The following is a 288,358-nucleotide window of genomic DNA, read 5'->3' as shown; positions in this document are numbered from 1 at the left end:
TGAACAGGGGAAAATGAAGTATTGTAGGCCTTTGCTAGAGCTGGGTGAAGCCTGGCATTGAGGAGACATTTTTGCAGAAAGTAGTACAGAATTGGCAGAGGGGTCTGAAGTGCTGGGGGTTTTGAGCAATGGTAAAGGAATGAAGTAAAGCCAGAGAGAAAGCAACTTCAGTTTGTTAACCAGCGGATTGGAACGGTTTTCCCAGGTTCCCTGTACCCTCATTTTTCTGGAGACTCACTGAGAGCATTACTGCATGGGCAGGGAGGAGGGGAGAGAGTGAAGCCAAATGACTAGTTGAGCTGGGGTTGCTGGGCCAAAGATTGATAAGGGAAAATGCCCAAACCACCCCTCCCCATAACCATTGGGAATAAGTACATCATGGCGTAACAGCATCCCAGGGGTTCGAAGAATCAATTCCTCACTCTGTCAGAAGTGTGGGAAGAGCCCAGGACCCCTAATGCAAAGGTGATTAGCAAACTACTTGACATATTGGCTTGTTAACCAAGGCCCTGGGTAGGAATATGTTGGGAAAGTGAAGGGGAGCACTGTTTTGTTGTTGTTGTTAATCCTCACTGGAGGATACTTTTCCATTGATTTTTAGAGAGAGTGGAAGGGAGGGGTAGAGACAGAGAGAGAGACATTGATGTGAGAGAGACACATTGATTGGTTGTTTCCCACACGCTCCTTGACCAGGGCCACTCCCTGACCAGGGCTAGGGATCAAGCCTGCAACCGAGGTATGTGCCCTTGACTGGAAAGGGACCTGCAACCCTTTAGTCCACAGGCCAACATTCTATCCACGGAGCCAAACGGGCTAGGGCAGGAGCAGTTTTTGTTGTTGTTTCTTGCCTTTCTTCCGTCTCTTCCATAGCTAACCCTTTCTTTGCTTCTCACCTGTAGGGTATGTGAATGCCCAGCTAGAGAAAGAAGTGCCCATCTTCACGAAGCAGCGCATTGACTTTACCCCTTCCGAGCGTATCACCAGTCTTGTCGTCTCCTGCAATCAGCTCTGCATGAGCCTGGGCAAGGATGCACTGCTCCGGTAAGTGAGGGCCAAAATATATAGGAACAGGAGTGGAATGGTGATATTTTGGGACTGTTAACTAACTCATGCCTTTTTCCTTCTCTGGGCAGGTGAAACAGGGGATTTGGAATTTTCAGGAAATATTCTTCCCAAAGAGAACCAATGTAGTGTGGTAGTTAACAATAAGGTAGACCTGGATTCATATCCTGGCTCTACTACTTGCCAGCTCTGGAATCTTGAGCAAGTCAGGCAGTCTCTCTAAATGTGTCCCTTCATCTGTTAAAGATAACACCAACCCACCAATTAGTCACATGGATCAGTGGAACTGTCTAGAATCCTGAATAAATCCACTCTAAAGGGAAATAATGGTCTGGCTGGCGTGGCTCAGTGGTTGAACATCAACCTATGAACGATTCCCAGTCAGAGCATATGCCTGGGTTGCGGGCTCGATCCCCAGTGTGGGGGATGCAGGAGGCAGCTGATAAATGATTCTCTGTCATCACTGATGTTTCTATCTCTGTCTCTCTTTCTCCATTCCTCTCTGAAATCAATAAAAATATATTTTAAAAAATGGAAATAATGTATCTTAATAAATCTGGAAATAAATTGACAAAGGTATTAGCAAATTTGTTTATCTACCTGGAATAACCACCTGGGATAAAACAGCTAAATCTCTGTATCACAGAAATGAATTCTAGGTGAAATCCTTATCGTTATTTAAATATAAAATATAAACAATGCATCTTGGCCCTAGCCGGTTTGGCTCAGTGGATAGAGTGTCAGCCTGCCAATTGAAGGGTCCCGGGTTCGATTCTGGTCAAGGGCACATGCCGGTGTTGCGGGCTCAATCCCCAGTGGGGGGGGCGTGCAGGAGGCAGCCGACCAATGATTCTCTCTCATCATTGATGTTTCTATCTCTCTCTCCCTCTCTCTTCCACTCTGAAATCAATAAAAAATATACATGAAAAATAAATAAATATATATAAACAATGCACCCTGGTTGGTGTGGCTTTGTTGGTTGGAGTGTTGTCCTGTCGTCCCATGCACCAAAAAGATGGCAGGTTTGATTCCCGGTCAGGGCACACACTCAGGTTGTAGGGGTTTCATCTCCAGTCGGGGCGCATACTGGAGGCAACTGATAGATGTTTCTCTCACATCAATGTTTCTCTCTCTCTCTCTCCTCTCTCTCTCGTTCTCCCTTCCTCTCTCTAAACATATTCTCAGACGAGGATTTTTTTTTTTAATATATTTTTATTGATTTCAGAGAGGAAGGGAGAGGGAGAGATAGACATATCAATGATGAGAGAGGATCACTGGGCCACATCAGGCAGGTGAGGATTTTTTTAAAAAGAATATTTAATAAATTTCTACGTTCTTTGGCTGAAGGAAGGTCTTCTTACTTAAGCTAGAAAATCCAGATGCCAAAAGCAAAAGATATAATTGATTGCATAGTAATTGCTATTGTGACAAAACAAAAAAGCATATGAATCAGTTCAAGACAAAAGATGGTGGGAAAATAATGTTTTTCCACATGACTAACAATCTACATCCTTGTTTCTTAAAACGCCCTTACAAATTAATAAGACAATTTAGTAGAAAAGGGAGAGCAAAGAATATAAACAAGCAGTTCACAGAAGAGGAACTCCAAATTTCCACTAAACATCTGAAAATATTTTTAACTTCTGGGAATTCAAATTAAAATAACACTAAGATGCCATTTAAAAAAACCTGTCAGATTGGCAAAAATTAAAAACAGTAATATGTGGTGCTGGTGAAGATGCACAGAAATGGACTCTCATACATTGCTGGTGAGAGTATAAATTGCCACTATCTTTTGGAAAAATAATTGGCAATGTCTGTTAAAATTTGAAATTATAACTGACCCAGCAATCCCATTTTGGGGAATACATAACTATAGAAAAAAAAAGTACCAGTCTGCAAGGATATAGATTCAAGGATATTGATTGCAGCATTATTTATTTGTTTGTTTGTTTGTTTGTTTGTTTGTTTATTTATTTATTTTGTTAATCCCCATCTGAAGATATTTTTTCCATTGCTTTTCAGAGAGAGTAAAAGGAGGGAAGGAGGGGAAGAGAGAGTGATACATTGATGTGAGAGAGACACATCAACTAGTTGCCTCCTACACACACCCTGACCATGGGCGGGGAACAAACCCACAAATGAGGTACGAAGTACATGCCCTTGACCAGGAATCGAACCTGAGACCCTCCAGTGCCAGGCTAGTGCTCTAACCACTGAGCAACACCTGACCAGGATGATTACAGCATTATCTCTGGTAGGAAAAACTGGACATGAGCTGAATGCTTATCAGTTAGAAAATGATGATTAAATTATGGTTCAGCCATAAAAGGAATATTATGCATTTATTAAAACGAGTTAGAGCTGTATTTTTTGACTCAGTGAATGCTCATGAAATATCCAAGTGAGAAAAGCAAATTATAAGTTAATGTGCACAAACACTATATTATAAATATGGAGAAAGATGTTAGCATCAGTTTTCTCTGTTGGGAATGACAGGTTTGAGAAGAAAATCATTAGCTTTTTATTTTTTTTTAAATATATTTTATTGATTTTTTTACCGAGAGGAAGGGAGAGGGATAGAGAGTTAGAAACATTGATGAGAAACATCAATCAGCTGCCTCCTGCACACTCCTTACTGGGGATGTGCCTGCAACCATGCCCTTGACTGGAATTGAACCTGGGACCCTTTAGTCCACAGTCCGACGCTCTATCCACTGAGCCAAACCGGTTAGGGCTAGCTTTTTCTTTATACATCTTTACATTGATTTCTTTAGTTAGAATGAGCATATAATTAGAAAAGAATCTAATAAGGGAAATATAATTCAAACAGGAGTATTTCTCAAGGTTATTATGAAGATTGATTAAGCTCTTGGCATGGTGCTTGATATATACAAAGTACTCAGTAACCATTAGCTACAATTTGTTGTTCATTTTTTACCCCAGGAGTCTGGGATACCCCTGCTTATTTTCCTGGATGCACTGGAGGTCTGTTGAGTAGAGGAGAAAGATTTCTGCTTAGTGGACTTCTCAAAATGAGGTTCGGGAATTCTCAGCTGAGGGTTGAGGACCCTGCCTATGTTTCAGAGTTCCCGTGGGATTGTATTCAGAGTTTTATGTGTATATGTAGATTTCAGGGAAGAAAGGCTGTGGCTCTCATCAAATTATAAAGAGGTCTGTGATTCGAGAAAAGGATCTGCCCTCCTCTTGTCCTGACAGCATTGACTTGGGCAAGGCAAATGAACCCAACCACGTGGAGCTGGGGCGCAAGGATGATGCCAAAGTTCACAAGATGTTCCTGGACCATACTGGTAAGTGGTGATGGAGGTCGGAGATGGCGGGTGGGGGTGGGGCTGAGGTAAGTCACTGCCTGGGTGGATGGGATCTGAGGGTGGTGGGGGCAAGGAGGAGGCTGAGGGTGGAATAGCAGCAACCTCCAGGGTGCCATGCTCTCCCCTGTTCCAGGCTTTCACCTGCTAATTGCTCTGAGCAGCACTGAGGTCCTGTATGTGAACCGTAATGGACAGAAGGTACGGCCACTGGCACGCTGGAAGGGGCAGCTGGTGGAGAGTGTGGGCTGGAACAAGGCACTGGGCACCGAGAGCAGCACAGGCCCCATCCTGGTTGGCACTGCCCAAGGTCAGATCTTCGAAGCAGAGCTCTCAGCCAGCGAGGGTGGGCTTTTCGGCCCTGCCCCAGATCTCTACTTCCGTCCATTATACGTTCTAAATGAAGAAGGGGGCCCAGCACCTGTGTGCTCCATTGAGGCCGAGCGGGGCCCTGATGGGCGCATCTTTGTTATTGCCACCACTCGGCAGCGCCTCTTCCAGTTCATAGCCCGAACAGCAGAGGGAGCTGAGGCACAGAGCTTCCTGGGGCTCTTTGCTGCCTACACTGACCACCCTCCCCCATTCCGTGAGTTCCCCAGCAGTCTGGGCTACAGCGAGTTGGCCTTCTATACCCCCAAATTGCGCTCTGCGCCACGGGCCTTCGCCTGGATGATGGGGGATGGCGTGTTGTATGGATCATTGGACCACGGGCGTCCCGACTCCCTGCTGAGTGAGGAGCGAGTCTGGGAATACCCAGAAGGGGTAGGTCCTGGAGCCAGCCCACCCCTGGCCATTGTCCTGACCCAGTTCCACTTCCTGCTCCTGCTGGCGGACCGGGTGGAGGCAGTGTGCACGCTGACCGGACAGGTGGTGCTGCGGGATCACTTCCTGGAGAAGTTCGGGCCACTGAAGCACATGGTGAAGGACTCCTCTACAGGCCACCTGTGGGCCTACACCGAGCGGGCTGTCTTCCGCTACCATGTGCAGCGGGAGGCCCGGGATGTCTGGCGCACCTATCTGGACATGAACCGCTTTGACCTGGCCAAAGAGTATTGTCGAGAGCGGCCTGACTGCCTGGACACCGTCCTGGCTCGGGAGGCTGATTTTTGCTTTAATCAGCGTCGCTACCTAGAGAGCGCCCGCTGCTATGCCCTGACCCAGAGCTACTTTGAGGAGATTGCCCTCAAGTTCTTGGAGGCCCGACAGGAGGAGGCTTTGGTTGAGTTCTTGCAGCGAAAACTGGCCAGTTTGAAGCCAGCCGAGCGTACCCAGGCCACGCTGCTGACCACCTGGCTGACAGAGCTCTACCTGAGCCGGCTCGGGGCTCTGCAGGGTGACCCAGAGGCCCTGACCCTCTACCGGGAAACACGGGAGCGCTTCCGTGCCTTCCTCAGCAGCCCCCGCCACAAGGAGTCGCTCTTCGCCAGCAGAGCCTCCATCCACGAGCTGCTCACGAGCCATGGGGACACAGAACACATGGTATATTTTGCTGTGATCATGCAGGACTACGAGCGGGTGGTGGCATACCACTGCCAGCATGAGGCCTATGAGGAGGCCCTGGCCGTGCTTGCCCGCCACCGGGACCCCCAGCTCTTCTACAAGTTCTCGCCCATCCTCATCCGTCACATCCCCCGTCAGCTGGTGGATGCCTGGATTGAGATGGGCAGCCGGCTGGATGCCCGGCAACTCATCCCTGCCTTGGTGAACTACAGCCAGGGTGGTGAGGCCCAGCAGGTGAGCCAGGCCATCCGCTACATGGAGTTCTGTGTGAACGTGCTGGGCGAGACTGAGCAGGCCATTCACAATTACCTGCTGTCGCTGTATGCCCGAGGCCAGCCAGCCTCACTGCTGGCCTACCTTGAGCAGGCTGGGGCCAGCCCACACCGTGTGCATTACGACCTCAAGTATGCTCTGCGGCTCTGTGCTGAGCATGGCCACCATCGTGCTTGTGTCCATGTCTACAAGGTCCTGGAGCTGTATGAGGAGGCTGTGGACCTGGCCTTGCAGGTGAGCCCATGAGTCTTGACGCCATCTAAGGGAGGGGCCTGGGGAGCAATAACTTCAATGTTGAAGGGTTGGAGAGGTGACGGTGGCTAGGGTGTGCTGGCTTCCTTTGTGGAGAGGTGCTGTAGTATAGAGGCTAAGAACAGGGGCTCTGAAGTTAGGATTTGAATTCTGATTCTGCCACTTTCTAAGCTGTGTGACCTCAGACTAGTTCCGAACCTCTCTGTGCCTCAGGTTATTCATCCAGAGAAGGGGGAAGCACCCCAGGAGTGCTTCCTCATAGGGTTTATGAAAGTACTGAACAGGAAAAGCACTCAGAACAGTGCCTGTTGCTTAGGTAAGTTCTATATACACGCTAGCTGTTGTATTATGGTCACAATTGCAGAAAGACATTTCTCAAATCATGAGTTATTACCTAAAGGACTTATTGAATGTCTGAAGGTAGGGCCCCAAAATCTGAATTTTGATTATGTTCCCCAGGTGATTTTTAAGTTCACTAAAAATTGAAGCCCACCATCATAAGTAGCTTTTGCAGAGCTGTGAGGGGACAGGCCCACCACTGAGATAGGTTTCTAGCTTGGCTCCCAGAAGCTCCTTCTTAGGCCCAGGGTCTCCCTTGGCATCGGTCTCTCCCATAGTCTCTATCCTGGGTGGGGAGGAGGCTTGACCCTAACACTCGTGGTTGCCCCACAGGTGGATGTGGACCTGGCCAAGCAGTGTGCTGATTTGCCCGAGGAAGATGAGGAACTTCGCAAGAAGCTGTGGCTGAAGATTGCACGGCACGTGGTGCAGGAGGAGGAAGATGTGCAGACCGCTATGGCCTGCCTGGCCAGCTGCCCCCTGCTCAAGATTGAGGATGTGCTCCCCTTCTTTCCTGACTTTGTCACCATTGACCACTTTAAGGAGGCGATCTGCAGCTCACTGAAGGCCTACAACCACCACATCCAGGAGCTTCAGCGGGAGATGGAAGAGGCCACAGCCAGCGCCCAGCGCATCCGGCGAGATCTGCAGGAGCTGCGGGGCCGCTACGGCACTGTGGAACCCCAGGACAAATGTGCCACCTGTGACTTCCCCCTGCTCAATCGCCCTTTTTACCTCTTCCTCTGTGGCCACATGTTCCATGCGGACTGCCTGCTGCAGGCTGTACGGCCTGGCCTGCCGGCCTACAAGCAGGCCCGGCTGGAGGAGTTGCAGCGAAAGCTGGGGGCTGCTCCACCCCCCACCAAGGGCTCTGCCCGGGCAAAGGAGGCTGAGGGTGGGGCTGCTGCTGTGGGACCAAGCCGGGAACAACTCAAGGCTGACCTAGATGAACTGGTGGCGGCTGAGTGTGTGTACTGTGGGGAGCTGATGATTCGCTCTATCGACCGGCCCTTCATCGACCCCCAGCGCTATGAGGAGGAGCACCTCAGTTGGCTGTAGGAGGTTGTTGCCCCTGATAGGTGGGCAGGCAGTCAAGCACAGCTACTTGCCGGGTCTTAGGAAGGCCACGTGAGAGGGCTGCTGCTAGGCTATGGCTGTAGGAGGGAGTGGAGTTACAGCCGTTGCCCATGGGGTATCAGCTCTGAGTGCACCTGCCCACTGCTCATGCTGTTCTTCAGGGCTGCCTTAGAGCTGCTGTTACACCAGGCCATCAGCCTGCCTCCCAGCACAGGGCATTAGCTGGAGAGGTCACAGTTGTGATTGCCTTCCTATCCCCTCAGCATCTAACAGCTCGGTTTTCCTTTTCACTCTCGGCACACTTCCTGTTCAGCTTCTAGAGCAAGAGTACCATTCTTCCTTTTCACTCCGTGCCTCTTCTCTCTCAGAGGAAGCCCTCTCCTGTCTGCCCCCAGGTCCCAGAAGTGAAAAGACAACTCCTCCAAGTCCTGGGCATGGGGGGTGGGAAAGGTAGTGCTGATGGGTGTGGTCTTGTGCACACTGTTTGGTGTTCTGCTGTGAGGGGGTGCCCTGGGCAGAGGGCCTCATGGAGGACAGTGGGAGCTGGTGGTGGGGTGGAGAGCATTAAACTGTCTGCGTTGCACTAGTGGCTCTGGAGCTGGTGGCTTGTGGTGATGCTGGGCTGAGTGGGCGGGGGGCCCAGGAGGGGTGGGGGGCCGCAGGGAAGCTACCTGGGTCCTGGATGCTTTCGAGCCTTGGCCCTTGTGTCTTCACCTGGAAGTGTGACAGGATGATTTTGTCTGTCCCTCCCCTCTATCCTCTCTGATTCTTGGCTTCTGTTGGAAATTACCATCCATCATCCTGTTTGGAACAGGGGCTGTTCTTCCCTTTTGCCAGCAGGTGGTGCTGCTCCCCACAGAATCCTCTGCATGCAGGCAGTTGAGGGTGCTGATTTCTCACTTTCTCCAGGAGTGCTTCCTCAGTCTGTTCCTTCCCCAGTTGTCCCAAGCATTTTCTGGGAGTCTTGGTTACCTAACCATGAATCTAAGCCCCTCATTCCTTCTCCCTCCATTAGCCCTTACAAATGCTAGATTTTACTTGCCCCTCTCTACCAGCTTGGATCCCTGAGTGCCCAGGTGCTGCCCATCTTTGATACTGCCCTGTCACTGTCTGGCACTTAACCATAGCGTTGAGGTCCAACATGGAGGTGAGAGTGCCATTGCTACCATTCATGGCACTTGGCAGATAGGTTTTTTTCTCTCTAGCTCCTGTAACCTGCCCCTCCCCCCAGATTACACTTCTTTAGTTGTGGCTGGTAGCTAAGCCACAACTAAAGATTCTTAGAGCGGGGCCTTCCTGTGACATCAGCTGAACACCCTTTGCTCCTAACGCTGGTGTCCACAGTCCACAGCCCGGCTCTCTGGGTGTGGTCTATTAGCTGCCAGATTGAAATAAAATAACAAGTGTGTGTTCCTGGAATCAGGCTGGGGTTAAGGCACCTGGCTGGTGTCTGCAGTCTTTTCTTTCTCCCCTGCGGCCAAATCCTCTTCCAAGACTTATCTCCTGTAGTCCCGGTGGATTCTTGCCCGGCTGAGTTCCCCAACCACTAGAACAACAGCAAGGCCTCTGCCAGCTTGCAGGGCTGGAGTTGCCTCTCTTTGATGAGCCTCAGATTCCCTGTGTCCCCCAGAAGCAAGAGTGGGAGTAAATATGTGTGTGTGTGTTGAGGGGGGGGTGGTTCTCATTGGTAAGTAGAGGACATCAGAATCCTGTTCTCTTTTTACCATTCCAGGAAGATTTGGAAGGCTCCTACTCTCTCTCCCCATGTGGCCTAAGGCTCTCCTCACACCTAGACATGCCCAGTAGAGGACTCAGGGTATTGTACCTCCTGTCAGTGCATCTTAGGTATAAACCTTGGCCTGCCACTGGCCTGGTCCCTTCCTTACTTAGAACAGCTTGGGGCTTCTGTCTTTGCACATAATGGGTGCCTAATATGTTAGTTAAACAAACACTGCCTATTGCTCCCTCCTCCCAGAGAACTTGGCTAAGACAGCCTGGGACGCCCCTGCCCTTTCTGTCCTCTCTAAGCCTGCCCATCTGGTCCTAGGCCGCTTCCTCATTCCTGGAAAAAGGCCCCAGGTTTCCCTGGCACTGATAGATAGGGGTTCCGTTGAGTCAGGGCAACGGGAAGCCACAGCTCTTAGATCCCTGGAAACCAAGCAAGGCCTGGAATGAAGGGGAGAGAGAAGGCCCTTAGGGCCTTGGCCCTAAGCCTGGGGGAGGGCCAGAGAGGGGGAAGAGGGGGAGTTGTGTGGGCAGCGGCCAAGATGAATGAGCTGCTCCTGGAGCGGTCACTGGAAATAGAAGGAGTGGCCAGAGGCAGTGACGCTAGGATCAGGGCAGGAGGCCTGTAAACAAGGAAGCCACCTGGGGGAGATGCAGGGCGGCCACTGGTCCTGGGGAGCAGGTGCTTCCTGAGGCCCGCCCTTGAGAGGGCCCTGGGGAGCCGCCCAGTTGAGTTGGCAGAGGACACTAGGGGACGCTGTCTACTGGCTTCCCCAACCCACCGGCTCCCTCCCACAGCTCCTGGGGGAGTGGCCATCGGAGGGTGTGCCAGCCCGGAGTCAGGCCTGGCTTACCCGCCTGGCCACCCTCCCTTCTCTTGTCCCCAAGGCAGTCTGGCCAAGGGCACCAGCACTGGCAGGGAGGGCTCAGGGCTCAGAGTCTGGGCAGCCTGGTGTGAACTCATTCCCCAGGGACCACCAATTCTCAGAGTTCCTGCCCCCAGGGCTTGGATCGCAGCCGGCAGGCACCAATCCCATTGGGGGCTGCAAAGCCACCAGTCTCCAGACTGCCCTGGGCGCTGCCCCCCTGGCGCCAGGGAAACAAAAGGTTAGGGGGCCCAGAGGGAGTTATCTGGCCCCACTGGGTGGGTGGGGGCATGAGGGGTACACCTCCTCCCCACTCCCCCAGCTCTGCAGATTCTTCGAGACACTTTCACAGGCGGAAATTCCCAGAGGTCAGAGGAGGGAAACGGTTAATTCCTTTTATTCAATGGGTCCCCCCTACACGCCTCCCCCCAACTTCCTCCCTCCACTTCCCGCCCCCCCCTGTGTGAACAGGAAGTGGAGAGGAAAAGGCTCTGAGCAGAGCAGCTGGGAGCAGGAGGCAGGGAGTGGGCGGCAGGCTTGGTGCCAGCCCTGCCCCTCATGGCTACTTGCTGGAGGGCCAGACCCACTGTGGCCTGGGAAAGAACCTGCAGCCCCGCTGGCCAGTGGCAGGGAAGCCGGGAAACAGCCTAGTGTCTGAGCCCCCTTCCCTCAGCCTGCTCCCTCCCGGGTCACCTGCAAGGCATCCTCTGCCCAAGACCCAGCTGCCCTTGCCACTGCAGCCCCACCCCCACTGAAGGCTGGGCATCCCGAGCTGGCAGGCATCTCTTTAGGCAGCCGCCAGTCCTGGCACTGGCTCCAGTCCCTCAGCCCTGCCAGTTCTTTGAAGCTCATGCAGCGCTTCCTGTTTGGGGCGGGCGATGCCAGGGCCCCTCCCCCACCATTGTTCTGTAGAGACCATAGGTCCATCTGTTGCCCCATGGTGGGGCCCCTAGGCAGTGCCACAAGGGAGCAGCACCACAAAGGACCCTGCTGGCAGCTTTGCTTATGTGGAGTGAGGCTGCAGCAGGTTGAGGGTGAATGGTGGTCAGAGGCAGGCCCGGGTGGGCAGTGGGATAGAAGCAGGAGGCTAGATCTAGTTCTTGGGCAGCTGGAGCCGTCCGCTTTCTCCTCCACCTGGAACACGGAGATGATTGTATTCAGGGGGCGCTGAAGCCACCGTGAGAGGGAAACCATTCTTATGCCCAGATTTCCAAAGGGAAAACTGAGGCAGAAGGGCAGACTTTGGTCTAGGATGGTCAATTAAAGGGGCATCAACAAGGGTTCCTCTTTCAGTGGGATTATTAGCCCCTGCTCGCTGAATGTCCTCTGATTTGGCGCTTTCTCTTCCAGAGCAGCTTTGCCTTTTCTCAGCTTTCGCCTTGAAGTAGCCCTTGAACTGGGCAGTCAGGAGCCATGAGGCCATGGGAGGCTAGGGCAGCCCTAGGTTGGTGATCAGCAACCAATATCCGCAGAGAACAAGCCCAGGCAGGCCTTACAGAAAAAGAGAAAGGGGCAATGGTCTGGCCCCAGGAAGGGGGTGCTGCTCATGGTTCCCAGGCTGCCCGCCATGGCCAAAGGTCTGTTTGTTTTTCCCAGGTGTAAAGGCAGGTGCCCGGCATCTCTGCAGCTTGCCTCCTCTGCCGTAGCCCCATCTCACAGCTCTGACCTCGACCTGCTTCCTCTCACAGGGCTAGAAGCCCAGCCATGGTCTAGCGCGTTTCCCTCACCAGATCCTCTGGCTCCTCTTGCCAACCCAGGACCTGAACTACCTAGGTCACAGCTCCCAGAATGTCAGAGCAGCAGAGGCCTCCGATAAAGGCTATGGGGTGATGTGGGACCTTTGTTTCGGTAAAAACTTGCATGGATGTCCAATACCCGAACATAAGCTTCCCTGTTGGAAGCCAGGTTCGGGGGAGAGGCACGCCCCTATTCACTGTCCTTTCCTCCCCCATCTCAATCTCTAGGGGATGCCAGGATGCCCAAGAATCCAGCTTGAAAATCACTGAGCTGCCAATCCCACGTTCTGATTTGACAGGTGCTGGATCTCGGGAGAAACGGGTGGCGGCACTAGGCTCCATCCAGGATCCTGTCGCTTCTCCAGGAGACTGAGTGTCAGTCAGCAGTGGTTTTCTACCCACTGGAGCCAAACACTGTCCCAGGCCCTTCATTGTGATCATTCCTCATCAAAGTGGGTTGTGCTGAGTGAGGGACACGGAGATGATCTGGAAAGAGCAAGTGCAGGTCTCTGCTCGACCGTTTACCAGCAGTCAGTTGAATCACGCCCTCGGAACCTCAATTTCTTCGCCTGTTAAAGGTGAGTAACCATAACAGACCTTGAGAGGCTCCGGTGAAGCTTAGACAAGAGCAGTGAAGCACATCTGCCAAGTCAGCCCAGGGCCTGGCGCCTGAGCAGTTGCTTTCTCTTCTGTTTTACTCTGTGCCTCATTCCTCTAGGGCTGGCACCCTGTGAGCCCTGTCATGGTTCTTCCCTCGGAAACCGCTCTGATCCCTTTGGGAATCAGGCTGGAATTGAAAGAGGCTTTGGTGAAAAGGTTTTTCTGGTTCTCAAATATGATGACTGGGGAAGAGAGGATGAGGATGAGGATGAGGATGAGAGGAAGCCCACAGGCAGATAGGATACAGCCACTCAGGTGGGACAGGAGTGCTACTACCTTGGGGGACAGGTTGGGGTCCTGGAGGAGAGAGGGCACTGCTCCAGCCCCAGGGGGCGGACAGGATGAGCTAAGGAGGCTGAGCCAGCATGGTCCCTCTGCCAGCCTGCCCTCATGGTCCAGCCAGAGCTTGCACAATAGCCTGGCTGACTGGATAGCTGGCACTCCCCTGGGAGCCTCAGGAAGTCCCCCTTTGACCTTTGACCCCTCAGGCCTGCTACAGGCCAGAATTCCAAGCAGCTGTCCTCTCTTTTACCTTCTGTTCCTGGTCATTTCCCTTTAGAGCTGAGACTCAGAGACACCCCAAACACATACCTTATAGCTCATCCTTTCACATGTTCTTGGGGATAGACCAGCTGGAGCCTCCCCTGGGGCAGCTCCCTATGTGGGCTAATGGGGACCCTTGGAATCTAGCTGTCTGAAGGATGCAAGCCTTACAGGAAAGCCCCCCAACAAGTGCTCCTGAATTTCCAGACGTCCTCCCAGGTGCGCTGCCTGACTTCATGCTTGTCCCAAAGCCCAGCAGGTAAAACCAGGAACAGCAGGCAGCGCCTGCTCCCTCCTGCCATCCTCTAAAAGCCTTAGAGTCTAAGGAGTCGGAGTCCGAAGAGCCCTCGATGCTGTTCCACACTAAACCACGCTTTGCCTCATGGCACTCAGTTTCACAATCAAACAATTCTCTTTGGTTTTCTAGCGGAACTTTTGCTTTTATTTTTTACGGTTTCTCGGCTTTTTTTTTTTTTTTTTTTTTTTAAGTAATCAGTCTAAATTTGTCATTACACATCCCCCATTTCCGTCCCTAAGGGCCTCATTTTCATCCCCTGGAATCTGGAAACCATATGTGTGGGCAGAAACCCCCCAGCATCCCCCACAGTACCCTGGCCCAGCCTGGCCTCTGCAGGGGCAGCCTGCTAGCTGGGGAAGAGTCTACACTCCAGGCTGGGGCTGGAAAGGGAGTTTCTCTTTGGACCTTCCCAGGTTAAGCCATGGAGAAGCCGTGTGGTCTGGTGGTTAGGACTGGAACACATGGTTTCTGTCCCCAGCAATCTCTTTGACTAACGCCAGAAGCCTGGGAAACCCCTTGGTACCCGAGGGACTCAGTTTCCCCACTAGCCAGGGGACTCAGAACTTCACTACCTGCCTTGGTAAAAAGTGGTAGCTTATCTCCTACCTGCCTTGGTAAAAAGTGTTTGATCCAAAATTTTTACTGTCACTTACAAGCTGTGTGACCTTAACAAACGGCTTAATCTTGCTGAATGTCAATTTCCTCATCTATAAACTAGAAGCTATTATTGTACCTACCTCCTGGTTGTTGTTAAAGTTAAATAAGAAAACATGTTCTCAAGGGCCCAGGGCCATGCGTGCTGTAAAAGTCAATACACAGTAGATGTTACTGTTAATAAGTAGAAATACATAACGAGGTGGGCAGCGCTGTTCTCCGTGGTACTGGTCTGAGGCCCAGCCTACTTGCCCTGCCTCTCCTGCTCAGGCTGCCCAGTCCAGACCTTCCTTGGGCCTCCTCTGGCTGGAGAAGGGGCAGGGATGACTTACCAGTTGTGAATCAGAGCAGAGGCCTGGCTGCTAGTGCCTGTCTCCATGACGACCCCAGCCCCTCCCCTCCTTCCTTCCTCGGGAGCTTTCTGTTTACTGTAAACAGCTGCCCCAGCTCAGCCCTAGCTGATCCTGCCCAGGGCCAGCCAGACCCTCTCTGAACTGGGGACTGACGTTGTGTGAAGGTCTAGGCCCAGCATCCTGGGCTGTGTGACGCCTTGAACAGGCTCTGCTTTGCCACCTTGACTGGAGGGGAGGGAACGGGGAGGGGAAGGGCCTGTCACCTCAGACCAGGCCAGCCAAGGCCTCAGACAAGGAGCAGATGGAACATAATTGAGGAGGACCATGCTGAGAGAACGTGCTGGAGAGATCTGTGCCTTGGCCTTAGGCTGACCTGGGTTCAAATCCTGACCTAGATTTAGTCACTATGTGACCTCTGGCTGGGCATTGAACTTCTCTAAGCTTCACTCAATTTATCGATTTGTAAAACAGAGATAATAACACCTTTCTCAGAGGATTGGCTGCTGTGTAGATTGGTGATAACGCATGTACGTTATCATGGCATGTTGCTAGCCTGCACTGATGGTGGCTGGATTTATTAATTCACCTCTCAGATTCTCTCCTGCTCAGGGGTCTTGCATGAGTCCCTGCCTATTCCTTCTTCTGGTACACCTCAATCACACAACCTACAAGCATGTGTACATGTGCACCAAGCACATGTACACATGCACAAAGCAAACACATACAAACCAGGTAATGAACTGAAACTCGCAAATGGCTGATGCACAGGAGAATCTCCATGAGGGTGAAGTAGGAGTCTGGCTGTTTCCTAAGCCTGTGCCTGGGCCTGAGCTGGCTGACATTGGTGCTGGGTCACCACAACTGTCTACCTCTCCCTTCACTCAGCCCCCAGGATTGCACCCACCCTTCCTGCCCAGCTGCCCACAGCGCAGGAATACAGGGCATGGCTCTCCTTTCCTGGGTCAAGCTTCCAGGACACAATGTCTAGGTTGTGAGCTCTTGGCCCCCAGCTCCCAAGGGGCCCACATTTGACTTTCCAGTATCCTTGGAAGTGCCAGCGGTTAGGAGAGCCTTAAAGGGTGAGATTTAGGCCTGCCATTCCCCTGACCACCAGAATCAGGGCAGATTAAGATTAGGCATGGGGCATTCATCGATTTGAGTCATTGCCCACAGACCCATGAGTAAGTGTGGCTCTGGATTTCCAGTCCTGTGCCTCACCAGCATGCCCATCAGGGTCTTCCCCAGCTGGGTCCTTGTTGGTTCCAGGTGCAGCCATGGGGTCCTGCCCTGGGCTCGGCTCCCTCCAGAGCACAGAGCAATTAGTGGGGCCTTGTGGGCTTAGCTGACTCTGGTGCCCCTATGTCCCTTTGCCAACTATTGGGTCTAATGAGTTTCTGTCCCCACCCAGGCCTGGGCTGCATGAGAACGGAGAGGAGCCCCCAGAACTGAAGTTAGCACAGTGGACCGGGCTGGAAATCCCCCACTTCTTACCTTGGCCAGTTGAGGAAACAGCCTCCCGGCAGAGGGCCGCCTCCCGCCAGGGACTTTTCTCCTGGGGGTGACACAGCACACAGGGCAGCTACTGGGACCCCAGCCACACTTCAGCCTGAGGGTGAGGATGGTATCATACAGGACCACTCTCTCCCTTGCAGGAAGCATGGCAGCCAAAGATTCTAGAACCCACTTGGGGTTTAAGCAGGCCTGAGGATGGGCAGGCAGAAGGGAGGGCTCGAGGTATAGAGGGTGTGGGGGCAGTGGTGTCCAGGAAGGTCCACACTGTTGGTGACATTTGGTAGTCTAACCAGGTCCAAACCGTTGGGCACCCAGACCTCACTAGCCCCTCCTCCACCCTCCCTTCCCTCACCCAGCATCTAATCTGAACAGGCTCCTGGTAGGATATAAAGCCCTCACTAATCTCCCAGGGGGGTGGTCTCCAAACTTTTTTTATTATGAATATTTATGTATAAGAATATGCACTACAGTCAAAACATACTATATATTAAAGTTTATCTTTTATCTAAAAAATAAGTCTAAATAGAAGCCCTCCTAGTCCCCCCTTCACAGATGACCTTGCTCACTTCCACACACAGCCCCCAGGAGCCTACCCCGCAGACAGAGAAGGCAGGAGGGCCTCTCAGAGCAGACCCTCCACCTTGCAGGAGGGTCAGGGCTGGGGGTACGGGCTGGGGCTAGTTTTCTTAATACATTGCAAACCACAAACAACTGAGTCACCCACATCTGAAGCCCTGCTATTTGTTGTCAGCGTGAAAGAAACGTGGTCATTTTAGATCCAGCTCTATTGCTGCAGCGGTGGCTGTGCTCAGCTCCCATCCGAGGGCCCAGGCAGCCTGTCCCTAGAACCACCGCACCCCAATGGAGAAATGGAATGTTCATGAAGGAAGAACGCATAGGCCTCTGTGTGTGTGTGTGTGTTTCATGTGTTTCACACATGTACATGTGGTCCTGGAGTGTGCCATTCAAAGAGTATTTGCTCCGTGGCAGCCTCTGTTTTCCAGTCTGCTGGTTGTGGAGGCCCCAGGCAGGTGACACAGGTATGACAGATCGAGGAACTTGGAAAGTCTTAAGAAGCCTTGACATTGACTCAGATACTTTATCTCATCTGCATCCTCACAACATAACTGTTTAGGTCGGGGGGCCAGATCAGTAAGTCCATGTTGGAGGTGAGGAGTCCAAGGCGCAGGGCAGTGAGGGAGGGGCTTGCCTAAAATCACAGTTTGGCACAGCTGGGTCTCTTGTTTGCTCGCACTCTTCCCAGCAGGCCTCTCCTCATGTCCTGCCCCCTGCAGCTATAGGGTAGCCTGCCTTTCTGCCCCAGGACCCTCTCCCTGTGCTTGGACACCTGGCCCAGCCCATGGATTAACCCTGTTAACAGGGAGCAGGGGCCCCACAGGCAGAGGACGGGTCTTTCCTGTCAAGGCCAGACTGCCCCCTGCTCCAGCCTGGATGGCTGAGGGGCCAAGGCTTCCTCCTTCAATAGAAAGCTCAGCCCTGTGAGAGTAGCAGAGGGGGAGGGTAAAGGGAGGGCTCAATCGCCAGTGCCCTCCCCCCTCACTGACAGCTGTAATCTGCTTGGGAAAATCTCTTTTTTTTCCGCACAGGAAAAAATATTAGTTGTCCCGATAACAAGGAAAACAAAATCCAGCGCAGGGCATCAGAGACTTCCTGAAGCGGGAAACAATGTCCAGGGAGCTCAGTGGAGAAGCCTGAGCTGGGAGGCTGAGGGGGAGCAGAGAGAGGACACTGGTCCAGGCCTATCTGGCCCGTGGGGGAGGGGAATGACAGATCGAGGAACTTGGAAAAAAGATTTCCCCCCCAAAACCTTGAAGTCCAGGCTGTTAAGCTATATCCGGGAAATGATTCAAGACCATCACACATCCCTGAACGGAGCAGGCTGCTTCAGCTCAGGTGCTCTGAGTCCACCTCTCTTCTTCCCTCCTGGTCTCCCAGCTTGTTCTCCTGGGTGCTATTCCCCATAGGCACCCCTCCCCCAGGCTTCTGGCCTTGTCTGCCCACAGCTGCTTCCCTGGGTAACTTTCCACTGAGGGTTAGGGGGTGAAAAGGGGGGGGGGCTTCTCCAGAGCCCCACCTCCAGGCCTAGGAGACTCTGGTGCCCATTTCCCTCTCTGCCCAGGACACTTGTGCTATTTGCTCCAATGGGTGTGGCCTCGAGGGGCAGGTGCGGGCCTGGGATTTAAAGCAGAGTCCTGAGCTCCCAGCGAGCAGTAGTTCTCAACCGTGGCTACACACTGGGTCACTTAGGGAGCTTTCAGAAAATACCAGTGCCTCCCAGGCCTCATCCCAGACCAGTTATATCAGAATCTCTAGGGAGTTATCAAGTGATTCTTGTGTGTAGTCAAGGCTGGCAATCCCTGCTCTATGACCCTGTGACCCTTTGGTCACTTGCTGGCTGGCCCCTCAGTTCCAGGTTGGAGCCCCTCAGAAATTACCACCTAGCTGGTGGCCTCAGAGGTGCCTGCAGCATTCTCTGCCCAGCTGGAGGCCAGCTGCTTAACCCCATAGCAGGTTCTGGGTTACCCGGCCCCTTCCCACGGCTCCTTCTCCTTCTCCCAGGGCAATGATGCCCGGGGCCTTTGTTCTCAGCCAACAGGAGTGTGACCAGAAACCTATCCATAGTCAGTCCCATTCACTGCGATTAGAACCCCACTTTGGCCACCGAACACACTTAACCTGTCCAGCTCTCCCGCTCAGCATCCCCCCACATCCCAGTGTCATCTCCAGCTTTATTCTCAGGAGGACCCAGGTTTCCTCCCTTACAATGCCCTCAGCTCTTGCTCTGCACAAAGCCTAGGGCCCTCGGGCTCTGAGCACAGGGGCTGTCATCTTCCCCAAGCGTTGGGGATCCCTCCCAGGGTGTTGCTGCTGTGCTATGCCAGACACTGGGCTTCCATGGTAACCTCTTTGAAGTCAGAGACCATTCCTGGTTCATTTTTTATTGTTTATAAGCATGTCCCAGTCACCTAAGTGCTAGGTCTGTAGGGGTCTCCCATGCAAAGAGCCACAGTCCCTCCTCTCAAAGGCCTTACCAACACAGAGGCCGGGCTGTCATGAGCTCTCACAAGGCAGTGCCATTCAAATTCCCCGAAACCTCGCCAGAACAGTTGAGGAATATTTACTTCCTAAGTAGAGCATAGTATGTCCCTCCCCTAACAGAAAAATAAAGGAAGATACTTCAGGGGCCAGGGACAAAGTGGGGTTCTAATCGCATCAAATGGAAGGGGCAGGGCAGAATGAGCTGGGGCCTGCAGCCTGGCTGAAGAGAACTCACTAGGGTTCCTTTTTGCTCCTCGTCAGGCTTTTACTAACTGAGGGGCTTGCAAGTCCCCGGGGTCTGGCCAGAGGGCCTGTGGGTTCCCACCCCTCTGCTCAAGTGGTCACGTCTACCTAAAGAATCCCCGAGATCCTGAGAGGCAGGACCACAGAGCAGGCTTTTTCCCTTCTCCTAAGGGGGCCTTCTTGGCCTGGGATTCCCAGGAGTCTCCCCTTCCCCTCTGGAGGAGCCCAGCCCAGCTCCCAGCCCCCATCACAGCATTTTCCAAGCAGGTGGAAGATGCTATGGACAAGGAGCCACCTGGCTGCAGGAGAGGGGAAGCCCCAGTGCATGTCCCTGGGGCCTCCATCTCTCCAGAGGGAAACAGTTGGCCGAGAAGCCTGCTCCCCAGAAGCTTAGGCTCTGACTCTTGGCCCGGGCAGTGGGCAGCAGGCTTCAGGAGCTTGGGGTGAGGGGGCTTGACGGGAGGGGCTCTAATCCCAGCTGCCTAGCTCTGGGTACTAACAGGCCACACCAGGGGCAGCCAAGATTGAGGGGGGGCACCACCACCTGCTTTTCCTTGTTTTGTTTTCAGGGCACTAATTACTGTGCTGAGCTCCGAGCTGCCTAATGAGGCCGTTTGGATTTCCTGTTGTTCTGGCTTCCCAAGACCCTTAAAGGGCCAGCATCGCACTTGGAGTGGGCCTGGGTGGGATACCGACCACTCTGGTGAGAATGAGCACAGAAGGGCTATTCCTAGGCTCAACCTGAATGCCAAGGGCAGTGGTGAGGGTCTGATCTAATACTTCCGGGCTGCTCTCAAGGCCCTGCAAAAGGGCCCGCTCAGAGGTGCTCAAACCGGAAGCAGGAGCTTCAGAACTGTGTGGCCTGGTCAGAGCACAGGGTGAAGGGGAGGAGGAGGTAAGGAGGCCAGGGCTGAGGAGGAAAGGCTGGTGATGTCACCAGTGCCCAGACTGTGAGAACCACTGCAGCACCAGGCAGGAGGGAAACGCCATGACGTCCTGTTCACCCCCCTACCCCCCACCCTGGAAAATAAACACTTGTTGTCCAAGAGGCCAGCGCCACTTCCTAAGGGGCAGACAGACCGGGCTAGAGGCCCAGAAACAGGGTTGAGCCCAGCTTTGAACAAAGGCCTTTGCCCAAGTTGGATGCAGAAAGGCCTGCAGGTCAGACTCCCCCTAACTCAGCCCCTCTATGGCACACCCTCCAACAGGCCTTGCAGGATGCACCCTAGGGATCATCTTTGCACTTGGAGGAGCTGAGCATAGCTGGGTATGCCAGGGAGCCCCTTCCAATGCTTGATGCAGGCTGCAGATGGGCTGGCAGGCAGGTGGGGGGTAGGGGGGGCGCCCATCTGCTTTCCTGAGTCGCCCTCATATTTGAGGCATAGCCTCAGTCCTAGACCTGTCCCAAGTGCCCCTCAGGCTGCCCCAGACTGTGGGTCCCCTGGGCCCCAGGAGGCCTGGCCTGCAGCGCCCTCCCCCACAGACGGGGTGACGACATTGTTGTTCTTATACAGGGCCTTCCGCCTAGAGTTCCGGCTCCGCTAAATGGTGGGAATGAGGGTCCCAGGGACAAAGCCAGCCTGGTTCCCGCAGCCACCTCAGAATGGACGGAATCCCCATTGTGTGCGGGGCGTCTTGTGCCCGCCCTCCCCTTGCCCTAGCCGGACATGCCAACAAACAGCTCATTGAGCTCGGGGGAGGGGCCGGGAGACAACAATGTCCCCCAGAGGACCAGAGCAGTGAGCTCAGCTGGGGGTGGGGGCTGCCATGGAGGCTGGAGGGCGATGATCTCAGCGTGGGGAGGGTTGGCCCTTTCGACAGGCTGACCAGAGCCTGGCCTCCCCACGAGGCTGAGAAGGGCTGGCCTCACCCTGGCTGCACCACCCCCCAGGGCTGAGCTGGGAACGGACTGGCACTTCTCATGCTTAAATTGCCCCAGCCCAGGGCGCCAAGCAGGCGCAGCAGTGGCGTGGGGGGGCCAGGACCCAGCAGAGCCACCTAGACCTAAGAGGCTGGTGGACCCTCGTTCTGGCAGTGCCATTCCAGAAGCCCCTCGGTGAGGCCCAGCCAAACAGAGCTCTCCCATACCACCAGCCCACGCTGACCACAGCAGGACTTGCAGATCAACAAGAGGATGCATTTGCTATAACCAGAACCATCTCAAGAACAGGGATCAACCTATCAACCTGGGGGCGGGGGGTTCTGTCCCTGGAGGTATTCAAGCCCTGGACTATAGAAGAGGAGGTTTTCTAAGTGCCCGTGAGAGCTCACCTCACCATGAGCCTCTGGATATAGGGCCCCAGCTCATACCTTAGAGATACCTCTGCACTCCCTTTGTGGGTTACAGGTCTGCAGTTGGATGCACCCAAGCCTGAGCCAACCCTTTGTCCTCTTCTGCCAAGTCTAGGCTGCCAGGCAAAGCCTTGGGCCTCTGAGAAAAAAGGGAGGAAGGGGGAGGGCTGGCTGGGAGAGTGGCATGGCCAAACAGGGCCCAATCTCAGTATAGAAGCCAGGGAAGCCCTGAAGCTGGTCATTTTTGCAGGACTCTATCTGGAAAGCAGGGGTAAGCCGGGAGAACAGCTGCTGGCAAGGACAAATGAGCCTGTCCCAGCAGGTCATCAGAGGTCTGGCATTCTCAGGTGCCCAGCCATCTCAGGGACAGGACCTAGGCATTGGTGCACACCTGGCCACTGGCCACAGATGCCCCTGGCTTTCCTTCTGCACCTCCATGCTCCAAACCACCCTGTACGCCACAACCAGACGGTGATTAATACCCTCCTCTGCTCAAAACCCAACTGGTTCCCTCCAGCCATCAGTCAAGTCTGAATTCATCTGTCTATGGATCTCCATACCCTATCTATCTAACCTCAGGTCCAACTCCCTCCACATATGAAGTCTACTCCAGCTGTACCTTCTTCATTTCCACCCTGATCCTTTTCCTCTCCCCATTCCCTCCTGCCAGGAATCCTCTCTTTTCTCTTTATCTCAGTTCTGCTGTATTTTCCAGGCCCAGTACAACCCTCCTCCCCCATAGAGCCTCCTTTGACCCTTGAGGCCCCAGTCCCTCTCTGAACCCTCGTTCTGTAAGTTGTTACACCCCTTTTATGAACCTTGATTTCATCTGCACATCCCATGAGCATCAGGAGTTGAATTCAATGTTCCCTTTGGCCTCACTGACCTTAGCCCAGTGCTGGACCCATAGTAGACCTCATCCACAACTGGTTGACCAATGAACCCAAACTCTGCATATGCATGTGGGCACAAACACAGGCCCCAGGAAAACTAACCAGGTTGCACAGTGCTGTGCCCCAGATGAAACATCTTTTGCCTGCATTCTCTTCTTGATTTCAGAGAGGAAGGGAGAGGGAGAGAGAGATAGAAACATCAATGATGAGAGAGAATCACTGGTTGGCCACCTCCTGCATGCCCCCCACCGTGGATTGAACCCACAACCCAGGCATGTGCCCTTGATCGGAATCGAACCCAGGACCCTTCAGTCCACAGGCCAACGCTCCATCCACCGAGCCAAACCAGCCAGGGCTGCATTCTCTTCTTTTGATGGCAGCTTAATGGACTTGTCCCAGCTCTCCCCAGCTTCCTCCTTACTTGGAGAAGGGCTGTGGTAACGGAATAGGGAATTAAGCCACAAAGGAGAGAAGGGGAAGCAAGAGAAAAGGGAGTTGGCCACAGGGCAACACAGGGATCTTAATGGCAGAATAGCTCCAACAAAAAGAGTGTTCATGATGCCCAAGCAAGACCCATGACTAGGGTGAGTGGGTACAAAAGAGGGTTGAAATCTGTCTATTTCTAAATGTATAGAGCTAGCTGAGACTGTCTCCCTGGTGTTGGAGACCCTGAGAACTCATAGTTGCTCTGGAAATTCATTCTGGGCTGGACAGCTCCATAGGGCTTGTTTTTCTGAGAGTGGCAGCCAGAGGGCTCGGGCAGGAGAGGCAGTGGCATTAGCTCACAGTGGCTTAAGGTTGTCTAAAAATCTCCCTGGGGCTGAGAGGAGGCCTAAGTCCTGATGCCTCCCAGGTCTCTTTGGATTTCTTCCCTGGGGACAGTCTAGACACAAGGAGAAATTTCTAGGCCGGAGGTTCTTTGCTAATCACAGTATAGTTACTCATTAGTAATCATCAACATGAAATCCTCATCAACTCCAGGGGAGAGTTCAACCTGGATTACCAACTGGGATATATAGTTTAGACGCTGTCACAGGAAGTTCTCCCAATGTCTAACCTCAATCCTTCCTGCCACAATTGAAGCCTGTTTCCTCTCATTCTGACTTTGGTGGAAGAAGGAGACAGCCAGTCACCATCTTCTGCTTAAGACCCATTACCTACTTGACCAAGGCAGTCAGATTCCTCCTCAGCCTTCTCCAAGGAACAGTGACCTGCCTGTTCAGGCAGCTGTTCACAGATTTGGCACCTGTCCCTGGTTTCTTTCTCTGCGTATGAGAGTATTTGAAACACAGCACTTCCTGGTTCAGGCCTGACCCTTCCTTCCAGGGAGGCTGCAGGGAACCATGGCCTGAGTAACCCCCACTCCCACATTCCTACAGCTGCAGAGAGGGAGCAGTGTGACCCCATCCCCTATCACTTCTTGCTTCAAGTCCTGGGTGGCACCTGGGATCAGAGATCAGAGATTGTGTGAAGAGATGAGGAGAGGTCAGAGTTTCTTCCAGATGAATTGCTGCTCATTGGAGGAAGGTGAAGGGCACACAGGACCCAGGGACACCAAGGAGTCAGGGGAAATGCTGGGCCTGGATGCTAATAAAAAAACCAGAAAAGGGGAATGAGGGCTGAGGGGGAGGGGGGCTGCGAGAGATTCCCATCTGTCAGAGTTGACAAAAAAGAGAGGTTTTGGGGGCAGGTGAGCTGTACACTGGTGAGAGGGCATGAAGAGAGGACAGTGAGGCTAGCACAGCCAGGGCAGAGGATGAATGTGCGAGGAAACTTCTTCTACAGGGGAAGAAAAACCTCTGGGCAGGGAAGCTGATCCAAGATCTAGGACCAAGGCTGCTAGAACCTTTGCTTTCAACTCAGGCTCTGTGCCATACCCACCCTGTCCTTCAGCTCCAGTTGGCAGAAGGTTCTCTTTTGGCCCCATCACTCTCAGCAATGCCTCTATCCTGTGCCCTCTGTTCTCTGGGCCTGTAAGCCCTCCTCTTCTCTGTGCCCTGAGGGACCTGGGCAGGAGGGAACGGCAGGCTAGAGCAAGGCCTGAGCTGAGGGTCTCCATGCAGAGGCCTCCCTGAAACTTCCCTCCCTTCCCCTAAGCCTCCCTGCTCCTTGGCTAGGGTGGGGACAGGAAGGAGCTAGGGAAGGGGAAACCAGGGGCTCTGGGAAAGTTGCTGTGGAGTCTGCCCTAAACCCCGGACTCCTCTGTGGCTGGAAATACCCGCTGTATAGCTCTTGGCCCTAGCCTTCCAGGCATCCCCTGGGTTTGGCAAATGAATCGGGGGCAGTTGCCAGGTCACCACCAATGAGGCCCCTTGCCTCCAGCCAGCAGGTCTCCACCCTGCCCCTCCTCTCTCTCCTTTCCTCCTGACCAGCACACAGGAGGCCTGGGAGGGCTTCCTTCCTACACCGTTAACAGGGGGCTCTCAGTTCAGGGGTCCTCAATCTCTCCTCTCTCGAGCCCATTGTCTCTGCAGGCCAAAGCTGTTCTCATTGAGAAGAGAGGGCCCTGTCCACATCAGTTACCACCTGCCCTGGAGTTTGGAGAAGACAAAGGAGTTAGAGTATGGAGTTAGCCGAGGTCCTCAGGCTCCTGGAAACCTGGGAGAGAGAAGGTGGGAGGCCTTCCTGGTCTCAGAAGGAGCCAGAGGAGGCACTCTGACTCATGTGTAATGGTCTCACCCACTCAGACATCCTTTCTTTCTTTTTCTTTTTTTAAAATATATTTTTATTGATTTCAGAGAGGAAGAGAGAGGGAGAGAGATAGAAACATCAATGATGAGCCCTAGCTGGTTTGGCTCAGTGGATAGAGCAACAGCCTGCGGACTGAAGGGTCCCGGGTTCGATTCCAGCCAAGGGCACATGCCTGGGTTGCAGGCTCAATCCCCAGTAGGGGATGTGCAGGAGGCAGCCGATCAATGATTCTCTCTCATCATTGATGTTTCTATCTCTCTCCCCCTCTCCCTTCCTCTCTGAAATCAATAAAGAAATATATTAAAAAAATAAATAAAGTTGTCGTTAGTAAGTACTTTCTCTTATTTAAAAAAAAAAAAAAAAGAAACATCAGTGATGAAAGAGAAACATCAATCGGCTGCCTCCTGTATGCCCCCTACTGGGGTTTGAGCCTGCAACCCAGGCATGTGCCGCAACTGGGAATCCAATCGTCATAAGTCAATGCTCAACCACTGAGCCACACAGGCTGGCCTCAGACATACTTTCCATAGTACATTTGGGTCATGAATCATGGACCAATGGACAGTCCAGCTCAGTCTGTGTGCCCTCTTGGTGACTTGGGGAGGGCAGAGCTTCCTGAGTGGCCAGCAGCCTCAATGACCAGAGCAGTTCAGAAGTTGGCTTCTTCCTCCTACACACCTCTGCTCTCACACACCACTGTGAAGGACAAGGAGTATCAGCTCAAGACCTACATTTAGCCCTGGCCAGAGTGTCATTTTTGGAAGGCCAAGGCCACGGGCAATTGGTTCTCCCAAACCTTGTCTCTTCTTCAAACACATTCTTTAAAAAAGAAATAAAGAAAGAAAGAAAGAAAGAAAGAAAGAAAGAAAGAAAGAAAGAAAGAAAGAAATATATATGTATATATATTGATTTCAGAGAGGAAGGGAGAGGGAGAGAGATAGAAGCATCAATGATGAGAATCATTGATTGGCTGCCTCCTGCACGCTCCCTACTGGAGACCAAGCCCGCAACCTGGGCATGTGCCCTTGACCGGAATCAAACCTGGGACCCTTTAGTCCACAGGCTGATGCTCTATCCACTGAGCCAAACCGGTCAGGGCTCCAAGCCCATTCTTAAAGCTCCAGTCTTTCCTCTCCAGCCAAGAACCTTGTCACACCCTCTTCCCACAAGTCTCTCATACTTGAGGTTTTCCACATGGCCATCTCCTTTCTATGCCCACCTGGCTTTTCTCCCTCCCTCTCTCTCTCACCTTTTGCTCCTCTTGCCTCATCCCTTATGACTATCTTCAGCTCTTCTTTTTCTTTCCTTTGCTGTCAGGGGCCTTCCCTCTACTCCAAGTCTGCCCCTGGCTATCAGGATGTCACCTGTGAAAAAGAAAATTAATGTGTTTTTTGGGGGTCCTGCAAAGGCATAATCACCCTTCCAGGTCACTATCACTATTATCCTATTGTACCGATGAGAAAACGGAGGTGTAGAAGCATAGTTAACATACAAGCTCAAAATAAATGACTTGGGGGTGGGGGTGGGGGGGAACAAGCCCAAGACCACATAGTTGGGAAGTGCCAAGGGCCAGGTCCACGCCATGCTTATGAGCAGACTCATAGTAGGTTGGGGAGAGGCCTACACTTGGCTCTGGCCAGAGTGTCATTGCACCTCAACCCTCCCCATCTCCCTCCGGAAGATTCTTCAGGACTCAGTGTTTCTCTGGTGTCCATGCCTGTGAAGCCCTAAACAAGTCCTCAAGGCCGCCACCAAGTCATCATCTTCGTCTCTCCTCCACCAGCTCAGGCCTGTCCTATGGGGAACCCACTCTGTACCGCGGGAAAGACCCAGAGCAGGCAGTTCCTTGTAGCGACTCCAGAGAGAAGCAAACCAGGCCCCGCGGGGGGCCGCTTGCCGAGCGGGAATCCCAGCCCTAACCACTGGGGGCCCTCGAGGGGAGGGGTGAGGGCGGGAGGTGGTTCTGCGGCGGCATCTGTCCCCGGCTGGCGGGAAGCTGCTGCATTAAATTGTAAAATCGATTTATTGACCGGCAGGTGCGAGCGGTGGCAGATGGAGAGTAGCGCTGCCGGGGCGCATCTGCGGGGAGCGGCGGCATCGATCCTGGCCCCCTCCGAAACCCGTTGGTCTCGGTCTTTTCTCCTTGGCTTGCTCCCATTTGCAGGGCCAAGGTCCGCGGAACTGCGGCGCCTAAGTGTCTAGGGTGGCTCGGCTCCGTACCCTAACCTCCTCCTGCCCCCAAGGCCCAGGCTGCACCCCCGCGGCTGGCAGGCCCTGCCAGCCCCACTACCCCAGTTGGCACGCGGCGGCCGGGCTGACGCGTGGCAGCGCCCTGCAGCAGATGAGGCACGCGCCGGCCTCATTTCAATGTGAATGGATCGAATGGAGCAGCCATGTGGCAGCAACAGTTTGCAAATCTCCCCGCCTTCTGTGCTGCTCCCCCAGCCGCCTCTCCCTGCACGTGGCCCCTACTCGGCAGCGACCGCAGAGGCACTCCTCAGGGCTTAAGTGTCCCGCCCAAACCAAGCCTGCTCCTCCGCCCCCTCCCGCCCCCACGGCTCTCCTACCTGGTGCTATTTGCCCTGCGGAGAACGCTGACCCAGGGCTGGGGGTGGGCGTGGGGAGTGGGATGGGCGAATAGGCTACCCAGTGGGGAGGGATCCCTGTCGTACCCCAGTAACCCGGGGTCAGTTTGAGAGCACGGCTGGAAGATAACCTTGGAGCTTCACGCGGGCGTGCTTTGTGCAGCTGGCAAGCAGAGAGGGCTGCAAAAGCAGAAGGCCCCCGAAGAGGAGGCTGTGGAGTCTTGCATGAAGCTGGGCCTCCACCGGGCTCCCGCTCAGGATTCCAAATAAATTGGCGGGTGCCGGTTAGGGTGAGGAACTCGGTGGGGCCAGCGTCTGTCTACATATTGGCAGGGTCAGAAGACATCCACCTGGGTCCAACCCCACTGTGATTTTCGGTCTCCCATCACCTCACAGCCTCCTGTTCCTGGGACCCCCAGGACTCACTTCTGTCTGCAAGTCGGGAGTGGGAGAAAAGGTGGGAGCCCCAGCTGTGGAGGCTTCAAATTTCGGTTTCCTGCCCACAGTCCGAGCCTCCTGCTCAGCAAAAGTGGGCAAAGCTTGCCCGGCCAGTGTTGCTCAATGGTTGAGCTTTGACCTACGAACCAGATCACAATTCGATTTTGGTTAGGCCTAGGGCACAAGCCTGGGTTGCTGGCTCAATCCTCTGTAGGGGGCATGCAGAAGGCAGCTGATCAATGATTCTCATCCATGTTTCTATCTCTCTCCCCCTCTCCCTTCCTCTCTGAAATCAATAACAATATATTTAATAAAAAAGTGGGCAAAGTGGGTACCAGAGCGTGCGGCAGAGTCCCAGTGGGATAATTCATTTCAAATGGGTGCTTCATAATCGATGGTGATGTCTTTCCTCCTCAGGTGAGAGGATTTCTCCTGCATCTCCTGCCTCCGAGGAAAATGATGATACTTTTGTTTGGTCTTTGTGTACAAAGTGCTTCTGGACGTATTAGTCCGATGTGTATGAGGATAGAGTGTTCCAGGTCTACCAGGTACTAAGCAAATGCCTCCTGTGGGACTGGATGTCTCCCTTGACAGTCAGGCAAATGCCAGCGCCAGAAAAGAACAGAGCTTTTATGAATTCCCAGGCCAGGACTTGGGGGTAAGGGGACAAGAAGTAGGTGGGGCTGGATGTCAGCTCGAAGAAGCGAAGGACACTCGTTGGCACCCTAGGTAGGTCTAGGGACCCATAGAGTGTGTCAGAGAGAAGATGGAAAACCCACTTACCAGGTTGGCTGGGAGGCATGCCCTGGGCTCCCCCTCCTTAGGGCCTGGGGACTCCGCCTGCCCATAACCTACATTAACTCTGGAGCGCAGCCTGGGCCCATCTGCCGGCCCCCGCCCCACCTCGGTTCCCCACGCCAAACCCCTCGCGCCAGATGGTGGCTGGGAGGGGTGACCGTGCGTGGGGGACCCCGGAGCCCGTCTTTTCACCTCGCCCCTCCCCAACCCACGCTCTCAACCTCTTGTTTCTCTCATCCTCCACACCCGCCCCCCCCCATCCTTCACCACCACCCCAAGTCAAAAAATCAGACCATGCTCGGCAAAGGCAGCTGTTGGGCTCCATTCCGAGCCCCCCTCAGCCTCTCCCGGGCCCGCACCGCGTCCCTGCTCCCCCCGCCCCGATCTTATCGCCCGACGACAGCCATCGCTGTTCCGGAGGGCTGACAGCTGAAGCCACTGGGGTCCCCCCCCCCCCCGCCGCCCTCAGCGTCGGGGAGAGAGAGAGAGAGAGAGAGAGAGAGAGAGAGAGAGAGAGAGAGAGAGAGAGAGAGAGAGAGCGCTCTCTGGCACCCCCCTACCCCTCTAGATTGGGAGAAGCCGGCCTTCCCCGATCTAAGGCCTCCGGGGATCACGCAAGGTTCCGGGAAAGCAGCTGCACTGCCGCCGCTCGGAGAAGTGGGGCCACCGGGGAAGCCGCAAAGGAGTGACGGGTAGCCTCCTGAAACTAAAACGAGTCCGAGGGTTTCCAGTTCCACTCTACATCTCAGCTTAGGAGGAAAGGACTGGGTCTGCCTGGCCTCAGCCCTTCACCTTGACTTGAATCAACTCTGGAGCCAGGAGAGTTCCTCTCTGCACCAACGGAGCGTCAGGACGCGGGAGGGGCTAGCTGGGTTCGGGGGGAGATGGTGGGCGCTGGAGCAGAAGCTGAACCCAGGTGAGGGGAGGCACTGGAGGTGTGGCCAGACTCTCATTACCATACAGCTGATGCCCGCCCAGCTTCTACCTCTGGGACCACGCCCCCTCCCCCCATCTCGGAGACCACGCGTCTTAGGGCTGGCACGCGCCGAGCCCGACGCGGGAGGAGGGGAACAGAAGGGAACAGGCACGCGCTGCACACGCCCCCCCCCCACCCCCCGCAACAAGGGAGGGAGACACCCACCAGGTGGAGGGAGAGAGCTCAGAGCCTTTTGACGCTTGGCCCCTCTCCAGGCGGTGAGCGGCCACAGAGAGGATCAATGCTCCCGCTGGCTTCCTTGCTGCGCCCGGGAGGCGTGGTGGGTGGGCGCTCGCGGGTTGAGGCCCGATCAGGCGAGGGGTCCAGAAGCTCCATGAAGAAGCAGGAAATCGGAGTCCTTTAGCTCTGGTTTCGCTTTCCCGACATAAGTTCTTTTTACCTGCAGCAGGTGACTAGCGCTGGCTGCGGGCGCAGTGCACCCGGGGACTCCCCCGTGTCTCCGCCCCCACTACCATTCCGGAATCACTCGCTCACCTCCCGTCCCATTCACCCCGGCCCTCCTCCTATTCTCCCACTGCCCGGGTCTCCGCGCTTAACTCCGTGGTTGCGGAGAACTGGTCTCTCAGCACGCGCAGAGCTGGGGGACCCAGGGGCTAAGAACAGCACGGATGGGCGGGGACCTGTGCCTGACTGGCTGGCGGGGAGGGGGAATGGCGGGGGCGGAGGCCCCCTCCCGGCGGCGCTGAGGCTGTAGCAGTTAGAGGCCGGGAGGGGAGGGGAGAGTGACAGGCAAAGAGGAGAGGAGCCAATGTATATAAGGAAGGCTCCCGAGCGCGCAGGTTTCAGTAGCGGCGCTGAGCGCAGGCTGGGATCTCGAGGCCAAGAGCTGCAGCTCAAGCCGCCTCAGTGCAGTGTACCCGGGCACTAGCCGCTTGCAGCCCCAGGATTAGCCAGAGGACACATCCTCAACGCGGCCGCTGCCCAGCCGCCCTCACCTGGATTACCTACCGCAGCAATTTGAGCGGACCTAACGGGAAGCGGAGGCAGGAGGAAGACTCCGAGCGGAGCCTGGCTTTTCAGAGACTCCTCCGCGGCTGGACGCACGGGGAGGCGGCGTCCCGAACCAAGCCAGCTTCAGGGCGGGCGGGTGGAGAGAGCGACGCCCCAGGGAATGGCAGCCGCCTCCAGTAGCGCGTCTGGTTGGGCGCTACTGTTGCTGGTGGCACTTTGTCAGCAGGTAACGTCCCGCGCCCCCTTCGCCCCCTCCCACCGCGCTCTGGGCCAGAGCCCGGGCGTCCGCCGAGCTGACGGCTCCCCTCCCTCCTTCCCTGGTCCCTGTGCAATAGCGCGCGGCCGGCTCCGGAGTCTTCCAGCTGCAGCTGCAGGAGTTTGCCAACGATCACGGCGTACTGGCCAGCGGGCTGCCGTGCGAACCCGGCTGCCGAACCTTCTTCCGCGTCTGCCTTAAGCATTTCCAAGCGGTCTTCTCGCCGGGGCCTTGCACCTTCGGCAGCGTCTCCACACCTGTTTTGGGCACCAACTCCTTCGTCGTCGGAGACGACAGTAGCGGCGGAGGACGCAACCCTCTTCAGTTGCCTTTCAATTTCACCTGGCCGGTGAGCACAGTCTGGGCGCACTGGGAGGTCAGGAAAACCAAGAGAAGTGTGTGTGTGGGGGGTCCCTGATACCAAAGCGTTCTCCCCAGATTTCCTTGCTCCCCTACAAAACAAAACAAGGGGCGTTCTCTTCTGATCCTTTCTTTCGACTCTCTCCTGGGACCTCATCCTTTGAAAAGCTCTCACCAGTCTCCCTTTCCCAGTTCTACGCCTTCTCTTCCCCAAGTTCTTGGGATGTGGTTTTTTATCACCCTCGTGCGTCCCCCGCCTCCGAAAGGTTCTCGTGTGCATTCCCCCATCCTTCAACCCTCCTCCTACCCGGGGTTCTCCTCTCGCCTTTCGTGCTCGCGCGCGATGCTGTGCGCAGACCCGTTAGGTTGACCCGGGCGCAGTAACTGTATCCTGCAATTAAATTAATTAAACCGGCTGCCACAAGGCACTCCACCACCCCCGTGCTCATCTCGCTATCTCTCTGTCTATCCCTCCCCCTCCATCCGCTTCCCAGGGTACCTTCTCACTCATCATCGAAGCTTGGCACGCGCCTGGAGAAGACCTGGGGCCAGGTGAGTAGCTTGCTCCGCTGCCACAGGGGGGCGACACGGCGCAGCGCCGAAAGAGTTAACCTGTAATAATAGGCGGGGGAAGTGCGGGGTGAGGAGGGTGGGGGGCCGGACGCTTAGCTCGGCCGGGAGCTGCGCCCCGCGCTGGACGCTCGGATTCCGCCCGCTGCCTGGACTCTGAGCACAATTGCGTTTCCTGCGGGTTATTTTTGGCGTGGGAACGCGGGGAGCACGGCGGTGAGAAAGGCCGAAGCTGCCAGCGCCGCTGACGGGCCCCTTCCTGTATTTTACACCTTTCGCGAATTCCGCTCCTTTGGAAAGGGAATAATGGCTTTGGGATGTTGTTCTGACACAGAGGAAAAGGATATTTCAGCAGCACAACAATTCTCACTTTGAAAAGGAAAAAGAAAAGCATTACCCATCTCTGAGGGCAGAACCCCTGAATGGGCACCCGAGGACCCCTTGCTCCCAGGGTCCTCTCTACACAGAGAGCTTTTCTTTTTCTTTCTTTCTTTCTGTATTTTTTTCTTTTCCATTTTGACCTCTTTTCCTCTTTCCCCTGCCTATCTGCTTCCAGAACACTAGGATATCTTAACATCCTTCTATTGTCCCCCTTTTGTTTTTTTAAAATATTCTTATTGATTTCAGAGAGGAAGGGAGAGGGAGAGATAGAAACATCAATGATGAGAGAGAATCATTGATGGGCTGCCTCCTGCACGCCCCTTACTGGGGATTGAGCCCACAACTCGGGCATGTGCCCTTGACTGGAATTGAACCCGGGACCCTTCAGTCTGCAGGTTGTTCTCTATCCACTGAGCCAAACTGGCTAGGGCTATTGTCCCCCTTTTGAGTAGTATCAGGCCCCCTGCACATGCACACACACAGGGCAGCTAAGAAGTGGGACCCTTGGGTTCCTTTGGACTGTGCTTGCTGGCAGGTGGGGGTCATCTGGACAACTGGTTTGATCCAGCAGTTGCTGGCACCGTTGGGGACAGGCTGCCCTTCCTTGACCTGGCCCTCTGCCCCTTCAGAGGCCATGCCACCAAACGCGCTCATCAGCAAGATCACCATCCAGGGCTCCCTAGCTGTGGGCCAGAACTGGTTATTGGATGAGCAGACCGACCCTCTCCCAACAAGGCTGCGCTACTCTTACCGGGTCATCTGCAGTGACAACTACTATGGGGACAGCTGCTCACGCCTGTGCAAGAAGCGCAATGACCACTTCGGCCACTACGTGTGCCAGCCAGATGGCAGCCTGGCCTGTCTGCCGGGCTGGACTGGGGAGTACTGCGAACAGCGTAAGCAGCCAAGCTCTCTGCCGCTTGCCTGGAGGGGGGGGGTCCCTTGAGCAAAAAACAAGACAAAACAGCCTGCCTGTCTCACAGAGCAGATCTGGGCTGCCCACTCGCTGGGCCTCAGGAACAGCTGGGGATGCTTAGGACAGGTTTGGGCTCAGAACTTTCTCTTCTGAGAGCTCCTCCCCATTGTGCCAAAGCCTATAAGGATCCCATTATTGCATTCCATCCAGCCTGGCTTCTCCTTCCCTGTGCCACCGGTTCCTTTTAAGACACCTATGGCTCCTCTGAGAGGCCAGGAGTGGGACGTGAGCCCAGGAGAGCTGGGGGCACCCCCAAGGCCAAGAGAGGGAGAGTGGGCTTCAGAGGCGTTGGCATCCCACCCTCACCCAGCACTGTTTTCTTTTCTCAGCTGTCTGCCTTTCTGGCTGTCATGAACAGAACGGCTACTGCAGCAAGCCGGCAGAGTGCATGTGAGTAGGGGACAGGAAGTGGGAAGGGGATATCCCCGGGTCAGGCCCTCAGCTCACCTCAGCCTCCCTTTTGTTTCACAGCTGCCGCCCAGGCTGGCAGGGTCGACTGTGCAATGAATGCATCCCCCACAATGGCTGTCGCCACGGCACTTGCACCACCCCCTGGCAATGTACCTGTGATGAGGGCTGGGGCGGCCTATTCTGTGACCAGGGTGAGTGAGGGCAAAGAGAGAGTGCAGAGGGGGTGGGAGAGATGGGCAAGGGGTGGGAACAGAGGTATCACCTGGGCCCTTTTTATGTGGTGACTGCTGAGCTGGCTTTCCCCTTATCCTTCAAGGAGCTTGGGGCTTTCAAGGATCTTTACAACCGGCCTAGAATAAGATGGGGGTGCTTCTTCCTCTGCTGCTGAGGAGGCAGGGTGGCTGGAGAATCCAAGAGGGTGACAATTGATAGCGTGGAGGTTGCACTCATAAATTCTAGTAAGGCCATGCCTGGCGGGTGTGGCTCAGTTGGTTGAGTGTGGTCCCAAGCACGAGAGGTCGCAGTCAGGGCACATGTGCGGGTTGTGGACTTGATCCCCAGTAGGGGGCGTTCAGGAGGCAGGCCATCCATGTTCCTCTTTCATAGATGTTTCTCTCTCTCCCCCCCTCTCCTTTCCTCTCTCTCTAAAATCAATAAAAACATTTTTTTAAAAAAAAATTCTAGTAAGGCCAGATAGAGAGAGGGATGCTGGGCTTAGTTCCTCTTTCTACCTCAGTTACCTATTAACCCCCTAAGTGTTTGCTTACCTGCCTGGGCTGTTTGAGCAGTTCTCCCCTAAACAGCTGTCCGGTGAGGTGTGCCCACCAGCTGCCTGGAGGCTGTGTGAGCTGGGCCTCTGGGTGGAGTGACATCTAACTGACTTTTCAGTGTGGGCAGAAACAGTCGCCCTTGTTCATCCTCAGTTGCACTTGCCAGGCAGCTGCCTGAGCCCACACTGTCTCTTCCTGGTGTTTGGCGGGTCTGGTCACTCCTCTGGCTGTGCTGGGGTCTGCCAGCTCCAACTATGGAGGAGGGATCCTTTATCTCTTTCATCCTGGGAGCCAGCTGCAGCATGTGCCTCCCATTTTCAGGGGCAAATGGGGTGGCTGCTGCCATGGAAACACCAGCACAAGTCTGGGTAGGGTGGGCAGAGGGCTTGCCAGGATAGAAAGAACTTGCCTAGGCCCTGACTCGCTGGTAACAAGGGCTTGGAATTCAGCCCCTGTATTCTTTGTGGGTGTGTTGCTTTCTACCCCTCCCCGCAAACACACACACACACACACACACACACACACACACGCACGCGCGCACACACACACACACACACACACACACACACACACACGCCTGCCCATTCTCTTTCCTCTGCCCACATTTGCTCACAGGTGACACAGTCATATACTCATCACATGCAAATACAGCCCTCACAGTCCCAATATTTGTTCTGTCTGGTTCTCTTTCCCTGTCCTTCCCAAATAAGAAAACCTACACTTACATTTCAAAATACCCTCATAATAGCCAAAACCGGTTTGGCTCAGTGGATAGAGCGTCGGCCTGTGGACTGAAGGGTCCCGGGTTTGATTCCGGTCAAGGGCATGTACCTTGGTTGCGGGCACATCCCCAGTGGGGGGGTGTGCAGGAGGCAGCTGATAGATGTTTCTCTCTCATCGATGTTTCTAGCTCTCTATCCCTCTCCCTTCCTCTCTGTAAAATATCAATAAAATATATTTAAAAAAAATACCCTCATAATGAATTCCCCTTAAAAAATGTCACTGCCTATGGTGGCTCTCGCCACCCCTCTCTACCATTTCCACCCGTTAAGCGGCCTATCTCAGCTTCCCCTCCTCCATGAAGCCTTTTCTGACTTCCTCCTAAACATGTGGCCATGCCGTCCACTCCTCTTCCTTACCTACGTTCTACCCTACTTGCCGGTGTTTGTGAGCTTACCTGGCAGGCAGTTGTCACCTGTGTTTTTCAACTTTGACTGGTTGCACTGGCCAAGTATGCGTCAAGGTGCTTCAATACAGGATTCATTTGGGGAAGAGGAAGGGTATTTGGGCCTTGAAGACTGAGTTGAAACCTCTGGGCCAAATAAAGGCAGTGAACTTACACTACAAGAAGCCTGGAGATGGGGATGATTCTCTGGCTTTGCTCAGCTGGCTGGTTCCTGTCTCTACAGATCTCAACTATTGCACCCATCACTCCCCGTGCAAGAACGGGGCAACGTGCTCTAACAGTGGGCAGCGGAGCTACACCTGCACCTGTCGCCCAGGCTACACTGGTGTGGACTGTGAGCTGAAGCTCAGCGAGTGTGACAGCAACCCCTGTCGCAATGGAGGCAGCTGTAAGGTGAGGCCCAGGCTGGCGCAGGGAGGCAGAGGTCTGGCCAGGAGGTTCTCATGCATTCTCACTCCCGGTGGCCATAGGCAGGCATTGTGGGCATGTGGGAGCTAACCCCCAGCCACACATCCCTGCCCCCAGGGTCTGACTTTGGCCCTTTTCTGGTGTCTCTCCAGGACCAGGAGGATGGCTACCACTGCTTGTGTCCCCCAGGCTACTATGGCTTGCACTGTGAGCACAGCACCTTGAGCTGTGCTAACTCCCCTTGCTTCAATGGGGGCTCCTGCCGGGAGCGCAACCAGGGGACCAGCTATGCCTGTGAATGCCCTCCCAACTTCACGGGCTCCAACTGCGAGAAGAAAGTGGACAGGTGTACCAGCAACCCGTGTGCCAATGGTGCGTCCTGTTGTCTTGCTAACTCAGTACACCAGCCCTGGGGACAAGAGAGCCTTCTGGTGAGGGAGAGTCAGGAGAGGAGAGAGGCCTTGTCTGTCACTCCAGGCAGGCTGACCTGGGTCCCCTTCTGCTCTGGGTGGCGACGAGCTTGCTTGATCAGCTGGGTAGCTTTGGAAGAGGAGCAGGTTAGCAGTGGGTGCAGAAGGAGTAGTGGATATCCTGAGTGGCTTCTATTCCTATTCCCATCGGAGCCCTGTCCCTGCTGGGGTGGCCTCTAACCCTCCGCAGGAAGTCCTGGGCTAGAGAAAGGGACGTTGGAGGGAGGCTGGTGAGGCTGGGGCCCTGCTCCTGAAGACCTCACCTTGCCGCATGGCCACATGAGCCTGGTGTGGCACAAGGCACCTAGAATGTTCAGCATCTTTTGGGATGCAAAGCATGCTGGGTATCTTTGTCTCCTTGGCTTCCTGGTGACTTTCCTGAGGCAGGTGGACGCACTGTGCCTGGGGGAAGCCCCAGGAGCTGGAAAGGAGTTGGAAGGGCTGAGATGGCGTCTGCTGTCTGGCTAATCACTCAGTTAATCCCCTGGAGCCACAGTTTCTTCGTCACTGAATGGGAAATATAATACCTGTCCTCTGCCTTTCACGTGGTTATGAAGATTAGATGAAACAATGATAATTACATTTATTTGAACATTTGCTATACACCAGGCATGTGCTCCTGCCCTCATGCATCATCCCACCTAACCCTCAGAGATCTCCTGTGGAGGGGATAGCATTATACTCCAATTTAACAAACAAGGAAACGGAGGCTTAGAATAAGGTAAAGCGACAGGTGCCAGATCCACAGCTAGACACAGCTAAGATTCAAACCCAAGCTCATCTGGCTGATTCTACCGTAAAGCTCTGTGAGATGCTAGTCGTTTTTATACATGAGCCCATGAAGGCGTAGCAACCAGGGTCACCTCAGCTCCAGGTCTCCAGACTCTTCATGCAGTGTTCCTCAGAGTGGGAGCTGTGACATGGGGCAGAAGGACCCGAGCTCGCCCCTGGGTGGGGCACTCCCCCTCTGCACCAGAGGGGCTCGCAAGCGATTGCTGACTTATGCCGTGTGTACCTACAGGGGGCCAGTGTCTGAACCGAGATCCAAACCGCATATGCCGCTGCCGCCCCGGATTCACAGGCGCCCACTGTGAGCTCCACATCAGCGACTGTGCCCGCAGCCCTTGTGCCCATGGCGGCACCTGCCATGACCTGAAGAACGGGCTCGTGTGCACCTGCCCTGCTGGCTTCTCTGGCAGGCTCTGTGAGGTGCGGACACTCGGCGGCGACGCCTGTGCCTCAGGACCCTGCTTCAACGGGGCCACCTGCTATCCCAGCCGCTCCCCCGACAACTTCGTCTGCAACTGTCCCTATGGCTTTGTGGGTAGCCGCTGCGAGTTCCCTGTGAGCATGCCACCCAGCTTCCCCTGGGTGGCTGTCTCCCTGGGCGTGGGGCTGGTGGTGGTGCTGGTGTTGCTGGGCATGGTGGCAGTGGCTGTGCGGCAGCTGCGGCTTCGGCGGCCCGACGACGGCAGCAGGGAGGCCATGAACAACTTGTCAGACTTCCAAAAGGACAACCTGATCCCCGCCGCCCAGCTCAAGAACACAAACCAGAAGAAGGAGCTGGAAGTAGACTGTGGCCTGGACAAGTCCAACTGTGGCAAACAGCAGAACCACACATTGGACTATAATCTGGCCCCAGGACCCCTGGGGCGGGGGACCCTGCTGGGGAAGTATTCCCACAGTGACAAGAGCTTAGGGGAGAAGGCGCCCCTGCGGTTACACAGGTGAGCAGCACCTGGAGGCCCAGGGCCTGGCCCCAGACCCCGAAGTGGTACTGCCTGGGCTCCCTCAGGACAGGTTGGAGGCTGGCACCAGGCCTTTGACTGCTCTTTAGCAAACGGGGTTTTGCTACTGATTTTCCAGCAGAAGTTCTGCCAGGGGTCTTTGTCCCTCCCTCACATTCATTCATTCATTCATTCACAATGTCAAGTGCCCACATTGTGTCTCTTGTGACTTCCAGCTTTCTGTCATGGCTTGCCTCTAGCAGCAATGCTGGCTTTTGCCAGGCCTGGACCCTCTGATAAGATTGGGGGTCCTGTGGCTCTCTTAGGGGCCTGTTCCTACCTGTCCCCCAGGCTAATGTTGGGCATCCCCAGTCCCTGTGTCCTCTCCCAGAGCCACTCATGCCAGTGCCCTTGGCTCTCCAGGGTCCAGGTTAGTGCCCCCACCCTTCGCCAGCCCTCTCCCCATACCTCCCTCAGCGGCCTGTCTTGTGTTCCCTTAGTGAAAAGCCGGAGTGTCGGATATCAGCGATATGCTCCCCCAGGGACTCCATGTATCAGTCCGTGTGTTTGATATCAGAGGAGAGGAACGAATGTGTCATTGCCACAGAGGTGAGTGCTGGGCTCGTCTGCCCTTCCAGCATGGCCCTGCCTGCCTTTTGGGGATGGGAAAGTGGCCTGGGTACCCTTGACCTCAGGGGCCACTCTGGGGTGGGTCAGGACCCTTCCTTGGCAGGCCAGGTTCAGTGGCTCTTGGGTCCCTGCTAGTCTCGTTGAAACAGAGGGTGTGAAACAGGAGCCGTGCTGGTGAGCCCAGCCTGGTCTCTTCCTGCTGTGTTAGTGCTGGGCTGGGCAGCCGTGGCACCCGGCCAGCTCCCAGGCGCTGCTTCCCAGCTGCTGGTGGGTGAGGGTGGTTGCCTTGTGCCCCTCCTGCCCCTTCTCCCTGGCTTCCTCCATTGGCCCACTTAAAAGCATAGGCTCCCAGGCATGTGCTTGTGCTGGGACAGAAGATCAGGGGGGCCTGCCCTACCTTTCCTTCACCCCATCTGCCCTATTGGCTTCTCCTAGGGAGGCCCAGGGCAGCCATGGAGGGAGGGCTTTGTACGCCAGGTAACCCACTCTCCACGTGCTCCCCAGGTATAAGGAGAAGCCTCCCAGGACATTCCAGCTTCGCCCAGCAGCTGGACCTTCCTTCTGCATTGTTTACATTGCATCCTGGATGGGACATTTTTAATATGCAACGTGCTGCTCTCAGGAGGAAGACAGAATGGCACGAACTGGACAGACTGTGAACTTGCCAAGAGATGCAGTACCTTCCACACCTTTGGGTGTCTGTCTGGCATCAGATTGGCAGCCGCACAGCCAGGGGAAGAGAGAGGAGGAGAGGTGCCCCTTGGACCTGCCCTGCCTGCCGTGGTCTTCAGAGGGCTCCTTTGGAGTCTGGTCTGTTTTCCAGAGGGAGTGGCAGTGGTCCCGTAGGGCCAGGAGCTGCTGCGGCCTCCACGGGCATGTTTCTAAAAGTGCCTTTGGCCCAGGCTCCATGGTGACAGCTGGGTCCAAATCAGAGAGGAGAGAGGAGGCCAGTAAGGGCAGGGCCATCCGTGGGCCAGGAAACCACCAGGTGTGGCTGTTGGCAGGGGTTGCCCTGCAGGTGAGGTGAGCACCCAAAGTGGGAGGAGCACTTTCTGCCCACGTGCCTCTAACTACTGCGTTTGGGCCTTCATCACACCACCCAGCCTCTCCCTGGGCCAGGCCCACTGGGCAAGAATGTTGGTAAGCCTTACCTGGTTTCTACAGCCTCTGGTTTTGGGTGCCTCTGGGCTCCTGTGAGCAGACAGGTGGAGGGCCAGCCAGGGGTGCCAGGCCTAACTAGGGAGCTCAGGGCAGTGATGTTGGAAATGCCAGGAGGGAGAAATTGGGTTGTCATCACCCAGGCCCTTTCCTCCCTCAGGCCCATTCCTATGGCCTTGAGTCTGAGCTCTCCCCATGCCCACTACTGCCCCTAGTGGATCTTCAGAAATCAATAATATGAGTTTTTATTTTGTTTGTTTTTTGTAGTTTATTTTGGAGTCTAGTATTTCGATAATTTAAGAACCAGAAGCACTGACATGTCTACATTTTATAACATTATTTTGTATGTAATGTGTATTTATAATGTGGAACAGATGTGTATAGGAGTTTATTACTTCTTGGGTCCTGTCTTTGTGATGGCCGAGTGGGAATCCTGTCCCCATCCTCTCTGATTCCCCTTCCCATACTGCTGCCAGCTGCTCCACCAGAACCTCTGGGCCCTCTGCATACACTTGGGCCTGGCCTGCTGTGCTCCAGGCTCTGGTCCCCTCCCAGTCCTTGGGAAGCCTGACCTCACCCATCTAGTCCCCAGCCTCAGCCAGCCTTCCCTGCCTGATGGTTGGAGGCTGTCTGTCTGTGGCTCTCCATCCTCCTAATGCTCGCAGCACTCCTTGGGTGATGTGCCCTCTGACCTAAATCTGTCCCCCTTTTCTCTCAAGTCTGAAAAAGCTCATGGGCTTCAAAGTCAGCCTGGGGGATATAGGCATTTGGGAGAAGAGGACAATCCTGTCTGTTTCCCTCTTTTTGAAAGGATTCTGTTGTTGGAGAATGGAGTCTCTGAACCACGGTGACATCTGGGTCCTTCTTCCTGCCAAGGCAGGGTTTTAGATGGACTGGCACCCCACTCTTTCTTTCAGCCCCAGTAGGGCACTGGTCTTGGGGGAGGGGAGCTCTGCCTTGGCCTGTCCTCCTTGCAGCTGGACAAGAGAGCTGAGTCTGGGCACCTGGTCAGCAGGAAGGGGAAGAAGAGAGGGTGGCCTTCCTGAGTCCAGGTTTCTCTGGCTGAGACACTAATGAGGGAATTGCCAGTCTCAACTTCATGCCTAGTTTCCTCTAAGGTGCAGAATGGTCCTAGGCTGCCACAGTCCTCTTTTTACAGCCACAGACATACCCCATGGAGAGCAAATGATGAAAAAAAAAAAAAAAGAGCCATTGACAAAAGCTGAGCAGATGCTCCCAGCTCTCAGCCTGTCCACAGTGAGGCAAAATAGACCCACCAGATGCTCCCAATGGAGTCCCAGTATATGCAGTGCTACTTGCCTCCCTTTTCCTCTTTCTCCTGCCACACACAGCTTGCCTGCCCCTAATCTGGGTGCCTACACCAGAGACCAGGGAGCCAGAGACCTAGGCTCATCACACTCCCTGCATGCACAGGCTCCACGCCTCACTCATGGGTCCCTGTTCCCTTGTTGCACACACAGGGTATCAAACAGGAAAGCATTCAGGGAACCGTTCCCACAGCCTGAGCCGGCAGCAGGGGGAAGAACAACACGACCTCACTCTTCCTGCCCAAAATGAAACAGGAAAGCGGCTCCCGGACCCTGGGGGGCGGGGGGAAACTGGGCTGGGACACGCAGGCCAGATGACGAGGCTCCCATGTGGGGGACAGGTAGGATACCCGCAAGCCTGCACGTCCACACCACGAGGCTGTGCTGGACTGCACTGGCTGCCAGCACCTCAAAGAGCCCCGAAGAGGAGCTGGCTGGCTAAACCCATCTGGCTCTGATACCCTACAGAGACCTGGGAGAGCCCACCACACCAGCTCTCTGGGGAAAGAAGTCTGGGCAGCTCCAACTTGTAGCTCATGCCAGTCTCTACCTCTGTCGACATGGCAAAAGGTGGGCCAGGCACTTTGGGTGTGAACAGACCACAGCGAAAGCCCTCCTCTCCCCAGGATTTCCAGATCCCTTCCTGAGGGTCCAGCCCCTTCTCATAGGTAAGGCACCAAAGACCCTTCTGATGGAGTGTCCAGGTGCACAGGAGAGGTCCCAGGCTTGGCAGAAACAAGGCCAGGTGATAGCTCTAGACTCACTGTGGAGTACACTCCATGGCTTAGCAAATGCCCATGTTTAATCAGCACGGGTATTTCACAAGAGAATTCAGAGCGTAGCAGTTCCTTAACAGCCTGGAGGCAGCCCTGCCCACAGGATAAGTCTGACCCCACAGTGACCTCCAGCTCTGAGGACAGCTGCTTTTTCAGGGCCCAGTGGCTGGGAAACACCTGGATATCACTGCAAGGAGGTGAGTCAGGGAGAAGCTGTGAAGAAGAAAAGAATGAATGTCTTTATCCTGCTTGCTCAACCACGGTCCCCTCTGCTGCCACAGGGCCATGGTCAGACTGGTCAGGGGGTACAAGAAAGTAGTGGCTCCTACCTCCCCCCATTCCAGCTAAATTAAGCCACTAGAGTAAACTCAGGTAGTATGGATACTACACCCCTAACGGGGACCCACAGGGCTCTCCCCTCCTTGCAGCACTCCCAGTCTTTGCGTGGGTCCCCAGGATCCGCGGACCCAGCCCCTCCTCACCCCCCACGTGGTCTGCTGCATTCCGGGAAGGGGATGGAAGTGATTCACTCCGGGTACTATGACTGTCCCTTCCCGAGGAGAGGATGCGCCTGGGAGGTCCCATCGGCCTTCCCAGGGCGGCCGCGCCCTCCTTCGGGTCCAGGGCTCCCGGTTCGACCCCGTGGCCTGGCCGGATCCCTTTGGACCCAGAGGCTCGATTGGCGGCGGAAGAAGGAGGTGCGGCGCGCCGGCCGGTCAGCCCTCCACCTGCTGTGGCCGCCGGCGCCCCGGAGGTCCCGGGCTCCCCGCCCCCCTACGCTCTTTGTTACAGCTCCACTTCCTGTTTGTGGCCGCCGGACCGGGGCTCACTTCCCGGGCCGGGAAGCCGCCGAAGGCCGCGAGTTTCTCGCAGACTCCCCCGCCCTCTTGGCTCCGCCTCTCGCACCCCCGAATGCCGCCTTCCCTCCGGCCTGAGAGCCCGCTCACCCCGCTGCTCCGCACTAGAGGGCGCTGCGTGGCTGCTGGCCCCTCCCGGCGGGGGTCAGCCCTTCTCGGTCCTGGGCCCATGGAACCAGCCAGGAGAGGGGCAGCTGGACACAAATTCAGTTTTCCTTTTTTCTTTTTTTTTTTTTTAAATATTCTTATTGATTTCAAAGAGGAAGGGAGAGAGAGAAACATCAATGATGACAGAGAATCATTGATCAGCTTCTCCTGCATGCCGCCTACTGGGGATGGAGCCCGCAACCCGGGCATGTGCCTTTGACCAAAATTGAATCCGGGACCCTTCAGTCCGCAGGTTGAGGCTCTATCCACTGAGCCAACCCGGCTAGGGCATGAATTCAGTTTTCCCCTTATGGTGCAAAGTTCCCTCCAGGCCCCGCACCCCTAGCAGAGGGAGTACACTGGAGAGAGCGCAATGCGAGGCTTTCCCCTACATGTGACTCAGAGTGTCGAGAGGCAAGGCTCTTTCGCATACTCTGACCTGGCACAGCAGCCAGCTCCCTCCCACCTCGCTGTCTGCAGTCCGCCTGCCTTCTCTGCCACCAGCATCCTGAATGGAAGGGAATGGGGACGGCTGGACAGGGCACCGGGCTTGAGTCGGGAGGCTGAAGCTCCCTGTCACACCACCTGTTATTGCCAGGTGACTTGGGACAAGTCCTTGTAGTCCTTCATTCCGTCCACACTGTTTGAGCCCCCTTTATATGCCAGGCATTGGCGGTAAAACATGGTCACTGCCCAAGGACGCCAACCATCTAGTTAATTATCCGTAACCTCTCAGAGGATGGTAATACCTCTGGCACATTACTGTGAGGTTGAAATGAGTTAGGGTATGAAAATATTTGTGAGCAGCGAGTTCCCCCACTGAGTGGTTAAGTCTTCTCAAGCTATGCTAGCAAACCACAGGGTGGGGGTGGGCTAGGGAGGAGCTTGGAGTCTGGGTGAATGGACTCAGCAGTAGCCCTAGGACCACGGAGGCTGCTGAGATCCCAGGTTGCCTCCACCATTGCTTCCCTTTGTGCGCCTGTCTTTAAGGAACATCACTAGTCTAGGTAAACCTCCTCTACTGTGGGCAGTATTGAAAGGGTTTTCCTGGCTGTGGGAGGGACAGCAGGGCCCCAAGTCCTCAAGAGTCTCCTTTCCCAATGGGGGTGGGAGGTGAGGGCATTTGCGGGGGTGGGGGGGGGGCGCGGTAGGGGAGGCCAGGGGAAGGTCAATAGGGGAAGCAAAGGAGACATATGTACTACTATTTGTAATACTTTAAACAATAAAATATATATATATTTTAAATTTTTTTTGAAGTCTCCTTCCCCTTGGATATCTGCCACCTAAGTGGCGTTTGCCCCCTTTTCCCAGACCTCTGGGGCCCTGTTACCTGTAACACTTTAGCTAAGAGTGGGCTCCGCCTGCTTCCTTCATCCCTAAAGACCCTCTGAGGCCACAGCACAGGGTCCAAGGAGCCAACTGAGCCTATGGCCAGACACAAGGTAACTGGCACCTCAGGAGTCTGGATTTAGCAACAGGTAGGCTCTGGGCCCAAGCCAGCCTATGTTATGGCACAGGCAAAGCCCTGCCAAGCAGGGCCAGCCTGTCTGTCTCCTGTGAATTTTATCCTGGCTCAGGTTGGAGGAAAAGCAAGCCCTGGGGGTTGGCAAAAAGGCATGTGCCACTTGGATTGATGTCCCTTTTCCACAGTGGCAGGCATCTGGGCCAGGCCCAGTATGCTAGGCCTGGTGTGTTCAGTGTCACCTCCATCAGTGACTCCCTGCACTCAGTGTCCTCTTCAATCTCTCTGGTAAAAGAGATCGAGTACATTCTAGGATCGCCTTCCCATTCTCCATCAGCCCTTGGGGGATGGTGCCCCAGCTGCTGTCATTTAAGGGCTTCACTTTCTTGACTGTCTGTGGGCCTCAGAGTTTGCCCCCACAGTCATAATTCTCCAAATGGGCTGCTTTCCTGGAATTCTTTTCTAAAGCCAGGTCCTATCATACTGCAGCATTTCCGTGGGGTTTGATGTTTGATTCTGACCCTTTGGCTATCCTCTCCACACCAGCCTTGTCCTGCCACTGAAATGCTCCCTATTGCAGTTCTCCTTAGCCCAGTAGCCGGCCATTTCCTGCCCCCACAAACCATACCTTCCTCTTTCCTTGGAGTGGGAGCAAGGCATCACCGCATCATCCCAACCTTCATTTGGATCCCTGGTCCCTCCCCTTCCAGACAGAGTAGGCAGGAGGTCTGAGTAACTGGAACCCTGGCCACAATAGGTACCTGGTCAGCTTCATCTTCCTCCCTCCTTGAAAGCTAGAAGTGGGCAGGGAGCCAGGTTTTTCCACCATCCTATGAACCCTTCTGCCAGGACATGAGTGAATCCTTACAGTCCCTGCTTTTGTGGGTGGGGAAACCAAGTAGCCTTGGCCCCTTGATCCTGGATTCAGCTGCCATAACCAGCAGAGCATCTGTCTTCTCCTCTCCCTCTCCTGAGGTGGACTGTATACTCTTTCCTTCCATCTGTTTGCCAGAGCATTGGTGGGACCTATGTCCTTCTTGCACATGGGCCAAGGCCTACGGACTCACGTATCTCTCAGAGGTCTAGAGGTCTGTGGGAAGTGTATCCCTGCATAGATTGTGGATTATTTATTCTCTTAATTAATTAATTTATTGATTGATGGGTATTTTTGAGAGAGAGAGAGAGAGAGAGAGAGAGAGAGAAACATCCACTTGTTGTTCCACTTATTTTTTTTTTTATATTTTATTGCTTTTTTACAGAGAGGAAGGGAGAGGGATAGAGAGTTAGAAACATCGATGAGAGAGAAACATAGATCAGCTGCCTCCTGCACACCTCCTACTGGGGATGTGCCCGCAACCAAGACACATGCCCTTGACCGGAATCGAACCTGGGACCTTTCAGTCTGCAAGCCGACGCTCTATCCACTGAGCCAAACCGGTTAGGGCTCCACTTATTTATGCATTCATTGGTTGTTTCTTGTATGTGCCCTGACCGGGGATTGAACCTGCAACCTTGGCATATTTGGACAATGCTCTAACCAACTGAGCTACCCAGCCAGGGCCAATTAATTAATTTATTTTAGTATCCCTCCCCTCAAGTATACACAGAAAACCTATTTTTGCTCAAACAGCTATTCTATTTATAGTGTTCTTGGGGGAGACTACCACCCATTCTGCCTTTTAAAAACACTCCTTTAGCCCAGCTGGTGTGGCTCAGTGGTTGAGCATCGACCTATGAACCAGGAGGTCACAGTTTGATTCCTGGTCAAGGCCCATGCCTGGGTTGCGGGCTCGATCCCCAGTGTGGAGTGTAAAGGAGGCAGCCAATCAATGATTCTCTCTCATCATTGATATTTCTATCTCCCTCTCCCTCTCCCTTCCTCTCTGAAATCAATAAAATATGTACATATATATTAAAACACACACACACACACACACACACACACACACACTCCTTTAGCACCCTATTTGCTGGAACAATCTGTGAATTGTATGGCAAGAATGAAGGGTGAGATAGCTGGAAGTTTCCTCCACTGAATCAAAATTACCCTGATCACTTTCCTGACCCATCCAATTCTTGCTGAGAAGTAGGGTAAAGGAAAACACACTCTTCCTATACATCTCTTCTATTCTCGGTGCTCTACTACAGCAGGTCCTCAAGTTGTCATTTTGTTCAATGCTGTTTTAACGCTGATGAGAATAGAAAAATCAATTCCTGGCTGGGCCACCATCTGTGTGGTTTCCATGTTCTCCCTATGGCTGCATGGGTTTTCTCCAGGTTCTCTGGTTTCCTTCCACATCCCAAAGATGTGCATGTGAGATGAATTGGTGCATCTAAATTGTCCCCAGTCTGAGTGTGTTCTGTGTGTGTGTGTGTGGGGGGGGGGTAGGCAGTGTGCTCCTGTGATGGAATGGGTGTTCCTGTCCAGGGTTGGGTCCCCCTTGCACCCGGAGCTGCTGGGACAGGCTCTGGACACTCATGATCCTGAACTGGAATAAGTGGGTTGGAAAATCATCATCTTATTTGTTTTTGTAACCAGACAACCAAGGGTTCCGGGCTGCCTGTCACTACTTCAGCCAATTAAACAGAGACAGGGTTGAATCATATACGAGCATTTAATTCCAATAATGCCAGCAGTATGGGAGAGCAGCAGCTCATCCACAAAAATCTGCTCTGCCTCTCCCCATAAGCCAGTTGTTAATATTGGGTAGAAGGACAAAGATTATATGGGAAAGTAGGCACAGTATAATCATTACAGGTTACAAGTCATGCAGGCTGGGGCAAGGGGGTCACAGAGGGTGGGCGCCTCCGGGCACCCCAGGACCAGATTACAGGCAATAGGGGATTGGGCTGTAAATAGTGGGTGCCTCCAGGACTAGACTGTTTCAGCCACAAGGTTGTAAATCTTCCCATAATGATAGGCAGTTCTCAGGAAAGGAGGATGGACTGCATTCCTATGTTAGCTCCCATGTCCCAGGTGTACAGCTCTTAGCCAGGTTAGAATGTGCTTTCTCTAATCAAATTAGAACCATCATGGTTAACAGAGCATGATTAATATTTCTTTTAATTGTAGCTGGTCCCCAATATTCCATTTCTGCCCCTACCATTCCCCACTGCTTTTTCTATCATCTCAAATCTATGAGATTAGTTTTAGATGAAAAATCTCATCCTGCTGGACTGAATTTGCTTCTGCTCAGGGGGAGAGATTAAATATGGCAGTGGAGTAAGTGGACGCTGCACAGACATGCTCCCAGGACCAAACTGGAATTACAACTGAAATACAGAAAAGCTTCCTGAATAATCAACAGAAGACTCACTGGAGAGAACCCTGATAACCGAGGACTGAAAGTGGAGACGGCATAGAGACTGGTAGGAGGGGCAGAAGCATGAAAGGGCTGGCTGGGCTCCCACAGACAGCAACTGAAGTTCTGGAAAGATATCTCAGCTGTGGGGGGTTGCTACTGAGAACTCTGGGGTATAATTCCCAAGCTGGGCCCTCTAGCAGAGAGCACCAGAACTGAGAAGGGTACTCACATAACATCAGGCTGGGAAAAGCAACAGGGTTGCTGACTGACAGGGAGAGATGGCTGAAAATTCAGACACTCTCTTAAAGGGCCAACACCCCAAATCCCCTGTGAATAAAAAAGAAAAAAAATTATCTTTGAAGCCATTTATCTTGTGCTCCGACAGAGGGAGGACAGAGTGGACTGGAGTTGTGTGAGCAGAAGCCAGGATTGGGGGCTCTGGGGTAAGAGCTCAGAAGGCAGACACCTGGTTTCCTGGGCTGAGTCATTCTCTCACACTGCAGAGGTCATCTTTCTAATGCAGACATTTTCTATACAGGTGGCTTTGCCTGAGGGAAGACGGTTGACTCACCCTATTGGAAAACAATTTGCCCCAAGGTGCTGAGTTTCTGAGGCCCAATAGAGACTGAGAATAACAATTACCCTCCCGGCAGAAGCAATTGCCCCACCCCATAGAAAAGAATTTGTGCCACACCTGTGGATGGTTGCCTGAGGGCAATTGAAGACAGAATCCTATCAGTCTGTGGGCAGAGGTAGTCTCTGGAAGCTTTGAGTCTTTGCCTTATCTAATTAGACAGAAACAGCGTTTGACACTATCCAGCACTAGAGATTGAGAGACATAGCAGATCTACCTAATGCATAGTTATAAACCCAAGTAGGCAGCCAAAATGAGGAGACAAAGAAACAACCTCCAAATGAAAGAACAAGAGAATTATCCAGAAGAAGAGATAAATGAAATGGAAATAAGTTTTCTGATATAGAGTTCAGAATAATGATGCTGAACAGCATGAGAAAAAGATGCTGAACAGCATGAGAAAAGATATAGTAACTACGAAAACAGAAATAAAGAACGACATAACACAAATAAAGAACACATTGGAAGGAATACACAGCAGATTAAGGGAAGCTGAGGACTGAATCAGTGAATTAAAAGACAGGGTTGAAAAAATCACTCAATCAGAGAACCAAAAAGAAAAAAAAAATTAAAAAATAGGAGGACAGCTTAATAGGAGAGCTGTGGGACAATGTGAAACATAACAATATTCGAATAGCAGATGTGCCAGAAGATGCAGAAAGGGAGAAAGGAATAGAGAATGTGTTTAAAGAAATAATGGCAGCCGAAACCTGGCAGTACATCACCACCAAGTCAGCAATACAAGAAATGCTAAAGGGACTGCTGTAATGAGAAGAAGAAACAGAGAGAGAAGCCTAGCCATACAGAATTAAAATGGCTATAAATAAGTACCTCTCAATAATAACCCTAAAGGTAAATGGATTAAATGTCCAATCAAAGATGTAGGGTAGCTAAATGGATACAAAAACATGACCCAACTATATGCTGTCTACAAGAGACCCACATCAGAACAAAGACATACACAGGATGAGAGTAAAGAGATGGAAAAAAATTTTTCCATTCAAATGGAAAAGAAAAAAAAGCTGGAGTAGCAATACTCATATCCAACAAAATAGACTTCAAAATGAAGACCATCGCCCTAACCGGTTTGGCTCAGTGGATAGAGCATTGGCCTCTGGACTGGGAAGTCCCAGGTACGATTCTGGTCAGGGGCATGTGCCTTGGTTGCAGGCACATCCCCAGTAGGGGGTATGCGGGAGGCAGCTGATGGGTGTTTCTCTCTCATCAATGTTTTTGGCTCTCTGTCCCTCTCCCTTCCTCTCTGTAAAAAATCAATAAAATATATTTTAAAAAAAAGAAGATCATCATAAGAGACAACAAAGGTCACTACATAATACTAAAGGGATCGATCCAACAAGAGGATATAACCCTGGTAAATATATATGCACCCAACATTGGAGCACCTAAATATATTTAAAAACTTCTAAAGGACTTTAAGGGAGAAAATCGACAATACAGTCATAGTAGGGAACTTTAACACCCCACTGACTTCACTGCATAGATCTACCAGACAAAAACTTAACAAGGAAACAGTGACTCTAAAGGATACACTTGATCAGACAGATTTAATTGGCATTTATAGAACATTTCACCCCAAAGCTGCAGAATATACATTCTTCTCAAGTGCACATGGATCATTCACAAAGATAGACCACATGTTATCAAACATGTGGACACAAAAGAAGTCTCTACAAGTTCAAGAAGAATGAAATCATATCAAGCATCTTCTCAGATCACAGTGGAATGAAATTGGAAATCAACTACAGTAAAAACACCCCAAAACATTCAAACACATAGAGGCTAAATAGTGTGTTATTACACAATGAGTGGGTTATCAACGAGATCAAGAAAGAATCAAAAACTTCCTGGAAACAAATGAAAATGAACACACAACAACCCCAAATCTCTGGGACACAGCCAAAGCATTCCTGAGAGGGAAGTTCATATCACTACATGCTAACCTCAAAAAAAAAAAAAAAAAAAAAAAAGAAAAGAAAAGAAAAAGAAAAATTAGCAATAAACTATTTAACCCTACAACTTAAAGAACTATAAAGAGAACAAGAAAAGCCCAGAGTAAGTAGGACAGAAATAAAGATAAGAGCAGAAGTAAATGACATAGAGACTAAAATAAAAAAACAAACAAAAAAAATCAATGAAACCAAGAGCTGGTTCTTTGAAAGGATATAAATAAGATTGATGAACCATTAGCCACACTCATCAAGAAACAAAGAGAGAGGACCCAAATAAATAAGATCGGAAACAAAAGAGGAGAAAGCAATTCCCAGGGATGGAATACAGTGAATACAGGATCTTGGGAGATGGTTTCCCTAATTTGTTGAATGTTGTTTTCTATCAATTGAGAATTGTCAAAAAGATTAAAACAGCACATTCCTTAACAGCACACTGTGGTTATGCCACAACCAGAAATAATCTGTTGCTGCCTGATTCTCTAGAACTACTTCCGTGACCTGGCTTAGCTCTTGATTTATCCCGTGTATAGCCCTGGAAGTGGCATTTAGGGCTTTTACCATGCTACAAGCCAGCCAGGTCACTTCTACATTAAGGGAGCCTACCATTACCAGCATAACAAAAATGGTTAAAGCAATATATTCAGCAGGGCTCCACAGATGGAGATCATCATTGCAGTCCAGTGCCATGGCCGTGAGATGGATTCTTTTGGTTCAAACCCTGTGATGTTTCTGGGGCATAAAGATGGTCAGTCACCCTAAGGAACAAGGCCCTCTGGTGGCTCAGCCTCTTTGTCCTGAGGGGCTAATTAAAGTTCAATCATGAAATTCCAGCAAAGCAGATTTTTTTTAAAAAAGTCTATATGACCAATATGACCAATTGCTATTCTTGTTGTGTTCATGCAAACAATCAGGCCAAATTGAAACTAGACTTAATAAAGTAAATAAATTGCTCTTAATTTGGCTCTTTAATACAAATGAGGGTGATTTTAGGGGGGAAATTGTGTTTTAGTAGACTCTGTAACACAAAGTGGTGAATATTAGGCTCAAAGCTTTATTTTTCACCTATGAATTGAACTAGATCCTGAATTTATCTCTAGTTTTTATCCCAGTAACACTAAAATTTATAACACAGTTTGTCTCCTCTAGTTACAAGCCCTACTCATACTCAGGGCATACCATCTCTAGACATCACTGCCACCTCCTTCCATGCCCAGGCCTCATCGTCCCTCTGACAGAGAACAAGGATCTCTTGGCTCTGAAAGAAAACTTCCTCCCTCCTCAGCTTGAAGCAGCCGCAGAAGAGACCCTGCACCCGTTTCCTCTAAAGCATTCAGAGCCAAGATACTTGAGGGGGGATATGGTAGGCAGTCAGACAGACATGAGCAAAATAAGCACAGTGGGCCAGCCGGAGGAGAAATGGACAGGACCTTGAGATGTGCTTCTCACCACTCCAACTGCTCTGAAGCCAGCAGTGGAGGAACCCATGTAGAGAGAACCTTTACATCTGCCTGGTAGGAGTTGGGACACCTATTGCTAATATATAGAATTGTTCCATTCATCTTGGGAAGAAAGTCACATACTGGAACCTTTATGTGTTGGGACCCACTGTTTGGGAAAAGGATGCAGGGATGTTTTCTCTAAAGGTTGCTGCAGTAGCTGCCAGTGGTGAATGTCTGACTTGTACTGGGTGTTCTAATTATTGTCTTTAAGTATCTAATAACTACAATATGAACTCTTCTGATAATTTCACCCTCTCTTATAGTAATGGATATACTAAGCTGCTGGCTGGGTGGTTTCTGATATGTGGCTCTGCTCTAAATAAAATGGAAAGTGAAAAGGCTAAAATAAAAATAATAAGGAGCCAGCATGTATTGAGTGCTCCCATACAGCAGGTGATGGTTAAGGTGTTATTCTTTCAAACCTCATCAGAACCTACAAGGTAGGTACTATTATTCCCCATTTCACAGTTGAGGACCAGGGACTGTACAGGGGCCATCCAGATGGTGGAGTAAGGCTCAAATCTGGGCAAGCTGGGCTGAGAGGTTTTTCACCCTTCTGGAATCAGCAGCTTTATAAAGCAATTTTACCATTTAGCATAAATTAGCATGATCCCCTAGCTCCTAACACACACCCTTCTTTTGTTTCAGATAACACCAGGAGTTGATTGCAGTGACTGGAATGAGAAGTGAGAAGGAAGAGATCATAAGGGAATGAGAAATGACTGCCTGAAGGGGAACAATAGGGAAAGATTAATTTGGGAAAGGCCCAAAAAGAAGCCACCGCGTGCACATCATGTGTGACTCTTCAAGGTGAAGGGGATGCTCTCTCATCATCTTTCATGAGCTGGAGCTTCTGTGGGCTTGACATCTGCAGCCCCTTCCTGAGGGGATTTTGGGAGAAAAGATGGAATGGTTGCTGCAGATGTTAAAGAGGAACCAGCTGAGTGGGCGGTTTACTGAAGAGGAGTGTCCCACTCGGAGGAAAAGAAACTGATGTTGTTGGTAAGAATAAGCCAGGAATGGGAACAAGACATGTTCCTGGGAAGGTGGCCTAGACCGCTAGGCCAGTGGTCGGCAAACTCATTAGTCAACAGAGTGGCAAACCGCGGCTCTCGAGCCGCAGTTTGCCGACCACTGCGCTAGGCCAACTTTTGTGGGGATTCCTATTTTGACAGGGTCAAGGTTGAATCTGTGTCTTATAGGATTCCTCCTCTTCTAAACCCCAGGGTGCCCTGGCCTTTTCCAAGTAAGAGCTTCCTTTCTACCTACTTTTGTGGGAAATCTTCCAAGAGCCAGCACTGTGTTGATTCCCCTGGGCCTTAAAGATTAAGTCTGCCCTAAGGGAGCGCTCAGGTTCCTGGGAGGCAGAACGTCAAATGCTTATCAGCAAGGAGGCTCTGGGGTTGGACTCCCTGTCTTCAGTCCCAGGTTCCACCACTTGCTGTGTCACCACAAGTAGATTACCCAACTTTTCTGTGCCCCAGGTTGCCCATCTGTGAAATTATATTCATCTCACAAAGTAGTGAAGTTTGTAATTAGAATAGATGTAAAAGCATTTAGCTACCTGTCTAGCAGCTAGACTCCAAGGTAAACTTGAGATAAAGGATTATTTCTGTTATAAGCATGAAGTGAAGGGAACAAAAATATAAACAGAAGTGAGGTAAGGGGATGTGGAAACATAGAGGAGGGAGTGCCAACTCTGCCTGGAGTAGGAGTTCACTAAAGGAGTTATTAAAACCTGGGGCCTTGATCCTGGTGGGAGGGGTTCTCAGAATGGGCATCTTGAATATGTTTCCCAGGTGATTCTGCTATGCTATCTGCCCCTTAGCTACCAGAAAACCATTAATTATGCTTCTTCTTTTTTTTTAATCCTCACCCGAGCATATTGTTTTCTACTGATCTTTTTTAGAGAGAGTGAAAGGGAGGGGAAGAGAGAGAGAGAGAAACATCAATGTGGGAGAGACACATTGACTGGTTGCCTCCTACACGAGCCGCAACCGAGGTACATGCCCTTGACCAGAATTGAAACTTGGGCCCTTCAGTCTGCGGGTGAACACTCCATCCACTGAGCCAAACTGGCTAGGGCTAATTTTGCTTCTTTCAAAGGAACATTTTTATTATTAAAAAGTCCACGTCATAAGCCTTGGAAATTAGAAAAAAGAATCACCCATAATCTCAATATCACAACACATTCATCATTAGCACATGGTGCCCCCCATTTTTTCCTCATGCATCTTATTTTTGTTGTTTTAATAGTTTTAATAATAGTGCATGTGATAGTCATATTTTGCATTTTTGCCTTACTATGCAATCATAGGCATTATTAGTATGTTGTTTTCATAATGGATTTTTATTTTTAACTTTTTTTCCTAAATAGAAGTGGCTTTTGTTCTCTTTTTTTAAAAAAATCCCAGACAATCTGAACTAGTATAAAAAGAAAGTACAGCTGGAGGGGTCGATGGGGGAAAAAGGGGACATATGTAATGCTTTCAACAGTAAAGATTAAAAAATAATAAAAATAATAATAAAAAGAAAGTACTAATCTCACATAGTCCTACTGCTTAGACATAATCATTGACCAAGTTTATGTGTCCTTCCAGATTTTTTTCTAAGCAAAGAAACATATACAGACTTTTTACATTTAAAGAGTTATATTAGGTAATGGTTTCTAATGACTGCACAGATTTATTTTTATTTATATCAAATCTATGTAACTAATAATCTATTGTTGGATACTTGTTTTGTGTGTGTGTGTGTGTTTGTGTATTTCTCCACCATGTGAATTGACCATAATTTACTTAAACATTTAGCTATTTTTAGATATTTAAGTAGTTTTCTTCTTTTGTTTTTGCTATAATTAATAACAATGCTTTGAAAAATCTTCAGACGTATGGCTTTCCCCATATTTTGAATAATTTCCTGGAGTGGAAGTATTGGGTCAAAGGGCATGGACATTTTATGATTCTTGATTTGTATCACCAAGCTGCTTTTTCAAAGGGTTGTTTGTGCCTATTCAGATCCTTCCAGCAAAGTGCTGGTACCAGTTTCCCACCTCCCACCCCACAACCCAAAGGGGGTAGATGGGCGGGGAGGGAAGAGGAGGTAGTCTCCCTAAGAAGCTAGCAGCTTCTAAAGGGGACAGGATAGAGAGCAGAGGAGAGAGTGAATATGAAGAATGGAGGGAAAGAGAAAGGAAAGAAAAAACCATTTTGCCTGTAATTTTTTTCCAAATGGATAACTAATCCATGCTCCTTGTAAAAACCCAAACTTTTCCATAAATGTTTACATTTAATATTGAAAGTCCTCTGATGACAAGCTCACCCCAGACCTTGTCAGCACTCTCCTGCGAAGGACAGGCCTTCTGCTGTCCGGCCAACAACGCCAAAGTGACCGCGGCAGTTCCAAGAACTCTGGCTCTTCCCCAGTCTTCGCGGGCTCACGTGAGGTCGCAAGCTTTGGGCGCCTGGCTGATTCACCCTCTGCAGAACCCCTTGTCAGCCCCGTGACTCAGTTTCTCCATTTGCTCACGCGGGCCTACAGCGTGAAACACCAGCGCAGAATGCGGAAAGGGCCTCCGACGGCTTCTCTCGAGTGCGTGCTCCCAGGCGGAGCCCCAGAGACAGGCATTTATGCCGCCCAGAGCGCTCCTTCGGGCCGTGCCCTGCCCTGGCCCTGGTGAGTCCGTGCTGCCTAGGGTAGCAGTGCTCGGCCACGTGCATCTGCAGGACTGGGGGGAGATACCCTCTTGGGACCCGCCCGCCATGGTTCATGAAGGGCCCAGGCCATGCAGAGGTTGCCGGGGAGACGACCGGTGCCCATGCTTACTACCCGCCGCCTGACGCAATCCGAGGCGCCCTTGCTGCATGCCAGGGCTGGGGAAACCTCCCTCGCCGTTGCATCACTCCTGACAGGTTTGCTGCAGAGATGGAGCCGAACCAATCAGCAGGCGCGATGGGGTGGGGGCAGGCCGCACAGTGACCCACTCACAGGGCGGAGCGGTTAACCGGTCAGCGAAATCCAAAGGTAATTGGCCAAAAATGGGATTTGCCCCGCCCCAATCACCGCGGCAGCTGTCGGCGGTGGGCGGTGCCTGCCAACCGGAGGGTTTAAAAAGGGCCTTGGAAGGGGCTGCGCAGCTGGAGCGACTAAGCGGTGCCAGGCCAGGTGTGCGCGTCCGTCGGTCCCTCCGCGCCCGCGCCGAAGACCCGCCCGGAGGACGCCCGGGCCCGTCCCTGTGCCCGGCACCATGAAGCAGGCATCCGCAGCCCAGAACACCTCGCCCGCCGCGCCGCCTGTGCAGCCCCCGCGGCACGATGGCGACCCCCAGGCGCTGTGGATTTTCGGGTATGGCTCCCTGGTGTGGAGGCCCGACTTCGCCTATAGCGACAGCCGCGTGGGCTTCGTGCGCGGCTACAGCCGCCGGTTCTGGCAGGGAGACACCTTCCATCGTGGCAGCGACAAGATGGTGAGCATTCAGCCATGCCCCGGGGATAGGGATGGGGTCGGTCAGGAGAGGGGGCGCCGGCATGCCCAGGGCTCTGTGGGCAGACGGACTCCTTGCTGATGGGGGAAATAGGTAAACCAATGCCCCGGGGCGGGGGGGGGGGGTTGTGGCTTAAATTGATGTGCCCAGTGGGTCACTGTGTGATGCCTGGAGTCTGTGAGCCTGTGTTGTTGATGATTATTTCTGATTATCAGTCTGGGGCACTGCCATGTGTCTATTTCTCTTGCATCCATGCATCACTCCCTCTACTCTCCCCTGGATGAGTGGGCTCTCTGAGGCCTGTGCTGGCAGAGTTGATAAGTCCTCTTGCACAGATGGCAGAGCTTTCTAACTTGTCTCTTTCGAAATTTTTTCTTCCTTCCTAGCCTGGCCGAGTGGTGACCCTTCTCGAAGATCATGAGGTAAGCGCCTGAGTGAAGAGAGGGACCCTGGGGCCAAGCATGGAGGGGTGCCAACGGACAGTTTGTGAGTCCTTGGCTGCAGATTAGGTTAGATGTCCTTCTGGCGGAAGAAAAGGGTGGTCTAGTTCTGTGCGTCACACAAGGACTTCCTGTTAAAGCCTGAAACGAACATTCCTGACAAGCTTACAGGTGATACCTTGTTAATCTGGTTAAGAAAGGGAGGAGAGCTTGGTGCAGATATTGCTACTGGGTAGCTCCGAAGCCCTCCTCCCACCTCCCTTATAGAGCAGAGTCCTGGGGTGGGACCCGCAAGGAGCTGTTGTGACTGACCCCTATGCCCTGTTTCCTCCTAGGGCTGCACTTGGGGCGTGGCATACCAGGTGCGAGATGAACAGGTGAGCGAGGCTCTGAAGTACCTGAACGTGCGGGAAGCCGAGCTCGGTGGCTATGATACCAAGGAGGTCACCTTCTACCCCCAAGATACCCCTGACCAACCACTCAAGGCATTGGCCTATGTGGCCACCCCACAGAACCCTGGTTACTTGGGCCCTGCACCGGAGGAGGCCATTGCTACACAGATCCTGGCCTGCCACGGCTTCTCCGGCCACAACCTTGAGTACTTGCTGCGCCTGGCAGACTTCATGCAGCTCTGTGGGCCGCAGGCACAGGACGAGCACCTGGCAGCCATCGTGGACGCTGTGGGCACCATGTTGCCCTGCTTCTGCCCCACCAAGCAGGCGTTGGCACTGGTCTGAGGGGCTGAGCCCCTGCAGTGAGTGCCCACATGGACATGGGGGCCAGGTCCCCACTCCTGTGCACACAGACAGACTTGATACAGCTGGAGTCCACTAAGAGGGCAGCGAGGGCTCCTCTCCCTGAGCCCCTGCCCGTCCATCCGTCTCCAGCTCTCTCCTGCCTGACATTGACTCACTACTTGAAACTATTTATTGCACCATGTTGGTGTGATGGGCAGGGTGGGGGGCCTGCCCTGGACACATGGGCCCTGCTGAGCGGTGCCCACCCCAGATACCTGACCAGATTCCCCTCAGTGCTGCTGCTAACCCCACACCATCCAGACCTCCCCCTCTAACTCCCTAATCCCAAACCATTCCCTAGCCCCAGAAATGCCACCTGCTGGTAAGGGACAGGAGGGAGTGAGGGGAGGGGGCCCTAAAGGGACTGAGCCCCCTTTCAGCCCTGCTCATCCCCCAGGACCCCAGGCAAAGCTAGATCTGGAGCCCATAGCTGCTGAGGCTGGGCCTGGACCGCTCACCCACTTGGCTTTATTCTCCTGTCCTGTATGTCTGTCTGTGCAGTCCTATCTGTCTGTCTGTTTATTCCTGGGAAATTGATCACTAGGCTCTGGTGCCATCCCATCTGTCCCATATTATTACCCATAAACTGATGTCCGATTACCTGTGCTGGCTGGAATGTGGTTCTTCAGATGGGGGTTGGGGTGAGTGAGGTGGTGAAGCCCTGGATGCCTTATAAAGAAGGGAAAGGGCTCCCCCTTTGTCTCCATCTCTTTCTCCCAGGGAGCAGGCAGCTCATCAGGCAGGGCTGTCAGGTTACACACTCCCGCGGGCACCATTCAGGTCTTAGTGCACGCCAAGAACACCACCGAGTCCTGCAGAATTCAGCCTGTGCGTCTGGACTTGGCAGCTCCGTGAGCAGTGGTCTTGCCACTGACCTGGTACCCTATGTCTCCTGCCCCAAGGAGGCTCTGGTAGACCAGGGCTCAGACCAGGTCTCTTCCTAATAGTGAGGCTCGATCTCTGGCTTCCTGCTACAGGAGCATGTGGGTTAGGGTAGGGTCCTGCCAACTTCTGGGCTAATGTTGACAGTGAAGACCTGGTGGCCCTTGGACTTCTGAGGTCCAGGTGCTCACTGTTGCCTCCTCTGGGGTATAGGTTGTACCTTCTCTCTTACCCTGACCTGCCAGGACTCTCCCACAATGGAATGAGTTTTTGGGGTACCCTCGGGGCTACTGCTTATTCACCCATGCCTGCCCCCGGCTGCTACTCCACCTGGACTGCCAAATGCAAATGCTGGTCCCAACCTCTTAGCCTGATCCTGGGCTCCTCAATGGGGAATGGCCCCTCAGTGGGCTCAGCCTCTGCTCCTGGACCTGCAGAGTGGGTTCAGGGCCCAGGTGACGGCTTTAACATCAGAAGAGCTTGGCTCAAAAAAAAAAAAAAAAAAAGAGCCTGGCTCCGACCCAGCCCCTTCCCTCACTGGCCCAGGACCTCCAGGAAGGTAGTCAGCCTCCTGAGCACTAGTTCACGCTGGGATGCTGAGTGTATGTGTTGCTGCTGCTCCTGTGGCTGGTCTGGACTATCTGGGTGTCCCCAGCAGGGTCAGCTCCAACCACGTTGAGTAGTGTTGTGCCTGGGGAGTGTGCCCATGTGTTGGCAGCCTCATGTCTTGGCCATTGATGGGGAAAATGTGGAGTCCAGTCAGACTCTCCTGGGAGCTCAGTCAGGGCTTCACAACAGGAGGAGGCAGGGGGTGGCAGGGAGCCCTGGGTGTCTGCCTCCTGTGCCCTGGTGGGAGGCGACCAGCCTGGGTACTCAGAGCAGAGCCTTACTCTATGCCAAATGGGGGTGGGGAAGTGGGGAAGACTGCGTGGCAGCTGCACATGGGTTCGAATTATTCAACCTATGCATTTAGCAAGTATTTACTAAGCTGCTACAGGACAGGCACTGATCTAGTGAGGGGGTGGAGTGGGGGGAACAACGGTGAAGAAATCCTCCTCCTCAAGGAACTCCGAGCCTGGAAACTGAATGGTGATGGTTCAGCATGAAATGGGCTGTGATGGGAGGAGACTAGGGTGCTCAGCTTAGAAAGGCTCCTGCCTGGAGGGGTGATCGGGAAGACATCTTGGGGGAGGGAACGATAGGTCCGAGCCCTGAGCCTGAGAAGGGTCTTCCGTGAGCAGAGGCAGGGAACAACCTGTGCTAGAGAGGGAAGCAAGGTCAGAGCAGCTGGGACAGAGTGGCGTGGCCAAGGGGACATGGAGCTGGACAGGGGGCAGGACTGCATCCGCATCCTGCTAGCCAGGCTGGTGAGCTGTGCTGTTGTTACCTTAAGAGGACCCGGCCCTGAGAAGGTCTGCCTCGGGCCGCCCAGTGGTGTGTGGGTTCTTGACTTGGTGCAGGAAAGATTTCACACTTGTCCAGGTGATTTTTAGTGGACTTCTATTTAAACTGAGGACAGTGATACAAGGAAGGGCCTAGGGTAACAGGAGAGGGGCCAGGTGGAGAAATGAGCATAAGCTGGGCTGCTTTGTATTCCTTTAAGTTCATCTGTCCTTGAGTGTGGTTGGCAAATGGCATTAATTGGGTTTTTGCTATCTATCTCCCTGAGTGGGGTGATTTAAGCAACTAGGTGTGCCGGTTAATAATGGCGGATTTTGTAATCAAAGAAAACATGATAATTTCAAGAGAAACATCAAAAGTGCTTTATTCAAAGTAATATCCATCGCTAGCTACACATTTCTCCCATCTTTCAGGTAATTTGTGGATACCGTCCCAATAGAACTTTTCTTGTTTTGAGGCAAACCATTCAGAGACCCAATTTTCCACTCTTCCTATGTTTTAAAGTGCTGCTCAGAAAGTGCATGTGCCATCGATCAGAACAAGTGGTGATCTGAAGGACCAATGTCTGGTGAATACAGCAGGTGGGTTAATACTTCCCAGGTGAGATCTTTTAACGTGTCTTTAACTGGTTTTGAAGTGTGTGATGATGCATCATCATGAAGCAAAATTACTTTACCATGTCATCTGGAACATTCTGGTCATTTCACAATCAAATTGATTATTTGTTGTTGGTAGTGGACAGTATTAAAGGTTTCACCTGGTTTTAGAAGCTCATAATACACCACACCTTCCTGATCCCATCAAACACAGAGCACTGTCTTCTTTCCGAAGTGATTTGGCCTTGCAGTTGATGTTGATGGTTGACCTGGATCAACCCATGATTTTGTGCATTTGGGATTCAAATCCACTTTTCATCGCCAGTCACAATTTGATGCAAAAAAGCCTTTCTTTCATGCCGTTGAAGCAACATTTTACTGATGACTTTTTGGTTTTCCATTTGTCTTTCGTTCAGTTGATGTGGCACCCATTTTCCTTCCTTTACAGTCTTTCCCATTGCTTGTAAGCGATTGGAAATTGTTTGCTGAGCATCATTTAATCTTTCTGCAAGTTGTTTTTGAGTTTGACACGCATCTTCATCCAATAATGCTTGTAATAGTTGGTCTTCAAACTTTTTCGGTTGACCTGGACGTCTTTGTCTTTCACATCAAAATCATCACTTTTAAAGCGTTTAAACCAGAGTTCACAAGTATTTTGAGATGGAGCGTGTTCACCATAAGCTTCCCAAAGTATTCAGCAGCACTTTTCTTCAAAATAATGAATTAAAACTTCCCTCAAATGCTCTTTTTTGGCACGAAATTCGACATTTTTAAGTATAAAAATATCTATGATGTTAATGACTTCAGCAAATTTGACATATGAAATTTTGAAGCTTGTTGTCAATACAACAAAATAGCATACATATCAAATCGCATATATATCAACATATGTGTAACTCCATCTATTGAAAAAATCCGCATTATTAACTGGCCCACCTAGTATTTACTCTCTGGTTGGAGAGCAGGAAAAACTATATATATATATCTATATATATATATAAAAAAGCCTAAGCGACCATCTGACCGTTCGACTGTTTGACTGGTAGCTATGACACACAATTACCACGCGGGGCAGACGCTCTGGCTGGTAGCTATGATGCGCACTGGCCACCAGGAGGCAGATGCTCAAAGCAGGAGCTGCCAAGCGCCAGCGACTTTGCAAAATGCCCTCTCGCACCCAGGGACCCCTTCGGGGATGTCAGACTGCCGGTTTCAGCCTGATCCCTGCAGGCCAGCTGAGGGATCCCACCAGCTGGAGGGACCCTGCTCACTCTGCAGATGGCCTTTGACCTCTGGTGCTGCCCCAGTTGCAGCCGGCCGGAGAGGGACCATGGGAGGTTGGCTCCAGAGTGTGTCCAGCCTATCTTGCCCAGTCCCGCCCCGCTGGCCATCTTCTAATTAATTTCCTTTCAATGTGCACGAAACCATGCACCGGGCTTCTAGTTTACTCTTAAGTCCTTGGTTATAGAAGACAGGATTTACTAGATGGCTGCAAACTGCTTGTTTAACTATTTGTCTTAGTTTCCCTATTCCACTTGTCCTGGCTCATTGTGGAGTTGGCATTCCTCCTTCTGTGGATTCTGGGCAGGGAAGAGACTGCTTAAGAAGGAACACAGGTACCCTAGCCAGTTTGGCTCAGTGGATAGAGTGTTGGTCCAAGGACTGAAGGGTCCTGGGTTCGGCTCTGGTCAAGGGTACATACCTTGGTTGCAGCTGGGGAGTGTGCGGGAAGCAACCAATCGATGTGTCTCAACCAATTGATGTTTCTCTCTGTCTCTCCCCCTCCCTTCCACCCATTCTCTCTCTAAAAATCAATGGGAAAATCTGAGAGTTAACAACAACAAAAAACGAAGGAACAGCAGCTGCTGTGTCAGTTTGGAGGAGGAAGGCCAAAGGGAAGTCAGAGAGAGGTGAAGGTGGACTGAGCTGAGGTGTGGCATGGACAGGAGGGTGGATTGGAGAGCAGGTTAAGGGGTGAGGTCGTCAGGACTCAGGTGATGAGAGTGAGGGAGAAAAGAGAGGGCCAGAGTTCAGAGTTGGAAAGGGTGGAGTGGAGATCTGCCCCGTGTTAGAGTGGTTGAACTGGGAGTGCGGGCAGTGTCACCCATATAAATGTTTAGGAGGCAGCTGAACATATGGGTCTAAGACTCGGACTGGAGTTAGAGATGTGAAGCCATGCACATTCCGATGCCCCTTGCCTTCGCCCCTGCCCCCTGCCTTTGCCCCTGCCTGCCCCCTGCCTTCACCCCTGTCCCCTGCCTTCACCCCTGTCCCCTGCCTTCACCCCTGACCCCTGCCTTCACCCCTGCCCCCTGCATTCGCTCCTGACCCCTGCCTTCGCCCCTGCCTGCCCCCTGCCTTCACCCCTGCCTGCCCCCTGCCTTCACCCCTGCCCCCTGCCTTCGCCCCTGACCCCTGCCTTCACCCCTGCCCCTTGCCTTCACCCCTGCCCCCTGCCTTCGCCCCTGACCCCTGCCTTCGCCCCTGACCCCTGCCTTCGCCCCTGACCCCTGCCTGCCCCCTGCCCCAGGCTTCCCTTGGGCTGAAGGAAAGGTGGACACATCTTGGGGCTCAGCCACAGAACTGCTCTCTGGCCCTTCCCTCACCTCTCCCCGGTGTCTGCTTTTTAGCAGAAACTCCCCACTTCACTCTCCCCAACTTGGCCCTTGAGTCCCTTCCTTGGTTCAGTTCTGGATCCTGCCCCTTCCTGGGCCCCCAACCCACCAGATGGTGGAGCCCAGGCTGAGCCCTCCCCTCCCCCAAGCTTTGCCACAGGGCCCAGCCTTCTTGGTCACACCTCCTCACACCTCCACGCGTGCTGCTTCCTGTACCCGTCTCACCACCACCCTAACACTCCCTCTTTCTCGGGGTGGTTGTCATGGCCTCCAATCGCATCCTCCTCCCCAGTTTTGTGCCCTCCCTCGATGTCCCTCCAATGGACAGTGCAGCTCCGGCCAGGACCCCGCACTGACGACCCTGACAGCAGCAACTGGGGCCTCAGGATGAGCTGCGGCTGGCCTGGCCCCTTGCTCTCTGTCCAGACTCTCGCCCCTCTTCGCCCTCCCCCCCCAACCCCACGCAGCCTGCTGTCTCCTCCCACCTCAGGCTATTTTTGGCCACCAAGCCTTTGCTCCCACTGCTTTCCCGCTCCCCCCAGCTTTGCCCAAGCTCTTCCACCCTCAGCACTCAGCGCAGCACCGCGCCTCCAGACCTGCCGATGCCCCGCCCCCAGCTGGCCGGCCCCTCCTCTTACCCACCCCCCTCTTTCGTGCTGAGCGCATGCTACTTGCAAGTCTGTCCGCACTAACCGACCTTCCCTCCCCACAAGGGCAGGAACTGTGTGTACCCCCGCACGTAGCACTGCGCAGGGCCCCACAGGCGCTCAGGGGACCCATGGGAAGGGGGGTTTAAGGAGTCACTCTTCGGAACGCAAGGTCTTGGACCCCGTGGAAGTTTCACTCATAGCCCAGGGAGAAGGCCAAGCTGCCTTGCCAAGCTAATAATCAATCTGAATGTTTATGTGCACAGCCCAGGAATGTGGGACCCGGAACCGCTGGGGCAAGGGCAGACCACCAGGCATGGGCAGCCCCAGCGGGCACCTCACGGGGGCAACCCTGGCCCCCTCTCTCCCCCTCAGCCTGAGAGAAGCCAGGCCTAAACACACACTGAGGAAAGGCCTTTTGGCACATATGGGGCGGGTCACACCCTTGCTAGTCCTCCCCACTCGGGGCACTAAGCTGGAGGGCTGTGTGCCTCTCTCGGGAGCTTGGCCTGGCCAGGCACAGCCTGAGGGTGTTGGTAATGGGGTGGGGGGAGAAGGGAACAGTAACATAGCCACCTTTGGCTCCCCGCCATCCTCCCCACAGTCAAAGCCTCCAGCCAGGCACAGCCTGTCCTGGGCCTAGTCACCTCTGTGCCCAGTCAGGAGGGTGGCAGGGGACGGGGAGTGTCCGACAGGCGGTGGCTCTGGCTGGGAGAGATGGTGAGTCCGTGTGGGTAAAAGCTGATGACAAGCTGCTCATGTGGACTGCCTGAGTCATCTGTCCACAGGAGTAGGCCCTCGCCCAGGAGGGTTTCCACAGGAAGGGAGACCCAGTTCCTGCTCACACGCCACTTGTGCCAAGAGAGGCATGATTTACAGCAAACAGATGGGAACTGACCTGACAGAAGCCTATGGCATGCCTGCAACATGCAGGACACATTCTTGCCTTGTCTCGCATCCTTTACTCCCTCATACTAAAAGTTTCTGCCCTACAGCCCAGCCTCGATAATTTATCACTTAGATTTCAGGGCTCAGCTGAGATGCCACCTCCTCCAGGAAGCCTCCCTGACCACCAAGGCCCCACTTGGGGGCCTGCCACACGTCTCTGATACCTATGCTTTGCAGCTTTGATAGCACTGTGCTGCTAGAATAAAAGTCCACTCACTCAGCAAGAAGAAGGCACTAGAGAGAGAAGGATGGGGGCTGTCTCCCCACATGAGGGCAGCAGTGGGGAGTAGGGGAGGGCATGCAGGGGAGGGGAGGAGCCAGACTTACCATGACCCCCACCTCAGATATGCCAGAGCCTCATAACCCACTCAGGACATTGAACTGTGGTTTAGTTGCAAAGAAAGAGCACTGAGCTGAGATCCAGAGGGTCCAGTCTCTGTTTTTGTTTTTAAAATATGTTTTTATTTATTTTTTAGAGAGGAAGGAGAGGGTGGGAGAGAGAAACATGAATGAGAGAGAAACATCATCGATCGGCTGCCTCCTGCACCCCCCGCTTCCAACAGGGGATCAAGCTCATAACCCAGGCATGTGCCCTGATCAGGAATCAAACCAGCGGCCTCTTGGGTCTTGGGTCAATGCTCAACCACTGAACCACACTGGCCTGGCCAGTCTCTGTTTTAAGCTCCTGGCACTTCTTCTCTCTCCGGGCCTCAAATGTAAAATGAAAAGCTTCTCCAAAAACCAGTTCTCACCCAATTCCGTTGATTCCTCTTTTCCAAGAGGGCTGTGGGCTTGGGGGTCAGAGGGACTGCGTTTAAGAGCCAGAGCTCCATGTACCCTGTGAGACCTTGGTCAGGTTATTTAATGTCTCTCATCTGCAATCTCTTCATCTTTAAAGCAGGACTGATCATTTTAGCTGCCTCTCAGATTCTTGGGATTAGATGTGCTACTGGTGAAGAACACTCTGTACACTTCAAAGCCTGATGTGAGCGCTGGTTATGATTATTTCACATTATTGTTTTTCACCAACACCAAATTAGTTACTCGAATATTTCTAACCTCATCAGAAGGCTAGCTCCACCAGCCGGAGCCTGAGCACCTCCCTGTCCACTGCAGGCCCTTGGCACTCAGCACAGAGCCTGGCTTAGCTCAGGCCCTGAGAAAATATTTGCTAAACAAATAAGTGGATAAACGAATTGACTTGGATGAATGACTACATGAATGAACTCCTCTCAATGAGCAGAGCACTGAGATCAAATCGATTGACTGGGGTGGAGGGAAAAAGGGCAAGGGGAGGAGGCAGAGGAGGACGGGAGTACCCCCGGGCCCCAGGCTCTGCCATGCTGGGAAACGTGGGCAAAGAAAGGCAGGGGTTAAGGGGGGTGACAGAAGACCAACTTGGGGCAGTGAGAGGAGCTGCTTCAAAATCTGCCTGGGCTGGGGCCTCACAGGTGGCTCCTCTGTGGTCAGTGTCTTCTGCCGCTCACAGCCTCTGTCGGGCCAGCAAGCTGGGAGAGGGAGGAGGAAGGAGGGCTGAAGCCAGGCCATTCTGGTTTGTTTACCAACAGCGCAGTCCTCCAGGGTCATGACACAGTGAGCGGCATCTGACCCGGCTAAATATATCTCCTCTGCTGGCTGGGACCACACAGCCAGCCCCTGAAGGCCAGCAAAACACCCGCTTATTCCTCTGCGTTGTGCCCTGGGCCTCCTCCTGACCCCAGGGCCCCGGGCCTCCAGGGAGCCAATGGCCAATGGGATCCAAAACAAATGCAATTCCTGGCTGAACCCAGGCAGATAGTTTCATTTGGAGAGAGTCAGAGGACTTATGGGGGGAAAACACTAATTGTCAAGCAGTTAGGACAACCAAACAGCTCATCTCCCTCCGATGGCATGTTTGCAGTCATTATGAATGTTTAGGAAGAGTATTTACTAATATTAGGAAAATATTTTACTGTCTTTACAGTACTCTCTTAACATCCTCTATAATAAAAGCATAATATGCAAATCAACTGAACGGCCGAACAGCGGAAGGACCATCAGGACAACCATCTGAATGACCATCCGACCAGCCGGGACCACACTATGACACCCACTGGCACCAGGCCAACCAAGGCGGGTGCAATGCGATTGGTCGGGGGCCGGCCATTGCCCTATGATTGCCCCAAAAAGAGAGGCCCCAGGCCACTGGCCGGTGGGGCAATCAATCGGGGGGCTCCACAATTGCCCCAAAGAGGGGGGCCCAGGCCACAGACCAGCAGGCTGCAGCAGGAGGGAAGCCCGGGTCCTGGGTGCCAGAGGGAAGCTGGTGCCAGCAGCCGGGGGAAGGAAGGCCTACTCTTGCATGAATTTTGTGCATTGGGCCTCTAGTTACTACATAATGTTAAGTGGAAAAAAAAAAAGCATACAAAGTTAGATCATAGTATGAATAAAATCACGAATTCTAAAAAGCATAGGAATGTGTCTGGAAGAAATCACCAGAAACTGTCAACATAGTTTGCCTCCCAGGAGGGAGAATTGGGGGCCAGGGAATGGGGTGGGAGAGAGTTTTTCTCCTTATGCCCTTTTGTATGTTTTTGATTTTTACTTTGCAAATGTACTACTTGTTCATAAGTAAATATGTCAAGTATATAATAAAATAAAATGCAAATCTGCAGAAGAAAAGGTATATGGCCCTGGCTAGTGTGACTCGGTGGTTAGAGCATTGACTTGCACACTGGAGGGTCGTGGGTTCGATTCCCAGTCAAGAGCATGTACCTGGATTGCAGGTTCAATCCCTGGCCCCTGTGGGAGGCAACCAATTGATGTGTCTTTCTCACATCAATGTTTCTCTTTCTCCCTCATTCCTTCCACTCTCTCTAAAAATCAGTGGAAAAGAATATCCTCAGGTGAGGATTAAAAAAAAATAAAAATAAAAGGTATATGCACAAAGAGGTGCTAGAAATAACCCTCAGAGGCAGACAGCACTTATGGGCCATGCAGGGTGCTCCCTTTTCTAACGAGAGGGGAAGGTGGCCCTATGCCCAGGTAAACCAGAACACTGGCCTTGCAAACTGGAGCAGGGGCCTACCCATGCTCAGAATGTAGTTTGAGACATACCTGCCTTAAAATATCTCCCTGTGGCATCTGAAATTCCAGCCTGTGCCTTTGCCTGAAGTACAACTTCTCTAAAGCCCCCAGGAAAACATTAAGGTGAGAGGGTGTCGGGGGGTGGGGGGGCCTCCTAAGATAAGGTGACGGGAGAAGATTTGACTTTGGGTGGTGGGCACACAGTGCAATATACAGATCTTGTAAACATAGAAACCCACCCTGAAACCTATATGCTCATGTTGACCAATGTCACCCCAGTAATTTACTTTTTTAAAAAGCACTAAAAATAATAAAACCATTAAGGTGAGGGGGTGTTACCATGTTATCATTTTGTCATGTGAACTGAATTGAAATAGGGAGACACACCGTAAGAAAGCTTTGATTGTGGAAAAATCTTACTTTCTTCTTTGTTTTTTTTTGTTTTTTATATTTTATTGATTTTTTACAGACAGGAAGAGAGAGGGATAGAGAGTTAGAAACATCAATGAGAGAGAAACATTGATCAGCTGCCTCCTGCACACTTCCTATTGGGGATGTGTCCGCAACCAAGGTACATGCCCTTGACCGGAATCGAACCTGGGACCTTTCAGTCCGCAGGCTGACGCTCTATCCATTGGGCCAAACCGGTCAGGGCTGTTCTTTGTTTTTGAGTTTTTTCTCAATTCTCCTTAAAAACATATGCTTCTTTATGAATAGTGCTTATTATAACAATATATAAAATAACACATGGTCATAGTAAAAGTTTTGGAAAATACAAAATGGTATAAAGAATTAAAAATGCATTCACAATATCAGACATATGTCGTAGCAATATCTTTACTGATACATCTCTTAGGTGGAAACTAGGAAGAAAATAAACAAATGGGACTACATCAAAATCAAAAGCTTCTGCACAGAAAAAGAAACCATCAACAAAACAACAAGAAAGCCCACTGCATGGGAGAACATATTTGCCAATGTTATATCTGATAAGGGTTTAATCTCCAACATTTATAGGGAACTCATACAACTTAACAAAAGGAAGATAAACAATCCAATCAAAAAAATGGACCAAGGACCTAAATAGACACTTCTCCAAAGTGGACATACAGAAGCCTGAGAGGCATCTGAAAACATGTTCAAAGTCACTAATCACCCTAGAGATGCAAATCAAAATGACAATGAGGTACCATCTCACACCTTTCAGAGTGGCTATCATCAACAAATGACAAGTGAGGATGTGGAGAAAAGGGAACCCTCGTGCACGGCTGGTGGGAATGGAGACTGGTGCAGCCTCTGTGGAAAACATTATGGAGTTTCCTCAAAAAATTAGAAATGGAACTTCCATTTGATCCAGTAATCCCACTTCTAGGAATATATCCCAAGAAATCAGAAAGAACATATGCACCCCTATGTTCATAGCAGCATAATTTACAATAGATAAGGTTTGGAAACATCCTAAGTGCCCATCAACAGATAAGTGGGATAAAAAATTGTGGTAAATATACACAATGGAATACTATGCTGCTGTAAGAAAGAACTCTTACCATTTGCAACAGCATGGATGGACCTGGAGAGCACTTTATGCTAAGTGAAATAAGCCAGCCAGAGAAAGATAAATATCACATGATCTCACTCATTTGTGGAATATAATGAATAAAAACGGATGGACAAAAATAGATTCAGAGACATAGAAGCATCCAACAGCCCTTCAAACCTCAGAGGGAGGGTAAGGGAGGGTGGGTGGGTGGGTGGACTAAGAGATCAACCAAAGAACTTGTATGCATATAAGCATAACCAATGGACACAGACAATGGGGAGGGGGGTGAAGGCCTGGGGCGGGGGGGAAAGGGGGGGTGGGTGTGTGCTGGGAGAGGTCGATGGAGGAAAAAGGGGACATATATAATACTTTCAACAATAAAGAACAAAAAATAATAATAAATTTAAAAAAAGAAAAAAAAATGCATTCACAATTTCACCACCAGGAAAGCTTCCTTTTCATTGTCCCTCTTAACGACTCTACTAAAAAACTTGCATCAAAGTTGAAAAACTATGTTTTACTCAATTACTCCCTGGAAATAGATCTCTAACAGTAGAATGGCTGGGTCAAAGGGCATGTATATGTCTAAAATTCTTGACACATATCATCAAATTGTCCATATAAAATTATCACTTTACATTCCCACCCTGGCTGGCATCTGGGTGTATGAGGCCTAGAGCTTTTGCAATTTGGGAGAGTCCTCTTTAAGAAAAAGAATACAGACAGCTGGTGTGGCTCAGTGGTTGAAGGTTGACCTATGAACCTGGAGGTCACCGTTCGATTCCTGGTCAGGACACATGCCTGGGTTGGGGGCTCAATCCCCAGTGTGGGGCATGCAGAAGGCAGCCAATTAATGATACTCTCTTATCACTGACTAGAGGCCTGGTGCACGGATTCGTGCACTGGTGGGGTCCTTTGGCCTGGTTGCACCCTTTTGCAATCCAGGACCCCTCAAGGGATGTCAGACTGCGGTTTTGGCCCGATCCCTGCAGGCTAGACTGAGGGACCACACCAGTGTGCGAATTTGTGCACCAGGCCTCTAGTATGCATATAAGATCCTTGGTTAATCTCTTCCTGCCCTCCCCCCTTTCCCCTTCCCTCTGAGATTCATCAGTCTGTTCCATGTTTCCATGCCTGTGCGTTGTGCCCCCTGGTGGTCATTGCACATCATAGCTACCGGTTGGACGGTTGATTAGGCTTTTATATATATAGATGTTTCTATCTCTCCCTTTCTCTCTGAAATAAAAAAAAAATACTTAAAAAAAAGATACGAAATGAAGTACAAAAGCTAATATTTAGAATAACAAAACAGGAAAACTGACAAATACCTCAAAAATAATAAAATAACATTATGTTTAATTATCAATAGGTTAAAACATGAAATTGCCAAATTTGTAGAATAAAAAGTCACATATGCTTAAAAGCAAACATTTTCCTCCTACATTTTTGGCTGCATCTTCTCCTATTTCTTAAGAACTTTATTGAAATATAATTCACATACCATACAATTCACACTTTAAAGTGTATAATTCAGTGGCTTTAACTATATATTCACAGAGCTATGCAACTATCACCACAGTCAATTTTATAACATTTTTATTATCCCCAAAAGAAACCTCACACCCCTTACTTGTTACCTCCCAAACCCCAGCCCTGGGCACCCACTAATCTGTTTTGTCATATATATATATATATATATATATTTCAGAGAGGAAGGAAGGGGGGGGGAGAGAGAGATAGAAACATCCATCATGAGAGAGAATCATTGATCGGCTGCCTCCTGCACGCCCCACACTGGGGACCAAGCCCTCAACTCAGGCATTTGCCCTGACCGGGAATGGAACTGTGACCTCCTGATTCATAGGTCGATTCTCAACCACTGAGCCACACCGGCTGGGCGGGGCTGCATAGACTTTGATTGCCTTTTCAAGAATAATGATATTGCACTGTCACTTTCTGTAAAAAGAGTAGGAAGAAAATGTCTTTTTATAGCATGTTTCATATTTATTTTATTACTGAGAGTTTTGGAAAGTGTCCTAGTACCACCTCTGTAACTTTGTCAGCGATGCCTGTTCAGGCTAGGCTTGCTCACTGACCTCGTAGGCACGGTTTCCCTCGCTGCTCTGGTGCCCCCAACCAGGCCAGTTCGTGGGGGGCTTCTTGGCCAGAAAGCCTGGGTCAAGGTGGAACAGTGTTCAGATCCTTCTCCTTGGGGTTGACAATGGAGTCTGGACCCTGGATTATCACTGGGGGTCGAAGAATAGCCCCAGGACTACCTCTTCCAAGGCATGGGCGGGTCCTGCAGGCAGGAGCAGTGTTCCTGCCATCTGTGCACAGAGGACCCATACAAAGTGCAGTGTCCAAAGCTTAACCTGCATGTTTCACAGTAAATCAGCCTCTGATCCCACCAGAAGTTTGTGATACAGCCTATCTGCTTATATCTTCCCTCAACTCCTTCATTTAAAAACAAATTTCAGCCAATCTGACAGGAAAAGCATAGATTCTTCATTGTTGTTCTATTTTGCATTTCTTTCATTATTAATGAGGTTGAACATTTAAGATTATTATCCATTTGCATGTGTGTGTGTGTGGGCACACACATGTTTTCTATTCATGTATAAGCCCAGCACATAGAAGGTGCTTAGTCGATCAATCAATCTTGAGTAAATACATTTGCCAATTTTCCTTTGGTATGTTGTGTCTAACAGCTGTCCATTTAAATCTGTTCTTTTCTCCATAATTATATGGTAGCCTCCTTTGCAGATCAGTGGGTCTAAAGCTCTCTCTGATAGAATGTGAGCCAAAGTACTGTGAGCCATTTAAGGGTCTAACTTTTATTGTATTTTTATTTTTTGTGAATCCTCACCCAAGGATATTTTTTAGAGAGAGTGGAAGGGAGAGAGGAGGGAGGGAGAGAAAGACATTTATGTGAGAGAGACACATGGATTGGTTGCCTCCTGTTTGCACCCAGATGGGGGGCCAGGGATCAAACCTACAACCCTTCCATGCGCCAGCCAACGCTCTAACCACTGGACCAAACAGGCCAGGGCAAGGGTCTAATTCTTTTTTTTAAAATATATTTTATTAATTTTTTACAGAGAGGAAGGGAGAGGGATAGAGAGTTAGAAACATTGATGAGAGAGAAACATTGATCAGCTGCCTCCTGCACACTCCCCAATGGGGATGTGCCTGCAACCAAGGTACATGCCCTTGACCGGAATCGAACCTGGGACCCTTCAGTCCCCAGACCGATGCTCTATCCACTGAGCCAAACCGGTTAGGGCTAGGGGTCTAATTCTTAAGATAGTAGATGAGCCTCCTCCCCAGAATTCCTCATTCCTATAAGATGTTTCCGAAATCCAGCATTGACCATGCAGATGCAGACAATGCATGGAGATGGCAGAGAAACAAGATGGAACCTGAAACGATGGTGTAGAACAGATACAAATTCAAACTCTTGTCTGAGAGAGATACGAATTTATATCTTACTGAGCCACTGCATTTTAGGGTCTCTGTTACATGACGTGTGTTACTCTGTCTAACGTAAGCAGTGATATGATTTGGTCAGAGGATTTATGGCCCAACCAGTGTGAGAAAGCACAGGGGCCTGGACCTGGTATGAAATTACCAGGTGGCCAGGAAGCCAAGTTGAAACCAGGTGGACAAAGGAACTCGAGAAAAAACGTCACCACCTCTTCACTCCCTACTCAGAAACAGAGCTAACTGGTTTTACCTCCATTTTAGCTTCACCGCCTGCTTAAACAACTGGCCCGCAGTGCAGCTGATCAAGGTTTGTAGGACCTGCCTATGGTGGCAGTAATTAGCAGGCTGCCATCTTGCCTCTACAGCACAGGTGCAAACATACCAGGCAACACAGTTGGAAAAGGGAGTCACCCAACACTGAAATGGAAAATTCCACATGTCGGCCTTTTTCAAAAGAGCTCACCTTTTCTTTTCTTTTAAAATCTTTATTGTTCAGATTATTACATGTTCCTCTTCCCCCCACCCCATAGCTCCCCTCCACCTGGTTCCCACCCCACTCCAGGCCTCCCCCCTCCACCTCGTCCATAGGTGTAAGCTCTTTGTCCAATCTCTTCCCGCACCTCTCACAACCCCTTCCCCCCGAGAACTGTCAGTCTGCTCCCTTTCTATGCCCCTGATTCTATTACATTCACCAGTCTGTTCTGTTCATCAGGTTTTTTATTCACTTGATTTTTAGATTAACTTGTTGATAGGCATGTATTTGTTGTCATTTTGTTGTTCATAATTTTTATCTTTACCTTTTTCTTCTTCTTCCTCTTCTTAAAGAATACCCTTCAGCATTTCATATAATCCTGGTTTGGTGGTGATGAACTCCTTTAGCTTTTTCTTGTCTGTGAAGCTCTTTATCTGACCTTCAATTCTGAATGATAGCTTTGCTGGATAGAGTAATCTTGGTTGTAGGTTCTTACTATTCATCACTTTGTATATTTCTTGCCACTCCCTTCTGGCCTGCATAGTTTCTGTTGAGAAATCAGCTGACAGTCATATGGGTACTCCCTTGTAAGTAACTAACTGTTTTTCTCTTGCTGCTTTTAAGATTCCCTCTTTGTCTTTTGCCCTTGGCATTTTAATTATGATGTGTCCCTTGGCATTTTAATTATGATGTGTCCCTTGGCATTTTAATTATGATGTGTCTTGGTGTGGTCTTCTTTGGATTCCTCTTGTTTGGGGTTCTCTGTGCTTTCTGGACTTGTAAGCCTATTTCTTTCACCAGGTAGGGGAAGTTCTCTGTCATTATGTCTTCAAATAGGTTTTCAATATCTTGCTCCCTCTCTTCTTCTGGCACCCCCATAATTCAGATGTTGGTATGCTTGAAGTTGTCCCAGAGGCTCCTTACACTATCTTCATATTTTTGGATTCTTTTTTCTTTTTGCTTTTCTGGTTGGGTGTTTTTTGCTTCTTTGTATTTCAAATCTTTGACTTGATTCTTACGATCCTCTAGTCTGCTGATGGATCTCTGTATATTATTTTTTATTTCAGTCAGTGTATGCTTAATTTCTGATTGGTCCTTTTTTATATTGTTGAGGGTCTCACTAAATTTCTCAGAGGTTTCTAGAAGATTCTTGAGTAACCTTATAACCATGGTTTTGAACTCTATATCTAGTATTTTGCTTTCATCCATTTCTTTCATTTGTGACTTGTTTCTTTGTCTCCACATTTTGGCTGCTTCCCGGTATTTGTTTCTATGTACTGGGTAGCTACTAAGTCTCCTTGGGTTGATAGAGTGGCCTTGTGTGGTAGGTGTCCTATAGGGCCCAGTGGCTCAGCCTCCCCAGTCACCTGAGGTGGACGCTCTTGGTGCACCCCTTTGTGGGCTGTGTGCACAGTCTTATTGTAGTTAAGCCTTGATTGTTGTTGGTATCACTGGGAGGAATTGACCGCCAGGCCAATTGGCTGTGAGGACCAGCTGTGTCTACACTGGAAGACCTATTGCGCAGGAGATACCCTTATGGGGCAGGACTTGCTTCAGTGGGGCTTTGGTGCTCACTGAGACTGCCCCGAGTGTGTCTCTTATGGATGTGAAGAGTTGTAATCTGGTATGGTCTCACTCTGACCATTGGTTACACTGGCTCTTGGATCTCCAAGGAGGCGCAAGGTCAGCTACTGTCTGGGGCCACCCAGCAGGAGCTACAGAGACATCTGCAGATTCCTCCTCTTTGTATGGAGTTTGGAAGTGCCCAGTCAAGGCCCAGCTGTGAAGCAAGGCAGGCTGCTGCTGCCGGGCCTTGGGCCTTCTTTTGGAAGCTCTGGGGCTCTCTGACCCAGCTGCAGTTTGACAGGTTTTAGGCGGAGATAGGACAGGACATTCATATACAAAAGCCGATGCACACAGCGTGGGTGGGGCGGGGTCTCTGGGAATCACCAGGGCGGAGCAAACAGCAATGGCTGCCAGTCAGCCCTGCACCGGAGAGGTCCCCGGGTCTCCGCATCCCGCGCCCCTGTGCAGGAACAACGATCACTGCGAGCACCTCTGAGAGAAAGCCGCCCTCGCGTTCCTGTCCCGATGCCAGACAGTCCAGTTTCTCCCTGTACGTGTCTGGGTCCCCAGAGTCTCACTCGGAACTGGAGTTCAGAGCAAGAGGGAGCTTGTATCTCCCTCCCGGTTAAAAGAGCAGCACATCCAGGTACCAGCACTTTCCATGCCTCCGCACTTCTTACCAGTCTCACTGCGCTTTCTTCACCTCTCTAGTTGTGGAACTTCCACTCAGCCAGCTTTCCTGCGGGTCTGGGTGGTAGTTGTTCTGCCTTTTAGTTGTAATTTTGATGTGGTTGTGAGAGGCAGAAAATATAGGTGTTTACCTATGCCGCCATCTTGTTTCTCCCCCAAGAGCTCACCTTTTCACACAAGCCTGCTTCATTCCCTGCATGTAAGAGCAGCCAAGCAGAGCCAGCCCCTGACCCAGCTTAGAGGACCTTCCTCTCCTCTGTGTGCCTCCCTTGTGCTGGAGCATAAGCTTAATAACATCTGTCTGGGAATTTCTCTGGGGTTTCCTCTTTATATCCATCTAGGAAACCCAAGCACCCCAATGTCAATAGCAAGTGTACATCTGCACTAGGGATGACCAGCCTCTTCCCATGACAGTGAAGCAGGAGGAGGGAAGAAGGCCAGGAGGGCAGCTTCAATGACATTGGCCTTTGAGATCACCCGTTTCACTGTCCTCGCTCTCACTGAACTCGAATGATGGACTGTATTTGCTTACAATGCCTTCAGATTGCCTCCCAGTGGAGCGCGTGCACCAACCTATCACCTGCACCCCTTGGCAGACCTGTTCCTAGGTATTTAAATTTATCAGGGGGCGGGGGGAAGGGATCAACGAGATTTAGTGAACTGGTTCAAACCAGAACACCAGAACACGCCTATCTAGAACACTTGGCTTACCTAGAACATTAGGTACTGGAGCCCAACAGAGGACCAGAAGGCAGGACAGACAGAGGCAGGCACTGAGCTCAATTACTTTATTCCTAGGAGCTCCCACAATTCCTCCTTCAGAGTACCTTTCATTGTTTCAGAAGTTCTGAATTAGGTAAAACACTGAAGTTGCACAGGTCCTATTCAAAGCAGACTAAATTGCAGCAGTGTAGCTGTCAGCATCATTTAGTGTTAGACACACTGAAGTCACATCACAGGGGACCTGAGCACCGGGCGCTCACATGACCCAGGTCCTCAGGAAAGAATATGTTCTGTATGGTTTGTTTAAGCAATGACATTAAAAAACTCTATTAAAGCCCTAGCCAGTTTGGCTCAGTGGATAGAGTGTCAGTCTGCTGAATGAAGGGTCCTGGGTTTGATTCGAGTCACAGGCACATGTCCAGCTTGCAGGCTCAGTCCCCATTAGGGGGCATGCAGGAGGCAGCCGATCAATGATTCTCTCTCATCATTGTTGTTTCTATCTCTCTCTCTCTCCCTCTCCCTTCCTCTCTGAAATCAATTAAAAATATATATATTAAAGAGAGTTCTAGCCAAGATAAATCCTGGTGCTTCAAAGAATTAAATGTCAGCTCTCTGAAAGACTTAGCTATTCAGAAAGATTCTGGATAAGAGTTTATGCTGCTTTTTCCAAATCCATTGGGCTGAGTGCAAACTGAGACCACTGTGCTGCACTGCCCCCAAACCCCTGCCCCCTCCCGCAGACTGCCCTCCTCACACATTCCCAGGCCGGTGGCATCATGACTTTTCAAGGGTGTGTCAACAAGAATTACCAACCCGAGGTGGGGAGAGAGACTTTATTCAGCTGAGAGACTTTATTCAGCTGAACAGTTTGCAAACCCAGGAAGCACAGCTTCAGGCGGAAACTGAAAGGGCACTCCACCAAGACAGAGGGAAGGCTGCCTTTATGGAGGAATTTCCCCACCCACATCCCCAAGTGGTCCACTTTTATGGAAATGAAGCATCTACATTTGTACAGTTCTGATTGGTCCAAGTTGTGCAGTTCTGAATGGTCCTTATGGAGCAGTTCTGTGCAGCTGGTAGAGATGCAAATAAGGATATAGTTGCGCAGTTCTGATTGGATGGCAAGTCTCAGTAGAAAGCCGAAACTGGGAACTCCCTGATAAGGGTTGACTCAGGAGGCAGGAGGCTGAAAGCTCAGGGAATGCCTTTTCCCTGAAGTGATGGGTACTTGAGAGGCCTCTGTCAACAATGGCTGTTAGACTCTGGTTACAAACTCGAGCCCAGTTAACAATGAGGAGTCCTTCTTGGTAGATATATTCCTTCTCTAGGTTCACAGGTGCAAGGGGCGAAGCTCTTGGGCTGTGCAGGACCCTCACTTGGGAAATGGGAAGGAAGGAAGCCCTTCCCTCTCCTCCGGTAGCAGGAATAGCCACGGGGGTGGTGTTTGTGTTGGGTGCTGGTGGCAGTGAGATATCCTCACAGAGAGTGCTCTGGGGGCTTAGAAAACTCCCCCTGGCTCCTTTGACCCTCTGTGTCCCTGCTTCCTTTTCCCTCACAGGCTGCCGGCCTAAGCCCAGTCCAGGTGAGACCCAGAGAGGCCACCTGAGCCTTGACGCCAGGCTATTTCTTCTGGAGTTTTGGGACCCAACACAATGAGATCCCAAGGGCAGGTGGGCAGAGGCACAGGCCCTGCAGGGCTGCTCACAGGAGCACATTCCCCTGCACTTTGGGAAGAAACTCTTACGTCCGAGTAGGGAATTAGGAGTTGGGAAGCCTCCCACTCAGGGATCTTTGTTTCTCTCACTCAAGGTGCCAAGAACTGCAGACCAGGGACTGTGGGAAACAGATATCATCTTGAGCTTTGTAACTGCCTATGTCCAGTTCTGCTTTTACTTCATATCCTTATTTTGATGGCAAGAAAACCCATAAGTAAATAAAAAAGTAAAATGCTCATTTGGGGCAGTAGCTAGTGGGGAACCAGGAGTACAACATGGAACAGAGGGCCCAGCCAGTTTGGTTCAGTAATCAAGCTTTGGCCCATGGACTGAGGGCCGCGGGTTCTATTCCAGTCAAGGGCACATACCTGGGTTGCAGGCTCAATCCCTGGCCCCAGTCGAGGTGCGTGTGGGAGGCAAGCAATCCATGTGTCTCGAACCAAAAGACCAAAACAAAAGTGAGATCATGGAAAGAGGCCAGGGGCCTGGTGATAAGGGAGGCACCCAGCTTCCTCAGGGCCCTCAACACCCAGGAAGTGGGCCTCAGGCATGTCTTCCCTCCTCCTCCTTTTCCTTCGCATCTTTCCTTCTACCTCCTCTATCACCCAGCCCTGGGGGCTGCCACCTGGAGTTAGCATCTCCATAGCCCAGTCCTGGCACTGTTTGCCCAGACATTTCCTGGGTGCACATGGGTAGGTCATTCCCGTAAGGACTGAAATAGCCCAAGCTCCTGCCTCCCCGAGTTCTCAGGAGCCTCCATGTGGGGGCCTCTCCCTCAGGCTGGTGCCTTCCTTAGCACCATTTACCACCATCGAGCAAGTGCCTGGGCTCAAGGTTTCAAGACAGCCAGAGGCCCTGCTTTCTCTAGAAGGGACCCTGCCCTCCCTATTCCCTCCACATTTAAGTGGTTTGAATGTGCATCATGAAGATGGCTCAGCTGGGCAGCTGGCACTGACCATGGCTGCCTCCCAAATTGCACGGCCTCACCACACTCCAGCAGCCTCAGAGAAGCATGGAGAGCAGCCAAGTTTCTCCATGTCCCCGAGGGCTCAGGAATTCACACAGAAAGACTGACCCTGAGGAGTCTGGTGGTCATGATAAGAAGACAAGCAGCAGAAAATAGCAAATCCAGGGATCACAGACCCTCCAGGGAATGCCGGCAATTACAGAGGCTACCCCTTGGTGGAGGCCACACAGGACAGAGAAGAGACAGATAAGAGACCCTTTCTTGTACCTAATATGTCTAACAAAGGTGCTACCCAGGGGAGAAAGGTGATGGAGAAAATCATGGATTGACAGGTTTTTTTGAAATTTTGTGTGTTTGAGTCAAACTCATGATATATGCCAGGGAGCAAGATCTCAAATGCTCTATGAATTAAGTTAAAAAACAAACGCTGAGAAAACACACATGGGACTGAATTTTCCTGGAAATGCTAAGATTTCATTTTTTGTCATTAGGTGGATTAAGACGAAAAATGGGGAAAATAAAGTTGTATTTCCCACACAGGGCTGCCTGGCTGGGGTGGGGGCAGAGGTCAGTTTATTCTGAATGGCAGGGCTGGAGGGTGCCCTAAAGCCTTGTAACTCCAGGTGTGGCCCAAGCACTAGCAGCAAGGCCATCACTTGGGATGTACTGGAAATTCAGTCTCAGATCTCATCCTAGATCTTTCAAAACTGAATATGCATTTTAAGAAGATTCCAAAGTGATTCATATGCATATAAAAGTTTGGGAAGCATTGCTTTGCAGGCGTCCTCAAACTACGGCCCGCGGGCCACATGCGGCCCACCGAGGACATTTATCTGGCCCGCTGGGTGCCACTGCCTGTCCTGCTTAGCAGCCGACTCGTCCCGGGCCCGCAATGTGCATAGGAATTTGTTCATAGTTTTTTTTTTAAACTATAGTCCGGCCCTCCAACGGTCTGAGGGACAGTGAACTGGCCCCCTATTTAAAAAGTTTGAGGACCTCTGCTTTAAGGAATGATTTAGAGGTTTCTTTTTTTTTTCTCTTACAGCTAAACTCCACCCAAAATCTTTACCTGCAGGAGAAAGCAGAGCTGCTCTCTTCCATCTGGGAGGCTCATAGCCCTTTAGCTCATCACTCACGACAACCCTTGGGGCACATTTGAGGATCTCTGAAACACCAGAGGCCAGCTAAAACCACTCATCTTGCCCAAGCTCCACAGTTTGGCATTTTATTTTATTTATGTATTTATTTGTTTGTTAATCCTCACCCAAGGATATTTTTCCATTGATTTTTAGAGAGTGGAAAGGAGGGGGAGAGAAACATCAATGTGAGAGACACATCCTGACCAGGGCAGGGAATCAAACCTGCAACTGAGGTGCGTGCCCTTGACTGAAATAAAAACCAGGGCCCTTCAGTACCCAGGCCGATGATCTATCCACTGAGCCAAACGAACTAGGGCTTCAGTTTGGTATTTTATAAAAATACTAGTAGCCCTGCGCACGAATTTGTGCACCAGTAGCTCTCCGCCTGCTGCCCCGCCCTCCTGTAGCTCCCTCCGCCCCCCCCCACCCCCAGCCCCTCCTCATAGCTTGCTGCCCTGCCCCCTCTTGTAGCTCGCTGCCTCACCCTCCTGCTGATCCGTGATCCGGTCGTTATGCTTCACAGCTTAACGACCATTTGTATATTACATCTTTATTAAATAGGATGTTTTTATTGATTTTAGCCAAAGAGAAAGAAACATGGATATGAGAGAAACACCATTGACTGCCTCCTGCCTGTCCCCTACTGGAGATGGAGCCTGGGCATGTTCCCTGAGCTGGAATTGAACTGGCAACCTCTTGGTGTATGGGATGATGCTCGACCGAGCCACACCAGCCAGGCCTCAGGGAGCTAAGGAACTATTTCTAATGGCAGGCGATATGCTGTGAGGTACCAAAGTGAGGGTGTGTGGACTACATCTGAAAGCCAGAGTGAGGCTTTCTGGATGGAACAGGCTGGCAGACACCAGGGCAAGGCTGCACAGAAAAACACAGCTCATTGCTCAGTGCGGACTACCAGCCTCTTTGCCCAGCCCAACCCTCAGGACCAGAGAGACCCACGCAAGTCCCAGGGTGGGTCTCCAGAGTCCTGGATGCTTCAACAAAGCTCTAGGCACAGAAATGCATAGTAAGCCTAGTGCAGGCCCTGCATTTCCAGGACTGCTCAGACAGATCCACTATCTTCAAATCCACTTACCTAGGACTCCCAGAGCTGGCTCCCGTGGCAAGGTGACCCTGAGGCTGAAGGGTCGGCCCTCACTGTGATGTAGCCCACACCTGCACTGTGGGACATGTCTTCTTTTAGCTGGGTGGGAGCCCTCCCAGCTTTTTTGTATGTTAAGGGACTGGCTCCCTAGATTCATAAGGTAAACTAGCTCTCACATGGGAGATGGACAAGTCTTCAGAAAGTGGGGTAGACAGGACATGAATTTGGGACTGGAAATTATTAATGAGTTTGAAAACTTCACTTTTAAGATTCAAGTTCCATCTCTACCCTCAGGTAAGGGAAGGACAGGTGAGAAGGCACATTAAGGCTGTTGGCTGTTTCTTCAGGGATTACATTGAAAATGGCTGAAAGGGGAGTATGGTCCTATGTTTGGGGTCAGAGGAGATTGGAAGGCTCTGATCCAAAACTTACACGCTTTTCTGGAGAGCACTAGCCTATCACGTCTGGGCAAAGCCGTGCAGGGATCTCAGAGCTGCCAGATCCCCAGAGGCAGCCATGTGGCCTTGGCAAGGCTCTGGCAGGATTGTCAGGGGCCTTGCTGAGTAGTAATTGGAGAGAACCCACCCTAGTGGGCTTGTTGACTAGAAGCCACAGTGTTGATGACAATAGGGCAAGGTTAGTTGGGAAACTGACACTGGTTTGTTCTGTGTGAGGCCTTGGTCAAGTTTGCCAGGAAGAACAAGGCCCCATGTATCTGACAATGCTACTTGAGAACAATAAAATGAGGAGGCTGGACCTTATGATTGGGTGAGCAGCAGCTGCCCAAGAGCGAGCCCACCCCATCCAGGGTGCGCAGGGTGAGCCAAAGCCCGGGAGGCCACACTGCCAGCAAACTTGGGAACAGTGTGAGCCCTGCTCAAAGGTGATGCAAGAGCATGCTAGTGTTTTAGCTCAAAGGAACACCAACTGCCAGTCCAGGCTGGGAACTCACTCTTTCTCCAACTGATCAGAGAGCTGTTTTCAAAGCCTGGATGTCTTTGGAATTCCTAGTAACCCATTTCACTGTTTTCTTTCATGATTCTTTCAAACACAACTAACCTTGAGAATACCGAGTTCCTGTCGCAGTATGTTTTATAGCATATAGCAGGTCCTCGAGCAAAGTTGTTTCATTATAAGGTTGAAGAGGAAAAAAAGATTCCCGGCAGGGCCACTGTCTGTGTAGTTTGCATGTTCTCCCATATCTACGTGGGTTTCTTGGGGTACTCTGGTTTTCTCCACATCCCAAAGACATGCGTGTCGGGTAAATTGGTGGGTCTAAGTTGTTCCGGACTGAGCGAGTAGGGGGCTGAGTTGCCCTGTGATGGAAGGGCATCCTGACCAGGGTTGGATCTTCCTTGCGCTCTGAGCTGCCAGAACAGGCTCCAGCACCAAAGACCCTGAACTGGAATAAGCGGTTTGGGAAATAATTATCTTGTTTTTATTAAATTTATGTATAGCTCATACTTATTCCAATGTTTAGTATTAGAAATATTTTGGGACTTTATTTAGAAATTTCGTGATGTTTTGTGACCACAAATATGCTACAGGAACTTAATTCTTATTTATATCACTTGGCATATGGTAAATCGGTTTTCTTATACTCATTTTGCTTAACGTTTCAGTTTTCAAGAACCTATCGAGGATGTTAGAGGACTTACTGTATCTCTGCTGGCTTAATGGATCCACAGTATGTACTGAGACTTCAAATGGGCTACTTTCTGGGGTTTATACACATGTATTTGTATACATATTACTGGTTTTTGTTTATTTCTTAATATGCTCTTACTTAATTCAGAGAGAGGAAGGGAGAGGGAGAGATAACCATTGATTAGCTGCGTCCTGCTTGCCCCCTACTGAGGATTGACCCCATAACCCAGGCATGTGCCCTGACAGGGAATCAACCGTGACCTCCTGGTTTATAGGTCGACACTCAACCACTGAGCCACACCGGCTGGGCCATATCAGTTTTAGAAACTGGGACCAGGAAGTTGCTATTAGATGGAGATTTTATATACAGGGTAGGCAAAATTAGGATTACAGTTGTGAGTACACAAAGCAGTTTATCCTTGTATTATTATTTGTTATTGTATTATTTTTCACACAAACTACTATAAGCCTACTTTTGCCCACGCTGCACTGCACACTGCCAGGATGTTCTGTCACTGTGGTTAGGAGGAAGAACCCATCAGTTACCACAATGTAACTGCCTGATGAGGGACTAGCCAAGCTGCCCACACCTACGGGTAAGTCCTGGAGTCTAGGTCCTAGTCATAACCAGACCACACCCCAAGGGCCTTGGCCTTGGCACGCCAGGCAAATTCATAAATCCCATCAAGGACACCACCGAAGAAACGCCACAGGAACATCCTTGTCCCACTGATCACCTGTCCCCGCCGACCATAGGAATGATGTTGGGGCTGTACTTTATCCTGCCATACACCTCCACCAAAACCCAAAATACCCCTAAGGAGAGGCAGCTGCAAAGACCACAGACACCCCAATTTACATAAAATTATCTCACTCCATTTTATTTAAGATTTTTTCTCCAGTTAGTAAAAGAAAGATGTGTCTCTCTTTATACATATGTACAAGTTCAGTTATAAAAATAGACAGCACATTCAAAGAGAAAAAAGGCTTGGCATTTTTCTGATTCCCTCTAAATAGCATCTGTACATAGGAGTCTGGGTTTGGGCAGGGAAATCTTAATGATTTAAATTAAATGATTCCCCTACCACCCCTACTCCAAAAAAAAAGTTTTAAAAATTAATCTATCTAAATTCAATTCCGCGATTTTCATGTGTGCAAATTAGAGGCTGGCTTGCCTGGAAGCACCTGCTCCACCAGGAACATCAGGCAAGGGCAGGCAGAAACACCTCCCATCAGACACCTTCCTTAGCCTCTCTTGGAGGGAAGCAAGCTCAGGCTGTGGGGCGGGGCTGGGAGGGTGGGTGCTGAGCTTGCCCCCTCTCCATCCTCTCCTCCTCACTCCTGCTGTCCCTTCCTTTCTCAGTGCAATACAGACAGTGCATACAGCCAAGCAGGGGGCTGAAGGGCAAGGGTGGGGAGACTGTGCATTCAGGAAGGGCAAGGGGAGTCTGTAAGAGGGGCGTGAGGCTGTCCTGCTGATTGAGGTGGTTCCTGGTCTCTTTACTGGCTTCTGGGAGTCCCAAGGTGGGAGCTGCTGCTACTGTTGCTGGTGGGACCTGAAGGTTCCCTGGTGTGAACCATGCAGGACGGGGAGGAAATGCTAGGAAAACAACTGCCTCCAGGCCTGCTTCTGTCACCCTCACAAGCCACTACTGCCTTTTGCACTTACTGCTCTCCAACAGTGACACTCTGACAAATGGGGTTTAGAGACCTGGGCAGCTACCCAAAGACTGGGCATGCCAGATACATGATTTCCTCCCTTCCTAGTCCTATAAGAAATCCCAGCTCTAAAAGAAGTTTCCACCACAGAAGGATCTTCACCACACTTGTGAAACCTTCGCAAGGGACAGGACCAGAGCTGAAGAGCGGAATGGGAACGGAGACAGTGTGCCTGAGCATCTGCAGGGACTCTGTCAGGCCCTTCCCCATATGAGGTTTAAGACGTTCATCTGAGATGCTGTGGGGCTGATCCCCGTCCTTGGGCCTTTTTCCTATAGGCAACCCCAGAGCACACTTCTTGAGCCACAGGTGATAAAAGTGCTCACACTAACCACCTGCTGTCCTTCACTTGCTGCAACTGGTCACCTCTGCCCTCTGACCTGGGATGTAAGATGCTGCACTGGGCAAGCCATCCAAAGACCATTTGCAGGCTAGACCTCTAGCATGTGGTTTGGCTGAAGGAAGCTGGAGGCCTAGGTGGTTACCGTCCTCCAGACGGGTTGGTGCCTTTGCCCTGCTTCCGGACCAGGGAGTCTGGGGCTAGGCTGCTGGTCAAGTGGAGGCTCTTGGGAGTCCCAGGAACACTATTTCCTTTGCTCAAAGGGGAACTCAAAGGAGAAGAGGCGCTTGAAGGTCCAAAGTCAGCAAGGCCAGCAGGCCGAACCATAGATGTCTGCAGAGGACTGCTGGCAGAGATTCCTGTAGAAATGGAGAAGGACAAGAGTGTGAGCACCAGTCCTGTCTGAGCTGCCTCAGGCATGACCTTGGTTATTGGCGTCTGGGCTGGAGGAGAAGTAGTGGGGAACCCCTCCTGCCAATCTCCTCTTAGCACATTTGCTTGCTCTTCCTGTCAACTGTTTTGTTTTTCAGTAAGAGGGATGTACTTTTTAAATAGAAATATGACACCTACCCAGCCCTGCCTACATGATCTCGTCAGCAGGGAGTTAAGATATCACCTTGGTGCTCAAGGACAGAGCACATATTACACCATGTGGGGAAGCCAAGGGTGAGGGATGAGCTGTAACTTTCTAGGCACTAATGTATTTTTTTTTAAGAGAGGAAGAAAGGGGGAGAGAGAAACGTCAATTTGTTCTACTTATTTATGCATTTATCAGTTGATTTTTAAAAATTTTTATTGATTTTTGAAGAGGAAGGGAGAGAGAAAAAGAAACATTGATCGATTGCCTCCTGCACACACTCCAACCGGGGATTGAACCCACAACCTGGGTATGTGCCCTGACAGGGAATCAAACCTGCCAGGGCCATTGGTTGATTCTTGTGTGTGCCCTGACTGGGGATCAAACCCACAACTTTGGCACATCAGGAAGATGCTCTAACCCAGCGGTTGCCAACCGGTGGTCCGTGAGGTCCAAAAGGTTGGCGACTGCTGCTCTAACCAACTGAGCTACCCGGCCAAGGCAAGCACTGTTGATTTTTCTGTGACGCACTAGCCCTTGCTGCCTCCTTCGTCTCTCCTGGCCCCTTTAGGTCAGGGCCCCAGGAGAAAGTCTGATGAGTGAGACTCTGCCACAACAGCCTTGACTGCTGGCAAGATTGTTGTTTTCCAAAGACGTGATGAGGGTTAAGAAACAAAGGCCTAGGCTATTATCTTTACACTAGTGACCTGGTGCACGAAATTCGTGCACATTAAAAGGGGATTAATTAGTGGAAATAATTTAATATTGCTATTTGCCCTTTCTCTATAATAGAAGTGTCAGAGATGAAAGAAAATTAGTAAAATGTATATGAAAACCTTCCTCCTGTCAGAATCTGGGGCTCACCACGGGACTTAGAGTCAAGTCCCCACCCACCCACATGCACTTCAAAATCGCGTAAGACCCAGACCCGGCCGGTCCCCGCTCATTGGGCTAGATCCAGACCCGGCCAGTCCCACCCTTGTCAAGCCCTGCCGGGCAGGGGGCATAGCCTCAGGTCCCCTGGCCCGGCGCCAGGATGGGGGGCATGGCCTGAGGTCCCCCAGACCAGGGTGGGGGGACGCAGCCTCAGGTCCCCTGAGTTCCCCTGACCCAGCATTGGGGGTGCAACTTGAGGTCCCCCGTCAAGCCCTGTTGGGTGGGGGGCATGGCCTGAGGTCCCGTCAAGCCCAGCCAGGCAGGGGGGCGCAGCCTCAGGTCCCCTGGCCCAGTGCTGGGGTGGGGGTTGCGGTCTGAAGTCCCCTGTCAAGCCCCACCTGGTGGGGGGTGCAGCCTGAGGTCCCCTGGCCTGGCGCTGGGGCGGGGGGAGCAGCCCGAGGTCCCCTAGCTCAACACCAGGACGGGAAACGCACCTTGAGGTCCCCTGTCAAGCCCTGCCAGGTGGGGGACACAGTCTGAAGTCCCCCAGACTGGGGTGTCCTGCCTGCTTCACCTGGCCGAATGCTCAACAGACTGTCCCGGCCCTGAAGGGGGCCCTCCCAAACCCCAGGTCTCCGTACCTTTAGACACGTTGTACCCGTATGCAGCGAAGGCGGCCGCGGATGCTGCCGCAGCCCCTGCTTTGGCGCCTGCCATTGCTGCAGCACTGCCCGCGGTGGATTTTCTGCTCCGGCCTTTCGCTGTTCCTTTGGCTGTGCTTCCTGAACCTTTGGGGCGGCCTCGGCTTCGGGCCGAGTGACCACGTCCTGCGGTTGGCATTTCCTGGATGGAAATTCCTGTGGAAACAAATGGGCCAAGAGGAAAAATGTCAATCTCTTCATACGTTAACAGAATCTTCCCTGACAGGGTGTTTGTTTCAGGACTTCAAGTGAAGTCTATGTCCTCATTTAATGGTTGGGCCACCAAGTCACACAGAGTTAGTAAGAATTCTAAATGGCTAAAACAGGCCGACTCCTCAAGAGTGGTTCCATTACTCCCGAATCTCTTCTCTAATGAGATCGTTACTAAGTGAACCCCAGGGACCCACCTGCACACTCCAATGCACCTACCTCGGAGAGCTTCTCGAGACATAGAAGCCCTAGAGCTTCTCGAGACATAGAAGCCTGGGCCGCACAGAACAAAGCGAGGAAAGGCCCAGCAAAGCTAACTAAACTAGCAGAAATAAGGGTGAAATATGAAAGACTGGGCTGACTAGAAAACAAGGAAGTGTGAAATCTTTATAAAGTTCTTATTTTGCTTTTCCTAACCCTTCTCTTTTTTCCTTTTACTTGACAGGGCTAATGAATGATCCTACAAATTCTTTTTGCTCCATTCTACTCTTCTTTAAAGGAAGTAGAAAAAACCATTATCCTAGAAGGAATCTGGACCTCATCCCACACTAAACCAACACTTTTCTTGAGGCAGTGGCCCAGGGCCAAGTTGTATGGGATAGCAGCACCACTTACCGTTCACGGTGTCCGAGACAGAGCCTGTGATGGAAGCGGGAGAGTTGGTGGCTCGAGACTGAGGGGCTGAAGAGGCTGGGTCATCCACAATGACCAGCATGTCACTGCTGCTCTCGTCAGGCGGAATGGAGCCCGTGTGCAGCTCACTGCTGATGGAGATCTAGAGGAGGAAGGGTTGAGATCACTACTTCTCCCTGAGCCTTGCTACCTATGTGAGGGCGTGCTTCTCAAGTCTTGCCACTATTTACCTCTCCTGCCTGGCTTCTCCTGAGCGTTAGGTCCCTGCTTTAACTCCTGAGGGTTAGGTCCCTGCTTTAACTCCTGAGAAGCCAGCCTGTCCTCATTTGCTCTTTTTCTTATGGATTTTATGTGCAACCCCCTTCTAAAAGGGAGGAATACTTCAGGAGAAGCAACAACTATAAGGTCAAGATAGTCCACCTGCTGTGATGAAGGCATCTAAAAGGAGACTCACCTCACTGAAAGGGCTGGGCATAGCTGAGTCCACACTAATGAAGGAATCGTCCCCATCAGCAGAGAGGTTGGAGTTATCAGCCGAGGGAACAAATGGGATCACCAAGTTCATACCCTCCTTTCTCCTTTTCCCATCCAATTCATCTTCTTTTTTTTTCTGGGAACACACAAAACAAGACATATGGACAAAGCATGAGGATATATACCAAAAGAGAAGTGGAGTCAGGGAAGAAATTTGACTTTAAAAATTAGGTTTCATTTTTTGTAATTAATGTATTTTTAAGGAAAAAAAACTCTTAAGGAAGCAGGAAAGGGACATCTTAATAAGCGTTCATGTAGCCCTAACCGGTTTGGCTCAGTGGATAGAGTGTCGGCCTGTGGCATGAAGGGTCCCAGGTTCGATTCTGGTCAAGGGCATGTACCTTGGTTGTAGGCACATCCCCAGTAGGGGGTGTGCAGGAGGCAGCTGATCGATGTTTCTCTCTCATCGATGTTTCCAACTTTCTATCCCCCTCCCTTCCTCTCTGTAAAAAAAAAAAAAAAAAAATCAACAAAATATACAAAAAAAAAGAGTTCATGTATATTCTACCACAATAATACAGAGTTGAAAGGTAGGTTAGTCACACTCAAAGCTGCACCAAGTCTAATCCTCACAGGGCACAGTGCACAGCCAACTCTGGAGTGTGTGTCAAAGCTGCAGCACTCACCAGGGGTTGCACTGATGTGGTCTCACAAGACAGAGGGCTAATGCCTTTAGCATATTTTCTGCACATCTGTTTTTACTCTGCCTTCATTTATTTTATTTTTATTTATTTTTAAAATATATTTTATTGATTTTTTAGAGAGGAAGGGAGAGGGATAGAGAGCTAGAAACATCGATGAGAGAGAAACATCAATCAGCTGCCTCCTGCACACCCGCTACTAGGGATGTGCCCACAACCAAGGTACATGCCCTTGACCAGAATTGACCTGGGACCCTTCAGTCTGCAGGCCGACGCTCTATCCACTGAGCCAAACCAGTTAGGGCTCTCTGCCTTCATTTTAAATATGCATAAAGAGAATGAAAGTTCTTACCATACACAAGGAATAATGTTTTTTGTTGTTGTTATTTTTTGATCATTATTTCCTCACTTTACATGTAAAAAGCTTAAGGGGTGAGTGACTGAGCTCCACTTAACAGGTCTAGATTAGGGACCTGGAATCAATCACAATGTGCTTGGAAAATTCTGGGACTCACATCCACCTAACTGCTTTTGTTTCTGCACCTATATTAGGGTTAATACGATATATCTTTGGCTGGTTTGGGTCAGTGGATAGAGGATCTGCCTGCGGACTTAAGTGTCCAGGGTTCGATTCTGATCAAGGGCATATACCTCGGTTGCAGGCTCAATCCCCGGCCCTGGGTGAGACACATGCGGGAGGCAAGCAATCCATGTATCTCTCTCATATCGATGTTTCTCTCTCTCTCTGTCTCTCCCTCTCCCTTCCACTTTCTCTAACGATCAATAGAAAAATACCCAAGGGTGAGGATTAACAACAAAAAGATATATCTTTGTGTAGGTCATATTGTCACTGGGTCTTTATCTGAAACTTCTATGCTCAGAGTAGGGATGGCACCTGATGCAAACCCAGTAAACCCTACAATGTCCTGCATGAGAAAACAATCTTCCCTCCTTTGATATTGTTTCTGAATGTTAACAATATCTTAATTCTAAATAGCGCTAAGTAATGGGTTGCAGGGGTCCTCAAACTGCGGGCCACATGCAGCCCGCCGAGGACATTTATCCGGCCTGCCGGGTGCCGCTGCCTGTCCTGCTTAGCAGCCGACTCGTCCCGGGCCCGCAGTGCACATAGGAATTTGTTCATAGTTTTTTTTAAAAACTATAGTCTGGCCCTCCAACGGTCTGAGGGACAGTGAACTGGCCCCCTGTTTAATAAGTTTGAGGACCCCTGGTTAGAGATTTGAGGATGGAGTCATATAAGAGAATCTGAGGAACTGGGTAGAGATGACAGCCCAGGCTAAGCAGGAACATGATCCTTCATTTCTGGGACTTCTCAGGTTTGTAACCATAGTGGGTACAAACTGTAATGGAGGCATCCTTCAGGCTAAAAACAGTGCTGCTTAGCAGAAGGTACAATCTAGGGTGTGGGCTTTACAACAGAAAGAGCTAGTGTATCTACTGGAAGATGATATAATATACACAGGCTCTTAAGCTGCTGACTATCAAGGCTGTATGGCCCTGAGGGACATGAGGTCCAATACAAGTGTGGGTAAAGGGAAGAAGCTGACCTCCACTTAAAACAATTTTAACATGTTTAACATTGATTTTAACCAATCAATATGCTTCAGATAAACCAAAAAGTCCAAGGAAATGGGGCATATGCAATTGTCAGACTTGAGGGCCCAAAGCTACCAAGATGCCTGAAGCTCAGGTGGCTAACTTGTTCAAGAGTGGGGGCCAAACCAGGGCTGGGGAAGATGAGAAGGGCAATACAACCCAAAGATAAGCCAAACCCACCAAAAAAGTAACTTACTAGAAGGTAATAAAACCAACAGTCCTTGGACATATAATAAATGAGTCAAAACTAATGGGCTAACTCCTGAAATAAGGGAGACAAACAGCTCAAATCTTTGGCATAAATTGTAGAAAAAGAAATGTACAGACTAAGCTGGCCAGAGATTTATTTTTCCAGTGGTAGAGGACACTGAATGGTACACTAGCAGAATCATGGTAGAAGGGTTGGATCTAATAACCTCTTAGTATAAGTAAGAATAGAACACACAGCTGGAGCTGTATAACCAACCAGTAACCAAGATGGCAAGCTATGTACTCCGAAGTCTTTTCTATAGGCACTGCCTCGCCCCCGACCAGTCCTTGTCAGCCACCCCAAACTTGAGATACCTTCTCTGCATACTTTTCCCGCTTGCGCTTGCGCTCTTTGACTCGGTTGGTTTCTTCCTGCTGCCGTTTCTCTTCTTGCCGCAATCGTACTATCAAGAAAATAAAAATCTGATGAAGTATCTGGGGCAATCATAATTCTCATTTTGAAATTAAAGTGACCGTTTCCCGTCCTGGCTGGTGTGGCTCAGTTGGTTGGGCATCATCTGTGCACTGAGGGGTTGCTGGTTCAATTCCCAGTCAGGGCACATGCCCGGGTTGCAGGCTTGATCCCTGGGAGGGGGGCATGCAGGAGGCAGCCGATGTTGCGCTTTCAGATCGATGTTTCTCTCTCTCCCTTCCTCTCTCTCTAAAAATCAATTTAAAAAATCTTAAAAAAAAAAAAAAAAGAAATGAAGTGACCATATCCTTTGATATTTATATTCCAAAGTATGACTTCTATCTGTCCAAGTCAGATAACCAGTGGTTTTCTAACTTGGAGAAGGAACAGAGTTTTTGGATTCATTCATTCATTCATTCATTTAATTTTTACTGATTTCAAAGAGGAAGGGAGAGGGAAAGAGAGATAGATGGAAACATCAATGATGAGAGAGAATCATTGATTGGCTGCCTCCTACAGGCCCCCACCTTGGGATTGAGCCCGCAACCCGGGCATGTGCCCTTGACCAGAATCCAACCTGGGACCTTTCAGTCCGCAGGTTAACGCTCTATCCACTGAGCAAAACTGGCTAGGGCAGTTCTTGAATTCTTAACAGTTTTTGGTTCAAACCATGATTCAGTTTAATTATGATGGGCCTTTCCTTGTCTTCGCTCTTTTCTTTCAGTCATTCAATATCTCTGCATTGCACAGATCAAGTGTGGTTTTGAGTCCCAAAAGGTTTTTAGAAGGTGGTGGCAAATGTGAGCACCTAAGAAAGGAGCTTCGTCATGTGATGCTACGTAAGTCCTCAGAGGCTCACAAGGTGAGTCTGAAGGCAATTACTCTCAAAAGCCAGTAATACATGGAAGAATGGTTTGTATGTTACAGCCGTGCGCTTCTCCATCTTCTCCCCATAAAAAGATTTCTCTGGGCAGAACAGAGTAAATTTATTACTGCTGAGGAGTCGAGAAATATAGCCTTCCTGTGCAAATTTATTTGAAGTCATATTAACTTAAAAATATATGGGAATTTTACCTTCTACTCCATAATACATCTTTATTTTGGTTTTAATATCTATAATAATAAAAGCATAATATGCTAATTAGACCAGACGTCCTTCTGGACAACTTTCTGGACGAAGCCGGGGCTGCGAGGGAAGCCTGGGTTCCAGGTGCCTGCCAGCAAGTTGGAGGGAAGCCTGGATCTTGGGTGCCAGAGGGAAGCCATTGCCGGCAGCCGGGGGAAGGCAGGCCTACTCTTGCACGAATTTTGTGCATCAGGACTCTAATCCTATATAATAGAGGTGATATGCAAATTGACCATCACGCTCTCGCACAAGATGGCCACCAGGGGAGGGCAGTTGTGGGTGACCAGGCCTGCAGGGGAGGGCAGTTAGAGGCAACTGGGCCAGCAGGGAAGGGCAGTTGGGGGTGACCGAGCCTGCAGGGGAGAGCAGTTACGGCCAGCAGTCCTGGATTGTGAGAGGGATGTCCGACTGCCAGATTAGGCCCGATCCCACAGGAATGGGCCTAAACCGGCAGTCGGACATCCCCTAAGGGGTCCCAGATTGGAGAGGGTGCAGGCTGGGCTAAGGGACACCCTTCCCCCCATCCCGTGCATGAATTTTGTGCACCAGGCCTCTAGTATTAACATAAAAATATTTCCCCCCAAATACAGTCTTTGGCTTTGCCTATCCTTGGCACACAGCCAAGGGTTTCTTCCATTTTCAGATGTGTGGGGCCAGAGAAACATCTTTTGTAGGGAGGAGAGAACATTGATAAGAGGTTTAGAGTACATACGTTTCTTTTCCAATTCTTCGTCGTCTAGAAGAAGACTAACCACCTCTTTTGGTTTCAAGGTATCTGGTTTGAAGTTCCCACCAGAAATCACCATCCGCTGAATCTACACAAAAGCAGATCAAAATGTCACACCCAGCACCTATTCCATGATGGCAAACCTCCGAAGAAAGAAACATGTTTCTCCTTCCATCCGGGAGGCCCCTGGAGCCCCTATTTTCTTTTTCATTCTGCTGAATGGCTCATCTAGATTATTTATTTCTTTCCAAAGAGAAAGGACAATTTCTTTGGAAATTAACAAATCTGGCCTACTATTAGAACCTCATCAAATTGAAAGTACTAGGGTGAGAGCTTGTGAAAGTAAGACGAACATGAGGGCCATGATTGGTATCTTCTCCACATGAACAACAGCTAGATCTAGGCGATAAACTCCATTCTGGTAGAAAAGGAGTGAGAAATAGCCAGGGCAGTAAGAGATTACTATTGTAATAGGACCTGATTTTTTCTTTATTCTCTCCTTTCTGATTTTATTTTCCATCCAGGAAAAATTTAGCCCCTTCAGACCAACAAAAGGCAAGAGTCTCAAGTCTAGTCAATGGGGTGTAACTTTGTATTTTCTTCACCGTGTAGTACTTCCTCTGCTTCATGCTTACCTCACTCTTCTCCTTAGCTCTCTGTAGAATGCGTTCTTCAATGGTACCTTTACAGATGAGTCGGTACACGGTAACCTGCTTTGTCTGCCCCAAGCGGTGGGCTCTGTCCATGGCCTGCTGGTCCACAGTGGGGTTCCAGTCGCTATCATAGAAAATCACCTGCACAGGCAGACAAGAATACAGCGAAGATTAAGGGACTCAACGTAGGAGCAGAAATTCTGAGAGCAACCCAGCCACTCATCTCTTTGTATATGATATTAAGATGAGCAGGTATCCATTTATAAAACCAAGCTAGTCCTGGGCAAGAGAGCTACTCTGGACTTCTGGACTTTTTCCAGGATTTTCATTTAAAAAGAGGGAGTGACGATAATATTAATAGTGAATACATACTTAATGCTTATTATTTGCTAGTCATTGATCTAGTTGCTTTGTATATAGTCACTCATTTAAATCCCATAATCACTATGACTGAGGTACTATTAAGACCTCATTTTATAGATAAGGAAACTGAAGCACAGAGGAATTAGAGAATTTATCCAAGATTACACAGCCTAAGTAAGCAGTGGGCCTGGGATGTGGAGAATGTGAAAAAGCCTTCTCTCTAACACCAGGCCTATGTTGGTAAGAGACAGACATGGCTTTCCTGGCATTCTCAGGCTCCCATCAATAGGGTCATTTCCTATCCCTTGAATTCCAGGGTAGAAAAGTTTAAAGATTCCTTGGAAGCTACTTATAGTTTGCTAAACAATAAACACAAACAGCAACAAAATGTACTGCTCCCTCCCCATCCCACAAGTGATCCTAAAACCAACAGGTGCCCTGGTTCATTTGGCTCAGTGGATAGAGCGCCAGCCTGCGGATGCTCAATTCTGGTCAGGGGCACATGCCTGGGTTGTAGACTTGATCCCCAGTAGGGGGCGTGCAGGAGGCAGCCAATCAATGATTCTCTCTCATCATTGATGTTTCTATCTCCCTCTCCCTCTCCCTCTCTGAAATCAATAAAAATATATTAAAACACACACACATACACACACACACACACACCCCAACAGACTCCTGGGTCCTCAGCCAACACAGTGCACATCCTGAAAGAAAGCCAGTTTCCAAAATGGCCACTTCTCATGCATCCTTCTCTATATTTAATCAAGTCATCAAATCCATTCAGTGCTTTTTCAGAAACGAACCTACCCTTTCTACAATTTCACTGTCCCTATCCTGGACTAGGCACTCACCACATATGTCTGGTTCACTAATGTGGTAAGACCAGCTCACTAATGCTTCCTAGATTTCTACTCCCTCTCTGCCAGCTATAACACATCAAGTTCAAACAACCCCCCAATCGTCAGGCCCTGCTATTTCTAGCCTTTCCTAAAATATAAACACGCCCCTCACTTTTGTCATACAGGTCTCTTCAGTCTTCCTGACTTGTATTACCCATTTGTTTGTACCACTTTTGCTCAAGCTGTTTTTCTGACCTAGAATCATGCATCTCTTCTCTACTGGTCCTTTAAGATTCTGTTCAAGCTTCACGTGTTCGGGAAGGCCTCCCTGATTTCTCCTGCCTCTGACAATGTCTCCTTTTCCTATTCCTCATGAATTTCTATTAGAAATAATAATGGCTAAAATCTGTTGAGCACTTACAATGTGCCTGGCACTAGTGTGCATACATATCTCATTAAATTTTCACAAAAACCTTATGTATTTCCTTCACCTTATAACTTAGAAAGTGAGTGACCTAACAGTGCTAAAAGTCTCCCCCTGCCTCCCCGCAACCTGCACTATCAACAATTCCTTGCATTGCCTACCCTGGTCCAAGTTTCTACTGAATCATTATCTTCTACGGGTGCTCATGTGTACTATTTAAATGTCTTCCCATCTAGACCTGAGGACAGACAAGATTCATCAGTGCAAACTAGAATCCCAGATACTAGTTGATTGATACTACAATTTCTAAGGAATCTGACAAAACCAGACAGTCTAAAAATGTAAACTGAATAATGATTTGTCTCTCTTGAAACTATTTCTCTATGATGCCTTTTCCACTGCTTAACATTATTCCTAAGTAATTTATTTGTTTTCTCATTTAAAAACAAAGGTTTCATTTTCTGGTGACACACAAGAGGCGGGGACTCCTTTGGGGTGAATACCGGGGATCCCACTTGCTGTCTGGACCAGGAAGCCTGGACTCTTTTATTTGCAGTACTGCCAGGAATTTTCTTGTCTTGAGTCCCATTCCCAGCCTCAGCAATCCTTGCCATCTCACCTACGTCCTAAGTTGAATCAAGCATTTTTGTATGACACGAAAAAGCATTTGCTGCCTCTTGTCTGAGCTTCTTTGTAAGGCACTGGAAGCATTTACTGTGTATGCTATGGGAGGCATTTACTGCCTCTGGTCTGGACAAGCCTGATCAGCTCTGGGAGGCAAGAGACCTCTATTGGTCCTTGCCTAGTCTCCAGGCTCATAGCCTGATCCACTCTGGGATGAGAGACATTGCTTTGCTTTAGTGTTTTTGTTTTTTTAAACGCAGGGCATTCTGAGGTTTCTGTGGCTGGGTAGGTAAGAAGCATGTTGTAAAGCTCTTGTCTGTGGGTTGTGCGTGCCTGTAAATACTGTACATAAGAGTGTCTCTGATGATTGTTATTTTGTGTCTCTGTTGTTTGGTTTAATTTGTTTAAAGATGGGGCATATCCCACTTGGCTGGGGGCCTCAGCTGCTTGTAGCAGGCTGAACCCATAGCAAGGATTGCAGGAACTTCCCAGCAGCTGCCTGGAGTTCTTAATCTCGGACACCCTCCCTGCTCTCCCTCTCGAGGCATCAGCCACCGGAAACATTTAGCTAGTAAGAGCTCTCGTCTGTCTGTAATGTAACTTTGGTTCTGATGTTCTTTGCTTGCTTTCTTATCTTTTGGGGACTTAGTTCGCTCCTCGCTGTTTTATGAACACAGGGAATCCTCTGTCCCTGCTGTTTGGGCTTTCCACCACTCAGATCCTTCAGACCCTCAGACCAAACAGCAAGACGGTCATTTGCCTTGCTGGGTAAATGTGAGGTAAGATTTTCAGGCTAATGTCCCAGTCCCACCTTCTGAGAGTAACCATTTATTTAATTTAGAGGTTATTTTTGTTTCTGTTTTGAAATAGGAAAAGATCTCTTCTTATATGCAAGATTTCCATGTTGTTGCATCACAAGGATTCTACTCAGGAAGAAAAATATGGAAATAAATGTTCTAACCCCCAAGTCTTTCTCCTAGAAGGGCTGGAGCTGCAGAAGAGCCCTCAAGCAGGCTGCAAAAGCAGAAGCCCCCTTGGAAAGGGGAAAAAAAAGGTACTTTCACATTAAAGCTGGAGTTGTTGCAGTCTTGGAAACAACTGCAGGGTCTGATATCTCCTTCTGCCCCCCACTCCTCCCCTTTTCTCCAGCCCCCTAAAAGTTGTCAAGGTCATGTTATCCGTTACAAACTTTGCCAAGAAAATACCTTGGGTAATAATTGGTTTTAAAATCTCATAAAGTTGTTAAGACATAATAAATAGATATAACTAAAATGAAGGGTTTCTAAAAAAATGTTTTTATTTATCTCAGAGAAAGGAATGGAGAGGGAGAGATAGAAACATCAATGATGAGAGAGACTCATCGATTGGCTGCCCCCTGCATGCAGCCTACTGGGAATTGAATCATGACCTCCTGGTTCATTGGTTGATGGTCAACCACTGAGCCACACCAGCCAGGCTAAAATGAAGGGTTTTTATAAAGCTTTTCAGTATTAATTATATACACCTAAACATAGTTTTCCAATGTCTTTGGGTAACTTAAAACTTGGGAGTTTTGCTGTGTTAAGTAGTAAAAATTATTAAATATCTAAGTATTTTGAAATGACAGGACATTGAAATCCTATATAACAGAGTTAATATGCAAATGGTTGTTATGCTGTGACGCATAATGACTGATCAGCAGGAGGGCAGGGCAGCAAGCTAGGTAGGCAGAGAGCTACAAGCGGCGGTGGGTGGGGCGGCCAGCTGAGGCAAGCAGCAGCAAGCTACTTGCACATGGATTTGTGTGCAGGGCCACTAGTATTAACATAAGCTTGCCTATGTTTGGCTTTGAATCTGTCAATGGATATGTCTTATAGTTTATTTAAATAGATTTCTTAAAAACATGAATGCATTATTAATCTGAAGAATGTTAATTACTTGTCACCAAAAAGGTCAAGGTTTCTAATAATTAAAATTCTAATTACACTGGAAAGAAATTATATGGTTTTGGTAATATGGAATTGAAAATAGATGGTTCTGAAGTTGGTTATTTCTGAATGAGCTAAGAAGAAGGAAAAAAAAAAAAAACAACTGAAAGGGACTAGGAAAATTGCAGAGGGTCTGTGCAAGTTTAAAACAAATTATATGGAGGAAGAAGAAAAAAGAAATATATAGGTAAACTGAATAATACACTTAATTATATAAATGAATCTACAGTAAACTAATACAGAATTTGGTCTTTTTTCCAGTCTGTTAAAAGGGAAATAGCTTTTTCTGTATTTGCCTAGGAAGAAAAACTTCTGCAAAGTATTGAAATCGTTATATATTGTTATATTAATCATGTACTTGATTACTTAAAAAAAAAAGCCATCTTCTTAATCTTGGGAACCGAAGTTTTATTAGCCTATGTTTGTGTTTAATACCCTTTTATTGTTACTTTGAATGAATACATAATTTAATACTGTTTCATCATAATAATTAATATACAATCTTTTGGTCAAATATGTTTGACAACCTTCAAACTTTAAAAGTTCGAATTTTAAGAAACTTTTTCTTGACCTAGAATTGGCTTTAAGTCATTCCAATAGGCCCTGGAATGCCTTAAGGACTTGTTTTCTCTCCTATAAAGGCAAATTTTATGCTTACAGTACATGGGAAGCTTTGTCAAATAAAGAAATAATTATTTATGAATGCATATTAAAGTGGATGTTCTGGAAATTATGTAAAAATCTCCAGGAGTCTATAAATTCAGATATACTTTCATTTATAACTGTTATTCTGGAATATTGTATTTTGCAGAAAGGATAGGGTTCCATGTCAATTGCATTATAATCAAATCCATAACCGTGTCATTTTAAATTTCTTCTTGTTAGAGACAGTCTCTGTTTTGTTATAATGCATTTGCAAAAATGTTACATCTTCTGAGAGATCCATGGAAAGGACTCTGACTTATTTTAAGTTACATATCTCTTAGAATAGTTTCAGATCATCCCCTTCGAACTGGATGAAAATTATTAGAACTCTATAAAGTACCTAGATTTTCCCTAGCTGGTTTGGCTCAGTGGATAGAGCATCAACCTGCGGACTGAAGGGTCCTGGGTTTGATTCCGGTCAAGGGCACATGCCTGTGTTGCAGGCTTGATCCCCATAAGGGGTGTGCAGGATGCAGCTGATCAATGGTTCTCTCTCATCACTGATGTTTCTATCTCTCTCTCCCTCTCCCTTCCTCTCTGAAATGAATAAAAATATATTTAAAGTATTTGGATTTATAGAAGTACTGGCAAGAAAAATCAAGAGAAACAAAAATTGATTATGGGACTGAATGAACTGAAAATAACTATCATTTTTGTTGTTGAAAGTATTGCTGATTTTTAATCTTTTGTTTTTCAGACATAAGGAAACTTGTTTCTTTTTTCTTTTTTTTATATTTTATTGATTTTTTACAGAGAGGAAGGGAGAGGGATAGAGAGTTAGAAACATCGATGAGAGAGAAACATCGATCAGCTGCCTCCTGCACACCCCCTATTGGGGACGTGCCTGCAACCAAGGTACATGCCCTTGACCGGAATCGAACCTGGGACCTTTCAGTCCGCAGGCCGACGCTCTATCCACTGAGCCAAACCGGTTTCGGCTTGTTTCTTTTCTTAAAGCAATCTGGTAAATTATACTTTAATAAGCAATATTAAGGCATTTACATTTTCCTCCCTACCCGTCCCCTCCAGAATTTGGAAACTCTTAATGAGTGACTATTATTGTTCTCATGGCAGCATATTTATTTGCATGAATCTAATAAGAATCAAATTTCTTCATAACAGGACATAAAGTCAATTTCCAAGTGTGGTTTTATTAACCAAGACTTTGACTGGAATGTCATGTCTGAAAGTGACATGCCAGGACTCTGGATGTCACCAGAAAGCTTTGAGGAACGAAGACTGAATTTGAACCGATAAGCCTTGAAGAAATAGCCTGGTACCCTGCTTGGTCACATGGTTCATGACAGTCTTCCCAGGTAAGCAATGAAGGTTACTTTCCTGAAAGATGGCAAGGTGTCCTCAAGACACCTTGGGGACCTCAAGGACTTGAGAATATGACCCAAAACATACAGGTATTCCAGGAAACCTTGGCTTTGGCTTCTCTGCCCTGAAGGGCCTACAATTCACTAGAGCTCAATCTAAAGATTCCCTATCAATTAATGAAATCCAGCCAAGCAAATCTGAGAAAGCCCGTGTGATCAATTTGATCAATTGCTACTCTTGTGTTTATGCAAACAGGACAAAAAAAAACAAAAAAAACTAGACTTGAAGTAATCTCTTTGAAAATAAGGGTAATCTTAGGGAGAAAAATTAATGCTTTAATTAAAACTATAATGTCTAATTGTGGGTATTGGATTCCAGTATAATTAAATGTCTTCAGCCCTGACCGGTTTGGCTCAGTGGATAGAGCATCGGCCTGCGGACTGAAAGGTCCCAGGTTCGATTCCGGTCAAGGGCATGTACCTGTGGGTTGCGGGCACATCCCCAGTAGGGGGTGTGCAGGAGGCAGCTGATCAATGTTTCTCTCTCATCGATGTTTCTAATTCTCTCTTCCTCTCCCTTCCTCTCTGTAAAAAATCAATAAAATCTATTTAATAAATAAATAAATGAATGAATGAATGAATGAATGAATGTCTTCAAAGTTTTTGTTTTGTTAATCCTCACCAGAGAATATTTTTCCATTGACTTTTAGAGAGAGTGGAAGGGAGGGGGAGAGACACAGAGGGAGAAACATCAATGTGAGACACATGGATTGGTTGCCTGCATTCGAGGTATGTGCCCTTGACCGGAATCGAACCCAGGATACTTCAGTCTGCAGACTGACGCTCTATCCACTGACCAAACTGGCTACGACCAAAGTTTTGTTTTTAAGGCTGTGTCTGTGTATGCCACATTGGTCCCAGACCTCACCAGAAATGTAACTACAATCTATCAGATTGTCACTGTGTGGTATCATTCCACTGGAAGCCTTGAATCTAAAAATCTTTTCAACTGGTTTATGATTTACTGCATACACTAACCTCTGTGTTTTGTTTGCTTCTGTTTTCATAGAATATATGCCTATATTTACATGACTGCTTGCTCACACAGTACAGGGCTCACTGTAGAAGCCATTAGCATCATTGTGTCCTAAAAGTAAGACTAAAACAGTTTAGACTTATGATTCAGTCAATGAAGCATGGATTGTCTATTGACTTCACTTAAAACTGTTTTCCCCTTTTTGGTTCCCTCCTTCTTTTGTCATACAGGGAGGACTTCAGAACTCCGCCATCGCATAAACCAACAGCAGTTACAGGAGAGACCCAACGTCCCTTTTCCCTGAAAGGATTCAGAGCCAAAAATCCATAAGGGGAAATTATAATAGACCAGGAATAACACAATTCAGCAGCAAGACACTTTCCATATAGAATTAATCTCATAGATATAAGGTGATAATATTAACAGGGGGGAAATGATTGGGAGGAAGGGCACACAATAAGAACAGGACCACACCCTAGCCTGTTTGGCTCAGGAGTGAGAGTGTCCTTGGCCCGTGGACTGAAGGGTCATGGGTTCGATTTCGGACAAGGGCATGTACCTCCGCTGCAGGCGCAATCCCTGGGTCGGGGCGCATGCAGGAGGCAACCAATTGATATGTCTTTCTCACAGTGATATTTCTTTCTCTCTCATTCTATCACTTCCCCCTCCCTTCCACTCTCTCTAAAAATCAATGGAAAAAATATCCTCTGGTGAAGATTAACAAAACAAAACAAAACAAAAAAGAATAGGACCATAGTTGTTTAATGATTATTCACCTTACTAACTATAGATAAGAGGCTTTCTTCCAGACCTTGGGAAACTGGAGGATGTGCTGCAAGAAGAAAGATGGAGGGTAAAAAGGTAAGAGACACCCTGGGGCCTAGATGGGTCCATTCCTCAGAAAAGAAAATAAATTTTGAGAACAAAGAACAAGATGTGCTGTGCTTTGATTTGGTTGCTGTACCTAGACCCTGACCTCCTCCGGAGTTTGCCTCAGGAATGCTAACCATTCTCAGGGTCCCAGGAACTGGTGGAGCTGGTTTTAACACCACTGAAAATTAATTACCTTGTTATTGGACTTCAAGGTCCTGGAAGGAGACACAAGGGACCATAGACCCTGTAGCCACCCCACCTCCTTCCCCCTTCCATGTAGCCTCTCTTCCTTATCCCTATATAATCAACCAGCTAGTAGGAAGTGTTAGAGCAGATTTTTCGTGGATGACCTGCTACTTTCCCATACTGCTGGCATTATTAGTATAATAATCATATATGATTCAACCCTGCCTCTGCTTAATTGGCTCACGTAGTGACAGACAGCCCAGACCCATTTGTTGTCCGGTTTCACCTCTAGTAAGAACCCCATTGGTTCTTCTTTTGTCTTGCTTCTATATCAGGTATAACTCCTCAGTTTTTAGTATAGGTTAGAATTCTTGGGGAGAGAATTATAAACTGCCTGCCAAATAAAGAAATCATTGTGAAAGCTTATTGTTAATCCAGTGTCCACAGAACTAGGATTTGGAAGTGCACAACACTTGTCACTTGTAGAGGAGCATAGCAAACCTGACCACAGGGCATTTTGCAGCTTCAACAGATAGGCAAAATTCTAGAAAATCTGTTTAAACTTTGAGGAGAAGAGAAGACTGAGTTAATAAAAAGGAGACTGTCAATTGGACTAGTGAGGAACATTACTTGCCTACTATACCTAAAATAACTACATATATGTGGAAAATGAGGGCTTATGTCACACCTAAAACATAGTACTTTTAGTGTCAAAGCCTGAGGCAATGGGTCAGCTAAATTCATTATGGGATGTTCCATTTCATAGGTGCTTCCAAAACATTTACATTTTTTTCCTGGAAGTCTCAGTGGCAACCAAACCTGATTCCACTTGCATTTTTTGAGCTCATAAACAGTAAGAAGATTAAAACCTAAGGAGATAGGTTTGCAATTTAACTTCAACCCCCCTCTTCCCCTGCCAAATTTAGTGGCTATTTATCATTTAAATGGATTAAAAGAGATGAGGAGTTTGTGAGGAAGAGAGACTAAAATAAGATTCTATTTAGAAAAATACTTGCCTAGGGGAAAAGAATATGAAATATGCATAAGTTAATAAGTTAAAAGAAGAACAAGAATGAAAAACTAACCTAGTTGTATGGTTATTATCTAATTTTACAAATAAAATGAACAATGAATCAGCCATGACAGGAATTCAGGGTGGGGGCGGGGAATCAAGGAGACAATGACCAAGGCAGTGGGACAGAGAAGACACCTGAATTTGGTAATCAGGTTTATGGAACTCAGTGAGACATTCTGGAGAAAAACAAATAATGAAAGCATCAGAACAACTGACTTAATTAGGAAAAATGACAGCAAGTCAATCCACAAAGCGTGGCCCAGCAATGACTAAGGGGAAATATATTAATAGTATCTTTCATGAAGTTGTAAACACCAGACTGGACAGAAATGACAGGGGGAGGTGAGAGTTGAGAAGAGATCGAGGCACTTAGCTATAGGTCAATGAGAAGCAGTTTCAGGGAAGAGGAACTGAAATGGAAAGCAGGACCAGCACTTGGAGGGTAGGAACCCCCCACCCCCTTCCCTAGAGAAGGGATGGAAGTTCAGTCCTTTGGGAGGGCTGAAAGCTGTCCCCATGTTGTCTCACAGGAACAAAGGACTTCTCACATTGCAGCCAAGGGACAGAAGCTCCTCATTCTCTCTCTACACTTAAGCATTTACACTGTGACACAGAAACAAAACAAACAGTGCAGATTGTAACAACCCCTCACTAAAGAGTCAAATGCAAAGAGACCCCTACTTCAGGAAGAACACATAAAGAACACAGACAGTAAGGGGCAGCTGCCATTAATCACATGCTAAAATCATGTTTTTACTAACAGAGTGGGCCAGAGTCCCACTGTTTATAAGCACGTTTATATATGCATTCTCATCATCAGAGAAGAGTTTTTTCTGGCATTTTAGGCTGACTATCCTCTTCTTGTCCATAAATGTCTCTGGGGATCTTCCAAAGCTAAATAAACTCAGGACAAAGGAAAAACACCAGCCAAGCAGTTAAGCCTATTGTTTCTCTAATAATATACAGAGAGTATAACCTGACTTCACACAAACCATAACCTAAGAATTCATTTCAATCTGTGGTCTCATTTTTCTGAGGAGTATTCCAGAAGGTTTTAATTTACAAGTGAATCCCCAAAACCTCCCTTCAAAATTAATGCAAATTATTTTGGAATTGAGAACTCAGAATATTCAGAGCCTCTCTTTAGCCCCCAGATGAAAAGGGAATTCCTATTTCTACTCCCCTAGCTATGGGTTAGGGGCCTATTTTGGTTCTTTGTGGCTGGCAGGAGCTCTTACCCCCACAAGGCAAACTATGTGAACATTGGAAGCATGGTGCAGATCTCTCCCCCTCAAACCTGCTTATTTTTTTTGACCACTCAATTGGACAACTAGGGGAACTATTCCTTAAGAAACCATATACCAAACCTGAAATAGGCAGGCTGCAAAGGAAAATACATTTTGATCAAATGAACTTATCCAGCCTCATGGTCTTAAATGATCATCTCTGACCTGATGATTCCAAAACACATCTTCAGCCCCAATCTTTCTCCTGAACTCCAGAGACCCCGTTGCCTGGGTGATACTGCCATTTGCTAAAAATCTTGAACTTAATCCCCCCAAAACCAAACATCTGAGTCCCCCCAATCAAACCTGCTCCCCAAATATTCCCCTTAATTAGTAATTGGTATCTCCATCATTCCAACTGCTGAGGTCAAACACACTGAAGCTCTCCATCACACCTCCTGCATGTCCCACATCCGATCTGGCAGCAAACTCTACTGACTGTGCCTTCAAAATACATGCAGACTCCAATAATTTCTCACCACTTTCACTGCTTCAACCCTTGTCCGTCACCATCATCTGTGTCTAACTTCTAACTGAACTTCTTATTTCTATCTTGCTCCCTATAGTTCTCTCCACCCCTATCCTATACCCAAACCAGAGGGACACATTTAAAACCTAAGCCAATTCACGTTAGATCTCTATTCTAATTCTTCCAGTGACTTCCCATCTCAAAATCCTTACCATGGCCTATTAAGACCTACATGACCTGCTTCTGTAACATTCATTTCACACCATTCTCCTCATTCATTATGTTCCACTTAAATAGGGCTGTTTGCTGTTGCCTGATTATGCAAAGCATGTTCTCACCTCAGGGCTTTGCATTTATTTCCTCTGCCTGGAATGCTCTTCTTTCTGACAGATATATGCCTGGCTTGCTTCCTTACTTTCTTCAGATCTTGGCTCAAATGTCATCTTAGTCATCTTACCAGAGAAGCATGACTAGGCCATATAATACAACAACCCCTGATCAAAAATGAGGTTTTAAAGTTTACCTGGTGGACGAAGAGTGATCTATGTTGAGGGAACAGTTTATACAACAGTGTGATACAGGATGGTGTGTTCAGAAAAACTACAAGTGAATCATTTCTGTAAGGTAAATTTCAGAAGGGGAAGTAACCTGTTTATTAGGCTGGAAAGGGAGATAAAGGCCACAAAATGAAGGGCCTGTGTGCCATGTAAAGGAGCTTATCTTGTAGGTGATGGAGAATTCCTGAAGAGTTTTTTAAGCAAGGGAGTGGCATGGTTGTAAAGAAGGGTATAAATAGAGTAGGTATGAGGCTGGGGGCTGAGACTGGAGTCCAAATGATCAGCTAGGAGAAAGGGATGAATCTTTTATTCATACTGTCAGTATGACTTCAAGTTGAGACAGTATAAAATGCTTACAGAGAAGCAAGGGGCAAAGAGAAAGCCAAGTTTCTGCTATCTGATATGCTATCAAGTGAGCCACTATATCAGAAAATCCGTAAGAACAGCACCTACCCCCAATGATAGCCTTCCCTTAAGATGACTGTGGCTAATGATGTGCATGTAAGACAGAATATACCTAGCTAGCTATGCCCCCTTGGGTCCTCAGGCCCTAGAGCCCTGTCCCAACCTGGTTAACTGGCTGAAGAGGTTTAGATGCCAAGGAAGGTATAGCTGATCCTATGGTTGATATTTAGAATCTGTTTTTCATTCTTTTTTTGTTGTTGTTAATCGTCATCTTAGGATATTTTTTTCGATTGATTTTTACAGCGAGAGGAAGGGAGGAACAGAAGAAGGGGGCGGGGGAGGAGAGAAACATCGATTGCACACACCCTGACTAGAGTCGGGGATCAAACCTGCAATCTAGGTATATGCCTTTGACCAGGAATCAAACCCACTACCCTTCGTGCATGGGCTGACACTCTAACCACTTAGACACACCAGCCAGGGTGAAAGTAGGCAGTTCTATGGTGTAGTAGTGAATAAGGAAAAAGGGGGGACACAGCCTAGGAGTGGAGACTAGGACATGTGGGATCTAGTGCTAGCCCTGCTGCTGTGCATCTATTCAAGCCTCTCCACACTTGTATTTCATTTATCCATGACCCTCCAGTATGCATCCTCCTATCTGTGGGAATTGTGATGCTCTGTATTTATAGAGAGGCTCCACAAACGCCCCATGAGATGGCATTTTTAGAGGCATGCCTTCTACAAAACAATTTCCCATTTATGCATTTTTATGTCTCAAGATTATGGAAATTATTAAATATATTTTCTTCTCCCTTTCAGATGCTGAAGTATCCCTACAAGGAGATTGGGTATGAAAGGATAGTTCATTTGATGAAATGTCTTTTTTTTTTCAATTCCAATTTCATTGCTCTCCAACCACCTTTTGAAGTTTGGGATATAAAAATATGATGTTTTCCTATGATGAAATAATGTGTAAGAGTAATAAAACAATGCTTCCTTATTTGTTTAGTTACAGCTCCTGGTTGACTTAGATCAGTGGTCGGCAAACTCATTAGTCAACAGAGCCAAATATCAACAGTTCAACGATTGAAATTTCTTTTGAGAGCCAATTTTTTAAACTTAAACTTCTTTTAACGCCACTTCTTCAAAATAGACTCGCCCAGGCCATGGTGTTTTGTGGAAGAGTCACACTCAAGGGGCCAAAGAGCCGCATGTGGCTCGCGAGCCACAGTTTGCCGACCACAGACTTAGCTGATTTTTTTTCCAATGTTTATTCACTGACACATTCCAAGTGTTTAGAATAGTATGAGACAAATAGTAGGCATTCATCAAATATTTGTTGAATGAATGCATAAAAAATTTATTCCAACAGAATGGATAGAAAAGTCCAAAGGAAAGCTAAAATGTTCCAGTTCCAGGCAAAGCACAACTACTGTCACTAATGTAACTGAAGGCAAAGAAAAAAGTTTGTGACACAAAGCAAAGGGTGATACCAACTGAACAACATATTTATAGTAGAAAACCTGCATATCCAATGTATTGGCTCTCATGACTTACTGTATCTGCAGCAGTGAGATTGATACCCAGTCCTCCAGCTCGGGTGCTTAGCAGGAACACAAAGATGTCATTCCTGCAGAAGAGGGAGGGATATGTTAAGAGGAAAAAACTGAAAAATAAAAATGGCATGTGGCATAAGAGAGGAATCCCTGAATACAGATCTAAGGCTAGAAAGAGTTTGGCGGTTGCCCAGGCCTGATCTAACATTTCTTTGACACACTGTACAAAGGTGCTCTGTTGCTAAGATCAGACCATGGTTATCACCTTCCAATTTGCAGATATACTTTTGCTGCCCACTAATACTGACTGAGAGGCAAGAAAGTTATAAACATGTAGCACATATAACAGAAAAGTATGTTATCATGGAAGTAGAGGCCTTTGTCTATATGTAACAGTCATATTTTTAACAAGTCAAACTATTCATAGTCCATACAGAAGATATAAATAAATCAGTATTTCCTGGTGTTTTCCCCAGGAATCATAACTTCCAGTAATTTAACTACTAATTATAATTCCAAAGCACTCATTTTCAAATGAAGAAAGTCAGCCCCAGAAAAATGACCCAAGCTCCTGAGACCAAGATCTAGGTCCTGACTTCCATGTACGTATTAAGTTGAACTTAGGATCAACCCATGAAGACAGACTGGAATTAAAGTACTTTTTGATGAATGCCAACACAGCTCTTACAAAGAAACGATCAGATATAGTTTTCTGTTTCCCTTTACATTATATGTCCCTTTAAAGAAACCTAGAATTACAAATAAAACAGTAGATACCACTGTCATTCATTCAGGCAACAAATATTTATTTAATATCTTCTAGGAACAAGGCCATGCCAGATTACAGAAAGCAGGCCCTGACTATAAGATTTATCTATATATACACATACAATTAGGGGTTCAGTCTGAGCCCAGTTCTTGCAAATAACATAAACATTTAAGATTATCTCGCATTTTCACATTCCTGTCACCCAGTGTTATTTTCTAGAATATTTCTAAAGGTTTGCATTATACTGATGAGCAAACTTTACTGCCCTCTAAATCAGCATCGCCAACCAGTGGTTCTTGAGGTCCGAAAGGTTGGCGACTGCTGCTATAAATCAAGCTGCATACCTTTTTTTCATGACTATAATGAGAAATACAACTGGAAATTCATTTAGATGGGTGTTATTCAAATTGTAGGTCACAACTATCATTGGTCATGAAATCAGTTTGGTGGATCTGGACCACATTAAATAATGTTCACAGCAGCACAATTTACATTAGCTAAGATTGGAAACAGCCTAAATGCTCATCAGCAGATGAGTGGATTTTAAAATTGTGGTACATCTACACAATGGAATACTACGCTGCTGTAAAAAAGAAAGACCTCTTATCACTTGCAACAGCATGGATGGACCTGGAGAGCATTATGCTAAGTGAAATAAGCCAGCCGGAGAAAGATAAATATCACATGATCTCACTCATTTGTAGAATATAATGAACAACATAAACTGATGAACAACAACAAAAAAAGATATAGAGACACAGAGCCATTGAACAGACCGTCAAACCTCAGAGGGAAGGCAGGGAAGGGTGTGGAGGTAAGAGATCAATCAAAGGACTTATATGTATGCATATAAGCATAACCAATGAATACAGACAGTAGGGGAATGAGAGCATGTGCTGGGGGGTGGGAGCGAGCGGGGAGAGGTCAATGGGGGAAAAAAGCAGACATATGTAATACTTTCAACAATAAAAAATTTAAATTAATAAAATAAAAAATGATATAGTATAGTGCTATGTACTCATGTGAAAAGATATCTACAATGTATTATACAATTAAAATGCACGTGGAATTATAGTATGAAGTTTTGTAAATAAATTTTTAAACTATAAAAAAACAAAATAGAACAGATTAGAAAACATAGTCATGGCCGGTGTTGTTCAGTGGTTAAAATGCCAGCCCAAGCACTGAAGGGTCGCAGGTTTGATTCCTAGTCAAGGGTATGTTCTTGGGTTGCAGGTTTGATCCTGGCCTCCAGTCGGGGAGGTGGGGGAGGGCAGATATGAGAAAGCAACCAATCAATGTGTCTCTCTCACATTGATGTTTCTCTCTCTTTCCCCCCCTTCCACTCTCTCTGAAAATCAATGGGAAAAATATCCTTAGGGGGGATTAACAACAAAAAATTACAATACATCATTACAGGTCACAAGGAAAAGTACTGTCTTGTGAAATTTCAGAGGTGGTATACAGGTACTAAATCCCAATGTAAAATGAATTTTATTCTGTAGATTCAACTAAAAAAATATATGGAAACATGTTGACATCAGGATGCATTCATCCCTAGATGCTGTTCTTCCTTGATAAAGTCACTTGACTGCTGAAGGTCTACTTCCTGGATATAAAATAGAGATGCTATGAATACAGTTGAAGCGACTAACTGATGACATAGCAAGGGCAAACATGAATATCAGAGAGGGAGTTATTTTGAAATAAGCATCCTGGTTAATTTGTAAAGACAGGTCCTAGTAGAAATCTGTCCATTATCTGCATTTAGTTAAACACAACTTTCCTAGAGGCACGCATGGGTAACAAACAGAGCATGTTTGGAGGCCTCTTGTAGGGCATGATTCCAAAAGCACTATACTCTTACAAAAGCTCTACTAGTTTATCCTTGAATTTTATCATGAATCTTAACATTTCATAATTTTATTTACATAACTTATTAGATGTCTCTTTTATGGTTAAATCATACAGGGCAAACCAAAAAGTTAAAAGGCATTTGCCAGTTTATAAATACATTTTTCCACAGATGTGGGATGATGTAAATGGAAGTTTGATACCTCACAGCCCATAGGAGAATACTTTTTTTTTTTTTAATATATTTTATTGATTTTTTACAGAGAGGAAGGAAGAGTGATAGATAGTCAGAAACATCGATGAGAGAGAAACATCGATCAGCTGCCTCCTGCACACCTCCCACTGGGGATGTGCCCGCAACCAAGCTACATGCCCTTGACCGGAATCGAACCTGGGACCCTTCAGTCCGCAGGCTGACGCTCTATCCACTGAGCCAAACCGGTTTTGGCCATAGGAGAATACTTAACCACAATAAATCTTCAAATAAAAACTGAGCTTTCTAGGCTGTACTAATCTCTATAGGACAATCCTTCCCACTCTGGCCCTGAGAAGACTGCTCTTCCCCATACATCTCTCTCTCCTGCTTTGGTGGATACAGAGGTGGGATTAGGGATCAGAGGCTTCTCTCCAATACTGTGTGAGAGCTGATGGGAGTCACCCAATGGCTAGAATTTTTTTGGTAAATCTGAAAGAAGTCCACAGGCTGAGCTTGGGTTGGGGCTGGGAAACAGGGGTGAGACAGGGTGGGAGGGAGAATGCAATTGGTAACCACAATAAAAGAAGGGGTAGAGGCAGAAAAATGAGTCTGGACAGTCACCGAGATAAGATCCAAGATCTGGTCATCACTTATACACAAGGACTATACATAGAAAAAAAACAAAAAAACAAAACACCAGGGAAAGGAATCTAGGTAAAAATAAATTAGCACAACTTAAGGCAACATGATGGTTTGGGTGCCCTCTAGAGGGCTGAAAAGGGATATCAACTAAAGGTCCTTGATGGAATAAGGCCTTAGAGAGCAGGCTTCTAGATGGTTTATGAAATCATGTAGTAAAGACATGCCTAGCTACACTCTTACTCTTCTTTATTTAATGACCCACTGAGGCCACTTTGCTTTAAAATACCCAAATAGTGCTGGGCATGTAAATAAAGACTTGCTGAGTCAGAAGGAGACAACACTGGAGGCTCTACAACACTCTCACCAAGAAAGAAAAGTCCACACCACACTCACTTTTTCTCATGTTTTCCAAAGGCCCACCCTGAGTGATCAGATAATTGGGGGGTCCATTTGGTAAATGTCATGGGGATAGAAAGAAGTGAAGCCACGGCCAAGGCACACCAGAGCAAAGAACTTGTGAATGGCTTCTAGGATCACGCACTGGTCACATGTTCTGAATGTTGCCCAGTCAGGACATCCTGGGCAAACAGTCTTTAGTCTCAGTCAGACTCTTTCCTGGAAGGATCCCTCATAAATAAATCTTGTATGAAGGGAATGTAAATGGCTTTTTATAGGAGTTCTTGTTTACTCTGGCTGACCTTTGAGCCACAGGGCTTTCCAGTCGAAACTACAATTTTTTTCTTTTGATGTCTTTTCATGAATAATAATGAAAATATTTGGCAAGGCATGCTTTTTTGTTTTCAAAACACCTGTCTATTTCTCTATATTGGCCTACTGTAGCCACTCAAATTTATAAGTTGAGACCTCCCCTCCACTCTCCAACCCCCACCCCAATTTGGAGGAATCTGCCTAGTAAGTTTTTGGTCAGCACAGGCACAGTTCATTCCTATACATGAGACACAGGAGATTATTTCTTAGCCAACTGTGATTTCCTATCCCAACTGTAATCTAGCTCATAATGTAGGCAGGGAAAGAGATTTTAGTCTGTTTTTTTAGTTTGTCTAATATTAGATGCAGAGTGTTAAAGTGATGGTTACTTAAATGTTGACTAAAAAAACACCTCACTGCTAAAAAACAAACAAATAAACAAAAGAAAAAACACTCCTCACTATTCTCTAAGTAATTCTTAGTTGTAGTGTTTGGAAGCTCAAGTAAGGTTTTCCAGAAATGCTGTGCAAAATAAGATATTTACTAAGTAAAGAATAGTATAATTTAATGGTGAAAATACTCTTCTTTTAAAGCTAAAATTTTCAAAACTATTGTATGCTAGTGGGATTGCCGAAATAATTGCTTCACAAGTTAAATAAAATATTTTAGGAACCATTAATTAGATATATCTACTGATTTTTTTTTCCACTAAAATATACTGAGCTCTAAATTCATAGTCCAGTTTTCTGGGAATTGGGCCAGCTAGAATAACAGCTGTAGCTCTATAACGCAGAAATCCAAATCATGACAAGCCAACATACTACAGCTCTGGTTGGAATCTAAACCAGTAGAAATTTCTATAAAGCAATCTGACAAAATGCACAGTTTCAAATGTTCACATCCCTTCATTCACTGATTTACCTTGTTTGAATCTATATTAATAACCTAAAATGGTGACAAGGCTTTATAAACAAAGATATGCACTCACCATTAAAAAAAAGTTTATTGATTTTGAGAAAGAGAGAGGGGAAGGGAGCGGGAGAGAGAGAAACATCGGCTACCTCCTGCACGCCTCCTACCAGGAATCAAGCCCACAACCAGGGCATGTGCCCTTGACTGGGAATCAAACCAGCAAGGGCACAGGATGACAGCCAACCAACTGAGCCACACCAGCCTGGGCTCACTCACCATTTTTAACAATTATAGTATACCCAGTATAATAGAACACTGGTCATTAAAAATAATGACTACAAAGACTTTTTTAATGATATGGGAAAATGTTTATGATATAATGATAAGTGGAAGAAATCAGGACACACAATCATATCTATAACATGGTATCAACCTGTAAGTATAACCACAAACATACATTAAAGACTAGAGGGAGCCCTAGCCGGTTTGGCTCAGTGGACAGAGTGTCAGCCTGAGGACTGAAGGTCCCAGGTTCAATTCTGGTCAAGGGCACATGCCTGGGTTGCAGGCTTGATCCCCAGTGGGGGGGCGTGCAGGAGGCAGCCGATCAATGATTCTCTCATCAATGATGTTTCTATCTCTCTCTCTCCCTCTGCCTTCCTCTCTGAAATAAAAATATATTGTAAAAAATAATAAATAAAAGACTAGAGGGATATTCCAAAATGTTAATAGTAATGGGATTGTGCGTGCTTTTTATTTTCTTCATTAACTATTTCTCAAATTTTCCTCAATAGGCATCTATATATATAAAAGGCTAAGTGTCCATCCGTCCGACCGGTAACTATGACACGCACTGACCACCAGGGGGCAGACGCTCAACACAGGAGCTGCCATGATGCGCACTGGCCATTTAGAAAGAAACAGTACCACAAACCTGGCGCCGACAAACCAACACTCAGTTTCCCCCAAGTGGGACACAGGCCAGCCAACCACCCCGGAGTGACACCCCACCAAATTGCAGCCAACACTGCCAAGACCTCGTGGCGCAAAATGTGGCCCACAGCCCAGCCCAGCCCGGAAATGGTTGCTGTGGGCGCCGGGTAATGACATCACATAGCAACACCCGGCTTCCTCTTCCTAGAAATTAGCCTCCATGGAGTTTCTTCAGCCCAGGAACCCGACTTGCTTTATAGCCAGGTGCAAACATTTTACAGTTTAACCAAATGTTTGTGAAGCATTTTCACGTGCCTCATCTCATTTGATCCTCACAGAGGTCCTGGAGTAGGTACATAGGAGACTGGTAAAATCCTATTTTCTTTTCATTAGCAAGACAATGGAGATTTAGAAAGTTTAGAAACTTGACCCCACTGAAAAGAAGAAATGGTGGAACTTGAAAATGACTTCAGGTTTTCTCACTGTGCAGAATATAGTCAAACACTGCTGCAGTTAAATATTTTACCCTTTGTTCTCCCTGCGTGATCTACAATGATAATCTGCTTCATGTTGATATTTACTGCTGTGTTGCTGACAATTACCTGAAAGAGAAGTTGGGGTGCTTCGCTGGGCTGGAAAAAGTTTAGCTAAATAAGAAAGCAGGTCTAATTAAGCAAGTTTATTCTATCCTATATAATAAAGAGCTAATATGCTAATTAGGCCAGAGGGCGGAACAACCTTCCGGAATGACCTTCCAGACGACCTTCCTGAAAGACCAGTGGGCGGGGCCATGTGGCAGCCGGGGCTGCAATGGGCTGAGCCCCTTGCATGAATTTTGTGCATTGGGCCTCTAGCATATATATAAAAGGCTAAGTTGACTGCGCATGCGCGAGTTTCCATCTATCATTGTCAACTGTGAATTTGGTTGACATTTCTACTATAGAGAAAGGGCAAATAGCAATATTAAAATAGTTCTTCTAATTAATTTCCTTTCAATGTGCACGAATCCGTGCACCAGGACACTAGTTTTATTGTAAGATATAACAATGCCAATTGTAACTGGAAAATAATAGCTTTGCTGTTAATGAGATCCTCAAATGTATAATATCAAACATGTTAGTAAAAAATAAACACAAACAGTAGTAGGTGAAATACTCATTACTTAATGGAGTTTCTTCTAACACACAATTCATGCCACCTCATAACAGTGTGCCCATACCACAGAGGTGCTGGTATGCCCGGAGAAATTAAAGGCACCCTGGGGAAAACATATAGTTTATAGATCTTATATGTAAGATTCTTGTCTATTGGAGCTCTTAGGTTGGAGTAGGTAAGGACAAAGTAAAATATGTTTCATTTTATTTAAGAATCATGAAAAGATGAAGATCAGCTGGTAAACTTTTGGGGGGAGCGGTTCATAACAATGTGGTGAGACTAGGAGGCACTACTATACTTACACATGTCTCAAATAATCAATTTAAAAGTCTACTGATAGCTTCTGCTAGGTGAGAAGCTAGGTTAGGCCAGGTACATACTTGCACCCATGTAACAAATTGAAATAGGTACAAAGTAGATCTTCCCTTCCACTGTTGGTCAAATAGCCTCCTAAATTCAGATGTATAGTTTTAATTTAGAAGTTGTTGACCTGAATATACACTGTAAACCAAAATGTCAGGATATATCTGCATACCTATGCTCTATTGTAAAGGATCATGCAATAGCAAAAACTTTCAATCAGAGGACATTCTATGTTGAACTATGGATCTGTTTTATGCGAAATTATTTTACATTTGAAGTAAACTATGCATTAAAATGAAAAGAAATTAAAATAATTGTAACCTAAATACAAATGGCTATGTGCTTAATTTTCTTCCCAAGAACTCAAAAGTAAAATAGTAACAGACTACACAATTAAAGGCCAGAAATTCAGAATGTTCTGATTTATAGAACAGTAAGATCTACTCTATTCTTTAGCTCTTCAGGTTTAAGAAGAAAATTAAGGGTGGAGTTCAGCAGACCTGTCACTAGCAGAGCTTGGCTTTCTCCTTGGAGAGAGCAGTAACCAGACTCTGCTTATTACAATGAGAACCTGCACTTAGGATAATTATGGCTTTGTGAGCCATCAGCATCCAGCAGGCAGCATTTGAAATTTCATAGGCTCATTATCAGGTAGGAGAAGTACTGTAACTGAGAGCTGCCAGCTGAATAGATTACAGACTACTGCAAGTTGTCATACTGCACTGTACTACAATGCTAGAGGGAAAGCAGGAAAAAGGAAGGTTTTTTAACTCATACAAAGTGAAACAGGTAAGCAAAAATGAACTAAGATTAACTATAAGTTAACACCCAGAGATAGCCACTGTTAACATTTAGCAACTTTTTTCTACATACATATTACCCACATAAGAAGGGTCTTGGTTCATACTCAGAAATCATTTATTTTATTGTGTAAAGAAACAGGCACTGATTTGGTAAGAAAGCAGATTTCAAACACAAAAATTACCAAGCATTCCTTTTTCTCTCTCTCACAGACACACAGATCTGAACTGCTATAAGCAGATTTAGCTACCTCTTAAAATGGCAGGAACTATCATGATCACTTAATAATATGAAATGTATTGGTATTTTTTAAAAACTCATCATCTAAAGCTCTAGAGGAAAACCAAATGAAGATTTTATAATTCCTATTAAAATTACCTGTTCTGAAAATCAGCAACCATGTCACGCCTCTCCGAGATCTTGGATGAGCCATCAAGTCTCATATAGGTATGTTTCCTGTAAACCATATATTCCTGCCAATCAAGAGTAAACAGATATAATTAGTTTGATGAAAATGACTGTATTCCAATTCCCACAAGCATCTACTCACTTTCTACCTCATCCATACTGTGAGCAAGTCATTATATCCAGAAGGAGGAGAAACCAATCTCAAAAGTATGGGAATTTAATTTGTGAGTTTACTGCCAACATGTAAAAATCTAGGGTAACCTGAAAACTACAACCACTCTCAATATCAACTTAGAAACTAATCTTATTTCTCTAGGTTTCTGTAGGTTTCAGGATAAACAGAAAAATAAACAAACTGAAATCTCCAAACCAAAATGGTGGGGAGCGGGCCTAAGCTGCAGTCGGGCAGCACAGACATCCTTAGCGCTGCCACGAAGGCGGGAGAGGCTCCCGCCACCACCGCTGCACTCGCCAGCTGTCAGTCCAGCTGAGTGGCGCTCCACCTGTGGGAGCGCACTGACCACCAGGGGGCAGCTCCTGCATTGGGAATCTGCCCCCGGTGGTCAGTGTGTGTCATGGTGACTGGTTGTTCTGCCGTTCGGTCAATTTGCATATTATCCTTCTATTATATAGGATATATATATTTTTACTATATCTATTTGTCTCCAGGTAGTTCTGTAAGGACTTTGATAATCAAAGAGGGGCAGAGCCCCACTGGCGTGGCTCAGTGGTTGAATGTCAACCTATGAACCGGGAGGTCACGGTTCGATTCCCTGTCAGGGTACATGTCCTGGTTGCGGGCTTGATCCCCAGTAGGGGTTGTGAAGGAGGCAGCTGATCAATGATTCTCTCTCATCACTGATGTTTCTGTCTCTCTATCCTTTTCTCTTCCTCTCTGAAATCAATAAAAATATGTATTTAAATAAAAAGATTAATACTGAGCTAAGAAAAGAAATTTAATATTTCTTTTATTCACAAATTCTGGCTATATCAAAGTTACTTAGCCATCTCTCCAAAAGTCTAGGCTGTTGCCCAGCCTGTGTGGCCCAGTGGTTGAGGATCGACCAATGAACTAGGTCACGATTCCTAGTCAGGTCTTATGCCTGGGTTGCAGGCTCAATCCCCAGTAGGGGGCATGCAGGAGGCAGCCAATCAATGATTCTCTCTCATCACTGATGTTTCTATCCCTCTCTTCCTTTCTGAAATCAATAAAAAATATATTTAAAAAATAAAAGTCTAGGCCATTTAGAGATGTTTAATCAAATGTTCGTCTGGAAAAAAATGCCCAATTTCTTCTGTTAATTTTAAGAACTGTGCCCACTCCCATTCTTAGTTCAGTGATCCTAAAAACATCTAATGACTTAGTGCCAAATTAAATTTTATTCTGTTAAAATAAAAACACAAATTCTAATAAATTTGCTAGTATTCATAGCATTTTTGAAATTTTATTTTAAAAACTGATATAGCCCTGGCCAGTGTGGCTCAATTGGTTGGAGCATCGTCCTGTGCGCCAAAAAGTGGCAGGTTTGAGTCCAGTCAGGGCACATGCCCAGGTTGTGGGTTTGATCCCTGTTTGGGGCAAGTGTGGGAGGTAACTGACCGATGTTTGTCTCTCACACTGATGTTTCTCTTTCTCTCTTCCTCCTCCTCCTTTTACCAACCTCCCTTACCACTCTCTCTAAAATTCAATGGGAAAAATACCCTCAGGTAAGGATTAGCAGGAAACAAACAAACAAACAAACAAACAAACAAATAAATAAATTTATTTACTGAAGAAGCCAAAGGGGTTTTGGACAAGATGTACTCTTGGCATTTGAGTAGTGATTCTCAACCAGGATTAAAAATACCTGTGCATGGACCCACCCCAGGAATTCTGAGTCTGTAGGTCTGGGCTAGGGCCTGGACTGGTTTATTTAAAAAAATTTTTTTTTCAAACCTTCAACTGAAGATATGTTTTTATGATTTTTAGAGACAGAAAGAGAGAGAGACATCAAAGTGAGGGAAAAACATCCATCAGTTGCCTTCCACACATGCCTAGACTGGGGCTCGAACTGTAACCAAGGTATGTGTCCTGACCGAGAATCAAACCTGCAACTTTTTGGTGCACAGGACAATGCTCCAACCAACCAAGCCACCCAGCCAGGGATGGGCAGGTTTATTTTTAAAAAGCTCCAAAGATGATTGCAATAGGTGCTCTGTATCAGCAGATAAGAAAAACTCCTACAAAATCTTACTATTTCAAATATGGCCCTCAGATGAGGAGTACTGGCAACACCTGAAGTGTGTTAGAAATGCAGAATAGAGGGGCACGCCCATACCTAGTGAATTAGAATTTGCATTTTAATTTTAACGTGTGTGACTTGTAAGTACACATAAGTTTGAGAAACACTGTTGTAGAACATATCCTTATGCTGTTTTTAAAACATTGAAATACTTTTTTCCAAGTAAAATCTTATAAATCTCTACCTACATCTGTTATTCTCTAACCCACTCCACAAGCTTGAAAACCAGTGTCTTAGAATACAAGTTATCTATCTATACTAATAAAAAGGTAATATGCTAATTAGACTGGGAGACCTTCCGGACGTCCTTCCAGACAAAGCCATGGTGGTGGGGTCAAAGCAGAGGCAGTTAGGGGCAATCAGGGGAGGGCAGCTGGAAGCGAGCAGACCAGCAGGGGGGGGCAGTTGAGGGCGAGCAGGCTGGCGGGGGGCGGGGGGAGGGAGGAGGGAGGCAGTTGGGGCTGATCAGGCCGGCAGGCAGAGTGGTTAGGGGCGATCAGGCAGGCAGGCAAGCAGTTAGGAGCCAGCGGTCCTGGATTGCGAAAGGGATGTCTGACTGCTGGCAGTTGGACATCCTCCGAGGGGTCCCAGATTGGAGAGGGTGCAGGCCAGGCTGAGGGACAACCCCCCCATGCATGAATTTCGTGCACCGGGCCACTAATACTAAATAAAAGCAAGCATTCACATACCCAGTGGTGTAACATCAAGTGACTAGGTTCATCTTAAAGTAGTAGTGATGATGATGGCTCGCACTTATACAGCATTTACCAAGTGACAATCACTATTCTATGTACTTTACCTGGTTTTGCTTATCTAATCCTCACCATAGCCTTCAAAGAGAGGTGTTATTATTGTTACTCCCATTTTACAGATATTAAGAAAGGTCTTTAAAGTGACATAGGCAGTAATGAAGCTAGGATTGGAACTCAGGTAGACTTGTTGCAAGCATGTCAAACTCGCGGCAGTTTGACATGCTTGTTCTAAAGCAGTGGTCGGCAAACTCATTAGTCAACAGAGCGGCAAACCGCGGCTCGTGAGCTGCAGTTTGCAGACCACTGTTCTAAAGCCTTTGGTTCAACCCCTCTACTGCTTAAATGGAACAGAAGCACACCACCACTAGGAGGTTAAAGGGGTATGGGGGGCGGGGGGGGGGGGAGAGAAGAAGCCCATAAGGCTTTTAGTATATTTTGTTCATAACCCCCATCCATCGTCATCATAAAGAAAGGATAATGGGGCACTTGAAAAAACAAAGGAAAATGCTTACATATCTATAACATGAACTTCCATTCTGACACTTCTTTTCCATTTCAAATTTGCCTCTGATGTTCATTTTAATGCAATTTCACTTTCACAAAACGTTTTGGGAGGAAAGACTCAGTATGATCCACAAACCTGCAGATGTGGTGTAACGATTTTTCTGGACGTGTCCCTTTACATCTTTGGAGTCTATCACCAGCAAAAAGTGAGGCTCCTCTCAATGTCTATTACAACCTCTCTGTTGTCCAGGTAAGTTGCACCAAGTGAATGAAATATGGCAGCCATCCCTCCTATATCTAATACAGAACCCTTAGGAGCAAGACCCAATCATGAGGCATTCATGGGTCCAACATAACCTACCTCCACACTACTTGTGTTATATCCTTTTCTCCTATACCCCATGCACCAGTCACAGCGCATTACTCCCCCCCAAATGTCATCTACCTTCCCACCTCTGTGCCTTTTTTTTTTTTTTTAAACATTTTATTGATTTTTTACAGAGAGGAAGGGAGAGGGATAGAGAGCTAGAAACATCAATCAGCTGCCTCCTGCACACTCCCCACTGGGCATGTGCCCGCAACCAAGGTACATGCCCCTGACCGGAATCGAACCTGGGACCCTTCACTCCGCAGGCCGACGCTCTATCCACTGAGCCAAACCAGTTAGGGCCTCTGTGCCTTTTTACACCTGGCTTCCTTAGTCGGGAATGTACATCTCCCTGATGGCTAAAATTCTATTTAAGTTCAGTTCCGATGTCACTGTCTATGTAAAGCCTCCCCCAAGTGACGCAGTTAGAAATAAATGTATCCTCCTGTTATGTTCAGCAATGTTTATGCTTCAGTATTTTTGGCACCAGTTGAGTTATTTGTCTGTGATATATATATATAGGTACACACACACACACACCCCTGCCTACCACCCCAAGATACATTCCTAGCAGTCAAAGACCACAGTGAACTGATATTTACATCTGCCCTAGCTCAATGTCTTACTCACAATTGGCATGAAAAAGAAGTGAACTAAACAGGATATAGGATGATTGTAAGTTGACACATGTCCTTCTACCATGCTTAAGACCTAACGAAAATGCTAGTCAACAGTGATTGCAATTTGCTTTATATTCCCTGGGACAGTTTTAGAATACCCAGCTTTTCGGTATGTTCAGAATCACAGCTTCAAAAGGTAACTTGAAGCTCTAAGAGAAGCCAGCTCATAAATGATAGAATGTCTGTTCAGGATGATTCCTTCCCTAGTGAGGTACTTGCTGACTGGGCAAATTATACAACCCAGTGTCTCAAATGTCATTATTAGTTACAGATTATCTGGACTTAATTCTGCGTTGTGCTATTTTCATATACTGGTGCAATTCAAGATCTGTCTGGGTTTAGTACTTAGCAATCACACCACATACATGCACCAGTTGGCTAAACCTTTCCAAGTACCTTTGTCGTATTTCATAGAAAATACTGAGGCTTATTTCCTTAAACTACAGACTCAGTTACTTGATGCATCAGGAATGAATCTCAAAAGAGATGACCCAGAGATAATGTAAGTCATCTGCAGAGAATTAAAAGCTCTCTGCAACAACCCAAACTAGGGTAAAAATGAAGGTAGTATGAAAAATTTTGACATAAAGTTGGACACCACCATCCCAATTGCACAGGGCCTGTCTGCTTCCACAGTACCCCCACCAGCCAAAGCCCTACAGGTGACTCAGTAAATCTATCCTATGCTCCCCTATTTATGTCCTTGACTTCTGCCCATAGTACAGTAAAAATTCTTGGCCCTGGAAATTAAGCAGTCTCCTTTTATATCCCCTATCCAGAAATACTATTTGGATACCATGGGGAAGGATAAAACATTTCAGAATACAGAGTTCTATTTGAAAGAAGATCTGATATATTCATAAGAAATTTAAATTAAAGTCAGACTTTTGCCCAAGAGAAGGAGGCTATCGATCACTTTAGAAAATACTGAGCAAATAATAAGTGCCTAGAGCTAGTATTGCTCACAAAATGGAAACCTGGCCATATAGAAATATGTGAACATTTATTGTCTTCTAGTTCTGTCAGTCCCAGATATAGATAGCCAAGGCTGAAGCATTGAACACAAAACCCCAAAGGCTGCTGTATGAAAGATGCTGACGTGCTCCACAGCTCCACAACAGAGCGTCAATGCCCCTTTGAGTTTCTAACTCTGGCTCTATTGAAAGCTTTTTGTTCCCTCTTTGACATACACGGTACAGGATGTCAACGGAAAAAGAGAATTCTGGAAAAAAAAGTTTTAAAAAATCTTAAACACCAATAAAAACCACAATACACAAGGTGAGGGTCAAGGTATTTCTTTAAAGAACAGGTTACACGTACTAAGGGAAAGCATGTATATAGAAGGGCCTTTCTAAAACCTGCCCCTTAGGTTCACACACCAGTTACGTTTTAAAACTGAAATGACTCTAATAAATGTTTACAGCGAAAGATTCCATTATGAAAGTAAACCCACACTACTCTGAAAAGGTAAAGAAATGTACACCTAATCCTGGACTGTTCCAAGATCCACATTTCAATAAATGATAAGACATACACTAAACATTGTGGGCATTGTAATTCTACGCCCACAAAATAAATTTCATTTACGGACTAACCTCTTGGAATACAGAATGTAGTTCATTTGGGTAAATGTTAAATAAATAGACCAAAGAAAAAATAAATGAACTTGTAGGAAATTTAACGTAGAAGGAGAAAGAACAGAATTAAGAAATCTAAACAACAGTTTCATTTTAGTTTTTCAGTAAAACATACAAACAACAGCAACGTTTTTGGCTTCAGCTTCCTAGATGTATGTTACACATATGGCTAAGGAATGTTAGCAGTATGAAATTCAGCCTTTGAATTTGCTTTTCCCTAATTCAGAATTCCTCATAGAGACGCAACTACATTTAGAGAAGGCCTTCATGCTGCCTTGTTTGCAAAGTCTACCCACAAGTTTATCTCCCCTTCAAAAAACCTGCTGGATTAGAGAGAGATTGGAAGTGACTGTAGGGATAAAGTTTAAAGCACTCATCTTGAACAAAATTCATTGTTATACTTTGATTTACTTATTTTAGTAATATTTACGAAGAACTAGAAGTGTGCAATATACAAGATGACGAATTAAAATGTAGGACTATATCAAACTTAAACCACCCACACTCACCTTCATCTATAAGAGCTAGCTTTTTTGCAGTTTACCGACTTTCCTAGAATTTCCTCTAATATGAATCAACTTTTCTGATTCTATAACATACTCATATAATCTTAGAGAAAGATCATCATCTCCCCTACAAAATCCTTAACATACTGTTTTTCTGTAATTCTCAGCAGTAAGATCACTATTTCATCTATAATTCCCTGACTCTAGGGCAGGGCCCACATGCACTTTATCTAAAAAGAGCCCCACTGAAGGAAAGTTAACTCACTGTTTTGGCTGTTGGCATCATCTGCTTTGAACAGAACATTAAAGATGCAAGCAATCTTTTTATTTTAAATTACTGCTATTAGGACCTTTAATATGGTCAAGATTTACATCAAACACAATGGCTTAATCACCTCTCTTACAGTCACATAAGTATTCTCCATTATTTAGAAATAGGTAACCTACTTATGATACAAGCCAGAAAGTTTGGTTTGCTGATAGCATTCTGGGGCTAAACACTACATTTAATATATAAAAGCCTAAGCGACCATTCAACCGGTAGCTCTGACACATACTGACCACCAGGGGGCAGACGCTCAATGCACAGGCATAGAAACATGGAACAGACTGATGAATCTCAGAGGGAAGGGGGGAGGGCAGAAAGAGATTAATCAAAGATCTTATATGCATACTAGAGGCCCGGTGCATGGATTCGTGCACCGGTGGAGTCCCTCGGTCTGGCCTGTGGGGATCAGGCTGAAACTGGCAGTCCGACATCCCCCGAGGGGTCCTGGATTGCGAGTGGGCGCAGGCCAGGCTGAGGGACCCCACCAGTGCACGAATCCGTGTACTGGGCCTCTATTATTAAATATCAGATGTAGGGATTAAATTGTAAATTGACCTCAAATATCATTGATGTCTCTTGCTAAAAAAATTGCCAGATTATTAAAAAAAAGAGCCTGCTACCAAATTCAAATAAGTTCATTGCGAAATTCAGCAAGCCAGCCTTGGCTCCCAAAGAACCTAAAAATTATTCCCTATTGCTACCCTTCATCCTTCTGTACTAATATAAAAATATGATCCCTACTTCCTTACTCCAAGATAGGGATAATCTGGAATTTCCACTTCTTACCAAATATTCCCTGGAGTAGCAGGTTAGAACAGAAAGCCTTAGATATATAAAATCTCCACAGAAAAACATGAGAATATTTATACAATACTGATATCCAGATGCTTGAGCCTCTACACAAGTGGTTTTCCAACATTCTCCCACCAAAGATTTACTCTAATGGTTTGTCCTCATGTTCACTCTCCTGTTTCAATGTCCATGACTTCTCTCCCTCAAGTAACAAGTGACTACTCAGACAAGAAAACAGAGAGAATGTCATCAGAGAAGTAACTAAAGAAACAAAAGCTGCCTTGCAAAATAAGACAGCTATATCTTTCACCATAACCCAGTGGTTGTCAACTTCAGTTGCATATTAAAATTACCTTAGGAGCTTTTTCTTATTTTAAAAACATATTTTTATTAATTTCAGAGAAGAAGAGAGAGGGAGAGATAGAAACATTAATGATGAGAGAAAATCACTGATTGGCTGCCTCCTACACGCCCCTCCCCACCACACTGGGGATCAAGTCTGAAATTCAGACATGTGCCCTGACTGGGAATCTAACTGTGACCTCCTGTTTCATAGGTTGATGCTGAACCACTGAGCCATGCCGGCAGGGCCCATTTATACATTTTAAAAATTAATATTTAGAGAGTGGAAACGAGAAAGAAACATTGATGTGACAGAGAAACATTGATCGATTGCCTCCCGCACATGCCCCAGCCGGGGACTGAACCCAAAACCCAGATGTGTGTCCTGACCTAGAATCGAACTGTGACTTCCTGGTTTATAGGTCGATGTTCAACCACTGAGCCATGCCAGCCAGGCACCTTAGGAGCTTTATTTTTTTACCTAAAGAAGAAATCTCAAATCTTATTTTCCATATACAATTTCAGAGGACTTTTCAAGAAATTCCTAGGCTCTGATGTACTTTACAATTAGGGAATTTCTTCCCTAGTAAAGGAAGGAAGTAGGGGGTGTTCTATTTCATTGGAATAAGGAAGGAAGCAGAAATCCTTTGCATACTCTCACATCTGCCAGGAGTTGCTTCTCCTCCTTTACAGACAGTAAAATCACAAAGCTGTTTGAGTTCCCATTAAGCAGGAGTAGTATTAGTCGTAGATATCTGATTCCTACAAGGTGTCCTAGGTTGCCAAGGTTCCTTCTCCTACCTCCAGTAGGTCTATCATCCTGGTCATCTGGGAGTAGATAAGGACCCTATGTCCTTGAGACTTGAGCCGAGTCAGCAGGACATCAAGGGCATACAGCTTTCCACTGTCAGTGATGAGGCTTTCCTTGCCTAGGGAGAAGAAAAGGGGGAAGGGGAAACTGTATTTAATTGAAGCAGCAAAATCACTCACTGCAAAGCTGTATGCAGCCAAAATTACTGCAACCAGGATGCGTGTCATCATGAGAGCAGGAAAGTATTCTAGAGGAGAATGCAAAGCACTGTTAAATTGTGATCCCATAGTGCTCTGGGAAGAAATATCCTGAAAGAGGGAAGTGTAGGTACCTTTCCAACCGATAGTTCCTAATCAGACACAGGCATCTGAAAACTTCCCCACTCCAACCCTTACTCAGGTACACATGAGCATTTAAAAGTGATGTCCATGTCATATCTTCTGTAAGTGACCTGAGAAACCTGCCATTTCTTTTTCCATATTATCTCTCGATATCTGTTTCTGCTAGTCTTGTGGCTAAATGCTTTACTTTCTGGAAGTATGAGAATGTAAAGAAACAAGGCCTGCTCTTGCCAACCCCTGGAGTCACTTAAACACCAAGAAATGCAAATAAACATACCCTCTTCTGCCTTTTATTTAAAAAATATTTTTATTGAACTTTAGAGAGAGAGGAAGGGAGGGAAAGAGAGAAAGAAACATCGATGTGAGAGTGAAACATTGATCGGCTGCCTCCTGCCCTCCCCCCCAACTCCCTCCACTTGGGATGGAGCCTGAAACCCGGGCATGTGCCTTGACCCGGAATCGAACAGGCAACCTCTCTGTGCATGGGACAATGCCCAACCAATTGAGCCACACCAGCTGGCTCTTCTGCCTTTAAAAAAACAACTCAACTCACTCTCCTGGATGATTTCAAATAGGTTGGCTGGTAAATGCCATTATCCTAAGCTATAATTTAATAAAGACACTCCAGGGCTTGTTCAGCTTTTTAAAAAGATTGATGTTGGGTTTCTGTGAAATGGAAGCTGCTTTCACTCACTAACTTGTACTGTCTCCTTCCTCTTCCCATTAAAAAAAAATAATTTCAGCCAAAGATCTTAAAGAATACTTAACTCACAAATTTTCATCTTATCCATTCAGTATCATTCAACTCCCATCACATTTCAGGAAGTAGAGTTTCCTGTTTGCAGACTGGTCCATAAACATGCCCTGAACAATTGCTGTTATTAAGAGGGGAAGAGTTGAGGCTTAAGGGGCTGGGAGATTTAAGAGCATATGTGGAAGTGACTGGGGAACACAAAAAGGGAGAGAGAAAGGCTAAAGTTATTATACAGACAACTAACTGCTAAAAGTAAAAAAGAAAACTATTAAGAAAAAAAAATATCTATCCTTAGTTTCTAGGTTTGAACCCATGGATTTTCCTCAGAATTGTGAAGCAATCCAAGGGTTCTCAACGGTCATTTCTCAGTTCTTGCTACTATTTGCCAAGTGCACAATTATTGTATAAACTGAACAAGAACGGATGTGCTGACAGCACCATAACAAATCATCAGCCACTCTGTTTTGCTACAAAGCCACAGGCCCTGGATGTTTACTCCTCTGCACTGTAGCCTGCCTTTTCCCACCTTCGGAACGCTGCCAGGCTACATCTCTCCCTCCACCCCCTCTACCCCCTGACGCTGTGACACACACCTTTGTTCAGCCTCTTTGTTTGGTCCTGTTTAGATTATTGAAATGCTCTTCTTTTTGTTGGTCTCCTTACCAACACAATCAAATGACCGCAGCTGGGACAGAACTGATTGCTAAGCCCTCTCTCTGGCACCAGACAAGGAGAACTGTACAAATTCCAAGTCTGATGAGGGACCAATGCTTTCATAGCAACTTCAAGGTTTTCTTCTTGTCACAATTACCCTTCTTCTTTAATTGGATTCCCCAGGGTCCCTCAATTTTGATGGCTCCTAAACATTCCCCACAGAGCTACCAATCAATTTTAGAAAATAAGTTTCTTTCTTTTCTCATTAAAAGCACAGCAAGGTGAAAAAAAAAAAAGGCCCATATATTTTTCAGTCATTGAGCAAGAGTGGGTAAACTAAGCTCATCTGATTTCTACAGCCTGCTAATCTCTATTTGCATATACTCCCTCAACACAAATATTTAAGGGTATACAAATGTCTTGCATCTGAATTTTTAGAAGTTTCAATTCATCTCAAAATCATGATTCAATGGTTGTCACATATTCCCGCTTCCCACATCTATTTTAATTTGCTAAACAGAATGAATTGATGCTAGAATTCGGAAACCTCAGAGATGACGATGTGCATACACTTTGATGGGTAGAACTCTGATGCACCTGAGAGAAGCAAGAAGTGGTACCTGTTGTTAGCTTGTTATTGTGTAGGTGGGGGGTGTGGAAGTGGACAGACTGGATTTCTTTGGACTGCCCTGAAGGAAAAGGCCTAAGAAGAAAGAGACTTCTGTAAGTCTTAAAACACTTAAATAATGAACAGCATTTGTTTTTCTGATGAACATGATAGATAGAGGAAGTCAGCCTCTAGTATTTGTCCTTATAAAGATATGCAGAAAAATTGGTTTCTTTGTATACATTGGTGTCTTCTGGGTCTGGCATCCTTTACACAATTTTTTCGTTTTTGTTTTGTTTTGTTAATCTTCACTCAAGGACATTTTTTTCCATTGATTTTTTTTTTTTTTAGAGTGGGGGGGGGGATGAAGAGGGAAAGGGGGAGGGAGAGAGAAAGACAGATAGAGAGAAACATCTATTTGAGAGACACATCAGTTGGTTGCCTCCTGATTGTGCCTCAACTGGGGTAGGGATCGAACCTGCAACCCAGGTATGTGCCCTTGACCAGAATCGAACCCATGACCCTTCAGTGAGCAGGCTGACGCTCTAACCATTGAGCAACTCAGGCCGGGGCAGTTACCCAATTTTTTAAGAGCTAGCGAAGTTGCATTGGGCTAGAGTACAACCTATTGCTAAGCAGGGCATAGAGCCAAGAACACAATTTCCTAGAAATTAGGCTGATTTTGCCAAGTCAAACCTGTGCCCAGCCCCTTCTTTAAAACAGGAGCTCAAGAAAAATGTTGAAATGAGCAGACTTACTTTCTTGCAATCTTTCCTACAATTCTCTCTTATATTCCTATAGTCTTATAGTATTTTCACTTTGATACAGTTTCTTACTGACCACAGTGTTAAGATCCTGCTCAGAGACAAAACGAATATATCTCATGGCAGTAAAATCAGGGTAACATTAAATAATTATCTCCTTTTACCAAGGGGAGGAGACTAGACTTTTGAAGGGATTGTAAATCCTTCTTCCAGTGAACATGGAGACACATTCAATGTGTGAAATCCAGGAGATTTTGGTTAGTTTCTCAAGGACTGTAATGGAACCAACCCTTCCCAGGAAAACAGAAAATGTAAAAGTACAGAGAAAAGAGATAAACTATAGGTTTCCAGTGGCTCCCTCCCCTGTTGCCCTGCCCCAGCCAGTCTACAGAGCACAATAGGGTCAGTGAGGAGCTGGTTGGTTCTCACAGTAAACAGCCAGTGAGGCTGGTGCTTTTTATCGATGCGAAAAGAACTCAGACACTTCCTGCTATTTAAACAAGGTCCATTTTTCTTTCAAAGAACAGGAAAAGCCACAAGAGATTCCCACAGCGCCAGCAATAAGTCTTCTACTCCTGTACTGGGAACTAAGCAGCCAGAATGAAGACAGGAGAAAGAAGAAATAAGGTGTTGTCTTGCTTCTTTCAATACCTGTGTTCATCTTCTGCCTGGGATTCTGTGGTGTCCATACCTGCTGGATTCTATACCTCTATTCCCACCAGTTCTCAAGCATTCTTTATACTTGGGGTTTCCCCTCATTTTACAACAATATATCTTCACTCACTGCTTTCACATGTTCTAAGTCAGTTATGAGGCCATTTACAATACTGTTGTCATAAACCCAAAAGGTATCTTCCAGTTCAGAGCACCCCTAAAGCTACTATAGCAGGTTGACCAGAAGTCTTTTGACACTTGACAAAGTTAACATTAAAATGGAAAAACCAGGCCTTAAACCCTGATCCACTTATCTCTTAGAAATAGCAGATTCTTTCTTTTGAATGTTTATCTCTATAGTTTACTTCCGCTACATGCCAATAAGATGAATACAATAAAAATATCAGAGAGTGTGGACAACCAAAACTAACAAGATGGCTTTAAGCTACTGCTTCAGTTTGCCTGCAGGTGTAAGCAAAGAACATGAGCTCATGACCCCTGTGCTCAATTTCCTTAAAAGTAGTCTGACTAAAGCAAAGATGAAAACCTAGTTTCCTTCCACCCCATGACCATGACCCTGGGAGGACTGGGACTCTGCTAGCATTTTGACACAAAACACCCTGTATTTCTTCTGGTTATCATTCAGATCTCCAGTGTCTCATGCAGGACACTGTTTACGCTACTTGAACTAGGCTTTCTGTGAGTGACGACATTCTCCTTCATCCCCGTGGCAATGGCACAAGACAACCATACTCACTTGACCGAAGCCTTTCCTACCAAGTATATTTCTATCTCCTCCCCTTTTGTAAGAGTGGCGTTCACAGCTATAAGCTTATCAAAGGAGAGTATTTAAGCACAAATCTAAAACACATCTCTATACGCAAGTCACAAATTACTTAAATATACTTACCAATAAGTTAGTTACTAAGGGCAGAAGAAGAAACAGAAACCCAAAACTTTGAATTCCAAATATCTGAAACTACCACATGGAGCATCTCCCTGGTTTTGTCCTTGCCAAAGCTGTTAACATATTTCAAGAGAACAGAGGACTCACCTGGAATCCTGATGAAAGACCAGCCATTCTGAGGCCTGATGCTCCACAGTCCTCCAGCTGGCTCTGGGAAGAACTGGGACCGTTGATTTAGCCAGTCTGCTGCCAGTTCAGGGGCCCCATTCAACAAACACTGCTTGGCTGCCAGACTCCCTCCTTCCTTCAGCACTCGCCGCTCATACTCTGCACTTCGGTCATTGCAGTAAGAATCCAATGGCACTGCGGTGACCTACAGTCAGAGTCAAATGAGATGGTTCTTTCACATTTTCCACACCCACTAAGCCCTTTGGGAACCTCAACTTTGAAATCAACTAATTCTTGGGCTATGTGTTTTACCTTCCCTGTTCTAACAAACTAAACTTTCCTTAATAATGATTTAGTGAGCCTTCCCAGGTAAAAGGTCAACCTCTTATAACATGAACCTACAACAAAACTAAAGATCCAAAGAGTGTTGGAGTTTGTGGATAACCTGGGATATCAGGTCAGGAATAATTCTATCATTCATATATATATGATGGCTTTGCAACTCCCTTCACTGCTGGATGTTGCTTTGGCAAAGTTGTATTTGCCAAATAGACTTAGAAAGCAGGATTTAAGTAGAAATGGACTTGTTGCCCCCTATTGGACCTCATGAGTTTGCTGCTTACGTATTCACAACATGACATTCTATGATTCTGTGTATATCTTGATCCAGGGCTCCTGCCAAAGGAGCTTACCAAAACATTAAAAAATATTTCACTAAGTACTGTTTTTAACAAGCACCCAGCATCTTAGGCTGAGCCTTGAAAATACTGCCATGGGATAAACAGTCAGCTAGCTTACTATGGAGCTGCAGGTGTCTCTGCAGAGGACTAGAGAATACCAAAACCAGAGAAAGAGCATCATTTACCAAAACCCACAGAATATGCTCGTGGATGAAGCTGACCTGAGTTTGTTAGGGCGCAGTGCCATCTATGGTCCAGATGCAAAACTACAGAGGGTCACAGCAAGCTGGGCCCCTAGAGCTCCAAAAGGCAGACAAGGCTCATATAGAAATTGGCTTATCCAGGTAGCACTAACAGAAGGTTTTGATCATCTCATATCACATCTATCCTCTCAACAGGAGTTTATTTCCAAGTTATATTTTTTCCCACTGAAAGTTGAGCATAGGCAAATAAATACTGAAATACAAAACAGGTGGATAAAAATTGGGCCTTTCCTGCTATGGTGTGTCCTAACAGTGGCCCAGCAGATACTGGACCAGAGCCAACATCTACCCTCTAAGGTATGAGTACCAGAACCTCACAATCAATATCTGCTAATTCCATAAAAATGGCTAAGCAAGCAGTGGTCTGGACTACAGAAGTATGAGCAGTTCTATATATCTCAAATAGCATGCATACTCTTGGATGAGTAAAATAGCCTATGAGAGACTCATACTGGCCAATTTTACACTCAAAGATAACTGCTTTGGGTTGTTTTGTTGTTTATTTTGTAGATCAGCAGAACTTATATAAAAGACTTTGGGCCCACAGTCTCAAAATGAAAAATCAAAAGCTAGAAATTCAGCCTGAAGGAATACGGTGAACAGTGACACAGGGGAAAACGTTTCCCCTGCCTGGGACTCATTACTAGGCAGTCTTACTAGTTTAAAAACAAACCAACTTTTTTCAGTTATAAACTTTCACCCATTTCCCAACTTTCCTTTTGCTGATATCCTTCCAAGTCCAGGACTAAAACTGGGAGGTTTGCAAGGCACAGTTCTTAGTGAAATATTTTTAAATGTTTTGATAAGCTTCTTTGGCAGGAGCCCTGGATCAAGATATATGCAGAACCATAGAATGTCATGTTGTGAATACGTAAGCAGCAAACTCATGAGGTCCAACAGGGGGCAAACAAGTCCATTTCTACTTGAATCCTGCTTTCTAAGTCAGCTCTGTCCTAGATAGTCTTGACCCACGTGGCCTTCCTGATGGTCCAAAAACAGGGGGCGATGAACCATGACATACTATTTTCTCCTTCCCACAAATGGAAATGCATACTCCTTCCAGTACCACATAAGCTAACCTGTTTCTTGCTTCATTAACTTCCTAAACTCAAGTATCTCAGGGGCTGCCTCCTCAAGCATTCAGCGCGTCCTTCCTGAGGACACGTATATTCCTGCACCAGTTCTAGGAAGCGTGACCGCTCCAAGCGCTACAGTTTTTTAATAAGATGAATTTCCAGGTCTAGTTTATGACCCCTGCAGAATTATGTTCTGGGCTAATGAGAAAACAGCTCCTATAATTCCTTCCTTAATGGCACAGTTCTTCCTGAACTGACCCTAGTTTTCATAGCATGTGCCAGGAAAATTTATTTGTTTTAATTCAAGGCTAAGGTTGAGGGTTCAAAGGAAGTCAGTTTCTCTCCATCAGAGATGGGTGAGAAATAAATATAATTAAGACATTGCATGAAATGTTGCCTTACACCCCAGGCCTGATCTGAAAGGTAAGAATTCATGTATGTGTATATAAAATATCCAGATATGTTTAAAGCTTTTTCCTGGCCTCAAAACCATCGTGTAAGTACTCCCATTTTCAGGAGGGGCTGAGTAGGATGCTGGAAAGGAGCCCTTGGTCCAATGATAAAAGCTTTCTCCTACTCCAACTGCTACCACATCATTATACACTATGACAGTCTCAAGCTACTGTTTATTGTTCTTTATGGAAACAGCAGCACAATGCATGACAGTTTAGACCAGCGGTTGCCAACCAGTGGTCCACAGACTACTGGTGGTCCATGAGGTCTGAAAGGTTGGCCACCACTGATTTAGACTTCTGCCTCCTCAGAAAACAATACTCCGAAGTACAGTTGGGGTGCATATGTGTGACTATGTTCAGAAAATAGGGTTGTTCTTCAGAGTGGTTGGCTCTAGACCTTGGAATGGTACAGATTAACAATTTTTATGTCCATAAATGCAATTATAATTCAAGGCAGTTCACTTTTTATTGGCTCCATAAAATACTGGGAATATGAGAAGTAAAAGTATCTTGACATACTGCTCTCAAAAATCTAGACTTCCTCTTATCAAGCCTTGCGGTATACACATCATATTAGGAGAGTGAGAAGGAAACAAACCACACCACCATGAAGCCTGAAGGCTGCTTTCTATGGAAGCACTTGGCTTTAGATGTTTCCTAAAAAAAGTGCATTTCTCTGTATCAACTGGATAGTCAATGTAAATCAAATGAAGAGGACAGTAGCAAGGGAATCAAATTCATGTAACACATGACCAGCAGAAAGAAATCTAGGCAGGCAGGAGTCCATGGGTCTCAATAATATCATCTCATTTCCAGTCATCATCTTTCTTTGGACCCTCTGCCGGATTCTGATCTTTGATAACTTAATAAAGATGCAAGCTGATATAAATGATGGTAGAAAAAATCACTAAGGAAGATTCAAAAGACTCTACCTTCTCTGAATAGAACTGTGAAAAAACTAAACTTGCTAGGATGAGTGAAGGAAACAAGAAAAAAGCACACAAAAGGGTAAGAAATGTTAACCTCTTAAGAGTTTCCTGGCTACATGAAAGTTGCCCCTTAAAGCAAAAGAAAACAAGACAGAAAGACAGAAACTTGATCTTTGCTCAAAGAGTCTAGTCCAGTGGTCAGCAAACTCATTAGTCAACAGAGCCAAATATCAACAGTACAATGACTGAAATTTCTTTTGAGAGCCAAATTTTTTAAACTTAAACTTCTTCTAACGTCACTTCTTCAAAATAGACTCGCCCAGGCCGTGGTATTTTGTGGAAGAGCCACACTCAAGGGGCCAAAGAGCCGCATGTGGCTCGTGAGCCGCAGTTTGCTGACCACGGGTCTAGTCACATCTCTACTCTGCCTCTCTTCCCTTCATATACTTCTTTGAGGTTGTATCTGGCATTGATCAATAAGGACAGAAAGAGAGAAGATGTAAGCGAAGTAAACCACCACAGCATGCCAAGAGGGCAGCCTTTGCAGCAATGCTGTCAACAATCACCCGAGTGCCCTGTTTTAGTAAACAGGTTATAGGAAGAATCCAACAAGTGCTCAAAGTTAAAACTGCAATATAAACTACCCCCAGTCTATAAATAAGATCATGACTGCTGAATGGCAAATACTGCACAACAGTCACTTTTCAGAAGGAACATACTTGTGAACCACAGTCCAGGCAGGACTGCTGAGGAAAGTGAGAACACTAGACTAAGAAGTTTCTTGAAGCCAGAGTGTTATGTTTCCTTTTGTTATTTGGAGACTGCACTGAGGCGATAAGGCCAGATCAAATCTCATTGCCAATCTGGCCCCCTCCACTGAAAAACCCTCAAAAACCTCAATGCAGGTGACAAATGGCTCCCTCTTCTTTTCAAATATTCCACTGTCCCTGACCTGTTGTCAAATATCACAATTGTTGTTGGGTGATAATCTACCTGACAGATGGCTTGCTGCCATGGTAGATTAGAGCCCCTGACTAAATGAGAGGAACTACAGAGGAGAGACAAGGTCAGGGGGGAAAAAACCACAACTATCTACCATTCAACTATTCTTTTTAAATTTTTTATTTTTTAATCCTCACCTGAGGATATGTCTTCACTGATTTTAGAGAGAGATGGACAGGTGAGGGAGGGGAGGAATAAGGGAGGGAGGGGCAACGATGGGTTGCCTCCTGCATGTGCCCTGACAGGGGGATCAAACCCGTAACCTGGGTATATGCCCTGACCGGGAAGCGAACCCATGACCTTTTGGCACATAGGAGGCTGCCTCCAACCACCTGAGCCACACTGGCTAGGGTCAATACAATTCTTAAACTAACCCAGTTCGAAGTGAGAAGTGCAATCTTGGGAAAGCCAAGACTGTGGTGAGGATGCTTTTTCCAAATACTAAGGATTTATATGTTTCTCAAGGTCCAAATAGCTTAAAACAGTCGTTTAAGATATGGATGCCTTGAAAATTTATTTCTTCTAATACCATCTACTTTGTCTCTTCCCTTCTGTGGCACTTACTCGTGGACTGGCCACACACAAAAAAGATGGCAGCTCAGTGAGCAGGCAGCAACGAAGCGAGGAGGTAGCTGATCTCCGCTGATGGATGACCTGGTCTGAGTAGCCACTCACTGCTCTACAGTGGCTGCTGAAAACCAGAGACTACAAAACAAAAAGTCAAATTAGTGCCATTGATAATTATGGTTAATGTAATCAAAACTGGAGAAAACATCACAAGTTAAACATCTGATTTAAAGGCATTCTTCCTAGTATATATTATTAATTCTAATAAACAAACACTACTTAGAACCAAAAGTATATTATAGACAAAGTCCATACTAATTTCAAAATGTGATTTTATTAAAGTACCCTAAGTGTCATTTCTAATTCTACCTTTTTCTGGAAAAGATTCTGTTAATTATAAATGGTGATAGCAAAACCTTCATTAGAGAAAACACTATGTATGTATGTGCAGGGAAGTCTGGTTCATTTGTTATACCATGGATGCAAACTCATGTCTTTTTTTTTTTTTTTTTTAATATGTATTTATTGATTTTAGAGTGACAGAGGAAGGGAGAGGGAGAGAAACATCAATGACAGAAACATCAATTGGCTGCCTCCTGCACAACCTCTACTGGGGATCGAGCCCGCAACCCAGGCATGTGCCCTGACCAGGAATCAAACCCGCGACTGCTCGGTGCATAGGGCAACGATCAAACTGAGCAACATCGGCCAGGATGCAACCTCAATGTCTTGAGTTAAAAACAATGACCACCAACAAAATTTTCTTTAAATTTTTCTTTAAGGCAAATCTGCTTAGCATCACATGTGTGTACTAACATAGTGCAGTGTAATTCTAGTGAGGTTAGCTATTTTATTTATGCAGTGACATCAATACAAGTAGTCAGGAAGAAGAAACAGTATCTCTTTAGTTCCTGTACCTGACTATCATTTAAAAAATATAAATTCTTCATTTAGATTACTGTATCAAAAGTACATTTTCTTTTTAGTTTTTTTTATTGTTAATCCTCACTGTAGTCTAGATATGTCTCCCCTCCCCCATTGATTTTTTTGAGAGTGGAACGAGAGGGGGAAGGGGAGAAAGAAATATCAATGTGAGAAAAACATACCGATTGGTTGCTTCCTGCATGTGCCCCAACTGGGCCCACGGATCAAACCTGCAACCCAGATACATGTCCTTGACCAGAAATTGAACCTGAGACCCTTCAGTGCTCAGGCTGATGCTCTAACCACTGAGCTATGAATGCCAGGCAGGGCAAAAATATATTTTCAGAGACTCCACAGCTCATGTTAAATCTTCAGTTTATAGCCATTCATATAAAAGATATAAAGTACTGAATTTGTCAGTGAGATTACATTATTCTATTTTTTAAAAAATATTTTTATTGATTTCAGAGAGGAAGGGAGAGGGAGAGATAAAAACAACGAGATAGAGAATCACTGATTGGCTGCCTCCTGCATGCCCCCCACTGGAGATCGAGCCCACAACCTGGGCATGTGCCCTTAACCAGAATCTAACCTGGGGCCCTTCAGTCCACAGGCCGATGCTCTATCTACTAAGCCAAACCAGCTAGGGCTACATTGTTCTATATTAACAGATGAAGTTCTTTCTTCGGTGTTAGACATTTAATGTTGGATCCTCATTTTTTATTACTTCTGTTTTACTGGTTTCTTAAATAAGGCAGGTTGATAACTTAAATAACTATATAGATGAAGATAATACACAATGTAGTCAAATTTATACACTGCTGTAGAGTCAATAAAAAACACAAACTGCTACCGGTAGATGAACAGTTACCAGCATCCTAATGTCTCTGTCAGGAATTTCTTAAAGTCACCCTGATTTTAAATATTCTCAAATAGCAAAAACCAACAGAACCCTCATTTTATTTCACTCCTAGCTTATAAAAGTAAAAGATGAAAGCATAGCCCTAGCTGGTTTGATTCAGTGGATAGAGCATCCGCCTGCAAACTGAAGGGTTCCAGGTTCGATTCCAGTCAAGGGCACATGCCTGGGTTGCAGGCTCGATCCCCAGTAGGGGGTGTGCAGGAGGCAGCCGATCAATGATTCTCTCTCATCATTGATGTTTTATCTCTCCCTCTCCCTTCCACTTTGAAGTCAATAAAATATATTTTTAAAAAAAAAGATGGTAGTCTCATTGGAAGTCACTAAGTCAAGGTGATTTATAAATTTCTGATTCCTGATTTAAAAAAAAATAATTCACAGGTCAAAATGTTCAATATATACAGCCTTAGTTTTAGAGAAACCCTGACTGCCCCACACTATTTTACTTAATCTATACTTTTCTAGATTGTATTCTCTTAACATTGATTCTACCCAACCTTCCTTAATACAGAGAGTCCGTGGTACCACACTATCCACATTCGCTTCACATAAATGACATGAACTGCTAGACACAGAAAAATTCAACATGTATAAAAAGGACACAAAAGACACCTTAAACGCCACTGTGTAGGAAGCTTGAGGGGATAGGACAGAAAAGAAGGGTCATTATTTCTTTAGTCTATTATAGCCTAAAACAATTAGAAAAAAAGAAACAGAATGTCACACTATAAGAGATGTAACTTGGTTATAATGTGTCCTAGGTTTTGCTATTCTGTTGTCTCTTCCTCATGTTTTTGAATGTCTCATTACATTGTTGACAATAGCAACTGTATGCATCTTGCTGCCAGCACAATAATGTACACAGCAGTGAAATCAGGCTTTTGTAATTCTTTCGGCCCCATGTAAAAGTCAAGTGAAAATAAGTAGGGCAGAAAGATAGAAAACACAAACGTTTTCCCCTCAGATACAGATGTACCCATTCATACATAAAAAATATAAATAAATAAATAAAATATATATGTATATTGATTTCAGAGAGGGAGAAATAGAAACATCAATGATGAGAGAGAAACATTGATTGGCTACTTCCTACAACCCCCCTACCCCCAATGGGGATTGAGTCCGCAACCCAGCATGTGCCCTGACCGGGAATCGAATCGTGACCTGTTGGTTCATAGGTTGATGCTCAACCACTAAGCCACACAAGCTGGGCCCATTTATACATTTTAAAATTGATATTTAGAGAGCGGAAGGGAGAGAGAAACATTGATGTGAGAGAGAAACATGGATCAGCTGCGTCCTGTACATGCCCTGACTGGGCATTGAACTCAAAACCTGGGTATGTGGCCTGACCAGGAATCAAACCTGCGACTTTTCAGTGTATGGGAAGATGATCCAACTGAGCCACACTGGCCAGGGCTAGACTTACCCATTTAAAATGGGCTCATATTTTGCTCTCTATGTCTTATTTAAAATTTAAAAGAATGCTTATGTTAACATTAGTTCTTCGTTACTTAGAAATTGATTTTTTTGTTCTTAAATAACATCAAATTTAGATATAGAGAGAAGGTCTCACTTTATTTTTTAATGATTTTTTTTTTTTTTTTATTTCAGAGAGGAAGGGGGAGGGAGAGAGAAAAGAGATAGAAACATCAATGATGAGAGAGAATCATTGATCAGCTGCCTCCTGAACACCCTTTATTGGAGATTCAGCTCGAAACTGGGGCATGTGCCCTGACTGGGAATCAAACTGTGACCTAATGGTTCATAGGTCGATGCTCAACCACTGAGTTACACTGGTTGGACAAAAAGTCTCATTTTAAGTGAAATGACATAATATATACAAATCAACTGCTAGACTACATGGATTCTAGTTTCAGAGATATTTTAAGTGACCAAACAAAAACAGGGAAAGTAAAATAGAGACAAAGCCTGAACACAATGGCTTCCCAGAGCTTTCTACAAGAGGTGTTGGCAGCTCTCACAATCTAAGGAAATGATAGATAGATAGATAGATAGATACTGTAGTTGCAAATTAACATTTAGAGAAAAAGTTTTTGAAAACTTCCTGTTTGGGGGATTCTTCATCAATAGTCAAAGCTCTCTAAGCCTTTAATAGAGAATAATGTTTAAAACTTAAACATACACCACTCTTTAAAAAAACACTGTTTAGATCCTTTTGTATATTTTAAATTGCAAAACCTGAAATGTCCCCAATTTCATGAGGTAGTTTGCTTACTACAGTTGGAGCATATTTAAGCTTTCAATACATATGATGCCTAATTACTATGGAAAAGTTTGAGACTGAGATAGGAGATGGAATCAATGCTGGTACTCTGTTCCTGTCAATCATCATTCTTAACGTAACATTTAACTGGTTATAGTATAAAATCTGTTTTTCCTCCCCAAAAGATGGCTAAATGGTATATTTCTTACAGAATCTGGTTTTTGTCTAAACTAATAACAAAAAAAATTCATATGTGTGAGTCTTGCATTCTTTTTTTTTTGACACTTGCATTCTTTAATCCAGGGGTCCTCAAACTTTTTAAACAGGGGACCAGTTCACTGTCCCTCAGACCGTTGGAGGGCCCGACTATAGTTTAAAAAAAAAACTATGAACAAATTCCTATGCGCATTGTGGGTCCGGGACGAGTCGGCTGCTAAGCAGGACAGGCAGCGGCACCCGGCGGGCTGGATAAATGTCCTCGGTGGGCCGCATGTGGCCCGTGGGCCGTAGTTTGAGGACGCCTGCTAATCCCTGCAAAACCATACAACAAAGGAGTTCTGTCTAAAGCCCACAGTGGCAAGGGAAGTATGTGACAATAAATTTATGAAAGTTTTTAACTAAATACTATTTCTTCTTGAAATTCTCACCAGCAAAGTAGGGTGGAGCACAATGATATTAATTGGAACATAGCATAACAAAAGAAGAAAATATCAGATAAGCATTCATGTCAAGAGACTTTTAAAAGGCCCCAAACTTTGTTCAAAACAACAGTGTCATCTGTTATTCCCTTGATGTTTATGTATTATCCCAAAGGCATATTATGAAAATGGTACTTGAACTCTGTAACACAGAATTCAAATTTCATATTCACTGCCAGGTGAGAACAAGGTGGAGGGAAAAAATGAGGTTCTCACTGTCCAGATTCATTGCATTCATGCGGGGTCGGGGTTGGGGGTAGAGGGAGAGGAAGACGTTAGGACTGGGTTAGAATGCTGAATATGATCTCAATAGTATGTGACCTGTGATAGCTCACCAAGAATAAGATGACAACATGTAGCTAAGTCAACAACTCATTATCTGTCCTCAGAAGAATAAGAACAAAGCCTTCACCTCAGTTCTGATGATAGAAAGCTGTATTTAGGAGACAGGCTACTAGAACATAAATGACAGGCTACTAGAACCTACTACTGTTTATAAAAGAAATGAAGGCATAAAAGGGAAAAGAAAGAAGGATTCTCTGCCTTAAGAGGATAAAGCTGACTATGTGAAAACTGATTCAAAGCTAATTTGGTAGCTACAAAGAAATTTTAATTCAAAATTATTATTCGAATAGTGCAAGAGAAAGATTCCTGACACTCACTTCTGATTTTAGCATTTCCCCTCTCTCTTTTCTCAGATATGTCTGCTTGAGAATAATACCAACCTTTACTTTTAAGACTGATCTTGAACATGGAATCTAGATTCAACTCACATGTTCTTCCATCAAAACTTTGAAACGTAATTTGTGTTTACTTGAATATTAAAACAAGGCTACTCCACTTCCTAGTACCACAAAAGAAAGCAAAACAGAGTTGGAGTAACAGCATCTCTTCAGCATTATGTTTATGAATAATAAAATTTATATAATCAGAAGTAAATTGGCAAATCAAATGAAAATGAAAGATACAGAAGAGAACATAGCTTGCAATGAAAAGTTTTGCTCACAAGGGGTTAGGTCTTATGAGCAATGAATTCCTCCTGTTGGAGATGAAAGTCAGATATCATACTGTATATAATGTAAATACAGTTGACATTTGCTGTGGCTAATAAAACTGTAGACAAATGAATGACCTGGAGAGCAGGGAGAAATACCAACATCTTCTCCAGTTTAAGAACTTTCATGGTGTCACAGTCAGAACCTGTCTATAGCCTAAGCCAAAATCTCAGAACAGTGAATACCGAAACAAAGTTTATAATGAAGTAACCAATATAAAGGCATCAGCCCAGCAGTAAAGGTGTATGGTCCTTTTGAGATGTTCACAATTTTTTGGATACCCCTTTCTTCAAAAGGTGGAATGTAATTCCCCTCCCCTTGGGTGTGCGCTAGATGTAATGTCTCCCAAAACTAGCTCATAAGGCACTGTGGCTCCTCCTCACTCCTTTTCTCTTGAGTCATTCACTCTGGGGGAAGCCAGCTGCCATGCCATGAGGACATTCAAGCAGCCTCATGGAAAAGTTGATACAGCAAGGAACTGAGACCTCCAGCCAACACCAACTTGCCAGGCATGAAAATGAGCTACCTTGGAAGCAGATGCTATGGCTCTAGTCAATCTTTCAGGTAACTGTAACCCTAGCTGTTATTTTGACTTCCTAAGAGCCAGAACCACCTACCTGAGCTGCTCCCAAGTTCCTGACCAAAGAAACTGTGAGATATTAAATGTTTATTGTTTTAAATTGCTAGGTTTTAAGGTAATCTGTTATGTAGGTATCTGTATAATAAAAGCCTAAGCAACCGTTATGGCTGAACGAACAGAACCACCAGTCACTATGATGCGCATTGACCACCAGGGGGCAGACGCTCAACACAGGAGCTGCCCCCTGGTGGTCAGTGCACTCCCACAGGGGGAGCCCTGCTCAGCCAGAAGCCAGGCTCAAGGCTGGCAAGCGCAGCAGCGGTGGCGGGCACTTCTCCCACCTCCGTGGCAACACTAAGGAGCAGCGAGCTGAGCGGTAAGGCGCCAGCAGGCAGGCAGTAAGTAAGGAGCGAGAGGTCCCGGACTGCGAGAGGGCGCAGGCCAGGCTGAGGGAATTTCGTGCACCGGGCCTCTAGCAGCTATATAAGGACTAATATCCACAATTGACCATTTTTGCAATTACTCTTGAGATTTCCATACATTAACTACTTCTACTAGTATTCCTCAGTGTCAAGAAGTACATTTAGTTCTCAGCTCAAATGCAGGACAAAAATAACTGATGTACAAAAATAAAAAGAAATCAATAAATGATTAAACAAGTTACCAATACTACTGATGTTTCCCAACCCATAAGAAAAAGTTAGGAATCTTCACAAAATTCTATTCTAAATACTGAGAAAGATTACACTCTTAAAAAAATTCTCTCTTGAAGATATGTTTTTATAGGTTTTAGAGGGAGGGGAAGCAGAGGAGAGAGAAACACTGATGTGACAGAGAAACATCAATCGGTTACCTCCCGTATGCTCCTCGACTGGGAACAGAACTCACAACCTACATAAGTGCCCTGACCAGTAATCGAACCCTTTTGGTTTATAGGATGACACTCCAACCAAGTCACTCAGTCAGGGCAAGACTAGACTTTTAATTTTAGGCTGAAGAACATTCCCTGAGATAAGAATACACACCAAGTTCCAAAGAGAAAAACAACAATAATACAATGCACCAACAATCACAGGTCCTTCAGCAAACATTTATTTCACCTTCTAAGTGCAAGGTGCCTAAAATAACCAGACCACAAAGACAAGAGGGACTATATAAAATGCCCAAATATCTAAATTGTATTCTTACTTGGGGGGGAAAAGGAATGAAGAAAAAAAGACAACTTGTATAACAGTGCCTTTTTTCATGTTAATTAAGCCTAGTTTTTGTCTTTCTGGACATTATAAAACATTCTTATGGTAGAGAAGTAGCTTTCTATTAATTATAGAGCTCCTACCAGTATTCACTAGAGTTTTCTACCACAAAAATTACCCCTTCTTCCTTTCCAGGCTTCAAATCTGAGTCTCCTCTTATAAACTCAACTTTGACTTAAACCCAACTGTCCCTCCTGAGATACCTTCCTTTATATTTTCTTTCCTCCCTTCCTCCCTTCCTCCCTTCCTCCTTTCCTTCCTCCCTCCCTCCCTCCCTCCCTCCCTCCCTCCCTCCCTTCCTTCCTTCCTTCCTTCCTTCCTTCCTTCCTTCCTTCCTTCCTTCCTTCCTTCCTTCCTTTTCTTTCTTTCTTAGGGCTTAGTGCCATCCAGGCTGGTTTCCTTGGTCTTTCCTATATTTTTTTAATTGTCATCCTTCATTACCCACTTTTTTTATTTATTTCTTTATTGATTAAGGTATTACATATGTGTCCTTATTCCCCCATTACCCCCCCACCTCTCATTTATGCCCCCACCCCCCTGTTGTCTGTGTCCATTGATTAGGCTTACATGCATGCATATAACTCCTTTGGTTGATCTCTCCCCCTTACCCCCACCCTCCCCTACCTTCCCTGAGGTTTGACGTTCTGATTGATGTTTCTCTGTCATCCCACTTGGTACACTTTCTAATAAGAATCTTTCTCCCTGTAAATCCCTGCATCTGATTCCTTCTGCACTCATCCCAGGGATTGAACCTGCAACCCAGATATGTACCCTTGACTGGGAATCAAACCTATGACCCTTCAGTGTGCGGGCTGATGCTCTAACCACGGAGACACACTGGCCAGGGCAAAAATGCCATTTCTATAATGACTTTTTCATCCATTTCAACCTAAAGCAATCTTCCTTGCTTGGCCGTGTGGTTCAGTGGTTGAGCATCAACCTATGAACCAGGGTCACAGTTAAATGCCTGGGTTGTAGAGGGCGTGCAGGAGGCAGCCAATCAATGATTCTCTTTCATTATTGATGTTTCTCCCTCTCTGAAATCAATAAAAATATTTTAAAGCAATCTTCCATTCTGAACCTTACCATTAATCATCTACCTCTAATCTAGCAATTAATTATGTCTTCTTTCAACTTTTACCTTGAATTTTTATTTTAAAAGTCTTTTTAAGTTTGTACATATATTTTTCCTATGTGCGTGAATGGCTTTTCAAACTTGAAAACAGGGACCATGACTATTAACACACCTTGCCCACAGACATTGGTGCATGACAGGTTTGTTTACATATGCTTTCCCATTGGGAGGAGACTATTCTGAAGGCAGCCAGTACCAGGGGGGAAAAAGGAGTATTAGACAACCCCCAACCACTAAGCAAAGATCACATTCTGTCATGGGAGATTCAATCAATCAGTAAGTTCTTCTGACATACAAATCAATCTGCCTATTTACTCAATCCCATTGGCCCTTTGGATCAAAGAATTGAAAACAGCATGAGAGAGAAAGAGTGAAGGCTGTGTGAAAAAGAATGCTGGGTCCTCCCTTCTATCACTATTTCTTACTAAATTAGGTTTCTTTTACTGTCCAGATTAGTGGTCTCCAAAGAAAGCACATGCAAGTTTCACAATGTAAATAATATGAATATGTTAGTATGTTTCTCATTTTAAGGGAAAAAATACATAGGTATTGATGAAATGGATTAAGAATGTTTTAATAAACGGGGACATAAAAAACATTTGGGGAACACTGGCCTACACTATCTATTCTACAGAAAAGAGTTTAAAATAAGATTTATAAGCTGATTCTAAAATTTACATGAGAATTTAAAGGGCCATTCTGGCTGGTGTGGCTCAGCTGGGTGGAGCATTGTCTCATGCACCAAAGGGTCACCAGTTCAATTCCTGATTAGGGCACATACCCAAGTTTTGGGCCTGATTCCTGGTCAGGATGCATGTGATGTTTCCAATTGATGTTTCTCTTTTGAATCAATGTTTCTCTATCTCTCCCTTCTCCCTTACTCTCTCTCAAAAATCAATAAAAACATATTAAAAAAAAGAAAAGAAAATGTAAAGGGCCAAGAATAGTCAAGGCACTACTGAAGAACAAAGCTAGAGAACCTGTGCTATCAGTTATCAAGACTTATGAAGCTATAGTTATTAAGATAGAGTGAGACTGGTTCGAAATAGACAAATGGAACAGAACTGAGTCTAGAAACCAACCCAACACTGTAGTGCAATGGGTAATTATGTTACAGTAAGGATGGTCTTTTCAATAAATGGAGTTGGGTAAATGGAGTTGGATATCTATATGTAATAAAAATGACAACCCTTAACACAGACCAAAAATCTCAATTCCTGTACATCTGAATTGGAAAGTAAACTAAAAATTTACTCAGTTGTTTAGATCATAATCCCAATACGCCAAGGTTTCAGGTTCGATCCCCAGTCAGGGCACACAGAAGAATCAACCAATGGCCCTGGCCAGTGGCTGTTGGTTGGAGCATCGTCCCATACACCAAAAAAGGGTTGCAGGTACGGGAGGCAACCAATCGATGTTTCTCTCTCACGTCAATGTTTCTCTCTCTCTCTCTCTCTCTCTCTCTCTCTCTCTCTCTCTCTCTCTCTCTCAAATCAATAAATATATCCTCAGGGGAGGATTAAAAAAAAAAAGAATCAACCAATGAATACATAAGTAAGTGAAACAACAAATAGATGTCTTTCTCTCCCTATTAAAAAAAAATCAATTAAAAAATACTTTTGGCCCTAATTGGTTTTGCTCAGTGGTTAGAGCATCAGCCTGTGGACTGAAGGGTGGAGGGTTCGATTCTGGTCAAGGGCATGTATCTCGGTTGCAGATTCAATCCTGGCCCTGGTCGGGGCGCATGTGAGAGGCAACCAATTGATATGTCTCTCTCACACTGATGTTTCTCTCTCTGTCTCTCCCCTTCCCTTCCACTCTCTCTAAAAAACAAAACAAAACAAAACTTTCGGAGAAAAACATAGAGAATTATCTTTAGACCTTGGTATAGGCAAAGATTTCTTCAATAGGACACAAAAATGCTAGCTTCAACATAAGACACCACTGAGAGTTAACAAGTAAGCTACAGAGTAGAAGATATCTGCAGTCCATAAAGAACTACAAGTCTCTAAGAAAAATACAGACAGCCTAATAGAAAAATAAGCAAGGATCTTCAATAAACATTTCATAAAAGAGGTTATCAAAATGGCAAATAAGTATTAGAAAAGGTATTGAATATCATTATTCATAAGGGAAATATAAATATAGCCTCAATGATATACCAACACCCAGAAGGGCTAAAATGAACTAACAATACCACATTCTGACAAGCATGTACAGCTACTAGAACCTCTGGTACACTGTTAATGGGAGTGAAAATTCATGCAATTGCTTTAGAAAACTGTTTGGGATTATCTATTAATATTACCATATGCATACCCTATGACCCAGAAATTTGCTTAACAGATAAATGCCCCACAAAAGTGCATATAAATTTCAATAAAGGTACATAGAGTAATGTTCATAGCATCACTATTTGTAATAACAAAAACTAAAAACAACCCAAATATTTGCCTAAAGTAACTTGGGAGGGCATTTGAGAGGATCAGTGAATGGAAGTGAGCACAAAGGGGCTTCTGGAGTAGAGTTCTGGTAGTATTTTGTGAAGTCATTAAGCATGTCAATATCTCTACAAGGAAAGCTCAGGCAACAAGAGAAAAGGCTTAAATTTTTTAATATATTATACTTACTAACTCTCCCTGTCTCTCTAATCTACTTGACCTGTTATTTACTAAAGGAAAGTAAATGTCATCTTTTCAAAAACAGTTAGTTGCTTTTTAGAATCATGAGATCAAATAGTTACTAATTAATTTTGGTAGAAAAAAATATTTTTAAACCTCCCAATAACTTAGGGTACTGGTTATCATTTCCAAGTTTCCTACTCCCCCAAGCTTTTTTTTTTTTTTTTTAATATATTTTATTGATATTTTACAGAGAGGAAGGAAGAGGGATAGAGAGTCAGAAACATCGATGAGAGAGAAACATCGATCAGCTGCCTCCTGCACACCTCCCACTGGGGATGTGCCCGCAACCAAGTCACGTGCCCTTGACCGGAATCGAACCTGGGACCCTTCAGTCCGCAGGCCGACGCTCTATCCACTGAGCCAAACCGGTTTTGGCTCCCCCAAGCTTTAAAGATGGTTTGCACATTTATATATCAGCCCCTTTCTAATCTTTCTAGACTTTTGTCTTCTGAGTTTCTAATTCACCATATGAATTATGGCAAATACCTCTCAAGTAATATTTTCAGAATATTTCCTGAAAATAGTAAGCATAATTGTAAACCTGTTTTCTCTCTGATGTCACAGTAGGGCCCCTATTTAAACAAAGGGTCTTTCCTAGGATTTTAAAATTGTGCTAACAATGACAAAAGTACTTTTGTAAACCTCAATAACAGCAAACAAGTCATAATAGCAATGAAAGGCACAAAGCACATACACGATGAATTTATCTCACACAAAACAACAAACAGAATCCAAAATCCAATTGACAAATTCAAACATCAGCACACAGATAATTATTACATTTAAGTTGCAGCACTGCTGTTAATATTTGATGAATTACTATGTTTTTAAAATATACTTGTATTGATTTCAGAGAAAGGAAGGAAGAAGCGATAGAAATATCAATGATGAGAAAGAATCATTTATCAGCTGCCTCCTGCATGTCACCTACTGGGGATCAAGCCCGTAACCCGGGCATGTGCCCTGACTGGCATTTGAAGTTTGACCTTCTGGTTCATAGGAAGATGACCACTAAACAACACTGACTGGGCTGATGAATTATTTTTAAAAAGACTAATTTTTGTCAATCATTAAGGAAAAAAAAAAACAATTAAAAACTTGCAGGACCAGAATAGACTATGACATTTAGAAGTGTGGTTTTGATATATGTATGTATGCAAAAATATCATGAACTTTAAGTTTTAACTTTTATACTCTTTTTTTTAGCTTTTAAAAACCAGAGTTTATTTTGCAAGTAAAATGTTCAAGAAACTTAAAAAAGGTCCAAAGGCCTAGGGATATCCAGGTTTCAGATAAGATTATAGGCAGGTGCTGACTATTGGTTTCTCGTTACTAACGCCTAAACATCTATGTGCTGGATTCTGTAGTTCTGTGATTTTTCTTGTTAGGGAGTTAATTCCTCCGACTCTCAGCGGTGTACATCAACATTTACCACAATAAGAACAATAAAACAGTGGCGGTAGCTATCAATGTCATTGCCAAGGGAAACATTTTCTGACCCAGGGAGAAACCTGCTACAGCAAATCCAAAAATCAAAATCGTTAATCCAGTAAAGAAGAAAAAGTGTTGTTTGCAGAATCTGTATCAGGGGTGGGCAAACTTTTTGACTCGAGGGCCACAATGGGTTCTTAAACTAGACCAGAGGGCTGGAACAAAAGCATGGATGGAGTGTTTGTGTGAACTAATATAAATTCAAAGTAAAGGAACGGAGGGGAGAGCAAGAGAACCGGATAGAACAGCCGGATCCGGCCCGCGGGCTGTAGTTTGCCCACGGCTGATATGAACACTTTCTTTGGATTATTCTCTGCAATGGAGTCTGCTGACCATAAACTCAAGGTGTTGCGATCATGATGAGTCTTCTCTTGGTTAATGCAGCTCTTGAATAACCAGAAAAGTCAAACTCCTTTCAAGACGAGATCAACTTTTATACTCTTAACTAATGAATTTTGGAAATCTGTACTAAAGGATAAAGTGTCCAAAATTTCCTTCTTTACTCTTCTTTGCAAAACAAAAAAAAAACAATTTTATCTAGATGAATGTTTCTTGAATAAGAAAAATTCAGTTAAGAGAAACCACTATGAGAAACAGTATAATAATGGTGAGAGGCATATTTTAACAAGGCCATTCTTGGGGGCTGGTTCCCATAATAAAACTGTTCAAGTTTGAATCAGTTGGTTCTTTCAAAATCACCTATTTTTATTTAAACTATCTTTGAATATCAGGGATATAACAGATATATACCAAAATATACTAAGACACAGATGGACTTTGATCACTAGAGCTACATGTCAGGGTAATTCTGGAATGAAATAAAAACACTGCTCTCTGAGCAACTTCTGGTCTTCTCTTTCATATTAAGAAAGTGCTACTATTCTATAAAGTCCAAAATGTCAGTCCCTTTCCTTTCATACCATTACAAGAATGATCCAGAATCTTCTACATAGTGACTTCTCTTTATGTAGTCCTCTAGCTATTCTAATATTGTGAAGTCATCTAGTACTTTATTTTTCAAACCATGAGTAGGGTTGGTCATGAAATCATGTTTTAAAAACATATCTTTATTGATTTCAAAGAAGGGAGAGGGAGAGACAGAAACATCAATGATGAGAGAGAATCATTGATCGGTTGCCTCCTGCGTACCCCCTACTGGGAATTGACAACCCGAGCATATGCCCTTGACTGGAATCGAACCTGGGACCCTTCAGTCCACAGGCTAACGCTCTATCCACTGAGCCAAACCAGCTAGGGCATGAAATCATTTTTTAGTAGGTTCCCACCAACATTTAAAAAAAGAATAAAAGAAAAAACAACCAGGGTGCACTGTATATGTGGTTACATACAGTTTTGTGAATTTTTTGTTTTAAAATTTTATGTATGTGTAATATTTGGTATATCTACATACTTATCAGGTGGTAATATAAAATATTTTTAACTAGAGTCATGATCACAATTCAATAGCCACAGATATAATGGGCTTTATTATATTTTTAGTAACTGTTACACATGGAGTTTCAACAACATAATTCTTTATTTAGAACCTGGGCTAACCTTTAAGGCTAAATACCATGTAAAGATCATCCTGCTTATTTGAAAGCAGGGAGTTCTTAGGATAGAGAGATCAACAAATTACAAAATGCACTGCCTGGTTGGCATTTTAATATATGTATGTTGTAGACGAAAAGCAGAACAGTGTTTCTACACTTACACAATTAGCTTTCAGGTACCTGTGGCCTACTAGCTCAGTAACTCAGTACACATTCTAAGCCACTACAAGAGCAAATATCTATCCATAACAGAAAATAAAATTTAAAAAGAGAAAATGGAAGTGACTATAACTTCAATTAGATGAACTTTCAGATTTCACCACCAATTTCCCATAAAGCATATTGCCCACATCTGAATTTCTCAGAAAATTCATTAGTTGTTATAAGGACCTCTCTGAACAGGTGCTCTGAACACACTACTATATTTTTCATAAAGCATAAGAATACAAATAAGTGATGCTTATCTTTGAGTGTTAAATTAAGGTGTCTACATAAAGGAGCATAATAAACCCTTGGGAGGATAGTGCTTTCTGTACCAAAAATTAAACTACTAAAACTTTGTAACTGTAGTGTAATACTATATATTACTGAATGTCAGGGAATTGATCTGTAAGAGGTTAGGTAACTCTTCATGAGATAGATCAATATTTCACTTGTAGGAAGTCATTCTATCACCACTGACATTATCCCAAACAGACTGGGACCACTTCTATTCTCTTTTTGCATTACTTATCTCCAAGAAAGTACATGGAGCAATGTTTGAGAAAGCAACTGAGAAAACAAAAGAAGGAAATCATATGGGTTCTCCAGTGTACAGGGGGCACAAACCAGATCCAGCCAAAGAACATCAGGTATTGGATAGCATTTAAGACTAATGCCCCATTAAATGTTTAAAAAGATACAAGAAAAATGTCCTACCTTCTAATCTAGTTAAGGAACTATAATATAAACATGCAAATCTCTTTTCAATTCTCCAGTGCTACCCATTTCATTCAGAATAAAATCCAAATCCTTAGCAATAATTATGAGGCCCCCTAGGATCTGGACCTACATCTATCACCTTATTTCCTGTCACTTTCCCCTTCACCTATTTTACAATGGCCAACAATTATATGAAAAAGTACTCAACATCATTACTTTCCATGATAATGCAATTTAAAATCATGAATTACCACCACAGATTTAAAAACATGGACTGAAAATACCAGGTATAGGCAAGGATGATGAACACAACAGCAAATCTCTCACATTGCTGGTGGAAGTGTAAATTGTAAAACCATTTTGGAAAATGTTTGACAGTGGCTACTAAATCTAAACATACATATACCTGACTATACAGCAATCCCACTTCTTTGGGACATAAACCCCAAAGTAAGTAGTGTGTATGCTCATCAAAAGGCATGTACAAGAATGTGCATAGCCCTTTTATTCGTGATAGCTCAAAACTGGAAGCAATCTAAATATCCACCAATAGAACAGATTAATAGCAATAAAAAAGAATGCTATAATGCAACATAGATGAATCTCATAGATATAATATTGAGGGAAAGAAACTAGACACAAAAGAGTACATACTGATAATTCTATTTTCATAAAGTTCAAAAGACAAAAATAATCTGTGATAAGAGAAGTAGAATAGTGATTACCTTTATTGATTTGTTCTGAATTAGAGGTATTAAATCAGAAGTAGCATGAGGGAGACTTCTCTGGGTGCTAGAAATGTTCTATATCTTAATGTAGGTAGTTGTTGCACAAGTATTTTACACATGTATAAATTCAGAGAGTTGTGCATTTAAGGTCTGTGTTACAATAAAGTTATGTACAAAATATATGTTTTATATATACACGTAAGTATCAATATACTGCTCCCATGGCTCTGGGAACTTTTTGGCTCCATCAGGCCATTATTTACTTTATTGTTTCTTTTACTGAAAAGGGAATGGAGTACTACTTGGATAGCTGATGCTGAAATAATTGCTTACCTTTAACAAAGGGCAGCTGCAAAGGTTGGGAAAGGAGAGTGGAAAATTAACTCCTAGAAGGAAATCCTTGTTGCTCAGATATCTCTGCTGGCTCTCCACTTCTGGATCTCCCCAGGAGCGCAGCTGATGGAGCCTGTAGGAGGCTTTCAGAGACAGGAAAAGAGCTAACCATCTGAAACAAATCACAGCAGACATGCTTATTCAGTGCTCCATGGAGGTTTGAGGGTAGTTCACAGCAGTGAGGAACTTTGTCTCTCATTAACATGTCTCTTTTCTAAATCTTGAGCATTTTAGAAATAGTTCTTTCCTACTCTGAGATAAAACCATTTCATATTTCTGTTTTATAAATTCTACCTTTTGCATGACTTGGCTTGCTACTATGAAAACTAAATCCTCTGTAAAGCTCATCTCAATATTGAAAAATATTCAATCCTACCACAAAAACTCTATCATGAAAACATCCTCCTATTAGGGAGAGAGCTTTGCCTAATGAGGTCACTATTTATTACATAAAGGCAAGGTAATAAAATAAGGGAAAGCCATTATTACGAAGAATAAGATCATAGAACTAAGTTTCTCAGAACATTTAAGGTAGGCTATGCTGTAATCACTACTGACTAAAGGAATCATTAGCCATCATTTGCCCTATAGAAGCGAATAAAATATAGTAGACTAACTACAAATTAAGAAGACCTGAAGACCTGGTAGCACTTGGGAGGAGAGCCTGATGTTTTTATTTATGGTACTAAAGGCCCGGTGCACGAAATTCATGCACGGGGGGAGGGGAGGTGTCCCTCAGCCCAGCCTGCACCCTCTCCAATCTGGGACATCCCTCTCACAATCCAGGACTGCTGGCTCCCAACTGCTTGCCTGCCTGCGTTCCTGATTGCCCCTAACCGCTTCTGCCTGCCAGCCTGATCACCCCCTAACCCAGGGGTGGGCAAACTTTTTGACTCGAGGGCCACAATGGGTTCTTAAACTGGACCGGAGGGCTGGAACAAAAGCATGGATGGAGTGTTTGTGTGAACTAATATAAATTCAAAATAAAGGAGCGGAGGGGAGAGCAAGAGAACCCTCTGCTCTTTCGACTCCGCGGGCCGGATAGAACAGCCGAATGGGCCGGATCCAGCCCACAGGCCGTAGTTTGCCCACGGCTGCCCTAACTACTCCCCTGCCAGCCTGATTGATGCCTAACTGCTCCCCTGCCAGCCTGTTTGCCCCTAACTGCCCTCCCCTGCAGGCCTGGTCACCCCTAACTGCCCTCCCCTACAGGACTGGTCACCCCTAACTGCCCTCCCCTGCTGGCCTGATCGCCCTCAACTGCCCTCCCTTGCAGACCTGGTCCCTCCCCTGCTGGCCATCTTGTGGTGGCCATCTTGTGTCCACATGGGGGCAGGATCTTTGACCACATGGGGGCAGCCATCTTGTGTATTGGAGTGATGGTCAATCTGCATATTACTCTTTTATTAGAGAGGATATCATGAGGCATCCAGCAATTATTAAATGATCAAAAGAAAATTAAGACTTCCTAATATAAATTTTCTTTTTAAAAAAATATTTTCATTGACATCAGAGAGGAAGGGAGAAGGAGAGAGAGATAGAAACCTCAAAATGATGTAAGAGAATCACTGATGGACTGCCTCCTGCACGCCACACACTAGGGATTGACACTGCAACCAGGCATGTGCCCTGACATGGAATCGAACTCTGACCTCCCAGTTCAGAGGTTGATGCTCAACCACTGAGCCATGCAGGCCAGGCCCTAATATAAATTTTCAACAACAGAAAAAGAATGAGAGGCTCTGTAAGATATAACATTAAGTATTTAACCTTCATAGTATTCAACCTTTGTCCTTGTTTATTTCCAATGGCTCTCTCATCAAACAACAAGCAAACTCCTCACTCACCTGGCCAAAAGTCCCTGAAGCATGAGGTTTGCCATTTCTGCTGGCGATACATCAATAAAGCGAAGGAAAGAAAAACAGCTTTCTTCATTAACACCTAGAATATCAAAGGACAAAGTTAAACACAATAACACCCAAGAGATAATACTCAACTAAAACCTGTTTGCTAAACTGCTGAATTTTGGCTTAATAATAAAAACATATTTTAAAGATTCTGAACCACAGCTACTTTGATGGAAGTCAGGGTGTCATATTTTTGTACCCACAATCATAAGTAGACTAGGCAGACCTATGAGATATGGCACAAATGAGCTACAGTGAAGTTGGCTCATTAGTTACACTTGGGGTTTTTGGATCCTTGGCTAAGCACCTTCCTCCTTTTATCATGCCAGACCAAAAGAAAAAAGCAAAGGACAGAAGTAAGAGATTCTGAACTATGGAACCTTTACCTTAATACTACGGACAATGTTCTAAGTTGAGCAGCTTCTTTTCCTTAGACTAATAAGAATCCTGCACTGTCTCTGTCATGTCTCAAGAGTGTTAGAAATTCTTAAGAGTTAGGTATGAAATAAAGCTGGAAGGACAACGTAATATTTTTTTTATTGCTTCCTGTTATAGTCACACATCACAGCATCTATAGATGAAGATGACTAATTTACTTAAATCTTATCAAGACTTTATAAATAAAAACCTAGCATGCAGGCAAACCACTACTAGTTCCAAATCTGTCACTCAGTAAAACAAAGAGAAACAGCCTGATAAATCCTTGGCAAACTATACTTCCCAAAGTTAAAAACACCTACCTTTTCTGTGAAAGAGAGACTGTTGGATATAGTCCGGTGCAAATGGAGAAAGAAGAACCCTTAACCACCTGTAAAGTAAGTAAATAAAATAAATTCAAACCCAAATTTATTTGATTTTTTAAAAATATATATATATATTTTATTGATTTCAGAGAGGAAGGGAGAGGGAGAGATAGAAACATCATCAGAGAGAGAACAATTGATGGCTGCCTCCTGCACGCCCCTGACTAGGGATATCAAGCCTGCAACCCGGGCATGTGCCTGACCAGGAATCAAACTGTGACTTCCTGGTTCATAGGTTGATGCTCAACCACTGAGCAACACAGGCCTCTTTTATAGATCTCTTTTGATGCAAGTGCATATTTGCACACAGGTGCATATTTCTCATGTGGAAAAGCAACTAGAAGTGGCTAGGGCCTTTAAGGTCATCAAGTTAAATCCTTTACAGTGCACAGATTTTCCTACCACAAGATCCCCTAATTATGTTTTAGTGAGGAATTCAAACATTCTCCACTAAAATTTTCTCCACAATCCCACATATTACAAAAACACTCTTTTAGAGTAAACAGGTATTAATATTTGCTCACCTATCTCGTGAATGGTTGAAGACCCTGATCTGTCCGTGATGGTAGATAAATTTTGAAATCTGGTATGGCTTTAGAGAAATATGAAATGGAGACCAAGTTTCTTGTCGTTCAAATAACTCTGGGTGATTACACACCTAAGAGAAAGGGAAAGAACACAACATTGCTATGTGCAAACATCACTCTAAAATGATGGGGGATCCCAAACCCTGAATGTTTACCTTTGTGAATAAATACTCTGCCATTTTCATCTCTTTTTAACAGTATTTATTTGGTATCAAGGTTAGAGGCCTTTTACTTGAAGTGGGTTAATGAAGACAACTCCAGGACAACTGATCTAAGCTCTTACCTTTCTAAACTGCATGACCAGATTCATGAGGCTGCTGGTGGTGGTCTGTGCTTGCTGGGTAGAGCCCATAGAAGATTGCAATAAATCCTCAATAGAAATTTTGTTCTTTAGTGCCTGATATAGTAGCTTTTGTCGACTGGTCAGTTGGCAATACATTAGAATCTCAATCTAAAAACCAGTGAAAACATTTATATTTTGAAAAACAGTTTAGAAGGAAATTCAGTATCAACACATGTAAGCCAGATGATTGAAAAAATATATATGCATCTCTAGAAACACATTATCCCTATAAATCTCTGATGTGGTTAATTATCCAGAAATGTGTTTTTTTTTCCTTGACTCTCTTATCCTTGTCACTCAATCTACATGCTGTCCCTGGGCAATTTCTTCCATTTCCAATAGCACCAATCATTGCCCATCAGTGACTTACAACAAAAATATATCCCTGAACTCCCCTAGCCCCATACTGTCAACTGCCTACTATAATAAAATAGTAACACTCAGAGAGTGCACAGCCTTTTTATGTTTTTAATTAAAAAAATCTGTTTTTATTTGATTTCAGACAGAGGAGGGGGAAGGGAGAGATAGAAACATCAGAGATGAAAGAGAATCAACTTCCATTGGTGTCTCCTAGTGGGGATCAAGCCCTAAACCTGGATATGTGCCCTGACCAGGAATTGAACCGTGACTTCCTGGTTCATGGATTGATGCCCAACCATTGAGCCACACCAGCTGGGCGAAGCAGTTTTATATGTTACATATCAGAAAACAATTATCTTTTCCACAATTTACTAAATTGATTAACAGCATTACCGTTCACTGAGATGCCCAAAGAGAAACTATAGTCAGCTTTGATTTCCTCTCTCATACCCCATGTTTAATCATTTCCTAAGTCCCTCAACTCAACCTAGAAATTTACTTCTTTATTTTTATTTTATTTTATTATTGATTTCAGAGAGGAAGGGAGATAGAAACATCCTATATGATAAAAGCCTAATATGCTAAGTGTCCAGTTGTCCGTTAAACCAATTAAAGCGTTATATGCTAATTATATGCTAAGGCTGCTCAACCGCTCGCTATGACGTGCACTGACCACCAGGGGGCAGACACTCCGACCAGCAGGTTAGCTTGCAGCTGGGGTCTGGCCAATTGGGACTGAGAGAGATGGGCTGGACACGCCCTGGAGCCCTCCCGCAGTCCCTCTCTGACCCCGGTCGTGCACCAGTGGGTCTTCTCAGCCTGGCCTGCTCCCTCTCGCAATCTGGGACCCCTCGGGGGATGTCAGAGAGCCAGTTTCGGCCAGATCCCACAGGCCAGGCCGAGGGACTCCACTGGTGCACGAATTCGTGCACCGGGCCTCTAGTCAATGATAAGAGAGAATCATCGATTGGCTGCCTCTTGCATGCCCCCTACTGGGAACCACAACCGGGCACATGTCCTTGACTGGAATCGAACCTGGGACTCCTCAGTCCATAGGTTGATGCTCTATCAACTGAGCCAAACCGGCTAGGGCTAGAAATTTACTTCTAACCACTTTTTATGTCTTATTCTGGAATCTTCCTGCTGCCAGCCAGTCTCTCCTGATCCTAAAAAAGTTTCCTTACAAATTTTGTAATTCAACTGCTGAAAAAACCTTCAAGGTACATTTCTGCCTATTGTAAAATATTAAAAATTCTCCAATAGGTAGAAAAGACCTCCCATAATCTAACCCACCCAGTGGTCCCAGTCTTATCACTGTCTTCCTTAGCAAGCATGGTCTAAATAATGTCTGCCAAAAATATTGTATATCTGAATGTTGCTCTACCTTTGTTCACATTGTTCTTGTTGCCTAGCACCCCTTTCTATAATTTTCCTAGTAAATGCCAACTTGTTATACCAGATCTACCTTCATGTCATCTCTGTTTTGATGCCTTCCATAACCCTCCCTAAGAGAACTACTCCCTTATCTATGTTCCCATTATACAGTAGTTCACATAGACAATTATTGTATCTCTATGACACAGTATTAGTTATTTGTCTCCTTTGGAAATCTGAACAGAAACTGGAGACTTTACATATCAATAAGTACCAGTGGATGGCGTGTAATAAGAGTTCAATAAATAACTATACTAAGTATTATTATTTACTAGATCAGAAACATTACTGATGCCTAAGAAACATATACTCTATACAGTGATTAAGAACCACGCTACATCTTCTGATCACCTCCTTACTGACCATTAACAGTATTATGACACTGCTATTGTTTTCTAAGTCCTCTGTGATAAAAAAAAAAAAAAGCCTCAAGGATACATTTTTTAAATAAAGTATATTCCTTCCATCAGCTACATCTGTGTGACAGTGCTCTTTAATTAAAATCTGCCAGTTTCACAAAACAGCCACCCAGATTTTTAAAAAAGAAATAAAACAAAGGTACACTGCTCCTTTCTTTGAAGGTGTGCATCACCACCACAATCTTCCAAAGAGAGTTATTAATTTCAAAACAACCCATCCTTCTGACAGTGATGGAGAAGAACTAATATTATCAAAGATCTGGAAAGCTGCCTTTGTTAGAAACAGGTGGACTCTGTGGAATATGGAAAAAAACTCCAAAGGACTGAGAACTGGTAGAAAAAAAGGAGAATATGGAGAGAATTCACAGGAGAATTATAGAAGTCTGGTAAAGATACCTGGCCTGCAATATTTATAAACCAAAATTATTGGCTTTGTATGAGAAAAAAATATAATAACCCAAAGCACATTAAACTTCAAAATCTAACTCTCAGTTGCAGAAATACAGGAGACAGAGGAACATGTCTGACAACACCATGATGATATAATTTGCAAAATCCAGTATGTGGGAAACTCTATAGGACAAATAACTCAGTTTCTTCAACAAAGAATGCAAGGGAAAGCAGAGGGAGGGATTAAAAGATACTTAAGCCCTGGTCAGTTAGAGCGTCAGCCCAGGGACGGAAGGGTTGCCGGTTTGATTCCCAATCAAGGGCATGTACCTTGGTGCAGGCTCAATCCGTCCCTGTCCGGGAGAGTGTGGGAGGCAACCAATCAATGTGTCTCTGCCACATCGATGTCTCTTTTTCTCTCTCTCTCCTTTTTTCCCTCCCTCCCTCCCTCTCACTCTCTCTAAAAACCAATAGAAAAATATGCTCAGGTGAAGATTAAAAAAGTTAAAGAGACACTTAAGAGACATGTCACCCAAATGCTATGTGAGGATCTTGCTTGGATTCTGATTTCAAAAATCTAATTCTGAGAGTGAGAGTGAGAGTAAGAGAAAAAGAGGCGAGAAGCAACTGGGGATATCTGAGCACTGACTGCTATGTAATACTACAATAAAGTAAATGTCATTTTCAGTAGGGGCAATAATGATATGTGGTTATGTATTTTTTAAAAGACCAAATTTTTAGAGATATATATGAAAAATTTTATAAATGAAATAAAAGACATCTGGGATCTGATTCAGAATAATCTAGAAGGGTGGGGGATACTAGTAGCCATGAGTTGATCATTATTGAAGCTGTATGGTGACTACAAAAAGGTTCAATATATTATGTTTTCTACTTCCATAATATTTCCAATTCTCCATAAATCAGACTATAAAACAAAAAGAAAAAATATTACTTGCTGTGATTATTTGACTCAAATGAAATCTTTGATCCACTCAGGTTTAAAGGTCTTCTCTCAATCCAACTAATTTACTTTTCAAGTAAACATTTATCAAGAAACATTTTTTCTCCTTGGAACCTAGGGTGGTGCCTAATAAAGCTTAATAAACTCATGAGGTTTTCTTTCCTTACCTTGTCAGACAATTCATTTTCTACATCTTTCTTGATTCTCCTCAGCATAAATGGCTTCAAGATCATGTGTAAGCGAGAGAGTTGATCTGAAATGCCAGGAGGACCCGCCCCCATAAGTAATACATTATTTCAGTTTACCATAAACAAAAGAAAAGTCATAAACATCTCTCACTAAACTGTTTTAACACCTTTTGGCTTAATGATTCTATGAAAGAAGACTGCAACAAATTTCCCCCCCAAGTAGGAGACCAAAGAATCTGAATTTTCCATAGTATCTTCGTATAGTCAACTGGGCAAATGCATTTTGGTCTCACTCAAGACCAAAAAGACCACCTTATTTTTATTAGAATTCACCTTTATAATGTTTAAAGGAACATTTTTATCAATAAAATAGAGTTCTCATATAGGTCTAACGCAAGCTATCTGTGGCCCTCAATGTTCCCCAAAATCATGTTTTCAAATTATGTCAGCAAATAACAACTTGTAGTATAAGAAATTACTTAAGGACTTTTCTAATAGTTAAAAGATGTCACTTCATGTTTCTATAACAAACACTACATGATTCTCTTAAAAATAATAATCAACAAGATCAACAGTATTGACACACAATGTTAAAAATGTTCACAGTAAAAACAAATCCTATCTAATAAAAGGGTAATATGCAAATTGACCGTACCTCCACTACACCCACAAGCCACATCCACCAGCCAATCAGGAATGAGTATGCAAATTAACCCAACCAAGATAGCTGCAGCCATGGAGAGAGCAGGAGGCTTGGGTTTCCCCGGCAATGGAGGAAGCCAAGCTTTCCGCACACCCTGGCTGGCCCAGGCCTCCGCTTAAGGCTACAAAGTTTCAATTATAGAAGATAAATAAATCCCAACAAAAATCGTGGCAGCCACGGAGCTGGAGAGAGCAGGAGGCTTGGGTTGCCCCCGGCGATGGAGGAAGCCAAGTTCCAGGAGCCCTGGCCTGCCTTGGTCTCCACTCAAGGCTACAAAGTTTCAATTATAGAAGATAAATAAATCCCAGATACCAGGGCCTCTGCTTGGGTCGCCGGAGGGCGTGGCCAGCCTGCAAACCACCACAGGCCCCTCACCCAGGCCACCCCACCCTGATCTGGGACACCCTTCAGGGCAAACCAGCTGGCCCCCACCCGTGCACCAGGCCTCTATCCTATCTAATAAAAGAATAATATGCAAATTGACCATCACTCCAACACACAAGAAGGCTGCCCCCATGTGGTCAAAGATGACTGCCCCCATGTGGACACAAGATGGCCACCACAAGATGGCCAGCAGGGGAGGACAGTTGGGAGGGACCAGATCTGCAAGGGAGGGCAGTTGTGGGTGATCAGGCCAGCAGGGGAGGGCAGTTGGGAAGGACCAGGCCTGAAAGGGAGGGCAGTTGGGGGAGATCAAGCCTGAAGCGGAGGGCAGTTAGGGGTGACCAGGCCGGCAGAGGAGGGAAGTTGGGGGCAACTGGGCCTGCACGGAAGGGTAGTTGGGGGGGGACCCAGGCCTGCAGGGGAGAGCAGTTGGGGGGGACCAGGCCTGAAGGAGAGGGCAGTTAGGGGTGACCAGGCCTGCAGGGGAGGGCAGTTAGGGGCAAACAGGCTGGCAGAAGAGCAGTTAGGCATCAATCAGGCTGGCAGGGGAGTGGTTAGGGGGTGATCAGGCTGGCAGGCAGAAGCGGTTAGGGGCAATCAGGAAGGCAGGCAGGCGAGCAGTTGGAAGCCAACAATCCTACCGGTATCGGGCCTATACGGGCAGTCGGACATCCCTCAAGGGGTCCCAGATTGGAGAGGGTGCAGGCTGGGCTGAGGGACACCCCCCACCCCCGTGCACGAATTTTATGCACCGGGCCTCTAGTTTTAATATAAACAGAAACTAACAAAAATGGCCCTTTTAGTATTTTCAGTTTTTATCACAGGAAAAAAGCCTTACCCCATTCCACAAAGAACAGAATTCTGATAGGAATTTTTCAGGATCTATGTGGAAATCTGACTCTGCTACTCTGTCTCATTACCCAACAATACAGTAAAACCTGGATATACAGACTAATTTGGGTGAGGAGGTGTCTGTTAAAGCTGAAAGTCCGTTGTATAATAAAGTAGGTTTTCTGAATGTGAATGTTAAAAAATTGACAAATTAGTTAGTTTACCTGTTTTTACTCATGTAGACAAGTTTGTGTAATTAAAATTAAGTATGTATGAAAAGCTTAATTTCACAGAAAAGTTTTCTGTATGTGTTCCTGTAATTTTACATTTATACTGTAATGGGTCTAATAAAGGTGTGCATTCACCAGTCACCTTAAGTAAACAAATGCATGCAGCTAGGGTGTAGTTTAGTGAACATGGAAACATCTGGCAAGGCATGCGTTAAAACTGCTACAGAAAGTCAAACCACAAGACAATAGAACCAATTACTGCGCCCAATGAGATGTGATCACATGCTAATCATTCACTGAACATTGTTTACAAGTGCTAACTCTTCAATTTAAATATGTAAACTATAGTTGTAGATATGTTATATTTATTTATTTCAGCAAAATTACTATAGTGCTTTAACAAAAACAAAAAACTTGTTAATTATAAGCAAATCTTGGTTAAAAGCATTTTAAAATTAACAGGGTTTTAATTTTCACATGACATATGGACCAGAAATTTTGTCCGTTAAATCGGAAGTCCTTTAAATCAAGGACCACAAAATTGAGGGCTTACTATATAGCAACATCACCTGAATCAATTAGTCCTTTTTTAAATTCTTTTAAACATAAACAAAATACATAATTTTTTTTTACTTTTTAAATTGTTTATTCAATTTGATTGCTAAAGATAATGTCCTTCAAACATGAAAAACTGATCTAAATATGGCATCTGAACAAAGGACCATAAAAGCTTCTAGTTACTGTATCTATTATTAAATTGTTCTTTTTATCTCAATTATTTCTTTCTCTTTAGACAAATATCCCAATCAGGAGGAACCTATTCTTTTTTTTTTCTTTTTCTTTATTGAAAATAAAAAATAATTTATTGAAAAAGAAAAAAAAGAATAGGTTCCTAAGTATACAAGAAAAACATTCTACATATAGAAAAGGCATACAATATGTTTTTGCCTATACTGATCCGTAGAAGAAAGTTCATAAAAGTACTCACTCTCATCAATGGCAGATTTGTTTTCGGCATGGCTCTCAATGTCCTTGGAAAACCACTCATTAAATTCCTCATGTGAATCAAATAATGTTGGCATAATGAAATGCAGCAGAGCCCAGAGCTGGAAACAAAAGAAAAGTGAAATGGCTGCAGAGCAACGAAATGACAGTGTGAGGGTTTGGAGAGAAAGTTGCAGATATGTGTGTATGTCTGTGTCTTGGTGCATGTGTATGTGTGAGTGAATGAGAGGGACAGAAACAGTGTGTGGGCACATACCTCATCACCCAATACTAATTCTATAAATTGCTACAGCAAAATGTAGTTACTTTTCAATTAATTTCAAACTAAAAGTCTGAAAGTGCTCGTCCCCTCAGATTTTGCGGTGGAATAGATTTAAAGATCTTACACATATTAAAAAACCCATTCCACAATTGTATAAAATCTGAGGTAACATAACTTGCTAATAATAACTCCAGATCAGGAGTTACCAAATTATAATCTGTCATGCCAAGTCTGGTCTGCCATCTATTTTTACAAATAAAGTTTTACTGAACATACCACATTTACTCATTTATGGATCATCTATGGCTGCTTAGATATTATAATGGCAAGGTTAAATAGTGTGACATTGACTGTATGGCCAGTAAAATCTAAAGTATTTACTATCTGGCTCTCCACAGAAAGTTTTCTGACCCCTGCTATAGATGATCAATTATCTTTCCTAAAGAAAAAAATGTTACCTTTTAATTCTAGCATAAAAACATCTCTGCTTTGGATGGGTAGCATCCCTAATGTGGTCACTGTTTATTACATAAATACAAAGAAATAAAGTAACTTATTTGCTTTTTGCCAGAGAATTAAAAAACAGGAACGATGCCAAAAAACCCACTTAGGGTACGCTATGTTCAAATTCTTCTTTATGTGGGAATTATAATTTGCACAGAGTAGTAATACTCAAGGTTGGCATGTGTGAAGACTTCTATTCTCTGCTGGAGCCATTCTGTTTAATGAAGACCTAAAACTGAGACCTAGTGCCTACCTCTGCCATGGTGTTCTGAATGGGGGTCCCAGTTAACAGAAGCCGATTCCGACACTGGAACTGCAAGAGGATCTTCCAACGAACACTGTCCAATAAGATGAATTACAAATTCCAAGTTAGCTATAAATCTTTCTCCACCCTACCAAGTCCCCATATTTCTAAAAATGTTTCCCAAAAAAATAACAAACACTCAGAATCAACTACTCCACTATGTACACAATTGAAAAATATTATTTAACAAAGCTGAGGACAGGAAATTTCAGAGGACTGACTTCTACCTCTATACTGAAAATATGGGACTAGACTTTACGAAAAAAAGCCCCAAACAAGCAGAGAAGGATCCTTTCTGGCTTGATAAACTCCTCTTTGTGTTTACACAAACCAGTTCATTATAAGGCACTTATCTGTTGTAGGAAGCTTTAAAATTGATTTTAGGGGAAGCCCGTGAAAAGAAAATGCAAAGAGAATCTATCATCTATGGCTATGAACATTTCCTACTTTGAAAGAGTGCAATATGAAGAATTGCCCTTCAGATGATGGAATGTTCCATGGAAAATACCATCCTGCCAGTTAACATGGACCTTTAAAGAAGTTCTATGTGTTCACCAACAGTTAATAAAAATGCCTCAAACCCAAGGTTTAATACTACTGAATAACACTTTATAGTCAAACACTTGTTTACTATTCAGTTTGGGAACTTAAAAGTATCAGAATATTTTCCCTGGCTGGTGTGGCATACTGCACTGGAGGGTTGCTGGTTCAATTCCTGTCAAGGGCACATACCTGGGTTGCAGATTCATCTTTGGCCCCAGTAGAAGTGTATGAGGGAGGCAACCAATTGATGTGTCTCTCTCACATCCATGTTTCTCTCTCTCCCCTTCTCTCCCCCTCCTCCAGTCTCTCAAAAAAAAAAAAATGGAAAAAATATTCTCGGGTAAGGATTAACAACAACAAAAAAAATTATTGGAATATGTTAAACATATAACTTCCAATAAAAAGATTCTTAGGGAATTTTAATAACCATCCAGGGACTAGGACAACCTGCATAAAGCAGACAGAACCTACAATCCACATAAATGTAACATTCTACTTTCTATTAAGACCTCCTGTTTAAAACAATCCTAGAGGAAAGGGCAGACACCACTTCCTCCACAAAAATTTTCCTTGAAGAACAAAGATCTATTAAAATGTCATAATTATTGAGTAGGGAAATAGGATGAGAAAAACCCTTGAATTTTAAACATTAATATTTATGTTCCATGAAAAATGCAAAAGGGAACTTCTGACTTCTGGTCAGATGAATGGCTTATGGAGAGACCATATCATTCCATCTTCTGAAACCTCTCTGATCTTTATTTTCACGTGCGTATATAGCACACAGATACAGTTGACCCTTGAACAACATGGGTTTAAACTGTGAGGGTCCACTAACATGGACTTTTTTCAATAAATATAGTAAATGTATTTTCTCTTCCTTATGATTTTCTTAGTAACATTTTCTTTTTTGTTGTTTTTTTTGTGAATACTCACCTGAGGATACTTTTTCCATTGATTTTTTTAGATAGTGGAAGGGACGGGGAAAGACAGAGAGAAACATTGGTTTCCTATTGCACATGCCACAATGGGTCCAGGGATAGAGCCTGCAACCAAGGTACAAGCCCCTGACTAGAATCAAACCGATGATCCTTCAGTCTGTAGACTGATGCTTTAACCACTGAGCTAAACCAGCTAGGGCAGTAACATTTTCTTTTCTCTAGCTTAGTTTATTGTAAGAATTCAATATATAATACATGTAACATACAAAATATGTGTTAATTGACTGTTTATGTTATTGGTAAAACTTCCAGTGTTTGGAGAGTCAAGTTTTATGTGGATTTTCAATTGCGGGGTATTAGAGGGACTGATTTTGGCACCCCTAACCACCACACTGTTCAAGGGTCAACTGTATATCATATTTCTACATATCCTCAATCCAAAGAGTTTGGGTTCTACTACTCATGTTACCTGGAACTACTCTTGAGCGCCTGAGCCTCATCCAGTACCATGTACTGCCACTTGACCCGCTGGAAATACTTTACATCCTGCACCACCAGCTGGTAGCTGGTGATAACCACGTGGAAGGGAGCATCCTGAGTGTAAAGGGTCTTCTGTAAATATAAGAGGGCAAGGGTGAAAAGAGATAACTAACAATTCATATAAGATAATGAGGAATAAATTGTATTTTCTAAGGCCAAGTTTATAATAGCTCTAAAGATGTGCTTCTCCCATCTGGGAGATGTACAGTGAATTAAACCACAATTGTTTTTAAAGTAGTCACCTTAATCACAAATCATCTTAAAAACTAGTATTTAGCTTATTAAAGAAAAAAGTTCTTATTTAATCCTGGACTTCAATCAAATCCAGCTGACTGTCTATAATAGGAAAAACATTATAACAATGTAAAAGAAAAAAAAGTGCACTTGCCTAGTGCCAGAAATATGTAAGAAGATTTTGTATATGAGAAATTGCTCATATCAATTGAAGAAATAATTATCTCATATATATACATTGAGTTACCTGACTCCAGAATCTCCTTATGACTTTTCTATCATGAGGATTTCCCCAATATGGTAGCACCTGGAAAAGGACCAATACATTACTCAGAATGATTTTAAAAGAACCTAAAACAAAATAAATCTAGGAGTTCCTCTTCTGTCATGGCTTGACTAGCACTCCTCCTGCTGACCAAATTAAAAACACATATTCAAAATCTGCTTGAAAGTATCAAAGAGCTAAGCTGAGGCAGTGGAGAATTAAAGAGACAAGATCCAGAAAAGAAAGCAAAGCCCAGAAAGGAAATCCTGACACCTGCACATGTTCACCCTGAAGAAGATCCTTTCCAAAAGTTCTGGTTGAGGGGCTAAGAAACTGAGCAGAGTTTGTTGTTGTTGTTGTTTTTCCTTAAGAGATGTGGAGCCCACAGAATAAAAACTGTAGTTCAAGGAGGAGGGATTCTGGTAAGCATCAACCTACTTGGCCTTGAGTTAGGATCAAAGAGTATATACACATACTAGTAATAAAGATAAACTATACACAGACTGCCTTAACAGACACAGTCATCCCTCAGTATTTATAGGAAATTGGTTCCAGTACTACCTGAAGATACCAAAACCCATGGATGGCAAAGTGTTTTCATATAACCTACGCATATCTTCCTGTATACCTGAAATCATCTCTAGTTTATTTATAATACCTAATATAATGTAAATGTTATGTAAACCGTTGTTATACTGTATTTTTCGGGTATTGACAAGAAAAAAGTCTGTACACGTTCTGACTTGTACATTGTAGGCCTAATAATACAGAACACATCAGCACAATGTAACTTTCCCACCAAATATTGTTTCAATCCACAGTTGGTTGAATCCCTCAGATATGGAGCGCCCACTATACTGAATTTCAGCTTCAAATCATCTCAATTCCTGACTAGATTAAGGGGATTTGGATTATTAGTATCCCAGAAAAATAATTTACTAGTGACAAGAAACCAAAACAAAACCCAAAACACAGAAATCCTCTCTATAGAAGAAAATAAGTTTCTAGAACCCACAAATATCTCTAGAATTTTCCCCATACACTGTCTGGCATACAATTAAAACAAAAACAAAAACCAGGCATATGGAAAGACCAGACCATTTGATTGAAAAGAGAAAAAAAGAAACAAAGCCACAAGAGATCAAGATAATGAAAATATCAGAAAAAGACTTTGAAAGAATTCAATGAGATGTTAGATGCAACTTAAGAGAAAGTTAGTGAACTAGAAGAAAATATCCAGATAAATCATGAAGAAACAAAAGAATGCAAAGTTCAGCATTTTTTTGTGTGTGATGTCTCTAGGGCTTTCTTTCTTTTTATCCAGACGGGGGTCAAAGTATTTCTTGAATTTATAGCTTGATGTCTTTTGTAGTTTTCAGAAATCTCAGCCAGATGGAAGCACAAATATGCAAAAAGGAATGAAGATCAATTAAAACAATGAACATGTAATATGAATAAAACTAAATAAATTTAAAATGTATAAATAATAGAATGTCTTATGTGGTTTAAATTAGGCTACTTTTTAAAAAGTGATACATGTATTCTCCTAGATATCTACTGAAGAATAAAATGAATATATAATTAGCAAGTTAAGAGGGGAAGAAAAAAAAAGGTAATAAAATCTAATCAATCCAAATGGAGCCAAGAAAGGAGAGAAAAAGGAAAGTTGGACATGTGAAAGAACTAGAAAGCAAACAGCAAGGCAGACTTAAACTACGTATACAATAATTACATTACAAGTAAGCATAAATATCTATCTATAATAATAAAAGCATAATATGCTAATTAGACCAGACAGCCGGACAACCTTCGGGACGAAGCCAGGGCTTCGAGGGAAGCCCGGGTCCCGAGTGCCGGAGGGAAGCTGGTGCCGGAGGGAAGCTGGTGCCGGCAGCTGGGGGAAGGAAGGCCTACTCTTGAATGAATTTCATACACTGGACCTCTAGTTTCATAATATTAAAAGGTTCAATTCACCAGGATTATCAAATAATTATAAATTTGTACATATCTCCAAGAGCCTAAAATATATAAAGCAAAAATGAATAAATCCATAATTGTGGAAAATTTTAACACCTCTGTCAGTCACTAATAGGACAGGCAGACAAAAAAAAAATCAATAAAGATACAGAAAAGCTGAACAAGTTAAAGTTAACAAACCTGACCTACAAAACATATATATAACACTACACTCAACAACTGTAGAACAGACACTATTTTCAAACATTTATAAAAACTGACCAGATGCTGGGCCATAAAAGCAAAGTTCAACAAATTTTAAAAGATTAGTATCATAAAAAGCATGTTTTCTTATCACAGTGGATTTAAAGCTATAAATTAATAAGAAAAAGGTACCTAGAAAACCATCCTTTGTTTGGAAATTAAGAACCACACTTTTATTTTATTTTAAAATATTTTTGTGGATTTCAGAGAGGAAGGGAGAGGGAGAGAGACAGAAACATCAATGATGGGAGAGAATCATAAATCAATTGCCTCCTGCACACCCCCTACTGGGGATCAAGCCCACAACCTTGACAGGTGCCAGGGCCGGGAAGTGAATCATGACCTCCTGGTTCATAGGTCGACACCCAACCACTGAGCAACACCAGCCAGGCAGAAATCACATTTTTAAATGACCAATGAGCCTATAAGAACTTGCAGTAAAAGCTAGAAATTATTTTGAATTGAAAGATAATAAAAAATGTGACCCAACAAACCTTTGGATGGCTATACTCATGCTTAGAAAGCAATTAATACCCTTAAATACACATATTAGAAAAAAACAAAAATCAACCATCTAAGTTCAATCTTGAGACGTTAGAAAAATTTTAAAGTTTACCAAAAAAATAGACAATAATAAAAGAGAATAAATAAATGAAATAGAAAACATACAGAATAGCCTTTAGCAGGGATGAAAAGTGGTACATTAACTATAAAAACATAAATCAGAGGGAAAAATGGTGGCAGAATAGACAGACGTGTCCCGAGCCTTGTCCCGGAGCAGATAGAAAGAACAGCTGAGGGTCGCACAGGGAGTGTCTGTTGGTGAGCTGAGGGACAGCTATACTCCAGGAGACGGTGGGGGACTGCTGGACGGGGCTCCCCTGACTGGGCAGCCCCCACTGCTGCTGGGTTCCCTCCCAAAACGACCTGCTCGGACGCAGAGACCGCGCCATCTTGAAGAAGAAAATGGATGTTATTGGAAGCCTGAAAATCTACAACTACCGAACAGCTGCGAACCCCAGAACATCAGTTCCCAATTGGCGCAAACATGCGGATTCAGAGGAGCTCTACACTCCACCACGGAAAGGTCAGATTTCGCCTGGGATAAGGTAAGGTCTCTGGTCCCGGCAGGAGAGAGAAACACGCACGCTGCAGGAGCTGGAGGACCAGGGGAAGTATGTGCCTAGAAAAATCTGTGGCTGTGGGGGCTGGCGTGATCCATGAATGTGGAAGGGGGTCTTCAGAGCTGCTAACAGAAAGGAACTCTAAAAAGCAACCCATTTTGATCTGACGCAAAAGGACAGCCTAAAAATTTTAAAAGTGTGCCAGCCGCTTAGACCCAAGGGGGAAAAAGGACTGCACAGACTTGCTCGCAATCCCGGAGTTCGCACACTTACACTGGCTCTTTTTGTTTGTTTGTTTGTTTGTTTTTGTTTTTTCTTTTTCCTCTTTAAATCCTTGTTTCTGATTACTAAGCCCAATACATAGGATCACCCAATTGGGGACACGCTTAGAGACTGCAGGGGAAAGTTGTTTTTCTGGAACCTGCGGATCAGAGCGGGGAATAACCATCAGAGAACCAGCTCTGGGGCAACCCACTCCCACATACCAGTATTGAATGCCACAGGGAAAGCAGGATCTAAGCACTGGCTAGAGAGGACCTATAGACCAGGAGGTCAATCCAGAAACACTGCCATGCAGGGGTTGAATCACAAATTGACTCTTGTGTAAACACAAATAAAGGAATACAAGAAATTAAGACACACCACCTGCTTAAAAATCAGGACTGGCTTACAACACTGAGGAGCAGTGGAATGCAGTGAACTGCAATACTGTCCTGACTAGGAAACAGGCATGCCAAACAGAACAGTAGAGGAAGTGAATGACCTTCACTACTGCACATTTTTATTTTTTTCATCTTTTACTTAAGAAACTAATTTTTTTTCTTTTTTCCTTACTTGATTTTACCTTTTTAATTATTACATTTTTATTTTCAATCAGTATTATTACTACTACTATTTTACCTTTTTTTTTTTTTTTTAAAAAGTATCGTTTTATTTTCTCTTTATTTTACTTTGGGATTAGTGTTCTACATTCTATTTTCATCTTCCCTTTAGCATCATTTTACTCTATCTCAACATTACCTTTATGCCATCACTCTCTTCCTAACTTTCCCCCTTTTGTTGTCCTGTTTCTCTTATCCTTTTCCTGCTTTAGATTTTCCCTATTCTTTCTTTTTACCCCGTTAAAATTTCACCCTACTTATATATCTAATTTCCAGTGCCCTGCTCCAAGTCCATACACACCTTTCTCTTCTGTCTTCACTATCCAAAAAATTGTTTTTCTCTCTGTCCTTTTGTTGTTGTTTGCTTGATTTTTTATGCTTGTTTGTGAGATTGTTTTGCTTATTCTTTTTGTTTGTTTTGTTTTTGTTTTTTGCTTCTGTCTTCCCTCGCCTCGCTTGATATTAGTTGTTGTTTATAGTTTGTATTCATCTCCAGGTACTTGTTGCTGGCATTTGTTGGGATTAGTGGCTGTTCTATTGGAGTTTTCTCCCCATATATATAGCTTGATCCCCTCTTCTTTCATATTCTCTCTTACTTTTTGCCTTTCTCTGGTGGTCCCCCTTATTTGGGGTTATTAATATCGTGAATACATTTCTGTTCAGTGCCTTGTGCATTGTACCTGGTTGTGTTGTATTTTGTGCCTTTAAATCAACGCAGGAGAGAGAGAACTACATAACCAGACACCCAGAGAAGAGAGACCATGGGGAGACAAAGAAACAGCCCGCATATGAAAGAAAAGCAGGCATCACCAAAAAAGGAAGTAAACGAAATGGAGGCAAGCAACCTGTCAGAAAAAGAATTCAGATAAATGGTCATAATGTGGCTGAAAAGAATGGAAGACAAATTTGACAATATGAGTAAGAACCAAGAGGAAATGAAGAACCAAGAAGAAATGAAAAATGACATCGCTGCTGTAAAGAACTCAATAGAAAGCATCAAGAGTAGACTAGAAGAAGCAGAGGACAGCACCAGTGAGCTATAAGAGAAGGTAGGAAAAAATACCCAAGTAGAGCAGCTTCTAGAAAAAAAAATTAAAAAGCAGGAGGAGAGCCTAAGGGAACTTTGGGACAACATGAAACAAAACAACATCCGCATAATAGGGGTTCCAGAAGGAGAGGAAACTGAGCAAGGAATAGAAAACCTGTTTGAAGAAATAATGACAGAAAACTTCCCTGATATAGGGAAGAAAAAACCCACACAAATCCAAGAAGCTCACAGTCCCAAGGAAAATGAACCCCAAAAGACCAACGCCAAGGCACATTATAATTCAATTGGCAAACACCAACGACAAAGTCAGAATCTTAAAAGCGGCCAGAGACAGAAAGTTGCCTATAAAGAAACCCCCATCAGACCAGCGACTGATTTCTCAACAGAAACTCATCAGGCCAGAAGGGAATGGAATGAAATATACAAAGTCATGCAAAGGAAGGGTCTGAATCCAAGAATACTGTACCCAGCAAGGCTATGAATCAAAATTGAAGGTGAAATCAGGAGCTTCACAGACAAAAAAGGACTAAGGGAATTTATTACCACCAAACCAGCAATGCAAGAAATGCTAAAGGGTCAGCTGTAAAAAAAAAGAAATAGGAAGTGAAGAAGGAACACAGGGGTAAAGAATAAAAATGGCAACAAATAAGCATCTATCAATAATAACTTTAAATGTAAATGGATTAAATACCCCAATCAAAAGACATAGGGTAACGGACTGGATAAGAAAACACGACCCATATATCTGCTGTCTACAAGAAACCCACCTCAAAAAAAAAAAAAAAAAGACGCACACAGACTGAGAGTGAAGGGATGGAAAAAGGTTTTTCAGGTGAATGGAAATGAAAAAAAAGCTGAGGTAGCAATACTTATATCTGACAAATTAGATCTCAAAGTAAAGGACATAACAAGAGATAAGGAAGGCCACTTCATAATACTAAAGGGAGCAATCCAACAAGAAGAAATAACTCTGGTAAACATATACGCACCCAATACAGGAGCACCCATGTACATAAAAAAACACCTGGAGGATATCAAGGGAGAGATTGACAGCAATACAATCATAGTAGGAGACTTTAATACCCCACTATCACCATTGGACAAATCCTCTAAACAAAAACTCAGCAAAGAAACATCAATCCTAAATGACTCACTAGACCAGATGGAATTAATTGACATCTTCAGAACATTTCACCCCAAAGCCACAGAATATACATTCTTCTCCAGTGCACATGGGTCATTTTCAAAGCTAGACTATATGTTGGGTCATAGGCAAAGTCTCTTCAAATTCAAGAAGATAGGAATCATATTAAGCATCTTCTCAGATCACAGTGGCATAAAACTGGAAATCAACTACAATAAAAAGAATCCAAAAAAATCAAACACATGGAGACTAAACAGCATGCTATTAAACAACTAGTGGCCCGGTGCACGAAATTCGTGCACATTAAAAGGGGATTAGAGGAAATAATTTAATATTGCTATTTGCCCTTTCTCTATAATAGAAGTGTCAGAGATGAAAGAAAATTAGTAAAATGTATATGAAAACCTTCCTCCTATCGGAGTCTGGGACACACCACAGGACCCAGAGTTAAGTCCCCGCCCACCCACATGCGCCTCAAAATCGCGTGAGACCCAGACCCGGCTGCCCCCCCCCCCCCCCCGCCATTGGGATAGATCCAGACCTGGCTAGTCCCACCCTTGTCAAGCCCCACCGGGCAGGGAACGTAGCCTCAAGTCTCCTGGCCCGGCGCCAGGACGGGGGGAGGGGGGGGGGGAGGCATGGCCTGAGGTCCCCCAGCCCAGACTGGGGGCGGGGGGCATGCCTTGAGGTCCACCGTCAAGCCCCACCAGGTGTGGGACATGGCCTGAGATCCCCTGTCAAGCCCCGCTGGGTGGGGGTCATGGCGTGAGGTCCCCTGTCAAGCCTCGCCAGGCCAGGGGGGTGGGTGCAGCTTCAGGTCCCCCGGCCCGGCACCGGGAGGGGAGAACAGCCTCAGGTCCCCCCTTAGCGGGGGGCTCGGCCTGAGTTCCCCCGACCCAGCACTGGGGGTGCACCTTGAGGTCCCCTGTCAAGCCCCTCCAGGCAGGGGGGCACAGCCTCAGGTCCCCTGCCTCAGTGCTGGGGCGGGGGGTGCGGCCTGAGGTCCCCCGGCCTGATGCTGGGGTGGGGGGCGTGGCCTGAGGTCCCCGGTCAAGCCCCGCCAGGTGGGGGGCGCGGCCTGAGATCCCCTGTCAAGCCCTGCCAGCCTGAGGTACCCTGTCAAGCCCCATGGGGGCGGAGGAGGTCATACCCTCAGGTCCCTGCTGATTGCTTGTTAAGGCTCCTTATGGGAACTTGGCCTCAGCTGTGGGTGCAGCCATCTTTGTGACGGAGTGATGGTTAATTAGCATATTCCCTCTTTATTAGATAGGATGACTGGGTTACCAGAAAGATCAAAGAAGAAATAAAAAACATAAATCATATTTCATGGGAAAAATGAGGACGTCAGAGGCAATGATCACACTAGAACCATAAAACAAGTGTTACTTGCCAAATAAAATGAACTTTCAGATATTATCATCATAGCTCTAAGTATCTTTTGAATGTAGCCTAACTGTAAAACTGAACAGTCTACACACCTATGTTCTTTAGAGAGGTGAAAACGTTTCTGACAATCTAAAGGAGTAGTAGCAATAGAAACAATGAATCAATAAAGCAGAGGTCATCAAACCTTTTCTGTAAATGGCCATATAATAAATATTTCTGCTTTGCAGGCCATACAGTCTCTGTCACAACTAATGAATTCAGCCATAAATAATACATACACAAAAGAGCATGACTGTGTTCCAATATATACGATTTAAATTTCATACATTTGTTATGAAATATTTTTAATCAACAATTTAAAAATGTAAAAACTATTCTTAGCATGCAAGCTGTACAAAAAACCAGGTGGCAGATTCCCCAATAAGTTAAATATAGAATGATTTAGCAATTCTGTTCCTAAATACATACCCAAAAGAACTGAAAAACAAGACAGGTGTTCAAACAAAAACCTGTATGTGAATGTTCACAGCAATGCTATTAACAATAGCCAAAAGGTAGAAACAACCCAAGTATCCATCAATAGATGAATGGATAAACAATTACAGTATCTATATAATAAAAGCCTAATATGCTAAGTGTCCGGTCAGCCATTCAACCAATCAAAGCGTTATATGCTAATGATATGCTAAGGATGCTCAACTGCTCGCTATGACATGCACTGACCACCAAGGGATAGACGGTCGACCAGTCAACCAGTCGCTATGACGTGCACTGACCACCAGGGGGTAGATGCTACGACCAGCTGGTGAGCTTGCTGCTGGGGTCCGGTAGATCGGGACTAAGAGAGACGGGCTGGACATGCCCTGGAGCCCTCCCGCAGTCCCTCCCTGGCTGGCCAACTTCCCGTGTTCCTCCCCGGCCCTGATTGTGCACCAGTGGGATCCCTCGGCCTGGCCTGTGCCCTCTCATCATCTGGGACCCCTCAGGGCATGTCGGAGAGCTGGTTTCAGCCTGATCCCACAGGCCAGGCTGAGGGACTCCACTGGTGCACAAATTTGTGCACCAGGCCTCTAGAAACCAGATAATAAAATATTATTCAGTCAAAGGAGTGAAGTACTGATAAATCCTATAACACAGATGAACCTTGAAAACATCATGCTAAGTGAAAAGAAGCCAGACATAAAAGCCCTTACATTGCATGATTCCAATTATATGAAATATCTAGCTAAAATAAGCAAATCCATAGACACAGAAAGATTTGTGGTAACCAGGGTCTAGAGGAGGTTTCTGTTTGGCACCATGAAGGAGATTCTGCAACCAGATATCAGTGATCACTGCACTGTATTGTATATGTACTTAATGCTATTTCACTGTACACTTTAAATTGGTACATATTATGTTATGCATACTTTATCACAATGTTTAAAAACTGGGAGCGCCCTGGCTGCTCTGCACAGTGGTTAGAGCATTGGCTGTGCATCAAAGGGTTGTGGTTAGATTCCTACCCATCCTACCTTGGGGCATTTGTGGGAGGCACCAATTGATGTGTCGCTTTTACACTGATGTTTCTTTCTCTTTCTTTTTCTCTCTCTTCCTCTTCTTCTTCCTCTTTCTCTCTCCCCACCCCCTGCCACTCCCTCCCTTCCAGTCTCTCTAAAAATCAATGAGAAAAAATATCCCTGAATGAGGATTAACAACAACAACAAAAAAATAAAAAATTGGGACAAACAAATGGAAATTGGGATTGGCTGAAAGGCCATATTTTACTGACCTGTAAATTACAGCATCAAAAGAAAGTTCAACATGCAAATGAAAGTTCAGTTCACGGATAGGTATAAAGTGAAAAGAGAGATAACAAAGACATAAATAGAACTTCATTGCCATCTATTGGTCAATGAAGGAAATACTGAAAACTTAATTTGACGGAAAATTTTAAGACTTAATTTCTAACTTCCTGATTGTTCAACTTGTACTGAACACCACAAACAACAAAGGTGGAAAAAAATATGGGCCCTGGTCGGGTGGCCTGGATGGTTGGAGTGTCAACCCATGCACCAAAACGTTGTGGTTCGATTCCAGGTCAGGGCATATACCTGGGTTGCAGGTTTGAACCCATCATGGTGCATAAGAGAGGCAAGTGATCAATGTTTCTCTCTCACACTGATGTTTCTCTCTCTCAAATCAATAAACATATCCTTGAGTGAGAATTTTTTAAAAAGCAACACAGAAAAAGATGGGGAGCTCCATATCCCACATGACAAATAACTACAGAAAATATTCAACAAATTGCCTTACTTGATCTCATCCTAAAACATTAAAAATTAGTCAGCCAAGTTAAAAGCTATACTTTTTAAAATATATATATTTTTATTAATTTCAGAGAGAAAGGGAGAGGGAGAGAGAGAGAGAAACATCAATGATGCGAGAATCACTGATTGGCTCCCTCCTGCATGCTCCCCACTGGGGACTGAGCCCGCAACCTGGGCATGTGCCCTTGACCAGAATCAAACCTGGGACCATTTAGTCCACAGGCTGACGCTCTAGCCACTGAGCCAAACCGACTAGGGCAAAAGCTATACTCTTAATGTGCTATGTAAAGTTTCTAAATCTCCAAGATTTAGAATATGCACTGTGCACAGGGAAAGGAAATAGTGCACTTTATGATACTGTAGTGTAAAGTGGAAAATGTGATGTCTAATATAAAACTATTTAAAATTGGGGGGAAAAGTTTCTAAATCTATTAATTCAGCCACAAATGTGGGGCCACAGTCATAAAGGTGTCTCAAAGTAGAATATCCCAGACATGTCCCTATTCCTTAACAAAACATGACAGAAAAATACCTGCTTCCCATTTCCACCATATTATGTGTACCCTTTAAATTGCACAGGACCAACAATTACTCTGGAGACCCAAAATCAGAGCAATCATGTAAATATCCCCATACATATTCTCCATAAAATCCTCCTCACCATGCAACTTCATTATCATTATATCCTGGAGGGACAGAACACATATTTAACGTATTTTCCCCCTTTTACTTGCAAACAATAAAATAAATCCTACCCATTCTCTTATATTCCAACAACTTTCCATAATTAAAACCGTTTAAGTCTTGTTCATGTCTTACCTTGATGCAACATACTTCCTTATTGATCACTTCTTACCTCAATCTAAATTCTTGTCCTCTGAATTAGTTAAATCTTGTCCTCTGAATTAGTTAAAATCAAATTTCATATTATCAACCTTAGACATTACCATATCTATCTTAGTACTAATCTGGACTAAGACTAAAGATCTGTCCTGGAGGATCAAGAAAATGGGTAATTTATGAATATACTAAAGGCCTGATGAACAAAATGCGTGCAAGGGGCTTGGCCCCCGCCGCCGCAGCTTTGGTTGGAAGGACATCCAATCTAATTAGCATATTACGCTTTCATTATTATAGATGGGGAAGGAATGACGACCATGCCATATATTACAGGACATGTGTCATGATGATGATAAGCCAAAAATCTACATTAAACCAGCAAGGTAGATATTTTCTATTATGGTAGTTTGACCAAGAGTATCAATTCATGTGGCCAATGTAGCAAATCACTCAAATTAGACTTTGGCTTTCTCACTTATGACGCACAAAGAATTAATGCTCCCATTGTAACTTTTATACGAAATGTATGCAAGTTATTTTGGGGGACAAAAAAGTAAAAAATTAAAAACTATTATGAGCACTTTAATAAGCAAGGCAGCAAAAGAGTCAGAAAGTTTATTTTAAAGAGCAATATAATTTTTTGTTGAATGATTTTTACCTTGAATTTAGGAACAAATCTAGTAAACTCCTGATGCCAATTGTTAAGTGTAGAAGCAGGTGAAATTATTAAGAAAGGTCCCCAAATGTTCTCTCTCTGAAACAGAAAAACTGGGTTAGCAAACTGCAGGAAAACTGAAGATATTTAATTCAAAATTATAATTAACTACAAGAGCTGTTTAAGAATAGAAAGTACATTGTTAAGAGAAATGGTGTTTATCCCAACATATCGGCACACTCAATAATATTCTATGTTAATAATAACACAGGAAGGAAGTTGCTCATACACACCTTGAGGAAAAAATAGCAATTACTGCCCTCTCCATCCACCTCTTATAGATCCTAAGTTACATCATTCACAAAGCACTTAGAACATACTGACTTTGTGTTGCTTTCCCCTGTACTAGATGATCATATAATTTTACTATTACCTAAAGCTTTTGCTTTTTTCAAAATGCTTTTACACATATTTTCTCATTTAATTTTTAAGAAGACGTTTGCAGAAGTGGAAACAACCTTAGAGAGTTAAAGTGAAGTCAGGTCAAAGAGGTTACATGAATTGTCCAAGTTTACACTGCCAGTAAGTGTAGAGTTGAGATATGAACTCAGGTCCTCTGATCTAACCACACATTGTCTTTGCCACCACACTGATGGGTCTCAATTGAGGGTGGAGATGGTGGGGGAGGTTGCCAAACCATACATGCTCAAAAATTGTCCTCGTCTTCTTGGAAATCAAAATGTTTCACTACATTATGTCATGCTGTAAAGGCTTTGAAGGCAAGGAACAAATGCTACTGTCTTGGTATGCTACAGAGCCTAACATAGTGCTTGATAATGGCTGATTCTCAATAGAAAATGACCCCAGGATCTAGAGAGAGGAAAATAGAAAGATAGCATCTACCGACCTCAGCCAGATGGGCAAGGAGGGCAATGCTCTGTACTGTTTTACCAAGGCCCATTTCATCTGCAAGAATGCCATTAATACCCTGGAAAAAAACACACATAGTTAACACCTCTCACATTCCATCATACAGGGTTAAACTTACTGCCAAAAAGAACTGACCAAAATGTTAAACTTGTTCAAACAAATGTGACTAGAGATTCCAAGCTTCAGCACTTTATCCACTGCTGTAATGATTCATTTGCCAACTCCACAGCTACAACTGTGAATCATGAAGCCAGTTTTTAAGCTAATCTAATCCAGGTACAGAAGCAAGCAACCACTTACCAAGACCACCTAAGACAAACTATACATATAATACAAATATTATCCAATAAAATCTCCATGTTAAAAATACAGAGATCTTTTTGACTCTTGCCAAAGGATAAAGCTTTTTAAAAGGAATGAAATCTAAAACATTATCTTATGCTTATTTCACAATATACTGAACCAGTGACTTTAGGAAAACAGGTAACAAGTGAAAAAGATAATGGGTATAACATAATTCTAAAATTTACCTGTTCATAGAGATTTGCTAACCAATTCATGCCTTTCAGTTGATAACCTTTTAATTTGCCATTAAAAATTGTGGGCTGTGGAATATCCTCACCAGCCCGGATAGATGGATTTGCCAGGCTGTAACTCTCCCCAAACCCACTGCCAGACTTGTTTGCTGCCCGTAGGGCAGCTGCTCGACTTTCTTTTGCATCTTCATCAAATGACCTTGTCTGGAAAATAAAAATTTATTAGAAGAAAAATGTAACATCTCTTGGGCTAATTTGGAACAAAATGACTGATAATATAATATGTTATAAAATAATATACCATATTATATGTAAAGCATAATACATTAAAGTAGATTACTAATATTTTTAAATCAATTTAACAATTATATTAAAAATATGCTCTTAATGGACAGACACAAAGCCTTATATATGATTATTTGCTTCATCAAGAAATTTATTGAAGTTTTAATATATATGTATTTTTAATTATATTTATTGATTTTAGAGAGAGAGGGAGAGAAAAAAACATTCATTTGTTGTTCCACTTATTTATACATTCTTTGGTTGCTTCTTTGTATGTGCCCTGACCAGAGATTGAACACCCAACCTTGGCATACTGGAACTACACTTTAACCAACTGACTAACCTGACCAGGGTCTAGAAATTTATTAAAGTTTTTAAAAAATATATTCTTATTGATTTTAGAGAGGAAGGGAGATATAGAAACATCAATGATGAGAATCATTGATCGGCTGCCTCCTGCACTCCCCTTACTGGGGATCAAGCCATGTGCCCTGGCTGGGAATTGAACGGTGACCTCCTGGTTCATAGGTAGACACTCAACCACCGAACCACACCGGATGGGCTTATTAAAGTTTTGATATAAAATTTGGTTGGTTGGGATTAATGGAAAGTAGGTCGAGTTTGTGTCTACCCTTGGCTTATACCCACCCTACTGAAGTTACATATGGGTTCCTAGGCAGTCTATTCAACTGTTTACTTAATTCAATCCAACTGGAGTTTCTTCCTGACTTCATTAAATATCACTATATCATGAATAAGCAAATTATTACTGAAGTGAATGAAGGTACTAACATAGCAGTTTTCTTAAGGCATAATATAGCTCTCTTAACAAGCAAAAGTATGGTCTTTTCTAATGCATTTCCAATGTGTTTCCCATGATTTCTCAAGAGAACAAAAAATAGGAAACTTCCTAACTTCAATCAACACACTCCTGAAGCTTAAAATATGAAGGCTAATTTTCCACCTTTCCTCAATCACCTACAGATACACATATTTGCTAATGTTTTTCATATAAAATATGATTAAGACTAAAAGAAGACCACCTAAGTAGAAGGTTGTGGGTTATTCCCAGGGCCCATTATAGTTTATCTTTTCATTTTTAAGACTCACCCGAGCTTGATGAATTTGGTAAGCATTTTCAGCATTCTTCAGGGCCTGGGCTTTGAAATGGTTACTATCTGAAAAGGAAAACTTATAGATTATCTACCTCATTAATTGATCTCATTCAAAGATGCAACGCATATCAACATGTTTGGATCTGTGATTCCCCCATTCTACTTATCCCTAGGTTCACAGAGGATGAGGAAGCATAAAGGCTCAAATTAAGTATCTGACAGAGGTAAGGAAGTTACAATGAAGGCAGAGGGCTGCCATGGTCTCCCATAACCAAAGCCAGCACAAAAAAATCACCAGGAGCCCTGGCTGGGTGACTCATTTAGTTGGAGTGTTGTCCTGTAACATAAAAAGGTTGTAGGTTTGATTCCCAGTCAGGGTACATACCTAGGTTGTGGGTTTGATCTCCAGTTGGGGTGTGTGCTGAAGGCAACCGATTGATGAATTTCTCTCTCACATCGATGTTTCTCTCTCTCTCTCTCTCTCTCCCCCTCTTCCTCTCTCTAAAATCAGTAAATACATATCCTCAGGTGAGGATTTTTTTTTTTTTTTGGCCAGGAGATTGAGCTCATCTCCTAATTCTGGGTTTCTTGCACGAAGCAATGTCAAAGCCAATAAAACAAGACAACAAGGATTCAAAATTGTGATATATTTATGCCAGGTGAAATTATTCCAAAAGAATAAATACAGACACGTGTAACCCGCCCCCCCAAGATACTCTGAAGCACCCCCATCTCTCTTTTACTCTTAGCTCAACATGATTTTGATCACTATCCTCTGTAAAATTCCTCTCACACTCCATCCCTATGCCTCCCTCCCTGTGTTCACAAAAATACTAAAACTGAACAGTCTCTTTCTCATGCCTGACTTGCGTCACCAACAACTTTGTTATGTGAGAGATGATGTTCTCTTCTGAGACATGTTCACTGAATTCTTCCAATTTAATACCTTTTATTTCTACTAAGGTATAAGAACATATAAAATATTCCCAAACTTATAAGATCATATAACCTGACCCTTTCCTTTTCAAATTCTTGAATAAAAGTTTATATTCTTGTTTTATAGAAACACTCTCATTTTCCTATGCTGGTATAATAAATTCCCCTTTACTGATCAATATTACCTATCAGTTAAGACAAAACTTGCAAGAATTAATCATGTGTATAACCTTAGATATGAAAAAATGGAGGGTATCTGCTTCCTATAACTTTTGATCTAGGACTCACCATAATCTTCCTGTGTGATGTTAACTACCACCCCTCCACCAATGTCAATTTGTCTCTGGGTAGAACTGTCTTCCAGTTTCCTTAGGATTTCCTCCTGGATCCCATCATGACCCATGTCTCGTTTGCGACTCATAAAATGGGCATACAACTCTGTCTGGGTGATTAGGAAGTTCAGTTTTCGCTGTTGCCTCTTGGCCTAAACAGAAAAAACATTGAAGTGAAAAGAGTCACACCATTAATCACAAACAAGAGATATTCAACAGAATTCACCAAACCTAAACACAGTTTGCAATGTAATTCCTTTACAAATTCTTTGTCATTAGAAAAGTGAAAACTGCTAATGAACAATTTTTATAATAATCAAGTCCTGGTACTAAACACAAATAATAACCGTCATTTATAGTCTAATAATAATCTATATTTTGCTCTCCTTTAAAATATGAAATCTTTCTCCATTTGGCTTCTGTCTAAAATGTTTATTTCTGCTCTAGCCAGTTTGGCTCAGTGGATAGAGTGCCTGCCTGCAGATTGAAGGGTCCCGTGCTCAATCCGTCAAGGGCACATGCCTGGTTGCAGTCTCGATCCCCAGTAGGGGGCGTGCAGGAGGCAGCCGATCAATGATTCTCTCTCATCATTGATGTTTCTATCTCTCTCTCCCTCTCCCTTCCTATCTGAAATCAATAAAAATATATTTATAAATAAATAAAATGTTTATTTCTGCCCAGCCAGTGTGGCTCAGTTGGTTGAGCATCGGCCCATGAACCAGGAGGTCACATGTCCAGGTTGTGGGCTCAATCCCCAATAGGAGGCATGCAGAAGTCAGCCACTCAATGTTTCTATTTCTTTCTCCCTCTCCCTTCCTCTCTCTGAAATCAATAAAAACATACTTAAAAATAAATACATAAAATAAAATGCTTATTTCTTTACTATATTACTTTTTTATAGTAGCATTGAGACAGCAACTAAATTCAAACTACATATTTTATTTCATAACCTGGGTGGTAAATACATTTGTATAGCTTCATTATATTAAAAAATGTAAACATGTCAAAAACTCTTCTTTATCTATCACCAAAAGTCAAAGTAAGTGCTAGGAGCTATAAATTATTCTTGAAGTCAATGCAGAAGGTATCTGAGAAGAATAAGCCAATAAAAGGAAGAAAATGCTCCCCAAAACAAATATAGTTTACGTGTGATAATGATAGTTACAAAATATGGTTATAAACCAAATACATGCTCACAAACACATACTTCTTTTAAAAATGTAAAAAGCTAATTCAAAGTGGCTCTGAAATAACCTGGTAAGGAAAATAATCATTGTGTCAATAAATAAAGTCATTCATCAAAATAAACAGTAAAATGAGCAAACAAATACCATAAAGATCGAATAATATGAAATACAGCACAAACAATAAAACTAAAGAAATTTTTCATTAACTATTTTATAATAAAATCCCTACGAATTGTATGTGCCTCATCCTTAGATGTACTTTCCCCAAAGAAAAACAGCAATAAATATATGGAACAAGGCTAAGAAAGACCCAAGTTCCAAAGTAAGCCACATAAAACTATTTTTTTTAAGGGTTTTATAGCATTTGAGCCAGAGTCAAATTAGAAGAAAATCTGAGAGTTTGAGAAAACACTGAGCTTATTTTTCCTAACAGATACAAATGCTCATGATCCAAAGCAAAAGTACAGTCAAGAAAACCTTTCTAAAATTAAAACAAAAAAGAGTGATGTCTGGGCCCTAGCTGGTTTGGCTCAGTGGATAGAGCGTTGGCCTGTGGACTGAAGGATCCCAGGTTCGATTCTGGTCAAGGGCACATGCGAGGGTTGGAGGCTTGATCCCCAGTGTGGGGTGTGCAGGAGGCAGCCAATCAATGATTCTCTCTCATCATTGATGTTTCTATCTCTCTCCCTCTCCCTTCCTCTCTCTGAAATCAATAAAAAAATATTTTTTAAAAAAAGAGTAATGTCACCTTAAAGAAGGCAACTACTAATGTTTAAATAAACAATGTAAATAAAAGGAATAAATATCCATCAAAAATAGTTTTATTTCAAAAGTTCACAGAAAAAGACACACAAGTCAACATAACTGTAGATGAAACTGTCATCAGTTAGCTATCAACATAATTATAATTGGGACAACGTCTCACAAACCTAGATCATAATAAGCCAAGTCGCTTATAAAACTTTAAGATCTGTAACTAACTCTTAAATCAGTAAGTATTCCCAATAGCATCAGATGCTTACTAATTCAATAATACTGTATGTTCATCTCCAAGCAAAGATAAAAGTTACCCAGGGGTCTTAAGTGAACTGGGAAAAATCCATATTCGTTCTCAAAGGCATGATAAAGGAGGGAAGATCAAAAGCTCAAGACAGGTTCCACAGCTCTGCTTGGCAAGAATACTACCTATACTGAAAGAAAACATCCAATCCTTTGAATCCCTTCTTTCTCAGACCTCAGCTTCCTTCTGTTCATCCCAACTGGTTTCCCAAAGGGAACACAGTAACTTTGTCCTCTTATTCTCCCCTCTTGCTTCCCTAAAAAACATACTCAACCTACCTCAGACTTAGCAAGAGTACTAGCTGCAATTTAAAACAGCAAAGGAGGTTAGGGGGTGGGTCTCAGAAAACTGGTCTAGTTGTCCATTGTCCCTATCTGGCCCTAAATTTGGCAAACAGCCCTGATCTTCTAACAAATCAAAACTGCAGCCAGCACCTGGAACCAAGCTAAGATAAGCTGCAAGCTAATTCCTTTTTTTTTTTTTTAATATATTTTATTGCTTTTTTACAGAGAGGAAGGGAGAGGGATAGAGAATTAGAAACATCGATGAGAGAGAAACATCGATCAGCTGCCTCCTGCACACCTCCTACTGGGGCTGTGCCCGCAACCAAGGTACATGCCCTTGACCGGAATCGAACCTGGGACCTTTCAGTCCGCAGGCCGACGCTCTATCCACTGAGCCAAACCGGTTAGGGCTGTAAGCTAATTCCTTTTTCTTTCGTTCATTTTTCTTCTCTCTCTCTCTCTCCTCTCTCTCTCTCTCTCTCTCTCTCTCTCTCTCTCTCTCTCTCTCTCTCTCTCTCTCTCTCTCTCTCTCTCGGTCCTAGAGAAATATACAAAGAAACAGGCTGCAAAGAATAGAAGAAATTGACATAAAAGAGAGGTGAGCCGAAACCGGTTTGGCTCAGTGGATAGAGCGTCGGCCTGTGGACTGAAAGGTCCCAGGTTCGATTCCGGTCAAGGGCATGTACCTTGGTTGCGGGCACATCCTCAGTGGGAGGTGTGCAGGAGGCAGCTGATCGATGTTTCTCTCTCATCGATGTTTCTAGCTCTCTATCCCTCTCCCTTCCTCTCTGTGAAATATCAATAAAATATATTTAAAAAAAAAAAAAAAAAAAAGAGAGAGAGAGGTGAAGGCCAGGGGGAGGGCCTTATTGAAAGAATACGAATATAATTGGCTTTCTGGACTAAAATCACCATCCTCAAAACATCCTTAGAACATTTTTACACAACTTCATTGATTAGATTTATAAATTCTGAAATGCAAACAATCTCTTAATATGGCTGAAGCAATTAGGATTTTCAAAATATTATGCTACTGTCCTACCTCCCGCATTTCCTCATCCAACTTCCGTTGCTCTAAGGCTTCCTTTTCAGCCCGCTTACGGTGTTCCTTCTCCACCTTCTCGTACTTCTTCCAGTACAGAAGCATCTCCTTGGTAAGGCGGCGGGCACGAGGCAAGGTCTCCTTACAGTTCTTCTGGGCCTGCAAGGCAGCTCGACGTACCTCCTTCATGCACTGGTGGGCAAGCTGCAAATAACAACATTATCACAATGGCAGACCCAACACCAACGCCAGTGCTCCCTGGGCTCCAAACCCTAGCATTCCTCATTCTATTCAGTGCACACAGTCCTCCTACGGCCACTTCTCTTTCTCCCCCAAACTGATTAACATCCCTGTACTATACTATGATCCAGTTTTAGACCCTGGGGTAGTATCAGGGATGAGAAATCTATATAATAAAAGCCTAAGCAACCTTTATAGCAGAACCAGAACAACCAGTCGCTATGATGCGCACTGATCACCAGGGGGCAGACACTCAACACAGGAGCTGCCCCCTGGTGGTCAGTGTGCTCCCACAAGGGGAGCGCTGCTCAGCCAGAAGCCAGGCTCACAGCTGGCGAGCACAGCAGCAGTGGTGGGAGCCTCTCCTGCCTCTGCGACAGTACTAAGGAGCAGCAAGCCAAGAAGTAAGGAGCCAGCAAGGAGTGGTAAGGAGCAAGGGGTCCTGGACTGTGAGAGGGCGCAGGCCGGACTGAGGGAACCGCCCCCCCAACCTGAGTGCGTGAATTTCATGCACCGGGCCTCTAGTCTGTAGATAAAATGCCTTAGAAAATTAAAAAGAAAAAGTATAATGATCTGAGATGTGCTAGGAAGTTACAAAGTCTTAGCACACACAATAATTAAACCTATCAATGCTTATTATTTGCTAAGCACCAATCCAAGTCTAATATACATTAAGCTAACTTATTCTTCACAAAACCCCTATGAAGTTGGTATTATCATCATCCTCATTTAATAGATGAGGAAACTGATGATGAGTGATTAACTAGCTCAGGGAAATACAACGAGGACCATTACCTCACCTAATCCTCACAACTCTCAAAGGAAGCTGAGTTTACTCCCCTCAAAGGGAAGGTATTAATATAATCATTTCTTAGATGAACACTGGAAGATTCCGTGGTCTGCCCAAGGAATTAAGAATAGGCTAAGTAAGATCTTACCAAAAAAGGTTCAAATACCAGAAATGTGAGGAAGAACAATGTTACTTATAAAATTGATTGAGAACATTTAGAAACTCTCTTAGGTACCGTCAATAGGTCACAAGAGACAAAAGTAGCAATTATGTATCCAGACAAGAGCAGCAATTATGTATCCAAAGAACAAGAGCACATTCCAGCAAAACATAAAATGGAAAATAGAAAGCTACAATTTTACCTTTCGGCTATTGGTGAGAAACAGGTTACGAGCTGAAGCTTTCTGCTTGTTGGCCTAAAATATTAAAAAAAAAAAAAAGTATTTCATTTAGGATTCCTTTTTGAAAAGATATTATGTACAGACATTGTCTTTTATCCAACTTGAGGGTTAAAAATAAAGCATCATCCTGACCGGTTTGGCTCAGTGGTTAGAGTGTCAGACTGAATGGTCCCAGGTTCAATTCTGGTGAAGGGCATGTACCTCAGTTGCAGTTCAATCTGCGGCCTCAGTAGGGGTGTATGCAGGAGGCAACCAAAAAGAAAAGCATCAAGTGAAGCATATTCAAATACATTACTGACTCAAGAACCACATATAAACCTACTAAGTTAGCATTAAAAATAATAAGCTAGTGCTGTCACTGCCTTAGAGTCTTCTGTATACTTTTGGAAAGAATATAAGTTATATTTAAGGCTAGAAGTGAACTAGGAAAATGTAATACCATATCCTAACTCTAATATCACCCTGATTAAAATACACTGCTTTCCTAGGCTGATCTGCAAAGAAGCTGAGTTACAGGGCACTCAGATACAGAAATTGTTAGAAGAAAGATAAACTAGTCCCCCAGTTTGTGATTCTAGCTCCACCCCCAGCCAGGGCAAACATGCTGCCACTATTACTTAGTTTCTGCCACCACTTAAGCATCATTTTCTACAACAACAAAAATTCTGAGGCAGACCTAACAGAAGATGACTCAGCAACCTCGAGCTCCTTAATATGTCTTCCACTACAGTTTAAAGAAACGGAATTTCCCATGATGGCTCATTTGTCATAGGAGAAGATACAGAAGAGGCAGAGGTGAGTGGCCCTCTATTAAAAAGCTCTCCCTAATTTTGAAGAAACAATGGATTAAAAATTATAGAGGGGCCCTAGCTGGTTTGACTCAGTGGATAGAGCGTAGGCCTGTGGACCGAAATGTCCCAGGTTTGATTCCGGGTTAAGGGCACGATTCCGGTCAAGGGCACGTACCTCGGTTGCAGGGTCCTACCGGGCCCAGGCCCTGGTCAGGGCACATGCAGGAGACAATCAATAGATGTGTTTCTCTCACATCGATATTTCTCTGTCTTTCCCTCTCTCTTTCACTCTCTCTCTGAAAATCAATGGAAAATATCCTCGGGTGAAGATGTGCAATAACAAAAGAAAGAGGGCATGAAAGCTGTTTCTATAATATACCCAATTCAGACTGTCTGCTTAAGGCGTTTTTAAGGCATTTTACCAAAACTTCCTCTTACTGATTCATCTTTTCTTTTCTTTTGTTAATCCTCATCCGAGGATATTTTTCCATTGATTTTTTTAGAGAGAGTGGAAGCAAGGGGGTGAGAGAAAGATATATCAATGTGTCTGAGAGAGACACATTGATCGCATGTGCCCCAACCAGAGCCAGGGATAGAGCTTGCTTCTAAGGTACGTGTCCTTAACTGGAATCGAACCCAGGATCCTTCAGTCTCCAGGCAGATGTTCTATCCAATGAGCCAAACCAGCTAGGACTCTCCTACTAATTCTTCAGCAGTTTTTAAAGACAAGAATCTCAAATATTTCCACTGAATTCCTTATCATAGGAAAGACATCATCTGAAGCCTCATCACCAGATACCTAAAGCATGTTTCCTCATAACTTTTCCCATCAAGAATGCTCATACGGGGGTGGGGGCTGTAAGAGATCAACTGAAGGACTTGTACACATGCATATAAGCATAACCAATGGATAAAAGACACTGCGGGGGGGGGGCAGGTAAAGGCATGTACTAGGGGGAAGGGGAGGCTGGGGGGAAGTCAATGGGGGAAAAAAAAAGAGACATATGTACTACTATTTGTAATACTTCAAACAATTAAAAAAAATAAAAAATTAAAAAATAAAAATAAAAATAAATTAAAAATAAAATAAATAAATAAAAATATTATAAAAATTAAAAAATAAAATAAAATAAAAAAAGAATGCTCATACGTAAACTCTCTCTCTGGATATTCTTAAAATTTCTAGACAGAAAAACCATACCAAGGGATCAAAGCTAATAACACCAATATTGGTTCAGGTGTGTCATGTGCCTCCTGATGTGATATACAAAGAACACATCTCTTCCCTAGTAATCCTGCCAAAAATGTAAATCCCAAGCCTAATCCTGAGGTAACATCATATGAACCCAAATTCAGAAACATTCTACAAAATACCTGGCCTATACTCCTCAGAATAATAATGTCATGAAAGATGAAGGCTGCGAAATTGTTTCAGATTCAAGGACATGAGAGACATGAAAACTAAATGCAACATGTAGTTCTAGATTGGATCCTGAATTGAATCAGTAAAGGAAAAAAAAACACACTGCAGAGGACCATTATTGAGACAACTGATAAACTTTGAATTAAGGTCTGTGGATCAGATAATTTTTGTAATTGCATTGTGGTTATATACGAGAAACACTTTTACTTTGTCGATTATGGCATTTAGGTATTGCTCTTTTGGTCTTTAGCTTTACATGTTCAGTCAAAATACTGTTTTCCTGTTACTTAGGTGAGTTTTTAAATTCCCCACTTGCTGCAACTTAAGCATAGTACTCATCCTATATAATAAAAGGCTAATATGCAAATCGACTAAACGGCAGAACAACTGGTCACTATGACGCACACTGACCATCAGGGGACAGATGCTCAACACAGGAGCTGCCCCCTGGCGGTCTCTCAGCCAGAAGCTGGGCTCATGGCTGGCGAGTACAGCGGTGGTGGCGGGAGCCTCTCCTGCCAATGTGGCAGCACTAAGCCATCGGTCGGACCATCACTTGAGGGCTCCCTGGCTGTGAGAGGGTGCAGGCCGGACTGAGGGACCCCCCACCACCCCCCACACCCCGTACATGATTTTCATGCACCGGGCCTCCAGTTTCTAACACAATGAAATTCATTTGTTCCTTTTTATTCCTTTTACCTACATATACATCCTTCTCCACCTACATTCTGCACAAATGTGTAGATAATTGTGCGTTTTCCGTGTTCCCTTTTTCTTATATGAAAGGTAAATGCTCTAAATGCTTGTGTTTTGCTTTTTTCACATAACAGTATGTCCTAGAAATTGTTCATATCAGTTCAGAGAGGTCGTCCTCATTCCTTTCATTTAACAGCAGCATAATAATCCACTGTGTAGATCTACCAGTGTTTAATTCAAGCCCCACATATGGACATTTAGGTTGTTTCTTTACTTTGCAATTACAAATAATGCTGCAACAAATAACCTTGCTTACAAGTTTTTGCACTGTTGAAAGTTTAGCTTCAGGATAGATCCTAAAAACTGGAAGTGCTGGTTTAAAAGATAAGTGCATATGTAGATAGTTAAATACTAACTTTACCTCCAGAACAGTTTTCTCTAATTTGCATTCCTAGCAGCCATGTATGAGTGCCTATTTCCCCACAGCCTCTGTAACAGAATGCGTCATCATATTTTTAAATTTTTGCCTGTGTGATAGGTGTCATTTTATTTATTTTATTTTATTTTATTTTATTTTTTACTGCTAGATGAGCTCAGGAGGGTATAGAAATGTGCCATTTTATTACAAAGATTCTCACACACACACACACATACACACACACAAAGTCCCCAAAAATAGTATTTCAAAAAGGAAACTACAAATTCCCACTGCAGAATAGGGAAACGAGAGGGGTCAGAGGTCAGATAGTTTGAGTTTAATTCACTTGGGGCCAGTAGGAAGGTATAGCAGAACCAATCTAAATGTGGCTGAGGTTACCTTAAGGCGCCTGTAAAGAACGGAAGGGTTCCTGAAGACCCAGCCATTCCTAGAATGTTCAATATGGGCACCTTTCCAAAGCCACTAAGCAGATAGGTGTCATTTTGATTTGTATTACTCAAATTATGAGAGACTTATTGAACATTTTTACTATGTTTGAGGGCCATTTTTTAAAAAATGTTTTTTACTGATTTTCAGAGAAGGAAAGAAGAGGGAGGGAGAAAGAGAGAGAGAGATTAATTAGTTGCTTCCCATATGCACCCCCCTACTGGGAATTGAGCCTGCAACCTGGGCATGTACCCTGACCAGGAATCAAACCCGTGACCTTGTTGTGTAGGACAACAATCAACCAACTAAGCCACAGAAGCCAGCTTAAGGCCATTTCTATATCTTTCTTTGTGAATTGTCTATTCATGTAATTTTCCCATTTGTCTCCTGAATTTGTAACCCTTTGTCCCTCAAATTTAAATAGCTATTCATTGTTAGCAATAATTGCCTTTTGACCATGGTATACAATGTAAATAATCTCTCTACCAGTTTGCCAATTGTCTTTTGTCATGCAAGAATTTATTCTATGTAGTTAAATTTACCAATATTTTCTTTTATAGCTTCTGAATACTAAGCCACAATTAGAAACTCTTTTCCTACACAAAGGTTAAATAGGAATGCAATCATTTTCTTCTAGTATTTGGATGGTTTCATTGTATTACATTGAGATCCCTAATGCATTTGGAGTACATGTGTGAGACACAGATCAAATTTTATTCTTTCCCAAATGGCTACCCCATTGTCCCAGCACTACTTATTTTTTTTCTCTTTTATTTAGTTTATTGGGGTGATATTTGTTAACAAATTATACAGGTTTCAGGTGCACAATTCTATAAGATATCATCTGTACACTACAGTGTGTTCTCCACCCCAAGTCAAGTCTCCTTCTATCACCATCTATCCCCTCTATACTTTCCTCCACTTCCCCGTCCAACTTCTACAGCACCACTTATTAAAAGTCTAAAAAGAATGCTTATACATGTTTCTCTTGAATCATTCACATTTTCTTCTAATGCCTGTATTATTCAGTAACAGCCAAATGTTTATAAATTCTCTAACAAACTTCTCCACCATTTTATTTTAATTTCCTCTATTATCACCTATCTACTTGCTGTCAATCTCTATTGCTCTATGTAATAAAACTATGTGTCTTCCTCAAGGCCAAGGAGCATCACACAATTATTTATCTTGTGAATTCTGATCAAATTCTAGAAAAACAGTGAACTGACCAGCGTACTACTCAGCATTCTTTCAATTTCAACAGATTAGTTTCCTTTCTGAAGTGTGAAGGAGCTCTCACAGCTCTTCTTTAGAGAGCAGGCAGAAAAAATATCCTTGCCACTGCCTGCACTGGAGGCACTCACTTACCTTTGGTAGTTCCTTTTTCACAATGCTGAGCCATACTTTCCTGCGACGAGCATTAAGCTGTTCAATGGATAAGTGCTTCTTCTTGATGCCAGGAGGAGGTGCATCATGAGAGAACTTGGCAAAGACTTTGGTCTGGTGGTGGTGGCGACGAGGGGATTCTTCAGAGGAAAGTTCTTCATCCCTTCGCCTTTTTTTCTTCACTTTTTTTAACTTGGCTACAAAAGAAACAGTTTTTCAGAGGTTGCATTTCTTCCCTTCCCCAGGAGACAGCAACAAAACAACCTCATCACTTTAAGAAAATTCAAGGTTCTTTCCTCATTCTACCGGAAGTTGGCAATGTTTATCCGAATATCTATTCAGGCCATGAATCTTCCAAGAGGAAGATCTCACTACCTTGGAAAAGAATACTGGATACTCCCTTTGTTTACATTAAAGAGAAACACAAAATAAAACATAAAAACTGACTTTCTCTTGAACCCAACAACAGGAAAGAAAGTTTATGAAGTATCATGGGCTCAAGTAATGGTCAAAAGGAAGAAAACATTTCTACTTGGTAGCAATGTAAGGTAACTAAAGAGAAACAACAGAGAAAGAAAAAATGCATTAACTGATATGATGCTAAGACTTGTGAAGAGAAAATTATACAAGGAACAGAAACCTAATTAGAGGGGGAGGGTGTGAAGAATGAGAAAACAGAGATAAACAAGGAGGATGTGGGAGAAAGAAGGGAAAAAGGCTGAAAAGAATCTTTCTAAGTAGAGTTCATACCTTCAAGGGAAATAAAATCTGTCTGTACAGATAATTTAACATCCCCTTCCTATTTCCTTCCTGATTTCCAGCTGCCGAGAGCTCAGTAAGATAGGAAAGGACATTTCCTGACAAACATGCAAAAATACTACATAGAATCATCAGGAGGTAATTTGTTTTAAATCACTCCATATAGCAACAATTACAACTTATTCCAAACACTTCAGGTTACTCTTCATATTAACTTTTTCCACTCCCAGAGCATTTTCAACATTTGGAGAATGTATAGAAGAAAAAAGGAATAAAGTAGTTGGAATAAACTATGAATCCATAGTTCTTATGTCTTCATTATTCTAGAAAAGATCATAAATCAAATACAAAATAAAGTCGATAGTACTTACAACTAATTAGACAGAGGAGACTAGTGTTTTTCAGATAAAGCAAAATTTCTACTACACGGATTATGTTCAAAGTCCAAATGCATCAGGAAGCCATACAAAATCCTGAAACAAAGAATGAGTAAATGTGGAAGGCAGGCCAATACACTCACCTTTAAGTTTCTTTTCCTCCTTAAATTTCTTTTTTTTAGGTCCAAGTAGGTGACGTTGTTGCTCATAGAAAGGGTCATATGTGGAGAGCAGGCCTGCGCTGTAGTACTGGTATTGCTGCAACTGAAGCAAAGACAGAGATCCTTAGAAAGGCCTACCTATGTTCTACAGCACAGTCTTCAAAACATCTTTACTATACAAAGCTGAGCCAGAGAAAAACCCTACCTCCTAAATACCGTATTCTTCCCACAAAGAGACCAATAAAGATTTAGTACATCAAAGTGAATTATTTTCTAAACTTCAAATCAAAATGGATTCATCAGCCAAGGACATGCCAGTTGCTGGAAATAATTTCAGAGATGAAAACTCTTAAGGTTTCTGAGTCTCCACCAGAATATTTACTTAGTCCTGACACATACAAGGTAGATCAAAAGTAGGTTTACATTTGTTCATATGAAAAATAAAGCAATTATCTATATATATAAAAGCCTAAGCGACTGTCCGACTGTTCAAACATCTGACCAGTAGCTATGACATGCAATGACCATCAGGGGGCAGACGCCCCAACCAGTAGCTATGATGTGCATTGACCATCAGGGGGCAGACGCTCAATGCAGAAGCTGTTGAGCTCTGGTGACTTGGCAGCTACGGATCTCGGATCTCCGGTGACGCACCAGAACCAGAGAGGAGGGAGCCCGATTCTGGGGTGTGTCACCCTAGAAACGCCCTCTTGCAATCCGAGACCCCTCGGAGGATATCAGAGAGCCAGTTTCAGCCTGATCCCCGCAGGTCAGGCAGAGGGACCCCACTGGTGCATGAATCCGTGCACCAGGCCTCTAATTAATAAATAATAATACAAGAATAAATTGTGCTTTTCCTATATATAACTGTAAGCCTACTTCTGCCCTACCTTGTATTTAAGGCAAGCAATTCTTTGCAGAAAGATCTCCTCTTGGAATTCATCAAGATACAAACCATATTTCTACTACCAATAGATCCTCAAATTTTCCAAGGTTTCTGATGCCCTCTATTCTAGCTTTTAGTCTTATATTTGGTTCGAACAGTCACCAGCCATCCCAATTCTTCAATATTTCAAGTCTTTTCTATCTTCATCTACCACTAAGGGAGTCTGACAATATTATGAATAGTGCCTATGTTGCCAGAATTATAACATACGAATAATTCCTTTTGCTTTCCAGGGAGTAGTTAATACTTTCAAACATTTCATTTAAATTGACCCCAAAGCTCACATTAATTCCATCACAATTATTATTAATGGATAAATATGAATTATAATTAAAATTATGTAGTCCAATGTCAAATCTCTTTTCCTGGATTATGGCCAAATGAGTTTTCCAAGAAATGAAACTAGAATAGAAGAGTGACATGGAGCTATTACAAGGTCACCTGTCAAAGGTCAAAATTAAATGAGCATTCATCAAACTGTATACTTAAAACCTGTGAACATTTCCGTATGTATGTTTTATCTCAATTCAAAAAACCACAAATAGCCCTACATGGTTTGGCTCAGTGGATAGAGTGTCAGCCTGCACATTGAAGGGTCATGGGTTCAATCCTGGTCAAGGGCACATGCCAGGGTTGTGGGCTCCATCCACAGTGGGGGGCGTGCAGGAGGCAGCTGATCAATGGTTCCCTCTCATCTTGATGTTTCCTTCTCTCTCTCTCTCTCCCTTCCTCTCTGAAATCAATAAAAATGTATTTAAAATAATAATAATAATAAACCACAAATATTTCAAGCACCAAGTGCATTAACATTGTACCTTGAGGAACTCTTCATCTTAATCAAAACAGTCAGATATCTTACTGTTAATCACTTCTACAGGCTTATCTTTAGTATATTACCCAAAGTTTTCTGAACTAACTCTGGACCTTAACTAACTGATCTGAAGTTTTTAGATCTTCAAATATGCTACTACCCATTATGTACGAAGTGCTACACTTCTGACAAAAATCAGAGGCTTTGCCTGGTTAGCATAGCTCAGTGGTTGAGTACTGACCTATGAATCAGGAGGTCACGGTTCAATTCCCAGTCAGGGCACATGCCTGGGTTACAGGCTCAAACCCCAGTGTGGAGCATGCAAGAGGCAATCAACGATTCTCTCTCATCATTGATGTTTCTATTTCTCTCTCTTCCTTCCTCTCTAAAATCCATAAAAATATGTTTAAAAAACAAAACAAAACTGTATCAATCTAATGTTAGTATATGAAGAAAAGAAGTTTTTTTTTTCAAGATAGGAACACTTCCAAAGAGCAAATGTATTTAAAACAAACAAGCAAACAAAAGCCCAATAAATTCAAAATGGTGTAGCCAAGTGGTCAGCAAACTGCGGCTCGTGAGCCGCGGTTTGCCGCTCTGTTGACTAATGGGTTTGCCGACCACAAGTGTAGCCACTTTAGAAAATAATCTGGCAGTTCCTTAAAAGGTTAAGCATAAAATTACCATATGACCCAATGATTCCTAGATATATAACCTAGAGCAGTGGTTGGCAAACTGGGGCTCGCAAGCCGCCGAGATTTGCCGCTCTGTTGACTAATGAGTTTGCCGACATGTCCATACCAAAAACTTGAACTCAAATGTTCATGGCAGAACTACTCATAACAGCTTACAGTGGAAACAACTCACTATTCATAGGTATGATTCATAACAGCCAAAAAGTAAAAAAAAAAACCAAAAACCCAATTAGTTCATCAACTGATGCAAATAAAATACAGTATGTCCATACAATGGAATATTTGGCAATAAAAAGAAGCAAAGTATGGATTTATGCTACAACATAAAATTTGAAAACATTATGCTTAGTGAGAGAAGCTGAATACAAAGAACACATGTTTTTCCACTTGTATGAAATATCTACAATACACACATTTATAGAGACAAGTGGTGAACTGATGACTGACTGCCTGGAGCTGAGAGAAATGGAGAGAATGGGGGGAGGGCAACAGCTAAGGGGAGTACGGTCGTTTCAGAGTGAGAAAATAATCTAAATTAGATAGTAGTAATAGTTACACAACTCTATGAATATACTAAAAACCACTAAACTGTGTACCTTGTATGGACATGAATTTTTTGGTGTGTGAAATATATTTCAATGAAGGTATTTTAACAACCACCACCACCCTATATAATAAAAGCCTAATATACTAAGTGTTTGACTGTTCGTTCAACCGTTCGACCAGTCGCTATGATGCGCACTGACCACCAGGAGGCAGACGGTCCGACCAGTAGGTTAGCTTGCTGCTGGGGTCCGGATGATCAGGACTGGGCAAGACAGGCTGGACACATCCTGGAGCCCTCCCGCAGACCCTCCCTGGCTCCGATCGTGCACTGGTGGGGTCCCATGGACTGGCCTGCACCCTCTCACAATCCAGGACACCTTGGAGGATGTTGGGGAGCCGGTTTCGGCCTGATCCCTGCAAGCCAGGCCGAGGGACCCCACCAGTGCACAAATCCTCTAGTCTAAATATAAAGTTAAAATTATGTATCTTGAGGCACAGTCACAAGGGTCCTGGCCAGCACAGGTGCAGTGAGTGTGAGCAGCATAGATGATGAGGTGGAGACATACTGCTGTGGAAGATTTGCAAGACAATTATGCAGCTGTGCCATGACTGAGGCTACCTGATGATTCAGGATGAGCTGGACCAGACACTAGAGGAGTTCAAGGCCCAGTTTGGGAACAAGCCAAGTGAAAGGTGGCCACAGCGCACGAACCTCAACGTTGCTAGTGGCCCACAATGATGACCCCACTGACCAGATGTTTGTCTTTTTCCCAGAGGAGCCCAAGGTGGGGGGTCAAGACCATCAAGGTGTACTGCCAACGCATGCAGGAGGAAAACATCACCCAAGCCCTCATCGTGGTGCAGCAGGGCATGACACCCTCTGCCAAGCAGATCCTGGTCGACATGGCTCCCAAGTACATCCTGGAACAGTTTCTGCAGCAGGAGCTGCTCATCAACATCACGGAGCACAAGCTGGTCCCAGAACATGTCAACATGACCAAGGAGGAGGTGACAGAGCTGCTGGCCAGATATAAACTCCGAGAAAACCAGCTGCCCAGGATCCAGGCTGAAGACCCTGTGGTGCACTACTCTGGGATAAAGCGAGGGCAGGTAGTGAAGATCATCCGGACAAGCAAAACCACAGGCGATACATCGCCTACTGGCTGGTACAATAGCCATCCTACCACCTAGCAGCCTCTGGGAGACAGCAAATGGACTGTAGCCATCTTACCCAAGCAGTTGAACTGCTGATGGTCTGCCTTGCTGTGATCTGCTCAACCCTGGAAATCTACCTGCTGCTCCTCTGGAGCCCAAGGCAGGCTGCGTGCTTGCCTTCCCTGGGCTGAAGGCCCTTGTGGCCTCACATTGACACTGAGCCCCACCTGGGATCCTGTGTAATGGTTCCTTCAAGAGGACAGGATGCTGAGGAGAGGCCAGTGAGTCAACTAGCAACCAAGACAGTCCTAGGTTCTTTCCCATCCCTCCCAAGAACTCCAAGCTGGATCCCCACAAATGGGACCTGGGTCTGAGTCTTCGGGGTAAGCCCCCACTTCCAGCTTCCGTTCTCCATACTCCTCTCACAGTGGCCCTATCCTTGACAGGTTGTGCACTCTGAGGTCAGCAGGCAGGGAGATTAAAACACATCTGGATTTGAGTTGGTATTGAAGCTGAGTGTTTTTAAATTAAAGGTGTTTTGAGTAAAAAAAAAAAAAAAAAAAAATGATGTATCTTCAATGAATATAACCCAGAGGATAAATACCCAGTATGAAGGTCTGCAATGTCTCCTGAAACTCTTACCTCCTTGTCTTTACTATATTTATTCTGGTGTAGTTTCTTATATTTGTGCAGCCGCAGCATGTTATGAAGTTCTTCTCTGTTGAGATTGAGTTCTTCCTCCTCCTCTTCTTCTTCCTCTTCTTCCTCTTCTTCATCATTCTCTTCACTCTGAGAATCTGCCTCACTGGATTCATCACTTAGCAGAATGTTCTGAAAAAGGGAGGAAATGGAACTGCTTTGAAACCATTCCTTTTACAATACAATAATTTTTTAATTGAATTTATTGGGGTGATATTGGTTAATAAAATTATATGGATTTCAAGTGTACAATTCTGTAATACAACATCTGTATATATTGTACTGTGTGTTCACCACCCCAAGACAACAAAAGCATTTTTTTCCAGATCCAAAAACAATGACAAAAATAGCTGGAGGGCAGTCATTCCAGGTTCCCTTATACTATTCTTTGCCAATCCAACTGAAAAACAAAAGGATACCCATTAAACCCAGTACACACAAATTAAAGAGCACTAAAACATGGGAAATGCTATAAATGTCAACAAAGCTAGATTTTACTAACTACTTACACTATATATATGATAGTTTAACTAAATGTCAAATACCAAAGCAAAAACAAAACCCCAAAAAAGCTATCTATATATATAAAAGCCTAAGTGACCAGCCAACTGGCCAACCAGTAACTATGACACGCACTGACCACCAGGGGGCAGACACTCAATACAGGAGCTGCCGAGCTGCGGTGACTTGGCAGCTGCGGTTCTCTGGTGAATCAGAACCAGAGAGGAGAGAGCCCAATTCCAGGGTGCATCACCCGAGAACCGCCCTCTCGCAATCCGGGACCCCTTGGGAGATGTCAGAAAGCCGGTTTCAGCCCAATCCCCTCAGGCCAGACCAAGGGACCCCGCCGATGCACGAATCTGTGCACCGGGCCTCTAGCCCATTGGCTCCCCACTTTGGGTCTGGCTCCCCACCAGGCCTCTAGCCCATTGCAGAGGTCGTGGGTCTGGCCCTTACAGAAACTTTTCAACTCAATTAGCTAAATGATGAGACATGCAGGACCTATTGGCTGTGGCCCTGACATCTAAAGCCCTTGCTGGCCCACCCGCTTAATATCGATTTCCAGTGGAGGCAGTGAATTTTCCCGCTACCACTCTCAGCTGGGAAACCGGCCGCGGCTTCCGTCCTTCCAGGTGGACAGTAGCGCCAGTAGGCAACCTTTAGGGAAGGAAGGAGGCAAAGGAGCAGCTCAAGTGGGAAGAAGGAGGTTCCTACTGTCACAGGACTCCACTTGGGTGGAAGGGCCTGGGTGGGGAAGCCTGACATTGAGCAGGGTCCTGCCCTAGGCTAACTAGATTCCAGGCTTAGTAAATCCTGTTTGCTAAATAATTGCATTTTGAAGCCAAATGCCTACAAGTCATCAGTTACCTTCAAACGTAGGGTAAAGTGAGATGGAAGATACGAAACAGATTCAGAAAGCGACATAATACTGGGAGAAGAGAGGAGGGAGCCTGATTCTGGGATGTGTCACTCAAGAACCGCCCTCTCACAATCCGGGACCCTCAGGGAATGTAGAGTGCTGGTTTCGGCCCCATCCCTGCAGGCCAGGCCAAGGGACCCCACCGGTGCACGAATCCATGCACCAGGCCTCTAGTAGGATATAAAAGAATATAGAAAGCAAGCTGTGATGGCTAGTAAAGAAACCATCCCCAAATTCATTCATGAATGGATAAACAAAATGTGGTATTATACAGATAATCAAATATTATTCATCAATAAAAAGGAATAATGTACTGATATGTGCCACAACATGAATGAAGTTTGAAAATGTTATGCTAAGTGAAAGAAGCCAGACACAAAAGGCAACATATTATATGATTCTGTTTATATGAAATATCCCGAAGAGGCAAATCCATAGACAGAAAACAGATTAGTGGTTGCCAGAGGCTGAGGATGTAGAGAATGGGGAGAAAATGCTAATGAGTACAGAGGTTTCTTTCTGGAGTGATGAAAATATTGTTATTAGACAGTGATGATTGATGCACAAAACTTTATGAATATACCAGAAATCACTAAATCATACATTTTTTTAAAGGGGTAGATTTTATGGCATGAGAATTTTATCTTGGTTTTTAAAAATGTGATGGCTAGCCCTAGCCAGTTTGGCTCAGTGGATAGAGCATCAGCCTGCGGACTGAAGGATCCCGGGTTCGATTCCAGTCCAGGGCACATGCCTGGGTTGTGGGCTCGATCCCCAGTAGGGGGCGTGCAGGAGGCAGCCAATCAATGATTCTCTCTCATCACTGATGTTTCTATCTCTCTCTCCCTCTCCCTTCCTCTCAAAAATCAATAAAAATATATTTTTAAAAAATGTGGTGGCTAAACAAAGATTTCTGCATTCCCAACAGCTTAAAGCCTCACTGATCTGAAACAAATCTGGACTTTTGCACTTGAGTTTTTAAAAGGGCCTATTGATAATAATAAAAGAATACCTTTAAGTTACTTTCCATTCTTCTATTGATAATAACAAAAGAATACTTTTAAGTTACTTTACATTCTTAACAATAAAGTATGAAATAGAGAAAAATTAGTTTCAATAGAAGAAATGCTATCCTTAACTCAGTTTGGCCAATGACAGTAATCTTGTAAGCGTCTTAACCATACGGTACCACTCTCTTGCTTATAAAGACTCTAATAACTTACTACTGTAACTAGAGTAAAATACAAATTCATTGACATGGTGTACAAAGGCCCTAAGTGATCAGGTTCGCTAACCTCATCTTCTACCATCACCTTATTCACTGTCCCCCAGGTATAGGAGTTTTCTTTCTCCCTCAAACATATTGAGTTGCTTCCTTTCTCAGAACTTTTGCAGTTATTCCTTCTGATTGAAATGCTCACATCTTAAACCTTCACATAGTTCTCTCTGATCATTGAGAAATCGTTAAAATGTTACTTCTTTAAAGCCATATTTATTTATTTGTTTACAGGCTTACTCACTGCCTCCCTTCATTAGAATGTAAGCTCTGCAGGGCAGGAATCCCATCTATGAACAACAGTATCTGGCACATAGAATGCACTTAATCAACACTTGGTGAGTGAATAAACTACTCAAGGACAGATGAAAAGTAGATTAAATATCCCGATTACAATGTGAGCCAGTAAGGGCAAGAATCTTATCTAAGACTAGAGGCCTGGTGCACGAAATTCGTGCATGTGGGGGAGAGTCCCTCAGCCTGGCCTGCACCCTCTGGCAGTCCAGGAGCCCATTGGGGGATGTCCGACTGACGGCAGTTGGACATCCTTAGTGCTGCCACGGAGGTGGGAGAGACTCCCGCCACCGTGGCTGTGCTCCCCAGCCATGAGCCGGACTTCTGCCTGAGCTGAGCTCCCCCTTTGGGAGTGCACTGACCACCAGGGGGAAGCTCCTGTGTTGAGCGTCTGCCCCCTGGTGGTCAGTGTGTGTCATAGCAACTAGTCGTTCCGCTGTTCAGTCTATATGCATATTAGCCTTTTATTATATAGGATGGTCTTTGGTTGATTACCTCCCGCCCACCCACCCACCCACGATCGGGATAGGGGAGGGACACGAGAGGTTGGCCAGCCAGGGAGGGATCACAGGAGGGCTCCAGGGCATGTCCGGCCCGTCAAGCTCAGTCCCAACAGGCTGGACCCCAGCAGCAAGCTAACCTACCAGTTGGAGCGTCTGACCCCTGGTGGTCAGCGCACATCATAGCAAGCGATCGAACTCCCAGTCTCCCGGTCGAACTCCCAAGGGGACACTTTGCATATTAGCCTCTTATATATATATATATATATGTATTTGTACTCAACAATGTTTACTAAAACAAGCTTCATTGTGTCTTGTAGATTCTTCTCTATAATCTCTTCAAAAAACCACACCCAGAAAAAACTCATGTCTATAAAAATTTCTGCCAATGTGCCATAATGCATCAGTATCTTTTCCTTTTATTTATTGTTAACAGGTTATGTGAATTCTAAACATTCTGTCTTCTCTTACCTTTAGCCACTTCCTGCTTTTCTTCAACTTAGAGAAATTATATAAATTCCCTTTGTCAGATTTTGATTCTGTGTAAAGAAACAGAAAGAATAATAAAATGAAAGGATGACTACCCCAAAAGAACTGATAGTCCAAAGAAGGATCTCACACCATACTGACCTGACTGTAGAACTCCATTCAATGAGTACGTGTTTAACATTCCAGAACTGCTTGCTCCAGAAGTTTCACCAAGCAATGAATTTGGAGGTTCTTCCTTAACTTGTATTAAGGGATCCCCAGACTGAGGCAATAAAGGGTTACTGTCATCCAGTCCATCTTCACTTTCATCACTAGAAATTAAAGAATGGTGAATCCACAATCGGGGCTGACCCAGCAAAATATTATAATTTATGGTTAGTAGACTGAACATTTTATAGGAGAAACTAATTGTTTGAAAAAGTTCAGTTTTATTTGAAAGGAAACATATCAAACATGCTAAAAATCATGAAGTATTTTAACCCTAAAACCTACTGTGAAAATGGGAATCAGAAATATGACTAAACATCATAGTGGGAAGATGGACTAACATACCTAGAAATATTCCGGTTGAAGATGGCTGATGTCTGTCGCAGGAAATGGTCCAACCGGAGGGCCCTCTCCAGGTACTGAAGATAGAGGGGCTTTGCCAGCTCAGTGCAGCCGCCATCGTCCCCGGCACCCAACTCCGAGGCCATAGAACAAATCTGTCTTCATGCACAAGGGTCTCTGACTGCACGGCTATAGAATGGAGGTAAGTAGTGAAAAATGAAATACTATTATGGTCCCGTTATCATAACTGTTTCTTATAAAATGTCAAAAGAAATCAAACCTTGTCTATAGAAAGATCATTATAAAGCTCACAATAGGCACTGCCTTCTAATGCAAAGGCAGAAGTTAAAGGGATGAGAACGTCAAAATACAGAAAAAATGTCCCATGTCACAATGGAAATTCACACTACACTTCTTTGAAACCATACCTTACAATTTATACCCATTTCTCTTTGCCCTACAATGAACAATTACTAACATTAATCCAAATCTATACCACAAGCTCACTCTTATACACCTCACATCACCTTCAACAACTGCTCCCTTTTTTTTCATTTTACATTTACATTTGTACATATGTGTGACGTATTCCATTTACAAGAGAATAGATATATTGGGAGAGTATTTTACATCCCTTGTAGACATGCCACAAAGTACAAGATTTAGAAATGATTTAGAAAACTGGAGCAAAAAGAATAAAAGTGAGGACAAGAGACATAGTATAGCCTGAGTATTCTCTTTGCTACTTTAAGTTGTTAAAGACAATGTTAGAGACAGAATATCTTCATTAGAGAAACAATCAGTGTAACAATTTTCCATCTTTAAAATATTAAGAGGTTGAGCCAGGATTAAAAAGATAATATAGAGCAATTAGATTATCCTCTGATATACCATGAGTACTCAATAAATGGTAAATGTTTTAAAAGTACATAATCTGAGGAGAAACCAAGATGGCGGCATAGGTAAGCACCTAAACTGCTGCCCCGCACAACAATTTCAAACTACAACTAAAAGATAGAACGGACACCATCCAGAACCACAGGAAAGCTGGCTGAGTGGAAATTCTACAACTAGAAGGAAAGAGGAAATCTCAGGGAGAAGGAGCGGCAAAAAGCAGAGGTACGGAGACACGCGCGCACAGAGAGGAAGAGCGGTGGAGTGCCTGGCTGGCTTTCTCTGGCGGAAGGGGGAAAGAAGCCCCCGACTGCACTGAACCCCAGTTCCGACTGCAGTGAACCTCAGTTCCGGGCGAAACCCTGTGGACCCAGGCTCACACAGGGGGAGTTTGGACTGTCAGGTAGAGAGAAAGGCACACAGAGACTCGGAGACTCAGGGGAGCAGCAGCAGCAGGGGCAGGGGTCTGGAGGCGTGAGTGCACACAAAGACTGACTGTGGAGGTTGCCACGGGCTATCCCTGGCAGAGGGGAGTCAGAGGCTCCTGACTGCACTGAACCGCAGATCCGGGCGAGCCCCTGGGGACCTACGCTCTTACCAGGGAAATCTGGACTGTAAGGCGGAAACTCAGGAAACTCGGGAACCTCGGAAGGCAGAGGTCTGGAGACCCGCCCAAGGGCAGGGCTGACGGGAAGCCAAGACTGTCTGCCCCGCCCTGAGACTCCACCCCTTCCAAGCTGAGCACAAAGGCTTTTGCAATCTGGCAAGGCTAATCCTATAAGGCTGTCTCCAGCACCGAACTTCTCCCAGCATAGACACAGCTGATCCTCACAGCCAACTGGCCTGCAGGTCAATTCCTCCCCATGATACCAACAACAATCAAGACTTAACTACAACAAGGCTGTACACACAGTCCACAAAGGGGTGCACCAAGAGTGTCCACCTCAGGTTAACTGGGGAGGCCGACCCACTAGGCCATATAGGAAACCTAGCACACAAAGCTACTCTACCAACTCAGCAAAGCAGTGAAAAATGGGGAGACGAAGAAACAGATCACAAACGAAAGAAATGGAGGAAAACAAACGACTGGATATAGAATTCAAAACCACGGTTATAAGGCTCTTCAAGAATATCCTAGAAAAGGCCGATAAATACAACAAGACCCTCGAAGATATGAAAAAGGACCAACTAGAAATTAAACATACACTGACTGAAATAAAAAATATTATACAGAGACCCAACAGCAAACTAGAGGAACGCAAGAATCAAGTCAAAGAACTGAAATACAAAGAAGCAAAAAACACTCAACCGGAAAAGCAAAAAAAAGAAAAAAGAATTCAAAAAGTTGAAGATAGTGTAAGAAGCCTCTGGGACAACTTTAAGCGTACCAACATCAGAATTATGGGGGTGCCAGAAGAAGAGAGAGAGCAAGATACTGAAAACCTATTGGAAGAAATAATGACTGAAAACTTCCCCCGCCTGGTGAAAGAAATAAGTCCAGGAAGCGCACAGAACCCCAAACAAAAGGAATCCAAAGAGGACCACACCAAGACACATCATAATTAAAATGCCAAGAGCAAAAGACAAAGAGAGAATATTAAAAGCAGCAAGAGAAAAACAGTTAATTACCTACAAGGGAGCACCCATACGACTGTCAGCTGATTTCTCAACAGAAACTATGCAGGCCAGAAGGGAGTGGCAAGAAATATTCAAAGTGATGAACAGCAAGAACCTACAACCAAGACTACTCTACCCAGCAAAGCTATTATTCAGAATGGAAGGTCAGTTAAAGAGCTTCACAGATAAGAAAAAGCTAAAGGAGTTCATCACCACCAAACCAGTATTATATGAAATGCTGAAAGGTATTCTTTAAGATGAGGAAGAAGAAAAAAGTAAAGAGAAAAATTATGAACAACAAATACATATCTATCAACAAGTGAACCTAAAAATCAAGTGAATTAAAAATTTGAGGAACAGAATAAACTGGTGAATATAATAGAATCAGGGGCATAGAAAGGGAGTGGACTGATAATTCTCAGGGGGAAAGGGGAATGGGGGGTGCAAGAAGAGACTGGACAAAAATCGTACACCTATGGATGAGGACAGTGTGGGGGGAGGTAAGGGCAAAGGGTGGGGTGGGAACCAGGTGGAGGGGAGCTATGGGGGGAAAAAGGAGAAACAATTGTAATTATCTGAACAATAAAGATTTATTAAATTTAAAAAAATAAATAAATAAATAAAAGTACATAATCTATGCATAAACCATTGTCACAGACAATAATGTGGTAAAGGTCTGAGGGGGGGTCAATGGGGCAAAAAAGGGAACATCTGTAATACTTTTAACAATAATAAATTTAAAAATAAATTTCATTATCCAACAAACTAAGGTATATGCTTTCAAAGAAACCGTAGTATCTTTTTTAAAATATATATATTTTTTATTGATTTCAGAGAGGAAAAGGGAGGGAGAGAGAAATAGAAACGTCAATAATGAGAGAGAATCATCGATCAGCTGCCTCCTGCATGCCCCCAGGAGGTCATAGTTCAATTCCTGGCCAGGGCACATGCCCAAGTTGTGGGCTTGATCCCCAGTAGGGGGCATGCAGGAGACAGCCAATGGATGATTCTCTCTCATCATTGATGTTTCTCTCTCTCTTCCTCTCCCTTCCTCTATGAAATCAATAAAAAATATATTTTTTTTAAAAAAGAACACCTTTCTCAAATTATTCCAAAAAATTCAAAAGGAGGATAGACTTCCAAGATCTTTTATGAGGCCAGCATTATCCTAATTCCAAAACCAAATAAAAATACTACAAAGAAAGAAAACTATATAGCCAATATCCCTGATGAACACAGATGCTAAAATCCTAAACAAAATATTAACAAACCAGATCTAGCAATACATTAAAAGGATTATACACCATACCTAGTAGAATTTATTCTGTGGATGCAAGATTGAAATAATATTCACAAATCAATAAATGTAATACATCACATAAACAAAATGAAGGATAAAAATCACATGATCATATCATTAGATGCAGAAAAAAACATTTGATAAAATCCAGCAACCATTTTGATAAAAACTCTTAGCAAAGTGGTAATTGAGATATTATACCCTCAACATAATAAAGGCCACCACATATGACAAACCCAAAGCCTAGATCATACTCAATGGGCAAAATCTAAAAGCATTTCCCTTAAGATCAAGGAGCAAGACAGAGATGTCCACTTTCACAACTCTTATTCAACATAGCACTGGAAGTACTAGCCATAGCAGTCAGATAAGAAGAAATAAAAGGCACCCAAATTTGAAAGAAGAAAGTAAAACTGTCATTATTTGCAGATGACGTGATATTATACATAGAAAACCCTAAAGAGTCCACTAAAAAAATTGTAGATCTAATAAATGAATTTGGCAAGTAGCAGGATACAAAATTAATATTCAGAAATCGGCTTTTTATTGAGGATTAAAAATAATTAAAATTTTTATTTTAAAAGGTAACAATTTATACATCCTTATAAAAGAAGTGGTAACATTTTACCAATGTAAAACATAACAGAATTCAAATCACAGTTTGGATCTTCAAGATTCAAGTGTTGTATCCCATTAAGTAAAATGTGGTCAGTTTTAAGATAAAAATTCCTCCTCTGGATATCCTGTTCTCAATCAAGTCTTTCTTTTATCACCATCATCTCACACAGTAGGATAGCTGGCCACGGTGGCGATTCCACAGTGGTTGTTCCGGTCTTTGGCCATCTTTATGTAGCCATTCTTGCCCCAAGCTTTACCCCAGATGTTCTTGACAATCCAATATTTATTGTTACTTGATTCTTTTCCTTCAAAGCCATAGCCAACCACCAGTACACCATGATCTAGATCTATGCTGCTACAGTGCCGCTCATAATAAATGCCATCTTCAAAGAACCAAAAGCTAAGATGGCTTGCATCTATAGCAACAGAGATGGGCCCCACGGTTGCCACTGCCTTCATGAGGGCACTCTCCTGCTCAGGGATGTCCACGAAGCCAGTGTCACTGGCAATAGAATCCTCGGGCCTGTATTTGCAGGGTCCAACCTTTGCATGATATGGATAGGACTCCTCTGAGTCCAGGCATCCATTGGACTTAACATACTGGAAGGCATTATCCATTAGGCCACCATTGCAGCCCTCATTGCCTTGAGCCTAGAGCAGTCCACAAGGTTCTGCTCACTCAATGAGATAAGTCTGCCAGTTTTCCGGAATATCTGTCCTTCAAGGGCATCAGTTGCACTAACTGCCCAACAAGAACCACAGTGACCCTGGTTCTTCACGGGAGTTACATAGCCTGCTTCTCTCCAATCCACAGTTGGGAGGATTTCAGCAACGTAAGGTTCCCAGAACACTCTCCTTTTCTTGTGCTTCTAGTTTTGATGGCCATTCATCACCTACGTGAATTCTTTGTTGGTCATGTCACCAAAAGCCTTCATTGCCAAGGTGAAGCTCTGTCTCCCTAGGTTGTATTCCTGGTTGTGCAGGTGAATCATTTTCATATTCTTCTCCCACACTGTTCTCCTCCATCCTTCTTCATTCGAGCCATATAGCTTACTGTGTGTTGCCTGCCATCGGTGCCGTTGTGCCTCTAAACTTCCATCAACTTTTGGAGAAGCTGAAGCTATTCCTAAGTAAAGGGCAATCAAGAAGAATGAAGGATTCATGTTTCAAAACCTTCGAGAGTGCAGCAGAGCAGGCACAGTCAGCACATACTGGTCCAGGATCTCCCATCAGTGGCATTTTTATACACCAATAATGAACTATCAGAAAGATATTAAGAAAACAATGCAGCCCTAGCTGGTTTGGCTCAGTGGACAGAGCGTCAGCCTGCGGTCTAAAGGGTCCTAGGTTCGATTCTGGTCAAGGGCACATGCCCGGGTTGCGGACTTGATCCCCAGTGGCGGACGTGCAGGAGGCAGCCAATCAATGATTCTCTCTCATCATGGATGTTTCTATCTCTCTTCCCCTCTCCCTTCCTCTCTGAAATCAATAAAGATATTTTTTTTAAAGGAAGAAAGAAAACAACCCAATTTACTATTGCAACAACAACAAAAAAGGTACATAGGAATAAATTTAACCAAGGAGATAAAAGACATATACTCGGAAAATTATAAGACACTGAAGAAAGAAACTGAAAAATATACAAATAAATGGAAACATACACTGTGCTCATATATAGGAAGAATTAACATCATTAAAATACCCTAAGCCAGTGGTCGGTAAACTGCGGCTCGCGAGCCACATGCAGCTCGCGAGCCGCGTTTTGCCGCTCTGTTGACTAATGAGTTTGCCAACCACTGACCTAGACTCTCGATTCCAATAATTACAGGCTGTTGTTGTTCCTTATGATTAAGCCCCTATCCCAGTGGTCGGCAAACTCATTAGTCAACAGAGCGGCAAACCGCGGCTCACGAGCCGCAGTTTGCTGACCACTGCCCTAAGCAATCTACAATTCAATGCAATCCCTATCAAAATACCAATAGCATTTTTCACAGAACCAGATAATAAATAATCCTAAAATTTAGATGGAACCACAAAAGATGGCAAATAATAGCCACAGCAAACTTGAGAAAGAAGAACAAAGTTGGAGGTATCATGAGACCTGATTGATATCAAACTATACTACAAGGCTCTAGTAATCAAAATAGCATGGTAACGGTTTTAGAAACAGACACATAGATGAATGGAACAGAACAGAGAGCCCAGAAATAAACCCATTTCTATAAGGTCAATTAACATTTGACAAAAGAGGCAAGAACATACAATGGAGTAAAGACAGTCTCTTTAATAAATGGTGCTAGGGAAAATGAACAGATACATGCAAAAAAATCAAACTAGACCACCAACTTACACCATACACAAGAATGAACTCAAAATGGGTTAAAGACTTAAATATAAGTCTAAAGACTATAAAAATCCTAGAAGAAAACATAGGCAGTAAAATTTCAGGCATTTCTTGTAGCAATATTTAATTCAGGAAAGGATGACTATGTTTGATTGTTACACCATAGTAAATGTTATATGAGAAATTTGTAGCTCCTACTGATTGCATTATTTATAAATATTTATATCTTTATTTCTTCACAGGCAAGAGAAACAAAGGAAAAAATAAACAAACGGGACTAAACTAAAAAGCTTTTGCACAGCCCTGACGAGTTTGGCTCAGTGGATAGAGCATCGGCCTGCAGACTTAAGGGACCCGGGTTCGATCCCAGTCAAAGGCATGTACCTTGGTGCAGGCACATACCAGTGGGGAGTGTGCAGGAGGCAGCTGGACGATGTTTCTCTCTCATCGATGTTTTTGACTCTCTATTCCTCTCCCTTCCTCTCTGTAAAAACATCAATATTATTTTTTTTTTAAAAAAAAGCTTTAGCACAGCAAAAAAACCACTGGCAAAATGAAAAGGGAACCCACGGAATATAACATATTTGCCAATGATACTTCTGACAAGGGGTTAATTTCCAAAATATATAAAGAATTATACAACTCAACATCAAGAAGACAAATAACCCAATTTAAAAATGAGCAAAGGACCTAAATAGAAACTTCTCCAGGGAACATACAGATGGCCAAGAGACATATGAAAAAAATGCTCAATGTGACTAATCATCAGAGAGATGCAAATTAAAACCACAATGAGATATCACCTCACACCTGTAAGAATGGCTATCACTAATAAACAAGTGCTGGCGAGGATGTGGAGAAAAGGGAACCCTCATGCACTGCTGGTGGGAATGAAGACTGCAGCAGCCACGGTGGAAAACAAGTACTGGTATGTAGTTTCCTCAAAAAATTAAAAATGGAACTGCCATTTGACTTCTGGGAATATATCCAAAGAAACCCAAAATACTAATTGGAAAGAATATGTGCATCCCTATGTTCACTGCAGTGTTATTTACAACTAGAGGCCTGTGCACCGGTGGGGTCCCTCAGCCTGGCCTGCGCCCTCTTGCAATCCAGGACCCCTCGGGGGATGTCCGACTGTGGGTTTTGGCCCGATCCCCACAGGCCAATCCGAGGGACCCCACCGGTGCACAAATCCGTGCACCAGACCTCTAGTATGCATATAAGATCTTTATTAATCTCTTATCGCCCTCCCCGCTTCCAAGATTCATCAGTCTGTTCCATGTTTCCATGCCTGTGCATTGAGTGTCTGCCCCCTGGTGGTCAGTGCACGTCGCAGTACCAGTCAAACGGTCCAACGGTCACTTAGACTTTATATAGATAGATAGCCAAGATCTGAAAAGAGCGCCATTGCTCAACAGTAGATGAGTGGATAAAAAAGCTGTGGTACATTTACGCAATGAAATACTACTCAGCCATTAAAAAAAAAGGAAATCTTAAAATATGCAACAACATGGATGGACCTAGAGATTATAATGCTAAGTGAAATAAGTCAGTCAAAGACAAATACCATATGATATGACCTCACTTATATTTGGAATCTAATAAACAAAATAAACTGACAAACAAATTAACAGAAACAGAGGCATGGATACACAAAACAGACTGAAAGCTGTCAGAGGGGATGGGGCGGGGAATCTACATTGCATAGACACAATGTGTGGTATTAGCCAGAGGGAAAGAGGGATGTAGGTAGGTGGAGCTGGACAAAGGGGGAGGGAAATGGGGACAGAAAAAAACATTTATTGCCAATGTGGGCACAATGCAGTGTGCACACGATGGTTTTTTGTTGTTTTCAATTCTTTGTTTAAATTATTACATATGTCTCTTTTTTCCCCACTGACCTCTCCCCAGCCACTTCCACCCCCAGCACATGCCCTCACCCCTCTACTGTCTGTGACGATGGGTTATGCTTATATGCATGCATACAAGTCCTTTGGTTTGTGCACATGATGTTTTATTCAGTTGTATACTTGAAACTTGTGTGATTATGCAAACCAATATCACCCCAATAAATTCAATTTAAAAAAATAAGTACACACAAAGTCACTTAAGAGATGTAGAAAGTGCCATGAGAGTTTAAAAAAAGATGATTATGTATGTGTTAACCCATATTAAATGTTATGAGAAATTTGTAACTCCTGATTGCATTATTTACAAATATTTACATCTTTAAATTTTTTTTTAATATTTTTTTTATTGATATTTAGAGAGAAAGGAAGGGGGAGGGATATAAAGATAGAAACATCAATGAGAGAGAAACATCATTGATTGGCTCTCTCCTGCACAACTCCCTACTGGAGATCGAGCCCACAACCTGGGGCCTGTGCCTTGACCAGGAATTGAACCATGACCTCTTGGTTCATAAGTCAATGCACAACCACTGAGCTACACTAGCAGGGCACAAATATTTTACATCTTTTGATGAGGAAACTGCAGGTTAGGCTTCTAGGTCTGTATGACCAAAAGAATAATAAATGAAAAGCCAGATGAATATGATAATACAAAATTTAAAGCTTCCAACTTTCCACTAAGAAATACCCAGTCCAAATGGCTCCACTGGTGAATTTTATCAAACATTTAAAGTAGAATTAGTACCAATCAATCACAAATTCTTCCAAATAACTGAAGAGAAAAGAACACTTGCCACATCATCCTATGACTCTGGTATTACTCTCATTCCAAAACCAGACAAAGACATCACAATAAAACTATAGACTAATATCCCTTATAATATAGATTTTTTTAAATCCTCAACAAAATATTAACAGTTGAATCCAGCAACATATAAAAAAGAATATACACTGAGTATATTACCAAGTAGAATTTATACTACAAATGCAAGGCTGGTATAACATCTACAAATCAATCAATATACTACACCACATTAACAGAACAGAGGATAAAACCCACTTAATTATCTCAAGTCTCAAAAAATGACTTAACAAAATCCAATACCATTTCAAAATAAAAACACTCGCCGAAACCGGTTTGGCTCAGTGGATAGAGCATCGGCCTGCGGACTGCAGGGTCCCGGGTTCGATTCCGGTCAAGGGCATGTACCTGGGTTGTGGGCACATCCCCAGTGGGGGGCGTGCAGGAGGCAGCTGATCGATGTCTCTCTCTCATCGATGTTTCTAACTTTCTGTCCCTCTCTCTTCCTCTCTGTGAAAAATCAATAAAATATATTTAAAAAAAAAAAAACACTCAATAAACAAGGAACAGAAGGGAATTCCCTCAACCTATTAGAGCATCTATGAAAAATTCACAGCTAGAGAGAAACCAAGATGGTGGCATAGGTGAACACCTAAACTGCTGCCTCACACAACAATTTCAAAACTACAGCTAAAAGACAGAATGGACATCATCCAGAACCACAGGAAAGCTGGCTGAGTGGAAATTCTACAACTATAAGGAAAGAGAGAGACACACAAAGACTCAGAGGAGCTGGAAAGGCTGAGGTATGGAGACACGTGCGTGGAGAGGACGGGCGGCTGAGTGCCTGGCTAGCTTTCTCTAGTGGGAGAGAGACGGAAGCTCCCGACTGCACTGAACCCCAGTTCCGAATGCACTGAACTTCAGTTCCAGGCGAGACCCTGGGGACGCAGACTCATACGGGGGGAGTCTGGACTGTCAGGAAAAGAGAGGAGCGCACGGAAACTCAGGGGAGCCGCGAAACACAGAGGTCTGGTGGTGCGCGCGCACTCAGAAAGGACTAACTGCTGAGTGTGCCGCTGGCTTTCTCTAGTGGGAGGAAGACGAAAGCTCCCGACTGTGCTGAACTCCAGTTCTGGGCAAGAATCTGGGAATCCAGATTCATTGGGGGAGAAACTGGACTGTCTGGCAGCGGGCGAAACTCGAGGGCGGCTTTCTCTCAGAGGTGCTTGCAGCGATTACCGAGGGACACTGAGACCCAGGGGCCTCATAGGGCAGGGCTGATGGGAAGCCAAGACTATCTGCTCAGCCCTGAGACTCCATCCCATCCAAGCTGAGCACAGAGGCTTTTGCAATTTTGCAAGTCTTGTCTCATAAAGCTGTCTCCAGCACAGAAGTTCTCCCAGCGTAGACACAGTTGATCCTCACAGCCAATTGGCCTGGAGGTCAATTCCTCCCAGTGATACCAACAACAACCAAGACTTAACTACAAGGCTGTACACACAGTCCACAAAGGGGTGCACCAAGAGTGTCCACCTAAGGTAACTGGGGAGGCTGAGCCACTGGGCCATATAGGACATCTAGCACACAAAGCTACCCTACCAACTCAGGGAAGCAAAGAAAATGCAGAGGCAAAGAAACACATCACAAACTAAAGAAATGGAGGAAAGCAAACGACTGGATATAGAGTTCAAAACCACAGTTATAAGGTTTTTCAAGAATTTCCTAGAAAAGGCCGATAAATTTAGCGAGACCCTCGAGGATATGAAAAGGACCAACTAGAAATTAAGCATACACTGACTGAAATAAAAAATATTATACAGAGACCTAACAGCAGACTAGAGGAACACAAGAATCAAGTCAAAGATTTGAAATACAAAGAAGCAAAAAACACTCAACCAGAAAAGCAAAAAGAAAAAAGAATCCAAAAATTGGAAGATATTGTAAGGAGCCTCTGGGACAACTTCAAGCGTACCAACATCAGAATTATGGGGGTGCCAGAAGAAGAGAGAGAGCAAGATACTGAAAACCTATTGGAAGAAATAATGACTGAAAACTTCCCCCGCCTGGTGAAAGAAATAGACTTACAAGTCCAGGAAGCGCACAGAACCCCAAACAAAAGGAATCCAAAGAGGACCACACCAAGACACATCATAATTAAAATGCCAAGAGCAAAAGACAAAGAGAGAATATTAAAAGCAGCAAGAGAAAATCAGTTAATTACCTACAAGGGAGCACCCATACGACTGTCAGCTGATTTCTCAACAGAAACTATGCAGGCCAGACGGGAGTGGCAAGAAATTTTCAATGTGATGAATAGCAAGAACATACAACCAAGATTACTCTACCCAGCAAAGCTATCATTCAGAATTGAAGGTCAGATAAAGAGCTTCATAGATAAGAAAAAGCTAAGAGAGTTCATCACCGTCAAACCAGTATTATATGAAATGCTGAAAGGTATTCTTTAAGAAGAGGAAGAAGAAAAAGGTAAAGATAAAAATTATGAACAAATACATATCTATCAACAAGTGAATCTAAAAATCAAGTGAATAAAAAATCTGATGAACAGAATAAACTGGTGAATATAATAGAATCAGGGGCATAGAAAGGGAGTGGACTGACAATTCTCAGGGGGAAAGGGGTATGGAGGGTGTGGGAAGAGACTGGACAAAGGTCGTACACCTATGGATGAGGACAGTGGTGGGGAGGTAAGGGCAGAGGGTGGGGTGGGAACCGGGTGGAGGGGAGCTATAGGGGGAAAAAAGAGAAACAATTGTAATAATTTAAACAATAAAGATTTATTAAATTAAAAAAAAAGAAAAATTCACAGTTAACATCATGGTCAAAGACAAAATGCTATCCCACTTAAGATTAGAAACAAGACAAGGTCCACTTTTACAACTTCTATTCAAAATTGTACCAAAGTTCTAGTCAGGGCAAAAAAGAAAAGGAAAAAATAAATAAAAGTCATCCAGACTGGAAAAAAGAAAACTATAGTTATAGATGACATGATCTTGTATACAATCCTAAAGAATGCACTAAAAATGATTAAAATAAACAAGTTCAGTAATCTTTTAGGGTACAAGATAAATATACAAAAATCAATTATGTTTCTATACACTAGCATTGAAAATGAAATTTAAAACCAACCCATTAGCCCTAGCCAATTTGGCTCAGTGGATTGAGCATCAGCCTGCGGACTGAAAGGTCCAGGGTTTGATTCCGGTCAAGGGCACATGCCGGGGTTGTGGGCTCGATCTCCAGTGGGGGTTGTGCAGGAGGCTGCCGATCAATGATTCTCTCTCATCATTGATGTTTCTATCTCTCTCCCCCTCTCCATTCCTCTCTGAAATAAGTAAAAACATATTTTTTAAAAAACACCATTAATATTAGCATCAAAAAGAAGAAAATAGGAATAAATTTGACCAAAGACTTATATATATACTGAAAACAACAAGACAATTAAATAAATAAAAGGACATCCTATGATTCATTAGTCAGTATCAAAATCCCAGCTGGCCCTGGCTGGTGTCGCTCATTGGTTAGAGCCGTGGTCGACAAACTGCGGCTTGCGAGCCACATGCGGCTCTTTGGCCCCTTAAGTGTGGCTCTTCCACAAAATACCACGGCGTGGACAAGTCTATTTTGAAGAAGTGGCGTTAGAATAAGTTTAAGTTTAAAAAATTTGGCTCTCAAAAGAAATTTCAGTCGTTGTACTGTTGATATTTGGCTCTGTTGACTAATGAGTTTGCCGACCACTGGGTTAGAGCATCAGCCTGCACACCGAAGGGTTTCAGGTTTGATTCCCAGTCAAGGGCATGTATCTGGGTTGCAAGTTAAATGCCTGGCTCCGGTTGGGGAGCATACAGGAGGCAACTAATCAATGTGTGTGTGTGTGTCTGTCTCCACCTCCCTCCCTTCCTCTCCCCCTTCCACTCTCTCTAAAAATCAATGAAAACAATATTATCAGGTGAGGATTAACAACAACAACAAAATCCAAAATGGCTTTTTTATTCTTCCAGAAATAAGCAATCTGACCCTAAAATTCACATAAAAATGATGCAAAAAACCTAGGATAACCAAAACAATGTTAAAAATGAAGAACCAAGTTGGAGGACTCATACTTATGATTTAAGATGTGTGGTACTGAAATAAGGCTAGATACATAGATAAATTAATGAAACAGTTTAGAATCCAAAAACAAACACATTTATAGTCAAATGATTTTCAAACAAGGGTGTCAAAATAATTCAATGGGGGAAAGAAAGAACAAACAGCCTTTTTAACAAATGGTGATGTGACAACTGGATAGTCATATGCAAAAGAACAAAGTTGGACCTCTTCCTTACACTATACACAAAAATTAACTCGCCGAAACCGGTTTGGCTCAATGGATAGAGCGTCAGCCTGCAGACTGAAAGGTCCCAGGTTCGATTCCGGTCAAGGGCATGTACCATGGTTGCGGGCACATCCCCAGTGGGGGGTGTGCAGGAGGCAGCTGATCGATGTTTCTCTCTCATCGATGTTTCTAACTCTCTATCCCTCTCCCTTCCTCTCTGTAAAAAATCAATAAAATATATTTTAAAAAAAAAAAAAAAATTAACTCAAGAGATCACAGATCTAAATTTTTAGACCTAAAATTATAAAACTTTTAGAAGAAAACAAAGGGATTATAAATATTCATGACTCTAGATCAGATAATGATTTCTTATATATCATACCAATAGTAAAAGCAACAACAAAAAATAGACAAATAGGGCTTCATCAAAATTTACTTTAGTGCTAAAAACGATATCAAGAAACTGAAAACCCACAAGGGTACATACCTGACCTAGGATGCAGGCTCCTACCTGGCCCAGCCCTGGTCGGGGCGCATGTAAGAGGCAACTAATCGATGTGTTTCTCTGCCTTTCCCTCTCTCTTCCACTCTCTCTAAAATCAATGGAAAATATCCTCAGGTGAGGATTAAAACAATATAAAATAAAATAATGTATCATTTCTGCATACAAAAAAACCAAATAGCTAAAAAGTAAATGATAAAAGAAAAATGCTTGCAATATTTTACAAATTTAAATCTCATAGAGGGTTCTTACAAAATTTTAGCTGTAGTATAAATACTTCCAGCATATAGAACCCACCCAATAATATTCTGTTTAGCCCTAAATGGTGTGACTTAGTTGGCTGGGTGTCATCCCATACTCCAAAAATTGCCAGTTCGATTCCAGGCTAGGGTACACGCCGGGGTTGCGGCTCAATCCCAGGTAGGGGGCATGCAGGAGGCAACCAACTGATATTCACTCTCACACAGATGTTTCTCTCTCTCCCTCTCCCTTTAAAAATCAATGAAAATCTTTTTTTTTAATTTCCTATTTAAAGAGATTGTTACTATTATTATCCCACTTAATACAGATAAGAAACCAACAACTTACACATTAAGTAACTTGCCCAAGGTCACACAATTTAATAGGAAGTGTGGATTAGAATCCAAATAATCTGACCCCTCACCTTTAACCACTACTATTAAGACTAGAAAATGTCTGAAAAGTTACATCCCGTACAAACAAAGGTGTTTATTTCTGGGAATTAGACTAAGAGAGACCTCCTCTACTTTCTTTCTTTTTTATTCAATATTTTTAAAAATTATTAATATGTATGTTATTTTTCAAATAAAAAGTTACTAAGATTTTTAAACTGCAGTATAATTTATATATTGAAATGTACAGATATTAAGTACATATATGTTTTGACATATGCATATACCTCTATAAATTATACTCCTATCAATACATATCAATAGCTCATTACCCAGAAAGTTCTCTCAGGCTTTTGCTTCTTCCCAGACAATTCTTACTTCTTGTTCTAGAGCAGCCGTGGGCAAACTACGGCCCGCGGGCCGGATCCGGCTGTTCTATCCGGTTCTCTTGGTCTCCCCTCTGCTCCTTTACTTTGAATTTATATTAGTTCACACAAACACTCCATCCATGCTTTTGTTCCGGCCCTCCGGTCCAGTTTAAGAACCCATTGTGGCCCTCGAGTCAAAAAGTTTGCCCACCCCTGATCTAGAGGCAATCACTGTTCTGATTTCTACCACCACAGATTAACTTTGTAAGCTCTAGAAATTTATATACAAGATATCACACTGCACATACACTTTTATGTCTGGGGTAGTTTTTCATCTATCCACCTATTGATGGATATTTAGATTTTCATTTCTTTGGTTGATTCCTGGGAATGGAACTACTAGGTCAGAGGTAGGTATGTTTAACCTTATGAGAACCCACGAAATAATTTTTACACTCCCAACAAAGAGTTCTAGTTGCTTCCCATCTTTGCCATCTTGGTATTATAGTAGTATATCAAATCTCAAAAGCATTGTTGTTTTAATTTGCACATCACTAATGACAATGAAATTAAGCACCATTTCACATGCTTATTAGCCATCTGTATAACTTCCTTTGTGAAATGTCTGGTAGTTGATTTTTTTTAACCACATTTGAAAAAAATTATAGTCTTCTTATCACTGAGTTATAGAAATCCTTTATATATTACAGATACAATTCATGGATTACAATATTCATCATTATTATTATTATTATTATTATTAAGATGTTAATTCTCCCTTAGTACCCTATATCTTAATAGATATAGATTCCCAATCAAATCCCAGAAGGTTTTTTTAAGAAACTGACAAGCTCAGTCTAAAATTTATATGGAAATACAAAGGATCTAGAATAGTCCAAACAAGCTTGAAAAAGATGAAGAGTTGTTTACGCTATCAGATTTTAAAACTTACCAAAAGTTAATCAAGGTGATGCTGCACTAGCATCTGGATAGACCAGTGGTTGGCAAACTCATTAGTCAACAGAGTGGCAAACCGCGGCTTGCGAGCCGCAGTTTGCCGACCACTGGGATAGACAAATCAAACAATGGTACAGAATAGAATCCAGAAAAAGACCCAAAGTTACATAGTCACACTGATTCCTGACAAAGACACTAAAATGATCCAAGAGGGAAAGAAAGGTTTTTCCAACAAATTTTGCTGGAGATCCATCTGGAAGGGAAAAACTAAACCTCAAACTCCTACCTCATACCATACACAAAAATGAAGCTGGGGGGATGAATCACAGACTTAAATGTAAAGCTAAAAAGATAAAGCTTCTAAAAGAAAACATAAGAACATGTTTTTGTGACCTTGAGTAAGGTAAAAAAAAATTTTACTTTTATTTTTAATTACAGTTTACATTCAATATTATTTTGTATTAGTTCCAGCTGTAGAGAAATTTGTCTTAGAACACAGAAAGCACTAACCACAAAAGAAAATACTGATAAACTGACCTCATTAATATTAGAAACTTCTACATTTAAAAAAGTTGTTAATGATTCTTTCCTCTTTATCAGTTTGCAAAGGGTATTTAAAAAATCAGCCTGCAGAGGACATTGCAAATAATATGTGACCAGGCTTTGGTTTCCTTTTCTAAAAATCGCAAATAATTAAAATGCATTAAATTATCAAAACATCAAAAATACAGGGGCCCTGGCCAGTGTTGCTCAATAGTTAGAGCATCCGCCTTCATACTGAAAGGTAAGGGGTTCAATCCCCTGCTGGGTCGGAGAGCATTTGGGAGGCAGCCAACACAGATGTGTCTCTGTCTGTCTGTCTCTCTGCCCACCCTTTCTACTCTGAAAATCAATGGTTAACAAGAACAAAAAATACAGGAGGAAAATAATTCAAATACCAATAGAGACTACATAATTTTGATGGTATAAATATTGATAAGAAACTTAATGAAATTCTCATTTAACTCATTTTTTCCCTAACCAATAAAATTTATTTGTGTCATTCTATTTAGTTTAAATAAAAGTTACCACTGACTTCTTTATTTTGCTAAATCTAAGCTATTAAAATATCGTTTAAGAAAGGGGATCCAAGATGGCGACCGTCAAGAAGGTAGGGAGGGAGAGTGTGTGAGAAAGTGAAGGAGCGATAGAGGAGTGTGTGGACGTGTGTGGTGTGTGTGAGTGAGACCTAGGAACAGTTAGATCCTGCAGGTCTTCCAAGGGGCTGCCAAACCGGGCAGTCTTAGACGGCAAAACTCCGCTGCCACTGCAAACAATCTGGGGAGGACATCTCCGGCACAGAGACCACGCCATCTTAAAGAACAGAACTGCTTGAGACTAGGATCCTAGCCTCGCCACTACCAATCTGGTCTCAGTCACAAACCGGGACCCTACAGCCACTCGGGTAAAAGACCTGCGACCACAGCTGCAGACCCACGGACACCAAGACCCCAGGCACCCCAGCTGCAGATTTCTGAGAGTCACAGAGCCAATCCCCCTCCCCGCCGGCCCTGCGGCAGTGGCATAGGAACTGCCAGACCCTCTCCACTCAAACAGGCCTCCTGCCCACACACAGCAGTGGTGGCTCTACCTGAATTTAAGCTTGGGTGTGCGGACATGGGAAGTTTGTTCCCCGCGACCAGACCCCGGGCCCATGCAGGGATGCTGCGCTGAATTTGAGCCTGGGCATGCGAACTCGGGGAGTTTGTTTGCCCCAACCAGACCCCACACCCACACAGGGAGGCTGCGCTGAATTTGAGCCTGGGCACACGAACACACGGAGTTTGTTTCCTGTAGTGTACACCCACGTGACCAGACCCCACGCCCACCAGGGCGGCAGTGCCACCTGACTTTGATCCAGGGCAAGTGCACACGGAAGGCTGTTTTCCACAGGGCAGGAGTGGACCTCCTGCCGAAACAGTGCGACTGTCCAACCGGTCCCCCAAGCATCCCGGGGACCCTGATTCTCCGCTCGAGAGGCAGCACTGAGCACCAGTGACTTGACTCTGTTTCTTATCACGTGTGCCTGGGATCCCTGATTTCCAGTGCATTCTCACTAAGAGCCAGTGACTCCAATGACTGGCGCATGCGCACACAGGGACCCTGATTCTCAGCACAAGGCCGCACCAAGCAACAAAGACTCTGATACTCGATTTTTGGCACACACCAGCGGGGTCTCTATTTCAGTGCGGCACAGGCAGGGTTCCTGATTCTAGGTGCACACATGATGCCACACTAAGCGCCTGTGACTCTGATCCTGGGCGAGCATGGCTCCCACCAACCCATGGCAGCCACACATCTTGGTGTCGGAGCTCTTCAGAAACACTCAGGAGGTGCAAAGCTCCCACTGCACCTGGCCCAGGCCCCCACAACTCAACATTTGAACCTTCTGGTGATAGTCAGAATGGGGAGACAACAAAATAATCACCAGAGGAAAGAAAATGAGGAATCGCCAAGAAAGGAAATAAGTGAAATGGAAGCATACAACATGACAGAAAAAGAATTCAGAGTAATGGGTGTACAGTTCATATACCGGATGGACGAGAAAATCAACAACCTATATAAAAATCAGGAAGTAATCAAAAGTGATATAGCTACAATCAAAAACACCAGGGAAGGTTTCAACAGTAGTCTAAAAGAAGCAGAGGACTGAATTAGTGAGTTAGAAGGTAGAGAAACAAGCCCAATCTGAACAGCAACTGGAGAAAAAAATTAAAAAACAGGAGGAGAGCCTAAGGGAGCTTTGGGACAACACAAAACGAAGTAACATATGTATAATAGGGCTGCAAGAAGGACAAGAAGAGCAGCAAGGATTAGAAAATCTATTTGAAAAAATAATGACAGAAAACTTCCCTGATATGGGGAAGAAAAAAGTTACACAAGTACAGAGAGTCCCAAGCAAGATGAATCCCAAAAGACCCACACCAAGACACATCATAATTACAATGGCACATGTTAACGACAAAGAGAGAATCTTAAAGGCTGCGAGAAAGACAGAGAGTTACCTACAAAGGATTCCCCATCAGATTATCAAATGATTTCGCAACAGAAACACATCAAGCTAGAAGGGAATGGAAGGAGGTATACAAAGTGATGCAAAGCAAAGGACTGAATCCAAGAATACTCTATCCAGCAAGAAAATCAATCAAAATTGAAGGGGAAATCAGGAGCTAAGCAGACAAAAAAAGGCTAAAGGAGTTTATCACTACCAAGCCAGCAATGCATGAAAGGCTAAAGGGAATGCTGTAAACAGAAGAAACAGAAAGGGAGGAAAGAACACAGGCATAAAATACAGAAATGGCTACAAACCAGTACCTATCAATAATAACATTAAATGTAAATGGATTAAATGCTCCAATCAAAAGACATCGAGTGAATGAATATATAAGAAAACATGATCCATATATATGCTGTCTACAGGAGACACACCTCAGAATAAGGGACTCACAAGGACTGGAAGTGAAGGGATGGAAAAATATCTATCAGGCAAATGAAAATGAAAAAAAAAGCAAAAAAAAGCAAAAAAAAAGCTGGGGTAGCAATACTTATATCTGACAAAATAGACTTCAAAGTGAAGACCATAACAAGAGAGAAGAAAGGCCACTTCATAATTCTAAAGCAGGGGTCCTCAAACTTTTTTAAACAGGGGGCCAGTTCACTGTCCCTCAGACCATTGCAGGGCCGGACTATAGTTTAAAAAAAAAACTATGAACAAATTCCTATGCGCACTGCGGGCCCGGGACAAGTCGGCTGCTAAGCAGGACAGGCAGCGGCACCCGGCAGGCCGGATAAATGTCCTCGGCGGGCCGCATGTGGCCCGCGGGCCGTAGTTTGAGGACGCCTGTTCTAAAGGGATCGATACAACCAGAGAATATAACTCTGGTAAACATGTATGCAAACAATGCAGGAGCACCCAAATACATAAAAAAAACTTTTGGCCGAAACCGGTTTGGCTCAGTGGATAGAGCGTCGGCCTGCAGACTGAAGGGTCCCGGGTTCGATTCCAGTCAAGGGCATGTACCTTGGTTGCGGGCACATCACCAGTGGGAGGTGTGCAGGAGGCAGCTGATCGATGTTTCTCTCTCATCGATGTTTCTGACTCTCTATCCCTCTCCTTTCCTCTCTGGGAAATATCAATAAAAAATATATTTTAAAAAATTGTTTAAAAAAAAAATAAAAAAATAAAAAACTTCTGGAAGATATCAGGGGTGAGATTGACAGCAACACCATCACAGTAGGAGACTTTAATACCCCATTAACATCACTGGATAAATCCTCTAAAAAAAATTAGCAAAGAAACATCAATCCTAAACGACTCATTGGTTCAGATGGACTTAATCGACATCTTTAGAACATTCCACCCCAAAAATAAAAAATATACATTCTTCTCAAGCACACATGGGGCATTTTCAAAGATAGACCACATATTAGGACACAGGCAAAGTATCTCCAAATTCAAGAGGATTGAAATCATATCAAGCATCTTCTCAGATCACAATGGCATAAAATTAGAAATCAACTACAGTAAAAACAATTACAAAAAATCAAACACTTGGAGGCTGAATAGCACACTATTAAACAATGAGTGAGTTATCAAAGATATCAAAGAAGAAATAAAACACATCCTGGAAACAAACAACAATGAAAACACAACATTCCAAAATCTTTGGGACACAATGAAAGCAGTACTGAGCGGGAAGTTCATAGCATTACAGGCCTACCTCAAAAAACAAGAAAAACTGATAATAAACCATCTAACTCTGCAACTTTAAGAATTAGAAAGAGAGCAACAAGAAAAGCCCAGAGCAGAAGGAAGGAAATAATAAAGATCAGAGTGGAAATAAATGACAAAGAGACCAAAAAAAAGAAACAATGCAAAAGATCAATGAAACCAAGAGCTGGTTCTTTGAAAGGATAAACAAGATTGATGAACCTCTAGCCAGACTCACCAAGAAGCAAAGAGAGAGGACCCAAATAAAAAAAATCAGAAACGAAAGAGGTGAAATAACAACAGACCCCACAAAAATACGAAGAATCGTAAAAAAATACTATGAGCAACTCTACTCCAACAAACTGGTCAACCTAGAAGAAATGGACATATTCCTAAAAAAAATATGACCTCCCAAAACTCAACCAGGAGGAATCAAAAATATGAATAGGCCACTAACAATGGAGGAAATTGAAGCAGTAATCAAAAAATCTCCCAACAAACCAAAGCCCTGGACCAGATGGCTTCACATGGGAGTTTTATCAAACATTCAAATAAATAAAACCTATTTTCCTCAGACTATTTCAAAAAATTCAAGAGGAAGGAGCACTTCCAAGCTCTTTCTATGAAGCCAGCATTACCCTAATCCCAAAACCAGATAAAGACAATACAAAGCAAGAGAATTACAGGCCAATATCCCTCCTGAACATAGACACCAAAATCCTCAACAAAATTCTAGCAAATTGAATCCAGCACTACATTAGAAAGATCATACACCATGACCAAGTGGGATTTATTCCGGGGATGCAAGGATGGTACAATATCCCGCAAATCAATAAATGTGATACACCATCTAAACAAATTGAGAGATAAAAACCATATAATCCTATCCATTGATGCAGAAAAAGCATCTAACAAAATCCAACACCCTTTCTTGATAAAAACCCTCAGCAAGGTGGGAATAGAAGGGTCATACCTCAACATAATAAAAGCCATATATGACAAACCCACAGCCAACATAATACTCAATGGGCAAAAAAATAAAAGCATTTCCACTAAGAACAGGAACAAGACAAGGATGCCCATTCTGACCACTCCTGTTCAACATAGTACTGGAAGTACTAGCCATTGAGATCAGACAAGAAGAAATAAAAAGCATCCAAATTGGAAAAGAAGAAGTAAAACTGGCCTTATTCGCAGATGACATGATATTGTACGTAGAAAACCCCAAAGACTCCATCAAAAAACTACTAGACTTAATAAATGAATTCGGCAATGTAGCAGGATACAAAATTAACACCCAGAAGTCTATGGCTTTTCTATACACCAATAATGAACTCACAGAAAGAGAAATTAAAAAAGCAATCCCATTTACCATTGCAACAAAAAAAATTAAGATACCTAGGAATAAACTTAACCAAGGAGATAAAGGACCTGTACTCAGAAAATTTCAGAACGCTGAAAAAAGAGAGAGAGGAAGACATGAACAAATGGAAGAATATACCATGTTCATGGATTGGTACAATCAACACCATTGAAATGTCCATACTACCCAAAGCAATCTATAAATTCAACGCAATCCCCATTAAAATAGCAACGGCATACTTCAAAGACACAGAACAAATTCTCCAAAAATTCATCTGGAATAAAAAAAGACCCCGAATAGCTGCAGCAATCTTGAGAAAGAAGAACAATGTTGGAGGGATCACAATACCAGATACCAAGCTATACTACAAAGCCATTGTTCTCAAAACTGCCTGGTACTGGTACAAGAACAGAGATATAGACCAGTGGAACAGAACAGAGAACCCAGAAATCAACACAAGCCATTATGCTCAATTAATATTTGACAAAGGAGGCAAGACCATACAATGGAGTCAAGACAATCTCTTCAATAAATGGTGTTGGGAAAACTGGACAGATATATGCAAAAAAAATGAAACTAGACCACCAACTTACACCTTACATAACTTACACCTTATACAAAAATAAACTCAAAATGGATAAAGGACTTAAACATAAGACGGGAAACCATAAAAATCTTAGAAGCCACAGGCAGCAAAATAGCAAACATTTGTCGTAGCAATATATTTAACGATACAGCTCCTAGGGCAATGGAAACTAAGGAGAAAATAAACAAATGGGATACATCAAAATAAAAAGCTTCTGCACAGAAAAAGAAACCATCAATAAAAGCAACAAGAAAGCCCACCTGAATGGGAGAACATATTTGCCAATGTTATTTCCGATAAGGGTTTAATCTCCAACATTTACAGGGAACTCATACAACTTAACAAAAGGAAAATAAACAACCCAATCAAAAAATGGGTATATGACCTAAATAGACACTTTCCAAAAGAGGACATTCAGAAAGCCAAGAGACATATGAAAACATGCTCAAAATCACTAATCATCCGAGAGATGCAAATCAAAACAACAATGAGGTACTACCTCACACCTATCAGAATGGCAATCATCAACAAATCAACAAATGACAAGTGCTGGAGAGGATATGGAGAAAAAGGAATGCACTGCTGGTGGGAATGCAGACTGGTGCCGCCACTGTGGAAAACAGTATGGAGTTTCCTCAAAAAATTAAAAATGGAACTGCCATTTGACCCAGTAATACCACTTCTAGGAAAATATCCCAATAAAACAGAAATACCAATCAGAAAGGATATATACACCCTATGTTCATAGCAGCACAATTTACCATAGCTAAGATTTTGACACAGCCTAAGTGCCCATCAGCAAATTAGTGGATTAGAAAACTGTGGTACATCTACACAATGGAATACTACGCTGCTATAAAAAAGAAGGAATTCCTACCATTTGCAACAGCATGGATGGAACTGGAGAGCATTGTGCTAACTGAAATAAGCCAGTCAGTGAAAGAAAACCACCACATGATCTCACTCATTTATGAATAATAAAAAAAATTATAAGCTGATGAACAAAAATAGATACAGAGGCAGAGAAGCATTGAACAGACTGTCAAACTACAGCGGAAAGGCTGAGGAGGGTTGTGGGGGAAGAGGTAAGAGATCAACCAAAGGACTTGTATGCATGCATATAAGCATAACCAATGGACGTAAGACACTGGGAGGGGGGTGAGGGCATGTGCCAGGGGTAGGGGAGGCTGGGGGAGGGTCAATTGGGGGGTAGGGGGGACAATAAAAAATAAATAAAATATCGTTTAACAATTCTGAAAAATAATAATGGGGGGGTGGGTTCTTAAAATTTTTTGAGTGTGAGTAATTAGTTTTGATAGGGCATTCATTTCTGCCCACCATAAATTATATATAACTTGAACAAAAAACAAGCTCAGGTAAAAAACATTTCTGCATTCCCTGAAATGTTTCAATTAATCTGAACCATAATAAAAGCTTTCAAAGCTAGTCTCAGTTGAAAATAAAAGCTCTAGCTATGGCATGATGGGAGGAGAGGACAAGGAACCTAACACTGAATACGAGCACATTACAGCACACCTAGGTAGTCAATTTAATCATACAAGCTCAGCAGCCAGTGTGGCTCACTGGTTGAGCATCAACCCATGAACCAAGAGGTCCCCAGTTCCATTCCCAGTTAGGACACGTGCCCCGGTTGAGGGCTCGATCCCCAGTAGGGGACATGCAGGAGGCAGACGATCGATGTCTCTCTCTCTCATTGATGTTTCTATCTCTCTATCCCTCTCCCTTCCTATTTTTCTAAAATCAACAAAAACATTTATTTAAAAAAAATAAAAAATAGCCCAGCCAATATGGGTCAGTGGTTGAGCGCTGACCTATGAACCAGGAGGTCAAGATACAATTCCCAACCGGATTTTGGGTTCAATCCACAGTAAGGGGTATGCAGGAGGCAGCCAATCTATGATTCTCTCTCATAATTGTTGTTTCTTTCTCTCCCACTCCCTTTCTCTGAAATCAATAAAAATTTATCTATAAAAAATAAAAATATAAAAAATACAAGCTCTATTAATCCTCACAATAATTCAAATCTTATTCTCATTTTAGCTAAATTCAAGAATTTGCAAAGCTAAAATTAAAGCTCAGATCTATTACCACTGACTCCCAACACCCAATTCTTCACCAAAGAACTCTGGTGAAACAAACAAACAAAAAAAGCATCATGATTAGGGTGGCCATACCTCCTAGATGGTTTGACCAAGACCAAGCTTATGCCTATTGTCCTAAGCATAATTACTAATAGTCACTCTCTCTTTGCTCTGAAAAGCACCCACATTTGAACAATATATTTTTGGTCACCCTGCACATAGCAAATAAGAGGTAAGTCACAAAGCACTTTTCAAATATTCTAGTTGAACCAAAACTTTACATTCAGAGCACTGAATATTTACTGAGAGACTACCATATACAGTACATGACACTGAATTAAATACGAGGAGAAAAAGACCTTGCCCTCAAGGAGCAGAGACTAACAGAGCCCTCATGTGGGGGCCAGAAACAACCTGCTCAACCAAAGAAATCCCAAGAGTATGGGAACAGTCTAGCAAATTAACAAGCCCAAAGTTTATTGAAAGATCCAGAAGTAAAAATAACAGCTGCGAGATTGAGAACCAGGATGGTGGCATAGGTAAACGCCAATACTCACCACCTCCCACAATGACATCAAAATTACAACTAAAATACAGAACAACTATCATTCAGAACCGCCTGAAAGCTGGCTGAATGGAAGTCCTACAACTAGAGAAGTAAAGAAGAAAGTACATCGAGACTGGTAGTAGGGGCAGAGGCATGGAATGGTCTGGTCCAACACCACATGTGGTGTGTTTTTAATAGGGAGGGAAATCTCCACTGCGGAGGCCTCCTTTGAGAAGTAAGGGGTCCGAGGAAACCAAGATGGCGGCATAGGTAAGCACCTAAACTGCTGCCTCGCACAACAATTTTAAAACTACAACTAAAAGACAGAACGGACACCATCCAGAACCACATGAAAGCTGGCTGAGTGAAAATTCTACAACTAGAAGGAAAGAGAAAAGCTCACAGAGAATTGGAGGTACGGCAAAGGGTCTCTGTGCGCGCAGAGAGGAAGGGCGGCTGAGAGCCTGGCTGACTTTATCTGGCGGAAGGGGGAAGGAAGCCCCTGACCGCACTGAACCCCAGTTCTGACGGCACTGAACCCCAGTTCCAGGCGAGCCCCTGGGGACCCATGCTCTAACGGGGGGAATCTGGACTCTCGGGCGGAGACTCGGGAGCCGAGGAAGGCAGAGGTCTGAAGGCGTGCGCGTGCCAGTGTGCACAAAGGCTGCGGAGGTTGCCACAGGCTTTCCCTAGTGGAAGGGAGTCAGAAGCTCCTGACTGCACTGAGCCCCAGTTCTGACTGCACTGAACCCCAGTTCCAGGCGAGCCCCTGGGGACCCACGATTTGTGGGGGAATTCTGGACACTCGGGCGGAGACTCGGGAGCCGGGGAAGGCAGAGGTCTGAAGGCGCACGCGTGCCAGTGCGCACAAAGGCTGCGGAGGTTGCCACAGGCTTTCCCTACTGGAAGGGAGTCAGAAGTTCCTGACTGCACTGAGCCCCAGTTCTGACTGCACTGAACCCCAGTTCCAGGGTAGCCCCTGGGGACCCACGCTCTTGTGGGGGAAATCTGGACTCTCGGGTGGAGACTCGGGAGCCGGGGAAGGCAGAGGTCTGAAGACGCACACGTGCCCGCAAGGGCAAGGCTGACTGGAGCCAAGACTGTCTGCTCCGCCCTGAGACTCCACCCCATCCAAGCTGAGCACAGAGGCTATGCAATTTGGCAAGTCTAATCCTATAAGGCTGTCTCCAGCACCGAACTTCTCCCAGCGTAGACACAGCTGATCCTTACAGCCAACTAGTCTGGAGGTCAATTCCTCCCAGTGATACCAACAACAATCAAGACTTAACTACAACAAGGCTGTACACACAGTCCACAAAGGGGTGCACCAAGAGTGTCCACCTCAGGTTAACTGGGGAGGCCGACCCACTGGGCCATACAGGAAACCTAGCACACAAATCTACCCTACCAACTCAGGGAAGCAGTGAAAATTCAGTGTCAAAGAAACAGATCACAAACGAAAGAAATGGAGGAAAACAAACGACTGGATATAGAATTCAAAACCACGGTTATAAGGCTTTTCAAGAATATCCTAGAAAAGGCCGATAAATATAACAAGACCCTCGAAGATATGAAAAAGGACCAACTAGAAATTAAACATACACTGACTGAAATAAAAAATATTATACAGAGACCCAACAACAAACTAGAGCAGGGGTGGGCAAACTTTTTGACTCAAGGGCCACAATGGGTTCTTAAACTGGACCGGAGGGCCGCAACAAAAGCATGGATGGAGTGTTTGTGTGAACTAATATAAATTGAAAGTAAAGGAGCGGAGGGGAGAGCAAGAGAACCGGATAGAACAGCCGGATCCGGCCCGCGGGCCATAGTTTGCCCACGGCTGGACTAGAGGAACACAAGAATCAAGTCAAAGATTTGAAATACAAAGAAGCAAAAAACACTCTACCGAAAAAGCAAAAAGCAAAAAAAAAAATCCAAAAAGTTGAAGATAGTATAAGAAGACTCTGGGACAACTTTAAGCGTACCAACATCAGAATTATGGAGGTGCCAGAAGAAGAGAGAGAGCAAGATACTGAAAACCTATTTGAAGAAATAATGACTGAAAACTTCCCCCACCTGGTTAAAGAAATAGACTTACAAGTCCAGGAAGCGCACAGAACCCCAAACAAAAGGAATCCAAAGAGGACCACACCAAGACACATCATAATTAAAATGCCAAGAGAAAAAAAAAAAGAGAGAATATTAAAAGCAGCAAGAGAAAAACAGTTACTTACCTACAAGGGAGCACCCATAAGACTGTCAGCTGATTTCTCAACTGAAACTATGCAGGCCAGACGGGAGTGGCAAGAAATTTTCAATGTGATGAATAGCAAGAACCTACAACCAAGATTACTCTACCCAGCAAAGCTATCATTCAGAATTGAAGAGCAGATAAAGAGCTTCACAGATAAGAAAAAGCTAAAGGAGTTCATCACCACCAAACCAGTATTATATGAAATGCTGAAAGGTATTCTTGAAGAAGAGGAAGAAGAAAAAAGTAAAGATAAAAATTATGAACAACAAATACATATCTATCAACAAGTGAACCTAAAAATCAAGCGAATTAAAAACCTGAGGAACAGAATAATCTGGTGAATATAATAGAATCAGGGGCATGAAAGGGAGTGGACTGATAATTCTCAGGGGGAAAGGGATATGGGGGGGATTCAGGAAGAGACTGGACAAAAATCATACACCTATGGATGAGGACAGTGTGGGGGAGGTAAGGGCAGAAGGTGGGGTGGGAACCGGGTGGAGGGGAGCTATGGGTGGAAAAAGGAGAAACAACTGTAATAATCTGAATAAAGATTTATTTAAAAAAAATTAAAAAAATAATAATAAAGCATAAGAATACTTTAAAATAATGTTAAAATAAAATAAATAAATAAAGAGCCCTAACTGGTTTGGTTCAGTGGATAGAGCGTCGGCCTACGGACTGAAGGGTCCCGGGTTCGATTCCGGTCAAGGGCATGTACCTTGGTTGCGGGCACATCCCCAGTAGGGGGTGTGCAGGAGGCAGCTGATCGATGTTTCTCTCTCAACGATATTTCTAACTTTCTATCCCTCTCCCTTCCTCTCTGTAAAAAATCAATAAAATATATTTTTTTTAAAAAAAGAGAGAAGTAAGGGGTCCGAGCCCCACACCAGACCCCTAGCCCAGGATTCCAGAACTGTAAAGTCCCTGGAACTTCAGACTGTAAAAACCAGTGGGGGTTGTGGCTGAGTGACACCAAGACTGCTGAAGTTACAGGCAGTCCCTCTAAAGGGCTGGCACATGGACTTCCTCAGACTCAATCCCTCTAAGCTCCAGCACTGGAAGCAGCATGGGGAAACCAGAGACATATGGGGAGGAACTGGATTGCCTGGCATCGTGGCAGGAACTTAGGGGCAGCTTTCTCACAGAGGGAAGTGCTCCCAGGGGTCATTGTTCCTGTGCTGAGACCGCCCCTCCTCCCCAACCCAGAGCTAACTGGCAGCCATATCTGAGTTTCTATCAGGGTGGCTCACACTGTTTGCTCCACCCTAGTGATTCCCTGGGACCCGCCCCAACCAAGCTGTTTACAGCAGCTTTTCCATATGAATGGCCTGTCTTGGCTCAGGATTCAGGTTTTCCTAAAATTTCTTAAACAATCAGCAACTGGCATCAGCATGCCCCATCCCTATCAATAAGAGACCCAAGACCCAGTATTAGGACAGCTTGCCTTGCTTCACAGGTTGGCCTCCCTGGGCCCTTGCAAGCCAATACAAATAGTAGCCGTCTGCAGGTTGCTCAGTAGGTCCTGCTGGGTGGCCCCAGGCAGTGGCTAGCTTTGCACCTCCCAGGAGGCCCCCAAGCCAGTGTACCCAGTGGACAGCTTCAGACCATACCAGATTACAACTCTACACATTCACAAGCAGCACACTCAAGGGGCAAACTCAGTGAGCACCAAAGCCCCACTGAAGCAAGTCCTGCTCCACAGGGGTCTCTCCTGCACAGCAGCTCTTCCACTATAGTCGCAGCTGGTCCTCACAGCCAATTGGCTTGGAGGTCAACCCCTCCCAGTGATGCCAACAGCAATCAAGGCTCAACTACAACAAGACTGTGCACAGAGCCCCACACAGGGGTGCACCTAGAGGGCCCAGCTCAGGCAACTGGGGAGGCTGAGCCACTGGGCCATACAGGACATCCATTACACAAGGCCACTCTGACAATTCCAGGAGACATAGCAGCTCTACCTAATACATAGAAACAAACACAGGGAACATGCAGAGACAAAGAAATATGCCACAAATGAAAGAATAGGAGAAATCTCCAGAGAGAAATAAATGAAATGCAAGCAAGCAAATTACTGGATAGAGTTCAAAACGATGGTTATAAGGTTTCTCAAGGATCTAAATGAGAGCTTCCAGGGACTTAGTGAGACTTTCAAGGATCTTAGTGAGAATGTCAAGGACATGAGAAAGAACCAGTCAGAAATTAAGCATACAACCCTAGCCGGTTTGACTCAGTGGATAGAGCATCAGCCTGCGGACTGAAGGGTCCCAGGTTCGATTCCAGTCAAGGGCATGTACCTTGGTTGTGGGCACATCCCCAGTAGGGGGTGTGCAGGAGGCAGCTGATCAATGTTTCTCTCTCATCAATGTTTCTAGCTCTCTATCTCTCTCCCTTCCTCTCTGTAAAAAATCAACAAAATATATTTTAAAAACGAAAGAAATTAAGCATACACTAACTGAAATAAAGAATAATTTACAGGAATTCAACAGATTAGAATATTCTGAAAATCAAATCAACAATTTGGAATAGGAGGAAGCAAAAAACACCCAATCAAAAGAGCAAAAAGAAAAAACAAATCCAAAATATAAAGACAGTGCAAGGAGCCTCTGGGACAATTTCAAATGTACCAACATTCGCATTATGGGGTTGCCAGAAGGAGAAGAGAGAGAGCAAAATATTGAAAATCTATTTGAAGAAATAATGACAGAAAACTTCCTCTACCTGATGAAAGAAATAGACTTACAAGTCCAGGAAGCACAGAGAGTCCCAAACAAGAGGAACCCAAAGAGGTCCACACCAAGACACATCAAAATTAAAATGCCAAAGGTTAAAGACAAAGAGAGAAACTTAAAAGCAGCAAGAGAAAAGCAGTTAGTTACCTACAAGGCAGCGCCCATATGAATGTCAGCTGATTTCCCAACAGAAACTTTGCAGGCCAGAAGGGAGTGGCAAGAAATATACAAAGTGATGAATAGCAAGAACCTACAACCACAATTACTCTATCCAGCAAAGCTATCATTTAGAATTGAAGGTCAGATAAAGAGCTTTACAAACAAGGAAAAGCTAAAGGAGCTCATCAGCCCTGACCGGTTTGGCTCAGTGGATAGAGCGTCGGCCTGCGGACTCAAGGGTCCCAGGTTCGATTCCAGGCAAGGGCATGTACCTTGGTTGCGGGCACATACCCAGTAAGGAATGTGCAGGAGGCAGTTGATCGATGTTTCTCTCTCATTGATGTTTCTGACTCTCTATCCCTCTCCCTTCCTCTCTGTAAAAATCAATAAAATAGGCCTTGACTGGTTTGGCTTAGTGGATAGAGCGTCGGCCTGCGGACTGAAGGGTCCCAGGTTCGATTCTGGTCAAGGGCATGTACCTTGGTTGTGGGCACATCCCCAGTGGGGGGTGTGCAGGAGGCAGCTGATCGATGTTTCTTTCTCATCGATGTTTCTAGCTCTCGATGCCTCTTCCCTCCTCTCTGTGAAAGATCAATGAAATATATATTTTTTTAAAAAATCAATAAAATATATTTTTAAAAAAAAGGAGCTCATCACCACCAAACCAGTATTTCATGAAATGTTGAAGGGAGAAGGAGGAGGAGAAGAAGGGTGAGGGGAGGGGGAAAGGGAGGGAGAGGAGGGAAGGGGAAGGGAAAGAAGGGGAAGGGAGAGTGGAGAGGAGGAGGAGGAGGAGGAGGAGGAGGAGGAGGAGGAGGAGATATTATTCTCTTCACTATACAGTCTACACAGTCAATTTGAACAAGGCAGATATGTTTACATCAGACTAGGTGCTCAATAAACACTTAAAGTTAGTCCTCTATTCAAGAAGTTTGGGGGGTTGGGGAGAGAGATTCTATGATAAAGAATTCCAATTGGGAATTCAAATTCTTTGAATACTACTGTAGTAAGAAGGCTATATACACACATTCAATTGAGAGCTATATGCCAAACATTTTATATGCATGACTGTTTTATATATCATTAACTCACTTAATCCTTTTATAACATAGACACTATTATAACCTCCATTTTATAGATAGAGCTTAAGTAACCCACCCAAGGTCTTACAGCCAGAAATGGTAGAGCCAGGATTGGGATCCAAGAAGTTGAACTTCAAAGTACCACATATTTAATTATTCCAATACTCTCTGAAAGCCTTCCAGTAAACCAGAGGCTCCTAAGGCATAAAACCATGCTAACAGAGCATTCCAAGCAGTATATTAATTTATTCAATCATTTATTTAGATCAATATAAACTCAAATATTGATTTTATATTATGGATAATCCAGTGTTGCTTTGTTTATTCTGCTGCTCAAACTGTTCAAGTTTTGGCATTTGGGAGCTCTTTTAGTTGGCTCCTATGCTCCTCTGACATATCCTCATCAATGTGGGATTGTAGTTGTAGCGGTGGTGGTTGGAGTACTTCCTTACTTTCTGGCACTAAAAGATGCTCCAGGCTCATCTTGTATATTTCTTGCCCCAGTCCTAGAATCAGCCATTTCTCCAATGAAGCTCTAGTTCCTTTTATTGGACAATGGCATTAAAAACCAAGAAGTGGGTACTGAGTGTGTTCCTGGGTTTGTTTCTTTTAACTTTCCAGCTGGCAAGAGCACAGAAATATATCTGTATCTAAACCCCACTGTGCACACATATCTATAAATATTTCAATATGTAAGCACCTATATCTGTATTAAGCTAAACATGGGTTCATACACGTCTCCAACTCTAATCCATTACCACATGGACCATTCTAGCTTTCTCCCATTGCTTATCTGTAAATTCCCACTCTAACAGTGAGAAACCTGTCTCCCACGATCCATTTGCTTAATTACTCAATTACAATATATATATATATCAGTATCAGAATTAACCTGTAGCCCTATGGGTACAATTTTATCAATTAGACAGCGCTTATGTGCAGTTCCTTTTGTCTTAGATTCCACTCCTTTCCTAATTTACTTAGGTCAACACTACCCTCCTTCCCCTGTAAGGTTGTTTCATACATTTGTAATACAATTAGATTCTCTGGTCACCGTTTGCATTCCTCCTTCCTGGGATCCCTGACCTCCTAAATGATTTTTGCTTGATTTGTAGTCATTAGAGTTTACTCTTTGCATTGGAAAGCCCTATTTGTTTTGACAAATGCATAATGTCATGTATCCACCATTACAGTATCCAATAGAATAGCTTTATCAAGCAATATGTTAACAGAATTAAATCCTCTATGAAAGTAGTGTGGTTGGGTAGAAAGAGAAACTAAAGTCAAGCACTGTGAGTTTAATGCTACTGACAAGCCATAGACTTTAGAAATAGCAGCTATCCTACCCTCTCAGGGTCCCAACAGCCTTATTGTAAAATGAGGGAGTTCAATTAGATGATAATAACATACAGCATTTACTAAACACTTACTATGTGTCAGGGATAGTGCTAAGCAATTCAGATAAATTATCTCATTTCTCACAACTCTACATATAATAGATACTGTTATTATCCCCCGTTTAAAAGATGGAATTAAGGCTTCACATTAACTTGCACAAGACTATCTAGTCTGAGAGTTGTAGAGCCAAGACTCTATAGTAGGAGTCAGCAGGCCTGATGTCAAATCCAGCCCACTGCCCATTTCTGTAAACCCTTTGCAGATAAGAATAGTTTTTACATTTTTAAATAATGGCGGGGTGGGGGGAGGAATCTTATTTCCTGACACATGAAAATTACATAAAATTACAATTTTAGTGCCCAAGAGGTTTTATGGAAATACAGCACCACTCATTCATTTATAAATTGACTATGGCTGCTTTCACACTACAATGGCAGAGTTGAGTAAGCTGCAACAGAGAAGACATAACCAGCAAAGCCTAAGATCTAGTATTTGACCCTTTATAGAAAAACTTTCCCAAACCCTGCTCTAAAAGCCTGGCCTACAATTATATTCTAAGAATGATTCTTAAACTATCAAAACATTAGAACAACATCCTGGACAGAAATATTTTAGAGCCTGAACTAAAAAGTTGTATGTTGCAAAACACCACCTTTTTATCTGAGTTAATCTTATTAAATAGGAAGATATTTCTATTCACATCTACTGGTATTCATTACATAAACAGAGGTTATTGCATAACTATTTTATTGATGTATTTTTCTCTACTGTACCTAAAAAAAGATGTGAGATATTTTCTATTCATAATAAAAATGGTTCTGAGTTCCATGCTTTATAAATTAAAACTCTTGATTAAACTATAAATAAAAACTCTAGATTAAGCTCTTTATTAAACTGTCAAAATGAAATGGTATCTATAATTATAGCTAATACTTGCTCAGCACTATGTGTCAGGTACCATTCTTAGTACTAGTATGTATTCCTTGCTGTCTCCCAATTATCCTCTTTGGAGTAGGTACTACTATTATCCTAATTTAAGAGATGAAGAAATTGAATAGCTATCCAGAGGTCACACAATTAATAAGAGAGCCAAAATTTGAACACAGGTCTTCTCACTCTAGGACAGTGGTCGGCAAACTCATTAAGTCAACAGAGCCAAATATCAACAGTACAACGATTGAAATTTCTTTTGAGAGCCAAATTTTTTAAACTTAAACTTCTTCTAATGCCACTTCTTCAAAATAGACTCGCCCAGGCCATGGTATTTTGTGGAAGAGCCACACTCAAGGGGCCAAAGAGCCACATGTGGCTCGTGAGCCGCAGTTTGCCGACCACTGCTCTAGGATCTAGAACAAGCATGTCAAACTCGGGGCCCACAACAAATATTTTTGCCAATATAATGGTATGTAAGAAACATTTTAATAAAAATTTTGTAACTTAATTTTTACAATATCCTGTTATACATAATTATTAATAATGAACTACAACATTCGCTGATTGATTCGTGTTGCATTCATTTCCCTTACATGCCTTACCAGCAGGCGCACCATTTCTCTCCACTAATACTAGCAACAAATATTTTAGCCTTGTACTGACTTGTTTGGTGTGCAAAACAGGAAATATTTCGCAGTTATTCAGTGTCTGGCAGTTACTGTTTAAGAAAAAATATTTTTTATTAAAATGTTCTATTATTTATGTTAATGATTACTCATTTATTTCAGCCCTTTGTATTCAGCACATCTCTATCAAAACAAACCAATGTTTCTATGAAAATTAAAGCTTTTGGGTTTTTTTGTAGCACACATAAACTTAAACCTTATTTGGCCCATGTTAGCCTTTGAGTTTGACATGCTTGAACTAGGAGTTGTGCTACACTACACTGCCAGTGGATTACAATGCAGATTATCGCCTTTAAACAAATTAAAAGAATGTCTTCATATTTTTTTTTTAATATTTTTATTTCAGAGAGGAAAGGAAAGGGAGAGACAGAAACATCAATAATGAGAGAGAATTATCCATCGCCTGCCTCCTGCACGCTGGCTGGTTTGGCTCAGTGGATAGAGTGTCAGCCTGTGGACTGAAAGGTCCCAGGTTCAATTCCGGGACCTAGATCCCCAATAGGGGGCGTGCAGGAGGCAGACAATAAAGGATTCTCTCTCATCATTGACATTTCTATCTCTCTCTCCCTCTTTCCCTCCTCTCTGAAAGCAATAAAAATATATTTTTTAAAAAGAATTTGCATAACTGTGTTTATCTTTGCAGAACCCCTCAGTACGCCCCATACATATAGCTACAACTCTATTAATTCACTGTACACCCTCAGAGTCTACCACAACCCCTTGAGTGTGGCAGATGCTCAATAAATGGTTATTGGGAAGATAAAAAAGCATTCACTTGGTGTTCAATAAACATTTATTGAATGAATGAAAAGAACAAGGAGTTTCATAAACCAGCAGTCACCAATCTTTCGGACTCCGCAGACCACCAGTTGGCGACCGCTGTCATAAACCATTAGGTACAAGTATCACTAAATGTTTGTTAACCTGAAATGAACTAGGACTGGATCACAAATGTCTCTGGCTTTGTAATCCTTAAATTATGCCTGGTCTGTTCTTAAGCTTTAACCACCTTCCGTGCTAATAAATTTCATAAACAAACCACTCATTATTCAACCCCTGTCAAACTATATTCATCTTTCAAACTACTTCTAATTTTCCAGGATTATTATTCATGTTTTTTCCTAATTCAATACAATTTAATCATAGTCCATCTTAGTCTTCATCAATCCATTGTAGAGTCTAATTTCTTTATCTTCATACAAAAGTCTCACCATTGCCTTCATCATTTATATTGCCATTTTCTGGAAACTCCCCTCCTAAATTTCTTCTTCCTTGAGATACAATAATTAGAATCCACTCAATAGTTTAAGTGTATTATGGTTTCATACCAAGGTAATGCAGTCCATTTTTAAATTTTATTTTCCATAACTCTCTTGGAAATGACTAACATTTTGTTGGCCTTTTGGGAACCATTCAGGCAACATTCTCAGAGATAAAATGACCACTTGGCCTAGCATTCTTTTTACCATACTGATGGTCACTAGCCATTTTCCTGTTCGTGTACAAAGATATGCGATTTACCCAGTTTATCCTACTTATCAACTAACTTCTTACCCTGAAAAGCGTAAGTTGTCACACGCAAACCAAGACATTTTATTTGTTCTTTTATAAGAAATAAGAATAGTTTTAGTACCATTACCAAAAGGTGAACTCCACTTGAATACCCTAGGACAGTGGTCGGCAAACCCCGGCTCGCAAGCCACATGCGGCTCATGAGCCACGGTTTGCCACTCTGTTGACTAATGAGTTTGCCGACCACTGGACTAGACTAAATGTTACCGTGTAGTTGGAAGCTGTGAGGATTAGGCAATTGTGGCATATTGAGTGCAAAGAGGTAAAGGGTAGTATTTGTCAGTGGTCGGCAAACTCATTAGTCAACAGAGTGGCAAACCGCGGCTCGCGAGCCGCATGTGGCTTGCGAGCTGCAGTTTGCCAACCACTGCCCTAGGAAAACCCTATATGCCATTCATGTCATTCCCTCCTACTATACTTAATAGTTTCCCCTCATCTAAACCAAAACTAAATGTGTATCACAGCATGGGGGTGGGGGAGGGATGGAGGGGATCAATGGGGGAACACAGGGGACGTAAGTAATACTTTCATCAATAAAGAATTATTTAAAAATAAATAAATAAAAATAATGTATATCACAGCCTTTTTTTAAAAAATATATATTTCAGCCGAAACCGGTTTGGCTCAGTGGATAGAGCGTCGGCCTGCGGACTGAAGGGTCCCGGGTTCGATTCCGGTCAAGGGCATGTACCTGGGTTGCAGGCACATCCCCAGTACGGGGTGTGCAGGAGGCAGCTGATCGATGTTTCTCTCTCATCGATGTTTCTAGCTCTCTATCCCTCTCCCTTCCTCTCTGTAAAATATCAATAAAATATATTTTAAAAAAAAAATATATATATATATATATATATATATATATATATTTCATTGATTTTTTACAGAGAGGAAGAGAAAGGGATAGAGAGAAACATCGATGAGAGAGAAACATCGATCAGCTGCCTCTGCACACTCCCCACTGGGGCTGTGCCCGCAACCAAGGTACATGCCCTTGACAGGAAATCGAATCTGGGATCCTTCAGTCCGCAGGCCAGCAGGCCGATGCTCTATCCACTGAACCAAACCACTTAGGGCAATCACAGCCTTTGGTATATTAATTTCTTCAGAGATGAAAATAAACTATCATTCATCAATATGCTGTTTTATAGCTAATATGTCATTTAATCTCAGAAGTGAAAATTATTATCCCCATTTTACAAATAAGGAGAACTGAAACTCAGAAAAAGTTCCGTTACTTACCCAGTGGCAAGTAGAACTCAAACTCAAGTCTTTTTATCTCCCAACCCAATGTCTTTCCATTATACTACCAGGTTTTTCCTTAAACTATCACTTGATCTCGCTGTAAGAAGTCTCAGTCACGTTCTTGTGAACAAGTATTTAAGAATCAATAATCCGCCCTAACTGGTTTGGCTCAGTGAATAGGGCCACGGACTGAAAGGTCTCAGGTTCAATTCTGGTCAAGGGTATGTACCTTGGTTGTGGGCACATCCCCAGTAGGGAGTGTGCAGGAGGCAGCTGATCGATGTTTCTCTCTCATCAATGTTTCTAACTCTATCCCTTTCCCTTACTCTCTGTAAAAAATCAGTAAAATATATTTTTTAAAAATATAAAAGAATCAATAATCCTTCTTCTTATGGAAACCACTGATTTCTCCATATGAAATAACTTAGTTACATGTGCAGGACTCTTTAGGGCAGAGGCTCTAAAACTGTAAGTCTTGCCCTAGCCAGTGTGGCTAAGACAGCCTTGGGCAAACTACGGCCCGCAGGCCGGATCCGGCTGTTCTATCCGGTTCTCGGTTCTCTTGCTCTCCCCTCCGCTCCTTTACTTTGAATTTATATTAGTTCACACAAACACTCCATCCATGCTTTTGTTCCGGCCTTCTGGTCCAGTTTAAGAACCCATTGTGGCCCTCGAGTCAAAAAGTTTGCCCACCCCTGGGCTAAGAGGTAGAGTATCAGCCCATGCAGTGAAGGATCAAGGGTTCGATTCCCGGTCAAGAACACATACCAAGATTGCAGGTTCAATCCCAGCCCCAGTAGCATGCTTGAGTGTGGGAGGCAACTAATCAATGTGTCCTTTGGGAGGATTAACAACAAACAAACTATGAATCTTAAACTATGGGTCCATGAATTTGGATGGAAGAAATTTACATCCTTTCACTAGCCTATAGCTACAATTAGCATTTCCTTCAATTCTGAATGTAGGCAGTACACCACAGCAGTATTAGTAGGACTATCAATAGTTGTTATTTAATTCAATAATAAAAGCAAATGTCTTACATCATAAACTTAAATATTTGAACTATATACATTTAAAAGTCATATTCTGAGAAGAGGTTCACAGGCTTCTTTAAACTGCAAAATATGTAAGAATCCTACTTGCTCGCCCTGACCGGTTTGGCTCAGTGGATGGAGCGTCGGCCTGTGGACTCAAGGGTCCCAGGTTCGATTCTGGTCAAGGGCACGTACCTTGGTTGCGGGCACATCCCCAGTGGGAGGTGTGCAGGAGGCAGCTGATCGGTGTTTCTCTCCCATCGATGTTTCTACCTCTCTATCCCTCTCCCTTCCTCTCTGTAAAAAATCAATAAAAAAAAAGAAAAAGAATCCTACTTGCTCTAAAGACCATTACAAAGGCTGTCAGTCCTTGGTAGTGAAAGTTTATAAAGGCATGTCATAATTTACTCACTGTCCTCTAGTCCATTAAAAATATGAATAGCATTTGGTCCCAATTATTTTTTTATATTTAAGTTGTCAACTACATTTAGTATTACTGCTTTCCAACTTCTGACCTAACATATATGGAAATCTCTTATGTACTTATTAAGCACAGGCATTAAGCTTCTTTGTGACCAACTTTTCAATCCTAAGCAAGGCTACTGTATCATCATTAGCAAGTGAATCCAATGCTTCTCTAAATGAATTTCTGACTTAATGTGCAGCCATGGTCTGAATATTTGTATCCCACTCCAAGTTCACATATCCCCAAGTTTATGATACCAGGAGGTAGGACCAGAGCCCTCATGATTAGGATTAGTGCCCATAAAACGTGTTTAAGTAAGTATTAGCAACTATGTTCTCATCCTCTGCATGCTACAGCCTATCATATCAAAACTCTTATACTTAAGATGCAACTTTGAAACTTGTCATCAATTTCACTTATTTTCCCACAGAAACTCAAAGTTTCCTATTAACTCTATTACATTTGCCCTCTCTAAAATTCACTGCATCCCAGAATTTATGTTTTGTGTGAACTTGTAAATTGACATGTTAAATCCCTAAGCCAGTTTTAACCTTCTTGTGGGCTGAAGAGGTGTCTAGTAGTCCTTTCCTTGCCCTACATCTACTCAAGTAACCAGTCAAAAGCTGTTATGATACCTTCCCTCAGAAGTAGTATGACAAACTCTCATTAAGTGAAATTATATCACCAGTTTATGGTCCGTTACTTTGACAATCCCATTTCCACCTTTGATACACTCAAAATGTTTTTATTAGTCATAAACTTTTCTAATCACATTTGTGTTGTTAACAGTTATTTCCTATCAAAAGACACATCTTTGAAAATTGGTTTGGATTCTTTTGAAATAAAAATGTAGAGGAAAAGAACACAGTAAACTAAAATAGTGGGATTTAATCCTTAAAAACAAATTCATTTTAAAATCTAGTAAGTATCCAACTTTTACCATATATAATAACCTCAAATTGTCGTTTTATATGAAATATTTGTATATTTCAAGCACAAAACACAATCTGAATGAAATATTACTTGGCAATAAAAAGGAACAAAATCCTAATACATGCTACAACATAGATGAACTTTGAAAACATGTTAAGTGAAAGAAGCCAGTCACAAAAGTACACATGTGTGATTCCATTTATACAAAATATCCAGAATAGGCAAATCTACAAAGACAGAAAATAGAATAGTTGCTAGTCGCTGTGGTAAGGAGGAATGAAGAGTGACTGCTAAAGGGGCTTCTTTTCGGTGTAATGAATTTGATAGTGGTGATATCTGTACAACTCCACAAGTATACTAAAAATCACAGAACTGTACACTTTAAAAGGATGAGTTTCTAGATATGTAAATTATGTCAATAAAGCTGTTACTAAAAAATGAATTAAAAGCCACCACTAGTAAACCACAATGAAAATATCCTTGTGGGAAAGGAAATCATGAAAGTTACTGATTAGGAAAAGTAAGCTGGCTACCAGTTCTGCTAGCGAGGTCAACCCCCTAATTCTCTCTCCCACTCTTACCAACAAGTATAGGAACATGAAACGAGGCAGTGTTTCAATCAAAGAATTCGGTACAGTTGGCCATTAACTAAAACAGTGAGTGCCTTCTGAGGCTCTATCACTCCCAAACTGTAGGGGGCTTCTACCCTCGGTGATTACGGAAGTAGTAGTTTTCATCAGCAAGCTCAAGAAGGAATGTCAAATAGGATGACATTTGCCTAAACACCCTAAGAAAGCCAAAAAGACTAGGAGTGTCACCCACACACTCCTAAATCTGCACGTGTTAGGCTGCCCCCACCTAACACCAACAAGCAGCATGCACCATAGACCCATACTCCAACTTACTCCCAGAAACTGACACGCTATCAAGCCCTTAGATCTCGATTGCTTTGGATAGGTATAACCCTCACGGGGTTCCCACTCGAACCTAACCAGCCCTCGCACTGCCCCACCCCAACCCCAACCCACACACGTGTTAGCCCGACACCGCCCCACCGGGTCCCACGTGCACCTGGTCTAACACACTCCCCACATGTGGGCGCCCCACGGGCTTCCTCGGCTGGCTGAGGTCACCGCGTGACCCCTGGTCTCCAGAGGTCTGAGGGGGAAAAAACAAGGCCCAGGTCCCTGAGGTCCCAACCCTGCGAAGAGTGTTCACACCCATCCTCCCCAATAAGCCCAACAAATCCGAGGGCCGGGGGCGACGGCCCCTTTAAGACGCGGCCCAGTCGTCGCCCGCAGAGAGGGGCGCAACGGGGCCTACACGACCCCCACTCCGTTCGCCCGCCCACGTCTAGTAGTCTCACCTCGGGCCGCCGGGCCCCGCCGCCGCGGCGGCGGCGGAGGGGGGGCGGGGTGCGGGCGGGGTCCGGAGGGGGGGGTCGCCCCGCCGACGGTGAAGCCGCGGTTCGCTCTCTGAGGCCGCAGGACGGTGACTGCGTTGGGCGTGGACGCTCCTAGCCCGCTCCCTCGGCGGCTCCTGGGACCCCAAGATGGCGGCGGCGCTGAGGCGGCTGCGGGCGCTGGGCCGGCGGCGGCGGCGGCCACTTTCACTCACTGAGAGGAGCGGAGCAGGGACACGGGGAGCCATGGCGGGGGGGAGGAGAGGCGCCATAGCCAGGCCAGAACAATCGAGCCGCTACTCAGCTGGCTTACCCCTACCCCGCCCACGCTCACTGCTCCTCGCCGGCCCGTGCCTTCCGCAGTGCCGCTGCTCACGGCCTCGAGCAGCTCGCACCCCGCCGCTGCCGCCTGACGCCCCGCGTGGACTGGGGTTCGGGGGGAGACCCTGATCCATGCCATCTGAGTGCAGATTGGTCGGGGCTGGGACTGGCGAAGATTGCCGAAAGGCGGCGGGGAGGAGGAGAAGGATGTCGTCGCTAGAGTGAGCAAGCAGATCTCGCGGGAGTAAATGTCGCGAGACTTCTCCAGGCCTGCAACCGCTGAAGAAAGGTTACTTTTCCCGGAAGTAACGTCAATCGTAACGGCCCGGGATCCTGGGAATATTCGTTCCCGCAGGCAGGAGAGAGAGAGGGTGCATGTGATTAATTTGTTAGGGTTACCGAACACTGAGACGATCCATTTGAAAGGATAGGTTCGGGTGTGATATTTTAATGTTTCTGGCCTCTTGGGGCAGGGTTTTGCATCGTCGGCGAAGTGCCTGATGTGTAGAGCACTCTTACACAGTAGTTTGGGTCTCTACGCTCAGACCAAGACCGCTGTCCTGTGACATAGTTAGGCTTACGTGTGAGTGAGAGCTTAGGATTTAGGGACTTGGGAACACACAGACTTCAATGAGCCTCTGAAAAAAAGGAATAATTGATTTGTCTGTACCATCTCCATAGTTTTAGCCCCGCGCTACTTATGTTTACTAAACTCAATTACCAGGATCTGTCATGAGGAGGACCTACTGTAAATATAGCCTAAATGCAGCTAAGGATTCGAACTTCCCGAAAGTTACCTATGCTATTTCAATTCCTTCGGGTCTCGAGCTTTTTAATTCATTTCAACCTGGCCCTTAGTATCTAAGCAGAACAACATTTGCTTAAGGTCATTAAGTAGACTTATTGCGCTAAATTCACTGGACTTAAAAAAGTTAACTTTGCCTCAGGGCAAAATACTATCCTTTGTGTAAGAAAGAAAGGAGCATAAGAAAACATCTGCTCATTTATGCAAAAGAAACAAGAATAAACCAGAAATTAAAATTACTGAAAAGGGGAGGAATTGGGGTTCATGAGGGATTGGTAAAGATTTTTGTATTGGACTGAATCTTAAAACCATAGTTAATGTTTCATATACCTTCCAAAATGAACACCTGCAACCAAGTAGGGTAATAATATGAGTAACAGTGAGCTGTCTGTTTGGAGTATAAACCAAAGGGAAAGAATAAAAGCAAAAAGTAAGTTAGTGACCAAATTGTAGTTTTTTTAAAGTTCAAATGTAGGTTTTTGTTTCATATTACTGTGCTAACAAATTAACACAAGTGCTTAAAATAACACAATTTACTATCTTAGAGTTCTGTATGTCAGAAGCTTAATACCAGTCTCACTGGACTAAAATCTAGGTGTTGGCAGGATTCTAGGGAAGAATTTAGCTCCTTTTCTAGCTTCCAAAGGCTGCTCTGGTTTCTGGCGGCCTTCTTCCATCTTTAAAGCCAGCAATGGAAGGTTGGGTCCATCTCAAATATCTTACCAATCTTACCCTTTTAAGGATCCTTATAAAACAAAAAAATTTCTTTAAGGACCCTTGCAATTACATCAGGCCCACCCAGATAATCTAGGACAGTGGTCGGCAAACCGCGGCTCGCAAGCTACATGCAGCTCTGGCCCCTTGAGTGTGGCTCTTCCACAAAATACCACGGCCTGGGCGAGTCTATTTTGAAGAAGTGGCGTTAGAAGAAGTTTAAGTTTAAAAAACTTGGCTCTCAAAAGAAATTTCAATCGTTGTACTGTTGATATTTGGCTCTGTTGACTAATGAGTTTGCCGACCACTGATCTAGGATAACCTTCCCATTTTAAAATCAAGTGTTTAGCAATCTTAAATCCACCTGCAACCTTACTTTCCCTTTGCCTTGACACTTAACATACTCACAGGTCCTATTGCCACCCTTGGCGGTGGGGATAGAAAGGCACTATTCTACTCTCCACATCTGTCATAGAACTTCTGACATACAACTCGTTACATCTTTATAACTTTCATGCTAGAATCCAGTTTTTTCCAACCTCTAATACAGTCTTGAATTCGTTTTGTTTGTTTTTTAATATATTATGTTGATTTTTTACAGAGAGGAAGGGAGAGGGATAGAGAGTTAGAAACATCGATGAGAGAGAAACATCGATCAGCTGCCTCCTGCACACCTCCTACTGGGGATGTGTCCGCAACCAAGGTACATGCCCTTGACCGGAATCGAACCCAGGACCTTTCAGTCCACAGGCCGATGCTCTATCCACTGAGCCAAACCGGTTAGGGCTTGAATTCGTTTTTTAAAAAGATTTTTAATAGATTTTTAGAGAGAGGGGAAGGGAAATGGAGAGAGAAACACCAATATGAAAGTGAAACATGGATCAGTGGGTGTCTCCTGCATGCCCCTACCAGGGATTGAGCCCACAACCCGGGAATGTGCCCTGACCAGGACTTGAAACCAGCAACCTTTCAGTGCATGGGATGACACCCAACCAACACCTGCCAGGCCCAGTCTTGCATTCTTGATTTAAAATCTTTGTACACAAGAAAACACACACACACACACAACCTTGTACATTCTTTGCCTTAGAACAGTGATTTTTCAACTAGTGTGCTGTAAAAATTTTTTAGACATGCAATACCTGACTATTTAATCAGGAGCACTGACCTCTTTTCCCTTAGATTGTAAAAAAAAAAAAAAAAAAAAATGGTAACAGCCAACACAAGAATAGCCATCCAGTGTGAATGAATTAAAATTACACCTTTTTTTGTCAGATCAGCAAAAAATATATTTTTTGGTATGCCACAGAATTTTAGTAACTAATTTGTGTGTGCCATGAGATTAAAAACGTTGAAAATTGCTGCCTTAGAGATTTAGTAGATAATACAAGATTTAACCCACAATTTCTTTGTAGTCTGGATTTAAATTGGGATTTGTTTCCCAAAACTATCTTGATTTTATTTTATAGTTCATTGTAACATATTCTGTTTTCTATCCAAAAAGATGAGTCACTTGGGCTTTATTTAAATACTAGAGTCCCAATGCACGAAATCGTGCATGAGTAGGCCTTCCTTCCACTGGCTGCCATCACCAGCTTCCCTCTGGCACTTGGGACCCGGGCTGGCGCCCCTCCGGCTGCCCGCAGGCACCCGACACCCGGGCTGGCTTCTCTTTGGCCCCGGCTTCTTCCAGAAAGATGTCCAGAAGGACGTCTGGTCTAATTAGCATATTACCCTTTTATTATTATAGACTAGAGGCCTGGTGCACGAAATTCATGCACTCGGGGGAGAGGGGGGCCACCAGCCTGCCCTGTGCCCTCTCACAGTGTGGGAACCCCGCGATCAATCACCCCAAAGAGGTAGGCCCCATCCACCCATCTGGTGCTCCTCAATGGATTGCCCCAAAGAGGTAGGCCGAACCCGAGGGACCCACCTCTGCACATGCAGCGTCAAGCCTCCACCTACCTGCGTGCGCATGCAGCCCTGCCCACCTGCACATGCCCGCGGCACACGCAGCCTCCTGGTGATGGATTGTTATAGCGTGAAGGCATCATGGCATGAGGGCATGACGACCACATAGGCTTTTATTAGTATAATTTGTTCACAATAATTCCATAGGCCATATTTAATTTTAATGTTTAAAATACAAAACAGAACAGAATATTATTTAATAATCATTTTGAGGAAACTGTGTGGTTTACTTAGGTTATATAATTATTTTTTAAAACAAAGTAATAAAACTAAATACCATAATGTGTGGGGGGAGACCCAAAACTGAATATAAGCACTAAGGAATGAACAATATTACAAATAAGTAAGACAGCCACTCTGTAGGGAGTGCAGAAGAAAATAACTCACCCAAGTAACTGAGGGAAATAGTATCTTGGCTGGATCCCTAATAATAAAACCAACCAATCTATATATATAAAAGACTAAGAGACTGGCCAACTGGCCAGTAGCTATAACATGCAATGACCACCAGGAGACAGATGCTCAACGCAGGAGCTGCCAAGCCACAGAAACTTTGCAGAGTGCCCTCTCACACTCCAGGACCCCTCGAGGGATGTTGGACTGCCGGTTTCAGCCCCATCCCCACAGGCCAGGCCGAGGGACCGCACCTGCAGGAAGGAACCTGCTCACTCCTCAGATGCCCATCAAGCCCTGGCACTGCCCCAGGTGCAGCCAGCCGGGGAGGGAATGCGGGAGGTTGGCTCCAGGGTGTGTCTGGCCCATCTCGCTCAGTCCCGCCCCACCAGCCACCTTCTAATTAATTTCCTTTCAATGTGCATGAATCCGTGCACTGGACCTCTAGTCTATACATAAATGCCCTGATCCACATACTAAGTGTTTGGGGGAGTCAAGGAGACATGTAAGCAACTTGAAACCACTTATGTGTGTGCTGTTAAAATTAGACAAATATGTTGTAGATCATGAGCTGGGTTTCTCATTGTTGGAGGAAAAAGTTTTTAAGGAAAAGGGGAAAGCTAAAATGAAGCCTAAGGTGTTGGACTAGAATCTGTTTGATTCTTGTATGTGCCCTAACCAGGGATCAAACCCACAACCTTGACATATTGGGATCACATACTATTGAGTACCCAGTCAGGGCCTTGTTTTTTTATTAATAAAACATTATAAATATAGTTGATGCTGCCTATATAGCCCCTTTGTATCCCATTTCCCCTCTCTCCTCACTCTCAGAGGTAACCACTATCCTGAATTTATTAATAGCAATATCCTTCTGTGTTTTGTACATCCATAAAAACTACACTACACATATCTATCTTCACTTGCTCTTTTCAGTCAACATTATAATTTTGAGATTTATTCATGTTAATGTGTATATATTTAAATTATTTTATATTTTTATTATTTTTAAATTTGGAGTGTGGCTTCAGATTCACAAAATTGGGTTAATCATAATATTTAGTCATGACATATCAGAGGTCTGTTAATGGCTCCTTTTTTATTAAGCTTACTTTTAATATTGTAACTAGTAGCCCTGCGCAAGAATCTGTGTGCCAGTAGCTCTCTGCGGGACCTGGCCACTCCGTGCCCGCTGCCCAGAGGCTCTCCATGGCCCAGAGGCCCATCCGTGGCCGGGCACGGAACGCTTGCCTCATCACCGGAGTGACGACACAAGCATTCCTCCTCCCCTCCCCCCGCCGCTCCATGCCCACTGCCCAGAGGCCCGACGAGGCAAGCATTCCACCAGGCTGCTCATGCTGCCTGCTCTCAGCGGCCGCCCCCCTGGGACTGGGGGACTCTGGCGGGGCTGAGAGGACTGGGCGCCGCCATCTTGTGGCTATGGGAGCCACCATCTTTGTGACGGAGTGACAGTTAATTTGCATATTAACCTTTTATTAGATAGTATAAGCACTTGCAAACTCATTATGAAAAACAACATCTAGCCCTGACTGGTTTGGCTCAGTGGATAGAACGTTGGCCTGCGGACTGAAGGGTCCCGGGTTCAGTTCCGGTCAAGGGCATGTACCTTGGTGGCAGGCACAACCCCAGTGGGAGGTGTGCAGGAGGCAGCTGATCAATGTTTCTAACTCTCTATCCCTCTCCCTTCCTCTCTGTAAAAAATCAATCAAATGTATTAAAAAAGAAAAAGAAAAAGAAAAACAACATCTAAGTCCTGGACAATAAGTTGTGTTTAACCATAAAACATCCCAAAATTCCACCTCTTGCCTCCTGCCTCACCCTGGGAAAACAATCTTTGTGCTCATGGTATCTCCCCTGCCAGGTAAGTATGGAATTTGTACTTTTATGTATTTATTATTTATACGTTTTTATTAATTTTTTTTTAGACATAGCAGGAGAGAGAGAGAGAGAGAAAGAAACATCAATGTGAAAAAGACAAATCAATTGGTTACCTCCTGCATACACCCTGACTGGGGCCCAGAAAGGAGCCTGCAACCGAGGTATGTGCCCTTGACTGGAATCGAACCCCGGGACCCTTCAGTCCGTGGGCCACTGAGCCAAACAGGCCTGGGCAGAGTTTGTACTTTTAAAAATAGCTTTATTGGTATATTAGAGGCCCGATGCACGAAATTCATGCAAGATTAGGCCTCCCTTCCCCCAGCTGCCGGCACCGACTTCCTTCTGGCAGCCGGCACCCGGGCTTCCCTCCAGCCACCAGCAGGCACCTGGGACCTGGGCTTCCCTCACAGCCCTGGCTTCATTCAGAAGGACATCCGGAAGGACATCTGGTCTAATTAGCATATTACACTTTTATTATTATAGATAACTCACATACCAAAAAATCCACCTATTTAAAAGTATATAATTGAGTGGCTTTTAGTTGTGCAAATTACCATTATCTAGTTTTAGAACATTTTCATCATTCCAAAAAGAAACACACACCCATATCCATGAGCTTCACTCCCCATTCCCAACTCACCTCCACCTCAAATCTTTATGTCTCTAGATATTATTTCATTAATTTTTAATGTAGTGTAACTATAGGCCCGATGCACTAAGATTTGTGCAAAAATAGGCCTCCCTTCCCCTGGCTGCCGGGACCGCCTTCGCTCTGGCCAGAGTCGCCTTTCCGCCTTCTCTCCGGCCCAGAGCCATCTTCTGCCTCTCGCCTTGTTGCGTCAATTTGCATATTCCCTCCTTGTTGGTTATGGGCGCTGCCATCTTTTGTGGTGGAGTTATAGTCATTTTGCATATTCCATCTTTATTAAATAGGATAGTATTTTGTTTATGACACAGCTTATTTATCCACTATCCCACTGATAGACATTTGGATTATTTTCCAGGTTTTGCAGTTATGACTAGCGTTGTTTTGAATAGTCTTGTATCTGCATTTTCATATATGTTTTATGTACATAATAGTAGCCTTATAGAATAATGGATATATAGAAAACAATTAACACTATTTGGAAACTATACCCTGAAACAGTTGTGCAAATTTACACTCTCACCAGCAATAAAAAAAAAAGAGATCCTATGGATTAATTGCTCTCCAAAATTTTGTAATGATCACTTACAATGTTGAATATCTCTTCAAATGTTTATTGACCATTTGTGTTGCTCTTCTGTGATATTCTTTTTCATGCCTTTTGCCTGTGTTTGTATTGGGTGTGTGTGTGTGTGATTTTCTAATTGATTTGTAAGTGTTCTTAATTCTTTTTTAAATTTTTATTAATCCTCACCCGAGGATGTTTTTTCTATTGATTTTTTTTTTTTTTTAGAGAGAGAGTAGAAGGGAGGGAGAAAGGATGAGAGAGAGAGAGAGAGAGAGAGAGAGAGAGAGAGAGAGAGAGAGAGAGACATCATTTGGTTGCCTCCCGCGAGAGCCCTGACTGAACCTGCAACTCAGGTACCTACCCTTGACAGGGAATCGAACCTGAGACCCTTTGGTGCGTGAGCTGAAGCTATAACCACCGAATGCACCAGCCAGGGCTTAATTTATTATTGATAGAAATCTTTGCTAGTTTTCTCTATTGCAAATATCTTCCCCTGGTTTGCTAGTTATCTTTTCACTTTAGTGTTCTTTTAAAAGAAGAAAAATTCTAATAATCAAATTTATCAATATTTTCTTCTATATTAAATGTTTTTAGTATTTTCCTTAAGATATTTTTGTCTATACCATCTCTTTAAAAATCCATCAATATTTTGTTACAAAGAGCTTTAATATTTTTAACATTTAGGTATTTAATCCAATTGGAATTTTAAAATATGTTGCAAAGTAGGAATCCAATTACATCTTTTCCCACAGAGATCCATTTTTTCCAAATCCATTTATTGAACAGCTGGTACCTCCTTTCCCACTGCTCTGACATGTGATTTCTGTTTTTTACTAAAGTTCTACAGTGTGATGGTCTGTTTCTGGACTCTATTCTATTCCACTGATCAGTTTGTCTCTCCCTGTGCCAATGCTGCATTGTATTAATTACCACAATTTCCAAATAAATTCTGATTCCTGGTAGGCAAGTCCTTTTCCCTTCTTCAGAAATGTTTGACTATTTTTGGTTACTCTTCCATTTAAATTTTAGTATCATCTTATACATTTTAATGAAAAATATGATTGGTATTTTAACTGTTTCTCATTGAATCCATGATCAAATGAAAGGGAATTGATGCTCCATGACATATACTAGTAGTCTTTCTATCTAGATCCTTTTTACTACCATTTAATAACATTTTATACTTTTTCCTATATAGAAACCTTAAACCATTTTTGTTAGATTTATTCCTAATTACTTTATATACTCAGATATTATTTTTGTTACATATCAAACAAATTGTAAGATTTGTCTTATCTTCTATTATGTACAGCTCTCTTGTGTACCTGCTGAAGTTTCTCCAAGGTTTATTACAATGACTCAAATTGTTAAATCATAGGAATCAAATCTGGGACCCTTCAGTCCACAGGCTAACACTCTATCCACTGAGCCAAACTGACTAGGACAATAATAATATATATATATTTTTTAAATCTCTTCTTTCTGGATGACAAATCAGAACCTCAAGAATATTAAGCCCAGGGTAAGGGCATAAGCGGGGGTTGGGTGGGGGGGGCAATGGGGGGGTAAGGACACATATGTAATACCTTAATCAATAAAGAAAGAAAAAAAATCAAACCATAAAAAAATGCAAAAAAGAAAAAAGAATATTAAGCCCAGCCCAGCCGGCATGCTCAGTGGTTGAGTGTTGGTCGACCTATGGAGCATCAAACCAGGAGGTCATGGTTTGGTTCTTGGTCAGAGTACATGCCCGGGTTGTGGGCTCGATCCCTAGTAGCGGGTGTGCAGGAGGCAGCCGATTAATGATTCTCTCTCATCTTTGATGTTTCTCTCTCTCTCCCCCTCTCCCTTCCTCTCTGAAATCAATAAAAATATAATTTAAAAATATATATTGAGCCCAAAATCACAAATCCAGTCACCAGTAAATCCAAGCCTTGACTCAAGTTCTCTGAATGTTTATTCCATGTTCTTTCCACTATATCACAATACTTGAAAGAAAATTAGAGCATTCTGATGGAGAGTTCTGAAGCACAAGGTGAGGATTTTTAAATCCTTGGGGCATGCTAGAATTTAAAATAGGCAAAGTACAAAGAAAAGAAATTAGACATATTTAGTGGTAATGACAACAGATCCTTTTAAGTTGGTTTTAGAGCAAGAAGCCTGGCAAGGAGGATGTAATAAAGATAAATAAATTTATCCATGAATGTATAAAACATGGCCTACAGCCCAGCTGGCGTGGCTCAGTGGTTGAGTATCGATCTATGAACCAGGTTCAATTCCCATTCACAGCACATGCCCAGGGTTGTAGGCTCGATCTTCAGGGGAGGAGGGCATGCAGGAGGCAGCTGATCAGTAATTCCCTCTAATCATTGATGTTTCTATCTCTCTCTCCCTCTCCTTCCTCTCTGAAATCAATAAAAATATATATTTTAAAAAATAAAAACATGGCCTACACAAAGTTTTAAAATAGTTTTACATGTTTAGCTTCTTTTCTCCATTGTGGTTATTTTATAACCAGAGGCCCGATGCACGAAGTTTAGTGCAAGAATAGGCCTTCCTTCCCCTGGCTGCCGGCACAACCTTCGCTCTGGCCCAGAGCCACCTTTCCGCCTTTGCTCCAGCCAAAGCCGCCTTCCGCCTCTCACCTTGTCACGTCAATTTGCATATTCCCTCTTTATTGGCTGTGGGCACCTCCATATTTGTGGTGGAGTTATGGTCAATTTGCATATTCCATCTTTATTAGATAGGATAGAGAAGATGTGACAAAGAGAATAACATTGTTTTTTTTTAATATATATTTTATTGATTTTTTTCAGAAAGGAAGGGAGAGGGATAGAGAGTTAGAAATATCGATGAGAGAGAAACATCGATCAGCTGCCTCCTGCATACTCCCCACTGAGTATGTGCCTTCAACCAAGGTACATGCCCTTGACCGGAATCAAACCTGGGACCCTTTAGCCCACAGGCCAACGCTCTATCCACTGAGCCAAACCATAGGATAGAGAAGATGTGACAAAGAGAATAACATTGTTATGAGGAGGGATTTAAATATTTTTAGAAAAATAATTTTGAATATTGCCTTAGAGGTAGATGCAGTGAATACTTCTGATGCTGATAATATCTTACATGTGGTTTGAGCTTTCATATACCTAATCTGAAGTGGAAGGCCTCAGTGTCTAACTTGAAGGTGGAAGAATATGTTTTTTTAGGGCTGGGGAGGATTGAGCTAGAGGAGCTAATAGCTAAAGAGTATGGAGTCTCCTTTTGAGGTGATAAAATGTTCCAAAAATTGATGGTGGTGATAGTTGCACATATCTGTAAATATACTAAAACTATTGAACTAACACTTTCAATAGGTGAATTGCATGGTTGTGAATTATATCTCAATAAAACTATAAAAAAAAAAAGAAAAAGAACTTGAAGACCAGATCTCCCGAGCACCCTATCTTTTTTCCTAGACAATACTAAAACAACAACAACAAAACTCCTAAAGGTCTGGAGGTTTTCTTAAATTAATCTGAAGGTGGATATGTTTACCTTTTAGCTATTCAGGATAACCCCCAGTATGGTTCTCACTGAAATCAAATAGAAAGTGATAATAGGATAGCCCAGATGTCAGTTCTAGCCCAAATCTAAAGGTTCTGTCAGGCTGGGAGATTGTCCTTCAGTTGGTCTCTAGCAACCCTGCATATTTGTACGTGTCCCAGGCTTCTCTTAATTTAACTTCATACTCCATAAGTCTGGCCCATACCTGGGTAGATGTTGTGGACAGGATGAATAACTACTCATCTATCTCTTCTCTTTGCAAATGCTGTATGCCTGGGGAATGTTGCGTGTCAGATCCATCAGAGGGGAGGTGCCAGCTGGACTTCATGCCAGTGTGAGAAGTAACATAACTAGAAGGCTAGAGCTGAATCGTGCACAATGGACTCCAGAGGAGATGAGGGGTTCCTTGTCTAGTTTAAAAGCAAAAGACAAACCCAATCACATGTTCTAGGTTGTTTCTACCACCAGTCCATTTTCTTTCCCTCTGTCAGCAGAGGCATGGGCAGGGTATTGAAGAGTTTCTATGTGCTTGTTGCCTCTTGACATGTGCTCAAGGCAAGTCTCAAGAAAGGTAGACCACCTACTCCAAGAGCACCAAACCCAGCTAGCTCTTAACAGGTTCACTCTGTCTATGAAAAGCATGAAACATTCAGGCAGTTTGCCAGCATCCTCTCTACCAGTCAAGTATTAAAATCCTTTCTGGTTTTTAGGCTCTTCCCTCCCCTAGAAAGAGAGGGCAATGCCAATCCTACCTTTCCTTGGGGAGACAGTTTGTTCCATTTCAGTCAACAACACACTTTTATTTTATTTATTTATTTATTTATTTTTTTAAACAGATTAGTTATTTTTTTTAATATATTTTTTTATTGATATTTTACAGAGAGGAAGGGAGAGGGATAGAGAGTTAGAAACATCGATGAGAGAGAAACATCGATCAGCTGCCTCCTGCACACCTCCCACTGGGGATGTGCCCGCAACCAAGGTACATGCCCTTGACCGGAATCGAACCCGGGACCTTCCAGTCCGCAGGCCGACGCTCTATCCACTGAGCCAAACCGGTTTCGGCCAACAACACACTTTTATTTTTTTATTTTTATTTTATTTTATTTTATTTTTTAATATATTTTATTGATATTTCACAGAGAGGAAGAGAAAGGGATAGAGAGCTAGAAACATCAATGAGAGAGAAGCATCGATCAGCTGCCTCCTGCACACCTCCCACTGGGGATGTGCCCGCAACCAAGGCACATGCCCTTGACCGGAATCGAACCCGGGACCCCTCAGTCCGCAGGCCGACGCTCTATCCACTGAGCCAAACCGGTTTCGGCAACAACACACTTTTAAAAAAAATATTTCAAAAAAAATGATTTTAAGTATAATAATGTTATATGCAATAAACATTAATATTTTAAGAAAAACTATTTTAAATATAATAATATTATATGCAATAATCATTGATATTTCAAGAAGAAAAAGATTTTTTTTCTTAATTGGTACATTTATTAAAAATATAGACTAATGGTCCTGTGCTTAAATGTTGTTGTGGATGTCTGCTGGCTTCCATAAAACATAACTAATCATAAGGAGCTCTTCAACAATATACTCCTGACAGAAGTAAAAAGGTCACTAGAAATGACTGACAAGACAGGGCCACTGCAGACATAATTCCTTTATATAATTAACTAGAGGCCTGGTGCACGAAATTCATGCATGAAGCGGGGGTTCCCTCAGCCAAGCCTGAACCCTCTCTCCAATTGGGGGCCTGTTGGGGGATGTCCAACTGCCAGTTTAGGCCCGATCCCACAGGGCCTCTCGCAATCTGGGACCACTGGCTTCTAACTGCTCACCTGCCTGCCTGCCTGATTGCCCCTAATTGCCCTCCCCTGACGGCCTGGTTGCCCCCAACTGCCCTCCCCTGCCGTCCTGATCTCGCCCCCAACTGCCCTCCCCTGCTGGCCAATTTGGTTCTGATTGGTTGGTTCTAATGCCAGTCAGCATCAAAAGCTCCGCCTGCTAGGCAGCCATTGGCTCCCCACAGCACCCAGATTTGGTTCTGATTGGTCAGTTTCTATGCCAGTCAGCGTCAGAAGCTCCACTTCCTAGGCAACCATTGGTTCTTCACAGCACCCACATTTGGTTCTGATTGGCCGGTTACTATGCCAGTCAGCATCTCCAGGCCTATATCTGGGCCTGATCAGAGAGGTGGGGCTGAACAGCAGCCCCCATGGAGGCCAGGAGATAAAGAAAGGCCCTGCTGCTGGCAAAGCTCAGAAAGAAAGAGGGAGAGAAAGAGAGAGGCAAGTACTGATCAACAGTTGCCACTGAGGCTGAAGATCAGACCCTGCCTCTCTCTCTGGTCTCAGCCCCCTGGGAAGTCAGTGCTGGGTCGCCAAGCTGCAGCAGGGCAGTCAGTGCTGGGTCGCCTTGGCAACCCAGCGCTGACTGAAGGACCTCTGGTTGGTCAGCCTTCGATCATGATCAGTCGTTACAACCCTGGCCTTTTATATATTAGGATAATTGCTAGAAAATAGAGTTTGACATTATTTACAATTATACCAACATTCATGGAGGCTGAGTATCACACGTATAAGAAATGTGTTTTCATGCTTCCCAAGTAGTGTTCTGATTGAGCTATGAAGGTCAATTACCACAACCAAACTTGTTCTTAACAAATAGAAATTTTATGTCCATTCAACCAGTCTCTTCCATCTTTCTGGGCCTATTCCTTTGCAGAGTAGAAACTGTAACCAGTTCTTCATATCATGCATTCACATGTAATGTCCAATCTTTCTATGCTGTCCAATTTCTTTAAGATAAAAGGAGTGACTCGCAGCAGGGCTACATAGATGAGGAAGTTCCATATGGAGGAGATCATGTCCTTGCACATCTTCTGAAATAAAAATGTATTTTAATAAAATAGAGTCCAGATATATAGACTCACATATATTTGGTCAATTCATTGTCAACCAAGATTCCAAGGCAATTCAATGGAGAAAGGATAATCTTTTCAAAAAATGGTTGTGGGAACAATTGGGCATCCATATCCTATCTAATAAAAGAGTAATATACAAACTAACAATCACTCCACTACATCCACAAGCCACGCTCACAACCCAATCAGGAGCAAGTATGCAAATTAACCCAACCAAGATGGCTGCAGCCACGGAGAGAGCATGAGGGAGGCTTGAGTTTCCCCAGAGATGGAGGAAGCCAAGCTTTCCGCACACCCTGGCCAGCCCAGGCCTGCACACCAGGCTACAAAGTTTCAATTATAGAAGATAAATAAATCCCAACAAAAATGGCAGCAGCCACGGAGCTGGAGAGAGCAGGAGGCTAGGGTTGCCCCCGGTGATGGAGGAAGCCAAGCTTCTGAAGCCTTGGCCTGCCTTGGCCTCCGCTTAAGGCTACAAAGTTTCAATTATAGAAGATAAATAAATCCCAACAGAAATGGCTGCCTCCACAGAGTGAGCAGAAGGTTTGGCTCCGCTCAAGGCTACAAAGTTTCAATTGTAGAAGATAAATAAATCCCAGATACCAGGGCCTCTTCTTGGGTCGCCGGGGGGCGTAGCCAGCCTGCAAACCACCACAGGCCCCTTGCCCAGGCCACCCCACACCCCAAGGGAACCCCCACCCTAATCTGGGACACCCTTCAGGGCAAACCAGCTGGCCCCACCCATGCACCAGGCTTCTATCCTATCTAATAAAAGAGTAATATGCAGATTGACCATCACTCCACACAAGATGGCTGCCCCCATGTGGACACAAGATGGCCACCACAAGATGGCCAGCAGGGGAGGGCAGTTGGGAGGGACCAGGCCTGCAAGGGAGGGCAGTTGTGGGCGATCAGGCCAGTAGGGGAGGGCATTTGGCAGGGACCAGGCCTGCAAGGGAGGGCAGTTAGGGGTGACCAGGCCAGCAGAGGAGGGAAGTTGGGGATGACTTGGCCTGCAGGGAAGGGCAGTTGCAGGGGGGGACCCAGGCCTGCAGGGGAGAGCAGTTGGGGAGGACCAGGCCTGCAGGGGAGGGCAGTTAGGGGTGACCAGGCCTGCAGGGGAAGGCAGTTTGGGGCAAACAGGCTGGCAGGGGAGCAGTTAGGCATCAATCAGGCTGGCAGGGGAGTGGTTAGGGAGAGATCAGGCTGGCAGGCAGAAGCAGTGAGCGGCAATCAGGAAGGCAGGCAGGCAAGCAGTTGGGAGCCAGTAGTCCTGGATTGTGAGAGGGATGTCTGCAGTCGGACATCCCTCAAGGGGTCCCAGATTGGAGAGGGTGCAGGCTGGGCTGAGAGACACCGCCCCCCTGTGCATGAATTTCGTGCACTGGGCCTCTAGTATAAAATATGAGCTTTGACCTTTGCCTTGCAACAGATAAAGTAACTCAAAATTGATCACAGTCCTAAAACCTAAAATATAACTTACTGAAGAAAACACAGGAGAAAATATTTGTCATTTTGATTTAGGAAGAGTTATCATAAAGAGGATACAAAAAACACAAGGGCACATGCCTGGGTTGCGGGCTCCATCCCTAGTAGGGGGGCGTGCAGGAAGCAGCCAATCACTGATTCTCTCTTATCATTGATGTTTCTATCTCTCTCTCCCTCCCTCTCTGAAATAATGATATATATTTGAAAAATAGCCATTCTGAGAAGTGTGAGGTAATATTGCTGTGGTTTCCATTTGTATTTTCCTGATGATTAGTGACATTGAACATCTTTTCATGTATCTGTTGGCCATTTGTATGTCTTCTTTTAGAAAATGTCTATTCATTTTTTCTGCCTACTGTTCAATCAGATTGTTTGGGGTTTTTTGTTTTATTTTGTGTTGTTGTTTTTTGCTAATGAGTTGTGTTTTTTGTATCCTCTTTATGATAACTCTTCCTAAATCAAAATGACAAATATTTTCTCCTGTGTTTTCTTCAGTAAGTTATATTTTAGGTTTTAGGACTGTGATCAATTTTGAGTTACTTTATCTGTTGCAAGGCAAAGGTCAAAGCACATATTTTATATATGGATGCCCAATTGTTCCCACAACCAGTTTTTGAAAAGATTATCCTTTCTCCATTGAATTGCCTTGGAATCTTGATTGACAATGAATTGACCAAATATATGTGAATCTATATATCTGGACTCTATTTTATTAAAATATGTTTTTATTTCAGAAAGTAAAGGACAGGGAGAGAGACAGAAACATCAATGATGAAAGAGCTATTGGCTGCCTCTCGCACCCCCTGCTGGGGATCAAGCCTGCAACCCAGGCATGTATCCTGACTGGGAAGCCACCCATGACCTTCTGGTTCATAGGTCAATGCCCAACCACTGAGCCACGCCAGCTGGCCTGGACTCTATTTTTTCCAACTGATCTTGTTGTTGATATATACCACACAGTCTCACTTACTATAGCTTTAGAATAAGTCTTAAAATTAAGTTGTCTGAGTCCTCCATCTATGTCCACTTTTAAAATTGTTTGGGCTATTCTAGATTTATTTTTTAAATATAAATTTTAGAATAGGCTTACCAATTTCTACCCAGAAAGGGTCCTGAGATTTTCATTGAGTTTGTATTGAATCCACAGATAAATTTGGGAAGAATCAATAGCTTAACAATATTGACTCCTCCATACATATTTAAGTTTTCTTTAATTTCTCTCAACTATTGTAATTTCAACATACAAATCTTGCACATATTTCATTAGATTTATCCTTAAATATTTCAGGCTTTTTGCTGTTGTAAATGGTATTTTTTAACATTTTAATTTTAATTGCTTACTGCTATTGTATAGAAATATGCTTGATTTTTGTATATTATTCTTGTGTCCTACAACATTATAATATTCACTTATAGTTCTAGTAGCATTTTTATAGATTATTTGGGATTTTTTACATATATTTCTACATGTTGTCTTCTTTTTTAAGTAGAAAGAAATAACAGTATTTCTTTCTTCCTTTCTTTTCTTTTCTTTTTTGTTATTCCTCACCTGAGGATATTTTTTCCATTGATTTATAGAGAGTGGAAGGGAGGGGGAGAGACAGAGAAAGAGAAACATCGATGTGAAAGAGACACATGGATTGGTTGTCTCCCACATGCATCCCCAACTGGGGCTAGGGATCAAGCCTGCAACCAAGGTATGTGATCTTGACTGGGAATCGAACCTGATACCCTTCAGTCTCTGGTCAATGGTCTAACCATTGAGCAAAACTGGCTAGAGCTCTACATGTTGTCTTTGAATAAAGACATATCACATGCCCTAACTGGTTTGGCTCAGTGGATAGAGCATCGGCCTGCAGACTGAAGGGTCCCAGGTTCGATTCCGGTCAAGGGCATGTACCTTGGTTGTGGGCACATCCCCAGTAGGGGGTGTGCAGGAGGCAGCTGGTCAATGTTTCTCTCTCATTGATGTTTCTGGCTCTCTATCCCTCTCCCTTCCTCTCTGTAAAAAATCAATAAAATATATTAAAAAAAAAAAAAAAAAAGACATATCACAGAGGGATAGGAAACAACTAAGGGGAGACCCCATTGGCCAAATCTGAGATAATTTGAGCATCAAAATAAGTAATTATAGTAAAGTATCATTACTTATAAGAATTCACACAATGATAGATATATAGATAAATGAATGAATGAGTGAATAAATGGTATAGAAGAGAAAGCGTTTCAGTTAAACATAAATTAATAAATAACAAAGGAATGATAAAATTGGAAAATTATCATTTGAAAGCCATCATAATAATTGATTCAGACAAGTGTTATCAGTGTATGATGCTAAAACTAGTGGGTGAAAGTTTGAAGAGTGAGAAGATATTTGCAGTCTCAAAGTATCTCCCTACAAAATACTTTTTTTTTAAAATATATTTTATTGATTTTTTTACAGAGAGGAAGAGAGAGGGATAGAGAGTTAGAAACATCGATGAGTGAGAAACATCGATCAGCTGCCTCCTGCACACCCCCCACTGGGGATGTGCCCGCAACCAAGGTACATGCCCTTGACCGGAACCGAACCTGGGACCCCTCAGTCCGCAGGCCGACGCTCTATCCACTGAGCCAAACCGGTTTCGGCCAAAATACTTATTAACCTTAAAAGGTAAAATAGTAACTTATAGTGGAGAAGCTTGGCAAATATCACCTTAACCAAATGATCCAAGTTAACATCACTGGTAATATACTGATTGACAGCATGTGCCTTCTGCTATGATGCACTAAAAAAAAAAACAAAACTCAGCATCACTTCATTGGAACTATAGCCAAATTAGCATAACCCAAATCTAATCCTGAGGGAATATCAGAGAAACTCACATTGGGAAATACTAACTCACAAGATAATTGCATTTCCAGGAAGGTAGAATAAACATAAAACCCCTAAACGCTATATATAAAACAAACTTAAGACTCTAAAAGGTAGAGAGAAGATTAACCAGCAAGGAACCTCAAGACCCAAGGAACGACATATGGCAGGTTCAGTGGATTTTCCCTTTGGCCCATGTACATACCAGACTTGGATCTGAAAAGTTGACAACCCTAAAACCAATGGGTACAGACAAGAAAAGGCCCAACAAAAGCCCATTTCTTAAGCCAAAGGACCAGGAAAAGGGCAGCTTAGCAAGACAGAAAATTATTACACAGCAATCACTTTACTCCACCCAAATTCCACAGAAAAAAACTATGGGTCAGCACCCACCAGGCCAGCAAAGGCTGAATGGGGAGCCTAGACTTCCACTCTTGCAGCCCATAACAAGATGCCCCAACACCCCTGCCAGAGTGGCATCAGAGAAAGCCTAGTGGGGAGCGAGAACTTTCATCCCCATCTGGGGATAACAAGAACCCCTACCACATGGCATCAGTAGAGACCATGTGGCCATCTGGAATTCCAACCCCCAACCAACAATAACAAGGAGCACCTCATTCATATATCAATGGAAACCAAGCAACGAATCTGGATTTCTACTTCCACCTAACAATGACAAGATGGTACACCCAACTTCCCCTGCTGGAATGGTGTAAGAGAAAGCCAACTAAAATAGATTTAAATAGCCCTGGCCACTGTGGCTCAGTTGGTTGGGTGTCACCCTGTGCACCAAAAGGTTGCTGGTTCAATTCTTGGTCAGGGCACATGCCTGGGTTGCCCACTTGATACCCAGTAGGGGGCATGAAGGAGGCAGCTGATTAAGGTTTCACTCTCACATAGATCTTTCTTTCCTTTTCCCTTCCTCTCTCTCTAAAATTTTAAAAAAGAAAATAGGCTTAAGGAAGATCTAGAATTATATAAGGTGTCCCCCCAAAAATGTATATACACTTTGAATACCATTATTAATTCCAATGGGTTAAATCGGAAAAGAAACATCAATTGAGCTGTTAAAGTGTGTGCACATTAAAAATAATAAAAATAAAAGAAAATAAAAGTGTGTATACAGTTTTAGGGACACCCAAATATTTAAAGACATAATATGAAAATGTCATATTTCAGTGGAGAATCACTAAGAACCAAGATCTCAACTTGAGTGAACCAAGATCTCAACTTGAGTGGAAGAGGACAACCAATAGAAGCCAACACTCAGCCGAAACCGGTTTGGCTCAGTGGATAGAGCGTTGGCCTGCAGACTGAAGGGTCCCGGGTTCGATTCCGGTCAAGGGCATGTACCTTGGTTGCGGGCACATCCCCAGTGGGAGGTGTGCGGGAGGCAGCTGATCGATGTTTCTAGCTCTCTATCCCTCTCCCTTCCTCTCTGTAAAATATCAATAAAATATATTAAAAAAAAAAAAAAAAAAAAAAAAGAAGCCAACACTCAGATGACACATTGCCTGTTCAGGAAAAACAATTTGAATGACAGTGAATTTCTTATGAGAAACCATGGGGGGTTGTGGCGTTGGGTGAAAAAGGGAAGGGACTAAGAAGTACAAATTGGTGGTTACAAAATAGTCACAGGGGTATAAAGTACAGCATAGGGAATATAGTCAATAATACTGTAATCACTATGTATGGTGGGTACTTGAAATATTTGGGGGGGATCATTTTGTAAAGTTTATTATTATCTAACCACTATGTTGTACATCTGAAACTAATACAAAATAACAGTGAATATAAACTGTAATTGAAAAATAAATTTAAAAAAATAAAGAAACCATGGAGGCCAGAAAGAAATGGCATAATATTTTTCCAGTGATGAAAGAAAAGAATTGACAGCTTGGAAACCTGGGGAAAAGTCACTGGAGTTAAATGGCATACATTCAGGATTTTATTTTTTTAATTCTAGGATTCAATTGCATACACACAATGAAAATGTTTAACTCTGTCAGTGGGCCAAGATTTTGATGAATTGCTACATAATTCCTAATAATAAGAAGGGCTCCAGAAGTGACCTTGTTAACCCAGACCAGTAAGTTTCATTTTCCTTACTTAGCACTGATTTCCCAAGTTCCTTTCAAATTCTCACTCCTCCACAAAAACTTATCCTGATTCCCACTTCTCTTTCAATCCATTTGGATCTATACCTTTCTTATGCAAAAAGCAGTGTTAGATGAACTGTTTCCTGCTAGTTCCAGCCCCCGCCCCACACGTTTGTAGGTACAGAGAGCCTGCTACCTGCAGTTTCCTCCCACCATCAACCTTACTCCTACACCCCCCGCCCCCGCCCCCCCACCAGCTCCAAACTATGGAGGACCTCGCCTGGCATAATTTCTGTCCCTCTTCCTCTAGTGAGGATGTAGTGGGCTGCCCTTGGCCTGGTGTGAACAGTCTTGGATGTCTGCAAGAACACTGAATTGAGTCTTCCTGTTTACCACTCCAATGTGCACGGTGAGTCTAGACAAAGACCTCCGACATGGGTCCCTGGTTCTCACTCCAGTTTCCTTCCGGGACTGTAGCCTGTCCCAGGAGTTTGTTTTTCAGTCAAAGCTCTGACCCCTTACACAGTTTCTAACTATTCCTTTCTACAGTATTGCTTACACTGGCTCATATGATTCTCTCTCTTTTACTTGTTGACCAGTATCCGCACTGATAAATCCTGCAACCGTGTCGTGACCCCTCATTTTGGGATCTTCAGAGACTGACCCCAAAATTATGTTCTTTGGACACAATGATGGGGCTTCATGCCAGCTCTCACTGGTTCATTCTGGTCTCCCCCATTCCAAGGTCCTTATTAGAAGGTCCCAGCATGGGAATCTGAGAGCCATGTCATTACAACAATTATTCCCACACACCTTATTTTTCCAATTATAAGAGCCTTAAACATAAAAGCTATGTCTAATTTATCTTCCCATTTCTCAAATAGCACATTGTTTACATAGAGTAAATAAATACAGACTAGTCAAAATATATAATAAATTAAAAGGTTTGTGAATATTTTCATAAAATTTTACAGAAAAAAATCTCATTCCCAAACTAGACAACTTATATGTAAGTACACTCAGTGCTTGCTGGGCTTGCACCTACTTTTTTTCTACATGTATTCTCAGGATTTACCCTAAACTTACTGACCAGCAATCTCTGAGATGGAGCCACAAGTCTGTTGTGGTGGGTTGAAACCTCACACAGAGCAGGTTTTGCAGAACAAAGTATTGCAGGGTGCTCAGACCCTAGCTCTAAATGACCTACTCTGGAGGCCCTCTACCTGAGAGTGCCATCTGGGAAGCTGTTCAAAGGCAGGTTCCTTCAGCCCAGCTCCAAAAACTTTGATTCAGAAGGACTTGAGAAGAGGCCCTGAAATCTACAATGCAAATCAGCACACAGTGGTTGTGATGCTGGCAGCCCTGAGGCAGACTTTGAAAACAGACTTGAGAAATAATCTTTTTACCAGCAGAAATTCCTGTCATTCCCTTCTTTCCTGGTATGCCATTTAGTCCATCTGAGAAGCTGACCCCTAAAATCTGATATATGATCCTGTGGCCACCTAGTGTGATCAATTGCCAAACAGATTCACTGACATCCCATCGAACCCATGGAAGCCTGCCATCTCATACAATTTGTTTATCATTTCTTCCTCAGGTATTCATCCAGCATGTTGAATATTAACAATGTACCAGATGTCTGGGCTACGAAGTTGAGCAAAACCTGGACCCACCTTGAAAGAGTGCAGCTTGATGAGGAAGACAGATACAAAAACCAATCATTATGACTCAATGCAGTGAGTGCAAAGATAGCAATAAGAATGAAGAATTCAGTGATATACCTAACCTAGACTGGGGTGGTGATGGTGTGCACATCAGAGGTCTCCTGAAGTATAGAACACCTGAGCTGGACTTGAAGGGTGAGTAGGAGTTATCAATCAATCCTCTCTCTTCCTCAGAGAAATCACTTTAGGAAACCTGTAAGACTGTAGCACTCTCTCCCTGGCAAGTGTTGCTAAGTGGTTAGAGCATTGGCCCAAGCACCAAAGGGTTCTCGGTCAAGGGTACTTACTGGATTGCAGGTTCCATTGGGGGGCATGTGGAAGGCAACCAATTGATGTGCCTCCCTCACATTGATGTTTCCCTCTCCTTCCTTCCCTACCTTCCAAAGGAGCCCTAGCTGGTTTGGCTCAGTGGATAGAGCGTCAGGCCATGGACTGAAGGGTCCTGGGTTCTTTTCCAGTCAAGGGCACGTACTTTGGTTGTGAGCTTAATTCCTGGCCCTGGTCTGGGGCCATGCTGGAGGCAACCAATCCATGTGTTTCTCTCGCATCATTGTTTCTCTAGTCTCTTCTTCCTCCTACTTTCTCTAAAAAATAAATGGAAAAATATCCTCAGGTAAGGATTAACAACAACAAAATAAAAAATCAAAAAATCAAGGAAAACATATCCTCAGGTGAGGATTAACAACAACAAAAAAGGATATTGTATCACTCTCTCTCAAGAAACTACTTCAGTTCTATTAACCCAGACAAAACAGGCTTACCAGCCTGAAAAAACAAGCAAATCAGCCATCATAGATAAACATTTTCCTACTTGTAGAAGATAATAACAGCTGCGATTCCAAACCTGAGGTCTCTTCGGAACATACTTGACAATTACTTAAGAATTCCTTCTTGGAATGTGGTGAGATGGGGAACTAAGAATACTTACTTGAGTGTATACATACTTTCTTCCAGGTTTTAACATTATTTACCTAACAAGAGACATAATTTTTTTTTTAGTAAATACTCAGAATAAAAAAGTATTACCATGGCCTTGGCTAGGTAGCTCAGTTGGTTGGAGCATGGTCCTGACATACCAAGGTTGCAGGTTTTGTCCCTACTAGGGGTACATACAAGATGCAAACAATGAATGCATAAATTTGGAACAACAAATCAATGTTTCCCTCCTTCTTTCTTTCTCTCTCTCCCTCTCTAAAAAATAAGTAAATAAATTAGTAAAAGTAATCATTCTAGCCTGTTTAGCTCAGTGGATAGAGCATCGGTCGGTCCGTGGACTGAAGGGTCCCAGGTTCAGTTCTGGTCAAGGGCACCTACCACAGTTGCAGGCTCCATCCCGGCCCTGGTTGGGGCATGTGTCAGAGGCAACCAATTGATGTGTCTCTCTTACATGATGTTTCTCTCTCTCTGTCTCTCCCCCTCCCTTCCACTCTCTAAAAATCAATGGAAAAATATCCTCAGGTGAGGATTAACAACAACAGTAAATAAGCAAAAAGTATTACTATGTGCCCATTACAGAAAAATTGGATAAAGAACTTTAAAAAATCAGCCATAATTCTACAATTCAGAGATGATGACTGATAGTGTTTGGTGCATTTTCTTCCTATCTTTGAATATAGTTTTTTAAAAATGAGTTCAGAGAGGGAAGGAAAGGGAGAGAGAAATAAAAACATCAATGATGAGAGAGAATAATTGATAGGCTGCCTCCTGCACACCCCCCACTGGAGATGAAGCCTGCAACCCAGGCATGTGTCCTGACCAGGAATCGAACTGTGACCTCCTGGTTCATAGGTTGATGCTCAAACACGCTGGCTGGGCTAAATATAGATTTTTAAAATTGATTAGGATTTTGATTATTGCTTTTTAAAACATAATCTAAGCATTTTTTCACATTATCAAAAATTTTTCAAAAGCATTTTAATGGATGCATCATTTAGACTTACCATAATTTACTGTAGTGTTGACATGAAAGCTAGACTATTTCCAAATTTTTTCACAGCTAAAATTAATGCTGTGGTGAATATTTGTGTTTGCATTTCCACTTAAATTCTTAGAACTGATTTTTTTAAAAAATTGAATTACAAATCAAAGGGTTCAAACATTTTTATATCTCTTACATTGTTATTAAGTTGACTTCTCAAATAGTCATACCAGTTTTCTCTGATGCTGTTCCTCTTACTCTCTTATGTGATCCTCTTTTTAAAATTTGAGGAGGAGGGAGCAGAGATCGGCACTTAGTAAGTTAAAATGTTATATAGCGCCGAAACCGGTTTGGCTCAGTGGATAGAGCGTCGGCCTGCGGACTGAAAGGTCCCGGGTTCGATTCTGGTCAAGGGCACGTACCTTGGTTGCGGGCACATCCCCGGTGGGGGGTGTGCAGGAGGCAGCTGATCGATGTTTCTCTCTCATCGATGTTTCTAACTCTCTATCCCTCTCCCTTCCTCTCTGTAAAAAATCAATAAAAAAAAAATGTTATATAGCTACAATGGAATCTCCTCAATAAATTGGATATGCACATGCCAAAAAAATAATAATAATCTAGATACAAACCATATTAACTCAAATTGGATCACAGACCTAAATGTAAAACTATAAAACTCCTAGAAGATAGCACAGGAGATAAATCTAGATGACCTGGGGTAAGGTGATGACTTCTTAGATACAACATCAAAGGCATGATCCATGAAACTAATAATTGGTAAGCTGGACTTCATTAAAATTAAAAAGTTCTGCACAGTGAAAGACAATGTCAGGAGGATGAGAAGACAAGCCACAGACTGGGAGAAAAAATTTGAAAAAGACACATTTGATAAAGGACTGCAAAAAATATACATAGAACTCTTAAAGGTCAACATTAAGAAAACAATCTGATTTTATTTTATTTTATTTTTAAATATATTTTATTGATTTTTTACAGAGAGGAAGGGAGAGGGATAGAGAACTAGAAACATCGATGAGAGAGAGACATCGATCAGCTGCCTCCTGCACACCTCCCACTGGAGATGTGCCCGCAACCAAGGTACATGCCCCCGACCGGAATCGAACCCAGGACCCTTCAGTCCGCAGGCTGACGCTCTATCCACTGAGCCAAACCGATTTCGGCACAATCTAATTTTAAAATGAGCCAAAGGCCCAGCTGGTGTGGCGCAGTGGTTGAGCGTCAACCCATGTATTAAGAGACAGCTGTTTTGATTCCTGGTCAGACCACATGCCTGGGTTGTGAGCTCAATCCCAGTATGGGGTGTGCAGGTGCCCCGGCCCACGGGGCAGCAACGAGGGCACGCAGGAACCACCTAAGAGAATGAGACAAACAAGGAACGCGAAGAACGGAGGCAAGACAAGGTTCTGATCAAGCCTCGTTTTTTTATTCGAGTGTTGCGGTATATAAGCACTCAGGAGGGGAGGGGTAGGATAAGGAGTTGCCATGGGATGATTGGTTGGGGACTGGGTATCTGTCCTAGCTGATTGGTTATTCTGATGTGGGGGGTTCTTCTGGCCCTTGGGCGTGCGGGCTTTCTTTGTCCTTGCTCTTTGTCCTTGCTCAATCAGGAAGTAGGGCTGACCAGGAAGTGAGACCGAACTGCTTTTATGGCTCCCGGCATGCAGGAGCCAGTCGATCCATGTTGATGTTTTTCTCTCATCGATGTTTCTATCACCCTCTCCCTTCCTCCCTCTCTCAAAAATCAATAAAAACATATTATTAAAAAATGGGCCAAAGACCTAACAAACATCTCACCAGAGTAGATATACAGATGGCAATTCAACCTGTGAAATGCAAATTAAAACAACGAGATACCACTATATACCTATTACAAAGGCCAAAATCTGGAACACTAACACCAAATGCCAGTGAGGATGTGGAAGAAACCAAACCCTCCTTAAATTGCTAATGAGAATGCAAAATGGTACAGCCACTTTGGAAGACAATTTTACAGTTTCTTACAAAACTAAACATACTCTTAGCATATGATACAGCAATCATGCTCCTTGATATTTGTCTCCAAAAGCTGAAAACTATGTCCGCATTAAAACCTGCACATGAATGTTTATAGCAGCTTCATTCATAATTGCCAAAACCTGGAGGCAACCAAAAGGTCCTTCAGTAGGTGAATGGATAAGTAAATTGTGGTACATCCAGACAATGGAATATTATTCAGTGCTAAAAAGGAATGAGCTATTAAGTCTCGAAAAGACTGAGCTATTAAGTCTTAAATGTATATTACTAAGTGAGAACAGCAAAGCTGAAAATGTTACATAATGTATGATTCCAACTATATGACATTCTGGACAAGGCAAGACTATGGAGACAGTAGAAATTCCAGTCTTTGGCAGGGTTGGGATTGAGGGGAGAAGAGGGATGAATATGTGGAGCACAGACAATTTTTAGGGTAGTGAAAATATTCAATATCATGCCATTATGATGGATACATGTTATTACACATTTGTCCTAACCTATGGAATGTACAACACCATGAATGAATCCTATGTAAACTATGGCCTTAAGTTGACTGTGATGTGTCATTGTAGGTTCATCAACTATAACAAATGTACCATTCTGGTGGAGGATGTTTATAATGGGGGAGGCTATGCATGTGTGGGGGCAGAGAGTATGTGGGAAATCTCTGTACCTTTTGCTCAATTTTTCTGTGAGCCTAAACTGCTCTAAAATTAAAGCCTTAATGAAAAGAACAAAATGTATGTATCATCTCAAGCCCTTACAAGTCGAGTACTGAGGAACTGAAATAGCTATTTATAAGCTTGGGGTATGGGTTATATAATGAGCTGCATTCATAAAGTTCTATTCTATCTAAGAACTGTTTATCTGTACTCAGAAAAGAGTGGCATTAATAATAACTTATTTTGTTAAAGGCCAAACATTTTTTGAGATATAATTCACATATCAAATTTACCCTTTTATAATGTACAATTGAGTGGGTTTTAGTATATTCACAAGATTGTGCAACTATCATCTCTATCTAAATCCTGAACATTTTCATCACCCGCGCCCCCCTCAAAGAAACCCTGTGACCATTAGCAGTCACTCCTCATTGTTCCTCCCTACAACCCCTGGCAATCACTAATCTACTTTTTGTTTCTATGGATTTGCCTCTTCATTTATGGAACAAATATTAAACAAACATTTATGGAGCACCCTCTATGTGCCACACAATCTTCTAAATACAAAGATGTATAAGACCTCTATAGGAAATAGACTAGAACTTCACCGAGAGTTGTTAGAGAAAAAATAAAATGAATAGAGAGGTATTTCAAATTCATGGTTTAGAATTCATGATTTAGTAACAATGTCAAGTCCCCCCAAAGTAATTTGTAGACTCACTATTCTCCCAAATCAACACTCTAAAAGATTTGTGGAATTTATATGCTTAACCATTTTATGGATATACAAAAGGCCAAGAAGAGCTAAGATACTTTTGAAGAAGAATGAGTTGTTTTTGGATATCAAGATCTATTATAAAGCTACAATAATTAAGACAATGTTATTGACATAAGATAGACAAAAACCCAATAAACAGGAGACCCCAGCAGCAGACATTGGCACTGGTTGCACAGCTTGTAGCAACACTATTTATCTGATAGTGGGAACACTTTGGTTTTTCAATAAATGGCACCAAACAATTAAGTAATTATATACAGAAATTGATAAAATTTGATCCATATCTTGTATTGTATTTAAAAGTCAATCTCAGGTATATTATAGACATAAATGTGAGTGCAAAACAAAAAGAATATAACAAAAGACATATCTTCAGCCCTGGCCGGGGTGGTTAGCGCATTGGCCAGGATCTCGGGTTTGATTCTGGTCAAGGGGAGGCAACCAGTCTATATGTCTCTCTCACCTAGATGTTTCTCTCTCTCTCTCCCTCCCTACCTCCTTTCCACTCTGAAAAGCAATGGGGAAAATATCCTTGGGTGAGGATAAAACAGAAAAGAAAGGAAAAGAAAAGAAATATTTTCAGACCCTTGCAGTAAAAAAAAGAGTTATTTCTTTTTTGTTTTGTTTTTTTGTTGTTGTTAATCCTCACCCAAGGATATTTTTTCCATTGATTTTTAGAGAGGGTGGAAGGGCGGGGAGAGAGAGAAATGTAGATGGAGAGAGACACATTGATTGGTTGTTTCCTGAATACACGCCAGGCCTGGGATCAAACCTGAAACCTAAATATGTGCCCTTAACTAGGAATCAAACCCAGGACCCTTTGATGGGCAGGCCAGTGGTCTAACCATTGAGATCACTAGCCAGGGCAAAAAAAAAGTTCTTAAACAAGACAAAAAAAATGCACTGACTATGAAAGAAAGCAATAATATACTGGACATCATCAAGGTTAAAAAACATATTTATCAAAGGATATCATTACAAATGAAAAAGGAAGTAAAAAAAGCAGGAGAGGATATTTGTAATATTATATCTGACAAAGAACTTGTATATAGAATAAAGAATTCCCAAAACTCATTAAGCAAAAGACACATACTCAACAGAAAAATGGGCAAAAGATTTGAACAGGCACTTAAAAATTCCTAGTCAATCCTATATAATAAAAGCCTAATATGCAAATTGCCCCCTCAACCGGAAGTTTGACTGGGAGTTTGACCAGAGTTCAACCAGGGGGTGGGGCCAGCCACCCAACCACCCATGCCCCCTCCTGCTAGGGACCCTACCTTTGCACGAATTTTGTGTACTGGGCCTCTAGTTAATATATAAAACAGCCCTAACCGGTTTGGCTCAGTGGATAGAGTGTCGGCCTACGGACTGAAGGGTCCCAGGTTTGATTCCAGTCAAGGGCATGTACCTTGGTTGCGGGCACATCCCTAGTAGGAGGTGTGCAGGAAGCAGCTGATCGATGTTTCTCCCTCATCGATGTTTCTAACTCTTTATCCCTCTCCCTTCCTCTCTGTAAAAAAAAAATCAATAAAATATATTTAAATAAATATATATACTGTTATATATATATATATAACAGTATTCAATCTCATTAGCACTTGCAGATATGTAAATTAAAACTTCACCAAACTACAACCACTTATTCACCAGATTATATTACCTAAAGTTTTAAAAGACTATACCTAAATATAATGAGAATGTGGCACATTTGGAACTCTCATACATGGTTGGTGAATAAGTCAGTGAAACAATTTTGCAAAACAATTTGACATCATCTAATAAAGTTGAAAACATACATAACTAGCAATTCCACTGCTGGATAAATTCATGCATATTTGCATCAGGATATATGCACAAGAAAACTCATAATAACACCTGTGATAACCAAATATGGGAACATTGATAGTAGTGGCAAATTGCACCACCTTTCCTTTGAAAAGAACTATATATCTTGCCGAAACCGGTTTGGCTCAGTGGATAGAGCATCGGCCTGCGGACTGAAGGGTCCCGGGTTCGATTCCAGTCAAGGGCATGTACCTTGGTTGCGGGCACATTCCCAGTGGGAGGTGTGCAGGAGGCAGCTGATTGATGTTTCTCTCTCATCGATGTTTCTAACTCTCTATCCCTCTCCCTTCCTCTCTGTAAAATATCAATAAAATATTAAAAAAAAAAAGAACTACGTATCTCTCCACACCACAAGACTTGCCATCCCTCCTGTGGGAGGAGTATACATTCTAACTAATTGACTTTTGGCTTGGACTTGAGACATGCTTTGACCAACAGAGTGTGTGCAGAGCAGACATCTATACTAATGAAAGGGTAATATGCTAATTAGACTAGGAGACTTTCCAAACGTCCTTTGGACAAAGCCATGTTGGCGGGGACAAGGCAGAGGTGGTTAGGGGCGATCAGGCCAGGAGGGGAGGGCAGTTGGGGGTGGTCAGGCTGGTGGGAGGGGCAGTTGGGGGCAAGCAGGCTGGCAGGAGGGGGAAATTGGGGGCAAGCAGGCCAGCAGTGTGGGGCAGTTGGGGGCGATCAGGCTGGCAGGCAGAGTGGTTCAGGGCGATCAGGCAGGCAGGCAGGTGAGTGGTTAGGAGCCAGTGGTCCTGGATTGCGAGAGGGATGTCCGAGATTGGAGAGGGTGCAGGCTGAGCTGAGGGACACCCTCCGCCCCGTGCACGAATTTTGTACACTGGGCCACTAGTACTATATATAACATCCATAAGAGTCTTTTTTTTTTTTAAAATAAATCTTTATTCAGATTATTACAATTGTTTCTCCTTTTTCCCCCCATAGCTCCCCTCCACCCGGTTCCCACCCCACCTTCTGCCCTTACCTTTCCCCCACTGTCCTCATCCATGGGTGTATGATTTTTGTCCAGTCTCTTCCTGAACTCCCCCATATCCCTTTCCCCCTGAGAATTATCAGTCCACTCCCTTTCTATGCCCCTGTTTCTATTATATTCACCAGGTTATTCTGTTCCTCAGGTTTTTAATTCACTTGATTTTTAGGTTCACTTGTTGATAGATATGTATTTGTTGTTCATAATTTTTATCTTTACTTTTTTCTTCTTCCTCTTCTTCAAGAATACCTTTCAGCATTTCATATAATACTGGTTTGGTGGTGATAAACTCCTTTAGCTTTTTCTTATCTGTGAAGCTCTTTATCTGCCCTTCAATTCTGAATGATAGCTTTGCTGGGTAGAGTAATCTTGGTTGTAGGTTCTTGCTATTCATCACATTGAAAATTTCTTGCCACTCCCGTCTGGCCTGCATAGTTTCTGTTGAGAAATCAGCTGACAGTCGTATGGGTGCTCCCTTGTAGGTAACTAACTGGTTTTCTCTTGCTGCTTTTAATGTTCTCCTTTGTCTTTTGCTCTTGGCATTTTAATTATGATGTGTCTTGGTGTGGTCCTGTTTGGATTCCTTTTGTTTGGGGTTCTGTGGGCTTCCTGGACTTGTAAGTCTATTTCTTTCACCAGGTGGGGGAATATTCGGTCATGATTTCTTCAAATAGGTTTTCAGTATCTTGTTCTCTCTCTTCTTCCAGCACCACCATAATTCTGATGTTGGTACGCTTGAAGTTGTCCCAGAGTCTTCTTACACTATCTTAAACTTTTTGGATTTTTTTTTTCTTTTTGCTTTTCCGGTTGAGTGTTTTTTGCTTCTTTGTATTTCAATTCTTTGACTTGATTCTTGTGTTCCTCTAGTCTGTTGTTGGGTCTCTGTATAATATTTTTTATTTCAGTCACTGTATGTTTAATTTCTAGTTGGTCCTTTTTCATATCTTCGAGGGTCTCGTTATATTTATCGGCCTTTTCTAGGATATTCTTGAAAAGCCTTATAACCGTGATTTTGAATTCTATATCCAGTCGTTTGTTTTCCTCCATTTCTTTCATTTGTGATCTGTTTCTTTGTCGCCGCATTTTCATTGCTTCCCTGAGTTGGTAGGGTAGATTTGTGTGCTAGGTTTCCTATATGGCCCAGTGGGTCCTCCTCCCCAGTTAACCTGAGGTGGACACTCTTGGTGCACCCCCTTGTGGACTGTGTGTACAGCCTTGTTGTAATTAAGTCTTGATTGTTGTTGGTATCACTGGGAGGAATTGACCTCCAGGCCAGTTGGCTGTAAGGATCAGCTGTGTCTACGCTGGGAGAAGTTCGGTGCTGGAGACAGCCTTATAGGATTAGACTTGCCAAATTGCAATAGCCTCTGTGCTCAGCTTGGATGGGGTGGAGTTTCAGGGCGGAGCAGACAGTCTTGGCTTCCAGTCAGCCTTGCCCTCGCGCCCACGCGCACGTCTTCAGACCTCTGCCTTCCCCGGCTCCCGAGTCTCCGCCTGAGAGTCCAGATTCCCCCCACAAGAGCGTGGGTCCCCAGGGGCTCGCCTGGAACTGGGGTTCAGTACAGTCAGAACTGGGGCTCAGTGCAGTTAGGAGCTTCTGACTCCCTTCCACTAGGGAAAGCCTGTGGCAACCTCCTCAGCCTTTGTGCGCACTGGCACGCGCGCGCCTTCAGACCTCTGCCTTCCCCGGCTCCCGAGTCTCCGCCCGAGAGTCCAGATTCCCCCCATAAGAGCATGGGTCCTCAGGGGCTCACCTGGAACTGGGGTTCAGTGCCGTCAGAACTGGAGTTCAGTGCGGTCGGGGACTTCCTTCCCCCTTCTGCCAGAGAAAGTCAGCCAGGCTCTCAGCCCCCCTTCCTCTCTGCGTGCACAAAGACCCTTTGCTGTACCTCCAATTCTCTGTGAGCTTTTCTCTTTCCTTCTAGTTGTAGAATTTTCACTCAGCCAGCTTTCCTGTGGTTCTGGATGGTGTCCGTTCTGTCTTTTAGTTGTAGCTTTGAAATTGTTGTGCGTGGCAGCAGTTTAGGTGCTTACCTATGCCGCCATCTTGGTTTCTCTCGGGACTATCCATAAGAGTCTTAATGAGTTTCTCTCAGAGCTATATGCTTCTACTTCTACAAAAACTCATGTCCCAGACAGGGTTGCTACCTTTTTTTTTTTTTTAATTTGATTTTAGAGGGAGAGAGACAGAGAAAGAGACAGCAAGAGACAGTAAGAGAGAGAGAGAAACATCAATTTGTTGTTCCACTTATTTAAGCATTCACATGTTGATTCTTTCTTGTATGTACCCTGACCAGGAATGGAACCTGAAACCTTGGCATATCAGACAGAACAATGCTCTAACCAACTGAGCAACTTGCCAGGGCCCAGAGTTGGCTTCTTTAGTCTGTGTCCTGAAATGACAAAACACATGGAAAAGAACCTAAGTTAATACAGTTTACAAGTATCAAGAGCAAGGCCCTAGCTGATTTGGCTCAGTGGATAGAGCATGGGCCTGCGGACTGAAGGATCCTGGGTTTGATTCCAGTCACATCCTCTCAGTGATTCTCCTTCATCATTGATGTTTCAGTCTCTCTCTCCCTCACCCTCCCTTTCTGAAATCAATAAAAACATATTTTCTAAAAAAAGAGCAAGAGCCAAAACCGGTTTGGCTCAGTGGATAGAGCGTCGGCCTGCGGACTGAAAGGTCCCAGGTTCGATTCCAGTCAAGGGCACGTAACTTGGTTGAGGGCACATCCCCAGTGGGAGGTGTGCAGGAGGCAGCTAATCGATGTTTCTCTCTCATCGATGTTTCTAACTCTCTATCCCTCTTCCTTCCTCTCTGTAAAAAATCAATAAAATATATTTTAAAAAAAAAAAAAAAAGAGCAAGAAACAAATGTTTGTCATTGAAGCCGGTGATACTCAGGGGTTGTTTACTGCAGCAAAGCTAATACCCAACAATAGAGTAGACATATTGTGGTCTATACCAAAGATGGAATACCATACAGCAATGAAAATGAATCAGACATTGACACACACAACATATAACAACAAGATAATCCTATCTAATAAAAGAGAAACATGCAAATTGACTGTACTTCCGCTACACCCACAAGCCAATGAGGAGTGAGTATGCAAATTAACCCAACCAAGATGGCAGTTAATTTGCACATCCAGGCACAGAGCAAAGAAAGACAGTGTAGAAGGAAGCCACGTGCTGCAGAAGGGAGCAAAGCTGCGGAGAAGCAAGCAGGGCGGTGGAGAAGGGAGGGAAGCGGGTGGGGCAGCAGAGATGGCCACAGGAAGTCCTATTCTTGCAGAAATCATCCTGCAACGGGCCTCTAGTATTGAATAAAAAGTCAGATACAAAATAATATATACAGTATGATTCCATATATATAAAATTTAAAACAGCCTGGTCGGTATGGCTCAGTGGTTGAGCATCGACCTATGAACCTAATTTGATTTCTGGCCAGGACAGATGACCCGGTTGCTAGCTCCATCCCCAGTAGGGGCATGCAGAAGGCAGCCAATCAATATTTTTCTCTCATCGATGTTTCGATCACTCTATACTTCTCCCTTCATCTCTCTCTAAATCAATAAAAATATTTTTTAAAATAAATAAGTAAATAAATAAATAAAGTTCAAAACAGGCAAAGCTACTTCCCTGTTGGGGAATTCATAGGTGGATGGTAACACTGTTAAAAACAAAACAAAACAAGGACATGATTGCCATAAAGGTTAGGACAATGGTAGGTAAACCGCAGCTCGCGAGCCACATGCGACTCTTTGGCCCTTTGAGTGTGGCTCTTCCACAAAATACCACAGCCTGGGCGAGTCTATTTTGAAGAAGTGGCATTAGGAGAAGTTTAAGTTTAAAAAATTTGGCTCTCAAAAGAAATTTCAATCGTTGTACTGTTGATATTTGGCTCTGTTGACTAATGAGTTTGCCGACCACTGGGTTAGGATAATGGCTGTCTCTGGAGTTGGAGAGTTAGAAGGGAGTTGTGATGGAAAACAAATACAGCGTACGATTCTATGGTATTGGCAATGTTCTAGCTCTTAAACTCAGTGTTCACTTTAGATTTTTCTTTAAACAGTGCATTTTCATTATATAAACTTCTATGTATATTTCACAATAAAAAAGTTTTTTTTTAAATTTCCTGTCATTGCTCATTTGTTCCTCTAAATCTTCCTTGAAAGTTTCCAGTTACCACTCTCACCTGGAAATCACTATAAATTAATTTCGTAATTGAGATTTCACAAGATGCTAGATCAAAATGCTTTACTGATAGCCAGTGTAGAATATTCAACATGTCTCTTCTCTTGTTACTGGAATTCATAATCCAAAAACCCCCCAGAAAACCATTCACGCCAATCTGGCAAGGTCTACTATTTATAATTCATCACTGCTGTTGATTAGTCAGAATTCTTTCATCCTTTAGAGGCTTACACATTTTTTCTTTTTAAATATTTATTCCACTATTTAATGTTGACATCATTGTTGCATGATGGTGATTTCCAGAATCATTTTTTGAAACTCACGTATTTATTCCTCATTCTTCTCTAATTCTTAAATGTGTTCAGGACCTGCAGTGTAGATGGAAATACATGAAAATCACAATGACATCCTGTTGAAATTTTAGAAAAATTACCATAAATGGAATATTTAACCTATGTATATAATGAGAAGCACTACTAATGGACAATACTTTGATTTTTCCTGTTGTTTTTTTAAACATTAACAATGAGTCATACAGCATTACTGGTGTTTACATTTCATCATGACTGGGCCTCTTTTTTTCTAACGGAAAGGAGCCTTTCAATGTACATTCAGCTTTTCAGTCATCTGCCTGACTTTAATTTCCCATTTCCTCCTTGGGTATCAAGTTTCTTCTAATCTCATTTACAGGATATCATTCCAAAGACCACTCACTTCCTTTCCTATAGTTACAACTCATTAATAAGTCATTTTCCAAAATATCATTATTGTAAGTTTTCATCATCTAATTCCAACTGCTTCTTTGAAAACATGGTTTCTCTTATACCTCTAGGTGTTACCTGGGTGGCAGGGAACAGATAAGACAACATATCCATGCAATATAATTTCCTATCTCTGGGAGAAATCACAGATGAATTAGTCAACACTACAGGTACCCTCTTATGACATATCTTCCTCAAAAATTATATGGGATATCCCTTTATCAGTCAGGATCTAACCAGAAAACAGGAAGCACTCTAAGTGTGTGAAACAGAGGAAATTTAATGTAGGAAGTTAATGACACAGCTGATGGAGGAGTAGAGAAGCCCACAATGGATGGTGAGGCAGTCCAGAGCTCGCCAAAGACTCTACTATACCTATGCTGGAGGAACAAAGAGAGGAAGTAGTATTACTGGGGCCAGGATTCCCTAAAAAAGCTGACACCATGGCAGGACTGTCTGGCTGATAATGGAGCCATGGAGCAGATACAGTCTCTGTTGGAGATTTCAACCGGGACAGAAAGAGTGGGTGCTGTGTGAATATCCTGGTTTCTCCCTCCCTCTAATCTTCTACCAGTGCTTCCCACTAGCTGGAATCAGTTGGAAAACAGCCAAAGTGGGAGAACAGGGGAAGCTTGAGAAATGAAGGGACAAGAGAAAAGGGGATTCAGAGAAATCATACCACTTGTCTCCAAATAGTCAAATGACTATCACTTGGGAGAGGGAATGAATTTATGTTCCATGGCACCATGGGAGGATCAACAGATGAGAAGTTAAGTAAAACAAATCTAAACTCAAAATAAGGAAGAATATTTGAATAAACAGAACTGCCTGAAAAGGGGAACAATTTGCCTTGAAAAGAAACAAACTTGGAGTCTATAACTTGTTAAATTTTTTTGAAATGTTTTCCTACAAGTTCTATATGATGCCATTAAAAGCCACAGAAAATTTTTGATAAAATCTAGGTAGTGGTAAAATGTTGAAAAACCATCACTGAAGTCAGCAAAACATAGGCCTACAAAGTGAGATCATCTGTTCATAAATGTTTTTATTTTCTGTTACTCAGTAACAAATTACTCCCAAACATAGCACTTAAAGCAGCAAACATTTATCTCACGGTTTCTGAGGATCAGGAATCCAGGATCCGTTTAGCTGGGTAGTTCTGGTTCAAAGTCTCTTATGATGTTTCAGTCAAGCTGGGCCAGCAATCATCTGCAGGCTTGACTAGGAAGGATGCACTTCCAAACTCACGAATGTTGTTGGCAGGACATAGTTCCTCATAGGATGTTGTCTGGAGTCCTCAGTTCTTTGCCAGGTTGACCTCTCCACCGGCTGCCTGAGTATTCTCCCAACATAGCAGCTGACTTCCCTCAGAACAAGTGATCTGAAAGACAGAGTATACCCATGAAGGAAGCTCCAGTATTTATTATTATTATTATTATTATTATTACTATTAATACTAGAGGCCCAGTGCACAAATTTGTGCACCGGTGGGGTCCCTTGGCCTGACCTGCGGGGATCAGTGGACCTCTGCACCACCACAGCCCAGCCTTACCCACCAGCTTGTGGGGTTCCAGCCCACTGTCCCCGTCAATCCCACACAAAGTAGTGCGTGAAGCTGCAGGCAGCTGGGGAGGAGCCAGGCCCAGGCTGGGCGCCGCACCACTCCCGCTCATTCCAGCCCACTGCACCCATCCTAGGGTGATACTGGCATGCCCATGACCACGCAACTGCTGCTTGTCATCGCAGCCTCGCTTCTCGCATGGCACCAGAAAAGCAGCCGCAGGCTTGCGCCCAGTCAGTCTGGATGCTGGTGCTGATCCCGGTCCCGGTCCAGATTGGGGAGAGGCCCGCAGCTGTGCTCGCCAGCCAGCCATGAGCCTGGTGTCTGGTGCCCGTTGGTCAGCTGAGCGATGCTCCCACTGTGGGAGTGCACTGACCACCAGGGGCAGCTCCTGGGTTGAGCATCTGCCCCCTGGTGGTCAGTGAGCATCATAGTTACTGGCCAGTCATCTGGTCATCCAGTCGTCGGGTCGGTCACTTAGGCTCTTATATATATAGATTATTATTATTATTACTAGAGGCCCGGTACATGAAATTTGTGCACTTGTGGGGGGGGGGTCCCTGAGCCTGGCCTGCACCCTCTCACAGTCCGGGAGCCCTCGGGGGATGTCCGAATGACAGCTTAGGCTCGCTCCCCAAGGGGAGCAGCCCTAAGCCAGCAGTTGGACATTCTTAGCACTGCCATGGAGGCAGGAGGGGCTCCCGCGACTGCACTCGTCAGCCGTGAGCTGGGCTTCTGGCTGAGTGGCACTCCCCCTGAGGGAGTGCACTGACCATCAGGGGGCAGCTCCTGTGTTGAGTGCCTGCCCCCTGGTGGTCAGTGTGCATCATAGCGACTGGTTGTTCTGCTATTCCATCAATTTGCATATTAGCCTTTTATTATATAGGATTATTTTGTTGTTAATCCACACCCAAGGATAGTTTTCCCATTGATTTTTAGAGTGAGGGTAAGAGAGAGAGGAAGGAGAAAGAGAGATCCATCAGTTGCCTCCTGCACAAGCCTTGACCAAGGCAGGGATCAAACCTACAACCCAGGTATGTGCCCTTGACTGAGAATTGAACCCACGACCCTTTGGTGCTCGGGCCAACGCTCTATCTACTGAGCCGCACCTGCCAGGGTGGAAGCCACAGTATTAGATCTTCCAGTGAAAATAAAAGTATATACCAAGATTATGCAAGGATGGCAGCAATGGTAATGGTGGCATAGCTTTTAGAGCTTCTCAAATTCCCCCACAAAAAACATAATGATTAGATAGCAAAACTCAAAACTCTAGAACAATATTTACAACAAAACTAGGTGACCAAGTATCCTATAAACCTGAAATTACAAGCACATAGGGAACAAACCACCAAGAGCTACTGTCATCCATGTAAGTAAAAAAAAGTAAATGGAAACAAGGTATTTGACAGCCCTAAGAAGAAAACCCTAAAATAGCTAATAGGTATTTACTAGAAAGTGTTAAGGGCAAAGACCACTAGCAAGGATCTCACAGTATGAAGGTCTATATAGACTGGAGCAGTTTAGAACCTATACTCTAGGAAATAACCAACCATGGCTCCTTTCCAGGATAGGGTCCCACAATGGGAAGAAACTGCTGGAAATGGAATAAAAACTGAGCAGGGCAGGGCCAACAAGGAAAAAGGAAGGAGACATTCCAGATGAAAGTGGGGCAGGAAAATAGAGCCAGGAAATCTCATAAACCACCTTTGTTTTAACATTATACAAAAACAACAAAAGGGGCCGAAACCAGTTTGGCTCAGTGGATAGAGCGTCGGCCTGCAGACTGAAGGGTCCCAGGTTCAATTCCGGTCAAGGGCATGTACCTTGGTTGCGGGCACATCCCCAGTGGGAGGTGTGCAGGAGGCAGCTGATCGATGTTTCTCTCACATTGATGTTTCTAGCTCTCTATCCCTCTCCCTACCTCTCTGTAAAAAATCAATAAAATATATTAAAAACAAAACAAAACAAAACAAAAAAACAAAAGGGGAGCTTTGTGACGTTTAAAAAAAGATAATCAAACCAAGCCTCCTTCCAAAATTTTAGGGCTACCAATTTCACATAAATATGGGCAATAGAAATCCCATATTTGAATTTGCTACTCAAATCCCATACAAGCTTATAATAAAAAATAGAAAGAGAGAGAGAGAAAATAAGGAGCAGAATAGCATCCCAATGAAATCATGCTGGAAAGAAATACTGAAAAAAAGATTAACAGGCTAATGTACTGTTGCACAAATTGCTAAAAGGCATCAAGAATAAAAAAAGAATATGAAAGCATGAACAGGTGCCATTTTGGGGCTCAGCCTATCTGGTTTTCCAGATGACCTGATAAATTCATAATTCTTTACCCTTAAAAAAAAAAGAATATGAAGGAACATAAGTCAACATTAGAAATATTCAGAAATGAGGTGACAGAACAACAACAAAAAGCATTAGAAATACAAAAATTTTAAAAGCATTTAGAAAGGAAAGACTAAACTAGGATGAACCCAGTGTAAGAAAAAGAAGATGAAAAGAAAGAGCATTCTTTGAATAAAAAAGAAATGAAGAAAACTAAAGAATTTGAGAGAAAGTTGCAAATATTGAAGACAGGCAAAGAAAATTTGACATATGGATAACAGATGTCCTTAAAGAATAAAAACAGAAAAAAGAATAAATACTAAAAATATAATTCAAAAAAGCTTTCCTAACATGTAAAATACTTCTTAAAACTACATATTGAAAAAGCACAATGTACATCTTAAAAATGGTGATACAGAATGACCAACACAAAAATATAATCTAGCCCTAACTGGGTTGGCTTAGTGGATAGAGCATCGGCCTGCGAACTGAAAGGTCCCAGGTTTGATTCCAGTCAAGGGCATGTACCTTGGTTGCGGGCACATCCCCAGTAGGAGGTGTGCAGAAGGCAGCTGATCGATGTTTCTCTCTCATTGATGTTTCTAACTCTCTATCTCTCTCCCTTCCTCTCTGTAAAAAATCAATAAAATATATATATAAAAAAATAATAATCTAGTAAAATTATATGGCTTTAAAAAAAAGAAAAAATCTTTGGAGAGTCTATATGGGACCACATGACATAAAATTTGAAATAAAATTATATTAGTATATTTTGATTCAATGGCAACATTTTATGCCAGAAGGAAATGGAATAACATATTTAAGACACTCAAGGAAAGAAAATACAAATCAAGGATTTCATATCTAGCAAAACTAACCTTTATATATAAAGAGCACAGATAGCCCTAACTGGTTTGGTTCAGTGGATAGAGCGTCGGCCTGCCGACTGAGGGGTCCCAGGTTTGATTCCGGTCAAGGGCATGTACCTTGGTTGCCAGCACATCCCCAGTAGGGGGTGTACAGGAGGCAGCTGATCAATGTTTCTCTCTCATCGATGTTTCTAACTCTATCCCTCTCCCTTCCTCTCTGTAAAAATTAATAAAATATATATATTTTTTAAAAGAGCACAGATAAATTTTTACATCATTAAAGTACTCAGGGAATATTGCTCCTATGAGCCCCTGATAATGAGTCTACTAGAGGAAGAGTTGGAGACGATAAAAATGACAGAGTCATTGGCATTAGAACCAGAGATAAACATTAATTATAGAGCTCCTTATAGAACAAAGACTAAATGAAGGTATAAAAGAGAGATTATAGTATGTAGTAGATTAAATCTTGTTCATATATTTATTCCTTTCCATCTTAACTTCTGTATCCTGATCAAATTCAAGCATTCACCATCTGCCACTTGAATCAAAGTAAGAGTTTTTACCCAAGTCAGCCTCATACTATTCTTGTCATCATTTCAGTCCATCCTCCGATTTAAACCAGGATGATCTAAAATCTACATTTCTGATCATCTTAGCTTCATATTCATAATTCTTCAATGGTTTCCCATAGTCTATATCATAAAACCCAAACACATAAGGCATGTCCTTAATTCCCCCTTCCTTTGGTGGTGCACTTAGATTTCTTTGGGGAATTACCTTTCCCCCATTGTGAGCAGTGTTGGTAGGACAATTAATCAGAGTGCCCTACACGGGTGGGTCCAGGATATAAGGTCAATTATAGTCTCTCAGGATTTTGAACCCTGAGTAAAACTATGCAGGGATGGAAAAATGTATTAGCGATCACTCACTCTGACAGACAGTTGGGTAGTTCCTGCGGCCTAGGGTTCTGCAGCTGCCCTTGATCCTATTTCCAAGCCTAGTTCTCCAACTTTGCCATCAATTCTGTGAGTTACTCATCTTTCCAATAAATTCTCTTTTTGTTTACATTAGCCAAGTCAGTACTTTTGCTTATGACCAAAAAATTGTAACAGGCACAAGGGCACTATTTTCCAGCCTTACCTCTCACCATCTCATACTATATGTTTTCCTGTCTTGTAATAGTGAACTCCTTGTAATTCTCTTACCCAAAACACACCTTTACCCTACCTCTTAAGAAGCCCATTGACACACACCTCAGTTATAGGCCACGTGCTATGTCCTCTCCAAGGCTGCTCTACCTTCCTTGTCTGGCCCTGATCCTCCTAACCAATACACTGTACACCCTGAACGTAACTATTGTTTCTATTTTAATTTTTTGTATATGTCTCCCACTAGACTAAGTTTTTTGAGAAGAGGGACTATGTCTTTTCTTTCTTTTTTTTTTTTTTAATAGGGTGTACACAATAGTGGATGCTGGAAGCCAATTCCAGCATGTCATAATTGCAAGAGTTTCATTGAAAGGTTGATGCAATTTGGGGACTCAACAAGGGCTGAGTCACATATGTTATCACCTGCTGGGAATGGCTGAAAGGCATTTCCCCAAACCTGAAACGGATGCATAAATTGATTGCTTGCTGCCAGACAGCTCAGGGCATCTTAATCTACATGTTATTGCCTCCTCCTGGCCAAACACCTGAATAGCCAGAGGCAATTCTTCCAATCTGACAATGGATTCTGTACCTAACCCTACCCTTTGATGTGTATATCTCCATCTTGCCTTAGGACAAATTGTGTTAATAAAAAGCAAGTGGTCCTGAGACAAAGAGAACTTGGTTTCTTCAGCCAAGCTCCTCTGACAATAATACCTTTCAAAATTATGTTTCATCTCTGGACTCTTGATTAATTTATGCACAGCCTCGTCTCCAGATTGCTGAACCCTTCTAGATGCCAGATCAAGACCACCGGCATTAAGTGGAATAATCATCAACCCTTATAGAGTACTTACTTTTTTTTAATTGATTTTAGAGAGGGAGGAAGGGAGAGGGTTCGAGAGATAGAAAAATCGATGAGAGACATTGATCAGCTGCCTCCTGAACATCCTCTACTGGGGATGGAGTCCACAATCTGGGCATGTGCCCTGACCAGGAATTGAACCCTGACCTCTTGGTTCATGAGTGAACACTCAACCATTGAGCCACACTGGCCGAACAGGACTGTGTCTTTTTATCTCTGGTTCTCCAAGCCAGCCATGCCAGTACCTGGCTCCAAAAAGGGGCTTCAAAATAGTTGCTAATGATGCACAAATGAAGCCTACTATGTAAGACACTACAATGAAGCAGCTTTACAGCCACAGTTCAGTGTTCTCTATTTTAAAGGCAAGTATGAGTACATGCTCCTCATACACGTAATATTTTCATTTACATTTTACTTCTTTTAAGATCACTTTCTCAAAAAAAAAAAAAAAAAAAAAAAGAGCTGAAGAAGGGTTTTCTTTCCTCTATAAAGATTTTTCTATTTCAATAGCTTCTCAAAAAACAAACTATGGATGGCATCCCAACAAGTTACACAATAATGAACAGAACTTCTCTCTCTTATTTCCCTCATTCCTGGAACTTGCAGATTTGGCATTTCCTAAGTGATGTTTTAATTAGAATTTGTTTCCATTACAAAGATTTTTATTTAAACCATTCAGGGTTTGGCCATCAGGTGGCTTTCAAGTTATAAACAAAAATGTACTTTGGGGAATTTGAGAACTCCAGAATGTGGAAGTATCTCATACAAATCAGAGAAGCTACTATTGCCATGTGGAGAGATCAGCAGCCTTAAGCTTAAGTTACTGGCCTTCCTGGTTTATATCACAATTAAATGCCTTTCATCCATATCTAGCAGTTTATACTCTACTTCTTTGAGGAAAATGAGGGGGAGGGGTTAAAATATTAAAAGTGGGTACCTCTGGGGAAAATTACTGAGGTTAGGAAAGAAGGGGGGAAGGGATATTAATTTTCATTATAATCCCTTCTGTACTATTTATTTTATGACCATGTTCATGTATTACTGTTTTTTCTTAAATTTTGATTAAATTTTATCTGACTATATTAGCAACATATATTTGCTTCTTCTGTTCATTGACAGCATTTAACAAAATGCTATAATTCTAACTATTATTGCCCCGAGGCACATGAGATCAGTGGCTTCCAAATGCTTTTAAAATAAACTTTATTGCCCTAGCCGGTTTGGCTCAGTGGATAGAGCGTCGGCCTATGGACTGAAAAGTCTCGGGTTTGATTCCGGTCAAGGACACATGCCTGGGTTGCGGGCTCAATCCCCAGTGGGGGGCATGCAGGAGGCAGCCAATCAATGATTCTCTCTCATCATTGATGTTTCTATTTCTCTCTTCCTCTCCCTTGCTCTCTGAAATCAGTAAAAATATTTTATAAAAAATAACATAGCCCTAACTGGTTTGGCTCAGTGGATACTCGGCCTACAGACTAAAGGGTCCCAGGTTCGATTCCGGTCAAGGGCATGTACCTGGGTTGTGGGCACATCCCCAGTAGGGGGCGTGCAGGAGGCAGCTGATCAATGTCTCTCTCTCATCGATGTTTCTAACTCTCTATCCCTCTCTCTTCATCTCTGTAAAAAATCAATAAAATATATTTTAAAAAAATAACATAAACTTTATTGATGTGGTTTATGCACAATAAAATGCATATACAGTTCAATGAGTTTTGATGAACATGGGCATCAGGTTTAACTACCACAACAATCAAGATACAGGACATTCATATGACCTGAAAAAATTCCCTTGTGTCCCTAGCCCCAAGCAACCACTGACCTGCCTTCTATCACCATGGATTAGTTTTGTTTTTAATGGAGTTTCATGTAATGTAATAGCACTCTGTACTCTTTTGCATCTGGCTTATTTTGCTCAGCAAAAGTTTTTGAGAATTATCTATGTTCTGTACATCATGGTTTGTCCCTTTTTATTGCTGAGTGCTAGTAGACTGTTTATTTATCCAATTCCTA

The 288,358-nt window shown here is 44.0% G+C and overlaps 4 protein-coding genes and 2 pseudogenes across 8 annotated transcripts in view; 4 read left to right on the top strand and 2 right to left on the bottom strand.

Moving 5' to 3' along the window:
- Positions 1 to 8,421, top strand: part of VPS18 (VPS18 core subunit of CORVET and HOPS complexes) — a 9,245-nt gene extending 824 nt beyond the window's left edge. The window contains exons 2-5 of one of the 2 annotated variants that reach the window (XM_080686029.1): positions 900 to 1,041; positions 4,282 to 4,373; positions 4,528 to 6,398; positions 7,089 to 8,421. In XM_080686029.1, coding sequence (XP_080542155.1) covers positions 900 to 1,041; positions 4,282 to 4,373; positions 4,528 to 6,398; positions 7,089 to 7,814 — 2,831 coding nt within the window. In that variant the 3' untranslated portion in view covers positions 7,815 to 8,421. Of the gene's footprint in view, positions 1 to 899; positions 1,042 to 4,192; positions 4,374 to 4,527; positions 6,399 to 7,088 lie in introns of both variants that reach the window. The other variant, XM_080686030.1, reaches the window with a different exon arrangement.
- A 22,463-nt stretch (positions 8,422 to 30,884) lies between these two features.
- DLL4 (delta like canonical Notch ligand 4) lies at positions 30,885 to 41,621 on the top strand. The gene is made up of 11 exons (XM_080649648.1): positions 30,885 to 31,353; positions 31,463 to 31,732; positions 32,238 to 32,295; positions 33,324 to 33,590; positions 34,000 to 34,060; positions 34,142 to 34,272; positions 36,261 to 36,430; positions 36,598 to 36,817; positions 37,937 to 38,642; positions 39,143 to 39,251; positions 39,777 to 41,621. The coding sequence occupies exons 1-11, from the start codon at positions 31,288 to 31,290 to the stop codon at positions 39,780 to 39,782; spliced, it is 2,064 nt and encodes a 687-aa protein (XP_080505774.1). The 5' UTR covers positions 30,885 to 31,287; the 3' UTR covers positions 39,783 to 41,621.
- Positions 41,622 to 56,323: 14,702 nt separating this feature from the next.
- Positions 56,324 to 59,497, top strand: CHAC1 (ChaC glutathione specific gamma-glutamylcyclotransferase 1). The gene is made up of 3 exons (XM_080677467.1): positions 56,324 to 56,873; positions 57,278 to 57,313; positions 57,667 to 59,497. The coding sequence occupies exons 1-3, from the start codon at positions 56,655 to 56,657 to the stop codon at positions 58,066 to 58,068; spliced, it is 657 nt and encodes a 218-aa protein (XP_080533593.1). The 5' UTR covers positions 56,324 to 56,654; the 3' UTR covers positions 58,069 to 59,497.
- A 24,687-nt stretch (positions 59,498 to 84,184) lies between these two features.
- INO80 (INO80 complex ATPase subunit) lies at positions 84,185 to 244,623 on the bottom strand. 2 transcript variants are annotated; one of them, XM_080645600.1, is made up of 36 exons: positions 244,366 to 244,623; positions 202,881 to 203,066; positions 202,470 to 202,639; positions 202,311 to 202,378; positions 198,293 to 198,481; positions 193,480 to 193,600; positions 192,183 to 192,397; positions 187,001 to 187,054; positions 185,609 to 185,812; positions 181,992 to 182,187; positions 180,763 to 180,830; positions 179,362 to 179,571; positions 178,809 to 178,889; positions 177,905 to 178,000; positions 166,277 to 166,336; positions 165,725 to 165,867; positions 163,721 to 163,805; positions 162,685 to 162,802; positions 159,528 to 159,613; positions 155,734 to 155,901; positions 155,388 to 155,521; positions 154,801 to 154,868; positions 154,001 to 154,094; positions 152,094 to 152,265; positions 135,590 to 135,730; positions 130,600 to 130,825; positions 125,762 to 125,889; positions 116,741 to 116,835; positions 108,031 to 108,103; positions 94,325 to 94,483; positions 93,675 to 93,777; positions 91,740 to 91,828; positions 88,838 to 88,993; positions 88,366 to 88,525; positions 87,481 to 87,696; positions 84,185 to 85,745 (listed from the first exon to the last, which is right to left on the bottom strand). In XM_080645600.1, the coding sequence occupies exons 2-36, from the start codon at positions 203,021 to 203,023 to the stop codon at positions 85,528 to 85,530; spliced, it is 4,707 nt and encodes a 1,568-aa protein (XP_080501726.1). In that variant the 5' UTR covers positions 203,024 to 203,066; positions 244,366 to 244,623; the 3' UTR covers positions 84,185 to 85,527. The 2 variants fall into 2 exon arrangements, with proteins under 2 accessions (XP_080501726.1, XP_080501727.1); XM_080645601.1 differs by lacking the exons at positions 163,721 to 163,805; positions 165,725 to 165,867; positions 166,277 to 166,336.
- On the top strand, positions 197,318 to 197,670 carry LOC308236208 (DNA-directed RNA polymerases I, II, and III subunit RPABC1-like; annotated as a pseudogene). Its single transcript has one exon. The product of its transcript is annotated as a DNA-directed RNA polymerases I, II, and III subunit RPABC1-like (transcript).
- LOC308253217 (cathepsin L2-like) lies at positions 207,469 to 208,469 on the bottom strand (annotated as a pseudogene). Its single transcript has one exon. The product of its transcript is annotated as a cathepsin L2-like (transcript).
- Positions 244,624 to 288,358: the final 43,735 nt, after the last annotated feature.

This window comes from Plecotus auritus (assembly GCF_963455305.1).
Source record: "Plecotus auritus genome assembly, chromosome: 1".
NCBI classification, from domain to species: domain Eukaryota; kingdom Metazoa; phylum Chordata; class Mammalia; order Chiroptera; family Vespertilionidae; genus Plecotus; species Plecotus auritus.
The sequence above is the reverse complement of the archived record's forward strand: the minus strand, read 5'-3'. Positions and strand labels throughout refer to the sequence as shown.

Bases quoted from the DNA above. Each gene is read 5' to 3' on its own strand.
- INO80 (XM_080645600.1), bottom strand. From the start codon at position 203,023: ATGGCCTCGGAGTTGGGTGCCGGGGACGATGGCGGCTGCACTGAGCTG. The intron at 162,803-163,720 runs GTAGGCACTAGG...TTTTGTTTCCAG, and splicing joins TTCAGAACACCATGGCAGAG to CTCTGGGCTCTGCTGCATTT. The intron at 159,614-162,684 runs GTGAGTACTTTT...CTGGCATTTCAG, and splicing joins CAAATCTGCCATTGATGAGA to ATCAACTCTCTCGCTTACAC.
- DLL4 (XM_080649648.1), top strand. From the start codon at position 31,288: ATGGCAGCCGCCTCCAGTAGCGCGTCTGGTTGGGCGCTACTGTTGCTG. The intron at 31,354-31,462 runs GTAACGTCCCGC...CCTGTGCAATAG, and splicing joins TGGTGGCACTTTGTCAGCAG to CGCGCGGCCGGCTCCGGAGT. The intron at 34,273-36,260 runs GTGAGTGAGGGC...CTGTCTCTACAG, and splicing joins CGGCCTATTCTGTGACCAGG to ATCTCAACTATTGCACCCAT.
- CHAC1 (XM_080677467.1), top strand. From the start codon at position 56,655: ATGAAGCAGGCATCCGCAGCCCAGAACACCTCGCCCGCCGCGCCGCCT. The intron at 56,874-57,277 runs GTGAGCATTCAG...CTTCCTTCCTAG, and splicing joins ATCGTGGCAGCGACAAGATG to CCTGGCCGAGTGGTGACCCT. The intron at 57,314-57,666 runs GTAAGCGCCTGA...GTTTCCTCCTAG, and splicing joins CCCTTCTCGAAGATCATGAG to GGCTGCACTTGGGGCGTGGC.